Below are 288,358 nucleotides of genomic sequence, written 5' to 3'. Positions count from 1 at the left end.
ATGTTGATTTTCCATTTACATTCCATGCCTCCGGGTAATACACCAGTGCAATCTTAAAGGAGACACTTTTCCGTGTGATTAATGTTTTCCCCCCTCTGTGCAATATTATTTCTTTAAATCTAAATGATTTCAGAGTTTTGCTTGTAGCTGTACATCTCTTTGGGTATTTGCATATTACCATTTTTCTTCAATCAAGGGCGTTGATGGAATTACTGTACTGCTACCTGAATTGTATTAGTTCTGAAAAAACATCTCATCCGCCATTTGAATGTTATTAAGATAATGTGCATCTTGCGCACCTCTCCTTCCTTCCAAAACATGTCTGCACATGAATTACCATAGCAAAGAAGTGATGGAACGCTCAAAGTTTAAGGTTAGTTTATATTTGAAATAATCCAAAAAACCTGCGTCATTTCTTATTTAAAAAAAAGCAACTCCTTCTGGAGGTTTGTTTAAATATCAAAAGTGCTGCCATCACTGCCAGCGAGATGTGGATGCTGTCTCTGTTTCTGCCTGACACACATGTAGCAGCCTCTTATGCATCATTCTGCAGCTCAAACAGAGTACACTGATATCCTCTCGACACCTTTCAATGTGTTTGTTCTATTGTAGCGGGAGTGAGCCCCTCAGCTTTAATAAAGCAATAATTTCAGTTCAGAAAGTGGGGCTGGTGTGCCTCTCCTGTTTCTCTTTCTTCCCGCACCGAGCCTCATAAAAGACCCCCCTGATGTCCACAAACTGCTTGCTCTTTTCATTAGTCTTATAAATTACTCCTTTGTAGAGGCCTACATCTGCAGGAGCCCCGGACATGAAAAGAATTAGCACACAGATCTCTAATAGACACTGCAGAGGCAGAGTGCTGCTTTTAAATTAGGATACAGTTTTTATGATCTTATCTGATGCCTTCTGCTGATTCGCAGAGGAGTGAAGTGAGGCGTGAAGTGACTCGATGAGTCTACCATCGCTTAAGATGATACCGAGAGATAAATATCACAGTATCAAGGGGAGATTGTATGACTGGCGTTAAAAGCTCCTGCCAAGGCAATTGAGGACAGTGTGAAAGAAAGCGGGGAAATTCATTTCTATACACACACTCTGTACACATTCCATTACACAGCTGAATAAGAACTGTGTGTACAACTAAACGATTCTTCCTCTGTTGCCGGCAAATACAGCAGCACTATTGCACCATAGAAAATAGACCTACAGTGTAGCGTGATAATAAGGGTAAAGGGAGATTAAAGATAAACTTCATGGTCAATAAGACACAAAGATTAGGTAGATAAGATGAGATAGAATTGAGGTTTAATAGACTCAGAATAAGGGCATCTCACTTCCCCACTCTAACAGATAGTAACAAAATGGAGCTTTTTCAAACTGATAGAGATTCTTGAGGCCTTACTGAATATGGAAAAATGAAATACTCCACCCAGTCAGAGACATTAAAGGGGGTCTGATGGCTACTTCTTGGGCACTTGCGTAGATTACTAAAGTTTGTGCGCATTCTCACATGTTTAGTTTATTATACAGTATTCATTGCATGGAGAGACCTGAAATTATTTCAGAGACAGCAATGATAAGAATAATGACTTTCTAAACGACTAGCACCACACTCCTAACTCATTTTCTGATAGTGGCGTCCCTGCTATATTTAGTTGTGTACTGTTTAAAATCCTGTCACATTCACTGTGTGACCCGCGCTTGTTGGTGCATTTCTATAGGGTCTGCTGACGAATTGGGCCAGAGGAATGTCTGCTGCCTCACCCTCTTATCAAGCCTCCTCTGGAGTTCAGATGGCCAATGACACCGCGGAGAGCATTTCACGTCGCCACGGAAAACAACAAAGTCTGCTTTAAAATGGTGCGCTCATTAAAACAGACACAAGAATCTGTTTTGGAAACATCCTATGTGGTGTCTTTCTCTTATTGCATCTGTATTGTCCTTGTAATATAATCTTCAGACCTGCTTTGCTTCAGTGTCTTAAACTAGTATTCTGTTTACATGAGAACAATCAAGTCATTATTAAAAGGAAGCTCTTTTGAAGTTTTAAATCTAAGCTTTCAAAAACATCCATCAGTTACATTTATAAAAACCCTTTTCTGAACAAATCAGCGATTTTCAAAACTACACAAAAACCAAAAGCACAGTGGAATTCATTCGCCAATAAACAAAAAGTGAATCAACCACTATTTTGATTTTAAAAATGTGTCCTTTAAACAGCAGTTAACCTTTTCAGATTTTTTATTTGCCCAGCAGAACGGGCCCACGGGATCCTAAATAAATCTGAGGTCCCATGATGATAAGGGTATAATAATATTTAATTAATTATGAATAAATAAGAATGTTTCTGTTTCACAAAATTAAAAAGTATGACTTTTCTTTCATTTTTGCTTTTTGTTCTAATGAAATTCTGGATACCTGAACGTTTGCAAAAGGCCGTAATGTTTGGTGAGTCTGAGGAGAATTTGCTCGACTAAACCAAACATCCACTAATCATGGTAAATAATCATCAGATTAATAAAGGTCACAATTGATATTCTGTCTTATTATTAAGTCTGACAGCTGTCCAGGTGACACTTTCAAGTGATAATTCATGAGCTTTACTTTTTAGAAAAAGGCTTGGTTTGCTTAAATCATCGCTGCACAAAGATATCTGCTCAATTTTAAGAGGATGTTTTAGGAAACTGCTCCCTGTCTGAACTTCCTCTCAATCAGGGTCAGTGTCCAGGTATCCCTCCACCCCCACAGCCCCGTCATCCACACCCTCCGCCCTGAACTGTATCATCCGCATTCATCAGACTCTTCCTCTGCCGACCAGAGAAAGAAATCTCAGCCCTGTTCAAACAGTCATGCAGCAGGAGCAGCAGGCAGGAGCAGCCAATGCTAATAGAGACATTGGTAGCTGAATGCAGGCTTGATCACAGTGGCTCTTTTGTTCATGGCATGGCCTCTGTCTGATAGGGATCGGCCATGCGGAGTGGATCTCCGGAGAGGGATATGGTAATGCCCCCACTGAGTCTATAAAATGGGGTGATACTCTGAGACCATATGATGGACAGAGGATTAATGAGTCACAGAGGAAGGGGAGCAGGGAAGAGAGGAGTATGGACAGAGGTGGTGGAATGAGCATATCTTTCAGGAAAACACTCTGTACACGAGTCGGTGCCTCAGTGGACTAAAACAGAAAATGGAAAAAAAAACACAGCTATGCCTCCGAAACTCGCACTTAAAAATAAGGAGAGCTCTAAACAAATAAGTGTGTGTGTGCAAAAGTATACAAGCTAATTTCATGGCATGCTTTTTCAGACGTCCGCAATGTGGGGAGCTTGTGGCCGGGCTGTGATAGCGATACCGCACATTATCAGCAGCCTCCACAGTGTGATGTGTGGATCACAAACCTAGCCTCCTCTATAGCTCCCTAATTAGAGGTGAGGTAATTGAATCTGACAGAACAAAGCGGCAGATCTCTATAAGCATGGAAATCATTTTTTGCTCCCACCTATACAGTTTCTCATCCAAAAGGTCCATTGAAAATGTGTCCAAGCTGGCCTGGGGATAAAACGCAGCACCTGAGACTAAACATGAATGCATAATGCAGCCCTAAAATCCAACAGGGCCACACCGCTCAACCTCTGCCAAATGCGACTGCTCCTTTGTGCCAGCACTGATACTGGGCCTTCCTCACTTCCAGGTGAACACACACATACAACTTCTGCGGGGGGAGGAAGTGTGGACTTTGTCTCAAGTTACAAGTAATTGTACGCAGTGAGCCAGGTTGGCTTGGATACATATTCATATGTTTACCTCCAGAGCTGGAGAAAAACACTAGCTCTCTGACCGCAAAGTGTGGAAATAGAAAAAACTGTTATGTCTCCTCTTGTACGAGAAGCATAGACTGTGTATAAGAAGCGGACGTGGTCACCCCTACGTCACCCCTACGTCACCCATTTGTTTATGAACTACCGTTTTGAAGCCTTGAGTTTGGTGTTTTGGTCGTCGTCATCTTTTCTCATCTTTTTTTAACCAGAAGTTACACGAGAGGATGGAGCTCAGAACAACTGAAGACATTTTTAGGTGACCAAAACGTTACAATTAAACTAAGACAATATCGCAATCACAAGGTAGCCACAACCTAAAGCACACACTGCTTTATCGTCTGTTTTACTCTAAATGGAAACATCATTTACTAAATGAACGTCATGCTGTATTGAGGAAGGCTTGAAACTAGTGATTGAGAACATAAACTCGTTAGGAAAATGTTTACTGAGGTAATAAATCAAGCGAGACGTCGGGTAATTTTCAAATAGACTCCTATGCAGTCGGAGTTCTTTGCAACCAGTGGAGTCGCCCCCTGCTGGCTATTACAGATAATGTAAGTTTAAGGCACTTAATCAGAGGTTGCCTCCTGACGAACACTTGTGAAGGCTGAGAGAGAAGAGAAAGAGAAGGAGGAGAAAGTGGAGAGAGGCAAGGAGAGACTGGGGGCCATACTCTCTCCTCAGCTCTAATGACCTTTGGGAAGCAGAGGGCTCCCTCAGCCTTGGAGGAGACGTACTGTATATGTTACAGGGCTCAAGCCTCTAATTTAATCCTTGATCACTGTAATGAAATAGATACCATTTGTGCAACTCTTAATAGCTTAATATGCTACAGGAACCCTCAAAGGAATTTTTCATTTCTAACATCTTTTTTTCATACTGCGTAAATGGTACCAAGAAAAAGAACCCTTTTTCCAAGTTGTACACTGTGATCAAACTAAATGTGGAGCTAATGCCGTAACACAAGTCAAAAGTAAATTACCATTTGTATTTTGTCTGTGAATGGCTGCTTGTGTGCGAGTGTGTGTGTGTGTGTGTGTGTGTGTGTGTGTGTGTGTGTGTGTGTGTGTGTGTGTGTGCGTGTGCGCTGGGAGGAGCGCAGAACAGCTTCAGTGGAGACTGATGTGTTCTCAGAGCTGCAGTCTGTGACCAAGAATAAGCGATGGTATTGTTTAACTTGATTTTCCGGTTGCTAAGCAATGTAATTCTCGTGATTAGAAATGGCTGCCTTCCTAAATTCGGGTACTTACAATCAACAGTCAACAAACTGCTTGAAAACTCAGCACCAACGCTCGTCTGGAAATTGCGGTGAAAAGGAGGGAAGGGGGATGAATAAATGTATTCACATCCTTGTAAACCACACACACACACACACACACACACACACACACACACACACACACATACACACACACACACACACACACACACACACACACACACACACGTATGAGCGCACACTCTCTTCTGTGAGGCTGCACCGCTAGAGATGACAAGGCATCTAAATGCAATCTGATGACATCATGCATTTAGATGGCCCACTAAGTTTACATTACTGTACATTTATGCTTCATGCAGTAAGATTTAGACACACCCATCGGCTGGGAAAAAAAAGTATTGCAGTCAATATCACTGTCTCCGTGTTTCTCATGTGAAAGTGTTGCACAGATGCAGAATAAGAGATTATTTTTGTTCACATTTCTCAAATACTGCTAACATAATTGTAGTATCTTATTCCAATCAGACACAACGTTGGATCCCAGCATGTTTGCGGAGTTGCTAAGTTCTGTGTTGTTGCGCCCAGTGTTTCTGTCTGGACTGTTGAAGGGGAATAACACGCTCTTACTTCTTTATCCAATGAATTGGAATTGGAATGGCATGAAAACATGCTGGCATTTGACTATGCCATTAAAATGCTGGAGGCACCTCTGAGCGTGCCCGAGGGCTTCAGCAGATGCCAGCCAGTTTCTCTGTGGAGTTAGCTGGGTCCTGCTTCACTCTACTGCCTCGACTTGCCTCTCTAGAGTTTACAGAGACACACACACACGCACACACACGCACAAACGTGTGGACACTGGGACAACGTTTGGTCCATAAAAGTCACAAACCCTGTCCTATAAGTAGTATGGGCTTAGCTAATGCCTCTCTTGCAGTGTAACGTTTGCTTTGCAGGGGCATCGAACAGATTAAAATGCTGTTAAAATAGCCAGCCTGCTGTATTTAAGCATCCTGAGTCCTTCCTGTTACATTTACTTCTCCTCTGGCTGAGTGATTTATTAGTGTCATTCTGTTACTTATAAGGAAATAAAAGTTAACCATGTGCCTGTACAGCGGATGTGACAGCTGAAACAAAGCAGGTAAAATATGTGTGGTCTTAATTACTGGTTTATAAGCGAGCTTTTCACTCAAACGTTCACTTTTAATGAAGCCATTGAGTGAGGCTCCTCCAGGGAGCTATCATGGTTAAGTGGGGGCATCCATCTTCAGCCATTGGCTCGTCTGCAGACGAGTGGAGGCTCTGTCTACAGCACGCTCACCTCATATTGGCTCACTTTATCTCCACTAAGTAAAGTCTGTTGGAAGGTGCTAAAAGTGGTGAGAAAATACTTTTCTCCAGCAGCTCTGATGAGGAGGAGAGAGTTTTCATCCTGTAGCAGCAGCAGCAGGCTCTTCATTGTGTCTTAAGTGCTTCATAAGATGCTGCTGTTTAACCTGAAAAGCATCGTATTCATAACAATCAGTGGCCTGCGAGTCGGTGGAGGCTGGAATAGCAATATTGTGAACACTGCCTCTGCAACAATTAGCTTTTAGTCCAGCGCCATTTCAAATAATTTAATGGGGAGCATTCAGAAAAGGAAAAATGATTACTGTATCAAATAATGTAGATAAAACAATATTTCCCCATCAAGGAATTTCTATGAAATGGATATATCTAAGATGTCAATTTCATTCCAGTATTATGAAGGAAGGGGGGTTCCTTTTGCAATAAACTCTTCATTAATTCAATTCTAATTTTCCTCTGGTTCCTATTTCTACTATTGATAGTTCCCCTTCTTAATACCTCGGATAAGGGGGAGAAAATCATTGCAATAGCTCAGTGGAGACTGTGAGCAGCAGATAGGATCTAAATATTACCAATGCCAAAAGAAGTGTGAAGTCTGATGAACATTTCAAAAGAACAATTCTTTATGGATCAGCTAAATCTTTTCCACTTTTTAATTAAAAGTAAAGAAAATAGAAGTTAATTATCCTGTAAAGATTAGCTGGTGGGCATCTTTCTGTAAATTAGTTCTAATTAAAAGGAAATTGTCAAATGACATTCAAAGCACTGTCCTTTAAAACACAGACCGAGATGGGCTTTTTTCCCTCCGCCCCCCATCAGACTCCCTCCTAATTCTTGATCTGGCCATGTGAAGCTTCTTGCTGGAAGATTAGGATTCTGCCAGTGCTTCAGACAGCACACACACACACACACGCACAAACATGCACGCACGCACGCATGCACGCACACACACACACACATACACACACACACACACACGCGCACACACACACACACACACACACACACACACACACGCACACACACACACACGCACGCACGCACACACACACACACACACACACACACACACACGCACACACACACACACACACACACACACACACACACACACACACACACACACACACACACACTCCCTGCTCCCTGGATAGCAGGCCTCTAGCACACTGTGAAATACTGCTACATCAATGAGGAGCTAGTTGCTGCTGGAGATAAATAAATACTCCTCATTGATAAATGATTGCATTGATTATCTGCTGATGTATCTGGCTGATAGACGTTTTTTATGAAATATCTGATTTTGCTCATGTGCTCCAGCGCAGTGTAAAAATCTCTAGAAAACCTGCAAACCTTTTGTTTAGTAATTGAACGTTTCACATGGCTCATGACATAAAAAGCAGCTTACTCTAAAAAGCCTTCATAGACGGTAACTGCCATAGAATAAACATTGAGGGGAAATATTAAAAACTTTGACATATGATAGTTAATAAACATAAACACAATATTTTAGCTATGTTATCAGTTGTACATATTTAAATATATATTTCAGGGCAAGAAAATGTGATAAATCATTCAAATTTGAGCTGGAACCAACAATGTTTAATGCTTTTGCTTGAGAAATCACTTATTCCTAATTATCCAAATACTTGCAGTGATTTTCTGTCAATCGACTGATCAACAAATTCTTTATTTTCTAATATCAGTCTTCATTATGAGTTAAAGCCTGGCTTTCCTTCCACCAAAACAAAAAAACACAGCAGACGTACTGTATGAACACACACAGTACTTAAAGCAAACCTCCACTATCATCACTTCACAAATAAATGATGAATCAGACTGCCGTCTTCTGTGTGCACTGTAGCTTTCATCTGATTTCATGTGGATTTCATCATTCATTATCTGGCTCCGCTGTTGCTCCCATCCACTCGCGTTGTATCGTACCAGATTCCAGCAGTTACATTTCGACAGAAGAGAGAGGAAAACAGTGCTGAGGCCCCTCCATCTGCTCCGGCTAATGATGATGCTCTCCCTGGCCTGGAGCAGAACTGTGCGAGGGAGATTTACACCCATAATACCCCTGGGGGCTCTGGAGCTGCACAGTGCTCCAAAACACCGTCACTCCATCACTTTCTATATGATAGCTGGCAGAGCAGGTAACAATGGAGGAGCAACAATGTCTCTTTGTATTACTGACAAGTGCCTTATTTGGTTGACATAACCTGCCTCGGTGTGTGAGGAGTGGCACTAAGCACACAGGAAAATGCATGACAGCTACACCATTGAGACATTGTGCGGTCGTAACAATCATACCAGAGTATGTTTTTAAAAACACCCAGCAGTGTGCGTGATAGGAGGCGAGCGAGAAAAGCAGGGACTGAGGAAGAGGTGGCTGTCTTTGCGATACATTAATTGGAATGATGGCGGGGGGGGGGGGGGGGGGGGGGGGGGGGGGGAGGGGGGTGTCAGACATCACAAACTGAACAGAGCTACCTTTTTACATTTACACAATTATAAAGGTTTATAAGTTGTAATTGTCCTTCAACTTTAGACCCACTATACAGCTCTGCGTTGGACCAGCCTTGACATCTATCTGCTAAAACAAGTGAGTTAAATGGTGAGAGGCAGAAAGACATGCATGTGTGTATGTCAGAGAGAGATGTAGAGGGAGAGCTTCACTCCTCAGGGATTGAGTGTTCACACACAGTAAATGGAAGTGGCACAGCTCTGACCTTTGAGCCGCAGCATGCGAGTAAAGTGAAGGCGCTGTCAAAATATTGCTTCAGAAATGACAATCCACCTCGCCAGCCCCAAGTCTTGACATGGCAGGCAAGTGGAGAGGCATAACCTGCTGATCCTGACATTACAAATGAGGGGATTATCATGACAACAAACTGCAGCTCGACACGCTGCATACCCTAAAGATATTCTGGCGTTGCCCCTTATTATCAGCAATGTCCCACACAGATAGCCAGCGAGGACTCTCAGAGCAGGCACCAAAACATCGAAAGGAATAGTGTGTCAGAATCCCACATCAATTTTCAAATCAGGCTTTACAATATAACTTACGGTAAAACTGCATTAATAGCCCCGGCTTTTGTTTGCTTAAATCACTGAAACCAACGGGCATCTGGAGCTGTAGTATCTTAATACAATCTATTTGTTTTTCTAAACCAGTAAGAATATTACTACAAATCAATCACAAATCATTCATTTGATTTGAAAACGCAGGTTTTACAATGCCCGGCACACTGACATTACACCTCTCTGTCTCCTCTCTCAAACTACTTTTATTTTGTAGCCAGCAATGTAACGAAAACAAGCATACCCACCAACACGATCCAAGAAAAGAGAAAATATTGACAGTTAAATTGCTGTCTACATGAATTACTTTGCTACTCGTTGCTCCAGTGAAATGAACTGAAGGATTGAATAGTGGAGACTCTAAGCGATCCCACGATGTGCAGCGTGTCCATAGTGACGACAGTTACCCGGCCTCTAATTGAGACCTGCATTTATTTGTCAAAACGTGTAGCCACAGGGACTTAATTTAATTGGGGCTCGGCTTTTAAATTGAAGTTTCACAGTATGACTATCAGCATCCACGTTGCTGTTGGGATATTACACTTACAGTTTCTGAACTTTGGATTTGGCAGCAGAGCTTCTTCATCTTCATTTACGCCCATGTAATACTCAAGTCCACAGAGAATAACTCAATCGTTAAGAATAGCAAAAAAAATCACAAGCAAATTACTAGTACTCTGAGAGGAACAAAGACAGGCAGTCATAATTATATCTTGGCGTGTATAGCATGTCAATGGGCCACCTTCATTCTGGAGGGCATTCCCCTGGGCCCCTCAGGCATCAAAATGATGTCCAAATTATTTTGTGCTCTCTTGCAGCATGGCGTGATTATCATATTTACTGGTGGTGCATTATGACAACATTGATGTTTACACCTGTCTCTGTGAGGAGGCAAGGTTTACACTCTGTAATTTAGCAAATGTACAGTATGCATATGAGCTTGTTGGCAGGGATTTAAATTAGGTCAGAAATGGAATACATCAATAGCAACCCATATGTGCATCTTTCTTTTTCTCTTTCCTCCCTCCCCGCCCCTGCCTTCTTTGCTCAGAAGCTTGGCGATGAAGCAGCTTGACGACTGCAGAAGTGTGATATGTGCAAATCACATTTGCAGATGAGCTTGAAACTCCCTTTTAATATTCAGATATCAGACATCCTGCACTGAGAAGCCCGCTAAGACGCGATTCGGGGGGAAAAAAGCAAGATCCGCGTCATTAAGGGAATCGTTAGAGGCTCGGTTTACATTTTACATATTTCACAAAAATGTACAACCAAGTAAAAACATCACCAGTTATCTGTGATAACAATGCAAATTTTTGTCAGAGAGCGCATGAAGATTCTGTCAAAATCCAAAGTCGCTCAGGTCTTTCTTTTCTTTTTTTCTCTCTCTCTCTCTGGCTTAACACCCTCAGCTTATTGGCGCTTTGATTTCTTTCATATTTTTTCCCTGAGAAGTCACACAGGCTTGTGGAGTCAAAGACGGTGAAAGGTATGTTTGCCACGAGGCACGGGAACACGTGTCCCCATAGCCTGCCAATAGCTCATCAAACACACCGGCCTGTGGATGGATGCAAGCCCGGCTGGCATTTAGGACGTCTGAGCAGCATCCGCTCTGCCACACAAACCATTACTGACTCCTGTTTACTTGCTTCAGTCAGAGTCACAAAGAACAACCCCCGTTTCCTGACAATTTTCTTCACATAAATGCGACACAACCACAAGGTTGCATTTTTTTTCCTTCATATACCTGCTCCTCTGTGGTGTACAGTGGCGCTCTGACAACAATGTTGCTGCTTTTACAGCCTCAACTTTTTTATTGGATGACAGAATGTAGCCCCTGCAATTTCCCCCTACCTCCTTCATTTCCCCGTGTCTTAGCCCTGCGCCAAATTTGTCTCTGTGCCATTTTAATTACAGCCAAGGCAATCTTTATGGTGGTATTCTGCGAGAACACCAATCTGCAAAAAAGGTGATAAGTAGAGCCGCCACCCAGCTTTGGTATCAGTAATAAACAGACACTTAATTGAATAATTTGACCTAAGAGGCTGATCCTGGGAAGTAGCATGTTAGAGAAATTATTTTGAATATTGAAGACAGTGCAGTGTTTTGCATGACGCCTGCAGTCGGAGAACACACAGTGGATTTGGCTGGTTGCCCGCCAACTCGCCAATGTGGGCCATGGTGAGTCTTTATGGAACAGATAAGTGAGCCTTTGGTATCCTGGAAGCACTCAGATGTGTGTGTGTGTGTGTGTGTTTTCAGGGCGCGGGGGTGGTGGTGGGATGGGGGGAACAACACATGTATGCACGAGTCTGTGTGCAGGCGTGTGTGTGCATGTGTCCGATATGTATGAGAGGGGGAGGGCGAGGAGTGTGAAGTGTGCCCACTCGAGGTCCATCTCCAGCTAGCAGCCACATGGGCACATCCCCCTGCCCCAAACACACAGACACACGTGAAGTCACACACACATACACACACTGCAGCTTTCCTCAGAGCCTTAGAGACAATGACTCGCGGCCCCTTCCTGTTTAAGGATAGCTGTCAGAGGATGATGGCTCCGATTCAACACTGCAGCAGGTTTGCACAGAGCTCCCTGATAAAACGGAAAAAAGCAAAAGCCTCCACTCTCTCTCCTCTGCCTCCTCTCTTTCTCTCTGTCTTTCTCTCCCTCTCTCCATCACTCTCCCTCTCCCTCCACAGTTCAACACTGATTTGACTGCTAGCATAATTTTGCAGAGGAGACTATTTGCAGATGCAGCAGAGTTATCAATCCGAACAGACACACAATCCGGGTCCAATGTCACTTCTCCTCATTATGTTAATGGTTAATACATGCAAATGAAAACATTCCAGCAATTTGATTTCTTTGAAGATAGTTTGCATATTGTCTTAGCCATAATGATGGTACACTTTCTCCCCAGCTTGGATTTATGCAAGGCTAGTTAGTTCATTTTTATCAGCTCTGAGTTCATTTCTAGGGCTACTGGAATGTGTTTTCCCCTTCCCCTCACTATTTAACTAATTAGGATTCAGGTACCATAAGCAGATTTTTCACGCTATTGGTGTTTTTCTTAATTAAGAAACAAATGAATTCTCCCCAGCAAAATAGATGGAACAACGGGATAGGGTGCCAGGGGCCAGATGCGCCGCTTCTTAATTAGAAGTCACTCCATTGTCTGAGGTTTTTTAATGAAGCTCCAATCTAAATGGATATCAAAAAAGCTTCTAGTGAAGAAAAAAAAAACACACACCGGCCATTTAAAATAATAAGGAAATAAAGATAATGAAAGACAAAAGGTATGTACTGGCAGCCCCAGCTCACACCTCCAGTTCAGTGCATGCAGTGCTCTCGTCACCTCTGGATGAGCCCTATTAAAACAGCTCGATCCCTCGGCTGCCCCTGCCTGCCTGCAGCCATGTCTAATGTTCTGCCAAGTCAACAGTGAAACACTCTCTTTTCAACTTCTCATCAAAGGTGGAAGTTTCATTACCCCGTGGATGGTTATCAACTAACTATTACTGAAAACTGTTGCAGCTGTCAACTTCCTGTCTTGGTTTGAAAAAACAGTGGAGGCTAGTCATGCTTATCATATCAATGTCATTTGTGATAGGCTTATGTTGTGTGCAGGGAAGGCCAACGCAAAATTTCCAATTAGCTGGAACAAATTGTCACCTCAACACAATATGGAAGATAGAAATGGTGGTTTGCAATTAGATGTGAGCACCTGGGCTGTACATACGGTGTAAAACTAAAGAAACATTGCAGATGGGACAAAAGAAAAGTTTTTGTTTTGAAGTTCATTTTTTTTTTTTTTACGTGACGCCCAACCATCTCAATCAGCCTCGCTGATGCTGCTGTGCCGGTGGCTGAAGGAGATAACATCGGGACTGTTTTTGACTGAAATAAAACCGTAGCATGCCCATATGTGCTGCCAACCCCATCAGTTCTTCTTCAGACGGCATGGCTTAGGAGCTCCCAGAGGATGGGCCAGTGCCCACTGATACGGGCCCAGCAACCGTCTTGTCCAGGCCAAGTATCCCTGTGCCCAGGGGCTGTGCCATCAATGCCATGACTTGTGCCAGACTGGATCCCACCCAGCAATCCATTTCAAAGGCTTTTTTTTTATGGATCAGGTATGCAGTGTGATTTTCCTTTCCCTTTGTAATGTGCCGTGTCAAAGGCGAGCTAGGCTGACTTTAAAGTCATAAACTAGTTTTTCCCGCCTTTCATTTGGGAAGGAGACATAATTGATTTCTGTCTTTCCAAATGTCAAGTTGGAAGAGATGAGAAAAAATAAATAAAAATCAAGCAATATGGGCATGTTGATTCGGATGGTATTTAGTGTTTGGGGCTTTTATTTACAAGTTGTTAATCAATTGTGAGCAAACACTAAATCATCTCAATTATTCCCAGGGGAATTTTACTTTTATGGAACACACCTTATAAAACAATGTAATATTTGTATACAGTATTTGTTGTCTAAATCTGCCAAAAAACATTAAAAGATTATTTTTTATTCATGCGTAATATTGGAGTGAAATACAATTTACTGATTAATTTCTCTGGGTTCATGGAGTGAAAACAGATTTTTTTTTAAGAAGTAACTTTCTTAATAAAAAGTCACATTTTTTAAACACCTCTGTTTATCCACAAATTACCATAATCCTCTGGATGTTCACTCATGTGCTCTCTCTCGTTTAAAGCATTACTTGTTTATTTATATCTGTGAATGAGATTAGAGGGGAAGATTACTTAGCCCAGACACATGAATAGCGATCAAAGACTAGAGGATAATGTAAGTCTTTCAGTGATTGCTCAGCTCTTTTCAAATCTACCGGTGGAGTATTAGAACAATACAAGTGGCTGTGCTCCATATAGTGTGACAACAATAATACTAAATCCTCAGGGAGTGAACCGCATGTAAACACTCCAGATCAACACACAGCACACTAGCACAAAGTGTCCTCTAATGCAGCAAAAATTAGCTTTGATCCTGACGAGGGCACGGCAAAGTAGCAATCAGTTCAGTGAAATTACATCAATTGTCGGACATAAATGCGGTTTGAGGCACGTCTGGTTCTGTATCTGTGCAAAGCAATGTGTTTTACAGCCCGCGCTGTTTCTAGAAGCTCAACTGGGGAACATCAGCCACGAGTAAACAAGCAACATTATGTCCTTCTGATTATTCTAAACAAAAATATGGACACAAATATGACACTCTCATCCAGATGATTTATGAAGAATGCTATGACAGCTGAATTGTCTTTTATTCTGTCTGTCTGCGCTGCACACGTTTGGAGGAAGCACTGGTCCAGCCAATTATCGGCGGCAGGACAGAGAAACCTGTCACTCGGATATACATGACAAATGAAAGAGACAGCGCAGCAAAAACACCAACAAATGAATCTTAAAAATGCACACATGCATGCAGTCGCTACAAAAAAAGAGCCAACGGCACCAGGCTGCAGTTTTGACAAACAAACTTTGCAAGGAGCATTTATTTGTGGCTGCTAATGAAGGGACGGATCTTAGGACCAGTTGGCTAATTATTTATCCTGCTGGCTTTATGGCTCTCATTAATTTCCCCCCTCTCTCTCTTTACCTTCTATTGAAAGTCTGAAGTCAACCTGCATCTGGTGCTGATAACGCCGGGGTCTCAGCAGCCTCCCAGCCTCCCCTCTAACCCACCCACATGCAGCCTCACTAGAGAAAAGGAGCAGCTTTCATACACACCCACTGGATAATGCCATTAGAAAATGCACTCTGTGCCTCAAACCCACAAAGCTGTGCTCGCTGAACTAGGAGAACACACATTACAGTATATAAGAAATAGGTTATGCTGCATCTCTTAATTTGCTGGGCTCTTTGGCAAGACTGCTGTGTGCTACAGTAAAGAAGGTGCTGCAGATACGGAGAAGCATAAGAAGGAAACATTGAAATATGCATTGAATACCGATTGAAAGATTGAGTATTGAAAGTTGCATTTAAAAGCTTGTTCAGATTCTTAGTCTTGTGTACTTAATGGTTTTTGCCAACTTTAGACGGCATTTTATTCAAACACTGATGCTTTTTAGAGGTTTGACTTATTCTGGTAAAGAGTTTTAAAAAAACACATTTATATTTCTCAAAAAATGCATAAAGAAAGTCTACTGGCACTGGTATTGAACAATCGCCCAACCCTATGAAAAAAAACATGAAATGAAGGGAGGATCATTCTGTCTTATTGAATTGTGCCGCCTGTTTTTGTCTGGCACTGGTAGCACCTTTCCTCTTTCCTTTCTTCTCTTGTCTACCCTCTGTCACTGTTTTTGGTTTGGGGGGTTGTCTGAGATTGGCCCACACTGCTTTGGTGAGATCGCACCCCAGCAGGTCTGAGCTGAGGCTATTCCTGCACCCTCCACCCTTTCTGTGTCCAACTTCCCCATCACTGCCCACCTCCTCCTCCACCCGTAGCTGCCAATCACGTTCACCCAGCAACAACAATGGATACCAACCCCTCACTTGCAAGGACCTCGTCGTCAATCCACAGACGAACCAAACGCCCAATTTGAGCCATTTCTTCCAAGGAGCGACCTGATAGACTCCACACTGGTCACACTTTCAAACGCAACAGAGAGACACAGTAGGCAGGAATTGCTGAAAAGCAAATATTGTCGACTTTTGCTGACTTCAAACAGCAGTCAGATGGCAGAGACTACCTGGGCAGTAAAGAAGCTGCATTACACACAACACAAGAGAAAGAGCCTAAAGAACTCTCGGTGATTCCTTTCATGTGTGTCTTTACAGGGAACCCGAGCATTCATTTCTCTTCTTCTATGCAAAGGAAAATAAACATGACACTCTCTGCAGGCTCATGAAATTGAACGCTTCTGACCATAGCTGCCGGTCCTTTTTTTCTTGTGTTTTAGAATTAGATGTGTTAGCTGGGCTTTGGCATATTCTATATTTCTTAAAAATTGCTTCAAAGATGAATTTGCATTTTCTTGATGATACATATTTCATGCTACATCTATCACCATTCATGTGGTATTCCAGGAAACTCTGAAGTTTCCAAGCTGAACTTTTGCTCAACACACACATGTCCAGGTCAGTGAATCAGTACACACACATACACATGCAAACACTGAGACACAAAGTTACAGGTGAAAGGAAACTTAACCCGGTTAAGTTCTGTTTCAGTCTCTACAATGCCCCGGTGATGCTCTCTTGCAGTCTTATTGGACTATCAGTGCTCAGGGGTCAGGGGCCTGGCCAGTCAAGATAAAACAAACCCTGATGAAATGAACCATGCGGGAGCAGAGAGGGCTGCTCTCCACTGATGGAAGAAGCCCAGTCACTCCGAGAGGTGAGACTGTAACAGTGTCGTATTGACCTGAGTGACCCGGCTCACTGCTTGAACTCCACCACACTCTGTTTAGAGAGGAGAGAGGATTTACTCCAATACTATAGGTGTCCTTATCCTCTCTCCTCTGTCTGGGAGCCACAACAAATAATTCACAGTAATTAGGATTTTGTACAGTTCAACATGAATTTTAGAGATATGTATACATCTAATTGACATGCACATTTTAAATATTACATTTAAGCAATTAAATTAAATAATTACATTTAATTAAATTTCATTCCAGGTGAACACCAAACAAAAATCATTAGAAAGCAACTTAGATTATTTGACTTGAGTATTTCAGATGTACACTTCTCCTCCACTACATTACATTAATGTGACAGCTAGAGTTATTTTGAAAATAAAGATATTACACACAAAACACATGTTAATGTTATAAAATGTGATGCGCTGTTATAGAACACTGCATGTGCTACAGTATGCTAATGCATTTATCCACATGATTAAAGCTTACAATGGTCATATTGTCTTATTTGGGCAGATATAAGGGCACCGCTTTACTACTTAGTATACTTGACGATATATTTTTTATTATTAAATGCTTTATGAATATAGTACACATCAGCAGCAGACCACATGGCTGAGCACAACAATATATATCAGTGTGACAGCTGCTCAAAGGCTTTTATCACTGATGTGATTGGGTGATTGATGAACTAAGTGATTGGCGTTTTCATCTAGTTATTCATGTATTTCACATTCACTGGCTACTGTAGTCAGCACAAAAGGAAAACTACCTTCATCTTTCCTGTCTCTGCCAGTGACATTTTAAATATTCAGACAGAGTCTGACAAAGTTGGAGGCTGACAAAAATAAGGGCAATATTCAATATTCCACGTCATTTGATTGAGCGGATGACACAAATCGTTATTTACCACTTTCAGATCACAGACATGCACTGACTGTATCACTATCATTGAGCTGGTCAATATACATCACTTCCACCCAAAGGATTACACCTCTTATCTGAAATGATATTCAATAAAGTATGACCGCAGAAATACAGAGTGGAGTGTTCTTGCTTGGATCTGGCTTATGCTGTGAAAAAAGAAAAAAACACTTTATTGGAATTAAGATCCAAGTCAAGATTACCTGAGGAAACAGCGGTTAGATTTCTGTTCCAGTGCCACGTCCTACACTTTATTCTCCGCTGCTTGGGGACTACACAACAGTGTGCTGTTCCCCAAAAGCTATGGGGGTGTAATAGGATGCCTTTATGAAATATATAGACACTCCCCAGCACCTTCCACACATCATAGCATGGGCTAGGACGCTAGGTAAGCAGGGGGGTTTCTCTGAGTGTGTGAGGCGCAGGGAAACTAGGTGCTGTGTGCGTTTGACTAATACGACCTCGTTGAAATGCCCCGCAATCCAAAAAGTCAGTGAGGCAACAGCAAAACTTTCCCCAGGTCCCTCTCTGACGCTCCACGACCGTAATATCATCAAGGTGCATGGGACGATACCACTCACTCATTTGTGCTGCCTAATTAGCTGCTGCACCTTCCCTCCCCACTGCTGTGCCATCCATTCACAGCTTCTAGCTAAGCGACCGTCATTAGCTACAGCGGGATGAAGTTAACTCCACTGCTGCCGGTATGTCAGACTCTACTCTACAGAATGTGGTCTGGAACAGTAGCAAGGTGGTTTCTTCTTAAACACAGTCATCTCTTTATGGTTTAAACTGGACAGCTGTCATCACATTTTCCCTGTATGTGCTGTGTATATAGTGGGTTTGTGGAATTTTCACCCACTGCAATAACTCCGTCGTTATACATTCTCTTTTCATTTTCTGTGTTTTATTTTTCCCTGACATCAAATCCCACACACGCACAACCCCCCATCTAACAACCCGCCCCGGCGCCGCACTGTGTAGCTTTTCTTTTCTTGTCGAGAATTTGATAAAGCCTTTAGTGAGTGTGGTTAGAGCACTTGGGCTGAGGATCTGATGAGAAGTGTGGGGTCTGTCACACACAAACACACACACTTTAAGTACATTCTAATTAGCTGATGTATGCAGGACCTCATCCACGTTGGAGGGGTATCAAAAAGCAATCAACGCCCCATCCCTGATGAGCTCAGAGAGACACAGAGATCCACATTGTCTATGGAAAGATGATGCGTGGCTGGGCCTCCATTCGGCTTTCCAAACCACCATAATGCCATGCAATCACAAGACATTATGCACAGATCAGAACCCCAAAGCCACAGGATAGAGGGAAAAAAAGTAAAGGGAATATTGAGTTCATAATTCAAAAGCCTGATTATGATGGTCGCTCTTGTGAAAAGCTGCTGTGGAGAGCCAGAAGTGGGAGAATTGGCCTGCGAGGGCCGCAAAAATATGGTTATAAATGCAGAGGAGAAACGTGTTTAAAAAACTGTCATGATCAAGAGCAGCGCAGATAGCAGAGGAATCAGTTAAGATGACAACTCGTTGCCATAGGAAAACTGAAAAAATTAAGACAGCAGTGACTGTATGAGGAGAATTTATGAAAGTGATTCTTCTTGGCGGAGGGAAATCAAATAGAAATACAATATCAACCACAGCAGAAGTGTACGTTATCAGCATAAAATGGTGAAAAAAACATCCTAAACGTGCGATCTAGGATTTTGTCACCCATTCATAATCTAATTTGACCTGCGGCCATACAGGCGATTCGTTTCAGTAAAGACCATAGGTGTTTTAGCTGCAGGCTCCAAAGGAGAGAGGCATGTGTGTCACACAAAGACCATCGGTTAGCGACGTACCGAAAGGGACTCTGTATCACCATCTTATCTTCAAAGGACTGGGCAGGGGCTCAGGGGAGCTGTGCCACCGTCTCGCCTCCACACAGACACACACAGAGGGGGGATTTGGACCTGCAAGCAGGAACCAGAGATCTCTCGGCCGGCACCCAGGCCTGGACCCTCCTCCAACTCGCCCGCGGAGAACAGGCAGGGTTCCTGCACACGCGGCACGACATCAGTGAGCTGATCCCCCCACCACCACCGCCGCCACCCTCCTCCTCTCTTCCCTCCTCCCTTGCAAACCCTCTCCGCCGACTGCCTGCCCATTTGCTTCCTGGCCTCAGCTTGACGGAGAGGATGGGATCTGAACTCAACTTAGACACAGAGTTTTCACATTTCACAGATGGCTGGGAGAGGCTTTGCATGGAGGTGAGGAAACAGAGGGAGAGAAAAAGGGAGAGAAAGAGAGAGAGAGGGAGCCTCATCGTCGGCGCCGAAGCGGGGCCGATTTCACACCGCGGCAGTGTGTGCTAAAGCAGGCCGCCGTTAATCCACTCACTGAGGGGAAGGCCTGGAGCTATTCCGCCGCCCGACCGCCATCTCCCTCCACAAAGCCATAAATGGTGCATTATACAACTGGGCTTCAGAGACACTGCTGATATGCTGATAGGTGGCGGACAAAGACCAAAGCAACCACAGGAGCAGAGCCACATGCAGGACTGAGGGCCTTAGTGCGGGAGCAGAACAGCACACATGTATTCAGGCATGATCTCTCAGACGCTGTACTTGCTGAGGTGTGGACTGTTAGAGTGCTATATCTGCACTTTTGATCGGGGTTAGTTCAACCTCTGGATTCGGCCCCGAGACAGAGATGGACATGCACTAACACTCCCTCTTCTCCTGCTCTCCAACAAAATAGCTTTTTTTCTCCCTTTCTCCCCACTGTGAATTCATATCAGTAAAGTTACCAAAAGTCTTGAAGATGAGTCTTTGAACTTATGAAAGGCAATCATGTTGAATGAAAGGAGACAGGAAATATATAAACATGGGGGAATTTAAATAAATTGCCACAAAGAAAATCACGTCGAGGGCAGTGAATTATGTAACGATAAGACAGCCACCAGCCTAAGCCACAAAATGAGATGTTTTACATGAAACGAACAGCGGTCTAGATTAGAGTGCCATCCTGTTTAGACATGAAGCCAATTGGTTTGATATCACATGTAGAGAAAATGTGAAAGATAAGTGGGAACTATAAGAATTGTTATAATCCAACTGTAACAAAAAGCTGAAGTATATTGGCTTTTCCCCCCAGAAGCACTGCCCGATAAACATCTTCGATGAAAGAAGTTCATTACTTGTGCGCTGTGTAATGTAACATGCTGTATTATGAGTCTATGCCAACCTACAGCGAGGCAGTCTCTAAATGAAGCCTCAGGCATTTAATGGACATCATTAGGTGAAAACATATAAGAGATAATTATGGTAATTACAAATCCCTTTTATTCGCCCTGAGTCTTTGACAAGAAGGTTGTCATATCAGCCACTTCAAACAAACAAAGAGTTGTTGTCTCTTCCCCTAAATGATGTCCGGTTCCATTTGGATGGGGATTGTCTTCGGATTATCCTTTTTATTGTTTGGTTAGTGGCTCTGAATGGAGGCTACATTTCTTTCAGCAAAAACTTGATTAAAACAAGTGATTCACAATAGTAGAATTTGACTTGCATTTGCATAGGCACTTCATTACAAGTGAGACCTTGATCTTGAAAGCAGCCCCCACACAAAGCTAATGGACATGTCTATTAGAGATGGACCCTCAGAGGAACCGAGGCCTTCAATTTAATATCACAGACATCACTATGGGCACCCAATATCTTTTAAATATGACATTAAATCTGCATAACAATATCTAAAGGCAGTAGTGGGCAGTAACAATATGCATTTAATTGAGTACTGTACTATTTGTGCAAGTAACTGCACTTTATTTAGTTTTTACTAGACAGATATTATTCTTTTGACTACACTAAATGTATATGCAGGTTCCTGTTACTCGTTACAGTTAGGACTGTAGGTGCTTCACCCATTCCTAATCTAATTTGACCTGCGGCCATACAGGCCATTTGTTTCAGGACAGCCCATAGGTGTTTTAGCTGCAGGCATGTGTGTCACACAAAGACCATCGGTTAGCGACGTAGACGTCACAGGAGAAAAACAATGACACCAAACTACTCCTCCTACGCCTGTCAGTCAAGTTTAAAGTGCTTTTTTCAACAACTCTTTGAACTTGGCAGTGGTAATGATTACTACCGCAGATAAACATGACGATTTCTCACCACCGGGGCAAATCTGAAGTCAAATCATTTCATTTCTCCGAGGCTTTCTGTAAACCTTGTGGCATATTCTACATTACATTATAGTACAGGTTGTGTTAATGCATTGTGGCAGCAATAAAACAATGCGTCGACATTAAAAACAAAATGCACTTTTGAATACTTTTGTATTTTTGAAAGCAAGAACTCCAGTACTTTAGTGAACAACTTTCACCTGACCGGGAGTATCTATACTTTTACTCAAGTAATGGGTATAAGTTGTGTACTTTGCCTACCACTGGCTAAAGGAACACAATGACAAACACTGGCAATATTGTGGCTTGTTCTGACCAAAAAACAATCTTGCAAGAGTTTGTTTTGGTTAAGCCTAATCCACGTGTTACTGTTATTTTGCCACACGGGGTCAAACCCAGAGCAACCCTTGTCACTTCATCTTAGCGATACACGATCTGAGCAGCTAGAGCAGATGAAATGTTGTATGGAACTTCTTTACGGAGAGACTGAGACGCAGTCGTGAAAGACTTGGGTGTTTATTTACAATATGCATCCAATCATCCTTTGTCACAGTTCCATGTTCCTCTTTTTCCGAAACCACAGAGACACTCGCTGGAGATTCCATTTTTGGCCCCTTTGCTACAAAAACTTATAATCTTATCAGATCCTTCTTACAATAACAGATTCACTTCGAGTCAAAGCTGTTGTTTAACTTATTCAATCCCATGGGAAAATTCAGTTCAAACAAGTCAGGAGACATCTGCCAGTCCACAGCAGCTGATGATGTCAACGGGTCCCTGCTCGTACCAGATTCCTCCAGCACTTTCAATCATTCCCTGTGAGATTACTGCAATAGGATATTACTGTACAAACTATGACCATGTGTCCTGCTGCCACAAAGCTTAGCAACATATTACAGTTTGTCAAAGCAAGCTATTGCGAGGGAGAGATAGATACAGAGAGGAGGAAAGAAGCCATTGACCTTTGTGTCCTTCATATTTGCCTAGCTTCCCCTCAACCCCAATCTTAAGAGTGAAATCATCTGATCCCAAACTGACTGTCAACCGACTTGTGATGGTGGGAAAGCCAGCAGACATCAATCAATCAGATTTTCTCCTAGTCTATCAGAGGAGGCTTTTTTCCCCCTGTTTTGCCGGGCTTATCATCTGACCCAGTTGTTATCCTGTTTCTGAAGCTTAAAAAACTTGATTATGGTCAAATGTATGTCTCGGAGATTCACAGGCACATTCTAGACTGAAGCAGAAGAGAAGAAAATATTATCAGTATATTACCAACAGAAATGAATGCAGGATGTAATGATTGTAGTTTATTCAAAATGAGGCTCTTAATTCTACACTCATGGTGGAAATAAGGAGTTTGAGCCAGTTATCTTTGGTTTTCAGGAATGCGTGATTGCGTGAACCTCAGATAAAAATCCAATCTGATATCATAAGACAAAAAGGCATTTTAGTTGGCTACAGCACTTGCTCAATGTCAACAGTTTTTAGTAATTACTAGATAAGCATTCTCTGAAATACACAGAGAAAGAAAATTGGCTGATTCTGAAATAATAGCGGCTGCATTTCTCTCCGGATGTTTACTCTGTCACTTCACAAAGCTCGCTTTGAAATAATAAGAAGCAGGAGACGTGCACTTTGCACCACGTCACTCCTATCGCCACTGTCCAATATCGCACTGGCTCTGTCCTATCTGATTTGCATAATTTACAGTAAATATAATCGATCACCATCAGAGTGTTCCAATCGGAGAATGACTTCATTAAGGCTATTTCTGTAGCGGTGCTCCCCGCTAATCACATGCAGGCAGATACGGCCTCTGATCACATGACGTGTAAGCTGCGCTGTCAACAGCTTTACCAGCTTTGCAATGGTGCAAATCAAAACACAGCCTCTTTAAAGTATTAACATATTTTGAAGTTTGTTTTATATTTTCAGCATATTTGACATAAATTGTTTATCTGTTTACAAAGCTTTGTCATTAGTGATTTTCCACTGAGGCCTTAAGATGCTATGTGTTTCGTGGCGTCCGTCTGGCAGAAAATGCTGATGTACAAATTGAACTGAAAAGCTTGTTACTTAATCCACCTATCGCTTAACTATAGAGCCGGCTGCATTTCATCCCAATGCAAAGTTGTGCATCTCGCTGCCCCCCCCACAAATACATCCTCAGTAATTCCTGCCAAGCCAGTGATTTACACTGAATAGCTATTAGGGCGTCACTTTCTGGTGCGCCAGCTACTATCCGGCTCTGGAACTGGTGCTCACCAAATTAGCCCCTTTCATTATCATCTATTAAGAAAAAAATTGTGTCTTTTTGTAATTACTGAAAACAATTTATGTGGTTGAAGTCAAAATTCAAGGCCTTGCTAATAACTTTACTGTACCCTGCTGACAACATATTGTGACAATGCCTGCTGCAAACGTGACTCATATTTCCAAGAAGTCCCTTTTCTTTCTCTCGTCCAAGATTCAGTCAAATCCTTAATATCAATTTTGACATATGCCATGAAAATGTTTTGATTAACTGTAGCTAATTAAATCGAAATAAACAAAACAAATCTTAATACAGACATAAAAGTTGTTTACATCCCGCCACTGGGAGACTGACAGACTTTATTCCTTGATTATGGCAGCAGAAGCGAGTTCCAGTTGCAGACGCAGAGCTGTTTCTCTTCTGGGCTATGGAGATGTCAAAGTATCACACAAATGTGATGAACCCAATATCCATATCCATGATACATCAAAACCTCGGCATGGCACAAAAATAACTGCAATACCTCAGGAGCAACCTCAGAAATCCCCTTAATTGAGCAATATCTTCATTCCTGGCCCATGTGCATCACCAAGGTGAAAAGGGACTGTGCAAGTTAAATGAAAGAAGAATTCATGATGTGTGGTGGCCTCTCTTACTCACCCTGGCTATTTCCCCTCTTGGCAAGGGCCAAATAGAGAATGTTAAATGAGGCAATTGTGTCCCGGAGGCAAAAAGAGGAAGAAAAAAAGAAGAAGCAGGCAGTGCCCCTGCTCTCTGCTCCAACCCAGAGGAGCATTCTGCAGCATGATGAGGTGCATCCAAGCACCCGGCCAGGCCTGCCGCCACCCAAATACCTCAGACCAGAACTTCACTTTTATACACATACAACTACATTCACTACTCATTATTCAAAACCCTTAAAACAATGTACAACCCTTGCACAATGCTCGAAAAATGTGCAGGTTAAAAGGAATGTGCAGTGCCAAAATGAGAATTTACTGATGTTCAGCTTAATCTCATTAAGCTCAGACAAATGGCACGACTCTCACCATCTCTGGGCAGTCGTGGTAAATAAATAACTACATTTACTCAGGTATTGTACTTGCTTGCTCTAAAATTAATGCTCCTTTACGCTTTTAATTTATTAGATTTTACAAGGAAATGTCGTTTCAGAGCAACACCACTTTGCTTAATCACAACATCATGAGCCCCACAGATAGTGAGTGCCAGGATGTAGTGAAGGCTGAGGCCTGTAGAAAGGACCAGGATGTAGAGTGTGATCTGTTAACATTCTGTGGAGGTGGCTGCAGTCCCACACTGTCAGCCGTACAGACATACTCCACGGTGACACCTCTGATAATCAAAGCTTTGTCTGGGTCTTAAAAGGACGTACTTGAACAACAGCGAGACCAGAGGCCCTCTTTGCTGTAATGGCCTTTGGACATCAATATTTAAATCTTACATCTCTGTTGTGATTAGAATGCTGCCTTTCTCTGTTGTTTTTCACCTCTCTCTCTCCTGAAACAACGAGGTGGGGGTGAAAAAAGGCTGAAATCAATGATCTTTGAGTCTAAACTAGATTCCTAAGCAGTTTGCCACTCTCAGCAGCAAGATAAGATAAACTCTCTTTGACCTAAGAGATGAAGTTGCCATGACGATCAGGGAGTCCACTTTCTCTATTGATATTTTGCTGATGTAACAACAAATGGAACTAGATCCTGCTCTTGATAATGGTGATTAATTAATACCAATATTGATCCCTACAAGCAAGAGACAAGGCTATTAACTTAAAGCAGGCTGAAAGTCAATTGTTACCTGGGGGCTCAATGGGCATCATTGATATAAAATCTAAATAAACAGAGAGGAATACGGTCAGGGAGTAAACGTAAGATCAAAGAGAAAATACACAACAGTAAAAGCGTGAGCACATTTAGGTTTTTCTTTTGCACATATTTCTAAAATTAACATTTTGTTTCACATCGGTGACATTCACAGTGCCCGAATGAAAACACAATGGTGACAGCTTGGACCGGCGGTTATTGGAATAATAGCAGTGGAATTCAGGAAAGAGGAAGATAAAGAGGAAACGGCGTGAGGAAGTGACCTCCACCTTTGCAGCAACCCTGCCCACATTTCACACTGCTGTCCAGGCACTGCAGGCTCCAGCGACAGAGAGGGCAGGATTAGGCTCCGTCAGTCCATCGCCTGCCAACCCCAGCTCATCCAACACATCACACAGCACTGTTTTCAACAAAGGAAGCAGCAGCAGCTGCTATACATTCCTCTCCCTATAGCTGTAGAGCCAGTGACATAAGCAGTAATAGCAGTGTGGCAAATACTTTCTCGACAAGAAACATTGTACTTTAGACACAATAGAAAGAACATTACGAGACGATGACATTCATCTGCATTGTTGTTTTGTGTCAAAAGTGAGGAGGCAATTGGAGAACCTTCAGCTAAGACGAGGCAACAGCACAAGCTGTTATTGGCAGGGAACAGATGTTTGAGGGAAAGTTGGCATTCAACAACCATTCTTCTTCTGACAGAAATCAACAAGAGAAACACAAGAGACAAGCCGTGATTGTCACCCAATGAAAGAGAAACCCTTAGATATACAGGGAGGCTGGCATGCAAACATTTATTGATTTTACACCCCCAAAACATCTGATTGCCGGAGTTGCCAGTGTTTGTGGGCCAAGGGTGAAACGCAGCGTCTACGACTTCCACAGCATCAGCGCACATTTCCTTATATAAGAAAGCAAAACTACGCTGAGTTGTAGTAAAAAGAAAATAAATATGGACGAGGAGTCTGTTCCCTGAGAGAGAAAAAAATAAAAAATACATCAAGCTAACGGCTCCGATCCCCTCTGCTAAAACACATAGACACATGCTCGTCGCACATACTGTACATGCACCGATGTATACACAAGCAAACACACACACACACACATTCAGATACAGGATGTTGGCAGTCAATTCAGTAAACACTCCCCTTATCCCTTACTACTGTAATCTGCCTCTGATAAATGCCCCTCAAAGATAGAAATGCCACCTGATATGGTAAACAGTATGCTGACATTACATAAAGTGGCCTTATGCTAAGGAGTTGGAGAGATTAACTGTAGTGCGGAGATGGGAAGAAATGGTCTCTACGATAAAAAAATAGACTTTTAGCTCTCGCAGAGAACATTGTTTGTCTGTTCCAAACTGACTCGCTGAGAAAAGCAGGGACCTAATAATAATAGTTCAAGGGTTGTATATACATTTTAACGGATTTAAGGTAACTTGGTGTTCAGTATAAACAGCAGCAATAAATAATTACAAATAGCAGCCGCAATTAATGATTAATCTGCTGATTATTTTCTAGATTAATGGTTTGGTATAAAATGCCAGAAAATATTTTTAAATGTCCATCCCGGTTTCTCAAAATCCAAGCTGATGTCTTGTTTTGTTTGTCAAAAAAACCCAAATATATTAATTTTAATATGATATAAAACAGAGAAAAGCAGGAAATATCCAAATTTGAGAGCCTGAAAACAGCATTTTCTGCTATTTTTGCATGAAATTTTTTTTCTATATTTTCTATATTTTTTCTGTCGTTCGACTAATCGTTGCAGCTCTAATTACAAATAAACATATATATATATATATATATATATATATATATATATATATATATAAAAGGAAATATTTACCAAGGCATCCCTAGTCCCTGTTCCAACTTTAACCACAAGGCATTATGGGTAAAAATAAAACAAAAAAAGTGTACACTGCAGTGGAGCAGCTTTACAGATGTGAGATCTCTATCCCGTGAGTAGATTAGACATTTGGACAGTATGACATAGTGGTAAGCTCTGAGGACTTGTGCACTTGCTGCTCGGGTGCTGTACAAACTTACAGTAAAAGAGCAGCATAATCACTTTAGTGTGGAGCTGGATTCTGGTTGGACAATGTCGAGTAAAAAGGAAGCAACATGAATTCTCAGACGGTCCATATGGTGAAGACAACAGTAAAGGGGAGAACACTAAGTCAGTTTAATAAGCACATTTGACATTAGATGTCCGCCCATGGCCTCAGAGGGCCGCTTCAATATGTTCCCATAAACACTGGCGGAGGCACGCTCCCTACATCATCCAGATTCCTCTTTACGCCGTGAAACTTTGGGGGGCAATTTTACAGAAAAATTACTCTGAGGGGCCTGGTTTCAATTCAGCCATGTTCATATCTTTCCTTCCTATTAAGCATCAAAATGTTCTCCTCTCAGTGCGAACAGAGGTATGGACACCAAGAGCAGCCGGGGAGAGGCGATGGGGGAGGGAGGAGGGAGGAAAAGGAGGGAGGGAGAAGAGAGGATAGAGGGAGCTTGGTGGAATTCACACATCATATTACAGCAGCTAATCGCAATCCGCAGAGCATCAGCGATATTTTCATCATTCCTGTCAAATTCTACTGACCCGCCTTGGAACGGCTAACAATCTGGGCAATTTATTGGCATATTGGCACGGGGTGATAAGGCTAAAAACAACAGCAGCTAGCAGCTGGCCCTGGGAGATGAGCTGATAACATTGATATGTGCTCCCACACAAAACACCTCCAACCACTATCTCCTCTTTCTATCTAACTCTTATTACAATAAAAGTGTATGGGTTTTTTTCCTTTTCTTGGAAAAGCAACAAGGGGAGGGTGTTACAGAAAGGGGGCTAGAAATATATATTTATATATAAATATATAAAAACATCAGATGTAACGTTTCATGGAAAAAAACAAGAGGGGAAAATACATAATTTATCACTGTATTATCGGGATATCCAGGCAGCCTAATCAAGGAGCACTGAGTGACTATTTTTTGCCTTATCATCCAAAGTGGTGGAAACGGAGAAGGAATTATCAGCCAGCTGCAGATTGCTGGGCTGGAATTTTAATGGTAATAATCGGGTTTCTGATGGTATATCTTCTCTGCTTATCTTTCCCATTATCTGGCCTTATCTCCCCAGTCATCGGAGCAAATTAATGGTGCTCTTTCAGCATCGCCTTTTTATCACCGCTCAGAGAGCACCCAAGGGGAAAGAATAAGCAAAATATTAAAATACTGCATAAATCACAATTTTAGATAACGGTCCAATGTATGCAGGAGGAGGGGGGGGAGTGCGCCCAACAACCTTTTTGTCCTTTAGAATGACTGTCTGTGCTGACTTTCTGTGCAGTGCCTCTTCTGCCTTTTTTCCCAGAGTTCCCGGGGTAGGAGAGAGGATCTAGGCTCCTCGTGACCTTTCTGTTTCTAACTAGAGCTCGATTATACGACCGCACACGGCTCCATATTAACAAGATCTTACACATGACATACTAATTCACACAAGGCCAGGTCACAAAGCGCAACACAAACGTTGGACCTTCCTTTGCTCGACAACAAAATTTGGATGCTACGATGGGATTGGACAAAAGATGAGTGGGCCCATCACGTCATACGTCGTCGTGCTTTTTTGTTGTTTAGAAGCGGTTGCGGGTTTGTGGTGGATGCCAGCAAAAACACAAATACAAACTCAAAGATAGGAAACAAAAAAGATGTTTCTGCAAAATCATTATTTTCATTTAGAGTTGATGGCAACCAAACTGTTCTAAACTGTTTGAGAAATTAGTGCAAAAACTAAATGTATTCATAAAAACATTGTTAACAATTTTCCCCATAATCAAAAAAAATTAAATAGTAAACTGGTTGATCTTAAAATGTTGTTTTAAAAAATATATACTGTAATAAAATGCACTGTGAATTATTAAAGCCACTGATGAATCACAGTTTTCTTTACCTAAAGAAGCGAAAAATAAATCTAGATTCCAAAGCAGCCATAAAAACTTTTTTTTTAAATTTACGACCAATAAATATTTAAGAAGTGAAACAATAATAATTATGTGTTAAACAAAACATGACGAGACACAAATGTGTCACAGAATCGGTCTCACACAAATGTGATAAAAAAGCATTGTATACCAACATGCACATGCCCTTATGAATTCATGCATGTGACCCCACACACACATGAAAACACACACACCCACACATGGACACACACGTACAATTGTTGCCTTAGTTCTGAATTCTCCGTAATATCTCGAAGCACAGATAAACAGTATCATGGGTACGAGACAAATCAGTGGAAGTGGTTTGATATTTGATATTTTGATCCCAAAGTAACCACAGTCTGCCTTTTATCCTGTTACAGCAGCAGCCAGGAGTAACAGCATACAGTGGACACACACACTGTACACACACTCAGATGTCTGCTAGATTTCTGTCTATGTGATCCTGTATGTGTGGGTGTGTGTGTACAAATCTTTATGTATTTAAGGATGATCTACAGGCCCTTTAAAATCATTAAAATGATAAGAAGTTCTTTAAAACCTTTCATAAAAAAATATATTTATCATGAAAATTCAACAATGTGACTGTGACACACTTTTGAATTAATGTGGACCATGAGGTTATATGTTACTAATATTCCCGTGCATTCAAAACAAATAATATTCCTCTAAATTTCAGTTTCAATTTCTATCTAAATTTCAAAAATGTAATATGTGTAAAATATGCTGCTGAGAGACAAGATTACACTTTCCCCAGAGCAATTGTACAGTTCAGTTGAATTAAAATGAATAGATGCCATAACTTGCTACACTTTTACTGCCATACCACGAGCTACATCTATGAACACTGATCAATATTTATAGAGGCTTATACTGTGAAGTGTGTGTGCTCGTATATATGCATACACACCAGTGTGTAAGTGGAAAAACATGAAGAGTGTGTGAAGGAGTGTGTGTGAGACACGTGTGTGATACAAATAAAAACATTTCATAACAATACAATTTAAAAACACATCGGCCCTTTAAAGCAATCTCACGATGCACATTCACTATCTATTACGGGCCTAGAATGAAGATTTACTGGTGAATAATTGGCTATAAAAAGCTTTAGTCAAAGTGATGCACTGTCGGATATACCATTTTGGTTGAAAACTACAATAGTCCCATCAAACGGACAACAAAATAACTTCATTTTGCTACAACTTGGTAACAGCGGGGAAACTTTTCAGCCAGCAGCACCGTGGGATCTGGATTGTAAATCATTTCTTCAAAACACAGCATATCTGCGGAGGGAGACTGGAGCTGGACCGTGACAGGCAACACATGAGTGGCGACAGTTGAGCGCTGCTGAATCAGCTCCAGTGTGGTCACTATCATTACAATATTCTGCAAACTCTAATAAGCTCGGAGACGCGGTGTAGCGGCTAGACAACATAACAAAATACAAATAAAATAAAAGCCTAAAAACTTACGTTTGATCTGCCTGGGGTTGCTCTGCTTCCTTCGGGACATGCCTGCTGTGCGGCTGGTCAGTGAATCCAGGTGTAGTACTGACAGATCGATAGGTTCTGGTTCATCCAAGCAGCCGGTTTTGGGTTTGTGTCTGATGGAAATTGAGAAAGAAAAAGAAGAAGGGGGGCACCGGTACTTTTTTACGCACAAGTCTATCGTTCCGTCTGTCTTTCCTTTATCTTTCTCGTTTCTCTGGCTCTGGCTCTGGCTTTCTCTCCCTCTCACACACACACACACACACAAACACACACACGAATACACACCCTCTCTCTCTCTCTCTCTCTCTCTCTCTCTCTCTCTCTCTCTCTCTCTCTCTCTTTCTCGCGCGCGCGCTCTCTCTCTCTTTCTCAGCACCGTTCTCCGTGGTGAGGCTGCGCTTCGCTGCGATCCGCACGGACTGACTGGGGAGGTGAAAGCGTTTCGCGCTTTTGTTTGAAGATACGGTTTGTTCCTCCCCGGGTACCGTAGCCGCAGCTCGGTGAACTTCACTTGATCCACAATTACTTTAACTTCACAGTTATTAATTAGCGTCGCCTATAATTAGCGCCCGTGTTTTGGGGTAAATATAAACGGAGATGGAGACAAACTGAGCTCCAGTCGGGGATCATCATGAGGCATCGCAGTTACAAAAATCATTCGCGTCGCCTTTATCTCAGGTAAACATTTTCTCACATCTTTTTTCCTTAAAGCATATATTTGCCATTTAACAAGATCTGCAAGATTAATTTAACATTTGTATGTGATACATTTTAGGGGAGAGCCAGGGTAATATACATACAGCCACATACAGCATGTGGTCCTAGTCATATCAGCAACAAATCTGAACCTATATTGGTAAATACACCAGGATAAACTCAGTTGCAGGATGGCCCCTCATTCCCCCATAATGCACTCTGAGAGTTGATCTGGATTGAGATGCCATGACCTCAAGTGACTTGACCTCTTGGCCAAAAACTAAAATAAGTAACCTACAGTCTAGAATTGTTTTAAACACAGACACACACACACACACACACACACACACACACACACACACACACACACACACACACATACACACACACACACACATACACACACACACACACACACACACACACACACACACACAATTATTATACAGTATAAAAGAGCCTGATGCATTTTTTGTAGTTTTAATTTCTTTAACATACATTTTTATTTTTATAGAGGCAGGTATGTAGCATAAACAAACGCCTCACACCACAGCATTTAGAGCCTAAGCTAATTTACAATGAGCATCTCTAGATGGGCCTTTAAACTAGATAGAACAACAATAATAATATAACAATAAATACACAAGAGACAGTACAAAACACAATCTCAACAATATAAGAACGTACATTAAAATGCAAAACTCAGAATTCAACAAGAAGACCCAGACAAAACAACACAAACCAATAAAATAAAGCACCATAAGCAGCAGATCATTCATTACTACATGACAGTCCTCTTTAAAAACTGATCCAGTCTGAGTTGTGTATGTAGGGCTTTCCACATATTGATCCCCGAAAAGAAAAATCTGTTTGTCCAAATGAGGATTTACTGAAGGGCACCTTACCTTAAGCCTAACACTTAAAATTGTGTCCTTTTACTGTAAAATATATTCAAATGTCCGCAGTGAGAGACTCTGCTTTTTAATGCTTTGTTTATTTATCAATATTTTTCAGTCTATCAACATTTAATAAACTGTCAATCAGAGCATTTTTTCTTGCCTACAATTAGTCTGCCTATGGACAGGAACAATATTCAGAATATTTAAAGAGAGAGAGAGAGAGCGGAAACGAGAGCCTTCAAATCATTCAGATTTTGACTGCCATGTTCTGAATTGTTGCCCAAACTGGAAATCACTCTCTTCAATTAGCCAGTTGGACTGCCAAGGAAGACAAGCAAGTGGCCTGTGAAATTATCTTGTAACCCAATTCCACAACTTTGGAATGGAGTCTGAAACTACAGAATAATTTATGTGGCAGACGGGTCAGCGGCGGTTCACCTTGAGGAGAGCATCTGTCTTGCGAGCCTCCTTGGTTTGTCTCTTCCTGCACTCCCCCCCCACCCCTATCCTCTGGTGGCTGAAGTTTTTTTTCTTTCTTTCTTTTTTCCTTCTTCTTCAGATACAGCTTTTGGTCATGATCCAAACACAGTGATGTCATGGGACAGTCGTAAACAGTGAATCATTTCATATCTCAGCTTTGTCACACTGTAGCTACACACACACCGTTTCTACTCAAGACAAAGAAAACTGCTAAATAGATAAACAAATAGTGATAAACACGTGAGAATGAAATAAATACAATAAAATAAGAGCTTTTGCTGTGTTTTCCTGTCATACAAATTCAACACGTGCGATAAAAACTCCAAAAACCCACAAGTAAAATGACATTGCAACCTAATAGAAAGATTAAATAAAGCCACCTCACACACTCTCTGAATTGTCCATGCTAAACATCCATAAATAGTATTTACTGGCCATATTAGGAACCCAGCACCAAAATCAATAATGATTTGTGGTAAGAGCAACAACATAGTGAGAGAGGAGAGTCAAATTGCCAGCTGAAGATTAATTTAACGCCACTCCTAAATCCTCTGAGACTGGAGCGTGGTTCTTCTCTGCTGTTCCTCAGCCCCAGTGGCTTGTTTGAAGCTGTCTTTGATTGACAGGTACAAATCTACGAGAGGAAGAGAAAGCTTTTTTTCACTGCTCAGACCAGATGGTTGTGATAATTAACATGATACTGTTTCCATCGCGAGGGAAATCACTGACACAAGGTTGGTCATATTAATAGGTTAAGGTATACTGTATGCTGTGGAGATGCTGCGCAGTGCACTCACATAATCTGATTACAGGGGTAAAGGTTGATTTAATGCGCTAAATCATTTGATTAGAACTGCCAAGTCACATTTGGGGAATGCCATGCAGTGTTGGGGCAGTGGAGGTGGGCTGTCTGGTGGCTTCATCCTGTTCACTCTTAAAATAAATATGCTTCAGAACAAAAGGTGTTTGTACAGCTCATCCGTATGCCCAATAGTGTTCTGACAGAAGACACATCAGCATGTCTCATTCAGAGCCTGAACATAGAGTGACATGTTGATATTAAATAATAGATACAGTATTGTCAACTGATGTTTTTATTGACAGCTCTGTCACAAGCAATGGCTGAGTTTTTTCATGTTTAAGAAGTGTACAACAAGTTTTCTTCAGTTTTACTTACATTTTGCAGAATTTCCTAATTTGTGTAAATAAATATGTTGCTGTACCCCAAACTTGGTGGCATGGTGCTATCCTTGCATGAGCTCATATTGCAAACCCTTGGTAACATTATATAGTAGTACATTTGTTTAAATTAAATAAAATTCAAAGTAAAACATTTGTATTTGTCTCCTGGCGTAGAAAGAAATACAACACCCTCCCTGCAATATCTCAAAATATGACGCTATTGAACTGGTACAGCTCATTCTGCCTTTAATAAATATAAATGAACACAATATTTGAGATGTTGAAGTGGAACGAGTAGAATTATCAATTATCAAAATTAAGGCAAACGTAACAGAATGAGGTGTTTTGTTTATTGAATATTCCAGCCATTCTTTATTCTTTAATGAAGAGCTGTCACTATCATTAGGTATACACCTTTAACACATACCTTTACTGCACTTCTTCTTAATGTTCAGATGCACTCTTTGGAGATTTAATGTTACAAATAAATACAAAGCATATTCATCCTATATGATTTTGATGTGTAAATAACCCCCTAATACAGAGATATGATTGATTTTTATAGAAAAACACACTTTTTAATGATCTGTGGCCACACACAAAATATACCTTTTTGATATCAATATTGAATCTTTTTTTATGTTCTAAAGAGAAATAAAATAAAATTTCTGCGATGGGAAAAATTCAAAAGGCCCTCCGTTCAGTAAAAAGAAAAGGCTTTCTGACCCCCACTCCCCTTTGAATCATCACACTGTCCCTAAATGACATGTGATCACATCGTAACAAAGTAACAATACAACAATAATGCAACAGCTAAGTCCTAAATGATCGTCCTGTGCAGTAACTTCACCAGGTGTTACAAATCGTTAAATAAAAAACAGTGTCATCCCAGTATTGTGTTCATTTTTACAACAATCCTAAATTGAATTATTGCCATAATAACAGATGCAGTCTTACACTGTTTAAGTGAGCTGCTGTGCTGACCGAGTAATGTCAGAGGGAGTCTGGCATGACAAATTACTGGGTTGATTTTTATAAGGGATCACACATGTCCAGTGGCACTGCGAGTGACAGCCATCGGTTGGACGAGGACTCCATCCTTAAAGAGCAGCCTCAGCAGCTCAACTTGGACATCAGTGTTATGAGTTTGCCTGCTGTGGTGTCACCCTCTGGCTGTATGGGATTGGTTTGTCTCCAGAGGATGTAAGGTCTCTCTCTGTGTGTGTGTGTGTGCGTGTGTGTGTGTGTGTGTGTGTGTGTGTGTGTGTGTGTGTGTGTGTGTGTGTGTGTCTGTGTGTGTGTGTGTGTGTGTGTCTGTGTGTGTGTGTGTGTGTGTGTGTGTGTGTGCATGGAGTAGAGAGAGTGATGTGGGGTGCAGGGTGGCTGTGGAGATGTTGGTGTATAAGAGAGAGAGTGAAAAAGAGAAACACTTCTAGTAACTGACACAGAAAGTTGTTCAGTGCCAGAGCTAAACAGTTTTAAATAGTTCTCTCATAATATCATAATTCTTTGTGATCTTCTTTTCAATGTGTCCTTGAATGCCCTTTTTGTAGCCGTGCACACAGTCAGTGTTGGACGGTAACTCTGAGTACATTTATTTGAGTACTGTACTTCAGCACAATTTTACTTGAGTTTTTCCATTTCTTTCTGCTTTATAATTACACTCCACTACATTTATTTAATAACTTTATGTTCTTTGACAATTCAGTTTATGATTAATAATAGAAAATATAATCATGAATTGATAAAACTTTATTAATCCCTTTGGTGAAATTCACAAGCTACCTGGCAATATATATATTTACATATAAAAAGTAAAAAATATCAAATAAAAGCTCCTCCTTTACCTGCTGCAACAATTAAGTGATGAACAAATGCATCAATAAATATAATGCAATAATATAATACATATTATTCTTAAATGATCTGTTTTGCGGAATAGGTATATTTGCATTTGTACATTTACTTAAGTAACATGTTGAAAGTAAGACTTATATTTTTGCTTTTACTTAAGTAAAATGTTGGAGTTCTGTGTTCACCTCTGATCCCAATGCTGACATCCACATTTAAAAAATGCTGTACTCATAGAAAGGAAGTAGCACCTGTACAAATGACATAACACTACATTCATATGCTTTTAATAGCTCTAATGTTGAGTTGCTGTTGTCTGTCCTGGTAAGATGCTGGGGCTTTATGTTCCAGGTCCCCCCCCCCCCCATCCATCCAGCCAGCAGCTCCAGCAGCAGTGAGCAAACAGATGTCTGAGAGAGTGCCCACTCCGCTGACCGGGCTGCCAAAACCACCCGCGGCCCTGGAGGCCTCGGCGCCAGCTCTTTCCAGGGAGGCTTCACTCTCCGCACCACCATCCAGTACCCTTCCCTCCTCCACCTCCTTCCCATCCCTTCCGTTTACTAGGGAGAGATATAACACAGTGTGCTTTGAAACTAAGCAAAACAAGCAAAAAAATACAATGCTCAAAAATATGAAATGAAAATGCCGCACAAGCCCAAAGCATGTTAAGATTACAGCAAAACGTTAAAGTCTAGGCAAGTGATGGAAATACTTAAAGAGGGCGGGATGAACAAACTATGCTCCTCCCATTGGGAGTGTGTAAATCTGGTAAATAAAGGCTTTTTATAGAGGGGGGGCACAGGGCAGTATATTCTTACCTGCTAATCTCAGTGTCTTTTTATGTGGTCAAAAACTGAGATTGTGACACCTCCAGGGTATAACCAGAGAGCCTTTCATGGATTAAAATCCAAAATATCCGTATTCGTTTTAATAATAATGTTGCATTAATAAGTAAGTATAAGAATTGATCTGACGGTGGAAGGTGAGGGAATGCAGCCTGTAGAAGGAATTAATCAATCAGTGAGTTTCAGTGGGAACCTTTAACATTAAACCAAAATGAGCTTTTAATAGTCAATTCCTTAATTAAAGGAATAAGCTCCATTCCTTCTATACATTTGTCATTTTAATAATATCTTTATAAATATATAATTAACTGCTGAATTAAAAGTCAGAGAAAGAGAAGTGATGCCAGTCAGTAAACGTACACACATAAATATTAAACACATGTTCCATATGTTTGATCATCTTTACCTGATCATTTTAATGTTTGTCAAGGAATTTCTTGAAAAATGTACTTTCTTAAATCACAATAGTTCGTACAGTGAAAAGGAAATCACACAGCTCACACAATATGTTTTGCTCTTGAATATTTCTTATTAGCATGAAATAACACCAGCTCTCAACTAAAGATCTGTAGCTTCTGGATAAGCTTGCGTTTTGTTTGTGAATATTAATTTATTTATATCTATCAAATCTTTCTTTAATACCAGCAGACATCAAGGTAAAGCAGCTGTTATAATTTAATGCTGGCTGTAAATCCACTAACATCAGTTAAAATGTGCTTTACATCACAAGTGAAACTATATTCGCTGATCGTGTCCATGTTTCAATATATCACTGTTTGTATGTAAGTCAGAGGTTTGTATGCCAAGTGTCCAAATAACACATTTGCTGCTGTATACATGAGCACCTCGTGTGTTTTGACATCCTGTGATTTAATATTATTCATTTTTACGAGGTCAAGTAAATTATATTTGATATGTGCAGCTGATTTTTTCCCCCCTTTCCTATATGTGCATGAGTAACTGAGGACCCACATCTAAACGCAGTATTATAATACAGTCTGTTGATGTATTTTATAAGTGTGTCTGCTGGTTTATTACATATGCAGAGGCATCAGTGCACAGCAAAATGGAAAAATGCATCAATATATTCACAGAAAGGCAGGCCGCAGACAGCTCAGAAAATAAATCTACATCTGCCAGGCTCCATGCAAACAGCAGAGCCATCCTTAATGGTGAAACCATCGATGAAAACAGATAAAAATATTAAATATTCAGACATTCCTTTCACCCAGTATCAAAAGCGTCCAGATGTGAGGAGCTGAAGTTGTTATCATGAATCCAACGACAGGCATTGAAAGAAATTCCTCTGAATTTTCAACCATATAAAAGTATTTTATGGCATGCAAATAAATGGTAATTTTCGACTATGGAGAAAAAAACATGCCAATAAACCCTATCATTTGGGACTAAAACTCCACAAACAGGAGATACTTTCAATTTGCTCTGCCTGTCTCTCCACGTTAGATGCCTGCGATTGCCGCGAAATTAATCCATTTAACAATCTGTGGCTTAAATTTGAGGATTTCCAGTTTTTTTAGAATATCAATAAGTTCCAATTGAAGAGCGGATTCTTTTGCAATTCAGGCATGTGCAGGCGATAACGGCAGAGTTGGCATGAAGAGAGGCAAAGATGGATTAATTATGCAGAGAACATGGAAATTCTGCTTATCATCGCTTAGCAAAGGAGCCCAGCTCACATAATCAGAAAACGAGGATGAAAAAAAATAACAATGCAATGGCACCTTCCAGCCCATCATCTTACAAGTTAGATTTTTCCTGTAATTAAAAAGTAACATACAATTATATTCATATCTCATATGCAGACTATGAGTGGGTGTATATTAAATAATTGCATTGGGATATAAGGGTTGATGTAAAAAAAAAAGAGAGAGAAAAAGAAGTTTAAGGAAATCTTGTCTCACAGGGGGATAGCTCCCCTGGGTTGGATTGAACTACTTAGAAACTGAAAACTTAAATTATCTTTGGAAAGCAAACAAAGACAAAGGCTAGACAGAAGCTAATGTATATTTACTTACTGGTGTTTTTTTTTTTTAAACATGCACTTGGTGCATTTTGCAAACAAGAATAATAATGTCTAAAGGCAGTTCTGGCAAATCCCTTCTGAGGATGTATGATATGGAAAGATATATGCTGCATTTGTTTCTCATTTTATGTCGTCTTCAGATTCCCCATCACAGTCGTGCATTGCTGGATGTGGAGGAGCTGTGTTCAGCCTGCCAGTTCTGTGAGCTGCAGCTAATATGTGCTGGGCTCATGCCTGCCTTTCTCTCATTCCTTAAAGAGTAGCAGATTAAACTGTTAATGTTGTTCAGTAGTTACAAACAGGCGAGAGGTTTAAGACCTCTTTTTCTGAGACACCTCTGGTAAAAAACATTCTGCATTAAGGTCAAAGGTTAATGCTATAGTGCCCATAATACAAGTTTGATTTACAAGCTTACTACTGTAAAATGTAAAAAATGTTGCATGCAGGGTGAGTAGAATGACGGCTGCTTTTGTCCTCACATGCTTGTACAGGAATCTGTTTAAGATCTGGCTAATGAGGGTTACAAGCCCTTTGTGTTGCTGTATAACGTTGAATTTTGCATCTTCACAATGCTTAGTAAGAGCACCGAAAATCATACATCATATCCGACAGTGATGCTTACAATAAGGACTCCACAGGATGAAGACATATAAGAAGTGTTATGTTACAGACTGGCGTATGAATAACAATCCAAGTCGTTATTACTATTACTCGCGTGTTATTACTATTCATTTTTGTGCCATTTCATACTGCGGTAATATTAGTGAGTTAGTAATGCAACGAGAATTTCCAAGGACAGATGAGGACGGGACAGGAACCAGGGGGTATGCGTTGGTATGTGACGCTTTACTTTGACTACTTAACTTGTGTACGTAACTTAATTAATGTAACAAGCAGACTGAAAACTCACCTGATTCGACTGCACCTCGGCGAATGAAGAAAACTAAATAACTGTACTTTGTATGTTGCACTTATATTGCTTTGGCTTATTTATAGCTAATAGTTGAATTTGTATTCTATTGTTTCTGTATGTTGCACTTATGTTGCACTTCAAACTTGTTTATTTGAAGACATTGTTCACTTATACGATTGTACCTATTTGAAGCTATTGTACTTACAAGATTCTTGCTGTTCGGAGTTGTATCTCCATGATTGTTTGCACCTTTTGTACGTCGCTTTGGACAAAAGCGTCAGCTAAATGAACTGTAATGTAATGAAATGTAATTTATTGTAACCCAAAACTACGATCTTTTGTTTTGTTGCCTAAACATAACCAATTACATTTGTTTTCATTTACAACATTAACTACGAGTTTAAAACGTGCATCTGTATGTGACGAGTAGGGAATGAGAACGGCTCAATAAATGACGTGCGAAAAGCTTAAAATGTGTATTCATGATGCGCAAAATGTCCTTAACAGTGGCCTGTCCCCGTGACGTCATGCTGCGTGTTTTGTTCTACTCAAAAGTTGCATCTCAAAGGGCCGTAAGTATGTTCCAGTGTGTGATTCCGACTCCTTCCAGCTTCTGTTCTGTAATTGTCACATGCCTTTAGTAAATAATGAACCTACTCTAGCATCTCACACCATCCTGACTTTTTCAACCCCAACAAGCAAATCCCTTGGAACTTGTGAAATCGCTCTTTTTTTATTCGAGATAGCTTTCCAGTTCACTTGCAGATTGCGGCAGCCTTTCAGACGGCGCACCTGTTGCTGCTTGAGCCTTGATTTCGCTTTTTGATCAGAGCACCCTTTGACAAAAGAGGGAGAGAAGAGGCTGAAGAAAAGGGAGAGGCAAGAGAAAAGATCCTTATCGAATGCTCTCCACCGGACAATGAATTTTCTCCACCATTCAAATGTATCTGCAGAATGCTTGAGTGATTCATTACAGCAGATTCTGAAGTGTGACAATGGACCTCAGAAATGAGTGATGGTATCTTTTTGCTGATTTCATTTCCCTGATCCTTCTTATCCCCCTAGCCTGTGTACCTCTATTAATTAGAAAGTAGGGATTTCCACTCATCAACTGATGGGTTTCATGCTCTGCTCTGTCACAAATCTCCTGTCCACGCTATCTCTCCCCCCCCAACCCACGGCTGCTTTGGAATGTACATACTCCGCTCCGGCTTCAATCTCAGCTGCGAGTCAGGGTGGCTTTGGCGATTCATAAATATTTATAAACCGATTAAGAAAGAATAATAAAGTTATAAGACAGTGGTTGGTTACCCTTGAACAGTGCTGTGGATGACTTCCTAGGAGGGGAAATGTGATCATCCTTACGGCTTCTTCTTTGCTGCTCTTTTTTATTAGGAAATCCTTCTTCCTCACTGTTTTGAACATAGAAACTATTAGTTTATTATTTCATCACACACATGAGCAACCACATGAAACAATTATTAATATGAAATGTATTAGCTGCCATATGGTAAGAAAATATAAAAACATGCAGCTAAAGTGCAGCAGTATCGTACAGTAAGAGCAGGATGATGATGACAAATGACAAACTAATGACATGTTAACCCTTATATTGTGGACATTGACCCATCATTTAGAACTCAAATATGACAGCTGAATACAGATTATAATAAATATTATTATTATTATTGCAAAACCAAGAATTGTCTTCCCTTTTATTATAAAAAAAACATTTATATATTCGGAGGCTTTTGAAGTGGTGACATTATCATAAAGAATTGTAAGAACATATAATGTTCTACAGTATATGTTATATGAGCTATGTATGAACACATATGTTATTTTGTTTGTTTGCAATAAGTCCCTGACAGACAAAGACACACACACACACACAGTATTGAATCCTCCATACGGACGTTACATCCTGTATTTTCTCCAAACAGGTAAAACTCCTTGTTATGAACAAATCACTAATAACAGAAATCTAAATAGACTTATTTGTAATTTGGTGAGGAAATGTTCAGTTTAAAAAGTATCATCACTTACATTAATAGAGCGCATGGTAATTCACTGTATTTAGTTTACTCCAAACAGAAGTATTGTTTTATTTTCGGTAGCGGACATGTAAAACATGTCATCAATTTAAAATCATATTTATAAGAAATTCTCCCTTAGGCCTCTCGGATCCCAAACAAAACATCAGGCTGCATTTACAGTATCCTACATATCATTTTAGATTCCAATGCATTATTATATTTTTTCTGTTATTATATTGGTTATCAAACTGGAGGCTGGCCCCAGAACTGGGACAGAACTGGGAAGATGATCAGGCTTTTGTTTATTCCCATGGAGTTGGTAAACTTGCTATTTTTGTGCTGAAAGGCAATTTTGTGAAAATCTGTTGAAGGCAATGAATGATGATACACAGTAAAAATTGAGAAGATGCATGGTACAGTGCCACTTTCAATGCTTCCACTCTAAAAGTGACTTATCTTTGTTCAGTACGATGCCACACACTGAAGTAGCAGTTATGTATTAATTACAGACAATGTTTCAAATAAATGCCATAGATGTTTGCAAGCAAAGGACGTATCTGAGAGTGTGTTTATATGGGTGCATGCAGGTGTGTGTGGGGGTGGGGGGAGATTTTTTATCTACAAAAGGAGGGCCCTGCAGAAAATGTTTGGGAACCTATCATAAGCAGAGATGGTCATCGGTATTTGAATGTGTGTAATCTCTGCTGTAGCTGAAAGAGAATTAAAGTGAATGTTCTCTGGAGTATGATATGCATTTCATTTGTGCTTATTTTTTCAGTGAGTGTTGGATAGTTAATTAGAATTTTGAAAATGTGACAAATCTCAGAGCAGTACTTATCTACTGCTACAAAACATCTCATAAAATAATAAACAGCATTCACGAGAGAAGAAAAAATAAGTGAAAAGGCTATATTTGCTATCAGAGCAAATGACACATTGCATACTTCCCAGAGCACCTCTTGCTTAGGTTTTTAGAGACAGTCTGACTCTTGAAAGTACCATTAATTATTAATGATACCCAGCACAGCTGAAATGGCCAATTTCCCTGTTGTCTCTATGACTAGAAGGGTGCTTGAGGGCGAAGACCTGCAATTAGCTGCTATATGTGGGTGGCCATTCTAGACAGCATCAACTCTTGTTAGTAGCATGACTGCAGAGGAAAGGAGACTGAACCCCAAGACTAATTATCTTTTCCCTCTCCCTTAAATATGAAGACATTAAAGTTGATTAGTCTTTCTAATTAGGTTATGCTTTTTGATACCACTTGTGTTTTTTGCTTCTGGCTTTTATGTGTGATAATCTCTTTTTTGCATACTTGCCTACAAAGTTATTTCATTGTAGTCATACACACTGGCATCACAAAAGTAGAGACAGGAGCACATTTGGGTTAAGTCTGCATTTCCATGTCCTTGTGTGTAGTAAATGTCTTGGCTGTTTTTTCTTGCTACATACTGGGCATTTTTGGAATACTTCAGCATGTGAAGCCGTGTGATGTTTCTTTGGAACAAAAGGAGCAGTAAGTGGACTTGTAAATGTATTGAGTTGACAGAGAAATGAAACCACAAGAGCCACTTAACCCAAGATGCTGCTTTCAAATAACAGCTACATCTGATATGCCAACCCCTCTCCCCCTTTGCAACAGCACACAAGGACATGACTGGGCAGAAAAAGGAGAGTCCTCATCTATAAGATTAGGTTTGGCAACTCTACTCCTCTCCTCTGGATGTCAGATCAGCAGAGTAAATTATATTGAGATCCTCTCAGAGATGACAGATGAAATCTGTCTGTTTGGGCTTGACGTGGAGCTGCAGGTGATACATGATATGTGATAAGGCGGTGATGTCACGGCTGCAGGTGGCTCCCCCCCTCCCCGCGTCCCCTCTACTTGTGTGGAAAATGGCAGCACTGTGAGCAGCTCAGAGAGAACTTTTATCTCTCCCCATCTGTGTGGTCTCAGGCGCGATGATCTTGGACTCAAGCCATCTCAACCTTCATGCCATTTAAGAAGAAAAAAGAAGGGGGGGGGGGGGAGGGGCAGCAGGATGGAGAGAAAGGAGAGGGAGGAAAGGGAGGGGGTGAAGAAGGCTGTCTGATACTGCTTTTAAGTTTGAGGGCGAGCAAGCAGCTGTTTGGCAGGTTTGTGTTTGGCATTTAGCTTTATATCTCATTTAAAAACAGAATGGAGTTTCTCATTTTCTGTCACTTTGCTTCATACCTTGCATTTATATTTAATAATGGATGATATCTTGCATATTTTAAAGTTCTGAACTTCTGAATTGGCTACTTTTTGCATTTTATTTGCATTGCATGTTGTCCTGTCTGTGCTAACAATGTTTGTTGTAATTGCAAAACATTTTTACAAAAAAACATCCTATGTGATAATGGTATGAAAATCTATAACGACCGAACAAATAACTGAAAACACAAGTTAAGACGATAACACCCAAACCAGACCTGTCAAGATTGCCATGCCCTAAAACACCCGCTTTATCATCTAATCTGCTCTAAAGCGGACCCTAATTTACAAAATTAACATCATGCTGTATTGAAGAAGACTTTAACACCAAGAAAATGTTTACTGAGGTTATAAATCAAGAGGGAAGCAGGATAATTTTCTCATAGACTTCTATACAATCGGAATTATTTTGCAACCAGTGGTGTCGCCCCCTGCTGACCATTAGAAATAATTCCGGTTTAAGGCACTTCAGTTTTGGCTTAACTTTCAGACCCGGAGGTTGCTGCTTGGTTTATCCATTACGTTTAAATTTATTATTTCAACTCTTTACTCTTCACCTACATATTTCTATGTTAACTAGCTTTGTGCTTACTAAAGATACCAATTTGTAATCCTATTTGTGTTTCTATTTTCCTTCTTATAGGATACACAAATATGTGGATATATTTGGTGCCTATATTCTTAATCAAATATATATTTTTTTATGTTTTTAGTTGAGTAATTTGAAGCCCTTGGTAAGTGCAGCAGTATGCTACCCCTGCCTGGAAATCACTGCTTTTTATGGTTAAAAGCAAGAAACAAGGATATACATATCTACATGTAAAGTAAAATCCCACTTTTAGTGCAATGAAATGAGATATGAAGCACAAAAGAGGAATCAAAAATATGACAAGTCAAGTTAAACTGGTTAATGGCCTCACCCAGTGCTGGAACAGAAGGAGGCTTTTTCTTGCCCAGCCTTCCTGAACAAACAGGTACGCCTGTAGTTGTTGATAGGGACATCTTCACACTGCAGACACTGCAGAGTGGAGCTTGAAGGACTTATCATTTTGAAATGAGGAAAAGTAAATATATGTTGCTTGTCAATAATTAGGAATGCCTTGCCTTTTGTTTCTATGCAGCAACTATGTATGTTGTTGTCAATGTGCCATTTTGGACTCAGCTGCACTTCAGAGATATAGAGGCTGGGCATGTTGTCTTCCCTGTATTGTCATATTACAGCTTGGCACAGTTCTTTCATGTTAAAGGATAAACACTGGCTAACAGTATATCAACCCCTCAGGTTGTGTGTGTTTATACATAGAATGGCTTTTAATATTGGCTATAACATTGTTTTTAGGGTCTTCCATATACAGTAACGCTGGATTTAATTAATTTCTATGATTGTCTAAGCAAAATGAGACAGGGGAGCAGCGCTAAGGCACAACATTCTGCTAAATAGCTTTGAACTACAGATAGTTTCCATTAATTAAACTGGATTGCAAGTTGTTTAATCAATTTCAGAGCCCGAAACAGTCACAATCAACCGCCTGCAGTGGGTGTGTGTGTGCATGAACACGTGTGTATATGTATGTGCATGTGTGAGAGTGTGGTCAAAAAAAAGAGGAAAACGAAAGCATTTGTCTGTTTGCAATGCTACCAGTGGTGCTGGCGTATAGGGTCTCACTAATTAACCTCCACGTTGATAATGTGCTTAATTACTTTATATTGTGATTTAGTTTCTTCCTAGAGGTTATTCTCTCTTTCAGATTGCAGAAATAATCTTACATGCCTCAAAGGTGTTGAGCGGAGAATGCGATGCCCCAGTGAAACGCCGGTGCAAGCAAGCATCTGTGGATAGACTTTGTGATTACCACCGCATTGACATCAATGGAAACCGTTTGACACCTGGCCCAGAGAGAGGGCAGCATCAGGCTGCAAGAGCTTTGATTAAATGAAAAAAAAAAAAAGACAAGCATAGTCGAGGGGGAAAACTTGATGTAATTTTGTCTGATCACCACACTGGCCCTGTGTCCTATCAGGCAGAGGACCTCTCATCACCTTTAAATTTCTCTGGGCTCATGAAAAGACCAGACACAGGTTTGATAAAAAATGAAAGAAAAAAAGACTATGGCAACACAAAATGGGGTGGAATGAGACTCTGATCCTCTGCCTTTTGATATCTGGTGGAGTCACTAAGCAACAATTTACTTGTAGTACAATTTAAAGTCCTTTGAATTTGAATTCATGCAGGCTAGCAGCGGATGGATATAGAGAGGAGGAACATACTGAACTTTTTATTGAAATGTTGAAAATATATACATACATAGACATTGTAAATACATTTTTCCATATAAACTAGAAGTTCAACATGCAACAAAGAAAGCTATTGACAATAAGAAGGAATTCACGATGTACATTAGTTTGTATTATAATGACAGTTTCCAAGCACGGAATGTAAAGGACACATTAGTTCAGTGCAGCGTGGTTTATTTATGGAACAATACATTACAAATTACCACGCTACTGGAACTGGGGAAAATCAGCTAAATAAACCTTCACTTGGTAATGACATGGGATTGTTCATAGATAACAACACACACCTGCATCTCTTCCTCCCCCCACATACACACACGCACACGCACACGCACACGCACACGCACACGCACACACACTCACCTCCCGCTCTTTGTTTGTTTTGTTTTGGGCAGTGAGGATAACACCTGCCTCTTCCCAGTTAATGGTCTTTTTAATTCATGGCTCAAACCCATTACAAGGCGAACCCTTTCACAATTTGCTTAATTTCTGATGTCATTTCCACCCTATAATTACTGTTCTCTGCCTCATATTTATCAGTCAATGTACCTGCAATGAAAATATAAGACCTTGACACCACTTTTGCAGAATCAAAATAGTATTTAATTTGATGTCTTTGGCCGTCAAACAACATTGTTGGAGGGACGTAATTAGGACAAATGTATCTTTTTATTTTTTATTTTGGGGATATTGCCAAGACATGTGGGACCTTTATGATAAGAAGGGGGAAGCAAACGTTTGAACACCGCTGCCCAGTATCTCATGGTTATTGTGAATGGCTTTCAGTAAAATTAATGGTGTGGGGGAGATTGCAGTGTGGCCGTGGTATAAAACAGGATGCAGATGTGGTTACAGGGCATCCAGGTAAGGAAGCAGTCATTTCCTAAACACAGCGCGGTTACACAGACACACACACACACACACACAATTGTCATTGTGTGTTTCTATCCCTTGACCCCCCTCACTATTCCCTGAACATATAGATTTCTTTTTGGTTTTGAAGCTCATGAGCTCGGTTTGCTTGATACCTAATCTGACTCTTTTATTAGTAAATATAAGATGTCCTTAAAACGGTCAATGCAAAGTTTGTAATAAAACAAAGTCACACTGAAAAGGAAGTTAGAGCCTTTGAGCGTGTACACTTACAAAAGGGATTTAAATAAAAACCTTTACATTTGATTGGCAGCTAAAAAAGTGGGAGGGCTTAGAATATAGCACAGTGCACTGTTAGAGATGACTGTGGCTCCACACACACACCTTCCTTGTCGCTAAAAGTTGCAGATTGTTTGATGGATGGATGTCATGATATTATTGGTTGGTACTAAATTATTTGGCACATGTTGTTATTTTGTTTTGCAGCAAGAAAAGATGATTGATTGATGATAAAAAATACTCAGAATTTTGCTTTCAATTTATTTTGGCAGATATTGTTAAATAGGTGCTCTATGACTGGGGATGTGATCTAAAAGGGTTGAAAAGCCATTTCTCATTTCAGCTCGACTTTAGTCCAGAATATAGAGGATAACGATTATTTGAATATCCTGTAATACTTATATTATAAAGTATACATCATACATAATGATACTCACAGCATCATCCTGTGTATGTAAATTGGGTACACGTCTTTACTTCTACCACTTGATTGGACTACACTGATCTATATGCACATGGGGAGGAAAATGTGCGAGACAACTGCTCCCAGCAGAGTGAAAAATTACTCCTGCTCCTGTGTACAGCCAGATTTTCTGTACACAACCTGCTATATGTTATGTTGTCAAGACTGAATTTTTTTTCCCGCCGCAAAGGAAAATTAATTGCAAAGAGGGACAAGAATTTGTTTTCATATTGGCTTGGTGGAGCTGAGTGCCAGGATGGAGGAGGACAGCTGTGGGGGAAGGCTGGCCGACCCGCTGCCTTCTGCCTCTCCCATGCCTAGCTGCACAGAGTCTGTGACAAAACAAGCCTCCAGGAATACTGGGCAAGCACTGAGAGCCTCTCTCTGGGAGCCGCACTATTTCCTGAGAGCACCACAGCCAAAAAGCTTCACACTTCCAATACTGTCTCCACTTCTTTTTTCTAAATTGAATTGCTGCTTCCGTATCACATTTGCTATCAAAGATATGAAATAGTCATAATCAGAAAATGCCTGTTCAGTCAGTGGCTTGCAAATATGAGCATCACTTGGCGAGGTGCTGAATTTGCAAACAAACATGTTCCTTTCACACGCTTAAACAACTCGCAACAAGAAATAAGGTCAAGCACGCTGTAAGTGATTCCACCTCTTCTCAATCTGCGTGTGCTCTCACTGTACGAGGCTGTCGAGGCACAGCCAGGAGAGATGAGGGAGATAGTGGAGGCTGAGGTAAGAACCGTTTTCACACTGCCACAATTACAGGAACCGTCATTACATTGCTCACTCTTACTCAAATACAGATAGAAGCCCCCAAAAATTATGCGCAGGCTAGGAGGAGAAAGTGGCTCACTTCTGTTTGCTAAATTAATCGCTTCCTAAATGGCTCCAGGCCAGGCAAAGTTAACATTTGCAGTTTCAAAGGTTTTCAGCGCTTGCAATGAGCCATGAAATTACTGCATGCCGTCGAAAATGGCAGCTGATGAAAAGCCCAAGGAGCAGGTCCCACAGGCAGAGAGAGCTTGGAAGTGAAATCTTAAACACAAAGTCTCATTTCTGATTCGGATCATGGTGAAATTCAGAACCAAAACTCGAGAATGTGCGAGCCCATGTCCGAAAGCTGGACAGTTTTGTGTGACAAGACAGATGAGGAACAGCTGTTTGTGGCCTGGCAGGCTCGTCCAGCTCCAACGGAGGCGAGGTGAGCACAGAGGTTGGGTTGAAGAAGCGTAATGATGATGTTGAGGGGCTCAGCTGCAGCCAAAATGGACTGACCCAAATTAGGTTTGATTAAATCACAGGGGTGACGCTGCAGTTCTGCAGACATCATTAACATCAAAATGATTATGGCGGAGCAGTTTGGCTCAGCTGAACCCAACCAGTTCACACCAACAGTCTGATGCTGGAAAACTGACATTTGCATATTGACTGAATTAAGCTGTAAGCACATCCACATACATCAGAAACAAAGGAATTCATTTAGAATCCACTTCTGCTCTCCTTTAACTCTTAAACATTTAGTATCTGAACCTATACAGCAATGCAATACAAATAACCAACTGACCACGGTTAGGAATTTATTATTTCCCTCCAAAAATAGACACCAATATTATCCTTCATCATCAAAATGTTAAGATCACCTTCGCCAATTTCCCGACTTTTGATTCCCCATTCCTGTTGAGTTGGGTGAAATCATACCTCAGAGAGGAACATTTCCTCAAAACTCCTACTGTGCTTGGGATCTCTAGCTCCTGCCTTGCCAAGGAAAAAAAAAAAAAACACTCCCCCACATATCAATCTGCAATCATAGAGCCTAGCGGACACTTCGGATTGAAGAAACTTTGACCTATTTTTCAATGTTGGAGTGACCAACCAATTTAGGAGCCAATTTGATTTTTTTTATTGAGCATGTGTGACATGAAATTAGATCCTCAGTTAGTTTATATCTGGAAGAGTTGGATGATAATCATTTGATGTTGCATGTGTATCTCCTAAAAGAGTGATACCTCCTCTCAGTCAAAAAATACTCTGCTCTGAATATTTCTTATTTGAGTCAAATTGCAGCACTAGCATGTCAACTGTAAATTAATTTAGAATTATTTGGTTAAAAACAGGGGGACACTCTTTGCGGAGACTCTTCCTATAACTGCTAATAGAATTTTTTGAGTATGTTTATCTTGCTGTTCATGTATTAATGACATTTAAATATGTTATGTCTCCACCATAAAACATTAAGCACTCTATTGTTAGGTCAAATTCGGAGCGAGAGCGAAGTGGTGGATGTTTATAAATGAGGGCTTAATTAATTAAAGAATGCATTACATTTTAATGGTGAATTGTTAACTCTCGCTGTAGCCTCATTAATATGTGCCCCATGGGGATTCCAGTGCCATCATTTCACTAGCAACCTGGTAGCTGCAGGTCCTGTGGCTATTCTATGGTGCTGGAGATTGATAGTTGACATAGCAATTAATCACGTGGAGGAAAGACCATCTCCACAGTGTGTGTAGCAGGTGGAGGAATGATTGTTTAAATGTTCAACTGTGATGAGCTAATGCTACATTTCTACAATTTCAATGAACATTTATTATTAGCAAAAACAGGTCATTTCACCCACATTATTAAAAAATATTATCTATCTAGTACTGATGAGTCCTGCAGAGGCTTTTGGTTGTAATTGTCCAGGTTTTGAGATCTTTTGAATCATTGAAAAGTTCAAAAATAATTCATCTTTTTGCAGAAACAGTATCCAGGTTAGAACTACTTTCCGGCCAGATGTAGTCCACATTAAAGCTGCACACTGACAGGTCGTGCATTAGCCAGAGGAACAGAGACATTCTCTCTGAACAGAGATGTTGCTCGTCACTTTTGAAATGTGCTTTTTTTCAGGATGAAATTGCATTAATTTCCACTTATTGGGGATCGAGGCAGAAGACAAATAAACGCAAAAATATCAATCTCTGTACCACATTAAGGTAGAACATGTCTTCTTTTAATTTGCTTAAAATTATTCTTTAACATATTTTCTGACTTTTTATCATTTGTAGCTTGCTTCTTATATTGTATAATGTATACTGTTTGTATTATAACACTAATACTGCGTGTGAAAACATCCTAAAATTTAAATAAAAATGCCATGTTGACTGACCAAAGGGCATACAAATAACTGAGGGAAGTGTGGAAGTGATGTTGTTCAGCACAAAGTAGCAAAAAGCTGTTTTCATAATGGCTCCATTTACAAAATAATATATTTTCTCACTGGCATTGGGCCATTGTTTTTATAAATCTTATTTATTTAATTATGTATAGGTTTTGAGATTTGGCCTCAAACCCAACACTTTGAAAACATTTAGCAGCAACACGTCTCTGTAGAAATAATATAACTGCAGAAAGATGTTGCCGCTAGATTCTTATTATTTTTTTAAAATATAGTTTTTAAATTCTCTGAGCATCAAAATGAAAATTCCCTTTATCTTTTCTGTATTGGAGTAGAAGCAGGATCTCAAGCTTTTCATTTTGGAATTTCGTTGAACTGACACATTCATAAATTGAATTTATATTTGTACTTCAGAACTTCTGTGGAGAAAACCTCACATTCTGAAGACATGCAAATAACAATGTCATGTTGACTGGCCGAACGCCGCGCTGAGAAAAGTGTGGCATTGATGTTCTGATCCATAAAGTAGCAATAATAATGTTTTTTTTCAGGGTCAGTTCATCCAAATAAAATAAAAAATAGAGTCAAAAATGTTCTCTCACCTCTAATGGCCTTGAACCATTGATATCATGAGCCCACGTTGAGATATCCATGTCACTACTACAATAATCCACACATCTCACTGAACAGTTTGGTTTGTTTGGGTGAACTGACCCTTGCATGTATGTTAGAAAGCACATTTGGACTGTAAGCTCATGCAAAGGAAAATAATTTCTCTATACCATAAATAGTGTTGCATTACAATACTGATACTGCAGGGGGAACCTCACAGCATGGGAGAAACATGTTAACACGAACATAACAATGCCATGTTGACTGGCCAAAGGGCATACAAATCCCTGCACCCCTTGAATAGTGTTGTTTAAAGCTTCTCCCTGAACCCAGTTGCTCTGAAGCCGCCATCTTCTCTCCTTTCACTCCTAATTACCATAGCCTCTCCAGAAAGTCCTCTGTTGCTCCATCTGTCCCCTCAGCCACTGACAGAGATGCTCTAATCACCTCGCATAGCAGGGCTCACATGGGAAAAGACTACACAACCACCATACTGTCTCAGATATAGAGCCGCTACTGGATGCCAATACCTCACAGGGGGTAAGCTATAAACACTGGCCGCAGCCTTGTATGGGATATGTTCAGTGATGTGCGTTGAAATGGATCCATCTCATGTTACAGATCTCCCACACTTCCCGACAACACTAATGCCAAAAGAGGTTTTGTATGAAGTGTATGTGACATATGCCGGCAGTCCATCAGTAGCTCACATCAAAATGACACTCAAGGGACGCAGTTCTGTTTTTGGAAGGATACCGCATGTTTACATTAAGCTACACACTATATGTGGACATTAAATATCACAGCGGGACGGCTTGGAAGGAAAAGTTTAATTTAGTGTTCATTAATATCAGAAAAATGGATCTAATTGAGAGGGGACAGAGGAGAGCAGCTTGTAATTGAAACAAAACTTTACTTTTAAAACCCTGCATGTGTTGTAAAGCCATGCCTCCACAGATCCATGCATTATTGAATCGTATACTGTGTGCCCTGCAGCTCCATATCTCGCCCTCCTTGTATTTGATTCTGTCATTCTCACCCAGGTTGACACTTCCTGACTTCTCATTTTAGCTTAACCCCCTTCTCGACGACTTTGTTCCTTTGTGGGGCCGTGCAAGTTTCCTCCTCCAAAACTTTTTCCTGAAGCAAGAAAAGAGAAACTTTCCGGTTGTGCCAGAAAGCCTTCTCATCTTGGCGGAGGAGCAGCCGAGGGAACTCTCAAATGATGACAGCCATCGTGAAAGGGCAGATAAGCCCGTGTGGCTTTGCCTCTGATTGTATGTTCATCTCATTCTGATCCGGCCGCGATTCTAAGCCCCTGTCTCGCAGTCCTCACTCTCCCAACAGTTGATCTTCTGCATGTCATTGAAATCGTCTTATAGCTGATCCAGGAGACAGGGGGAAAGTGGCTGTTTGTCACCCAACTTCAGTCTTGGCAAGGAAGACAAGTTCTGCTGTGTTTTCTTTTTCTTTTACAATGTGACTGACCAGTTACTGTTTCTTCTACTGAACAGTAGAAGTTAAACATAATGATTCAAATTGCAAAGTCCATCCTAAATTATTTTTATTTTGTCATAATATGAGATATCTTTGTGACTGTTGTTATTTGGAGGTATTACTACATTGAGTCCCCCGAGGTAATTGGACAATTAGACAACAGTGTAGTGTAGTGTAAGACAGCAGCACCACCCACACTTAACTTATTTAACGTACCTAACAAATTTTTTAGGAGACTGGGTTATCATATATTTATGGTCATATCAGACATATTAAATTAAAAAGGGTGTGTTTTACTGCTTATGAATTTGTAAGAGGAAAATGGTGTTATTTTTTCTTTCAGAAGTTATTAAGCAGCCTCCCTTTAAGGCATGTTTACGAAGGCTTTCAAAGCATTCTGAGAAATGTAGGGAACTGCTCAGTCCTGAAGAAATAGATGAAGCTATTTGACAAAAAGGTTAAACAAAAAAAAAGAAATCAATTAACAATTACAGCTTATTCAGTTGTTCCCACTGACATGCAGTGAACAGCACGGCTTGATGAGATCTAACATTGCAAGAGTATCCAAGGGTTGACTTTATCTTGAAGGCAAGTGGAGCAAACAGGAGCCTTGAAGCAACTTGGAGCTCCTGAGTTGTTGCAAAGCGATACAGTATAAAGAAAGCTGAAAGGTTTTTTCCGCCTCAAAAGGCGCTGCTCCTTCACCATGGTTATCAAGCTTAATATTAGATTTTAGTTGACTATTTTCCATTAGAAACATGATAACCACAGTAAAAGTGACAGACCCAGGCGGTCGGAGCACATAGCACCACGCACCCACCCCACAGGGAGGTACATAGCCTGCTTACTAGAGTGTGCAGGCCGAACAGTTCCCTTCACTTAACTTGACATTTCCAGCTGCACTGTCTGCGGCGGGTCCTGTGTGGTGTCACATCTACAGCCCCTGCAGCATGCACTGCTGAACGCTGCAGGTCTTAAATGAGATCCCAAAGGGAAAGCAGAGCTGAGGGTGGGGGTGAGTGGGGGGGGCATTATCTTAGCTGCTAATGAACAATTGTATAATTTCTATCAAAAGCAGTCATAAGGCCTGCTCAGTCTTACGGTATCTCCTCTAAATACTGTCATGATAAAGGGACTGTTAAAAGAAGAGGGCTGGTGGAGGAGGCAGGGAGGAGGGGCTCGGAGCTGTCAAGAGGGGCCACTGTGGTCAGGAGCAGCGCAAGAAAGGAACGTCTCTCCGCCTTTATCTGCCATTTCCTGCTCTCTTCCTGGCTACATTAATAATCTGTAAGAGCAGACAATCACTCGCGGCCGTGAGAGATAAAACACGGATGACAAAATATCAACTTCCTGCTACAAAACTCAAAGCCGTTATTAGAATATCAGGCACAGACGGTAATTAATTTCAACTTTAATTACTTCCACTGTTCCTGTAGATTAGATCACAGGTTTGAGATGGGTTATTAAAACAACTAGGGAAATCTGTTATGTAAAAAAAAATGTTAATTTCTCCAACCCCGTCTCTTAACCTGCTTGTTGAGTGATGCAATTACATCTTTGTGGTGCAGACAAGGGTTGATATAATGTAGATGAAAAAGACACCCGATCACTTTGGGTGGAAGCTGGAAGCTTTTCACATCCAGCACTTATAGATATCTAAATGGTGATGTTATGATGACCTCATGTTTTCTATCTATATCAATGACTATATAAACTAGTTGAATCTTCAGAGGAGATAACAACAATATCTCAGTAATGTATGCATGTTACAATAGAAGGAACACATTGTGTGAACACAATTTGTGAAATTACTGAAATATTGTTGTTATCTTTACATTGTAAAGCATTCATGAAGTCTGCTTCATCCGTCATGGCAGCAACTTGAAAAAAGGCCAATTATCATTTAAAGTTTGTTTTGAAGTAGCAATCAAACTTTCTTTATGTACTGTGTAGTTATTTATATGTAGTTATTAGATTGGTTCTATATAAGCTTCGCTTTCACTATGCAATTCTGTCTGCCTCCGGGTCGCAAACTAACTTTCACAATAAAAGCCCTCGACATACTGCTACCCTGCATAACAGAGAGCACGGTTTGGAAAGCTGTCGGTTTGTATCTCAAGTTACTGCAGACTTTTTCTGTATGAATCTTTCCCCAACATTGACCGTGCTGTGAGTGCCTACACAAGTTAAATATCGCTGTTTCATCATATAGTCACCACATGTTGGCAGGAAACAAATGGAATATGTTGTCAGTGAACATTTTACTGATAGGTTCAGTATCAACATTTTTGCAGCTTGCCAGATACGTTAATTAACAGCATTTCCTCATTATGTTAACAAACAACCTAATCCAAGTGGCATTACAATTATATGTGCTGTTGCAAATTAGTTGTATATAAAGATGATTTCCAAGAGACAGAGCGCCAAGCGTGTGGAACAGTTCACTGTCAGGTCTTCAACCTTTTACATCCCATTTTAGACACATCTTTTAAAAATTGCATTTGAGTCCCTATAATTCTTTAATTGTTCTGTCATAGTTATTAACCTATTTATTTTGTTATAAATAACATTTATATGTATATAAAAAAAAATATATATATAAAACAAAAATAATAATAAAGTTTTGTTCACTTTTGCACAAAACCAGAGAGATGGAATAATGTATTCACACAGTTTACAGAGACATACGTATTTATTTGATCTCATAAATGTATACATTTAAATATATATCAATTTGTATTGTTTCACCGTTGTCATTAATTCATTTCATCACTTTAATGTTCTGTTAGGTGTAAGTTCTTCTGCCACTTTGTATCACACCTACAGTATGTTCTGTGCACACCAGTTGAAAGTGTAGTCGCACATTATATTCATGCAATAAAATACAACAATATTGTTTCTCTTGCCCTGAAAGAAGAGGGATTGAGGGAGCAAGCAGTGAACTTGCAGTTACATCACGTCAAAGTGAAAGTGGAATCTGAGGAACACATCCCACTTGTTTTGTTTCTTGCCTTGATACTTATGGATGCATTCAGTGATATGTTTAAATGTCCCTTTAATGGGAGCATTCATAATGTTATAAAGGGGCCATTCAGGAGCAATCCTCATTTATCAACACATCTGTATGACTTATATGTACAGCAGATATGATATGGTGTGGTGAGGCATTGATTTCTATGCAGCAAATCGTAGGCTGCATTCAGCCAGGCAGTCTTGTTCTAATAGGACGACTCCATATCAGTTGATTCAATGTCCACTTTTCTTCATCAATCAAAATAACATCAGACACCCTTTCATACTTTGCAACCTATATGCAAATAATCTGCTCAGAATGGTAGTATCATATGAACAGACAGCGTATTTACTGTGGGATTATAGAATGAAAAAATGCACTGTAGATATGCCATTTCAAATTAAACGCACAGCCTTTTTCTGCTATCTTGCTTTAGATAGTCTAATTAATTTACTTCCACTATAAATAAATATTTAGTTCCTTCCTAGTGCAGCACACAGGCCTATACTGATTCAGTGCATCAATTCTTCATTATACAGTAGTGCTAAAGGGGTATGTGGGAACGGCTAATCTTAAAATCCCTGCCACACAATAAACAGAGTGACAGATAGGAAGGATGTATGAGATAAGTCGCCAGTAATGAAACTGGATGCCAAAAGGAGAGGACAGTATGTAATGAAGAGAGAGCAGAGGGGAATGTTTAAAATAAGTTCAAGAACAAAGATAAAGCCCAAGGATGATGTTATCTGCAGGGCTGAAGAAAGCATTTCAGTAACAGAATGGTCACAATCACTTAATCAGCCCGACTCCACCCAGCACCGTCCCTGTCTTCCATCATATGCTATTTCCCCTGCTCCGAACAGTCAATTTTCACTGTGTGTGTGCGTGTGTGTGCGTGTGTGGGCAGCGTCTGAGTAAAAGGGTTACGGAAAGCGTTGATGGCTCTGTCATAGTGGAGGGTGGCCTTGCATTATCAAAGCGAAGCACTTCAGTTAGTAACGCTTGTGAGGCGTGCTGAAAAGATGACCAATCTGAAACAATGTAGGTTGAGAGAGAAGGATTTATGAATGTTTGTGTTCACGAATGGTTTAGTCCTGTTCAAACTAAAACTGAGCGAAATGTTGCGTAGGGAGGAGGACGCAGAGGATGGATGTGTCAAACACATGCACGACTTTCAAGCAGGAGGGTGTCCTGTGTGAAACCAAAAGCCAACATTGACTCATTCACGTTGACGAGTTCATTTACATGTTTTTGTTTACGTTAAATGTTTTCAGCTGCGACAGCATGTGCATGTTTACGTTGACTACTTAACTTATGTATGTCACTGAATTTACATATAAAGTACTTATTTTACTTAAACCAAGATCTCTTGCTAAACCTTACCAAGTAGTTTTGTTGCCTAAACATGTATTATGTGAGGAGTTGGGAATGTGAATGTGGCGTTAAATGACACAAGAAAAGCTTAAAATGTGTGAACACATGACATGTGAAGTGTCCTTAAAAGTGTCCTGCTATTTATACACCTTCCCATCAGATCACGCTGACCGAGTGAACACCAGACCCAGAGCAAGATGGGAAACCATCCGGTTAATCTGACAATACTAACATGTGGTCAAGTACTGTACTGTTTTAAAGTATGTGTACTTTGCTTAAGTATTTCCATTTAATGTTGCTTTTACTATAACTCTAGTAAATTTCAGAGGCCAATACAGTTCTTTTTACGATATACTTATGTGACAGCTACATTTCGAGTTACGTATGATTAAGAATAGAAAAAAACATAAGAGCAGCTTATAACAAATGATGCATTGTTTTAGATCAAACTAATAACCAGTCTATAAGATTTAAAAAATGTTAAAAAGCTCTGACCAAAAGAATTCAAAAACTAATTCTGCTCCTGATGGCTTCGTGTTATTGTAATTTCCTTCCAACTCACAGGTTTAACCTGAAATACAAGGCCATGTTTGGAGAAATGATGTTTCTTGCTTTAATTAAATGAGGGAAAGTGAAATAATTTACGATTAAAACCAAGATTTATTTTTGTTGCACTCATTGCCATCTCTTATAAGAATTTAGAAAGATATGTTCAGTTCAGTAGTTCATAAAGTAATTGGATACAGGCAGCAAACGAGAACCAGGCCCAGAATGAATATTCCTCAGTTGTTAAAGTTACTATATGATAACTATGACGAAGTGAAACATTAGTTACACTGACATAATGTCTTTTAACACTCACAAGGACCCTTTTTCTTCTACTTTTATGATCCCTAAAGTACATTTTCTGATGATACTTCTGTACTTGTACCTTAGAAAAACTGACTTTTACTTGTATCAGAGTTTCTTTAGTGATATTTCGAGTAAGTACGAGTTCAGTATGAAGTTTCCAACCCAACACAGATTTAAGTCTTCAAACATCAGGACAAACAATGAATGGTACAATATGTGTTGCTGATCTAATCAAGGTGTCGTACATGCAGTAACTAATGCTGATAAAACATGCTACATATATTTTCTATTTTGTGGCTGAGGCTCTCTAAACTTGCTCCCCATTCACTGTGATCCACCGCTGTACTATACAGCACCGTCTCCCCAACAAGCTTATTTCTAAAAGCTGCCGAAGCTCTACTCAAATCCTCTAGATCCCAGTCCCTGCTGGGGCCGGACTGCTGGCCAAACTGAGATCCTCAGACAAAGACTGGCCCGAAACTCCTCTTGATTTGGACGGGCACCCGGCTGCCGTGCTCTGCAAACACCATAACACCATCTCTGCGCTCATTTGCGAGGCCTTTAGCTGTTCATGAGTTTGCGATTAGCAGTGCTTTGGTTTGATGGCAGCTCACCAGTTGTAAAAGTCGGCGTGGACAGTGGCCCCCCTCTGAGAGCGGCTGGTAACTTGGCCTCTAATGCGCCGACCCCACATGTACCAGGCAAGGCCCAACCACGGCTGCAGCACCAGGCTCCAGTAATGCTGCTCAACAAGCATTCTGAAAGATAATGACACCACAGACTGCACAAATGTTGAAAACCCATGTAAATATAGTGCCAGAATGGAAGATAAGACTGCAGACATCCATCGCTGCTACCTGCATTGTTTTATGAAATCATGGCCTAAATCTTTTTCACATGTCAGTTCAAAACTGTTTTCAGAGCTGTTCTCAAGCTGTCCTTTTTACTATTTCAGGGTGTCATTGATCAATGTTTGTGCACTTGTTATAGCACAGAGAATCATGGAAGGCAGCGGTTACTTCCAAAGACACTTCTGCTAGGATTGTCTTTGTTTTGTTTTGTGCAAATAAATCCAACTTTCTTGTGAATTAAAGCAGTGATCTCACAAGTCCAGGCTCAGTCAGACGCTCCATTAACACTCTTTTCCTACCAACACGAGGCTACATGATACATGTCTATATGCTTGTTTCAATCCAAATGTGCAGACCTTTTTACACCAGATTACCTGTCACAAATAATACAAGTTCATAGCTGTATTCTGGCACACAGAGAAAGAATAATACCAAATGTATACATAAAATTAGCATAGTCCACTTATAACTTATTATTCATAATATTTAGAAAGGTGTTGTGTACCAAATACAAATATGTGCTAAACTGGCTGTCACAGAAGGTAATGCACACTGGGACTAAAAGGAAACTCACATCAAAAGGGGAAATGGTTCATTATGCTTGGACCAAAAACAACTTTATCAGGTGCTACATGTAATGGTTCATTATAATATAAGTATATTATATATATATATATATATATATATATATATATATATATGCAGAAATGATAATTCCCTCCATTGTCGTGAATCTTATCGCAATTTCAATATCAGTCATAAAAATTAGATATTTTTCCCTCACTCAGCCCTAACTCCAACAGGCGTTAGATAAACCAGTATGTATATATATATATATATATATATATATATATATATATATATATATATATATATATATATATATATATATATATGTGTATATCTACCTTTACATATATGCATACACATGTACTTACACAAAAATGTTCATACCTACATATTTGAAAAAACTATCCAAACACACACAAAACAAAAGAAAAAAATTAAAAAGTGTGGAAAGGTTAAATAGTCCTTTATTAGCCCATATGTGTCTATATTTGAATCATGCATGAGTCCATCTTATCTAAATACATTATAACATTTTGTGTGAAGCTCGGATACATTACCCATATTATGTTAAGCATCAACTCATCCAAAATGCTTCACAGATTAAAAAACAAAAACAAAAAAAAGACAACAATACATAGTATTTTGCAAGACTATAAATGACAGCATTAAACTTTAAAATGTTAAAATAAATAAAAGTCAATAAAATAACCAAGCACAAGAGATAGAAATAGTATGAAAACCAATGATTAAGAATGAAAAACTAATGCAATAAATGATGAATCTTTTAAGCATGATTGAGTTTATGAATTATTTAATCCACGCACAAAATGTAGGAAGGTTAACATATTTCCATGTAGAACAGTTCCAGCTGGGCGAAATGACCAAAATGTTCTATGATATATAAGTAATTTCATATCTCGATAAAGATATGTTCTGTACGAACTATTGTATTCTGGGTAATGGAGCTTAAAGGTTGAATGAAAGTTGGAGTGAAGTTTGTTAATGAACTGACTGCTAATGTAAAGTGTGATGTAAAAACAAAACCGTTCTTTTCTAATGATATTCCCTTAAAATATGTCACATCAGATTTTCTGAGAAATTTGAGTTAGTATGTGCTTGTTATTATCAATTTAGTCGCCTTGATTGTGTATGAAAATTTCTCGATATGTGATGTCATCACAATACTAGGCCATTAAAATACCATGAATGATTCATTTTGAATAATAAAAAGTCAATAAGGGTAGAAAAGACAATTAGAAACAAACAATTGCTGTAAATGCATAGAGTTCAATTTGTTCTTTGAAAACCTCCATTGAAAATTCAACATTAGTTGCCAGAAATGAGTGATATTAAAGCAGGACCAGAACAAGTGAGCAGTATTTTGCTTACGTCAGTCGATTGTAGAGTCAGGTGAAATCGCATATTGGTTTTTATTTTATTTTGAACATTGAATGCACTTGAGTCATCGCACATTTCTATAATGCCTTCCTTAAACTGACGAAATGGGCCCTGTAGTTCAGTGTAAGTAATAATGAAAGTGTTTGACAGAAAGAGTGCAGGGTAAACTTGCAGAAGGTTGATGGTTGCTGTAGCAGAGACAAAGACATTGTACAGTTCACTGGCTGGACAAACAGTTAATGTCTCTGTGCAGTGCAGGCCAGAGCAGAGCATGTGACACTAGATCATAGTGTTTACAGCTAGTTAACAGCCCTGGATTCAGTCTGTCAGGCTTTTGTGGAAGGATTGGAGGCCACCACCATCCACGCAGACTTCAGGCTGTGTGCCGGAGGCTGCTGGGCCCTCCAAAATATGAGCTCCAATAGAGACGCTGTCAGCAATAACGTTCACATACTTTGCACTGACAGCCATAAAGAGCGCTGCACACGTACGAGCTTTGTTCTTTAAAATCACATATTGTGTCATTTTTCATCAAATATGTTAATGACGTGTTAACAGCAACATGTGCTGCTGTTAACAGAGAAGTTACAAAGAAAAGTTACTTTCCACAAATGTGTTGGAAATAAAGCACTGGTGTACATTTCAGTACAGTGATATTCCATAGGAATACTGCACATAGCAAGCTGTGTCTGTTAGGGATCTAAATGTCTTCATTTTTCTGCAGCTTGGAAAACGAGGCTGCTGATTATATGAATGCTGCTTGATAGATCTTCAGAGCCGGCCCAGTGGAATGTCTCCCCTCCTCTGTTTAAACAAAGCCTCAGATAAGATTTAAGGAGAATCCTTAAGGTGATCCAGCTGCCCTCCTCCAAGCTGCAGCAGGCACAGAGCCATAATGAAGACAGAGGAAAAAGGCTCAGAGACCCACCTCTAGAAGGCAGGGCTGCAGATGAATACATTCCCTCTCGCATTTCCTTACAGCTTATCCACTCCAGGAAAAAAAGAGACAGTCAAAGAGAGATGAGAGGAAAAGGGATGACACTGTTTTAGTTTTGTCACACTCCTTACTATCGTTTCCCTGGTTTGTTTCAGAGTAGCCACTGCTGTTGTCCGCTGTTAATCATGAGTCCTTGTCATTTCACTGGCATTTTCTGTTTTGGATTTACATGTGAATTACTTGGAGAGCAAATCATTTATGTGTCACATCCAGTCCTTACAGCACATTTTACTGATTACTCTGTGTTTGAATTTTCTCAATTATTCCACGTTCCCCTTCTATTTCCCCTCACTGTGGGCAGGGAAATGCATTTTGCCTTTTAATTGCATATAAACTGAAAAAATAAATGTGTCAACTGCCCAATTGCATAAAAAAAGAAGAGCATGCATATAATGCATGTTGAGAGAGAGAGAGAGAGAGAGAGAGAGAGAGAGAGAGGAGAGAGAGAGAGAGCGAGAGAGAGAGGGGAGAGAGATGGAGAGAGAGAGAGAGAGAGAGAGAGAGAGGGGGAGAGAGAGAGACAGAGAGAGAGAGAGAGAATGAGAGAGAGAGAGAGAGGGAGAGAGGGAGAGAGGGGGGAGAGGGGTAGAGACAGTCAGAGAGAGAGCGAGAGAGAGCGAGAGAGAGCGAGAGAGAGAGAGGGGGAGAGAGAGAGTGGGGGGAGAGGGAGTAAATAATTAGCAGAGAGAAGCGATTGCACTAATGAGAGGAGAATTTGACTAGGATACTTTACTTGACCCCCAGTGTTCCTTGGCTGTCCAAGAAAAAAAGGCTGATTTATAATTATACTCTGCAATGCACCATGAAATTGTTATTGTGGAATACCTTTTTGAAAATGTTATCAAACAATTACTTTAATTTCCCCCCCCCTAGAAACTGTTGCACATGTCTACCAAAATGAGATGCTGGAGCAGAGACTCCTGCCTGTCATCCACTGCTGTTCATGCAGATGAGCTGCTTTTTTCCTTCTTCCCCAGAGTCTCTGTTCCGAGGGATGCTGTGGCAAATAAAATAATACTCTGATAAAACTGAAATATTTTATGACAGAATGATAATCATTGCAAGCATACGTGCCACTGATATGGGGCTGTTGCGGTTGGGGGAGGAGAGGAAATAATCCTTTTTGTGGGCTTTAAAAAATGAATCTCAGTTGAATCACATCAGAGAAAAAAAACTCAAAGACAGTTCCAAGATGAGCCAACTCCAGGAGAAAATGACCTCCTCGTTTTGGTGATAAAGTTCTAGCCAAAATGTGATATCAGCCTGCGACGTGACTCATTAGAAATGTGTGTATGGCGTGGAGGCAGCTCTCCCTATCTGCCAGTGCCTGGCTTGCCGACTGATAAGAAGCAAATGCAAATGTCCTGATAAGAACTGAATGCAAATATTTATGATATGATATTCCCTGGGAATTATGTGTGGATAAAACAAAGTGTTATTTCCCTGTAATTCTTTCAGGTTTGCCAAAATGTCCTTTTTTTTTTTTTGCTTTCGGAATTTGCATTTCTTCAAAATTGATTGGGCCTGCGTATTATGTTAAGCTATTTGTTTGCTGAGGATGGTAATTAGTTACTGTAATTACAGCGATGACAGTTGCTAAATTGTTTTTAAAGCATTACAGTGTGTCTGTGCCAGAAGATTGCAGTACTTATTTTAGGATTTAAGCATTTGCTGGAAACACTCCAACTCTAAGGCCAAAGTGGGAATTTTTTGAACTACAAAGAAACCATTTTCTAAGCAAAGACATTTTTGAAAATGTCTGTTAATTTGTACTAATTGCTGGTTTGACTGTGTTGTGCAGTTTCTTCTCCGATCAGGGACTTGTCACTGATAGGATGTCTTGGGGGATCAAAATGGGCTTGAAATAGTTTTAATACATGTGTTTGTTAGCTTTGTACGCTCATTTAAGTCAGACTTTTAATGTTCTCTGTCACCCAAGAAACAAATTGTTGTTGAAGGCACATTTGTAATTGTGGTTCCCAGTGTAGCCCATGCAAGCTTTCAAGTTTAGTAAACATTAATTAGCGTGGACACAGACAGTTGGGTGTTTTAGAGGGCGTTTCATGTACAGCATAAACAGCAAATGTCTGAATCACATGGATCAGGACAGCTAGAGCTGCGTGTGCATATTTCTAATGCAGAAAAACAAAAACAAAGCAGGACATACTCTAGACCGTAATGATAAATTATAACTCAAGATGGTTAAATCAGTCTAAAGAAATGCACACACAACCTGCTATAGTATTTGTAGTCCCACAAAAAAACTGTTGTCGGGCTGCAAATGAAATTAAACCAGAGAATATTTTCCATTTTTGTTTGAAAAATACAGATTTAAACAACTAATTAATGCGGATTAATTTTCCGTTGATTGTCTAATTGATTATTCAACTAATTGTTTCAGCTTTAAACTGCTCTCTATTATAGTGAAGCAGATTTAGCAAAAATAAATAAATGAGGATTCACAACCTCTCTGAACATTCCTAACATTTTAATTGACATTGATGCAACAAACACAGACATTGAGGTAATTACTGTGTGCACTCAACGTCTCCTGGGCATGAAAAACTATTGATTCCACGATTTTGCAAATGAAACATACACCGGTCCCACTTCTTGAGGACCCCATGGGCAACAAGCCTAGTTTCCTTCTCAAGCATTATGCCATAAGTGCATAATTGGATTTACTATTAACATAATCGGACAGCGTGCATGTTGACTTGGATATTCCCTCATGGGCTGCATTGCTATTCTAAACATTATAGAGGGAGATGGTGAACGTACATACATCCAGGTCCCATGAGCTGCTTTTTGTTTCTCTCACTTCAGCCACACTATTGGAGGAGATTGTATACTTAGGGGCTTAAAGTGAAAAAAGGAAGACATTTTCCAATCAGAGAGAATTTTACACAGCAGGGTCATAGACATGGATTTAGTAATGTTCACCTCTAGTAAAGAAAGCGTGAGACACAAACCTTTTGTATCTCAGTAACCGTTTTTAGATTGCATGGATAGTGAGCCAAAGTGAATTTTTTCAACAATGTACCCCCTTTGAAATATTCAACTAAGTAGCCTCTGACCGGCGCAAAACATTTCTGGTAGGAAAATAATAACATGCTGGCATACGCCTGACACTGTAGGTCATTACTCCTGTAGTCCTAACTCCAGCAGGGCAGATGTCTGCTCTCGTTAGCAACAATATTGCAGATGTGTCTTTTTGGCGAGTCTTTGGTTTTAAACCAAATAAAAAAAGGAGAGCCAGAGACTGTGCATGAAGTGGTTTGTAAGCGGCTCCCATCTTAAAACTCACCGTGCAAAAGAGCACACAAGTCCGCCACCGACTCCATCCGGACTAAAAACTCCTACCATGAGTAATCAACCTTCTGTCATCGGGGCTTTTGCAAAGGAAACTATATAGTATGATAAATATGTATATCTCTTCAGCTTTGTTTTTAATGATAATTATCTTGTGCCGTTGCTTTTCTTAGAGCCGTATCGTCAGTAACGGAATTTCAATATCGCTCAACCCTACTTGAAATTTCACTAAATTCATGGCAAACCAATTGTTTGTCATCAAGCAATAACAGGAAGACAGCATTGTAGTTGCAGTACACGGTGTCTTTTTAAAAGAAGTTTCACTTACAGTTTAGTGAGAAACTTCTCTGTCTGTGTGTTCAGCTGTATGGCTGATACATTTTAACCACAAATACATTTTTCAGATTTTTTTTGTCCGTCATTCAACATCGAAACTGGTTGCCCGGTCTCACTGACCAAACGTAATACTGTTTATACTGAATGCAAATGATTTGTAACCTTGACTATTTAAAAGAAAACTATCACTTCATTGCAAAGGTAAGAAACACACACAAAAAAAAACATTCAACCAAGAGGATTCAGTAACAGCATCAGGACTCTGTTCCTTATTGCCTGCAGCAAAATGGAAACTCTGCCTCAAAGAAACAGATTTAAGAGGAGCATACAGAATAAAGCAAGCGAGGGGCAGTGCAGATAGAAACATACAAGTCAAGTGTCACAAGTGAACACAGCTCGATCAGTGAAATGGCAAAGATGTAGCCAGCATTACCATGTCGTGCTGTTGCACAAACACCCAGCACCCCACAACCTTAATCCATGCCTGACACACACACACACACACACACACACACACACACACACACACACACACACACACACACACACACACACACACACACACACACACACACACAGCATCCATATTAGATGCACCCGCTAGTTACTTCTTAATTAACACCTACTGCAGCCATAATAATAGAATCACTTTCCCCCCTTTCTGAAATCCCTTTGAAATTACGCAGGATTAAGGAAAGTTGGTTGCTAAATTGGTGTGTGCATCTGTAATTTAATTGCATCTGAGGCTATTAATTAATAAGGTGCCTCCTTTAATAGTTAATGTATAATTGCTATTAATTAACAGCCAGTCTTGATAAAGTGTCACCAAAATCAAACAAAAACAATTAGCTTTCTGAGGTAAGTGTCTTTTAAAAGCCTCATTATTAGCACTAGAGGTAATATACAGTAGTTAGAATGATAAAGAAGACAGTGTAGATTTTAATTTGGATGGGGAGCGAGAGGGGGAAAAACACAGTTGACATCCATAAGGGAATTACCATGCAGTAATTATGGGATAAGCTCATTGTAACATGATAAATAATGCAGTGAATCTGTCCCCTCCAGTTAGGTTGTCTCCTCTTTTTATTAGGGTGGACTTTAATTCCACATCTTGTGTTGTACTAGAGCTAATTTAGTTGCATTTAGCTTCTCATCAGTGTGGTAAAGATTTAACACAAATACTAAGTAGGGCTACCAGCTTTTAAGGCAAATGTGTATTTTTGTGATTTGGGTTTGTGCATGTGAAGATCTTTGTCTCTTGTAAATCTTTGCTCTCACTTCTTGATAAAAGCCGTCGTATGAAGTCCTTGTATTTGAGCCTCCCTTGATCGCAGTCACATGGAGTAAATATAACAAGTAATAACTTAGACGACAGGTACAAGCGTGACCAATATTTTACATACTTGGTGTGCCTAGCAGGGTTTGTTTTTGAACCAACGTCGCCCGAAACATATTCAGGGAGAAATAGCACCAAAACCGTATGTTAGCTTTGTTCCTCTTATCTAGTATAAATCAATAGATTTTGGTTGTAGCCGAGATTTACAAGCAGAGTGGTCGTTGGTGCAAATGAATTGGGTGCCAGGTTGAGAAGCATATAAATATACATCTGGAGCATAGAACTTTAAACAAACCCGACTGTTATTTGCGGTGCCATATTACCATGAATACAAATGACAGCATGACCTCAATTTTCTGCACTGTGTGAGAGAGTGGAGGGAACCAATGGTTTAAGTGCTATTCCATCCCAAAGTGCTTGTTTGGTCTCAGTTTCACTCCTATCACAAAGTCAACAATCACGCTGTTTAGTATTGAATTGGTAGAAATAATATTCAGGGTCCCTGTCCACAGGCAACTATTATAACAACCTATTTTCCCCCTGTAATATGGTTTGTTGATATACATCCCCAACATACACACAGCAATTTTAGCCTTTATTTAATGAGGCATCAGCAGCAGAAAAGAACCTGCAGTGTAACAAACACTTAGCCTAAGAAGTCATTTTCACCTTGGTTCACTGTAGAGAGAGGCTCCAATCCACTCGCTAAACAATTACAGCATATTAGCTACTTGTCAGTCAGACCTTTTGGTGACGATACATCTCCATTTATTTCCTCTCTACATTTCCTCCCTGTGCTCGCTCGCCGCCTCTGCTCTCCTCTCCCCAGACAGGCGGGGATGTGCGGGGAGTCCGCAGGGAGCTGAGGAATATTTCACTCTGCCAGTGAGGCACCCGGTGGGAATAGGGGTTGAAACTGTGTGAGTATGTATCTCATTAGTTCAGTTATGTAATTTGGAGCACTGATAATCCTCCAGGACTGCCACGTTGCGCACCTCAGAAACAAGAGTCGGAGTCGTCAACATGCAGCCAAGTAAAGACTAAGCTGCTAATTGCTGGGTGTGCTAATGTGACTGGTAATGTAAGCTATAGTCCTCTATGGTATTAAGGGTAAACACGAGGTACAGTTGGTGAATGAAAAGTTCCAGGTAATCAATTCTGAAAGTGAAAGCAAGGAAATGCAAATGTGATTTAACATTTGTAATTAGAGGGTCAATCTTCAACCCTGTCTCCTACACAATTACGTTCCCATACAACTAAACTACATTTTTCTTTCAAGGGAATCGTATTTTTCCGCAGTAGCAGTTTTTACACGTGGTTAACGTTAAAGTTGAAATAAACCAAACAAAAATGCAACAAAACTACTTGGTTAGGTTTAGAACAAAAGATCATGTTTTGGCTTAACATAAGTATGTTTGTTATGGTATTTGAATTTTGGACATAAATTACTTCTGGTTTCACACGGACTCAGACAGGGATCTTCTGGGTGACTGTCCTGTGTGTGTTTCTAAACACAGGCAGACCAGAGCACCATTTGACATCATTGAACACCATTGTTTTGAGATGATGGCAGATATCTTCTAACACACGACAAAACCACCAAGATGGAGAGGTGAAATGTTGGTTAAGAAGAACAATAAAGCCACACTTCTTTAGCTGATGAGTCTTCCTCTCATACTTGTGTGGCTGTGCACACACTATGCTTGATTTACATCTCCCTGAGTCTCCTGTTAGTTCTGTTGCACCTTGGGGTGGGACAGGTTAAACCTTTATCATTCTTTTAAGTGTTTATATTTTTGGTGACCTCATCAAATACCCATTATAGCTCCATACAAGTTCACCATGAGCTGAGGTCCAAATTAAATGTGGATATGCGGGGCTTTTAAATAAATTGTTTAGTCAGTCAACTTCCACCCTGTGCTACTTGATCCTGGTCGGCTGCACTCAGAGCTGCTGGTTTTCATTCTGGCCAGCTAATCAGTGAGTGATGTACAGATGGAGCACCGGGTGAACGCAATTAGCTAGCTGGTGGGGTGGATGGGAGATCTGAGGAAACCTGCACAACACATAGTGGCAACATTTTAGCCAAATCTTAACCCTGGCTGTACAGCCACTGTGAGCAGAATCTTTATGATTGATATGAAATCTTTTATATCAATCAAAAGTATTTTTTTGTTTGTAGAAAAATGAGACAACCCCAGTTAAAATTGGTGCAGTCAGCCCATTCATTTCAAGGTGTACCACAGTGTCTGTTTTGATAACATCCGGAGGGGGGTGGCACATTTTTTTAAATCCTTCACACAATGGTTTTAACCAAAAATCTTTACAGTCCTAAATTAAATGTTAGCTGATGTTTCACATGTAGAACATAAGAAAACATGTTGTGTGTGTGTGTGTGTGTGTGTGTGTGTGTGTGTGTGTGTGTGTGTGTGTGTGTGTGTGTGTGTGTGTGTGTGTGTGTGTGTGTGTTTGTTTTGACACTGGAATCTCGAAAATTATATATGCAAACTGTTTTGATCTCATAATGATTTAAGATTGGGATACACTAACACATGTTAACACATGTACATAAGCGAGCCATTTAAAGCAAACAAGGGTATAGGTGGGAGAGCTGTTATTCTAAAAAATACGAAAATGTAATTATATTCATCAACAAGCCCAAAAGCCTTAAAATATATAATGGTCATTTTGATTGTGGGGCAGTTAAAAGTGGACCTTTAAGCTTCAAATATAATACATTGCTGTGGTGAGCTGTGAAGGCTTCAACACTTGACCCTTTTCTTGGGATCATTGCAGGGCCTCAACCTCAACCCAACCTGGAGCAGCGAAAGAGGAAGGGCAGAAAAAAAGGTGTCAGTATCATGTAGTGTGACATGCCATGTCCAATAACAACGAACAACATAACATCATTTAACCTTTACAACACATGTATTGATCCATCTGGTTGTTATCACACTGCGATCGCAGCTCAGGGCTCAGCTCAGCTCAGCTTCAGGGGCAGTTTGCAATATTACTGGGAGACAAAGAGATCCAGGCCTTCTGTTTTTTTGTGTATTTAACCCTGTCCTTGGATCATCCTTTTCCCCAGGCCACTTTGTCTGTGGAACAGTTGGAAGATGTGTCACTGGCTGCTTCCTTGCAATGACTAAATATACAATGGGTGGTATGAGATTTAATCTTGGCACAGTGGAGTAGGATGATTAAGAAAAAACGCCCACACAATCCCCTTGATGATTTTCCAATGATGCAATGAGAGTCTCCACACTCATTCTGAACATGTAAGATATGATTCACAATAACTTAATCAACTCTTTTTTCTTTCTTTATTAACATATTCCCATAATAGATTCAGCTTCAAAGTGCATATGAATCCACTCTCTTCACCTGTTAAAAAGAATCAAAGATGCATTGTGGATTTAAAGTGCAAGAAATGTTGATACTGTGAAGAAGTGTAGCATCATGATATAAGCTACAGTTGAGAGAAGTTGACTCCCTCCCTCAGGAGACATGCACCCAGATGGATTCATATACACCCAGATGGCCTGAGTTGACAGTCTGTTCTATCTAAAGCTGTTGCTCAACATTTCACCTTATTGGATATACAGTATCATTCACTTGTAGGCTAGGAAATGGTCTGCACAACATAAATGAATGCTTTCTTGATGCTCAAGTACAATATCGTATATTCACGACTGTAATCTTAAAAGAATAACACTTTGTAATAAACAACGGCGACTATAAGTGTACTGTTACTGACAGCAGCAACTAACACAAGAAAAATAATATTGTCTCATGAAAATTGACTGTTAGCTAACCCCCTCCCCCAACAGCGATTATCGCATCCGAGCTTAGCAACCACGACTAGGCACAAAAGGCCTGTCAAGCTTTGGGGTTCTCCACAAAGAGGAGGGCACGGGGCTGTAGGAAGAGAGATACCCAGCGTTTTAAAGAGTTTAGAGGTGGTGTCTTTTTTGGAATCACCTATTTAGAAACAAAAAGGCAAAAAACAAAGTGTGTTTGTCTGCTCTAATGTAAGCTGCAATTGTTAGCATGTCTGACTAACTAGCTTACCACCTAACCTAGCATTACTTATTGTAAATGGTAAAAGATTTGAAAGGGATCATATTATGCTAATTGTCAGGTTCATACTTGTATTTTCGGTTTCTATTCGAACATCTTTAATGTTCAAAAAACACATTATTATTATTTAAACTTTCTGTCTGATTATACATGTGTTCACCCTCTGTGTGAAACGCTTCGTTTTAGCGCCTATCTCTCTTTAAGCCCCCCTTCCGAAAGAGCCCATTGTACTGAAAAATATCATTCAACTTTGGAAAGGTAAATGCAAATGTATTTGCACACGCACTGAAAAAGTCATTTTTAAAACATGTCAGCTGGAAACATTAAAATGTTCGACCAACTCATGGAGCTAACGTTAGGGAGCTAGCTAGCTACAGCAACAGTTGTTAATTCAGCTGACAAAAGTGATGGTCGACAGCTAAACATAAAATCAAGGACCCATTGTTTTGGAAATTAATAGATATTTAGAATAGTAAATCTGCCACCAATATTGTAAACTGCATATTAGCCGTGCAAGAATAGAAAGCTCCACAGGCATAACTAAGGTGGGTATTAGAGAATTTACATTTACATTAGTCGTTAAAGTGATATAGGTTGCAGTTTGTATTTTAGGCTTTAGTGATGGCTTTATTAATGGATATAAATACTAAAGGCAAGTGTTCACAGTCAAGAAAAACATGTCCAAGCAGCCAAACCTCTTCCAATTAATAAGAGAAAGAGACCAATGAGCATAAAAAGAGCACAATGACAGAGCCAGAGTTATCAAATTTGCCGTGAACGCTGATAATAGATATGTATGCTAAGGAAAATGGTGCTTTAATAGAGTTTTTAACTGTAGATCTAGAATAGAAAATTGGACATACATTCTAATTGAATACCTGGTTGAAAATGCACCCAGCACACCGTTATAAATCATCTGGAATCAGTTTTCTCGAACTCCTCTCTCCCTCTCACCCACTTTACAAACACAGAGCAAGGCTTTTTCAGCCTCTGATAAGTGTTAATAAATTACCTGAATTTGAAAATTAATGGCTAGCCGCCTGCTTCAGGGAGATATCATTGTGTTTCATGAATATTTTGATTTTGTGATTAGATCAAAATGCTGTGAATTCCTAAACAGCCCCCATGCCCAAGCTCCACTGATCATAAACTCTTCCCTTCTTAAAAAATCCATTCCATGCAAATGTGCTGATATGGAATAATTAGAATGAGTTTTGCCAGTATTTTTCTGCAGTAACATTTGCATGACTTTAGATCTCACCCGACTGATCTGCTCCAAGCTGAGGGAAAATGTATGTTTTTGTGCAGCTCTCCCCAAAATTTACCTTGCCAGGCGAGATAATGGCTTATATTGTGATGTTAAAGAGGCTTGTATTTACAAAAAGAAACAAAGGCGAGGCGGTTGCCAGTCCTGGAGGACATTGATTAGGCTCTTCCCGTCATTTCCTATTCACACACTGTATCAGTGGCATTCCAGCTCATCGGCTTTTGTGCGTGATAGGGATCAAATAGATTTCCACGCATTGTCACAACATTTACAGGTACGAGAATGTGAGGAAGGGAACGTGTGAATAGCAGTGCAAACTTTGACTTAATAGCATATTCTCGCAATGTCTCCATTTCTACACATGAAGTCTGTTACCCTGGCTCTCTCTCACTTTCATACACACATCGTTATTGCTCAGAAACACATGGACACAATCATATACACAGACACACATAGACAGACGGTATAAAATGTAATAATTTATTTAACATTTCTGAAAAAGAAAAACTCAACAGTTGTATTACGCTCATGCCACAACCAAAGCATTATGTTCAGCAATCATATTTTTGTTTGGATACTTTTTTTCCCACTTCTCTTTTACTCTGGAGTTGGCACTTTTACACTCCCTAGTTGGCACAGAGGAATATGTGTGGTGCAAGAAAACATATACTCTATGTGAAGTTGTGCGACTTCAGATCTTAGTTAGCCAAAGTGTGCTTTCAAACATAGAGGGATTGCTGGTGGCTGTGTTTGTGTGTTTGTGCATTTGTGTGCGAGGGGGGGTGTGTACGTGCATGCACATGAGTGTGTGTGCCCGGCAGCTGCACAGGGCCCCAGGGACAGGCCTGTGTAGATTGGGTCTCCTCAACCCACAGCTCATTAGTGGAGAGAGTGAAAGGAATCCACACAGATGGCTGTCAACGTTCAAAAAAGTCGGCTGCGTGAGACATGTCAATTGAGGTTTAAGTTCCTTCTGCTCATTTCTGTGACATTGCAGTATTCAAGCAATATTTGTTTATTCTACCCAAAAAGTACAAAAACACAGAAGCCTGGTGACATCTGAAAATGTGTTTTCTAATGAGCGCTCAGACTACTGAACAGGAGCCTGCACTTGTCATTCATCACCACAAATTACTCGTTCTAACTTGACATGTTTTCGGTGCTACAGATGACGGGCTTGTCTGTTCTGCAAACACTGAGAATGGTGTGCGTTTAAACGGGAAATGTGGCATTGAACAGTCCGGCAAGACGCCATGGAAAATCAATTAGATTGTTTACCTGTCAAAGTTGGAATGGAGGCTGCACCACTGTAACGGTTGCTCATCATTTTCACTCCAGTACTGTCACCTACTCTCCTCCTGTTATTCAATTAATGCAATTGAATAACAGTTGTGATATAGCACTGTTATACAGCAGAGGTTTATTTGACCGTGTGCGCTCTCATAATAAAGTATACTGTAACTGTATGGAAACCTGTCCTTGAACTTACATAAAAAAGATAAGTAAAAAGATAAAAACATTTGAAAATGTGGGATGTTTTCTGCTATGAGCATGGAACAGCAGCAACACAAATTAAATACAACTTTAAAGGAAACCCTGCATAATTTAAATGAAATAAGCATTTATAAATCAAATGAACCCAGCACAATATCTAGTACTGAAAAACCAAAAGGTTGAACATACCTGTTTAGATGAATGGTGCTCTAATGCATGTTCTGCATTAGCACTAACAACACTGAGAAGATACTTGAGGCTATAGTGAGAGAAACATACAGTTACTGTAGGAAACTATTAGATCTGTTATATAAAATCTCCAGCCGGCATGAAAAGGCTGCAGCAACTAAAAATTTACAGGAGCTGTATTTTGACACACAACACTCAGTCAGGTACGCCGACAAAACAAACTTGTAGAACAAACTGTTTGCGGATTAGGAAAGATTTTTGAAAAAGTTGGTGAGGGAGAAGTTTACTTGCTCATGAGCGTGGATTAAAAGTTACTCTCGGCCGGAGATGCTACTTTTCAGTAATTGTACATAACAGCAATCTGAACACCACTTGAGCTGACCTACTTATGGGGCTCAGAAACTTTTTTATCCTGCAGCCAAGTCTATAAATAACCCTGTGGCCAGTTTTAGATTCATCTCAATGGTAACCCTGACAGTTTTACAGAGTGCCAGTGACAGAGTCCTGTTAAGCAGCAGCAGTCTGCAACAGCTTAGACGCTTGTTCGCCGCATCGCTGGACTCTCCTTTCACTCCTCATGAAATCTCTTTCCTCTGCTTGAAAATTAGCGTGCAATAAAATGCCACAAGTTGTACTGAACATGCATTTTCAGCGCTAAATATACTGAGTACCATTTTATGCAACTATAAGCTCAATAACTTGTAACACTTCTCGACAACAAAATCACAGCAGTGCAACTCAGCTGTGAATGCGGAATCTTAGCATTTCCTGGTTTAGCTACAGTTGCTTACTGAGCTTTGTGCGAGAGATCAATGTGAAGTAGCTCCCCTTTAATCATTTACTGTGAATGGCAGTAAAATGATTCTGTGAACACAAATTGGTTTCATGTCCAAGCGAAATCACATGGAGTTTTTGTGTTCTCTTTTCTTTCCCTCCTTTTTTTGTGTCATTGTGCAGACATTCTCTCTTGCTGTACGCATCGCTCCTTTAAGATGATTTGGAATTAGAGGCTTTTCATACAGCACATATTATGTAGCTTGGTGGGACTCCATTAGCCTGAATCAAAGAGGACACCAGCCTGCGTGGAGCCACACAATAATGTGGCAGCCTGTGTTTCAGCAAATAAATAACAAATCCTCCGCTTACTGTACCAGCCAATGCAAACTAACTAATTAAAAAGATGAAAGGGGGACGTCTTCCCAGCAGTTTGATGATGCTTTTTCCCGTAGAATGGTAACACTGGAGTCTTGAATAATTGGCCAAAATGAGTGTGACGCTAATAAGGATCTAGAGCAGCTAACAGGCTCGATTTGGACATATGAGGGGGTGCCCGACCATAATCTGCTGCTGCTGGAGAGAGCGCAATTAGGGCCAAAATGTTGTCCCTGAACTGACACTGGCCTGTGGGAAGACTAAACTGGCTGTTTTTTTTCGTTGAATCTACGGCCCCCTTCCCTCACCACCTCCTCTCCTCCAGTATTCCTTCTCTCCTCTCGGAGCATCTTGGGAGCGTTGAGCTCAGACAGCGGGATTAGTCAAGGATCCATCTTGAGACGCAGATAATGTTTTTTTGCACGCAGACTCCCCTGCTCTCCGCTGGCTTCTGCTTCACTGATTAGAACTCAAAACTCCACCAGAAATGGCTATTTGTTCTTAAGCTGTTTTTTCCCCCTCCCTTTGTTGAGCTGTTTTTGTCAGCCATCCCTCTAATTCAGCGCAATAACGAGTCACAAGTAGGTCAAGACAATGCTGCAGCCAGCAGTGTCTCGCTCTCAGAACGGACTGACAGCAACATGGAAGAGCCACAGGGCTGTTTAAATATGCCCTCTGGTCTTTCCCTCTCGCGCCATCGAAATGGCTGAAAGTGGGTGGTGCTGCTCCAAGTTTTCTCCCTCCACAATGCAAACCAATTCCAGGGTTTGTTTGAGTAGCAGCGTCTTTACCTAACACGAACAACTTTTTTTCCCTAACACTGCGAGTAGCATAAGTTCAGTGCACAGTTCCCTTACGGCGTCGGAGTAACACATACCTTAACAGTTGTGCACTTGTACTTGAGGGAGTGTGTGTGCGCTCGCCGCCTCACCTGCCTGTCATTGTGAGTGACAGGGGAAGTGGGGGGCGTTCAGGAGCCCAGCAGCTGGCTTCACACCTGCACAATCGCACACGCACTTCCACTGGGGACCATCGCGTTCCCTCCATATCTGTTAGCTTGCAGTGACACTTTACAAATAATTTATTTGTTCACTTGTTTTGCCATTTCCTTCTGGCGATTTGTTGTTGAAATAATTTATATCCAAAACAGCAAGGATAGAAATATAATTTGAAAAATAGCTAAGAGTCTCATATGACGAGTGACTTGTCTCTGGAACTCATTATGTAAAGTACTAAAGTAAAGCAGTAAAGATAATGTGCACTACATACATTTAAAGAGGCAGGTTTTTGGCCTCCACTGACATCCCTGTTTAGTTTCCACTTAAACTTTCACAATTATTTAAATCAAGCAAGTTGACATTTAAATATTAATAGTCTGCACTAGCGCACATGAAACAATTACATGTTTTGTGTGATTGTCAAGAGGGGTGAAAAAGAGCCTCAGTTTCCAATGTTACACGCACACAAATGCTCATTCACAGCGCTCTGGCAGGGCCCAAGAAAATTTAATTTAGAGACATTCTCTCCTTCCCTCCACATCCTGGGCTTTTAAGACACTGAAGTAACTGTTCTTCGCCCGTGTAAAAGAACCCCATTATCAAAGCATTAAGATATGATTAAACTGACATTTTCTTAAGAATACGAAAAGAGTTGGGAATAAAGGGAAGGAGAGAACTACATATTCCAGATCTTATCAGGAGGAGGGAGGTGGGGAGGGGTGTACATACTGATCTTTGAAGGAGCTTATTACAGAGCAAGCTAAGAAGACAAGCACAGTGGTGTACTGATCAGAGGTATGCAAGCCAAATGCACCTGCTAGATTTCACTATCATTCACAGAGTGTCAGTCAGTGCTGAGGCCCCTGACTGACGCTGCTGCAACCTGAACGCTTCTGAGGGCACGCTGCAAAAAGTATCCAGCTTAAGAAGCCATTACATCCAGCGCTGAGTCGAGGAAAAAAGCTGATAACAGTCTCCCATTAGGATAAAATCATTTTACTTGTTAACAATGTCATTTTGAATTATCGTCACTGACAAATGCCACTTGTGACTGTGGAATTATAAGCCATCTGAGTGCTTTTGATATATTAAGTTTTTAAATCCTAGGTATCAAAAGAGTTGTCTTGTATTTGGTCACTATAACATGCATCTGTAATTTACTCTAAATATATAATATCACTATTCTATCACATCTTTAATGGGGTTTCTGAACAAATTAGACAGTTTAGTGTGTCCTTGTTTTAATACACAGAATATATACATTAATTACTGAAGGGGGTTATATTATATTCAGCCACAGACAACATTTAACTACATGTTGGTAATTTACACAAACAAAGCATTTTGTCACATCAAAGATTTTCCCAAACAAACTTGAACTGACAACACAACTCAGTCAGTTCTACTAACAACACAACTCACTAAGTTCTACTGACAACACAACTCAGTCAGTTCTACTGACAACACAACTCACTAAGTTCTACTGACAACACAACTCAGTCAGTTCTACTGACAACACAACTCAGTAAGTTCTACTGACAACACAACTCAGTAAGTTCTACTGACAACACAACTCAGTCAGTTCTACTAACAACACAACTCACTAAGTTCTACTGACAACACAACTCAGTCAGTTCTACTGACAACACAACTCAGTCAGTTCTACTAACAACACAACTCAGTAAGTTCTACTGACAACACAACTCAGTCAGTTCTACTGACAACACAACTCAGTAAGTTCTACTGACAACACAACTCAGTAAGTTCTACTGACAACACAACTCAGTAAGTTCTACTGACAACACAACTCAGTCAGTTCTACTAACAACACAACTCACTAAGTTCTACTGACAACACAACTCAGTCAGTTCTACTGACAACACAACTCAGTCAGTTCTACTAACAACACAACTCACTAAGTTCTACTGACAACACAACTCAGTCAGTTCTACTGACAACACAACTCAGTAAGTTCTACTGACAACACAACTCAGTAAGTTCTACTGACAACACAACTCAGTAAGTTCTACTGACAACACAACTCAGTAAGTTCTACTGACAACACAACTCAGTAAGTTCTACTAACAACACAATTTCACTAAGCTCTACTGACAACACAACTCAGTAAGTTCTACTGACAACACAACTCACTAAGTTCTACTGACAACACAACTCAGTCAGTTCTACTGACAACACAACTCAGTAAGTTCTACTGACAACACAACTCAGTAAGTTCTACTGACAACACAACTCAGTAAGTTCTACTGACAACACAACTCAGTAAGTTCTACTGACAACACAACTCAGTAAGTTCTACTAACAACACAATTTCACTAAGCTCTACTGACAACACAACTCAGTAAGTTCTACTGACAACACAGCTCAGTAAGTTCTACTGACAACACAACTCAGTAAGTTCTACTGACAACACAACTCAGTAAGTTCTACTGACAACACAACTCAGTCAGTTCTACTGACAACACAACTCAGTCAGTTCTACTAACAACACAACTCACTAAGTTCTACTGACAACACAACTCAGTCAGTTCTACTGACAACACAACTCAGTAAGTTCTACTGACAACACAACTCAGTAAGTTCTACTGACAACACAACTCAGTAAGTTCTACTGACAACACAACTCAGTCAGTTCTACTGACAACACAACTCAGTAAGTTCTACTGACAACACAACTCAGTAAGTTCTACTGACAACACAACTCAGTAAGTTCTACTGACAACACAACTCACTAAGTTCTACTGACAACACAACTCAGTCAGTTCTACTGACAACACAACTCAGTAAGTTCTACTGACAACACAACTCAGTAAGTTCTACTGACAACACAACTCAGTAAGTTCTACTAACAACACAATTTCACTAAGCTCTACTGACAACACAACTCAGTAAGTTCTACTGACAACACAACTCAGTAAGTTCTACTGACAACACAACTCAGTAAGTTCTACTGACAACACAACTCAGTCAGTTCTACTGACAACACAACTCAGTCAGTTCTACTAACAACACAACTCACTAAGTTCTACTGACAACACAACTCAGTAAGTTCTACTAACAACACAACTCAGTAAGTCCTACTAACAACACAACTCACTAAGTTCTACTGACAACACAACTCACTAAGTTCTACTAACAACACAACTCAGTAAGTTCTACTGACAACACAACTCACTAAGTTCTACTAACAACACAACTCAGTCAGTTCTACTGACAACACAACTCAATAGGTTCTACTGACAACACAACTCAGTAAGTTCTACTGACAACACAACTCAGTCAGTTCTACTGACAACACAACTCAGTAAGTTCTACTGACAACACAACTCAGTAAGTTCTACTGACAACACAACTCAGTAAGTTCTACTGACAACACAACTCAGTAAGTTCTACTGACAACACAACTCAATAGGTTCTACTGACAACACAACTCAGTAAGTTCTACTGACAACACAACTCAGTAAGTTCTACTGACAACACAGCTCAGTAAGTTCTACTGACAACACAACTCAGTCAGTTCTACTAACAACACAACTCACTAAGTTCTACTGACAACACAACTCAGTCAGTTCTACTGACAACACAACTCAGTAAGTTCTCCTGACAACACAACTCAGTCAGTTCTACTGACAACACAACTCAGTAAGTTCTACTGACAACACAACTCAGTAAGTTCTACTGACAACACAACTCACTAAGTTCTACTGACAACACAACTCAGTAAGTTCTACTGACAACACAGCTCAGTAAGTTCTACTGACAACACAACTCAGTAAGTTCTACTGACAACGCAACTCAGTAAGTTCTACTGACAACACAACTCAGTCAGTTCTACTGACAACACAGCTCAGTAAGTTCTACTGACAACGCAACTCAGTAAGTTCTACTGACAACACAACTCAGTAAGTTCTACTGACAACGCAACTCAGTCAGTTCTACTGACAACGCAACTCAGTAAGTTCTACTGACAACGCAACTCAGTAAGTTCTACTGACAACTCAACTCAGTCAGTTCTACTGATAACACAACTCACTAAGTTCTACTGACAACACAACTCAGTAAGTTCTACTGACAACACAACTCACTAAGTTCTACTGACAACACAACTCAGTCAGTTCTACTGACAACACAGCTCAGTAAGTTCTACTGACAACGCAACTCAGTAAGTTCTACTGACAACACAACTCAGTCAGTTCTACTAACAACACAACTCACTAAGTTCTACTGACAACACAACTCAGTCAGTTCTACTGATAACACAACTCACTAAGTTCTACTGACAACACAACTCAGTAAGTTCTACTGACAACACAACTCACTAAGTTCTACTGACAACACAACTCAGTCAGTTCTACTGACAACACAGCTCAGTAAGTTCTACTGACAACGCAACTCAGTAAGTTCTACTGACAACACAACTCAGTCAGTTCTACTGACAACACAGCTCAGTAAGTTCTACTGACAACGCAACTCAGTAAGTTCTACTGACAACACAACTCAGTCAGTTCTACTGACAACACAGCTCAGTAAGTTCTACTGACAACACAACTCAGTCAGTTCTACTGACAACACAACTCAGTAAGTTCTACTGACAACACAGCTCAGTAAGTTCTACTGACAACACAACTCAGTCAGTTCTACTGACAACGCAACTCAGTCAGTTCTACTGACAACGCAACTCAATAAGTTCTACTGACAACGCAACTCAGTAAGTTCTACTGACAACGCAACTCAGTAAGTTCTACTGACAACACAACTCAATAAGTTCTACTGACAACGCAACTCAGTAAGTTCTACTGACAACGCAACTCAGTAAGTTCTACTGACAACACAACTCAGTAAGTTCTACTGACAACGCAACTCAGTCAGTTCTACTGACAACGCAACTCAGTAAGTTCTACTGACAACGCAACTCAGTAAGTTCTACTGACAACGCAACTCAGTAAGTTCTATTGACAACTCAACTCAGTAAGTTCTACTGACAACACAACTCAGTAAGTTCTACTGACAACACAACTCAGTAAGTTCTACTGACAACACAACTCAGTCAGTTCTACTGACAACACAACTCAGTAAGTTCTACTGACAACACAACTCAGTCAGTTCTACTGACAACACAACTCACTAAGTTCTACAGACAACACAGCTCAGTAAGTTCTACAGACAACGCAACTCAGTAAGTTCTACTGACAACACAACTCAGTCAGTTCTACTGACAACGCAACTCAATAAGTTCTACTGACAACTCAACTCAGTAAGTTCTACTGACAACGCAACTCAGTAAGTTCTACTGACAACGCAACTCAGTCAGTTCTACTGACAACGCAACTCAGTCAGTTCTACTGACAACGCAACTCAGTAAGTTCTACTGACAACTCAACTCAGTAAGTTCTACTGACAACGCAACTCAGTAAGTTCTACTGACAACACAACACAGTAAGTTCTACTGACAACACAACTCAGTAAGTTCTACTGACAACACAACTCAGTAAGTTCTACTGACAACACAACACAGTAAGTTCTACTGACAACACAACTCAGTAAGTTCTACTGACAACACAACACAGTAAGTTCTACTGACAACACAACTCAGTAACTACGTAAATACACAACACACAGTGTCTTCATCACTCTGAAAGTGTCAAGAAAAGATGATTTGTATTAGGAACCGGTGAGCTCACCATCTTTACTGCCAAAGCTGTCACTTTATATTATTGAGATTTGGATTTTAAAATCAAGACTACACTAAATGACTATTTCTTGCAGTGCTGACCAGGGGGTGGAAGCAGCACCCCTTCTATTTGTCTTTCATCGACCATACAGACAAAATAAAGCCTACAGTAGATACGGGGCTTGGGGGTGGTGTGCATGAATGTCAGGATTTTCTTCTGAGGCTCCCAACTGAAGCCGAGGTATGCACAGCATGTGATGCGAAATCTGTGTAATTTTTTGAAAGGCATCACATAATCAGGAGGAGTCAAAAGCTTTCTGGCAGTAATTGCCTTTTGGCCATAGACAGAATGTACAACACTTTGCAATCTTTTCCTGTAGAGATTTCTAACAAATAAAACCTGAGACTAAAATGTTCAGTTGTCGCTCTGCATTTACATATTAACTGAGTCACTGTGTTGTGAATTTCAAATCACAATTAACTAATAAATAATCTAACGTGCATTATTTTCTTAAGTTGGTTTTAAAGTCCAGAATGAGAAGAAGAAAGAGCTTTAAAAAAGTTGTTATGGGCAAAGTCTTGAATGGATTTGACTGGCTTGATAACGTTTGTGTTTTTAGATTCCACCATCTCAGAGGAGGTTGGAAATAGAATCTTTATGTACTGTACATCTATCCGCTTGATGTGGAGCCAGCTGCCATGTTCCACGAGGAAAACAAGCAATTTACTGTCAAAAGATCTGAACCGAGATATAACAGAGGCATTTTTGATTTATAGTCTGATCAGCTCTCTTCTGCGTGAGCTGCATGATACACTCTCACTCACTCGCCTTTAATTATCCCGTCTTTTTCTTCTCTCAGAGCCCACTTTCATTTTTTATTTTTTTCACACAACCTTTATTTCTCTCTTTTCTCATTGCTTCAACTTTTCTCCCTACCACGCCCCACCTCCTAAACCCAGTGGATGCTCTCATCAGGGGTCTGGTTTGAGCTGTATCATCATCCAACCATTGGGACTTGCAGGAGGGGGGGTTGAGGGCTAAGGGAAGCACAGTAACTAATCAAAAGGAATCAGTGAGCAACATAACATAAAGCAAACCCCCTCCCCCCCTCTCCTCTTCCCTTCCCCTCCCAATACTCTCTTTCCTCCCTTGTTTCACAGTTTGGTGAGAAAGGAGGGGGGAGATAAAATGTGCATTGGTGTGTTGAGTGGCACGATGTGTAGCGTTGTTGCTGATTTCCACAGCTTCACTCAACACACTCCTGCTGAGTTAATAATTATGACCTCTGCTTAATTAAAATAACAGACCATCCTCCACTGAGGAAAAAAAAAAAGAAGCAGTTTGAGAATTATTCTAACTAATCGCTAATTAAGATTTAGCAAAAACAACAAGAAACCTGTCAAGGAAGATGTATCTATTTTTAGAGTATATACTTAGGAAGGAGCAGCTGCGTGTGGACACTCAGTCTTTAACCAAAGAGAAATTACAGTTTCTCTTGAGGGAGCGGTGTTACTGCTGCTCCAGTAAACTAAGAGAAATAGAGTCAAACTATTGCACGTGATGTCAATTAACATAACTGTGGTGCAGAAACAAATCCCTTAAAACGACCAACCCAACAAGAAAATAATCACATTTACAAGTGCTTATTGAGGATCTGAGGGTAATACAGCCTTTTCTGAGGAAAGAGACATTGCTTCATTAATTGCTCATTTTGTAGAGTTGCTCTTTTGACCGGGTAAGGTGAACGAGGCCAGAAACACAGCCACAACAAAATGATTGTGCTGTAATAACTGCGTCTTCTCTCTAGTCTTCAATCTTGGCCCCTGCTGCCGTGAGGGCTGTAATTCTGCAGCAAGGAGTGTTAAGAGGATATCATTATCATGTGTTTTCCGAGTAAGCTGCAGTTTTGGTTAAATATAGTAGCGTTTTTTTGTTTCCTCTCCTTTTCAGTTTTGCATTAAAGCTGGGTCAAGCCGACCCCTCCCATGGCAATTCTTTTCAAACAGAGCTGCCAAAGCGCCTCCTCTGCCACGAATGTAGCCAATATCGATGCCATGCTCAAAAAACTGATTGAAAAGAGACTTACATGTTTCAAAGCATGCTGGGAGCTGGGGGCCAGGCGAAAGCCCAAAGTATTAAAGCTGAGATAGTCACCAGTATGCTATAAAAAGGCAACATATGCCCACAAGTCCGACAGTGCACCAATCAGTGCATGTTGTGATTCTGGAGATTTTTTTATTCATGTGAAAAGAAATGTATGCTTTGATTTGTAAAAACACTGTGTTATGTGTGTGGATTAAGAATAAACATACACATTCAACATTTACATTTTGGTTTTACATTTAAAAAAATGTCAGTTGTAATGAAATTTAAAAAAGAATTATTTTAACCCTGTTGAATAAAACCTTCACATTTCATTCATGATCTGATTTAATAGCCTGTGTCATTCCTTTTATTCTCCATAACCTCGCAGGTAATTAGGTCACAGCACTGAAAACATATTTATTTCAAATAAAACATATTTTTTAGGAGACAGCAGAGCTCGTAAGAGAGTAAAGGACATGACACTGCTGACTAAGTTAATTTATGAAAGTGTGATTTTATGAATCCCGTTTTATTCTCTGATATTCACATATATTTTCTGAAAGTGTCAACAGCAGATTTTTGAAAAGAGATTTTTAATTAGTCTAAGCGAATGAGTAAGAAGTGCCTTGATTTTTTGAAGCTGATCTCCGTACTTTATCAGAAGATGATAAAGAAGAAAAACCCCAATTCATCCAAATCCCCAAAGAGTCCCATTGTTATCTCGATATACTGTTCGTCTCTAAATCTGCGAGCATAATAGAAATTCTGTGGTGAAGTGTGGAGCTGCGCACTACGTTTGCATATTTATTCAGCTGTCATATCTATCTGAGCAGATCATCAGAGGAGATAAACTAAAGAGATGAGGGAATAATGACTCTTGCTGAGAGGCTGCCGAATGATACACGCATATATTCCTGAAAAACACCAGGAACGGGTAAACAAAAATGTACTCTACAAAGCCATGCAATTCAAAATGAGCTGCGGTTAATGATGGTGATGATGGTGATGATAATGATGAGGAAGATTCTGTGAATAAAATTTGAATGATGAAAAGTTTTAAGGAGTAACAATACAACCAAAGCAATGTTGCAAACTTTTTTACTCTGTTAATGAAATAAGAGAAAACGTGGGCATTGTTTTTTGTAAAATTCCTAAACATGACATTGAAAGTATGTATTATTTACTCTTACACTGACCTGCCCTGCCTGCATGTGCAGGTCAGCATTGTTATCATTTATTCTTAACAGATGCAGTGAGAATAGCTAAAATAAGCTTTAAACACTGGGCAGCCTTTGTGGAAAATGTTCCTGAAAAGAACACGGCTCCTGACATTTAGCGAAAGAAGGTCATGCTGTTGATACCTCTTGTGAAAAACCAAATTAAACATTATAACGGGGAACTAAAAGACACAGAATATTCTGCCTTTGATTTACAGGAGATACATGCACATATCACTTTTTAAACAGCATGTACTGTATGTTGCACTTGTTGGAAACAGTGACCTTTTATTTCGTCGCTGTAACACTTTATAGACATTCATCTACAAGTGTGGGTATCACAAGGACCCTCGTGTCATCTATCCCTCAATGCATATGTGCAATGAGGACAGTATAGGACAGTTAATTGAACAATATCCAGGAAGTGACAAGAGGACAGCGAGGAGAAACTCTGCTCAATGGTGCCATCTAGTGCTTGTTCAGGGCGCCCCGGGACGAGCTCCACAGTACAGTAAGAGCTCTCCCCTGCTGCTGAGGAAGTTTGGATAACAATTATCTGTTGTATTTGCATTAATGTGATTGCTTTGTCTGCAGACTCATCTGACTGCAATTATAAAGAGTAGCATTAAAACACTAATTAATTAACTCAATTGTGGTTAGATTGATTAATTCTAAACAAACATGAGATCGCAGCAAGCAAATGAGCTCTGGAGTGCCGATGCATCTGGGAGTGCTGCTGCAGAAGACATTTTGATTATCTGCAGACACATGTAGTTGCAAATCTTTTAATTAACACAAATAGATAGTGGGAGTGAGTGAGTCGGTCGTGCAACTATCCTGCTCGTTACTTGTAATCATAATTTGGTCAGTTTTTTAAAGAATGAGGGTGTGAATGTGGACTGTGGGTTTGAGGCAGTGATCGAGAGGCAGCTCAATTATTCCAAAGTTGTGTTGCGCATGTGTGTGGGAGGGGTGAGGGGTGTGTGTGTGTGTGTGTGTGTGTGTGTGTGTGTGTGTGTGTGTGTGTGTGTGTGTGTGTGTGTGTGTGTGTGTGTGTGTGTAACAAAATGGGTCTTGACATGGAGAGTCGTCACACAAAAAGAGATAATCAAATTATGATCAAAACAAAACAGATGGTCACATAAATCATCCATTCACATGTTGGACTGGCGCCCCTGTTGCAGAACAATGAATCACTGCCTATCAATGCTAGAATCAAAACATAAGGGCTATTATGAATACAAAAAGCTTGTTATAATTACAAGATGTATCACAATGTGGACACGTTCAGCATCGTCTCGGACATTTTGTTCAACTATTTTTTTTAAAGCTTCAACCAAAACTTGAAATTGAATTATAATAAAAACACAGTTTGAATGGTGTAAAATGTTGACTGTCCGACAGGATTCTTGGGACTTTTTTGTTCTAGTTCAAAATGATTTCGCTCCATCAGAGATTTCGGCCAGATTTCATCATTTGAAGAAAAAAAGAGTTCCTTTTTCAGCGTAAATACATGCATGCACCTTCTGTATCCACAAGAAACCTGAACTCCTGGACTAGATTTAAAAGGGAGCAGTCATTCAAAGCTCCCTTTCTCGGTGTGCTGTCAGCATCTGCACATGCAGAAAAGCCTAATCAGAGAGATACCAGTAAAGTGCATGTAATACTTTAGAGATTTAATGCAGTTTTTAATTGGATAGAGGCCCATTATTTTTCAATACAGAAGGGGCACTGAGGCACATAAAGCTCTTGAATATTTTTGCAAATCGTGTTCAACAGCATAATGATTAACCATGGCACTAAATTTGCCTCACAAAATGAAAAGCAAACTTCATGCAAGGCGTAATTTAATTGTTTCCCTTCACATTTTCTGCCTCCCATTGTTGGAAGCTTAACATTTTTAGAGTCTGCTTAACAGCTGCCTTGTGATGCTTGAGCTGCAACAATGTGACTGACAAATGTTTTGAAGTAGCTGCAGACTTCCTCGTGTCCTCGTATAGGCAAAGTGTCAGGAAATCTTACATCACTTTGTGTTGCATTTGAAGCTTCATAACATGGATATTTATTTTGCTGATTTAAGGCTGCAAATGACCACTAAACATGTCATTCAGTCAATGCCATACATGGCACTTAATGTATCTACTATATCATGTTTTATAAAAAATAATCTATTCACTCTCTCAAACCATTCACAATAATACATAAATACCTGAGATTAAAATAACACACTGCCCTAACCACATACTTTAATTTGCCTACATTTGTTTACAATTTATTACCATATTAGATAATACAAAAATCTTATTATGGGCTTTATTTTTCTATACCAATATATTAAATACCAGTAATTGTGTTGAGCAATAAAATATTTCAGCAATCAGAACTGCAGGTCACAATTCCATTTCAACCTGAGGAGAACACTGCCATCTGGGCTACAATTAGTGGTAATGCAATCCTGAACCGTTCGTTTGTGTGCATGAATATTCACAATCAGTCAGGACCCAAATCAGGTCATTGGCTTACACATAATGTACTTACATGCACTGCTAAAACAAAGATACAGAAGGATTTAAAAGAACGGTAAATGGGTATAAAGATATAAAATGAAATAAATTAAAATAGGAAATAAGAAGTACAGAAATAGAGATAGTAACAATAAAACAATAATGTAGTGGCAGGTTAAACAGGATGCGAGTCTGTTTGGTTATTGTATGCACAGTGACTGCAGGAGTAATGAAGAACACATGAAAATGACTGTATGAATTTAAGAAGGCTTTACGTACACTACTCCACACACAAACACAGTGTACAGCGCTGGGTCACATTACTTTGACATGTAGTCAGTATAACACGGTAATGTTTGTAATTAAAAACATAATCTACTGGATTCCAAAGAAAGTAATCTAATCTGAATACTTTTGTATTAAATCACACATTGAAAATATTGCACCTATATACAACAAATGGATGCAACCTCACAAATTTGAGTTCCACCAACATATATTTTAAACACCTCAAAACACTGTCAATGCAAATAAAATACATTTTGTATATTAAACATTTACAGTCAAATCAAGTGAGCATTACAAAAAAACCAGTACTGGCACAAATGACAGGTTTACTGTATTTATTCTACAACATGTTGGATTCTGTTTTATAATCAAAGGCCAAATGGAGGCGCTCCATTATCATATCTTAAAGACGAATCACAAAATCACAAATGTAATCAAGTAATCCTTGAAAAATGTAACTATAAACCAAATAAAAAATGTAAAACGTAATCTGGGATGATTATAGTTACTTTTTTTAATAATATGATTAAGTCATTCTGACGTCATGTAATCCTTTATAACTCAACCCTGTCTATGTAAATACGTAATGTCAATTGTGAATAAAGTGTCATAACATTTGTACAATTAGAGGACATTTTGTATGAGTGACTTGTGTACATTTGTGTGTATATATATGACTGGTTATTGTTCAGAAACTGCATTAACACATTTACACTGATGAGAGAATTACTCATCAGTGTGTTGTGCCCTGTGGATTAACTGTTCTTGTTTCTGTCTGTTTGTTAGTATAGTGCCTTGTAGTGCATGCCAGGAAAGATCAAATAGTGGCCTGGGTGGGAGGGGGTGTGTGCAGAGTTACCCTGACTGTTTCCTGACTCGACAAATGCACAAGTCCAGGTTGTTGTGTGGAACAGTATCAGCAGCTCCTGTGGCAGGTTGAACTTGCTGGCACAGGAAGTTCATCTTCTGCTGGGATTTTTTTTAGATCATCTCTTCAGGCTCTGATAGATTGTGGACTTCAGAAAGCTGCAACAATTGTGCCAGGTGGACCAGCAGGCCAGTTGTTGGACATCCATTTTCAATTAGCATGGCATCAGGAGTTTGACAGAGGGGTCCCCAGAGGCGTAGTCGATGGTGTAAAGGGGGAGGAGCACCAGTGCCGACTGCCAGCCTGCTTCCTGTCCGTCAGGAGGTTGGTGGTCGGTTGACAGGTGGAGGCTGGCAGGCTGAACTGAGCGAGCTCTGCGTGGATGTTGGGGAAGAAGTATTTAGGTCCTTTACTGTTAGAATACTCCACTAAAAATAAAAGGCCTGCATTCAAAGCCTCACTTCAGTTAAAGAATGAAGTATGAAGTATTGATTGTGCAATAAATTGTTTAATTGATTTCCTTTCCCAGTGTGTCCCTTGCTGCCGGCTTCACAGACATGCATTCTGTGCATGCAATTTTAAATCCGGTTTGATTAAAGAGAAAATGCAAGTGTGAAAATAAAATGCTTTTTTGTTTGACAAAAATTCAAGAGAAGCAAGCCGACAAGATTAGATTAAAGGAAATCTAATTAGATAAGAAATGAAAAAGGAGAAACAAGGCATTATTTAATTTCCTAGAAAGCCCTCCTCTTGTTTACCAAAAAAAAAACAATTAAAACAGTAATATAAAGGAGAAAAGACAGATTTGTAATCTGTCTTTTCTCCTTTTGAGATGTGTTGTATCTATAACACACATTTACTGTAGCTGCAGTGTGATGTGTCAAGTTTAGCACAAACGCAGTAAACAAGCCTCTTTCTGCCTGAGTAGAGAGTGCTGATAATCTGCCTGAGCATTATCTTATGTCACTTTTTGTGCATGCTTTGCCCTTCTGATGCCAGAGTTTTACCTTGTCAACACTCGGCGCTGCGCTCACTGAATTTGAATGCAGTCGGAGAGAAACTGACATCTGTGTTGGTTTGTAGTAACGGTAGAGGAAATAAAATGATAACAACAGCCTTCCTCTAAATCCAGCGGAATGGCAACTTTCCTCATTCAGCAGCAGAGACTTTTGAGGAGATGCCATTGCTGCCTCATTGGTTTTTCACTCCCTCTGATTACTCCTCTCATCTTATGTAAATCCTCTTAAGTCACATGTTATTGTTTATTGCAACTGTGAAGGTTAGGTGTTCCTAAGCCCTGTGCTTGTGCTTATCTCACCAGCGCACGCATCTTTGTCTCTCCAATGTGTCTTGTTTTCGTAATACACTAATGGATGAGAAAAGTTGTCTGGACTGATGCGCTGCCGACAACCAATCCACTGCAGTAAAATGCTAATCTCTCCCAGTGGCTAACAACTCTTCATGAAAGAGAGGCAGTTGCATGCTCCAGGGATATCACAGCATTATCAGAAGCCTGCTGAATTTGGGGATTTTTTTTTTCTAGTGAATATAAGCAATTCGAAAATATACAATCACTTTTTTGACCAGTCAGCCTCCCTGCCCCTGTAGAGTGCACTGAAGAAGTGATTGTGCTCACAGGTTTTCTGAATGATGATCAGTCTAAGGTTCTCCTCAAGCAGAAGACCGTAGAATATATAGCAGTTACTGGTCTTTTTAATGGAACAGAGCCCATATTAATGTTATAGGTGTTACTGTGTGTTCCTGTCATGAAGTCATGTTATGATGTCACAATGTCTGCTAAGTGGTGTTAAGCTTGGTGATAAATTCATGCTTCCACGAATAAGCAAGTAATACTAAGTTTGATGATAAATTCATGATTTCCACAAGACAAAAAAACAAAATATGCTAGCCATAAGAAAAGTAAGATTGCATAACTGAGACGACATCCCTGATTTCCATTCTGTCAACGTCCCCTGTGATGTGACTGTAGCTGCAGGAGAAACGGGCCAAACAGTCACAGGGGGTCTTTGAGGACTTTTAGGTTCAGGTTTCTCTAGTTAAAAGGAAATTATTCTCAATGGCTTAATATCAGGGTTACGTTCTACATCTTGGCTTCCACAATCATTAGTAAAACTTGTGTTGCTGCTCTTTTTATCTTCCTTCCAGTATCACACACATGTATTATCCAGTATACACTGATGAGGTGCAGTAACGTGACCTGAGCTCAGTTGCAATCTCTATGATTATGATACTGATACCAGTAGTGTTGCAGTGTTGCAACTGCCAACATATTATATCTTAAAAATGATCCATGTTCATTTACAGTCAGTTTATGATGTACCTGAAACTAATGCAGTCTAATACAACAGCCCTGCAGTAAATCATATCTTCACACCTTTTGTTTGATTGTGCTACTTGTTTTGGAGGCTGCCGTTTGTACTGCTGTTGAACTGTATTGCATTTTACTGAGCAGTGCATCTTTTATTCAGCCTACCTTTATTAACATCAATTAAATAAAGTAAAAAAACATTTAAAACACTAAACTGAACATTATAACCCATGGAGGTAGGATTTGTTGCAGGACAGCATTAGTTTTAGCTAACAGGGTAAACAAGCTTACTGTATAGGGGATGGGTGTCCTACTTCTGACAGAACCACAAAATTACACCCATTTTTAATTGTTCTAAACAAAATGCATTTTTGGAAAAAACGTTATGTCAATAAGTCTAAGTGTGTTTTGTATTTGTGTACGCTGTAACACCATTTGTATCATATTTGATACACAACTTTCCACCCTCTCTATATCATCCACATGATCTATACTTTCCTGAATCACCTGCAGGCAGAAGATTCTCTGCCCAATACCAATTGTGTTCCCCGCCTGTCATTTTTCAAAAGATTTGCTTTGCCGCACACAAAGCCGCACATACATATTGAAGCTTCATTCAAAAACCCCAATAGTAGATTTGAATGTAAAAAAAACTAAACATTTGGTACAGCCCTACTTTGTATGTATATATTTATTTTTTTACAGTGAAATTCATGTTTTTAGAACTGTTGCCGTGTCTTGGGCCAGAGTAAGGCATGGACAGACACTGTGCAGGTCAGGCCTGATCATAGCACTGCTTTTACAGGGTTTTTGCACCAATATGTTTACAGATTTTGAGAAAGTTACGGCAAGAATAAGTTTCATATTGCTACTAATATTGAAATATGAATATTTACTGGATTAAAGCAATTTATAATTACTTAATATTGTGTATCTTATTTCATAGTTCAATTGTGTTGTATGTATCAAAATGTGTAGTTTTAAGGGAATTTATCTGTTCATCAATCAATCATAATGTTTTTGCATTTTATGATGCAATATGCATTATGCCTACCACAATGCAAAACACACTTTTGTAAAGTATTTAATTAAACTGAGTAAAGGTTGAAATGTTCACTTAAAAAGATCATTTAGAGAAGAAATTGAAATATGCAACGTGTTATATGTTTTAGTTGGATGCTGCTTTTGCGTATTTTATCTGCATACAGACGGACAAGGAATCTTTGGGCAAAACATAAATCTTTTCTCATGAGGGCCAATCGGCTTCACTGTTCCACAGACCACCGAAGTCGTTTACTGTGTCGCAGGTTCACAAAATGGCCCTGAATCTGCTTTCACATACAGTATATACACACTAGCATAAGAGGAATGTTTCCAGAGGAATGTGTCGGTGTAGACCATTGTCCAATGACCTTTGTTGGTGTGGCAGGCGTGTCCACGACTCTTGGCACAGTTTCATCTTTGGAATCCGTCTTTGGTGTCTGTTTACATTTTTGTAACTTAGGCTGAACAGTCAAGGTTTTTATGCATACGAGCTAGACGGTACATTTCTGGTCAGTGTCTGGACCTGGCACAGGATGTTACAGTTTTACCACAACATCTTCTCACTTCGAGGAATTCTCAGGGTCTTCTCATGCCCTGGGTTACTACAGTTCAACACAATGCCTGCTATGATGCGATATGATATCTCACGCATACCTTATCTGGTCACATTTTAACAAAGCTAGCTCCCTTCACTTAGTGGGCTAGAGTTTGAAAGTCTCTGTGTGTGAGTACTCTTTTCAACATAGCAATACATGCAGTTCATTTAATAAAGGTATATAAGTAGAACAACATATATAGCATTGTGTACAGTACATTAATAAAGGTATATAAGTACAACAACATATATAGCATTGTGTACAGTACATTAATAAAGGTATATAAGTAGAACAACATATATAGCATTGTGTACAGTACAGTAATAAAGGTATATAAGTAGAACAACATATATAGCATTGTGTACAGTACATTAATAAAGGTATATAAGTACAACAACATACATAGCATTGTGTACAGTACATTAATAAAGGTATATAAGTAGAACAACATATATAGCATTGTGTACAGTACATTAATAAAGGTATATAAGTAGAACAACATATATAGCATTGTGTACAGTACATTAATAAAGGTATATAAGTACAACAACATATATAGCATTGTGTACAGTACATTAATAAAGGTATATAAGTAGAACAACATATATAGCATTGTGTACAGTACATTAATAAAGGTATATAAGTAGAACAACATATATAGCATTGTGTACAGTACATTAATAAAGGTATATAAGTACAACAACATATATAGCATTGTGTACAGTACATTAATAAAGGTATAGAAGTACAACAACATATATAGCATTGTGTACAGTACATTAATATAAGTACAACCACATATATAGCATTGTGTACAGTACATTAATAAAGGTAATTATAAGTCCAACAACATATATAGCATTGTGTACAGTACATTAATAAAGGTATATAAGTAGAACAACATATATAGCATTGTGTACAGTACATTAATAAAGGTATATAAGTACACAACATGTATAGCATTGTGCACAGTACATTAATAAAGGTATAGAAAGTACAACAACATTTATATAGCATTGTGTACAGTACATTATAAAGGTATATAAGTACACAACATATATAGCATTGTGTACAGTACATTAATACATGTATATAAGTACAACACACATATATAGCACTTGTGTACAGTACAATTAATAAAGGTATATAGTACACAACATATATAGCTATTGTGTACAGTACATTATAAAGGTATATAAGTACAACAACATATATAGCATTGTGTACAGTACATTAATAAAGGTATATCAGTAGCAACAACATATATAGCATTGTGTACAGTACATTATACATGTATATAAGTTACAACAACATATATAGCATTGTGTACAGTACATTAATAAAGGTATAAGGTGACAACAACATATATAGCATTGTGTACAGTACATTAATAAAGGTATATAAGTACAACAACATATATAGCATTGTGTACAGTACATTAATAAAGGTATATAAGTCGAACAACATATATAGCATTGTGTACAGTACATTAATAAAGGTATATAAGTACAACAACATATATAGCATTGTGCACAGTACATTAATAAAGGTATAGAAGTACAACAACATGTATAGCATTGTGTACAGTACATTAATAAAGGTATATAAGTACAACAACATATATAGCATTGTGTACAGTACATTAATAAAGGTATATAAGTACAACAACATATATAGCATTGTGTACAGTACATTAATAAAGGTATATAAGTACAACAACAGATATAGCATTGTGTACATTAATCAAGGTATAGAAGTGCAGTGTAAATCTAAGAGCAAGCAAGTAATACTGAGTTTGATGATAGATTCATGATTTCCACACTTTCTTTATGATTCTGATGTTTGTCAAGGTAAAGAAAACCCAAACAAAAAGAAATGTGATGTTTGTGTTATTGGAGACTTTGTCCTGAAAATGACTTCCACCCTTCCAGCAGGAAAATATCACAACGTTTTTCTCTACAGAAAAGACCAGAAGAAACTGGAAACCAGAAGTAACCCATGACGCGGTGAAGATCTCAGGCGTCTGTCGGCACTTTTTTCACCAGTAGAGGAAAGGGCAAAATCAAGTGTAGCAGACCACTGTCCTCTCCAGAACCAGAAGCAGCACATCCTGTAGCAGGCCAACCTCCAGAGTGCCTCCCGATGTAAAAAAAAGGACGGCACTGATCAATTACCAACATGGGAAACCCGACAGAGATGCAAGCACTGCACAGGAAATCACTTCTCACACGTTTACTGTAGGAAATGTGAAGTCCATATTTGCATGAACAAGAAAGAAAGTGTTTGTTGACTTCCACAAAGCGGAAAAAAAAAAAGATTCAAAACCAGTTGAAATGTTCTAAATGCAAAGAAAAATGTTTCTGCAAAAATAAATAAAAATGGTCCTGTACTGTAAAGAAACCTGTAAAACTTATGTCTATTATTTGATGGTTCACACTTTACAGGAAGTACTGCTTTGAGGCCATATACACACAATACAAAGCTTACTTTTTTATTTAGCACCAGCTTACTGATTTTCTTTAAATATGTGACTACTATTAGAGGGAGTTATTAAAACTTCATTCACTCTTCAAGTATGTTTCTAAATTCCTATGACATAATCAATGAGGGCCTAAATGGTCTTGCATGTTAAGACCGGTCCTGTGGAGGAGCTCAATAGAGTTTAAACCTTTACTCTTCCAGTTTATATTGTTATTGGTGCAGAGTTCTTAGTAAATATGTTTTGAATACATGAACCTTCTCACAGGCCAATACAATCGTGAAGGCTTCTGGTTCAGTCTGAGGGTAGCAACGCTCTCTGTCAACAGATTCTGCATTTGAAAGCAACGGGACATGATTTTGATATTGGATTCAATGCAGGTAAGCCCGAAGTTCCTTGTTTATGGACTTGGCACGGTGCCTTGTGCGAGTATAAACAATCCTTAAGTGCCTCAGGGTGCCCTATAATAGAGAAAACAAGATAAAGTGTTCTCTAGGGTGCCCTTCCAGTAGAGAAAACGCCATGTAATGCCATATAGGTTGCCCTAGATCTTAGAAAACGTTCTGTGTGATGTTGCCCACACTGCATGCAGTCATTTTCTTCGCCTCTGCCCCTCAGACAGCCTGCGACCCCCACTGCACAGAGTGCATGGAACACAGGTCAGCGGAGGACAATAGCTAATGATTGGCTCAATCTGGTCATAACTTCTATTATATTACGTGTGGATGGTAGACTACTTAACTTAAAAACAGGCTGGTGTTGGCCAATAATAATAACTGGGTAATGGGCTGGATGGTGGAAACACCAGAAAATGTTTATGGCATGCAGCTGCCAGGGTTCTGTGAATCATTATGAAGAGGGCGGATCTTTGAGGTAAAAATATTCCCATTGACATGGAACAGGGCGGTGTCTAACAGGGGAACCTGTTTACTTATTTACAAGAGTTGAGTAATCGCGATGCAGAACTGTGGACATCCCTGTCTCACATGAACTTTGGAGCTAAGTTTCTGAACACCACTTACTGCACACTCTGCAGAGCTGTCACTTCTGTTCAGTTTAACTCTTCTTTATATCGCTCTCTGTTGTGCACAGCAGCAGCGATGGCAGAGCCCAGCGGGATCTTGATAAAGGGAGGTAAAGTTGTGAATGAAGATTGTTCCGTGATCAGTGACGTCTACATTGAAAATGGGAAAATAGTAGAAGTTGGGCTGAATCTGCAGATCCCAGGGGGAGTGCGAGTCATCAATGCCACCGATAAGCTGGTGATCCCGGGTGGCATCGACACGCACACACACATGGAGCTGGAGTTCATGGGCACCAAGGCTGTGGACGACTTCTACATCGGAACCAAGGTGAAGAAGGGGGACGGGTTCCTCACACACTCAAGGCGTCAGGTTAGACGTAAGGAAACAGAACGATAACGGACGTTGAGTTTGCCTTCACGTTAAGACACCGGAGCCTAAAACCTTTTCGTTTTATTTAATTTATATAATTTGTATTGATCCATATTATGTATTCATTATAAAGCCTACACCGCTCACAATAAACTAGTTTTGATCACTCCAGAGTGCAAGCTGTCAGCAGTGGTGGACGAGTAAGTTATTCAGATGTAATAAAAGTAACGTTACTACTAGTGTAGAAACACTATTTTACAAGCAAGTAAAAGTACTGCTTTCAATATCTTGCATGACCATCAAAATATACAGTATTAAAAGTAAAAGTACTCACTGTGCAGAATGGCCCATCCATACCCTATTGTATTATAATTATTGATGTATTTGTGTGTACATCAGTGTAATGTCACAGCTGGTAAAGGAGGAGCTCATTTCGATTACTGTATATACTGCTGGGTAGTTCAATCTATAATGAAAGCTACATCATAATTGATTTATTGATTATATTTTGTATAATAATGTGTACCTGCGAAGCAATTAAGTTATCAATTGTAGTGAAGTAAAAAGTACAGAAGTATAAAGTACCATACATTCGAAATACTAATGTGATGTACTAGTACTCAAACGTACTGTACTTGAGTAAATATACTTAGTTACATTTTCCACCACTGGCTACCAATGGAAGAAGTACTTTATCAGAAGAGCTGAGTAAGCTACAAGTAATACCACCGTTTAAAATGCTCTGTTACAAGTAACATGCATTCAAGATTTTACTGCAGTAAAAGTACAAAGGTAATAGCGTCAAAATATATCAAAAGTGAAATACTCATTAGGTAGAATTTCAGAATAATTTAGCCTGAATTATAATATTGAGCTATAATTATTGATGCATAATCATAGACATCCCATTAATCATGCAGCTGGTAAAGGTGGGGCTCATTACTTTATAAGGCTGGGTGCTTGCCCAGTTCTCCCCAGAGATTAATAAAGTGGAGTGCAATATTTTCCTTTGAATTAAATTGTAGTAGAAGTATGAAGTTCAAAATTGGACTGAAGTACAGTACTTATGTAAATTAATTTTCACTGCTGCTTGCAGACTTTCCACACGTTCGAATAAATAAATGTACAATGAACTTTGCTATCTAAGAATCTCAGGATTTGTTTGTGGTATTGGTATTTTATTTACATCTTTTTTTAATTGTTAGTATTTTAAAAGAGTTTGTGTAAAAAGAGATTCCTTATTTAATATGTTGCATTTATTTTTCATTTGCATGTTGGTCTTTTATTTTGAAGGTTGCAACCAGAAGTGTATTTTGAATTTGTCTGATTTAACTCACATTTATGGCAAAGGAGGACAGGGTGCACAAACATACTCTGGAGGGTGTGGAATTATATGTTTTTGAACCAAGAACCTTACACAAACATATTTACTCCAGAGTTCATCATGTGTGTGTTATTTTGTCCACACCGTGTACATTACAGGCTGCCTTACACGTGAGTCATAATAAATCACATTAGCAGTTTGTGTTAGCTTTGTTAGTACGACAATAGTAAGTATTATAATTGAGGTGTCAAGGTGACATGAAGCAGTTTCAGAGGAATAAAGAGGCCCGAGAGTCTCTGTCTGAATGCATCAGTCACACTGCAAAATGTTGTGATGTGGCAAAGAGAGACATAACAAATCTGTAGCAGCATATTCTCAATAACAGGGAGCATTCTGAATCAACGTCCTGTCAAAACCTCAACATTTATAAGTGTGTGTGTTTCAGGGCTACTTGATGTTAATGTTTAATTTCCATGTGTGTGATAATGCATATGTCTCACCAGGCCGCTCTAGCAGGAGGGACCACAATGATCATGGACTTTGTCATTCCCCAAAGGGGAAAGTCTCTCCTGGATGCCTACGACTGCTGGAGAAAGAAAGCTGACCCCAAAGTTTGCTGCGACTTCTCGCTGCATGTCGCCGTCACATGGTGGAGTGATGAGGTGAATGAGCAGATCATTGTCGATAAATACAAAAAAGAAATGCAAAAAAAATTGTTTTGGCAAAGTGTAAGTTTATATATGGAAGCCTGTTTCCACCAAAGGTGATTGAAAAAAAAAAAGTTAAAAAGATACTGTCATTATTATGAGAAACTTTGTTAAAAAATACTGACTTCAAAATAATTTCAAAATAATATGAAACTTTCTATAAATAATGACTTATCTCAAAGTAATGAGTTTCAAAATAAGTGTCTTGTTATTTTGAGATACTATTTATTTATTTTTGAGATATTAAGTCATTAAGTATTTGAAGAAAGTTTCTCTTTATAATGAATTTATTTTATCACCTACTCGTATTTTTCCCAACTCCAAATATAATTGCATTTCAATGTCAAAAAGGAATTGCATTTGTTTTATATTGACGCTTCACTTTCTTATATGTGTATGCCTCTTTTTCAGAGGGGTACTGAATATAAGAATCAATGTTACAACAGGATCTTTTTATTTTTTTCAGGTCAAAAAAGAGATGCAGACTCTGACCAAAGAGAAGGGAATCAATTCCTTTAAGATGTTTATGGCCTATAAAGATGTGTTCATGTTGCAGGACTCTGAGCTATACGCTGCCTTCTCCCAGTGTAAGGAGATTGGAGCTATAGCTCAGGTACATGCTGAGAATGGAGACCTGATTGCAGAGGTCAGTATGTAATAATGTGATAACCTGTATATTATTTAGTGAATTAGTGGAAACTGATGGTAAGAAAGAGGTTGCTTGTTTTGAAGAGCTCTTATGATGTTTATTTTTGTCAGAATGTGTGTGATTTCCACTCTTGAGCTACTGACTTCTTGCTGAAGAATGTCAGGACAGATTTAAGTATTGGCTGGAGAAGCATACATGCTGTTCCTTGTATCAGGTTAGGGCCGGACAGATAACTAATGTCTATGTGTAGACAGTCCAGAAACAACGTTAGGTTAATGTTTAACACTGATGGTAGCTAAGCGTGTCCTCATGCAATATCCTGCTAAGTGTCATAGAAGAATAGACAGTGTGTTAGATATAGTAATATATAAAATATATATGGTGTCTACTGGTCTAGTGGTGCAACAGTACAACACCAGATGGTTGTGAGCTCAATACCAGGACTGCCACCCCTGAGCAAGGTGTTTAACCCTGAGTTGCTCCAGGGAGACTGTCGTTAGTTCTCTGGATAAGAGCGTCTGCTAAATTACCTGTAATGTAAAACAAAGAATTATCAGTAATATTCTTATATATAAATGGTGTGTTTTCCCTGCATGTTCCAAGGTCCATTGACACCGTCTGTATATGCAATGAGAGCAAACACACGTTTGGTTAAGAAAAGCAATGGGATGAAAGGTCCAAAGCAACTTTTGCTCTGTCCAATGTCCACTGCAGAAAACCTTTCACCTGAAGAATTCAGGATTGTCCCAAGAATTGGTCTTTTTCACCACAGATAGTTTGATACAGTATGTCATATACAGAGAAGCTGCAGTGTGGTTAGAACTGCTGCTCCATTTAGATGTGCTGGTTCCAGAGCCTCTTTTTCTGCTTTGACAAGTCAATATGGCCAATTGTTTCCCAGAAATGTGTTTGTATTTTCGAATTCATCTAATTCATGAAAAAATTGTTTTAAATGTCATGACAACAATACACCACTAGGAAGCAGCAAATGCCAAAAAAAAGTGAAACGTGTGTCTCTTGAGGTGGGGATAGAGTTTAACGTTACAGGGACAGTGCACATAGACATTTATTTTAATGTGTCAGTTTAGCCATCTTTTCAAATGCAGTCCCTGGCAGGTGTCATGACAGAAAAGACACATGACATACATTAAAACAGGAACATCAACACTGTACATATAGCACAGCACACTTCATAAGAACACATGAAATACTTTTAACAAAGGACGTCAATATATAGATCAATCACTGTCCCTCATAAATATAATAAAATGTTCCTTTTGCCAACTAATGCTGACACTGGGACATGTGCTAAAGGTATCGTAGGCATGAACTCGTGTTGTTAACCCAAACGTTCTGTTTGGGCTCCTCTTGGCCCTTATTGAGAAAAAAGCTTGAAACCCCATGAATCTTTGTAATTTCACAAGAATTTCTTCTGAGCATGATGAATATATAACATATACCATGTACAGTAAAATAGAGATAATCCCCATATTTGCTGCTTTATTGTCATTTCTGTATTTTGTCACTTTCACCAAGTTGTGAAGTTATAGTTATAGCTGCGTTAGTTATAGCTGTGTTAGTTATAGCTGCATTAGTTATAGCTGCGTTAGTTATAACTGCGTTAGTTATAGTAGTGTTAGTTATAGCTGTGTTAGTTATAGTTGCGTTAGTTATAGCTGCGTTAGTTATAGCTGCATTAGTTATAGCTGCGTTAGTTATAACTGCGTTAGTTATAGTAGCGTTAGTTATAGCTGTGTTAGTTATAGTTGCGTTAGTTATAGCTGCATTAGTTATAGCTGCGTTAGTTATAGCTGCGTTAGTTATAACTGCGTTAGTTATAGTAGCGTTAGTTATAGCTGCGTTAGTTATAGTAGCGTTAGTTATAGCTGTGTTAGTTATAGTTGCGTTAGTTATAGCTGCGTTAGTTATAGCTGCGTTAGTTATAGCTGCGTTAGTTATAACTGCGTTAGTTATAGTAGCGTTAGTTATAGCTGCGTTAGTTATAGCTGCGTTAGTTATAACTGTGTTAGTTATAACTGTGTTAGTTATAGCTGCGTTAGTTATAACTGTGTTAGTTATAGCTGCGTTAGTTATAGTTGCGTTAGTTATAGTTGCGTTAGTTATAGCTGTGTTAGTTATAACTGCGTTAGTTATAGTAGCGTTAGTTATAGCTGCGTTAGTTATAGCTGCGTTAGTTATAACTGCGTTAGTTATAACTGTGTTAGTTATAACTGTGTTAGTTATAACTGCGTTAGTTATAGCTGCGTTAGTTATAACTGTGTTAGTTATAACTGTGTTAGTTATAACTGTGTTAGTTATAACTGCGTTAGTTATAGTAGCGTTAGTTATAGCTGCGTTAGTTATAGCTGCGTTAGTTATAACTGCGTTAGTTATAACTGTGTTAGTTATAGCTGTGTTAGTTATAACTGCGTTAGTTATAGCTGCGTTAGTTATAACTGTGTTAGTTATAACTGTGTTAGTTATAACTGTGTTAGTTATAACTGCGTTAGTTATAGTAGCGTTAGTTATAGCTGCGTTAGTTATAGTAGCGTTAGTTATAGCTGTGTTAGTTATAGCTGTGTTAGTTATAACTGTGTTAGTTATAACTGTGTTAGTTATAGCTGCATTAGTTATAACTGCGTTAGTTATAGTAGCGTTAGTTATAGCTGTGTTAGTTATAGCTGTGTTAGTTATAACTGCGTTAGTTATAGTAGCGTTAGTTATAGCTGCGTTAGTTATAGCTGCGTTAGTTATAACTGTGTTAGTTATAGCTGCGTTAGTTATAACTGCGTTAGTTATAGTAGCGTTAGTTATAGCTGCGTTAGTTATAACTGTGTTAGTTATAACTGTGTTAGTTATAGCTGCGTTAGTTATAACTGTGTTAGTTATAGCTGCGTTAGTTATAGTTGCGTTAGTTATAGCTGCGTTAGTTATAACTGCGTTAGTTATAGTTGCATTAGTTATAGCTGCGTTAGTTATAGCTGTGTTAGTTATAGTAGCGTTAGTTATAGCTGCGTTAGTTATAACTGCGTTAGTTATAACTGTGTTAGTTATAACTGTGTTAGTTATAGCTGCGTTAGTTATAACTGTGTTAGTTATAGCTGTGTTAGTTATAGCTGTGTTAGTTATAGCTGCGTTAGTTATAGCTGTGTTAGTTATAGCTGTGTTAGTTATAGTTGCGATTAGTTATAGCTGTGTTAGTTATAACTGCGTTAGTTATAGTTGCATTAGTTATAGCTGCGTTAGTTATAGCTGTGTTAGTTATAGCTGTGTTAGTTATAGCTGTGTTAGTTATAGTTGCGTTAAATATAGCTGTGTTAGTTATAGCTGTGTTAGTTATAGCTGCGTTAGTTATAGCTGTGTTAGTTATAGCTGTGTTAGTTATAGTTGCGTTAGTTATAGCTGTGTTAGTTATAACTGCGTTAGTTATAGTTGCATTAGTTATAGCTGCGTTAGTTATAGCTGTGTTAGTTATAGCTGTGTTAGTTATAGCTGTGTTAGTTATAGTTGCGTTAGTTATAGCTGTGTTAGTTATAGCTGCATTAGTTATAGCTGCGTTAGTTATAACTGCGTTAGTTATAGCTGCGTTAGTTATAGTAGCGTTAGTTATAGCTGTGTTAGTTATAGCTGTGTTAGTTATAGCTGTGTTAGTTATAGTTGCGTTAGTTATAGCACGCTTCCTCTCTGCTTGAAAAGACACTGTGCTGTTATTCTCTTTCCATCTCCTTTAACCTTTATGCTCCGCTGGGACTCGGCAGGGTGCAAAGAAGATGCTGTCTCTGGGCATCACAGGGCCCGAGGGCCATGAGCTGTGTCGGCCAGAGGAGGTGGAGGCCGAGGCCACCCAGCGAGCGATCACCATCGCCCACGCTGTCAACTGCCCGCTGTATGTGGTCCATGTCATGAGCAAATCTGCTGCCAAGGTGGTGTCTAATGCACGCAGAGATGGTGAGTGTGGGCTTGCTGCCACCTGCTGTTGAAATAGGGCAAGGTTTAGAGATGATGGCCCTACATCCTTTTTAAGGAACAGTTCAGTGACAATCATACTTCAATCATAATTATAATGCGTAATAATCATACTACTGGCATTTTACTGAAAAAACCTGAGGTTCACTCACAAAGCTCCTAAAGTTTTCGGCCTTCTCCCTCAGTTTACTTCAGCAGGTGGAACTTGCTTCAGCTCTTTAAGAGTATACAGAGAAATATCTTGTTTCTCTCTCTGCAGGGCGCGTGGTGTTCGGGGAGCCCATTGCTGCTGGATTGGGCACCGATGGTACTCACTGCTGGCACAAAGACTGGGGCCATGCTGCTGGCTTTGTCATGGGTCCTCCCCTCAGACCTGACCCCAGCACCCCCGGGTACCTCATGGACCTACTGGCCAAGTAGGTGGAACTGAAAGTTTAGTCACCAATAATGTCATCACAGATTAGTGTGCTTTGAAGAATATAGAAGGGTGACAGAGCATAATATGCTGAAGCCGACAGCTGTGTGCTAGATTTCACCCATACATGTATTTATCCATCAATTGTGCTAGTGATGATCTCAGTCTGACGGGGACGGACAACTGCACCTTTTCTGTGTGCCAGAAGGCTCTGGGCAAAAACGACTTCACCAAGATCCCAAACGGAGTGAACGGAGTGGAGGACAGGATGTCAGTCATCTGGGAGAAAGGAGTGGTACAGCCTAATAATCTGACATTGTTCAACAACACTTAAGTTTGAAACTGCAGAAGTGTGAGCTGTATGATGTGCTATCAACAGCTACTATGCAGCTTCCTGTCATCACCCATGTAATTACACAGTTTGCAGTGATGTGGCAGTGGGCTGAATACACAAATGCATGAAATAGTTCAAATGTAAGGAAGCCCTGAGAGACAGAGAAAAATTATTTGCCAAAGAAGTCTGATCTAAATAGTTTTTTCTCCTGCGTTTATGACTGAAGAACAGGTGAAAAACAGTTTTGTCAGGTGAAATAACCTACCTTGTGTTTAGAGTGCATGGAGCATTTAAAGCTCACTTGAAAGAAAATGTGAATGATTTTAGTCATATTTAGAAGATGGGGTAGTGGTGCACTCCAGCCTCTTTTGGCCCAAATGAATATTACAACAACTTACACTTTAGATAAATGGTCCTGTCACCTTTTTTCACAGATGAGAGGAAAAAGTAACTTATAAAGATTATCCTGCAAAAACTCACCCGCAGGATAAAGTGGCAAAACGATTCCCGCCTGTTTAAAAGTAAAGAATAAGGAACTTACTTGCTAAACCTTTTGTTCACCCTCCGCAAATCATAAACATAGGAGAGAAAACAATTTAGATCAGATTTAGGGATTGGATAATCAGAATGATTTGTTTTCTCTTGCCTCTCTGGGCTTCCTTACAAATGACACCATAACTACAAATTGCATTCTGCTTTTTAAATTAAATGTCCCTATTTCTATGTGTCTTACGTCAGCTTGATACTGCCTACTGTGATGCATAGTCAAGACTGATTACTCATTGTGTATGAAGGCCACATTTTGGGGAATATGCATAATTCAGGCACAATATCACTTAAAATAATAAGGCCCACACATACACAATCAGCTGCTTAATGTTTTTGTTGTGTTGATGTGATGTTTCTTATTGGCCAAAGGTTATTTTTCTCTGAAGTAAATTTAAATAATAAGAAATGGTCTGGCCAATCCGGAGCCCTTGCACTCGTTAGGCCTCTAGGCTGCAGCCTGTGCATTAATCCATCCATGCCTACTGGGGCCCTGTACTGATATCAAGATCTGTCGTGGCTTGTATATGCTGACACAACAGTGATCAGGGGTGTATTGGACATCTTTGAATCCATAGTGGGCTATAAATATAAAGTTTAATGTTATGTTAAAATCTTTACTCTTTTAAACGTGTTAATACGTGTTAATTTTTCTACTCTTCTCATTTCATTTGAACTGAAATACAAGTATTAATATATAGTATAATAGTTTTCACAGTAAAGGCAATAAACTCTTGGAGCTGCAGATTGCTGCAGAAAGCAGGCGTTGCATTTTCTCAAATGAAGACGGTGTTTCAGCCCAGCTGCCCCAAGGCCACTGGGAAGATTAACCACATTCCACAGTGCTTACAAATCACAAATTATATTATATTTTGGCAGAAATGAGTTGCTTGCTGCTGCAGTTAAGCACTGACCTTTTGCCTGCTAATTCTCTATTTTGTTGTCATCCACTGTGGCCCCTTATAAACCGGCTTCTTTGTGCATTTCCTCCATCAGCACAGCGGCAAAATGGACGAGAATCGATTTGTAGCTGTCACCAGCAGCAACGCAGCAAAAATCTTCAACTTCTACCCGCAGAAAGGCCGTATCGCCAAGGGCTCGGATGCTGACGTGGTTATATGGGATCCTAAGATGAAAAGGTGAGGACTCCAGCCATCCAGCAGTATGAGAAAAGCTTTTGAAATGGAGCAGGAAAAGAAAGCTTTCAGACACCGTGTGTTTTTAAACGTGTGACACTCCAATGCACATTCTGAATGCTCTCTTATCTCTCAGTATTAAGTTAAACATTTCTACCAGTGCAATGAGCAGATGGTGCTGCTGAAACATTGGGCACACTTGAAAGCGTGTCTCCAGGGTTTCAAGTATTGGGTTGAATAAGATAAGGTTTATAAAGTTAAGCAGTATAGCATGCGGGCTATAGATACAGGCAACCAAAAAGGGAAGTGATCTTTCATCTTGTGCCACCTCAACACAGTAACCCACCACGTAAGCTGATTGTGCTCTATCCAGAAGGCAGGGTATGACACCACATGTCTACAGCTGCAAATTAAAACACAACACAATTTACATATGAATCACATTCATCAGTCAGTAGAAAAAACACTGTTGGAATGATTCATTCTTTTCCATGTTTGGTTATTTTTGAGGAAGGATTTTAACACAGCATCACATCAGTGGGATGATGCTGATGGGTAATAGTGAGGATCTTAAAGGTGACGAATATTTCACGTGGGAGTTAAACCAATTTTTATTGTAGCATTAAGGCTATTTCCAGTTACCGGCTCAGAATATCATAAGGCTTTATATGAAAACTGATAATGTGTTTCTTTACCTTTTTCTATTATTGTAACAAAGTCCCAGATATGGAGGGGAGGACAGTATGCACATGCACAGATGCAGCACAGAGGACAGTTTGCGTTCCTGTAGCTTGTGTTCTGTAGCACACTGAGTCTTATATAACCGAGAATGGCACTGCACTGCTCTGTTTGCTGCAGAATCTGGGCTGAGCCCCTCAGGGAAGTCACCAACCGCTGATGTGAATTGGAAAAGAACACTTCACCTCGGTGTAATTTGCTGTAAATTAATTCACTGGTAACGCTGGAGAATCTCGTGTGAGGCCTTCACAATCACTCCTGTGGAGCTTACCGTTTTTGAATCCTAGGACGTCCTCTTTTTGTCTCACTGTTTGTGTGTGTGTTCTGTCTTACCACGTGTGCATGTCTGCGGATGTTATACTGCCTTTCAAGCATGACAGCGCCTCATGTTTGATTGCTGCAGCCGTGAATTCATCTGTGAAACTTCGTAATTAATTGCCCCTCAGCGCAAGTGTCGCTTCATAACATCCGGGACCAGGGGCCACAAACAGTTGCATAACCAGAAAAGCCTAGGAAGTTCAGTCAATTGCCTCGTAATTGGGCTGCTTGAATAATGAGGACACATCTTGTTTTTGTCAGTGCACACTAGGCATGGTATCTGGCTTTACAAATCAACAGGAAATGTGAATGGGGGAATGAGGGCTCACTTAAACTGTCTGTGTCAGAGTTATTTCACTGTTCCCTGCTGATTTAGTCTTTTCACTCAGATATGATTTATTTGTTAGACATCATCAATCCGTACTGTGCAGAGCATTTGATTATTTTAATAAGAAGCATTGTAATTGGCTTCCCATCTCAGAGATTTTCTACATTTTAGAGAAAGCCCATCAACCACCCTAATGAGAAGGTGCATTAAGTTACTGCTACTACTATTACCAACTGCATGCAGTGATGGAGGTACACAGGTTCTACTTAACTCAGTATTTACCCTTGTGCCTCACTATGGACATATTTTGGCTTTTTGATTTGTAGATCATTTTGGCTGTTAATGCATATGGCATACATATTGGTATGGGTGTGAGGTTTTTTTTTGGAATTGTGGAAGTTCAATCTTCTATAATAAGACTATTATAAAGCTTTTCGATGCTGGGGGTTTTGTCCCCAGAGATCAGAGAAAAAACTTTTTTAAAGTGAGTTACAAGGGTAAACAATGAATCACATCACTACCTGTGTGTGAAAGAGGTCGCTTGTAGTGATAAACCCACAGATGAATATCAACCGACTCTGCAACTCTCACATCTTACAAGCTCATCATATGTCTTGTATTAATATGCAAGAACAACTTGTAAGATAAATGTAGTGGAGTAAAAAATAAAATGTTTCACTGTGAAATGTAGTGGAGTAGAAGTACATGTAGCATAATAAAACAATAAATAATGTACAATAAAAAAAATAAAATTGTAAATAAATACCACAAAACGCCTTTTAGTTAGATTCCCTCTGCTCACGTGACTACATGTGGTTGGAGAGAGATCATAGCAGTAGCATGGTGCAGTACAAGATTTTACATAAATCTTGAATCAAGCCATTCCTGCCATAGATGTAATAACCATGAGTGCTTTTAGATAAATAATTGAAATCGTTTAAACCATTTCTCCTATTAAATTCTATTGCCTTGCCAAATTTGTTTGGGTGCCAGTCTCTTCATTGAAACTCACTCCTTTACACCATCCCATTCAGCCTTTCTAGAGAAGAGAGCGTCACATGAGCCACAGTTGTAAATAATACAGCGTACTGCCTGTTGCTGCAAAGTAAGTGAGCTGCAGTAACTGGATGCTGTGTATGAGTTCATCCTGGCCTGATTCAATCACTTTCAGATTAGAACAGAATGCATTAAGATTTCACAAAAGGTTTCTGTTTCTCCTTTTTTCAGCTTGGTATTTAGTGGCATGCTAGTTCTAAGGTTATTTTCAATGCAATGTACTCGTATCTTTGTGTGTTGGTAGGAAAATATCAGCCAAAACCCACCACCAGGCTGTGGACTACAATATATTCGAGGGCATGGAGTGCCACTGGCGTCCCTGTCTTCACCATCTCCAGAGGCAAAGTGGTCTATGAGGATGGGCGGCTCAATGTGTCACCGGGGCATGGCAGATTCATCCACAGAAAACCCTTCTCTGAATTTGTTTACAAAAGAATCAGGCAAAGGGAGGAGGTCAGTCAAGTGTAACACAATTTTCATTAGTAGGAAATAATACCCCAGTTAGCTAAACGTAAATGTCTGTGCCTGTGCTACTTAGTGCACTGCATTAGCTTTCAGCCGGTTTATTTGAGTGCAATACCTATTTATATACTATTTATGAAAGCTCCTATAATCAATATTTTTGTATTAAAATTGGATCAGACGACCGTGTGTAATGTGAACTTAGTCGTTCATAGTGATGAACCTACAGAATTCTCACCGGACTGCATTTCCCCCTCAGCTCTACAGGGCATTTTAGCATCTTTCAGCTCATTGTTTTGCTTTTCCAGCGAACTCCACTGTTGTGTTACACTCTTTTCCCGCAATCTTAGGGTCATTTTCAGCCACAGCAGGCAGCTGTATTTAGGGAATAACTGTAATAACCCACTGTTCACTATCTGCCGCTGTTTGCTAACAAGTTCACCGTGTCAACGTATATATAATGTACGTCAGTGCTGCGTTTACAACCTGTTTCTGCTGCTCCCAAGTGGCCCAAAATAATTCCTTTACTGCAATAGTCAGGCACATAACAAATGTACAAATGGCAAAAACATGATAATGTTTTTAGAATTACAATGTTATGTGTTATGTGTGTGCTTTAAAGCAGTGATTCCCAAAAGAACAGGGGTTTTACACTCGGGTTACTTCTGCAGTTACCAGAAGGTGCATGGAAAGATTTTGGTTTAGTTCAACTCATTTGAAAAAAAATGTGACAACAATGATTAGAAAATAATATGTAAACTGTATTTCCATATATTAAGTCAGCTGTAACTTAAACACAGTGTGTTGCAATTGAGAGTTCATGCAAAGTAGTTGGCAAGCAAGCAGAGAAGTCTCAACAGCAAAAAATAATGAATATACATTTCAATAGTTAACTAAACAAAAGCAATAGATTCATTGTTAAAATAACTAAACTTCTACCTTCCGCCACCAGACCAAACCAACCTAAACATTGACGGTTGTAAAATTAGTTTTTTTGTGACAACAGTGTTTATTAAAAATCAGTAAATGATAAATTAAAATAAACACATTTGAAACCTGACTGGTGGAGTTGATGAAGGGGCACTTGAGTTCATCTGATAGGGCATCTGCTGTGGAGGAGCGTCTTCTTTCTTGTCTTGGGACAGATCCAGGCTAGCTGTGATCCAGTCTGTCGGCTAAGCTAAGCTAACCGCTTGCTAGCAGTATCCTCATATTTACTGGACAGAATACAGACATGAGCGTGATATTGACCTTTTCATCTAACTTTCTGTTCTCCAAAATGTTAAGAGAATAGAGAGATAGCTAGGTTTAAATGTGTTTACTGATCATTTCTTGTTCATAAAGTAAGCATCTTATATGAAACATAGAGGACACATGTGAAAAGCACCTTTCAGAGGACTGAAATTCAGATTGCATTTGCAGCAACCAAATCTTGATGAAGTTTTTAGACACAAAGGTCACTTAACCTTTCTCTCTGCCTGCAGGTGGGGAAACCTACAGCTGTGATCAGAAAGCCCTATGAAGGGAAAGTAATTTCTATATGAGCAACTGTCCGAAAACATGAACGGCACCGTGTCTCCAGAAGCTACCGAAGCCAAAACAACAGAATGCTGTCTCACTGATGATTAACCTGCTCTAAGCGCTTCTACAGTTTCATACATGCATTATTCAGCCATTCACCTCCCTGTGTGCTGCAACCAAGCTGCTGTTGTTTAGGTTAACTATGATCAACACGTGGGTCAAAGTTCTGTTGGTAGATAATTGTTCGGCTGTGTAAGGTTTCCAGGTCAGCTGTGCTCAGTTGCTATGCAGGTGCTGCTGAAAATGATATTAGCTATAACATACATTATGCAATTAAGTAATTCACTGTAAGGACTGAAAACAAGTATTATGCATGACTTCATGGTGTTGTGCTCTTTCATCACTTTCATATTTGTGCATAATAATAAAAACCTGGCTTTAGTTGTGATTGTGCCTGATTCTTCTTTTATTGTTTATTTCTATTTTCTCCCCGTTTTTCCTAAATGTTTGTTGCCATTGGTAACAGAACTGATGTTTCTCAACCAAAAGCATCCTTCTCTTTGATGAAATATTCATTAAAATGCACTGACATGCGTGAAAGTATTAAGATTTACTTTGTGGACCCAGATTGACTTTGTATTTGCATATTTAGCAGGATGGCACATTATCATTTGCGCTACATCTATGCCCTGTATGGACTGCATTCATTCCTTCACACGGTGAAAAAAAGGTCTGTGGCTGTCACCGAGCATCATGCGGCAGCTTCCTATTGGGCTGGCATGCTGGCGTGGTATTATGCCACAGGGCCCGTTGAGACATAATGTGAGCTTATCAGGTTGCCACACGGGTCAGTGGCAGCGTGTGAGTCACAGAAGGCTTACTCATCCTTGAGCTGTACCACTTCCTTCCTCTTGTCTCTGACAGTGGTGGTGTGGGATTGTGCAGTTGAGACTGAGTATCTCTGGAAATGTGCCCTTCTGAATTCTCTCTACAGGTTTCTACGGAATATAATTGGAGAGTAAATAATAAGGAAGAATGCACTGAATTGTTTTTTTTATGTTGATTATTAAACTTTTAAAAAATTGAGGTAATGAACCACAATGAATATTGAATCAACATAATTTCACTCATTAAATAGGAGCCGCTCCAACATTTAAAGGGTTCTTCTTTGGACCAGGCTGCACCTTTCCACTCAAGTTCATGACAATCAGGCCTGAAGCTTTTCTGCAATTCTGCTGACAAACAGACAAACAAACAACAAACTCAACCAAAAACATAACCTCTTTGGCCGAGGTAATGAAGGTAAATGTTTGAAGTCAAATCATTTTAGCGGATTTGATTAACCTATAAATTAAAACTGGAATAGGTACTGGAACCCTTGGCAACATGTATTAAATGACCTCATGATGTCCGGTCTGCTCATCAAGAGCTTAAGGTCGAGGACCTGACTGAGGACAAAACTGTAGATAATATAATAATAATAATAATAATAATAATAATAATAATAATAATAATAATATAATAATAATAATAATAATAATAATAATAATACTTGTATTTATCAAATGCAATACAGAAACATGTCACAAGGTTGACCAGGATGTGTAGATTTGGATATATAGTGTATAGTGTTTTTACAATATTTAAGTTAACACACATGCAGAATTAAACTATATTGGTGGGATGTGTAAGTTTGACTCTGATCCAAATCTTACCTTATCATTATCCTAGTGAATATGTTCAAATAAATAACTACCGATTTGATTTGATTTAAGACAACTCCAAAATTGAAAACTGATCATATTGGAATTATAGTGAGTGAACAAACTGTCCCACAAGATTAAAAAGAGTTGCACTTTCTAACACCTGCGACATGTTAATGAACAGCGACAGTGCGTAAGTGGAGAGAGGACAGTGTGTTCACTGCACATGTAGGAGACATCTGTCTTACATTATATAAGCAAATATCGCTGTCCTACCGTCTGCAGGGAGCTTCACACATGGAGGTAAAACATCCAACCCTGCGTCTGTATTTTAGGTCATTAGAAGCTGTTTGGTGCTCGATCTAATATGTAAGACAAATACTGCTGAGTGCTTATAAATAACACTGCTATCATCATGAATCCATAATTGTTAACTTAAATTAGAGGCACAAAGTCAAATGAAACATACGAGTTGTTTATTTCAGTGCCTCCAACAAGCCTAGAACTTTTATGGGATTTAATATGTAGTCTATATTGTTGGTCAGTTGTCACTACTGGATCCTGAATATAGAAAGTATATGATATCTTTGTATCTCCTGGATGATGCTCAGTTAGGAGCAGAGTCATCATAGAATACTGTCATCTGACTGGTTATATAATGAATATGATGTCAAATGTAATGTCTTTGACAAATAAAAGGATGTTTCTAGTTGCTCATTGAAGCTGAACTGAATTGAATTATAACCTCTTGATTTATGGTTCTGTAATTGGTTGTCGGTTCTTAATGTGAAAATGTTGTATCTGGAAACCATACTCCATGGTTACCATTATTGTCAATTGGCAGCCTGCCCGGTTGTGTAATATGATGTTAGTCAATTAATGACCTGCAGAATAATATTGATACAGTACAGATAGAGACAAGTAGTGGAGCACAGTGGAGCACATATTTATTATGTTTATATTCCATGGAATACAACAGTCTCTATATGTAGTTTAGTCAAATACATTTACACAACATCACAACTTCACACATTTCATTCACACAAATCAGTCTCACACACACACACACACACACACATACACATACACTAAAGTGGTCACAAATATGTTTTAATCATTCCAATATTTCAGTGATTGCATGATGAATGAGGTTCCAACTATGTTTAATATTGTATAAACTCTATTAAATGTAACCAATGCATTTACAACTAAAATGCAGTAAAATATCAGATGTATGTGTCATAGAGGCCTTGTGCCAAGTTAGACTATTTAATTAAGTGAATGTGTCAGTTCATTTGAATATAAAGAATTTCAAAGAAAATGTTTACTTATGGGCCATTTTATTTTTATATATTGTGTCTGATTGATTATTAATGTTTATTAATTGGCCTCCTGACATTTTGCAAAAGTGTGCCAGAGGCAAAGCAAGTCTCCCTGCTATAGTTCATTTCATAATTTACAAAAGCTCTGTAGAGGTCTGGAGGTCATCTATTAGAGTTCCATTATTAGTATATTCGCTATTCGGAGAGCTCAGTGCTCTTGGAAAATGCATAGATTTGATTATTTTGGAGTTTGGAACAAGCTTTAATAATAATAATAATAATAATAATAATAATAATAATAATAATAATAATAATAATAATAATAATACATTTTATTTACAAGCATAATTTTCAATTGAATAAACAAAGTGCTAATATGATGTTAATAAAAGAGGTCTGGAGGTCATCAGGTCAGACTGGGACCTGCAGAAGATCTGGTTGAGAGCCGATGGCAAATAAAGCAATATCTTCAGCATAAAAATGGATATTGCAATGATCCGTTGGAAGATAAATAATATTTATGTATAAATAGCAGAAGGCCCATTACTAATATTTGTGGGCGTTTTTTATTAGCCACCTGGGCACTTGATATGAAACCATCTACAACTAAAGTCTGTACCAGACTTTAACCAGAGAGTTCGGATTTGAATCAGCTGTAAACAGAATCATCAAATTAATGGAAAGCAGCTTATTTAACGGAATATTACAATCAACAGTATGAAAAAGCCTTGAACAACGACAGTGCAGACGTTATTGGAGCAGGTCTAAAAGCTGAAGGTCTGCTGCAGCTGAATGACAGAGAGGCACATTGAGAGCTGTGCTGTGAGGTTGAGGAAGTTTCTCCAGAGGTAGAAGTTGAATTAAAAATGATGCTGTAATACAACAGGATCTATGAGGCACAGAATCTGTTTTAAAGTTGTCATCACCAGGAGACTTCCTTATGTTTTTGTATGTTTTCTTATTCATGTAATAAAACATTCTTGCGGCAGAAAGAATAACTTCCTCACACGGTACTGTGTGGATCCTCTTTGGGCCTGAAGAGTAGTGGGCACCAGAAGTGTGGCTGAAAAGAGAAAATAAACGACTGTTTTCACAAATGGAAAAAAAGTTACTTCGGACAATGATTCAGCCAACTTTCTTTTCTCCACTCTTTTTGCCTCTCAGGGCTTCTGTAAACGTAAGTGATCAATAGTAATAGAGAATACCTTAAAGTAGAGGGATGTGAGGCTGCAGTTATTACTCTCCTTCCTCCTTTTTAATCTCTTCCTCAGGATTTTGGCGTGCAGGAACTCCGCTCTCATCTCTGCAGCGGTGGTGAAGAATCGCTCACAAACCATCAGCCTGAGCTGGGCCACTTTGGCAGCCATCAGAGCCATAAGGAGCAGGGTGAGCAGGATGGCAGCAAGAGGAACTATAGAGTCATAGAGCAGCAGCTTGGGTTTAGGGAGGCACTCCTTCTCAAACAGGGTCACAGAGTAGGAAAAGTCTTTCTGATGGTTTTCCTCACCAAGTGGAATGCCTATTAAAGTTGCAATCCCCTGAGAAGATACATGAATACACATTCAGTGGCTGGAACAAATACTGTAAATGCAAATGAGTTTCACAAACATACTTACTTTGATGCTCATTAACAATGGGACATGGAATGGCTCCAGCTCTGATAGTTTTGTTGTTACAATATCCACAAAGCAGTACAACAAGGCATCCACGGTTATAAATATGACCCAAGCAACAAGGTGGGAGGCAACTGGAACACCAAATTTCAGCATGGCTCTTCCCTCTCTGGGGGTGGGACGGGCCGAGGGGACGGCGGTGTACAGCTTCTCTTCCTCCGGTGTGAGGGGGAGGACGTGGGGCTTTCCTTCCGCCTTCTGCTTCTCGTCAAAATCAACAAACCTGCTGCTCACGAACCTGTTTTCATATTTCATGTCATTACAGTATTTTTTTATGTGCAGTGCAATAAACATCATAAGCACGAGGAAGCTGACGGCAGGAAACATCTTATCGCTCACTGAGGAGACTGTATTCATAAGGGACTGCACATACTTCACTGTGTTGTTCAGCTTCTGCTCGGCTTCACTGAGTCTCCCCTGGAGTCCTTCTGATTCCAGTCTGGGTGAAACCTTGAGTTGGGAGTCAAGGTTCACCACCCCTAAGTCTGTTACCCCCTTGAGCATGTTTCCTAGCCACTTCAACATCTCAACATAGTTCCTGAATGGAGCAATGATGGCTGCTTTCTTGGCCTTCAGGTTGCAGACCATACTCCTCACCAGGCCTGTGGTGTTCTCTAAAGTGTTGCGGATATTTCTAAGAAGCACTAAACTGCTCCCGGCGGTCAGGAGCAGGTTCCGGCTCTTCTTCATGAAAACAGAGATCACAAATAGAGTCCCTAAGCACCTTACTCTCTTTGATAGGAAGAGAGCGACTGTTAGTAGTGTCCCGAAGCAGCCAGCGATCCCTCCAGCCACGGCTAGTTCATAGTCCACGGTGAAGAGGAGGTAGAGGAGGAGAAGGGAGCTGAGCAGGAGGCTGGAGATGCTACAGGTGAGGAGGAGGAGGAGAGTTCTCCGCAAGCCATCCCTTTTACCAGTTGTAAAAATATCCACAGTCAGATAACTGATATCCTTCAGGCTCTGTTTTGTTGCAATCCATGAGAGTAGCATCCTGGACATTGAAGAGGATAGTGTGCAGAACAACAGCCATGTAAAGCAGACTTTTCATAAACAGATAATTGCAAGAGATATATAGCATTTAATGTTAGACCCTTTCTGTCAACGTTTTAAACTGATAAGACAACAATGCTGTATATATGAACATTATTGTAATGAAATCACAAAGTACAAACCTGCTGTGTAGAGCTTGACATTCTATTCTCATGTATGTGTTGTGCAGTCTCCTTAAATACAGATAAAACAGGAACTCTTCTGTCCCCTCAAACCTCAGTCATTCGTCATTTATCATCCCATTTGTCATCCCTATTTTTTAACCAAAAGCAGAAGCAAACTTTTTGAAAGAGTGTGAGAATTAAAATTTTGTATTTTATTGTGGATTGCAAACATCTGTTTGCCCCAATTGTATGAATACTTTCAGATTACTTCATGGACATTTCAACTACAGCAAATGTAATTAGAATTCATATTTGTGACAGTAGACTTCTCCTGACAGCAATAAGAATAATACGGATTTGTAGGGTTTTTCTAATATTGTATTGTATTTAAAGTTATTGAATTGTACTATAATAATCAAGATTTAAGTCATAGAAAGATGCTGCTTTCTAATAATCCAGAACTTTCAACATGGACTATATTAACTTGATGTTGCAGGGTCTTGAGTAGTACAGCCTCGAGTCACTAGCATGACTGTAGACTCTTAGTTTTGTTAAACTAACCATGTTTGTCATATAGAAGTGATCAAAAAGTTAATTTAACGTTGATAAAAACAATGTCCTTACTTAGGAGTAATCACAAAACTAGGGAATCCTTGATTTGATTAAGCCTACAGCCTTCCCTGGCTGGCAGAGCTCTTCTGACACAAACATGATCTTCAGTAACAGGTCAAACTCTAGTGAAGCCAAACAAACATACTTTTTTATAATGAAAGAAATACTCATTTGTCAAATTCATAAAGTAGATAAGCAAAAACAACAACCCACCAAAACACCTCTTTTTGTATCTATTCATGGGTTTGGCCTTAATGGTCACCTCAGATTACTGGCTAACTAGTTTAGCTTCAGCACAGGTTTGTGTTGTTTTAACCTGGAATGTAACATGAAGCTAAGCTAGTCTGTCAAACTCACTTTGTGTTAGAAACTAGAGAGCTATGCTTCATACCAGGATACTTCTTAACCTACCTTTAGCCTTTCACACGCGATGCAGAAATATGTTACAGAATAATGTGTCCTTCTCATTTAAATGGTGAAATAAAATGATTTCTATGTGATAAATGGGGCTATCAAACACTAAAGATTACTGTGTCATACTGATGGACCATACTGTCGGCTGTGTAATGTCTGACAATATGACCCTAATGATTCAACTATACAAATTATAATAACATAAACCCTGTGTGACATAGTAGACTATGGCTGTTGGGGAATATACTATAGGTTGCATTATGGGAATTGTAGGATCCAGGGTTTTTGGAGCTTGAACAATACCGGAGACTAATAGTAAAAAAAAAAAGAAAAAAGAGTGTGTGTGTGTGTGTGTGTGTGTGTGTGTGTGTGTGTGTGTGTGTGTGTGTGTGTGTTAATCGTATCATCACCCAACTCTTGGCATCAGTGTAATATCAATTTTTTTTATTTTTAATTTGAAAAATAACTTACATAAATCTCTGTACTCAACCATACTTAACCAAGACATAGCCTTGGCATTAACACATTGCACCAAAAAGAGAAAATGAAAAGGCATTCAAAAGGATAAATAACATATGTCTTTGTCATCATGTGAGGCATTTTTCCTGTTCCAAAAGAGTCTATCAATCTATTCATGGTAGCTTGTTTATTCAAATTCTGACATCTAAAGGTATGTACAATGAAAATGAAAATGAAAATATATACTGTAGCTTGTTACAGCGACAAGGTTTTCTTGGACAGTAAAACGCATATGGAAAAGGAATAATGCCTCAGTTCAATTTCATTCAGACATACTGCAACTATAAGATTCATATACTTCCCAGACATGAGAAGTATTTATAATTACTAAAAATAGAAAATAAAAAATAAACTGGTCTTGGCTTTTAAATAAAACTAACAAAAATATAGTAAATTAATTTCATTTTCAATAAAACAAGAAAGAAACATTTTCTGTGGCAATATCCCTTGTTATTTGAACTTGTGATTAGCTCATCTTCACAAACAGTGCCTGTAGAATTGAACCACAGCGACATACATCTCTCGCATGTTTGCTGCCTCTTGATTAGGTATAGACCTCTTGCTGTACCAATACAGATTATTTTTGCATGTTCGTCAACAATACTGAAATAAAATACACTTGCAATCACAACTGTTTCGTCAACCTCCATTAAATATAAAATATTTTCCTTGTCACTTATTTTTTCTCAAAAACCTGAAAGAAAATATGACCTTGGGGGTGGAATGTTTTTGTTAAAACTTCAATAATTGGCCGCAGAAGACCAAGAACTAATTTGCTGTAGAGTTCAATTTAAGGTGAGGGAGAAAAGTAATGAAGTTGACATGCACTGTACAAGAAACTGCAAAAAGTCCAAATATCATCTTTATCAAAACATGCTGAGTTACTGTAAGGTGTGCCCAAGCCATGTTGCAGAAAATCCTTTTCAACATGCTTGTTAAACAAATCAAATCCAAAATAAAATACATACTGAAACAATACAGAACTGTAAAATAACCAACAGTCCTAAAATCTGGACAATATCAGGGGACTGAACAATGGTAGCAATGAATAGTACAATGAGAAGTACCCTGGGACAAGGAAGAAAAAGAGAAACATGTACAATTTGCACATAATGTTTATCTTTATAAGGCATTAGCCTTTTACAATGAAATAAATAATTTACATTTATTTTCATTATCACTTTTGTCACATAAACATTTTCTGTTAAATAGCTCCAAAGGTTTCCTTTAAGTTTCCCTTATCTGCATGTCTGCGAAACACAGACTCATGAATGGTCTAAAGAATGATAAACAATGTCTTTTTTTTTATCACGATGTTGCATTCACTCCCCTTGAAAACCATGCACTAGTGAAATTTATCTTTAAAAATAATATAAATTGTTGAAAATGGCTGATCTGTTTTATTTTTCTTCATCTTTTTTGCAAGTTGCAGCCTCAAGAAAATAATTTTCTTTTCTTTTTTTTTTTTTTAATTCAGCTAAATTTGTGTCCATGCAAATGAACTAAAAAGGGAAAATAAATATTTTTTTCTCATTTAATTTTCATACAATATATCAACAGAGAAAGAATGATGGTAGATTGTACATCTTTTCATGGGGTTTGGATCGTTTCTGTATATTCTGGAGTGTGATGGTAGCCACTTCAAAATTGCCTCTGATTAACTTTGAAGTGTTTCTGGTGATTTACCAGTACGGTTTGATTCAGTACATAAACCTAGAGTAAGCGGGGAATTTCTTTTGGGTTTGGGGGAGTGTGGATAAAAGCTGGGACACACCTCACCCAAAGTGATGGTCTCCAAAACTCCATCTACACAGCTAGGTCAGTTGGCATGGCGTGACCCAGCATCTGGTTAGAAACACTGTCATCCCCTTCATATACAAGTACATTGACATAAAAAAAAAGAAAAAAAGAAAAAAAAAGAAAGCAAAACATTTATTTTCATTCGAAAAGGGCTTCTGTAGAACTCGTTTAGCGGTTCCCAGCGCTGACCCCCATGGCTTCGAATTGGATGAAAACCTGGAACTGACGGATTCCTCGTGCTAAGGAGTTCATTCCAGCTTCCTCCAAACAACAACAACAAAACCCGGCAATCCCGGCCACCAGGCGCTTGCGATGCGCTTCGCCACGTGCACAATGTGCGCAACGTTTTTGCTCAAAACACAGGATCACGTTTTGCACCCCTAGAAACAGGCTCAGAAGACACAACATCAAGCATGCAGTGTAACCAGGGGGCGTGACCTGTAATCGCAACACTGGCTGCTACAACAACGCTATCAGTCCGCACGCTGCTATGATCGAGAGAAACTGTCCAATGAGGATTGGGAAGCTCTTCTTGTCAGTGGGGCCAGAGTAGGGTCCACCAGTGAGGAAGGAGGAAAGAGCTTAAACCAGCCAATCACCATGTTGGACAGGTCCAGCTCGTCTAACAGTATCTGAACTGCTCCCATGAATGATTTATGGTCCATACGTCCATAGTCTCCCCAAACGATGACCTGCAGAGAAAGAATACAGACATTTCTTTATCAAAAGGACAAGAGAAGTTTAAACAGTGAGAAACTATATTGTTTTAGTTTCCGCTTTAGTTCCTTCCTTACCTGTAAAACCTTCCCTCCTGGACTCTCCTCAAACGGCAGTTGCTGCTGGTAAAGAGGATCCAAGGTTTTTCTTGCTACTTTTGTTTTCTTTTTGGCTATGCAGACTCCGTTTTCCAAAAGGTAGACCTTTACATATGGTGCTGAGAAGAGAGGAGGAAATCTGTTAAAATGTGTGCAAGGGCTTATTCATATCCCACAACCCTAAAGAACCCTACTTTTATATCATATCAACAGTTATATACGTACGGATTTATGAGACAAGTGTGTAAGTGTCTGTGATAATGACAGTGTGATAGCTCAAATTACCTGGCAGTGACTTGGAACCTGGTTTTCCCACAAGGCCACGGGCTCTGATGACCTCCACCTCCAGTGCTCCTTTCTTGTCCACCATACCGATCTGGATGTCACCTGAGAAACAACAGCAACAGTTAGCACACTACTGACTTGATACTTTACAGCATATAAGGTATACTGTGCATATTTCTAAGTTATATTTATTATATATATAACATTATATGCACACTGTTTGTGCCGTGTGTCCTGTAATGTGATTTTATGTTGTCATGATTTAACTGTTTGTGCTGATTCTATGCTTAACATTGTTTTGTTTTAATGGCCTGCCCATTAACTGTCCTACTTTGCATGATGCTATCTTCCTCTTCTAAGCTTGTATCTTGTTCAGCTGTTCATGCTTTGCTTTCTCCTGTTCTAATTTTCTATGTTGTGTGTTTTATTTGTTGTTTTAATGGCCAACTGTAACATCAGGCCGCTGGGCAACAGCTGAAAATGAGCCCTTTGGCTAACAATGGCACATTTACAGAAATGTTGATCAATTTGCATTTTCCCTAATAAAACAAATACATAGTACAATAACATATGACTTACGAGATTATTAATTCATTAACATTTTCACTTCTTACTGCAAAGAATTGTAAATGTACTGAATAGAAGGATTCTTGTTCTCACCCATGGGTGGAGTAGCCAACGTCTGTCGTCCAACCAGCTGGGCGGGACCGAGACCATCCAGGAAGTCACTGAACTGGGCTTCTGAGGAGAGCCTCACACCAGGGAAGATGAGACTGAAACAGAGAAAGACTTGCTGGTTACCACGGAGATCAAAGCTCCAGTTGAGCAGACGGCTGCGACCTACAACTTAAATGTCACAAGGGTTAGGAAGAGTTTTCAATTGTTTGCCATGTATGTACAAACTGCTCCCATTAAAATAAGAATGTAGGAGCGTTTTGACCGTCCTCAGAATATGAGTGTCCTTACTTTCCCTCGGAGCTGTAGCTGTTCATGCTGCCGTCTGTGGACTCCCGGCTGGCCTGCCGAGTCATCCTGCTCCTCATTTCCACCGCCAGGCCCGTCTCTGTACTCCTCTGGATCGTGCTGCGTAACTTCTTACCTCCCGCTTCTGCACAAAAAGGACACATGCAAAGAAAGGAGAGATGGAGGGAGGGAGGGAGGGAGAGAGAGAGCGATAGAGACTGTCAATCCATGACATTGCATCATTTTGTGACTCATACAGCGAGTTGCACTCACACGGATTATTACTGACATTCCTTTGCTTTCATCTGCTCATCGATTGTTCCAGAGGGAAAACAAAACACAAAGACTCCTCTGCGAATGAAAATCAATCACTTTACCATGAGGTGAGTATAGATTATTCTGGGAAGGATCAAGGAAATATCACTGTGACAACGAAACAAGGTCACTAATTCAACTAGCTCCACAGAGTTATGGCTCTTTGTGTACAACAACATGTGCAGCCCTCCTCTGGTCTATGCCACCGCCTGTCTACGGGGGTCTTGTGGGAGCCGTAGTGAGTCCATGCTACACCCATAAACATATAGCGTATGACCCACCCATCCTAACTGATCCAAGATGACAGCTGACTCCGAACATTAGCTGTGCTGCTGCTCCTCTCCAAACAGCCTCCCTATGCGCGGGGCCACATGGCTGCGCCTGTGGTAGACGTACACATACCTACACTAATGCTGCACCACTAGATACACGCCTGGCTACCAACACACACACACACACACACACACACACATACACACACACACACACACACACACACACACACACACACACACACACACACAGAATCGCTCATTAAGAAAGAGGCTAGCACATTCTCTTAACTGTGAGCATAGAGCAAGTCATCAAAACATACAGCGATGATGTTTAGGAGCTTAAAATGGAATCATACACGTGAGTCTACAAATCACATGTTTGTATTTTAGCTCTGTTAAACTGGTCTGCACCTGAATTATATCTATTATCTATAAGTTAGACATGAAATTGTGCATGGATATGATCAAAGAATAATCATCAAGTATTATGAAATATGATTATACTGCAATCAAATCAATGCAAAATGGGGGTGATTTTTAGAAGATAATCTCTGCCGAGTCACTTTCCTGTTAGCAACCTACAGGTACAAAGTCATAGCAAACAATGGTTTATCACCTTATGCCATTTTCACATAATAATTTCCCAGTGTGTATGATGGTTGAATCAAATCGAGACATTCATTCATACAAATGTGAACTGTCTTCACTCTTCCTCCTCTCTCCTTCCCTGTCATGTCAGAGCAGTAGTCCTGTCACACAGGTATAAACAGACAAGAAGCCTTGAAATCTCAGTTATTCAGCCGCCTCCTCCTCCTCTTCCTCCTCTTCACACATTATAATAGGAGACGAAGCCGCAGAGGTCGTCTCTGACGTCTGTAGTGAACCGCAGCTCATAGAGCGAGGCCGATCAGTGTCCAGCCGGATGTTATTAAAGACCACTAAAAACACAACTTTTCAAGCAAGGGAAATCTATTTTACTGCTTCGTTGCACACATTATGAAGTGTTATGGTACAGTTTTATGGTACAGATATTTAGTCACTACTATAATTACTGTAATATCAATAAATTGGTGATCTTATAAAATATTAACTAATACTTTTTTTCATTGCAAATTGTAATAGATCGATCCATGAACACACCATGGTGCAGACTTTAAAGAACATGACTCTGAAATCCTGTTCCTATACATACACACATATGTATCTGCATTAAAGACAAAACAATCACACACAACTGCATTTAACACAATGGCAGATGAGGCAAATGTGCCAAAGATGGGAGCATTATCAACACTGGTCGGTGAATGTAGCCAAGCAAAGTACCTGGCAACATGAAGGAGCAGTGGCCTAAAAGTCAGACACGCTGGCTCGTCACCAAAAGGTCACTGCCCTCAAATCTGGACCTTGCCAAGCCAGTAAAAGACAATGACTAGTGGAGCAGCTCCACAGGCGGAGTGGAGGTGTGAGTACAAGTGTGTGTAAAGCCATAGCAAAAAAAAAGCTGTTATCATCAGGCAAACATATGGAGATAAGTAAAGGTCTAAAAAGAGTATCTCTTCTGCATTGCAAATCTAATTATATTTCTAAATAAATCCCTTTGGATAGGAAATGAAAAGAGCATCTTGGGAGGCATAAATATAAACACATAGAGGCGTCATCATCTCTGTTGTGCAGCAACAGTCATAGAGCAATGTTGTATTGCTAAGCTAAATAAACACCACCACCCACAAGATACTAAACAATGATTCATTTCATTTTCATTCATAGAGCCAGATTTAAAATCATCAAGGGGAAATAAGATATTGACTAGCGTGAGTAGAATATGTCAGCAGACCCTCCATGTAACAGTAGCAACAGAAGCGGTATGAGTATTTCACCGTCAACTGATAGCCTGGATGATACATTGAATACTCTTAAAATGCAGGCATAGATATCAACTTTCAATTCATAATGTTGCACACAGCAAGCATCACATTATTATTCTAATCAAACTACACTGTCATCCCAATTACACTAATGCAATTCGGCCCAAATACTTCTGCATCTTTCCACTAATCCTAAAAGCATCTACTCCAGTTTAAACAGTACTGCTGCCCCCCGGCCAGATGTCGTCTTACCTCCATCCTCCTCATCGAAGGAGTTCATGCAGGGGAAATAGACAGCCAGCGCTTCAAATGATGCCGACAGGCTCATTTTGCTCTGGGAGCGCTGGATGCGCATCCCAGGCACCGCAGCAGTGGTATCGTGCCCCTGCCTGCCCATGGTGACCGGCGGCTGTCCTTCTCAATGCGGTGAATCGAATGCACAAGACGTCAGCTTTGATAAAGGTTTAAAAATCAACTCCAGTCTAATATGTTTGATAAAATCCTAAAATCCAGTAGTAGAAGACTCCTATGCTGCAGGAGAGCAGGTCTGAGCTATCATCTAGTCTGTTCCTAAATACTCTGTAGAACGCATTTTAGGGAGAGCTTCAGAAATATGTTGCTTCAGTAGCTGAGTCTTGCGCTGTCTGGGTCTGACGTTCTTACTGCACCTCTTTCTTCAGGGGGGGAGGGGAGAGAGCTGCATCGCACTCCACCAATCAGAGAGCCAGGCTGCTCAGGCGCACCTCGGCTGGCTCTGCGGGTGAACAAGCTCTACCAAGAGATACCAAGCCCCCCCTCCCCAGTTTCTTTCTCACACATTTTTTAACCTCTTCTTTTATCATTTGCTTTCTCTTTTTTATACCTCTGCTTGTCATTTTGTTTCGTTTGAGCTATTCATCACTGTTATTTTCCCTTTCTCTCATCCCCTGTCGTCCCATCCCTCCTTCTCCCCATCGTATCCACACAGGCCAGTGAAGAAAAGGTGTCATTAGGTCTGAAAACAGCCCTGCGCCTCTATGCGAGTGCTTTAGCCACATGGCGGCCACTCAAAGTTCACGTGCCAAACTCTGCTACTTTATTGTCCTGTCATGCAAAACTACCATAACACAGCTGTGCTGTGTGTTGGGAAGTATTTATTTAGCTTTTGCTGGCTGCTTTCAGAGTTGTTGCTGAGAGTGTGAAGTGGATGATTGTATTCACGTGTTAAATCTGAAAACTTCATCCATCTTCTTTCCACAGCCTCTGGGGCACAGCTATAATGTGTTGCAAGAAATTCCCAGTGACTTGATAAATCAAGAACCACACTTTCAAACAATCACACAAGCTCTGTGTTTGAATTAGAACATGAACCTTTTTTTCAGTCTATTTCTACCATTTGTGGACACCCGAGGTCAGACTATTTCAGAAAGTCCGGAGCAGAACGACACAACAGCGCTGAGAGAAAACATTTGAGCGATTGGCATGGTGTGAGGGGTAACACATAAAGCAAACCTAAGCTTTGAATGAACTTCAGCCCCTCTGCTTACTGTCTCTACTGCAGCTTAGTAAAACATGATGTGAACGTGTGCTGCTTTGACACATTAACAGAGAACCAACTGTGGGGCTTTTGTTCTGAATATGTGCCGGGCAGAATATGCACAAGACAATTATGGTGCTTCTCTGCACCATCATAAATATAGCAAGCTCCCTGTAGTGTTAAAGCTAATAAAGGCAAATGCAACCTACTTCCATAAAGAAGCCTCTTAATGCATGGTGTCCATTGCAGGTTTCATCTAGGTCAGCATACCAAAGAACAACTTTTGCAGCCAAGAAGAAATTGGACAAACACAGTTTCAACATAAACAAATGGTCCATTTCTAATGAGTCCTCTTTGAGTCTTTCTTTATCAAAGGATATCATTTAGGGCTCTAACTCAGACAGTGACTTTAACCTTCAGGTTGTGTATATTTTAGAGAATCAAAAACATAGCTCATTTAAAGGAGTTTGAGAGAATCGTGTATATTTTGCAGGTTTTCAGACATACTAGATATCCATGGCTCCCACAGAATGAATCCAAATGACTTGGCTAACCTCCTGGTTTGATTTCCATAACAATACACACATTCAGGATGACTTGTAATCATTTTGTTGATCCCATAACTTTTTTATCTAGAGCCCTCATCTGGTCAAAAAAATATTTTTTAAGTACACAGGTGTATGACCAAATGTATTGCCATCATCCTCAGCTGTTTAGTGCAAGCAGCAACCTCCGGGTCTAAACAGTGATGCCAACGCTCAAGTGCCTTAAAGCTGCACTATTTCTAATAGCCAGCAGGGGGCGATTCCACTGGTTGCAAAAAGAAGTCTGACTGTATAGAAGTCTATGAGAAGATGAACCCTCTTCTCACTTGATTTATTACCTTAGTAAACATTTTCCTATTGAGTTTATGGTCTCCAACTCTATCACAGTGACTATGTCTGCTTGTTATATACAGTAAATGGTTTGGTGCTAATCCGCAGCATAGATTCACTAGCCATTCACTCTGACAACACATTTGGCACGTGTTGTTTGTTTCAATCTTTGCGCCTTTGATGCCGTTTATTCATACCATCCATACACTGCATGACAGAGAGAGACAGAGAGGCACCACAACAATTTTCACTGTCATACACCAGATACAACTGACCCGCGAAGACAAAGGTTAATTACAGTCTTCACAAATCTGTTCTTATTATTTGTTATTTTAGTTCACCCCTCTCCTTTCCTCCGCTCTGTCTCTGACTGTAGGTGCGTGTCGGGAGCGAAGTACCGCCCTAAAAAATTGCTTTGTCTGCAAACAATTGTGCGACCCCCCGCAGTACCTCTGCGGACCCCTTGGGGATCATGAACCCCGTGTTGAAAACCTATGACCTAGTTAATAAAGATTAGAGCCTTTCAAACAAGTAAAAAAATGTGCCTGAAGTAAAGTAAGAATCTACATCTCCATTTTAGGGCATGAGGGTACTTATGATGATGATGATTTCCCAACAGCGTTGTACAGATTAACATCAAAGCATACTGTGGAACATATCTGGTCTCATTCCAAACTATGAAAAACCTACACGACAGTGAGCCCATGGCTGTAAATCACAAACACATCAGAAGGCAGGAATCTGAAGAACCCTGCCAATTCTACTACAACAATAAAAGAGCGTAATATCCCAGAAGTCGTATGTGAGGTCCGTCTGGCAGGCGGCAGGGATCACAGGCTGAAGCCTTTGGAAGTCTTTCTGATTGATGAGCCCAGGCCAGGCCTAGCGCCAGGCAGCGACTCTGGCCCTACATACTGTAAACACAGCCTAATGGAGGGCTCTAACCCTGGCTCTCACATGCACGGCTGTAGGCAAACACACATATTTGAGCACTTACACGTGCAAACACCAGGACACGCACCAGTACATATGCAAATGAAGGCAAAACACCCTCTCTTCTCTCAGTTTACATTCCCTGCTGCCTACCTTGATGCAGGCCAGTCCTGCTGTATGGAAGTGCAGTTTCCTCTCTTGGGTCTAGCTCAAATCTGATTAATTAAGATATCACATTTGAGCTACTTACTACAGTTTTAATGTCACTTTACAACACTCAGAGACTTAAAGATGTTTGTACACTAAATGTGAGGCGCACACTCCAAACATTGTATCCGCATTAAAAAGTTCTTATGGCTATATATGGCTTATGGCAAATAGTTATCTGCTTATTAATCACCCATCAGGAATGGAGCAGCATTAGAATTCAAGTCATGTTTGTGTCCACTTGACATAAGTCCAAGACTCACTTTTATTTTTAGCTCTGGTTTGGTCTCCACCAACTCCAAAGAATAATATAATACAAATACTGGGATCTTTAAATTGCTATATTAAATTCCATTGTTGTCACTAGCTAGTTGCTCATTTTGTCTGTATAAAGTTTGGTACAAACAAAGTATCGTAAAGTACTGGAAAATATTGCGTATGGAGGTTAATGGGAGCACTGAGACTTGCAGAACTGTAAGACAACAAAGAAAACAGCTTAAAGGGACAGCTCACCCCAAAATAAAACATATGTACTTTTGCTCTTACCTGTAGTGATATTTATTAATCTAGATTGTTTTGGTGTGAGTTGCTTCATTCTGTGTGGTGATACGGTTGGCAGGTGTAGTTTGGTAGAAAGAAAATAGTTCCTACATGAAACTGCTCAAAACAAGGTCTGTGGATTATCTTGATTAACTTGGAGGAGCTTTGAGCACCACAAGCCGTTGCAATCTAGTTCCATTATATTGGAGAGAAGGCAGACATCTCAACAGCGGATATCTCCAGCACTCAGCAACTCACACCAAAACAATCTAGATTGATAAATAGCACTACAGGTAAGATAAACATATATATTTATGATTTTGGGTTGAACTGTCCCTTTAAAGAGGCTGAAGAGCTCCATAAAGCTGCAGGATTGCGAGATCAAGCGACATCTTCTCCCAGAGACACCATTTGATTCAGTGTAAAGTAAAAATATTCATTAATGCAGATTTAAGTGTTGTATGTTATGTTAATGCAATTGGAAGTAGACACATTAGAATCATTCTTGGTGATACAGCTAATGTTTCATATACAATAACACGTTTCAACCCCAAACATGTACAAACACTATGTCCTGCCATTCACCTCACACCTTCACTGAAAGGTTTATGAGAGGCACATTTAAAAGGTGTAATGCAGGAGGTGTAGCAGTTGGCACAGTCTGTCCCCTGGCTGTCTCCCTCCTCTCAGTGGTGCAAACACTGTAAGTACAACAGATGGAGAGATAACAAGAAAGGGGATCTAAATACTGCCAAGCATTATATGAAACATCCTGATAGAAACTACTGTCATACCCCAGCTGACTTCTCTGTCTTAGAGTCACAACACACTCGTGTGATATGTACAGACTTCTCTTGCGTGTGAACAGTGCAACACACACATCAACTTCTTGATTAACCCTGGCAGAATTACTCCTCAAACTGAAAGAGGAAATAAGCGTGTTTTAACCATTTTTATGAAGAGCATAAACATCATGCTCATGCTGCATGACTACAATGACCACAGTATTCTTCTTAGTTCATGTCTCATCAGCTTCCTCTTTAACTGACAGCTACAGCTGAGTGTTGCAGGCAGCATTTAAAGACACAACATTCACAAGAGGAAGTTGTATTTTTAGCGGCAGTTAAAACATCTAATAATGCAGGGGGAAGTTCATTTTTAGTCCAGTTGAGATGGGAGGCAAGAATGTACTCTAGTGAAATGTGGGATGTGACTATACGAGTGTGTTTAAACTGTGTCCAAGCCTCAGACTCAGGCAAAGGAGACATATGGCTGTGGAGCATGAGCCACACTGCAGGCAAACAACCCACAAAGCAGCTGGTGGAGCATAGCAGGGTTTATGAATCAACAGATTTTAAGACGAGCTCATGGAGACAGATGCATAATATTCTTATTCCAAACACACATGGATATTTTAAGTAATAAACTTTAACTGTATGCTTGAAATGTGAGGGTGAAATGCTCTTCATGTAGTCTTCTAAAATGTATTGAATTGTGGGGTGTGTTAGATGGAATATCTGTAAGAAAACAAGAGAACGTGAACATGGATTTCACCACGGTGCTAAATTAATAAAGACGTGGATGTTGAGGAGGTTGTAGCTCTTCAAGAGATCAGTGCACTTCCCGTTCAATAGCAACTGGATATTGTTTTTGTCATGTGGCAATAAGTTTGGAGCAACATCAGCAAAGACCCGAAGATTTGTACCTCCACTCACGTGGGCTCACATGTCCACTTCATTTCCAAACTGGCTGGGTTACTGTACATGCATACCCAAGGTTAACATCAATACTGTAGCTCTTATGTTTCCCTTGAATCACAGCTCATTTATAATCCTGCATAATTACCACAACAGAAAAAATATCTTCAAAACGAGAACATTGGTTAATTTCTTGGATGATGCAAAGTACACTGTCTGCTGAGAGAGACACCATGTGCTGCTCTCAGTGTGAACACTATTTATTTAGTCCACCAGCTCTGATATTCACATCTCATCTTGTGAATAAACATTAAGTCCTCAGTGATTCAAACACAACACTTCCATCAACATGTAGACTGAATCTTAATGCTTTTTGTAAATACTTCATTTCTGTGCACAGTGAAGTACCTAAAGAGAAACATATCATGGACATGTTTACGGGGAAATAAATTGTCTTTGATTAAAAAACCTAGTATGCCTTCTCTTATCTTTAGTGCCTGCCAGCTCTGCCACTATGAACCTGGCAGTGAAATATTACAGACATATCAGGGGCAAAAGAAAAAGCTCATATTTTAACTTGATTTAACTGCAAGGCTTAAGATGATACTCCATCTACATGATAACAACATGCAGCACAAAACTGTCTTTGCTTTAATGCTGACCTCATGGGTTTAGGTTTTGCTACAGGTGCGCAGCGCGCACAGTGACCATAGAAACAGAAACTCTACCTTTCTTGCATTTACATGACATCGTGCAGAGAGTAAATGGGTACATCCAGTAGCATCCTACAGTGGGCTTTAAGTGTAATACATTAGACTAGAAAAGTTGTATAATGACCAGAACACACGGACACAACAGAGATGGCAGATGGCTCACACTATACCAACAAAAAGCCAAATGCCAGTCCTGACACTGATGATACAACAACCAACTTTGGGAAACTGCTGCCATTGAAAAACTTGTGGAGAAATAGGATTTTTCAATGGCAGCAGTTTCCCAAAGTTGGTTGTTTACCACAGAGTTGGAGGAGGGAAGGAAGGAGAGGAGGAAGTAAGGAACAACACTAACAGGGAGAAACAAATGTCCGTGAAGAGGGAATGAGAGAATAAGTGAGGAAGAAAGAAGGATGGGGAGAACGCGGTGGTGCCCTGGTGTCTCTCAGCCTCGGTTGTACCTGTGCTGCTGTGCTCCTTTCATGCATCATCCTGAGAGCAGCATGTCTGCTCTGGTCCCCGAGGAGATTAATTAGCAGCCTCAGCTAGCGGAGGAGCTGCTGATATAGGCACCCAGCTCAACTCAGAAGATAAATTACCTTGGCTGAAAGCTCAAAGATCAGCTATTTTACCACATACAAAACAGTCTGTCGGGGGACTTTGGAGGTCTAAAACTATGTCAGTATCTGGTGTAGGTGAGAGAGGAGTGAGAAAAGAGGGGGCAGCCGATGCATTGTTCTCTCTTCTGAATACATTGAACTATTCTGGGCATATAGTCCGCTAGGTGCAAAGGTCCAACTTTGTTTTTCTCGCATGCCTTCACGTGTATAAAGAATAAAAAGGGAGAAAAGTCTTGATGAGTTGAAGTAAATGGGGGCCGTGTTTAACAGCAAAACTCCATCGAAACATCCGTTTACAAACTCTCACACAACTCGTGCAGTACAATCCAAGTCTCAGTTATCCAGTCGTATGCTCACTACTTCCCAAACACATGCTTTATCCAAAATGCGAGAAAAACATTTTCAGGTAATATATATATATACACTATATATATATATATATATATATATATATATATATATATATATCACTTATATACAAATACAAACATTTTGTGGGTGAAGCATTTCTTTAAGGTATCAAATAGCCACACAACATACATGTATCCATCACCAACAGTTTCCTAGCGATGAGATTGAGTTGTCAGGTAGTGCATCAACGCTTTATCAAATCTTACCAAACCTCGTCTTTTTTTACAAGCAAAAGTAGGACAAAGATTTAACAGGTTGCTTACTTGTTACTTTTAAAGCAAATGCTATAGCATCATGCGACACCATTATTTTATAAAATGGAGTGAGTGAAATGCCCTATTTAAATCCTTCTCTCACAGATATATTTCCAGCTACTTTCAGTGTCAGGAAGAGAAAAGTAGGGCGTAAGAAGAATCACGTTAATTCTCAAGGCTGCACCCAGGGGAAGAGGAAACTAGATGGTACTGACAATGTATTCTACCGCATACTCAGAATCCTGCACACTGATTGCATCTTTTTCTTATTTCCATATCACAGCTGGCAGCTTGTTTTCGCCTATTAAGGTCCAATTTCTTGTTTTTCCTGCACTGTTAACCTCCTCATCCTGAATAGTCAGAGGCTGGTGCAGTAATGTAAAGCGTGCTGTTTCTAGGACACCATCAGGACTCTTAGACAGAAGCTATTTTGGAGTAAAACTACTGAAATGAATTATCAGGTTGCTTAATAATTCTGCAGTATGCATAAGAGAGATAACACTCCTGTTCCTTTTCCATCATGAAATGCAGAATGCAAAAAGAAAGGATCGCCCCATGCACGCCACAAGCATGGGGGATGTGATACGCAGTGCTAAAAACTATAGAGAGATGTAGTTCATAATACATGTTGTAACCAGTAACCAGTGTTACATCAATAAAGCCCTTAAACGAGCACATGCATAGGCATATCATGTGTTGCTCAACAACCGCAGTGTTGTGTGCTGACCCCCCCCTTGCACCCAGTCTCAGGTCCCGTTATGGAATTATGGACAAAAGCAATTCCAGTAAGCAAAATGAATCAGTTGTGACTGTTATATACTCCAAACATTGTTCTGACATAGTGATACATTTGTATTTCCAAGATCCAAAATCAAGAGCACTTTACCGAGGACTGAGAGGACAAAACCAGCCGTTCAAATCTAGAGCTGCAAACTGTGTACACACTACTCCATGTGTACACACTACTCCATGTGTACACACTACTCCATGTGTACACACTACTCCATGGAGCACATCCATTTCATCTGACTAACCTGTTTTTGTCAGAGCCAAAGTTGTGCTGCTTGGCTGATCTGTCCACCCCCCCACCAGCACTTGGCAGTGCACACAAACTGTCGAGTAGTCTCTTAAAATCGACCATCCTTTGAATGCACCCTTCAAGCGGGCGATGAGCCTCTCAGGATAACACACAGGAAAGTAGGGCAAAAGGCAGCTTGACAGTGTTTGTGCTGGTGCAGAACCAAATACAGATATAGAGGCAGATGTATGCATTGCACACTCTCAGCAAACTCCATCTGATGCACTTAGAAGCACAGAGTGAAATATTAATAGCTCTAGGACATTCAGGTTGCTCCGTTTGTGCTGTGTCTGCCTGCATGTGTGCATATGTGTGTAACTTTGTTCCTGTGAAACTGTTCAAATGGGTATCTTAACATGAAAATCTTAACAAATGTGAGCTGTTTTTTGTTCCCAGAAGTAGACTCCAGAAGAGTCATCTTATACAGGACCATCACCATCAGTAATAGTCAACAACACAAGACTGGGAGAACTGTTGATACTTAAATACCACAAAAAAAACTGCTGATTGCCATATTGATGTGACGAATAACTGTTAGAAATGATGAACCCAGCAGCCCATGTGCCAGTCACATCACGGGAGGGGGGGGGGGGGGGGTGCGAGGCAGCGCAGTGCCACGTGAGCACGCTTCACTCTCTTGCTCATCTCGTCTCCCCGCACCACACATCCATCTCCCCATACCTCTGCCACGCTATCTAGCCAGAAATGGGTAGAAATGATAAGTGACCACTTTAAGGTTGAATAGACTAAATGAAAAAGCCCTCAATGACTAACAGAGCTGTGGCTGCGGAGGTGAAGTTGACCAATCAACTGACCTCATGAACAGACCTCCATATGTAGGCCAGAGACATCACCGCACACATGTTTTTCACATTGTCTGGCACCAGCTAACGCAGCTCAACCCCACTACAATGGTTATTAAGCGTTTTTGAAAAGAAAGTACCATAGAAACAAATTCAACTGAAGAGTGAAGGACAGTAAAAGCCCCATGTTCAGCAGAATGTCATCTTCTTCACTGCAGGACAATACATATTGTTGCATTCAGCGAAAGGAAAATAGGTTTTAAAAAAACACCAACACAACACTCTTGTCTATATCACACATGTGCACACACTCTTTCATGCACTCAAAGAATGAAATAGAGAAAACTGCACATGGCCACAGTTTAAGGTAGTGTTTTACACTGGAAAGTCAAAGTCAAGAGAGCGTCACAACATGAGAAGGGTGACAAAACGGCACCCGCAACAAGCAGCTACTGTCATCATTGTGGTAGGAAGAACCTTTACAGCTATACCACATTAAAACAAATTAAATGACAGATTATTGTCAAAGCACAGTAAATAATCATCTTTATGCATGAAAACACAACTGCAGTGGTCTAATAAGAAAGAGAACAAAAGGGAGGTAGAAAGACAGAGAGAGAGAGGAATTTCCAGAACAGTTGTTACCTAGAAGAAAAAGAGAAAAGGGAATGAGAACAGTCATGCTGCTGTCTTCATCTCCAGAAAAGGAGTGTGCTGAGACCACAGCCCTTCAAGATAAAAAGTTGGGAAAAGGAAGAACTGGAAAAGAGAGAGCAGTGGTATTAGAACTCAATATTGAGCACAGAAAACAACAGAGAAGCCCACACAGACAGAACCAGATACACATATGAACATACATACAGCACCCTGGCTGTGCAGCTGGATGTCCTACCTGTTTGGCTGAGCTGAGAGGTGCTCCGGCTCTTGCGCGACATGCCGACCATGGCCTGCATTTTGGCACCAATGCTGGAGCGCCTCTTCTTGTCGTCGGTGCCTACCGTGCCAACCGCTGTGTCCGACTGGCTGCCGTCAGTCTTCTCCAGGTTACACATGTCACCGCTAAGGCTTGTGCTCTTGGTCATGTTCACCCCGCCCGACGAGCCCATCTGCCTGTTTTTCATTTTGGATGCAAAGTCACTGTCAGCCACCGCCATTGACAGGGGGGCAGGCGAGGACAGAAGAGAGGACAGGGCAGAGGAGAGGATGTGAAAGGAGAGATGATGGAAGAGGAAACAGGAGGAGAGGATAGAAGAGGGAAGAAGAGAGGACAGGAGAGGGACAGAAGATGAGTAGGCGTGGGGTGAAAAGGAGAGAAGGACAGAATTCAGGTACAGGAGTTCATGACTTACAGTATAGCTGAGTTTAGGGTTTGAAGTGCATGTTCTGTATAGTGTAAAATATGTTCATGCAGTTAAAGAGCAACCTTTACATACTCTGCTGTATTTAGCTCCCTAAATCTTTGTGCACTAACTGAACTGAAGTGTTTTGTCATTTTGACCTGTGGTAGTTGCCTTGTGTTGCATTCCATCAAACGTATCGACTGCCGAGCGAGTGAACACATGTGACCTCATTGACCATTCGAAACTTTCAAAGCCTTTTTGTGATATTTTCAAAGTTATTGACCACATTCAGTGCTCAGTGTGATCTTTACTCACAGCAGTGCTGCAGGATGCTGATCACGACTAGGACTTAGTGCTTACTGCTTAGTGTCTTTACGCATGTAATGTTTGCTTTGGTTTGTTTCTTATCTCTTTTTAAGCAGTATTATTCTCGTACAAGACTTTTACCTCCGTCAAAGATTATATTTCCGGTTCGGCAAGGAAGAACCCACTACGTTTTGGAGCGTATCTGAATCATGGGGCGAATACACTAATTCTTTTTCACTTACATTCACATTGCGAGTTAGGTCATTGCCCTTCTAGTTTTATTAGCAACACGTGTAGTCAGTCCAACTCTTTGGTGCAGCAGAGGCCTGTACTACGAAGCAGGATGTGGGGTTAGCGAGATAACTTCAGGGTAACTTATGCTGCAGACATAACCTGCTCCGTAGCAGGATATGTTCCAGATGAGAGATCAAGTCGTGTAAAAGCACCGCCTGCTAACCAATCACAGCTCGGTGTGCGAATCGTAAAATAGCTATACAGAGTCGTAATCCATTCTAAAAACAACATAGTTTAAACTGCCAAATGCAGCAAGAAGAGCTGGCAAAAACATGTCAGACTGTGCAATGCCTAAATTACCAGCCGTATAATATCACTGCTCCATATGGGCGTGTGTCTGACTATAAGTACATGTGTGTTCCGTTAAATTAATGTGTAACATAGATGTATTCTTATGACGTGCATGAAAATATTTAAGTCTTATGTTTCTGCTGCAACGCCTGTGGTGTGAAACGGACTTAAAAACAAATAAAGGATAAATATAAGAACATAATTCAAAGCGGTAAATAGGTTTACGTTCATATCTAATAAACACCCGCACCATACATACAAGTACACAGAGCAAAGTAACGCAAGGCAATGTGCACAGTCTGTGACTGTGAGCACACGACTCCGACGCGTCACACTTATCAATCATATCATATATATTGATTTTGTGTCAGCTTCCTGAGCCGTGTGTTGGGGCCTAACAGCTTGTTAGGGTTAGTTAAGCCAGATAACACAAAGATATCCTGGGTATGTTGCACTGGCTTCATAGTACAGGCCTCAGCAGTGAGATTTGAATTCAGAGAGTGAATGTTCTTTATAAGTGAGTGCACACAGAATTAAATCTAATTTTAAGTTTGAATTTCCAATTTCTGAGTATTTTAAGTTGTGCGTGATGGCTAAAAAGTTCAGACTGAAAGTAAATTCTTGACCTTTGGATACGATGGAAAGCTCAAGGATAACTACTGGTGGACCTGTACCGTGGGGAGTTTTCAAACAGCTGTTCTGTTTACATTAAGTGTTACGCAACACATTGTGTGTTGCTTTTAAAATATCTGACCAATTTACTTAGAAACTTAACCTTTTATTACAATTGAAATCATTTACATCAAATGTCCCAGTTTCATGAGCATAAAGGTGACTCAGCGTCTATGTTTTATGTTAGAGTATTATAATATATATAGAATTCATAGGACATGTAATGTAGCGCTCTCTTGCTCTCCTTCATGTACACCTGGAGATAGAAAGCAACTTCTTTGCACCAGTTGTGACGTACTTTAACTTTAACAAAAAAAGTGGTCTGTCATCAGCATTATTCTCCAGATGTCCCTGTTTGAAGGGAAATAGGACAGTGTCCAAATGAGGGTCTTATTTTAGCTCTGCTAGTACAATGATCTTCAAAAGACAAATTACATTCTGTATCATAGGCTCTGCATTGTTAATGGGATGAGTTACGTGCAGCACCCTCGGGCTACTATTCATTAATTAAAGTGTCTGACCTGCACCATGTAACTGTCGTATAAAGACAACTTATGGAGAGACACGCAGACTAAAATGGGAAAAGAATCAATGCGGTTCGACAATTGACTCCATCAATTACTGCAATTAGGCTCCTTCAAATTCTGCTGTTTCATGTATTAGACATTAGTGTTCGACTACATTGTATTAGAATTAAGAAAGTGATCAGTATATAATCAAGATTACGTCTGGCATTGTAATAGGATTTCAAGAGCAGGCAGCAGTATTGCATTACCTTGACATTGGAGGTAAGTAATTCTTTTAATTTAAATGTTAACCCTTGCTGGAGCTTCAGCACTCTGCACATCCAAACCTACCAGGCATTGGTAGCCTGGTCCCTGGGGAGAGACAGAGCAGCTCACGTTGTCAAGCAGTTAGATAATACAAATATTTGCCACCCAATATTTCATGAGTTTAAGAGAGGATGATTTCTCATATTGATGGTCTCACTGCTGTCAAGAACACTACGCACTGCCACTAAAACCTAAAGAACACTCTTGTCCTGAACACGACACTTTGGTTGCCAGCTGGTGGTGAAATAAGTCTGATGTGTGCCTCAGCCTGCAGAGCCCTTTGTTTATGCCAGTTCTAATGCCAGTGGGTTCTGTTATGGATCAGCCTGTACTTTAATACATAAATATTGAATGCTTATTGGGGGATTAGTGCCTTTGATCAGTTAATGCAGCCCAGAAGCTTTGAAGCTGACTTCAAGCGTCTCAACTCCCGACATTGCCATGGGCTGATGTGCTCCAGGTGACATTCTAAAATATGCTCTTTCACTATCATCACAGTGAGGTTGCATTTCGTCTGGTCGACAAAGACACTCTTCCATTCCATCAAATATAAGCAGAGTGGCGAGGGCAGGGCACAGGGCCATTGTTGTCTCGACAGATTGTTGCCCACTGAGGTTAAAATGGACGAGCACAGAGATTGTTCAGACCCTTTGCACATACACATTTATGTTTCAGGATAAAAACATTTCAAAATACTTTGTACAGTAGAAATCGCTTATATGCTGCTTGTATGGATCAACAAAGTTTGGGACAAATGCGTTTAAAAACGTTTCTTATAGTGATCAAGCAGTCTGCTAAGTGTTCATGTTGGTCTGTTCATACATTACAACATATAGGAAGAATAATATATTTTAGATGTATTTTTATATTATATATATATATATATATATATATATATATATATATATATATATTATATATATATATATATATATATATATATATTATATATATATATATATATATATATATTATATTTTCAGGCCTGTTAAAAATGTAGAAATGTACTGAAACCGCTGCCAAGCTGTGGTTTAGCAGCCTATTGGCACTGTATCTGTAAACAGCACAATACTGTGTTAGGCTATAGCCTACTTATAATTTGAACTACAGAGTAAGCCATCATTTATATACAGTAGGTACTGTACTGTATTATAGTGTGTTTGAATTATACACAGCACAGTCATGTCAGTTGTACAGTCATTTGAAAAGTGTTTGAAACAGTTGTACTGTATTTAGAAACAGGTAATACATGTCAATTAGATGGTAATCTAGATTATAATGGTTATAATAATTTATAAACACTTATAGTCATCAATTCGACAGACGGACGTGATCATGAAAGGAGGCTTCCACTTGTAATTGAAAATGAGATGCAATGTATTTATCTAATTGTTCTTCTCGTCTAACTGGACACACTGTATGTGTCAACATGTTTATATCTGTCAACGCATGTTTATGTGTTCTATTCATAGTACTCAGCATTCAGTATTTGATTTACTTTTGTAATCAAACTCTAACTCTGGTGCGGTTCATTTGAGCAGTTCTGAACGCAGTAATCGTACCAAAACAACCGGTTATTTTGGTATGATTACTGCGTTCAGAACTGCTCAAATGAACCGCACCAGAGTTTCCAAGCGAACCCTAGTGCGGTTCGATTGCAGTGGGAACATGATACAACCCAATTGCCATAAGTGAATTAAAACGCAGGATTGTGGGCTGTCTGCGAGGGCCTTTGTTGGGATGGACATAGGTAAAGGATATGTTAACATGTGTGGGAGAGAAGTCATCTGAGATGAACAGAACATACAGAATATGCTCAATAAAGTTAGTGACCTTTATAAAAGCATTTGATAAACCTTTATCATTTGTTCTTTAAGTTGTGCACTGAAAACAAACCAGACTAAATAGAAGACGAACCAAAAGTATTAATCTCACTCTTATTTGGAACAGACAAACGCTATGTGAATGCGCCCTCACTTGATTTACGATAAACACCCCCTCTAATTACTGTCTCTGCCCTCCGAACAGGTCTTGGCAGTCAGGCCGCTCTCCCTGTGTTACTGTGTCTGCTTTGAAAACTGGGACTCATTGGGGATTTCTGATTTTCAACCTCAGCCCAAAGAACATAGTGTCCTCAGCATGCAGATTGCTCGGGATGTATTTTCATCTAGGCCAAGATGTTCCCAAGGCAAAACAAAACCCGGAAATATCTTTGTCTGGCGAAAGTGTCTTTGAGTGTAAGACAACAGTGACATACAACTCTGATATAAAGGGTAAAGCATCTCTTTTACTTGGTGATCGTCACAAGGCAAACGATTAGCATTAGAAGTCATCGGTAGAGAACAGTACATAAGTATAACTTGCATTACTACAGAATAATGTAGTGTAGGTTAATACTGCCAACATCTTCTATCCATATATAGGTCTTTTCATATCTCGATATCGATGTCACAATATAGCATGTTTTCTTGTAATTCATAGTAATAGATAAATAAATAGTTTAAATGAAATACGCACATGGTAATGCCTATATGGCTGAATGCAAAGTCATGCGAGACGCATCCTATCCTCCCAGATGATCCCTCATCTTGTTTCACAGAGAAGATCACTGCTTGAATATCAGACGAGGCAGAAAAACGTGTTGCCATGGCAACTGTGCCCCCTGCCACAGAATTAGCTCTCAACACAACTCTGAAGTTTGTTGTCAGAGACTGAAGTCATTAATTCAAGTCTAAAGCTCATACTGAAAAGTTATCATCAGAAGTCAGGTACAGGCCTCTCCCTCGCAGGTGGGACCCCTCCCTAACCCGAACCCCTGTCCTTCAAACCCAGCGTCTGTTCTCTCCCTCGCATGAATGAGCCATTACCCAGGCAACAGTATTAGTGGAGGTGATGTGGGATTTAAAAGTGCTGATGGAAAGCTCCTTACATCCTGGAGACTGCTGGACACAACATCAGCTTAGAGGCGCGTGTGTGCGTTTGCATCTCTGCAGTGGAAGCGCTCATGTGGCCATCATTGTGTTCGTGCACCGAGCCCATGTGAACAGGCTTGTTTAATGTGTAGCAGATGTATATTTACACTGTGACCTCAATACATAGGAGATGAGTCATAAGAAAACATAGCTAGTAGCGTTGTGTCTGCCGAATCACATCGCTTGGTTGCTTTCATACAGAGATAAGCGGAACAGTGAATGAAGCTTTCATCACTGGAGGCAGGTGACGTCTTATCCATTACACAGCAACTTCCTGACTCCTACACAGTATTCATTATGTTCAGTATTTACAGGCTTCTATACTCAAGCTCAGTATACTGTTTAAGTTCTTTGTACAGGCTGATGTGAATGTTGTCACTGGCAGAGCTTACATAACAGTACATATAAAATACAAGTCCTTGTTTCATCCCAGTGCATACAGAACACATCACACGGATGAGCGTGTGACATTAGGGATCATATTCTGTTTAATGGAACTGAGATTTGTGGCTTTGTTACGCAGTGTCACACTCTTATTAGATGGCAGGCTTCAAGACTTTTATTTGTTTGTAATTACAGCTAATTCACATTCAGTTATTAGTAGTCTTTAGTTTAAAATGCCAACAGATTTCTGAAACTACTTTTAGAGTAAGAGGTGCAACTAACAATGTTTTTTATTGTTTTGTCGATGAAAATCACAATTCACCACGGCCTAAAGTAACGTCCAACAACAGTCTAAAACCTGAAGATGTTTTGTTTATTACATACAAAGAAAAAACTGAAAATACGAGCAAATGTTTGAAAATAACTAAAATGATTAATTGATCATTAAAATAGTTTAATTATTAATTAATTTTCTGTTGATTGAATAATGAATTTGTTGAATAGTTTCAGCTCCGAACTCCTTGATGTGTCACACAATGTTTCACTAAAGAGAATGACTGGATTGATTCATTCAACTGTTTCATATTTCCCTTTTAAGCAATGATTTGGGCAGAAAGGTTAGAAAACCACTGAGCTGATAATAATAATAATAATAATAATAATAATAATATAATAATAATAATAATAATAATAATAATAATAATAATAATAATAATAATAATAATAATAATAATAATAATAATAATAAATATTCTCTATTTTGTGCAGAAATCCTGCTCCTAAACAGTCAATGCTATAATTTCCTGACACCATGTGACTCATATCACAAACAAACAAATCATAAAGCAGGAGCACCCAGAAATAAGTGCTCATGCTTAATGGGATGGTGTAAACCTTTGCAATATCCAAACTTACTCATATCTACTGCTGTTTAGCAACCACCTGTTTCACTACTGTTCACAGACTTTATTATTTGGTTAAAGAATGGCACTCAGATAAAATGACCGTGCAAATACCTTTGGTTGTTGTTGATCATTTGATTTATTTGGAGCTATTTCATATACTCAAGCTCAACGCTTATTAAAGCTGAAAGTGCAACACTCACGTGAACATCTTCACTAAACCTAAATGAGTCATAAAGTAGAATGTTTTTGTTAATCTTGTATATCTCGTCTCATGTGTTGAAAAGGAGAATGTGCAATGTTAATAAAAAGTCAGTGCTGGATTTATACTGTAGCTGTCATGGAGGAATTGGGGTTGATCACACAGATAAGAGTTGTCAGTATGTTAACAGCCAACCAATGCAGCTCACTTTCAGTCAAGGAGGAAGATATTGTTGAATTTTGAATGTCGTAACTTAATTTAAAAGTTCCTTCAGAATGTATTTGATTTGGCCGTATTTGAATAGTTTCCAGTGACTTAACTGAAAGTGAATTGATTACTGGTGGGCAGTCTATGAATGAGGGTTGTAGTGTTACACAGAGAGAAAGAAATGTTCTTGGCACGTCGAGGAGGAATGTGGGAGGTTGCAGGTGCAGAATGTCACTGTAGGAGTCAGACAGCATGTGAAACACAGACACACAGACAGACAAAATACTGACGCAACATCCCAGCACTGAGCAGCACAAACAAACAGTAAAGCAACGCAGACTGCAGCCTCAATAGACAACACTGCACTGACTGTCTCAGGATGTTAACATCATCTCTTAGAATAATCTGTATCTAACAATGCTCTATATTGGTAGTGTGACCGTACTGTATCTCTGCTATGGGCAGATCTGGGATGCATTGTCTTAATCAGACTGCACACACTGGTGCAGTGTTAATCCCACATAAGAGGGTGGAGCTTTTATCTTAATGTGTTTTCTCTCAAGTCCAAACAGACACTGAGCAACACTAGTGTGGCTGAGAAGCACTAACTCAGATCCTGCTGTGAATGTGATTTGATTAGAGAGATGTAAGCTAAGCTTCTATCCTGCTGCGGGACTCCAAATCAATGTGTCTATAGTCTTATGTCAAAACCACAGTCTGCATGCATCCACTTAGGAAGGGAAGATTTCCACACATGCGTTCAGTCGTGATTGATTACAATATTTGTTCATGCCACATGTGAAGTATAAATGTTTAATTCAAATCTCTGAGCTAAAATATATTGGCTGGCAAACAAGGCAAAGGTAACCATGGTGATATTAGACAAACTCTTGGGAACAAGAGGATCATTGGAGAAACCAAAGCGTTGTTACTGTCGAGTACTCAACACGATCTGCTAGCAAAGTGCATTTATATATTTATATTTATGCATTTATAAGTATTCTTTGTGTGAGTGGAGTTTGTTAAAGGAATCTTTCTTTCCTCATAATTAATGGATTTTGATTCACCTCCATTGTACTGTGTCGTAGCAGCATATCTTTCAAGAGTCAATGTCCAGGCTACAATAACCCATATGTCAATAGTAACACTGTTTTTGACCAAAGTTGGAAAATAGTCTCTAAAGAAATGTGTTGACAATGAGGTGTGTGTCTTAGTCTGAGTAACCACAACATTGTTTGTATAAAGAGACGTTGTAGATGTGTTCATTTGGAAATGGGGTGAGGACAAATATCCTGTTGATGTGTAATCATTTGTATCAAATGTCATGTCTTCCATCATGGTATGAATAAAGGAAGCAATTCCATATTCCTTCCTATATTACATCGGTTGATCTCATGCTACTACTCTTACACATAATTAGACCTTCCTTCATCTTATCATCCCTCTTACTTTCCCTCCTAACCGCAACTCCAGTCTATACAAACATGCATACAATTGTGCACACTTAGTTCTCTGTACTGTTTTCCTGCAGAAGAAAACTCAGCAAATGAATGGGCACCTGTCTGCATGGCTACATAGATATATATATATATATACATATATTCTTTTTCTTGTGATTTGGGTAAACTGCTACTTAATCTAGAATGCCTGCTGTACTGTTTCCATGTCCATCTTATGGCTAGTTAAAGGAATACTTCACCCCATAAAATATCATCTGTATATAATTACTCACCCCCCTTTACCTTAAATTCTTGGAAGAAAACCTTTTTCTTGCAAGCCTCCACAGTAATATCTGTGTAAAACTCTGACACAACTCGTGCAGTATAACTCACTCTGTATTAAACACTTCGGCATAAACAGTCTCACGCTAGTCTGTGTAAAAACACTGTTTACGTGGAAGTGTATAGTAAGGGTTAAGGGAAAATGCATGTGTTTGGGAGGTAGTGAGCATACGACTTCTTGTACAGCAACTCTAAGTTGTGTGAGAGTTTGTAAACGGATGTTTTCATAAACTTTTGCTGTTGTTAAACGCGGCCCCCATTTACTTCAATTGATGGAGACCTTTCTCAGTTTTTGGATTCTTCTTCACCAGAGAGGAATGCAAGAAAAACAAAGTTTTCCTTGATATACAAATGGTAATTTTGTGAGCGATGTATTCTTTTAAGTGTGAACAGGCTGCGTGGGTTACCAAACTGTTGTCAACTCAGTACAATTATCAAGTAGGAATGCTACTCTACTTTAGTATTGGTAAGGGTAAATAGGGCCACAGTTATCAAGATTAAAGGGTGGAGGATAGTCACCACACGCTGCTTTGCACATCACGTCATATAAACGTGCAAAAGTCATTGGGAGCTACAGGTCTACATTATTGTTAGTAGGAGTCTACAGTTAGAGGCTGCCACACACGTGTTACCTGAGGTCAGTCTCTGAGATACTCCTCTGGTGCAAGTCCTCTTCTTTCTCCACCAAATCCTCCTGATGTTCCTTGTCTGTGTCTACCTTCCCCCCTGATCCCTTTCCCCCCCCCTGCGATCTCCCCTCTTTACTCGTCATTCTCCCTTCCACTCCTCCTCCTCCTCCCCCGCCCGCCTCCTCCTCTAGCACTTCTCCTAACTGCTCATCCCCCTCCCGAGACTGGCTCCTTGATTGCAACTGGCTGAAGACGGAGACAGAAGCAAGAGAGCAGCACATGCAAAGCAGAAAGAAAACCAAACAAAGCATGAATATTGTCAACAAATAGAGAAACAAAGACAAACACAGACACACAGTGGAGCCAAGATCAAAAGCAGACTGATTCAAAATAACAGAAAACAGAAATTACAGCAAAGCACCACGCAAATGAATTTGTTTTTTGCTTTGATACGAGACAACACTCGAAGAGATGCAATGTGTTTAATGTTTCCGTGTGTGTTGCCAGATATGGACAAACCTCCCCCACAGCCTGAATGAGCAGAGTTCAACCATTTGGTTCCAGATGTTTTCTAAAAGGGAGCCAAACCTGAACTCATCACAGTGAGAAAATGACACACAGTGCTAGGCGGTGCATTTTCCTCTTTCAGTTTAACCAGGTGCAAACGATTTCAAACTTAAAGCATCTGGACTTGGCAACATATATGGAAAGACAGGTTCACAGCCGAGGGGGATTTGTCCATTCCTGATAACAGCTTGATGAGTTTAAAAAGAGTTCATCAGCCTACCGGATTTTGCGGTTTCCTTGCGGCCTTTCTGATTGGACAGACATGTAGCTCGTGCTGCTGAACCGAGAGGCACTACTGGTTCTCGACACAGCGGACACGTCGCTTACATCACTGTCCGATGACTTGGCCGACAGGTTATCTGAGCCCCGTGGATCTCTGCCTGAACGCTGCAGAGAGGACGAAAACAATTATGAAACAACATTATGTCTTATACAACAAAAAACATTTCTGCTGCTTGACTAGTGCAGTGCTTTTGGCAAACACAAGTCCAATCATGTTAAGACCATTCTCTTTTCAAATGGGATTATTCACACTGTTCTTTACTTTCATTTAACGTCAAATGAGAGACTATTGTAAACTTTAAAAAGTGACGAAAGGGTATGAACGTTAAGCACAAACAATACACTGCTCGCATGCAGATTTATTAGTTTGACTGTAAGAGGAGTGCAATAAGAAAGAGCGGGGATGATGATGTTACATAAGTCGTATTAAGTGTGCTTTTTGAAAGACTAGAATGTACTTCATTCAAATACACCAAAGAGACATAAAGGTAGTAAAAACATACAAGGCCACGGGTTGAATCTTGTAGCTTTTCACAGTATGTTCACAGCATTTAGAAGAGGCAGTGCTGTCTAAAATATCAATCACCTTCTGATCACATCTATCAATTTGTGATGTGCGCTGTTGATCAGAAAGTTTTATTCTCTAGCTGACACTGATTACATCACCAGAAATCCAGATGAGAATGACAATGATTTAATGTATGGTCTAAGTATGATATTCTTTCAGTATTTCCAGTTGATGCTACTTTATACTTCAACTCCTCAACTTTATCAACTATTCTACATTCATCTGACAGCAATTTAAGTTACTTTTTAGATAAAGATTTTACATTGAAAACATACGATTATCTAAAACTAAAATTATATATATAGTATATTGTGAAAACCAGTGACAGGTTTTTACTGAACCAGCATGACACTGAGGCTTTCTTGGAAGCTCAACTGGGATGACAATCTTAGCATCACCTTGGTTTAAGAGAATTTGCAGAGCTAGGTTGTGTATATCATTTCCTGTGTGTATTTGTTGTGGAATGTTTCCTGCGAGAGAACCTGAGTGTCACAGTAAGTGTTACAGTATGTGTTGTGTATTTTAAGAGCAAGCACTCAGAAGTCTGGTTTAATAACAGTCCAAGCGTTGTTTTGTAACTGGCACTTCCAAGGAGGATAATGTTCAACAGACAAGGACACCTCATCATTTAATATGCTTTTATAGACTCCTAGCAAACACATTGGCTTCTCCGAATGCAATAGTTTTCATACCACAGACTTAAAAGGAAAGCTGGACAGAGAGCTTACTCTTGTACAGCTTGGCCCAGAATGCAGGCCGAGCTCTCTAAACATGTTCAGGAGCTCCTCAGGACAGAGTAGTAAACACTTGACTCTGCACACACTCACTGTCACATTCCTCCACTTTACAAGAAAAGGCTTAAAAGGCTCAGTTCACCCAAAAGAGAAAACACATTTCCTCAGCTTCTTCAAGTTGTATGGACATTATTATGTTGTCCTATCTTCAGTAAATAGATATATATTATAGGTTTTTGTGATGTGGGTGAAAAAAACAAGTGGAAATAACTGCAGCAACTCAGTTGAGTGTTCAGCTGTTTGGGTATGTTTGTGTGACTTTGTCTGTGGTACATGTACACTATGCAAACATCAATGCACGTGCGCAGAACGATGTTAATATGTGCACATGTACATGCTGGACTGCTTGCAAAGTGTGCCATATGGCCTTTACACAGTGCAGTCATGCAAGCAGCACACTGTAGGTACATGTTTCTGAAGCATGTTTTTACCTTGTGGTAATCCTGCTCCAATCTGGAGTCGGAGCCTGCTCCCTGCTTGTACTTGTTCATCTTTAGTTTCATCTGCCTGGTCCTCTCTTCCATGTCCATACCTAAGCACAGAGACAGGGGACTGTCAGTTGGGGGCTGATGCAGGGAAGTTGAGCCTGATGGAGGGACATACTGTAATGGTGAGACACAAGCTTCTGCTGAGCTATGAGCCATGAGCTATGACAAGAACATATCTAATGGAATAAAGCTGAATGGTCGGCTGAACAAACGAAGAAACAAACACAAAAGACTGACTGGTAAAGGTGAGCTGCACAACATATTAAACAGCTACATTTGGAACCAACTGTCACGATTGCAGGCTCATTCAACCGAATGCAACATTTTGTCCAAAATGTTCTTTTTAATTGACTGAATAATAATAAAATAGCTTGTACACTAATTATACAGGTAGACAAAATGTACGACTTCCAGCAATGTTTGGGACCCATGCTGGGACACATTTTACATGAGATTCTAGATAAATGGCAATCTTTTGACAGAAAAGGAAATTCTTAAATGATCTGACTAATTGCCCAACGCATCCCTCTCAGCTCAAACTGACAGGCTTGCAAAATCTTTACTTGTTTTTTTTCCTCATTTCAGTGCTTCGTAAAATAATCACATCATCCTGTTTGCCCATCTCATCTGCTCCTAAATTAAGTTTAAGCACCGTGCTTTGTTTTGTAATATTGCTGCAAGCGCAATTTGCACTGTACAAACATCACTCCATAATCAATACAGAAGCTTAACCTTGTTCTGCTGGAGGTAATAATGCCACTGCATAAGAAGAACTATGCACACTTTTTGTAACTAAAAACAAAATAAAACACCAAACTAAATACCTTATAACAAATACTTTGTACTGCTACATGTACCACCAGTTTATGCTTTTCCTGCTGAACCTGCATCTCCATTCTCTCCACTTACTCTCGGTCTCTACTTTTGTGTCATATATTGGCAATGACAAAGTGAAGATGAATGCACATATACAGTAGGCTGAACGCTTCACATACATACACACACTTGGACAAAGAAAAGTGATACAAGCTAAGAACAAATGAATGAGGCAAGATGAATTTTCTCATTAAAATAAAGTTTATTCTCTGTCTCTCTTGGTTAAGTGTTTACAGTTACTACCTGCTTCTGTAACATCTCAAAACCCACACACTTCCATGTCTTTAGTCTTCAATGAATGACAAAGAAAGAGTCATTTCATGTAAGAGGCTTTAGGAAAACTGCTTGTTAGTCAGTGATTAGCTGGAGTCAGCAGCCGCTTACTGTAGCTGAGCTTAGCACTGAACAACAGCTAGCATGGTTCTGTCAAAGCTACACAACTGACGACATGTCCTGAATGTGCTGAATTATAACCAGATCATCAAAAACATATTCATTTATATATTCCTTTGATTTTTTGTCAATTAAATTATACCTAAATAGGCTACAAAATCAATTTAATGAAATGTAGAAAAAATGTGTGTCCACAGAGAGAATAATCCACATAAGGAGAATTCTGCTGCCATGGACAGAAGGTTTTATCAAGGTAGAAAATCAAAGTGACTCATGTCTAGACCTGAAGCAGAGAAACCACAGAGGCATGACCATGAAAATGACCATGAAAATGATAGACAGTCTATCCAAAATAATAATAAATGACAAGAGAAGCAAGAAGCATCATCTACAGAACAATTAAGAGCGCAAATGAAGCAGGGAAAAGAGTTGAGGGGAGGTGGGTGGGGGAGGGCAAGCCAAGAAGAGGTACAGAGTGAATAAAAGTAGGGAAGAAGAAGAAGAAGAAGAAGAAGAAGAAGAAGAAGAAGAAGAAGAAAAAGAAGAAAAAGAAGAAGAAGAAGAAGAAAAAGAAGAAGAAGAAGAATGAAGAAAAAGAAGAAGAAGAAAAAGAAGAAAAAGAAGGAGAAGAAAAAAGAAAAAAAAAGAAGAAAAAGAGAAAAGAAAAAGAAAAGAAGAAGAAGAAAAAGAAGAAGAAGAAAGAAAGAAGAAAGAAGAAAAGAAGAAAAAGAAGAAGAAGAAGAAGAAGAAAAAGAAGAAGAAGAAGAAGAAGAAGAATCAAATACAAAGAATGCAAAAGAAGATAACCCTCCTCCTCACTCCTCCCCTATAGCCTACCCTCCGCACTCCTCCTCCCCCACTCTCCCCCCGCCCCTCCTCCTCCCCTAACCCCCTCCTCTCCCCCTGCCTCCTCCTCCACCTCCTCCTCCATCACTCCTCCTCCACGCCACCTCCCCCCCTCCTCACTCCTCCTCCCCCTCCCCCTCCTCCTCTCTCCACCCTCCTCCTCCTCCCCCTCCTCCTCCCCCCTCCTCCTCCCCCTCCCCCTCCTCCCTCCTCCTCCTCCTCCTCCTCCTCCTCCATCCTCCTCCTCCTCTCCTCCTAATCCTACTCTAATCTCTTCAAAGAAAGTTGGAGAAGAAGAAGGGACAGACCTGAGTTCGTCCAACCTGGTGAGTCCGTGTCTTCTGGGATCACATCACAGAATGGACAGACACAGACAGAGGAGAGGAAGATGGATGTGAGAGGATGCACGAAGGGTAAGGGGGGAAACGGAGGAGAAGAGGGAGGAAGGAGGGAGGCGACCTCATTATCGTGATCACAGTGTATGCCAGGTGTGGGAGGGTCAGAGTGAGGATGGAGGGACACAACACGACAACAATACGACACGACAATGACAAAACAACAAGAACAGAACACACAAACAAAATCATAGAGTACACCAAGAACACACAAACTCCACCATGGGCACAGTGAGAAGTCAACATAGAGCAAGAGGGTGCGAGGCCAGGAGAGGCTGAGGTAGAGGCTAAGAGTTTGGTTATTAGAGATTAGAAGGGGAAAGGTTGGGGAGGTGAGGTTCTGTGCTTTGAAGGAAAAAAGAGCTGAAACAGTAAAGAGATGTTAATGTACCCAACCAGATAGAAACTGGAGCCCTCGGAGGATATAGGCGAGGAGAGAGGGGAGAGGGAAGGAGGGTAAAAGTGGATGTCACTTGATTCTGCATGGGGCAACTGTGAGAAGACAGCCTGGAAGAATAACATAAAAGAAAGGAAAAAAAAGAAACAACACAAACTGAAAGCACAGAGCAGCGAGCGCACACAAGAGAGCCGACTGCCTCAGCAAAAAATGTCAACGTTAAAGTTCCGATGTATCCTGAGCGCACATTCAAAATATACACACACACAAACACACACACAGGCGTCAGCTACAGTATCTGTATATAAAAGGTTATGCAACAACAAGATCGACTGCTTGCGTTCAGGCATCTCTGCTGCTTCCGATTACATATTGTCCTTCCCATCGTATTATTCACGTCCTTCTTTCCTTCCGCTCAGCCTGCTGAGACCCTGGAATATTCTGAGGAGGATTTTGTTTCCCTTCTCTTTCTTTCCATGGAACAACTATGTGCATTTCTCTATCATGTTTGTTATGTGTGTTTTGCTCCTGCGTAAGCGACCCCTCGTGGACCCACATGACCTCAGATGGTGGGTTCAACATCGAGATCAGTTCGTAATCACTAGTGTCTGTAACTAAGGCTGAATGTGCAATAGTCAGTCAGTAGGGCATATTAACTCAAACATGCCATGCTACACATCTTTTGCTGCGTGATACAAAAGTAAAACTCTCAAGGTTTCAATTTCTGATGAATAACCTACAAAAGCAGTCTGTCTGATAGAACATCATTTACTTAAGGCTTCTTGGATACACAGTGTTTGTTGCTCGTGAGTGACATGTGGCTCCACTGCACAACGAACCCCCAATCATAATATTTCTTGGTCAATTTATCAAGCAACCAAAGCAGGCCGCGCTAGTCGTCGACCACAACCTGAAAATGAGCAGGAGAAAAAACACAGAAATTGCATATTTTGTTGCAAAAACAAATGAAACGACAGTTTTATGGAAATATTTAGACTATAGAAAGGATAATGTTGACCTGTATTATTTTTTATATCGCAATATATTTTGCCAAAGAATATCGCAATGTCAGTTTTTGCAATATCGTGCAGCCCTATATGTAGGGTATTTGTAAAATGGGAGTCAGATTGCCCACTTTGTCCACCATTCTAGTATTCCTGTTCTCCAACCTTCCTGTGTAATCCCCGTCCAGGAAAACCAACAGTGACAGCTGGGAGGGCAAAAGAAGTCCCACTCCGATCAGACTTCATTTTCATACCCCCTTACACATAATTTGCATTTAGCTCAATTAGTTCTCCATTAGGGTGAATAATGAAGTGTCACATGAATAAAAAGACAATGTGAGACATCTGCCTCACAAGCTTTCATCTCTTTGTGGCAGCTAATATCATCTCATTAGAGAGTCAAATGGTAATCAAGAGAGCACGTTTTTTTTTCTCTTTACTTCTGCATCATGTAGGTCATCAGGATAAGGGAGTGATATATTAAGAAAGAGATGTGAAAGAGCAGAACAAGTCAGCGTGGAAGAGTCTCCTGTGGTCTGTTGGTTAATACTGTATGGTATTAACATCTCATGTTTACCCAACGGCCTCTGAATAACAATTATTCCAAGACTGCGGACCCTAGCAGCAGACACCACAGCAAGTTGATCATTCTGTTGCAACCAATTACAACTGGTGATTAATAGAGGTACAATAAGAAGTAGATGTTCCCAAAATGTTGCATGAGTAAAGCCAATAAACACAAATGATCCTGTGGTCGAACGTGTGAATAACGCGAGGCGAACATTTGCTTTGCTTTTGGAGGGATGTACATTTCTACTATAGTAAATGCCAGCATGGGTCAGGATCAGTGTTATGAATGCTAAAAATGAGCTCCACTACCAGGATACTAAATCCTAATTCTTTCCAACAACAAGTAAAGGCACACTTGTTAAGATGGTGACACACGAACCTGTGAACAGTGATCAACAAGAACTTGAACCATGACCTCGACACATCTACAATCTGCTAAAAGGGCCTGCAGACTTTACTTTCTGCACAGACTGAATACCTTTAATGTGAACAAGACACTGAAGGATTTATTTTACAAATCCTTTACCTTGTCCATTTGAACCTTTTGTTAGATGTCATGCAATGGGAACCTTACAGTGCAAAACAAAAATAGTTTGTTCAACAAGTAGCAAGTGAAATAATTGACAAGCAGCAGCTTTCTTTAGCAGATAACTATGACAGACACGTTTTGTGGAAGGCGAGGTCGATCTTAGCCAGCTCTGACACACACACTGTTGGACAAATGTGTTGTTCTCCCTTCTGGGCGGACAGCGTAGAAAGCAATAGGTTAAAAATGTCCTTTATTCCAAGTGCAATAAATGCATTTGATTTGCACTGAACCTTGACTGCACTGCACTGCTACACAGGAAAATACAAAGAGAGTCTGAAAAACAGAGAGGACAAGCGAGGGACTGAGAAAATAAGAGACTGATGACCACGCTCGCTGAAAGTTCATTACAGTTTGAATCTTAGGCAGTGGGAGGCAGAGGCTTTACGGCCATGTCTGAATCTCTGCACATCAACTGGAGATCCACAACACCAGCATGCAATTCTTCAAAGATACATTTCTGTATGGTGAAGAGTCAAAGCTTTCAATATCACTGTGTCACACTGTAACTGAACGAACATAGAAAACAGTAAATATTTTGTTGCAGACACATTCTGGCTTCGTTTAACATTTAACTATGTCTCTGTTTAAAATAAGTATCAAAGATCCTGGGAGGCATAGCATATCAGCAAGTGACATAACAGGTAAACATGATGGAGGCTTAATTCAAAGCGAAGTGAAGATGTGTTTCCATGGAAGCACATTAAGCCAATACAGCAAACACAGCACCTCAAGACACCGGTGGTGTCATTACCTTAGCACATTTCATGTTTTCCTGCAATGCATCCGTGGATGACAGCATCTCATCAAACTTAACTTCATTAAATTAAGTATGACATTGTGCCAAGACACATTTTTTCTTTGTTTCGTGAAATGAAATGTGCTGTGCTTTACAAAAATCAGTTTTTAACTGCTTAGTGATGATGAAAGGATCAGTGTCTACAGAAACATCAGCTCCATGCTGCACTGCAAAACCACACCAAGACAGTAAAACAGAAGGACGCCATCCAGAGGCTGACCTGGGCAACCTCATGTCAATCATCATTTGAAGTCGTTCGGCTGGCTCATATTTTTTACATGTTCCCAACATCAAGCTTCTACTGTACATTGTCCAGGTCTGGCTTTGGTGAGGCTGTACTCCAGCTGACAAGAGTCACAGTGCAGAAAAACTCTTCCTGTCAGATCACTTTGGTAGAATATTGTTTGGATTTTTAAGTTGCATACCTTTATATGAGTCCATGAATGAACTACTAAATATATTTTCTTGCTCTGCAGTAAATACTGTTCACATGAAGAATCTCACTCTTAATGAATATTCAATTCAAGGCAGCTCTGAAGAACTTATCTCAGAGGACATTCAAGAAAATGTTTCTCCAATTCTATCATCACCACGATGCACTAACGGCACAGTCAGGTGGTAGCATACCCTTTTCTGTTTATTGCGAGGTAGTGGAGTGGTTACTGTTCATGGACTCATACGATTGATTGTGAATAAAGTCTAATACTCTATCAAAGTGAAATATGCTTTTTAAAGTGTCAGAAATCCACACCCAGACCAACCAACCAACCAACCAACCAACCTGTGTCAGTGAGGGAGGGGTGTGGCTGTGTCCCTCCATCAGACAGAGAGCCATTCAGCCCTCGCTGCTGGTCCTCCCATGTCACTTCTACAGCAAGACACGCACACACATTCAGATACATAAACACACCCTGGTTTGCATGCTACAGGAATGTTAGGAACCTTGGATTATCAAAGGTTTGTAGGATCATGCACAAAATGTACAAGTTATTTTAAAAATATTTTTTATCTATACACATATCAAAACCAAATACATAAACCTTTGCAGTGGTAACAGAGGCCAGTGTAAGAAAAAGACCTCTTTGCCACTTCAGCACTGAAGTCATAGACAGCTCCTTGTCAAAGCTAAAGAAGTTTGCTCCATCTGCTGGCCAACAGAGGTAACAGTCTATAAGGTTTTAAAAGCTAGATTGGACTTTGTAATACCTCAATGGCTTCTAAGGGAAATGCTCAGAATTCCTGAAATACTACACACAATTATTATGTGTGATAATGTATCATATTTGTTTAATATCCATGTCTAATCAAAATTATTGGCATTTCACAATGGATATAGAGAGCCCTTAATGTGTGAGGTGGAGCTGAGCAGAATTAATTTCTATCAAAGTAGAGGGCAGATGTGGGCCGTAGTGGAGCCAGAGAGGGACAGAGCAGCAGAGATCACAACGACAGCACTCACATACATACATATTAACATCAGATTCATACAACTCCCTTTTGATCACTCCAAATCATCTCAATAGGAGCTAATCACACTCAGTGTATCTAATAGATAAAATGTGGACAAATATGCGTTAGCAAATAAGAAGGAATAAGGAGAATCACAGATGCGAGTGAATGTCACACATGAAGAAGTTGTGTAGACCGAGAAAGCCGACACAGCAAAGTCACGTCATCACACTGTTCAGAGGACTTGCCTTTCCTCCCATTTACTGGCGGGCCTTGGGGTTTTTCCTCACAGTCTGCTGCTAGTAGAGAGACAGATGGAGGCTCATGAAATGGTGGAGCTCTGAAACCTTATACTGGTACTTTAAGTCACATTAATATAGCAACTCCTACTGTATGTACTCAAGCAAAGATGCACATACATCCACAGATCTACACACAAACACACCGCTATCCCGAGACGCTGAATACTAGACGCGATAATTACGTTCTAACTATCATCCACAGCTCCGGTGTGAGAACATTTTTGGTTTAAGCCATAAATGAGAAAAAAGTGTACAATTATAAATATAAAAATATATTCATTATTAATATTTTTTTCACACACCAAGCCCGATGTTTGGAAAATTATTAAGAATTAAAAGTGCATTGCTCTTTGAAGGGGTGCACATGCATTATTATACTATTATATTAACATTACATCAGTTACATAAAATGGACTTAAAATGACAATAATATCATTTATCGCAATTATTTATGGGACAATATATCCTCCAACAAAAGTAGTTATCGTGACAGGCTCACTACACAAACTTGCTATGAACGTTTTGTTAATAATACTGTACAATGTGTGGTTAATTGCACCATGCATTTGTTACTATACTCATAATGCAACATAAAAGTCTCTTTGCATTTGGCCTGCAGAATATCACTTAGAGCACAACAATTATAGACTGCTTAAAAAGATAATGTTGCTTTTTAGAAACCTTACACTGCATCCACTAAGTCAGTCAGCACTATGTTGAGTAATACAGTAGCACCACACAGTCAAAGGACAGAAGCACGCCACATAAACAGATGGGAAAGTAGGAAGTGGAAACTGCGGGGAACTCCAGTTTCTGCCAACAGTCTGGCCGTTCATTCAAGCTTGTGGATGAATGTACTGTACATCAACACATTCTGATTACGCTCATGCAGAAACCAAACAAGCTCCTAACCTTTGAAAGAGCTTGTACTTTGTATCCATTAAGAATAAACATTTAATTATTCTACATGATTTTTTTTTTTTTTTTTTAAAGGAAATTCAAAAAGCATCACATATTTCAAAGAGGAGAAAAACACATGGCTTCAGTATTGGTTAAAAGGCTGTTTAAACACACCTGGGCGACCATTTTGGGGTTCAGGTGCCCCAAACTCCTCCCCTGCTCCCTCTTAAGAGTTGCCAGACACAAACAGATAACAAACAAGACAGTTAGGTATGTGCAGGTATGAGGTACGGCTAGACTCTGAAGCACAGCAGTGAGACAAAACAATAACAGCTTTATCCTGCTCGTCTCTGTAATCAGCAAGGGGCAATGACACGGATCCAGTCTATAAATTGCTATGCACACGCACACGCACACACACACGCATTACATAAGCTGAGTGCTATACAGCTCTGTGGGAGCTACAGCACAAGGTCAGATCAATACCTCCCCCCACTGCCCACACACTGTCACTGTCCTGAAAGGTACGTCAGAGAGAGAGAAACAAACACAGACAGAGAGAAAAGTGAGAAAGGATAAATTGCCTGACAAAGAGAAAAAGTAGAAAGAGAGATTGGGGAAGGGATAAAGAGGAAAAGGCGACACAAAGAAGCAATGGAGAGGTCCAGACAGAGAGAGCTTCAGAGTGATAAAAAAAAAGATGGCACAGATACAGAAGAAAGGCGGGCCTGAGAGATTGAGCAAAAGAGAGAGTTTGGAGGAGAGAGAGAAAGAGACGGGCTTGTTGGCCGCTGTGCAGAAGAGACAGGGAAAGCCCTCATGGACTCTGACAATGATGAAAGAGTTCTGCGAGTGCTTTGACAAGTTCTCCACAACTGACTGAGCTTTTTCTCCTCTCTCTATCTTTGACCCGGTCATTCCCTCAAATCACTGCAAAGCTACAGAAATCTTTGTTTTTCACTGCTTCTGATTCAAAGACAAACGTGAAATAACCATTGCTTTCATCGCAGTTCTTCTTACAGTACACGTCACAAGTCGCTATGACACGTAACATTTGTTTAAGGAGTGCTGAGGAACAAATGAGACTTCAAATGTCACTTTGAAGATGACAGAAAGTTCAAACTATTGTGCCTTAACAGTTCAAAGCCGTAAGTTTACGCCGTTTAGTAGATACAGACAGTAAATCATTATAGTAGCTTTGGTGAAGTATCTCAGCAATCCAAATGATTAAAATAAATCAATAACTCCCAGACAAATACACAGAAACAGATAACTCAAAACATGGAAAAAGGGAGGCTACGTTTGAACACAACACTGGTAAAATCAATAGTAAAATCCAGACAGGCTTACAACAACAAGTACAACACAATGGCACAGGACATCTAAACTGTACGTTAAACACAGCTGCAACAGAGGGAGGGCTCAGCGAGTCTCCAGTAAACCCAGCCTCCCGCCATTGCAGACAGGGTTTTGGCCTTCAGAGTAAGGTGCGGCTCGACCAGTACGCCCATACTGAAAGACTAAACCCATACATTCAGGTACAGACCTTCACAAGTCCCTGTTCCTTCGTCTCCATCTTCTGAGAGAGAAATGGAAAAGGAACCGAGTAGACATGTTATGGATGGAAGGCAAAAGTAAACAGCGATAAAACATAAAACAAAGAAAAATCCTTGCATATAAGATGTGATCTATAGCTTATACTGAAAGATCAGCAAATAAAAATCCTTCATGTCTCAGCAACTGCAGTACAACCAAAGCTCTTCCTCAGCCCCAATCAGTTGGGCCACCAAATAAAAACGTATCAAACTATATCATAACCAGGTACTAACCAGAAACAAACTATCGCGTCTGTCTGTCTCTTCACAGACAGTAACCCTGTAATACAGAAAACAATAGATAAAACAGGCCACTTACTTCTGTCTTTCCCCGTGGGTGGAAGCTGTGGGAGTTGCCGTCCTCTTCTACTGGACATGGGGGTACTGTTGGGACTGGTCTGGACTGATCCACTACGAGGATGAGCCCTACATGACAAACAATAGTGGACAATGGGGTGAGACACACATTTGGACACATTTTGATGGTGGTTGCAGGGCCTAGCCGTGTCGCACCCACATCACATTGTGAATAAAGGACAAAAGCACTTGTCAAAAATGGAAGAGCTATACATTTGATTGCAGAAGATAAAGCTTAACATACAAAAGTAAAGCTATCTACTATAATTGGAGACTGATACCAGTTTAATAATTTAGAATATATGTTATAGTTACTATGTTAATATGTTTTGATGTGTGTCACTGTCAGGCTCAACTGAAATGACTTACTGACAGTGTACTGAGAGATCATCTTATGTGTTTTATGTCACAGAACTAATAGTGATTAAATAGCTCCATGAAAACAGTTTACAGCTTGGCATTGATTTACATTGTGCAAATATATTTGCATTTAGTAACTTTGTAAAGATTTCCTGATTATTCGAAATCTACCAAGAGTCTTGGATCTCTAAATATAAAACCGATGCACACAGCAATGATGTTTGGCACATGGCATGGGAGTGGAGGGATACATCAACTGTAGGGAACTGAGCTGCAATAAAAAAGATGCCAGGTTTGAATCGCATGTACAGTCGACTCATCAAGCTGCAAGGAGAGAAGAGTTCAATGCAGAAACAGCAGACCAGTGCGACCATGCGTTCAGACTGTCCCCAAAAGGCTTCAACTCAAAATAAAAGAAGAAAAGAACAGAATGCCATCACAGGATAAAACGGCATCAGTTGATGTTAGTAATGAAATCAAAGTCAAATGTTGGCCCATCACTGCTATACTCACGCAAACGTATGAGCAGTGTGTTCCAAATTAAAACATCAGCACGCCATCTACGGTGTCAGAATTGTCGTATTGAAAATACAGCACCGGTGCTTTTGGGGACAAAACAGAAAGTAGCAAGAAGGGTGGTGGGGTAGTATTGAGGGGGAGGTGGGTGGGGTGAGGTGAGGTGAGGTGAGGCGGGGAAGCAGGGTATTGGGAGGCTGGGAAGTAGGTGGTAGTAATGTGGCTTTTCTGGTTCATTGTGTGAGTTAGTCAGGCTCGGGGTGGGTGGGAGCTCATGGGACGGGCTCTGAACTAGTTGAGTTCTACAACGGTTCTAGTGATGCAAACATTTAGCAGAGGTAAAGCTGCTCTCGGGGCAGAAATAATCTTATTTCTTGATTTAAACCTCAGTGTTGGAGTAAACAAACCAGAGATTGTCAAATAAGTACTTATGTTCATGCTAGTAGCTAGACTTGTAGATTAGCAAGAAAAAACATTCATCAAAACATATGAATATATAAGAACAATGACTTCTTCTTTTGATTAATTTGTTACTATGACATGATTACATGATCATGCTTAACTAAATAGCCTAATATGAAGCTATCTGGATAAGCTAGATAGCTGGCGTGGTAGCTACGCTAACTAACTGGGAGTATATCAACAGTATGTCCCCAGGGGTCTATGTTCCCAACTCAATGTCCTCTTAACATTAAGGAGACCTTACACATAGCTTATGTTCTCAGCACTTCTTTATTCCCTTGGTCAAATGTTTAATGTATGTTTCTGTGGGTCAATATGTTGAAATTACCCACCTATAGTTTATACCATACTGATGTTATCCTCCTTGAAACCTACGCTCAGAAATTTGTGGTCAAAACTGTTTTGATTGACTTTAGAAATTGCTACCTTCGCAGTGGCTGAACGGATTTTTAAACTATATTTGAAAAGGCCATCTCCTTTTGTTTTTTTGCAATTGGAAATGCCAAAATACCCCTTACCAATCTCTTACACAATAAGGACCCTGGAAACATAAAGATGATCACAAATAACTAAAAGCTCTGTATGTCTGAGTTGCATATTCCCAGTTAGCAGCATTATATTGGCCTCAAGACATTCACTGGACTTAGTCTAATAATGTAACCGTGTTGTTTTTGTCTACTTATTGATGTTCTAAGCTAATGTTTATATTATCTCTCCCTCCAGAGTAGCTATGCCTCAGGGAAATGATTGTGCAACTAAAACTCCAGTCTGCTGCTGTGCTAAGATGGTTAGGATGGTTAGCGTCTCCGATCTGGGTCACACCTCGTCAAGGCAGGTGAGGGGGGGGCAGACCTCCCAGATGGCAGAGACGGCATGGACCTCATGAGCGAAGAGTCGTGGGGGCGTTCAGTGGAGCGCGAGCGGGATGTGGGCCGCTCTATAGTGGGCCGCTGGTCTGCAGAGCGGGACCTGCTGTGATACTCGTGTCTATCCATGGCTCCGTGGTTCCTACAGAGGTTATTGAGAGATAGGCAGGCACTCAGTGGGGCCCCAGCAGGGCAGGGACAGTATGCTGGCAGGGAAGGGAAGCAAATCATTTTTTTCTATCCTCAAAACACCTCCAAAGTGCATGTGTTAAAGTAACATACCTGTTCTTTTGCACATGTTAACCCATTTGCTACAAATCACATTATATACTTTACATTGTTGCTGACAATTTTCCATGTTATACAGTCAACATTTTGCAGCATGTTGTTGCACTGTAATGTGGGAACTGATGTGTGTCCTTAAGCTAATTCAAATGATTGTATATTAACATTGTAAGTAAAGTAGTAAAGCCTACTGGTCTGCCTTAATGTCAAGTATATAGGTTTTGCATTTTATTTGCAGTAAATTGATAAAAACAAGGAAAAATACAGGTATGGTGCTTTAAGTGAAAAACTAAATATATACAAAATATTCAGCAACTCTCGGTGAACAGCAGACACCACTGTAATGTTAACATGGCTAGGTGGATCATGTGTGGTTTATGATTCCTGTAGTGAATAAACAGTGTCCTCAGGTTGTGCAGAACTCACAGGGACCATGTGCTGTGTCTCTATACGAGGTGAGTGAGTGTTCATTTGCAGTTTCTTTAAGTGAAATGTGAGGAAAAAGTGAAGCGTATCTTGACATTGCATATGGCTTGTTATATCTGTTATTCCCTGTAAATTGTCCAGCAATCATAAGTGTTTTTGGCACAGTGAGGAGGAAGGAAAATCTTGTCAATCTGTAGAGTCGGAGGGAAAAAGCAGGTGAGATTTCTCAACAAAGAAAATCATTGATAGCGTACATGGATATTGTTCAACCTTCACACAGAAAAGAAGAAATCTTTTTTTCCATAAAACCACATCACACTGCACACATCAAAAACGTGAAGGAAATAGTCAACTTTGAACCTTTGGACATGAATTGTCACTAGTACAGAGGTTTAGTTCATGCATACTGTTTGTGAAACTGTAAAAGTTCTTTAAAGTTTAAATTCGTAAATCTTAAGCTTTTCAAAAGATACACAGTTTTTATGTTTAATAAAACAAACAGTTTTTAACTAAACCATTATACCATTTGTATTCTAAAGCGCAGGAGACATGTTGGTGTCCTCACAAAACAAATAGGTGGGAGCTGCTTTTAATAAGGCGTATAGACACCAAAAGATTCTTCTACATCATGACTTTGAAATCTGTCTGAGAATGTGGAAGAAAAAGGTTTACTTTAGAGTCATTTCAATCGTTTGAATTAAAATTAAGTCAATACAGTCTTGTAGTGTCTGTAGCCTTTAGCAGTATGAAAGATTGTCCAGTAGAGGAGATGTCCTTTTTGCCTCCAATAGCTAAACAAAGGCTCATCAGTCAGTGACCTTAAGAAGCCTTAACATTCATTATCTTCAGTCATCAACAGCGATGGTCAAAATAATCATTAGATGATTCTCATTGTTTGGTTATTGTATTGGTTACGTTGTGTAAATCAAACTTCTCATTAGGTGTAATTTGATGGATAAAGCCACGGCATACACCGACTGCACTTTGGAATAGCACTGCTCACTATATTCTCACTGGAGTCCAACTGAGTCCAAAATATTAGTTTTCTGTACTTGGAAAAGCTGCTGTTTGAAAGTGTATACACTGCAGGCTTCGTCCCACTCAAGGTACACTCCGGGGCGATGCACTTAAACTACAGAACCATGAAAAACATTTTCTCATGTTCTGGGGGGAAATCACCTAAACTAAGACACTTGCCAAAAGGCTCAAACTCCACTAATGCTCTCGGTTGCTCATCACTGTCTCTTTGCCTTTTGTTTCTTTATTCTGCCCTCATTTCTTTTCAGTTCTCAGTGTTGCTTTTACTCTGCCTGGGTGCAGACAGAAACAAACTGTATCTGTATGAAGAGAGGAGGGAAATCTATTCTATTCCTCTGTGGATAACGGAGATGCTAGCTACTTTCCTTTCTCTGTCGGTTCAGAAGAAAAGAGAGAGGGGGAGAGAAAAGAAGACGAAGGGCTCTCGTTAATGGCTATCTAGGCTATAGGCTGAGCCTGTAGTCGAGCCAAGCTGGGCCTCAGGGAAACTTTGTGACACTTTAATAAAGTCAGTCCGGCTCTCGGGCTGGATTCTGAGGACTCATCACTTTTTTCCTCCTAGAGAGGAGAGAGAGGAGAGAAATGGCACAAACGTCACGTTATTCCTGACTGAAAGCCAGATGGCAGCGGGCGAAGGATTGAAGACAGAGAAAAGTGGAGTCATTTACAGCGTTTCTCTGGAGGGGGGGTGATGTGAGTTCTTTCTCTTTATTGGTGTGGGTCCTGGGGATGGATGGGTGTCAGCAGGCCTTTCTATGGGTGCTTGAAATTGCCTGGCAGCCCTTTCTGGCCAGACAAAAGAAGCCAAAGGGCAAACACAGAATTTACAAAGCTACTGTGCAGCCCAGAGCAATGCATCATAGATGCCATTGTATAGGCGAGCAACAAGCAGCTACCAATAGCATGTTAAATAGGACAACACTAAAATTCACACACACCACTGAGCAACATTCTGCTGTTGGTATAATGTACATGATATCATACATAAACAAGGACATCAACGAAGAGACAGGTGCTGGCCAGCACTTTACTCAACAACCAGTATACAACACAAATAGCTCAGCCTCAACATACAGAGGCAGTTGTGTATATTATTTTACATCTACACAACTTCAGAGCTGTGATGACACTTTCAAAAAACGATATCAACCAGGATATCAGGATTTCTGTCATCACAAGTACGATCACGGATAAATTAAAGACGGACGAGGGACAACTTGAGGAGACCACAAGATGGCGGATGCACAGATGCAGCAACCGTGCATGTCAATACCTCTCGTAGTCATAGTCGGAGGAGTAGGTGCCCTCAGAATAGGCGCGGGCCATCCTTGTGGAACGCAGTAACCTGACTGCTTCCTCTCGGCAGATTGGGTACACGCGATGGTTGCGGCTGGCGAAGAAATATCACAACTGGTCAACATTAAATTTTGACACACATAACCTGCAAATGAAGAACGCTTGGAGTACAGCTTTTGTATTCTCATTACAGACTCTTCATCTGTTCTCTGTCTGACCGCACGCTGATCCCACAGATCCACAGTGATGATGAACTGAAGGCTAACATACACTCCTGTACTATGAAGGAATCAAGATGTTTGCAAGAGTAACCACCTCTGCTGGACAAAACTTCACAACCATACAACACTTATCCATTGTTAGTATTGCCATAGTCACTCTTTTTGCTCATCTAGGAATCACACTTCCTCACATGGCACATTTTTGGAGCAAAACGAGGGGAATGTTTATATGAGAATGACTGATATGATGAAAAGAGAGAATACGCAATGCTTATACTTGATGGATGAAGTGTATGGTCACTCATTTTCTCAATATACTGTTCTACTGAAAAGTAACAGTATGTATATATTTGATCTTTTGCAGAAAAAGGATATACTTAATAATACTTAACTCAACACTGAAGGCACTGACAATGGCCCGGTAATATGAAGCAGCCAAAAACATGTTGTGCAATGTTGACTTCCTCAAGTCAGTGTAGTTCAACACATTCTCGCTCCAAATTCGTCAAATGGTCATGGCCCTACTTTTTAAATGATGGCGCTTTACACTAGGTACCCCTTTAGCATGAGTTTTAAAAATAAACTTACGTTATTTCGTTTTTTTAGGTTTACCTGGTCAGGTTAAGGCAACAAAACTACGCGGTTTGCAGTAGTTTTCTTGGTAAAAAGATCATGGTTCAGGTTAAAATAAGTATATTTGTTACATAAAATAAGTAATGTATGAAAGTAACGTAACAAAAGTGAGTAAAGCAGTCTCATGGGTGAAAGTCAAGTGTTTGAACCATCCACCCTGACCTCCTGCTTAAGCACAATGTATTTCTCTTTATACTACGTCAGTTGCTCTGACCATCTAATAATGACGTGGTTTACCTTGGAATTTATTTAAAAGCCCGGTGTATCTCTTACAGACACTAAAAGGTGTGTCGGTATCAGACGCCGAGGGCCACTGAGCAAGCGTCAGTATTTGACAAGTTGGGAGGGGGAACAGGTTGTGTAGTTAGACTTAGTGTCAACTGACTGCTATAGTAAGAGGTTCTTACAGTGCATAGAAAACATGCCATTGTGTCAGTGCCATATATAAATAATATAATAATAATATAATAAAAGATTTCCTCCATGTTCCAAATGAAAGAGGTTGCATGTGGGAGTTGAGTGGGGAGTTGAGCTGGAAAGGTGCAGAGATAGGGCTTCATGCACGCTCTGGTAAAAGTCTACCTGGGGTCCTTTTGAGGATCATCAATAGGCTGAGTATGTCTGGTTCGAGGTAGGGTGAGAAAATGGCTGCAACCACATGGAGGGAGGAGAGAAGACAGAGATGGATCTGAGATGGCGCCGAAGAAGAAGCGGAGGAGGAGGAGGAGGAGGAGGAGGAAGGGAGAGAGAGAGAGAGAGAGAGAGAGAGAGAGAGAGAGAGAGAGAGAGAGAGAGAGAGGGATTATATATATATATATATCTATATATATATATATATAGAGAGAGAGAGAGAGAGAGAGAGAGAGAGAGGAGAGAGAGAGCGAGAGGGATATATATATATATATATATATATATATATAGAGAGAGAGAGAGAGAGAGAGAGAGAGAGAGAGAGAGAGAGAGAGAGAGCGAGAGAGAGAGAAAGAAGATTGGAGATAGATAGAATCATAGGCAGACAGATGGAGGGGTGAGGAGACCAAGGGAGAAAGAACCGGAGATGTCTCAAAGAAATAGGATGTAAAGAGACTGAGAAAGCTCGTAGGAAAGGTTGATGTAACAGTTTCAAAGAGGGAAAAAACAGGCAAGGAAGATTAGAGAGGCTGAGAAATCAGATGGTGAGGAGAAGTCTTCCTCTGCCACACAGACAGATGAAAGTGGTACACCTAACACACCAGCAGCATTCACGGAGGAGAACAGAACAGCAAAGTCCTGAGACACCTAAACCTGCTTGATGTCACTTCTACTGATTAAACAACTTAAGATCATGCACATTACACAAGATTTCTTCTTTCTACTGACGCAACATTTCAGAAAGTAGAAAAGTACATGGGAAAAAGAGACATTTTAAACTAAATAGGAGCCTCACAAAAAGCTATAAAAATTCCAGAGGAGATATTTTAGTTTTGTCAGAGTTCTGGTACAACTCCAAATTCTCCATGACTCATTTCCTGTGTCGTTTTCAACTGTTTTCAATAAATAACCGGACACTGTTAATTAAAGCAGCTGAAATACACTCAAATGAGCACTGTCCCAGACAATTTAGATAAGTGCATTTTCTGCGTCTGACACTGATTTAGGCCAAGCCTCAGAAATATCAAATAAAGTTAATTGGACGGGGGAAAGTAGCTGCAGCCTGGCAGTGCCAAGGCTATGATTGGACTCTTGGAGCAAAATTTTCCAACCCTAACAGAAAATAAGTGCTGATGGAGGATAACTGACCACTTCCCTTGACCACCTTTTCCATAAAGATAGTGAGATACATGCAAATAATGTGTACTGTTATGCAGCATTTGCAGCACTGGCTCTAAATGTTTCCTGCGTAATTTAAGCCCCCTAAAACTAAGATGGAAAAACCTAATTGTTAATTACTCCTCTTACGCAGTGCAGTCTTAACTAAGTCTCATGTTCATGTAATATTTTAACTGTGATACAACGTTTCTGATGAATTGGTGAAGTGACACATTTTTAAGGATCATAATGGTCGTTGGCTATTTGCTGTGTTGGTTTGTTTGCGATAACATTCCTCTTTGGGAGGTTTGGAGTAATACTGTTTGTAGACATGATAAAAAGAAGACAGAGGAATTCAGTTTTAAGGTATAAGGAATCCACACTACCGTATCAGATAAAATATCATGGCCAAATTTTTCCAAGTAATGAAAAAAGTTGCTCTTTAAAGGGACAGTTCACCCCAATAATCTAAATGACATATTTTTCCGCTTACCTGTAGCGCTTTTTATCAATCCAGATTATTTCGGTGTGAGTTGCCGAGTGTTGGAGATGTCTGTCTGCTCTCCAATGTAATGGAACACTCAGCTTGTGGTGCTCAAAGCGACAAAAAATACATTTGTCGAAACCCTGACCCGGTTACTCAAGATAATCCACAGACCTTGTTGTGAGCAGTTTCATGTAGGAACTATTTTCTTTCTACCGTATCACTGTGCAGAAGGAAGGTTGCATCTACTTACGGATGAAAGGCTCGTAAGATGTAAACATTCATGGCTTCCTCCTCGGCTGAACTGCAACGTTAGCTACTTTAGCTTAGGGGGCTCAGGAGAGCCTCTCGTCAATGAGTAGATGTAAACTTCCTTCTCCTCTGTGATACGGAAGCAAGAAAATAGTTCCTACATGAACCTGCTCACAACAAGGTCTGTGGATTATCTTGAGTAGCCGGGTCATGATTTCTGGGAAAATACTTTGCTGTTTGAGTATTTTCATCTCGCTTCATTACATTGGAGAGAAGGCAGACAAAACGATCTAGATTGATAAATAGCACTAAGAAGAAAAATATGTATTTTTGATTTTGGGGGGACTATCTCTTTAAAAGCAGGAATAAAGGAAAGATTGATAGTACCCTCACACAACATCACTTTAAGGCAAACCGCTTTGTGCATTATGCAGGCATAAACACCTTCCTGCATGTCTACTCATCAGCCCCCACTTGTGCTTGTCAGCATCTATTCCATGCCTGCCTGCATATGCACATGCATCTACTGCACACAAGTGTAAGCTGGAGTGTGTGTGTACCTGTCTGGTGAGTAGTTATCTTCGGACACACTGTGGTGGTCCACTTTAGTGGAGGAGTTGTACTGAGAGGGCCTAAGGTCAAAGGCAGGGTCCAGACTTCTGCTGTGTGACAGAAGTGGACTTGATCACCCCTTGTGTTGTTTACACTGCCCCCTATTGGCCAGGGTGCATATCTCCTAACGTTTACGTGAGGCATTTTAGAGTAAACACAAGAAATACTGCATCCTACATTGCGGGGTTATGTGGCATTTGGAAGGCAGTACAATCCCTACTCACTAAGGATCCATAAGAACGGAAACTAATGCATCCTCTTTCAACATATATATTCAAAATATATCAACACTATTCAAATATTTATATAAAATGGGAGAAGCACTAAAATCCAATATAAAGAGGTGTGTCCTGTGTGGTCATAATATTTATTATTGATTTTGAGTCACGCAATTGAAATTCATAATTTTAAATCGTGAATTTTCTATAAAAATGTTTATATAATGATAATAGAAGAAGCTCTAAAATGTCACATGAAGAGGTGTTTCCTTTGTGTCCTGTATAGTAATCATTGGTCATATTACATGGACACAAAATGAAAATAAATAACATCCAAAAATACATTCATATCGAAAGAAAGTATAATAATACAGTGTCCACCCAGAAATCAAGCTCAGTAGAGGACTGAGCGTTAGTTACCTGGAGGATGGAGGAACACTAGGAGAGCGCGACCGCGCCCGGTTAATATCAGCCGACCGAGAGCAGTGGTTAGACGACATGACTTGCTCAGGGACGGACAACGTGGAGCTCTGGAAGTCTCGGCCATTTGACCGGTAGTCTGTGAAGACAGGAATGGATAAAGGGAGGGAGGGATGGAGAGACAAGATTAAGAGGGAGTGGGTAGTTGGGTTTTTCAGATGGTTCTGTATTTGTTATTCTGATACCAACAATACTGCAGTGGTGGGCTGTAAATTACAAGACAAATACAATAGTCACACAAAAAAATGTTAATGTTAAAAATGTGTAAATTCTCTGCTTTTTTAGCGATTGATATATCTGCAGCATTCCATAATGAAACATGATGACAGCTAAGGATGCAGATCCAGTTCACCCTGCAAAAACGTGGAAGAAATAGACCAAACTTTACAAAACTTGTGCTAAATGCTAATCGGCACAGTTTTTTATCATTATGCTGAGTCTCTATATTCCAAAAATGAGGACTAAGTTTCAATAAAGGTGGAAAATTAAGCTGTGTTAACCTTGTGCATTAAACATGAAAATAGCCTTTATAAATCAGAAACATTATAATGAATTTTCTCTGTAAGACTGATTGGTCCATTGAACTTGAGTTCATTAACCGATAATCAGACATGGCTAGCAGCTATGATTAAGGTCAATGCTTAGAACTATTAAAGTGGATTGATATTCAATAGAGTGTATAGCACATTAAAATGAGTTAAAGAAAACTCTGAATCAAAAGTTAAAAAAGAAAGAAAGGTAGGAAAATGTGGAGGTAATGATAAGGAAATGTTGACCTTCACTTGAGGAAGTGTGACATATAAATTTGATAAGAGTTTTGCATAATAGTTCAAGCAGTCTATTAACACATTTCAAACTGAAAGGATCCATCCTGATTGCAAGTGGATGCAAGTTACATTTAGAAAATGTAAATAGTACATTGCCACACAACACAACTTCTACCATTTCTTACACATATAATACATATAATAAACAAAGAATATATATTTTCTTCACTATTATGCAGATTAGATTTAATAAAGAGCACAGCTGACATTTCTAAACAGCAGCTGCAACACAGAGCCTCCTGCAGGAGAGCAATCAACTTCCATGCACAGCCAAATTAAATCTATTCTTCCTCTTGACATGCTGCTGCATAAGTACAGGCTGCCTGTTGAGCACATGCAAAAAGAAGAACCTTTACTGCCAATTAATAGGATAAGAATGGGCTTCATCGGAGCACAAGTAGGGAACAGGACTGAGGGTCAACGCAATGGTTAAATGAACTGTACAAATATAAAAGAAATGGAGGTGTGGAGTTCACTTGCAGTTGTTATTATTATTGCTATTATTGTTAGCGACATCTGAAGGCTGCTTGACCTCCTCCTCTTTTCATATATGTTCACATCATCATTTGTGTCTCATGGATTGTCTATGTTGTAATTTTATTATGTTGTCTATTCTGTATACACGACATCTATTGCACGTCTGTCCGTCCTGGGAGAGGGATCCCTCCTCAGTCGCTATCCCTGAGGTTTATAAAACATTTTCAATGCTTAATAGTTTTTTTGGGGGGGCATGAATTTTCTTTGTTCCACTGCAAGGGTTTAAGAACACAGGGTGTTGTATGCGGAAACATTTGGGATATTGGGCTATGTAAATAAAAGTTGATTGATTGATTGGTTGAGACGTGGTGGTGCCTGTGTAAAGAGGAGGGTGCGACCAAAGCTGAGCAAAGGGGTATTCCCTTCACTGTGAATGAAGGTGCCTGCCATGGTGAGGCAGTGAGGGGCTGATGAGAATGGATTTCCCTCATCTACAGTATCAGCAAGCCAATGCTGATACTCCGTTTGTCTGTCTGACACTAGCTGAATCTATTCTCAACCCTTTCCAATGCATTTCTTCTCTATGTCTCAGTCTCCCACTCTCTTCTTCTCTGTGGCCTTTATCTGCTAATAGTGATGTGTAACATTACTGGACGCTAACTCAACAGTGCAGGCAGCTGTCTCCATCCTGCAATTTACCAACAGCTTCCCTGCAAACAAGGTCGGCACAATTCTGAGGTTTTCAAGTAAGAGAAAAAAGAGCGATGGGTTTAATTGAAAGAGAACATACTACTTGCCAACATCATAAAAGCAATCCTTTTGCTACCTATTTCAGAATCATTTCTTTCAAGGTCGATATCTTGTGGGAAATGTCAAGTTCTTTTCAGTCTTCTTTCTACCTTTCTGTCTGGCTGGTTACAGCAGAGCAGAGGTTCTCCTGTTCTGATGTATGGCGTGGGCGTGCTGCTGGAGCCTCAGTGAGTACAGCAGAACAGCAACTAGCAGAGGCAGACACAATCTCAGTGCTCCCTCACTGTGCTGCTGCTGCTGCTGCTGCTGCTGCTGCTGATGGGTTGCAGCATTTCACCCTGTTAATATGATATATTTCTAACAGTATTGTAAGCTGTTAAGACCTGGGAAGCATTTGACGGATGGTGGCATATAGGAGGTTAGGTTATAGTGTCAATAGACAACATTTGTGCTTCAACTTATCATTATGAAACATATGTTGTAGAATAATTACAGCATCAGCATTTAGATTGGCTCCCTATAAGACTCGCAGGATGCAACTCTGTCTGCCTTGGGGTCACAATAAAAGCCAAAGAAGGGGAAGAGGGAGAGGGATAAAGCTAGATCAGTAAGTAACACAACCTGCCTACTTATTAAAACTAGCAGATGTTATACTCTGCCTTTATCATAGCACTGAGAATGGGGTTTCTAGTTCTCTTGGATTCTTACTGTTGTTTCTCGCTTTGGAAAGTAATATTAGCCAGGCTGCTAGCGGTAGTCATGTTGTTCTAATCAAATCAAATCAAATGTATTTATATAGCCCAATATCACAAATGACACATTTGTCTCAGTGTGCTTTACAGACTGTACAGGTTACGACCTTAGACCCTCACATCGCACAAGGAAAAACTTCCTAAAAGAAACCCCATGATTAAAGGGGGAACAATGTTATAAACCTCAGAGAGAGCAACTGAGGAGGGATCCCTCTCCCAGGACGGACAGACGTGCAATAGATGTGTGTACAGGATAAACAACATAGTACAAATATAACATATACAATCCATATGACAAAAATTATGATGTGATCGTATAATAAAAAGATGGATCCAGGATGAGGTCAAAATAAGCTTTTATCTATACGATGTATGAACAAGTACGCCGATCTTGTTGTTAATATGAAAATCAACAGACAGAAAATATGTTAGTTTGTTTAGGAACAAATGCAGTGTGTCCTGTGTTGTTGGTAGCTTTAAGAGAAATGGAAAGAGACCTGGCTGGCACCAACAATAATAGCAGTTGGAAACGCTAGGGGGGAGAAAGTTATCTGTTTTTTCTTTTCAATTAAAAAAGAAAATGATAAGAAGGCCTGGTGAAACATCCCATTAAACATAGTAAACTATTTGTTCCTTAACCTCCAGACTGGCTCTTTGCCATTCTGTTAATATGACTTTAATACCTTACCTGTTATAACCCCAACGCCATCTTCACAATCGTAGTCTGAGATCTCACTGTCACTTATCCTCTGGGATCCTTTGAAATAAAGAGACAGAGAAACATGAGAAAACACAGGAGACAGGAGGGCGCACAATTGAATGAGGAGACAAAGAGAGAGATGGGAGGAAGAGGGAGAAGGGTCTTCCTGGTCTTACTGCTGTAATCTTTATTGGTTACACCCAATGTACTCATGTCAACGCACCCAAAAGAGAGCATTTTGGATCATATATGTGAAAATATGCGTCAGCTGTAACAAAATACTGCTGCGTTTTACTGCTTCACCTCAACAAAAACAGAAGATCTCTCTTCATCTGAACTGTGGCACTTTTAAATGACACATTCAATCATCCAATGTACATGGGAAGGTGGGGGTGGGAGAAGTGATGTGGCGTTACAGCTCTTTCTTCATCTTCCCTAGAAACCTTATCGTCCCTCCTTGTCCCCTCTCTTTAAAGTATGACCCCCTTCCTGAAGCCCCCCACCGCCTTCATCGTTCAGTCAACTTAAATCAACTGGACAAGTGTGCTTTATCAGAAATGACAAGTCCTGCACTCTGGCAGTGCGGCTCTCAACCTCTCATCTCAGTTGGCTGGAGACTTTTTACAGCTGTCAGCTCTTTCACCTCACACTTACACAACTGCCCAGAAAATCATCCTGGTGGGGGGAAGCGAGCGAGCCTTAAGTGTCTAGTAGAAGCAGTACAGTGAAGCAGTCCTGCGTAACACGGACTACAGTACGCTCGTCTGAAGCCTGTTAACTAGTATCTGGTCACAGAATGTAATAGTGGTGAGAGAAGGGTCATAAAAGAACTATTCTGGGGTTTGCTTTTAGGAAATACGACGCTAGAAAATAATGTGTTATGCATTAAGATAATCAAAGTGTTTCTCTAACTAAATATACCACCACTGTTTTGGAAGATTAAGAATAGTAAGCAACAATCATCTAATGTATCCCATGACAATTTCAAGAACATATTCACATCCAAGACACACAAACACAAGCACAGGAGAATGGGCTGCAAAGTTTGCCAACATTTTTTTGTCCTAAAAGTGGAAATGTTGGTGACGGGCAAAAGAATTCAAACAAAAAAATGCACCACACATGAAAAGCAATTATATTGTCACTGGCATATAGCCTGGGTTTTTAGAACATCAGGTTTAGCAGGATTGGGTTTTGGGTTGCAGGAATAATTCACAGGTGAATACACAGAGAGGCAGAGACCACTGTGTCCTGTCCTAAATCTCTGTTTCCCTGGAGCGTGCACATGTCAGATACCCTGAGTGGATTTCCAACAACAGGTGTAAAGACTACACCAGCTCCCCTCATTGAACTCCAAGTAAGGCAACAGAGACATGCACACTTTGTGGGAAAGAAAGGGTGGAGAATCAGGGCACAAGGACAGGAGAACACTCAGATGCTCCACAGAACAGCGCTGCCTGCAGGTGCAGGGGGCCTTTACCTGAGTTGTATGAATATGAGCCTTTGTCTGTAAAAGCAGAAGCAGTAAGGTTGATATGACATGCATGACAAAGAAAACATATGATAAACTACAACAGCTGTTAAAGCTTTAATAAACTAAAGCCAGAACAGTATGTTAACACTTATTATATATATATATATATATATATATATATATATATATATATATATATATATATATATACATATATACATATATACATATATATATATATTGCAAACTAACCCATACTTATTATTAGAAATTAAGCCTAGATCTACTATATTAAGAGACAGAGCTTAATCATTCACTTGACTGAACGAATTTGGAATAATTGATTTTATCCTGACTTTAGTTAAACTAGCATGCCGGTTGTGGCAACACAGCACATGTTGGCATAGTACAGTGACAACAATGTGTGCAGTATCAACAAAAAAAGTGAGTTGATTTTTTAATTAAAGAGACTGTTGAACTGCCACAGTAGTTTCACCTCAACTATAGAATGTATTTTCTATTTTACTTTACGTGACTAACTTTTCTTTATTTCCCAGGCCATCTTCACAAGGTGGCACAAACATACAGATACAAATTATACATACAAAAGTGCCACCCCCTTGTCCACTCCACGCCCACAGGAGGAAGAATTACTGTAACGAAGGATCCTCCCTATGTACATGGGCAGTGCTAACAAAATGAAAATTGACTTCAATAATTATTTAATTCATTTAATATGTATCCATATTTTCTTTACTGTTTACAATTGTAGAAAAGATTGTTAAGAATGTTTCCAAATGTAACCACACAATACAATGTTGTGTCTTAGATTATAGTAAAGGTATTTATTTAACTTGGTGATTAGTTTATATATGTTAAGTGGAACCAGTTTTGTGTCACACATTTCCTCATGCCTCATCAAATAATTCCCATCAATAAGAGGTGTGTGACATATTGTGTCAGAAGAGTTAACGTACTCTGAAGCCGCCGTGTCGGACTTTCTCCATGGAGCTGCCTGCGCTGTGAGTTCGGGGAGGCACGTGGAAGCGGCATGGAGGAAACGTCGTGGGTTTGTAGCTTGTACCAGTGTGGCTCGTCATCCAGAAGAGCTGTCTCCAGCTCAATAAGGATCTGCCAGAGGGAAAAGGCCACGTAAAATGTCTTCACTCCAAATGGTTGAAACTAACATAGTTTATCTCAATGATGGAATTACAGCAACACACAAAACACACTTGTGCCACAATAAGCATAGAGCTCTTAGAGTCAGCCATGGTGTGTTTATTTATCCTAGTTTTACACAGATATAAAAATATAAAAGCTCACTGTCCATGTTGGACAAGGACTGGACAACCAAAACCTTTTAAGGGACAAGACCTTTCTTAAGAGCATTAGCTGAGTTAGCGTCAGTGAGTGTCCCTAATGGGTGGGCTTTGGTTTTCTTACCTCTCCCAGGAATTCGCTCTCCTCCTCCCTCACCCTGGCTTGGTCCCACAATGTGATCTCCAGCATTCGTTCCCGAAACTCCCGCCGGTGCACCGGCGAATACATAAAGGTCTGGTTCCATTTGGGCTCTAAGGATTTCTTTACCGTTTTTGTTCTCCTCTTGCTTTTGTCGCTGGAGGAACAATAATTCAAACTGTTTTTATTTACAACCATGATAGGGAAGAGCCACGAATACAACAGATTAATAACACGACACAGCACAGAGCACATCACCGTGGCATGCTGATGATGAGAATGAGATGGCAAGAAGACTGTGCTATCCCCCAGAAAATGTCCACTTCCTGCATTCGTCATCAGTGCATAAGAAAGAGCTGCTTAACGAGGTGCAAAGCTCCACTAAACGACCAACAAAGTAATCTGACACATCCACATGTTTGGATAAGTCCCCCTACAGCCTTTCCTGATGCTGATGTAGGGCTGTACCGAATAGTTTGCAGCATACTGTTGGCATTCAAATTCTAAATCACATTCCAATGCTGCGCAGCTTTTTATTTTCACATGTCAATTACTTCTGTTTAAACCCATTTTTTCTGCACAGTTGCAGATAAAGATACTATTAGAGTCCAACTCCTGTGATCCAAACATTTGTAAATGTAATTTAAAAAAGACTTACTTATTTAATAGGATGAATCACTTTGTTAAATTGAAGATATTGTAATTTCTAGGGTGATGGTGTCATAAAATGTGACCAAAGACATTTAAAGCTTCATTCGAAAACCTCAATAGAAGCTTTGAATGTAAAAAAAAAAATGACATTCGGTACAGCCCTATGCTAATTGTTTAAAAAACAATGACACAAGACTTTGAGACATCACATCATTGCTTCAAAAAGATCCACACAGAATACATTTTCCAAAATATATAATAGCTTAGTTTGGCCCACTAATCTCTCATGTCTTCTTGAATAGAGTGAACTGATGTGACATTAAATGAGTGGGGTGAGTAAAATGGTAACTGTTTCTACTCTTACCTTCTATCAGGGAGGAAGTAGATTTTGACGTAAGGGTTCCTGGGGCGGCCATCTTCCCTGGGTGGCAGGTCTTTGGCGCCCAGGATGGTGACAATAAGCTGATGGCCCACTTTGTCATACCACAGTTTGACCTGCAGGGGCAAAGCACAAATAGCCTGCTGAGAGACCGGTCAGGGCCAACAGGAAGAAAAACACACAGAGGGGCTAACGCAGGAGAAGACAACTCCATTCAACTGGAAATAAAGTTATTGCATTTGTCTTCTTTTATTGAGACCTATCTCATTCCAACCATCAGTTTTTGAGCATAGAGTCTTCTCCTGTATTTACCCTTCAGGGAAAAGGAAGAAAAAACTAAAATGATGTCAGATTACATGCTTGGCGGCACAATTTCCAAAGCATAAAGGGAAAGTTCACACCAAAATCAGAAATACATATTTTTCCATTTACCTGTAGTGCTATTTATCAATCTAGATTATTTTGGTGTGAGTTGCAGTGTTGGAGATATCGGCCATAGAAATGTCTACAATGATGACATAATGGAACTAGATGGCATTCAACTTGTGGTGCTCAAAGCGCCATAAAATACACACAACAGCAATGTCTCTTTGCAGAACTCATGACCTGGTTAGTCAAGATAATCGAAAGACCTTGTAGTGAGAAGTTTCATGTAGGAACTATAACGACACCCGCCAACCGTATCACCACACACAATGAAGCGTGCATTAATCATGGACGAGAGGCAGGGTGTGGCTCAGTAGACAAACTGCTCACAACAAGGTCTGTGGATTATTTTGATTAACCAGGTCCTGATTTCTGTTGAGCCAAAAAAAAATGTTTTGCGCTTTGAGCACCACAAGCCGAGTGCCATTTAGTTCCATTATATTGGAGAGAAGGCAGACACCCCGAGGGCCGATATCTCCAACAGTCGGCAACAAAACCAAAACAATCTAGACTGATAAATAGCACTACAGGTAAGAGGGGAAACAAATATTTTGGATTTTGGGGTGAACTGTCCCCTTAAGTGCTCATTAAAACATGTGCTTACTGTATCATTGTTCATTTGGTATGATAATGCTAAAAATGTAAAAATCAGATATTAAAATCTGAGTCGCTATGGTTAAAGAGAGAATCATTCAATGATGTGTTTTTGTGCATGGCGCTATGCTTATTACATAGCTGGGTTTTTCTTCTTGTATGTGTAGTGTTGTAAAAAATTGTTTGTCAGTGAATAAAGGTTATTGAACGGCCTAAATGTCATTTCTACTGAACTGAATTGCTAAAGGCAACATGCTCTAAAATCAACAGTGTGCTCTGTTGAAATAGTACCGTCTACCAGTGATGATGCTGCCTCTAATAATGCTCTTTCAGATATTCAACGGGCATTGATATGTGGAAATCAATCATGCTGTTGCGAGAGGAAGACAGTTCACACTAAAAGGGAAGTATGGACTCCAAAAGAAGACACTTAGAAGAAGAAACATTTCCAACTGAGGCCTTACAAAAAGTAGATGAAATGAGAAATAAAACTTCTAAGCTTTTGTCCATACTTCTTTAAAAATGTGATTATGGAAAGGGTCTGCGCCATTTAAAAGTATCAGCTATACATGCAGCAACGCAAGAAAGAGCATTCAAGACAAGTCAATAGATTTCATGTAGGCAAAAACATACAGCAGAGGGCTTATGAGAAAACAAATTGTACCAATCATCTCTAAACATGTAGCCCACCAAAATGCCATCTACTGCAAAATATGAATATACTGTACTGCGATTGTGTTTGTAATATATGTGGTTCAATAGTAAACTACTCAAATATAAGTGGCTTTAAAATTTGTCCATTTTATTAATGAATTAACTGAAACATACAAGCTTTTCCAAAGGTACACACAAACACACACACACTTATTTACCTCCATATCATGTTTTAGACGCCTATCAAATTTGAAAACTCACATCTGCATGCTCAATGCATAATAACAATATTCTCGCATTAGATCCATATAAAGCTTGTTGAGGGTAATTTCAAGACACACTTTTAACACACTGTTCAACTGTCAGCCGGATAAATATCCAAAATGTCAAGCAGGAATGTTAATCTTTAAGCTAACTAAGTCAAGACTACAGATTCACACAAAGTGATTCTACTGCATATCATTAAACAAAACCCATAGAGAAGACAGACTGATATTAAAGATGACACATTAAAAGAGACCCTGGAAGCGAAGGAAAACCTTCAAAGCTTTGCTCCGTTTGGGGTTTGCTATTTGGGAGGTACAATTTGCTTAAACTCTTATCTTGAAGGGAAATGCCATTTGGTTTCCAACACAGGACGCTGAACTTGTTATTTTTTCACTGCAACATGAAACTGTAGACCCATCAACCATAAACTGCTAATTAACACAAGTTCAACTTGCACATGGAGGAGTTCTCCGGTAGATGTGTGTAGTGCAGCGTTAGAGGCCTGGGTTCATGTTCCACTGAGGCAGAAAAAAACTCAAGTCCTTTGTGCTGAGAAAGTTCAGGGAGACACCCTCCTGCATTGCCAAACATCCACAATGTATAACACAAGGTAGGGTCAATTACTGGTATCAAATCAGGCAATGGAAGAGTGTCTATTTAAATTTGTTTAGATTAGTTGAGCATGCATAACCCAGGATTAATGAGGTGAATGGTTTAAAATGAATAATAACTCTAATCATAACAGTGGTACCAAGAAATCAAATTGAAGAAAATGACACAATGCACTGCACTGAGGGAAACTTGAAGCTGCCATTTCCCCTAGAATGCATTTTCCAAGGTATGGAAACAGAAAAAAGGCCAGTCAACAGTCAATGAGCAAAGACCAAATAGAGATTGTGCCCTTCAGACAGAGCCCATTACCTGGACCCTAGGGGTAAAAGGCGTTGTTCTTCTACTAAGGCTTTGGCTCTGGATAAGCAAAATTAAACAGCAGAAAAAAAAGAAAAGAAAAGAAAATGCAATAAAACCAAAACCCCACAAAACAACAACAAAAACTCACAATACACTCTAAACAACAACAGAAGTTTGTCATTTAAGATGGTGGGTTCATCCTTATTTTACTATTTCATTTATATGTTGGCTTTTCTGATGACTTGTCCCTGAGCTTCTTTGCTCTGTTCTACGTAGGACCTTTGCCATTTTAAATGCCTCACTATCATATCTCTTTTTCTGCTCTGGACCTTTTCTCCTCTGGTTCAAAGCTTGCGTCACAGTTACATTAAACCCGATTACAAACATTAAACACAATTTAACGACGGTTCCAAAAAGCTCTTCACTATGTAGAATTACTCATCAGGCAGATCTCACAAGGTTTACACAATGAACTCAACAGTTTCACTAATCAGTTGTTTTTGAATTTCAAGGTCAGTCGCTTCATAGAAACATAAGAAGCATCTGGGTAATATTTGGGGTTTGCAGAATTCAGTGCTTATTTTGAATATGCTAAGGATAAGTACCTCACACAACCTCACTTCAAACAATACCTTTAAATGTATCGTTGTGAGTCAAACTACTGTACAGTCCACTACAGCAATTAGAATCAAAAATACTTGAAAATGGTAAAAACTTTGCGATTGTGAAGATTGGCAGTATTATCGGCCTTCAAACCAATGTCAGACAAACCCAACTGTTTCTCATAAATATTCATGTAAACATGTCCTGGAGGTCTTACCTAGACGCTAAAGCTGTACCCTAAATGTGAGAGTTGATGCATCTCTTGCTTTAATGCTATCCTTTACACATTTACCCCAGGAGGGTTTTTACACTAGATAATGGACAACACACACAGTAACCTGATCTACAAGCCTGTGCTGGGTTGGTAAAGGGCCAGCTGAACAGGCAGAGTGAGAGAAGCTGTGTCTGGTAATGATTTCAACCAGTATTTAAGTTATTAATTGAGTTGCAACTTTAAATATGAGTATAGTAGTATTATCCAAAATATAGTCATATTAACTTAATAACCCATCTTACTCATACATGTTCAAGAATTCAGTCCCTCCTGTGAATTTCACATGTAGTCTGTACGCCATGCTGAAGTCACTTACTGAGAGCTGTCCTGACAGGTACTGGGGGGCGTCCCTCAGCATGCTGGGACTCATGGGGGACGTGACGGAGATGGACGGGCGATCCACCTTTTGAGACTCAAAAGAACTCGAACCTGACAGGGCAGGGACAAAACAGTCAGATTATTTAGTAGTGACGTTGGTTTTAGTTTCTGGTTTTAGTACATCGAGAGATACAATGAGAGAGGGGGATGGTAGTGAGTGAGATAGAAAGATAAGAAGAGAGACAGAAAGAGGGCAAGAAAGCATGCCGTGAGAAAGACAGAAACACAGAGAGGCAGAGTGACAGGAGCAACTCTCATAGACGTTTCCTTCACTTGATGTTTCTAGGCTGATTAATAGGATAAAATGGGGTAATGAAATAGGATAAAGACTTTTGACAAGACTCACTTGATTCCAGTTGTGCATGTGTGCTGTCTGGTATCCTTGGAATATCTCTGGAAAAAAAAGAGAAAGAGTGTGAGTGTGTGAGACAGGAGAGAGGGAAGGGATGGAAAGGATCAATTTGAGCTAATGCTGACTGCACAGTGCTCTAATGACCGTAAGCACAGCATTAGTCTTCATTCATCCAGCGGATCCCTCAGCAGCATAAAGCAGGTCAGATATACGAATTGGCAAAGCAAAGGTGCCACTGTATTTCCCCAATTTCCTTTTTTTTCAAACAAATGGAGGAGAGAGTACAAGCGAGGTATCAGGCTCTCATTTTGCCGGATGGTGTTGTGCGGTCTCATACGAGGCCGAGTCGACAGAGCCGCCGGAGTAGAAGGGAAGAGGGGATTGAATGTTGAATAAAACAAGGACGCGCCACTCATTCACAAACATATTCTGTGAAAGAATATTCCCTCTGAGATTTCCTGATTCATGTCTCCATATTACAGAGAACTCACAATGACTCTGAGTAATGGCGGCAGTGACGTGGCCTGAATGAGCCTACAGACATAAGAACTGTAATTGCTGCAGTCGCAAACTGATGCATAGTTCCGGCTTTCTTTGATTTTAGTTTGCGACATGCATGTTGTTCATTCATGTCTATTGTAAGAAATGTCTTTTTTTTTTCAGTTGTTAAATTCATTTTTAAATACCATTCAAACTTGTATATGTTGCTGAAGCACTACCTACTTAGCTACTAGAATAACATTTCATTTGATTCATAAATTCATCCTCTCCAACTGATTCTTTCTTCATGCTCACAGGTGCGTGGAAGCTATCCCAGGATTCAATTGGTAAGAGGCAGGTTGACATTCTGGACAGGACCTAGTACTAACATTACATGTTACTAATTAAAAATAAAAGATTTTAAACATAATTTAATAAAAGCAATAAACTGCTCTCTGCCTGTTGTGGTGTTTGTGTGTGTGTGTGGTGTGGTGTGGTGTGGTGTGGTGTGTGTGTGTGTGTGTGTGTGTGTGTGTGTGTGTGTGTGTGTGTGTGTGTGTGTGTGAGCTCTCACCCTATAGGCCGTGAGACCACCAGCTCCACCTGCGGCTCAGGCTTGGATTCTAGAATGATATTGTAAACTTCTTTAAATGTGGCTCCTTGTAAAAGCTTCCCATTCCACTCCAGCACCTGGTCACCTGCAAAAACACAAAGACACATAAGATATTTTATGCTATGCTAGGGTAGAAAATACACACCATTATGCTCCTTTAGAGCCTATTGAATATTACCAAAACATAAAGTGTGTCAGCGTGTGTCTTTAATACCTGGTCTGAGGTGTCCAACAGTGTCTGCTAGACTTCCTTTCCTCACTTTAGTGATAAAAGCACAAAGTCTACCAGATTCTGTCATCTTGCCTCCCACCACCTGTAGAAGCAGAGAAGAGACACTGAAATACAACTTGAACTGTTAGTGTTTTTATAACTGAAGCCTTAATGTGCCATGCTAACTCTTAATGACACAACCTATGACGATGCATCACATCCATTGCAGCTTGCAGAAGAAGACAGATTGTTTTCCCTCAACGTGTCCTGTTGATGCCATGGCTATAGTGTTTGGCTGCAAGGTATGAATACTCAATAAAAATAAAATAAAAATGAATGTTCAGGGCTATGCTTTCTTCTCAGGGACACAATCTGTGGTTCTGTAACAGTGCAGGTCCGTGGGCTAGAGCTGTACTGTACAGTCCTGAGCTGCTGTACTCAGCTTACATGGGCATCATACAAATAAAAATCCCTCTTAATGGCAGCTGAATGCCAACATACAAAGGAGCTTAGGGAAGTCTGCTAAATGAAATGGCTTTATGTAACAGGCAGGAGCCAGAGAAGGAGGCTCGCAGAGGAAGAGAGAGAGAGATGGACAGTGAGGGCGAGGCTGGCAGCCTGACTGATGGACTGACTGGCTGCACTGCCGAGTTGGTTGGCTGCTGCTGAGCAGACACAAACATGCCATTTCAGGAGGCTCATTCAATCAGTAATGATTTTTCCCCATCTTGCTGCTCAGTTCTGTCTCTTCATGGCCCACTATGCTTCTCTGGACTTTGGTTGCTCAGCTTTCTTTTCTTTTTTTACCAGTGTCCACCACCTACATATTTATGCAACAGGGAGAAGGGAAGAGAAACCAAAGCATCTACCACAACAGAACATCTTTTATTTTCTGTGCCAATGTAGTGACTTCACTGCAATAACACAGTGACTGAAAGGTAGGGCTGCAACTAATGATTATTTTCATTATCAATTAATCTGACCATTATTTTCTAGATTAAATCGATTAATTGTCTGTTCTATAAAATGTCAGAAAATAGTGAACAATGTCCATCCCCGTTTATTAAATTCCAAGGTGATGTCTTTAAATGCTTTGCTTTGTCCAAAACCCAACAATATCCACTTAGTTTTATGTAGTTATTGATGCATTGCAGCTGGTAAAGGAGAACTGTTTACTGCATACTGTCGGGTAGCTTGTGAATTGCATCAAGGGATCAACAAAGTTTATCTTAACCTATAATAATACATGTTAAATTATTTGTTGATTATATTTGAAATCTTCAAAGTAACTATAGTTATAAATGTAGTGAAGTAAAACTCTGAATTGTAGTGGAGAAGTATATAGTAGCAGGACATGGAAAACAAGTAAAGTACAAGTACCTCAACAATGTAGTTAGGTACAGTACTTGAATTAATGTACCTACTGGTAATTACTGTCCACCACTGAATATCATAAATAGAGAAAAGCAGGACACTGCCCTTTTTTTAGAAACTGTAAACAACATTTTCTGCAATTTTTGCACAAAAAATTACTTTAATGATTGATTGATAATCAAAATAGTTGCCGATTAATAATTGATGAGTTGACTAAGCCTTGCAGCTCTACTAAAAGGTTCAAATTATGTGAAACAAAAATATGACCTATAGAAGTATTCTGTAGCCCTAAAAGCATCAGAAACATACACACAGCAAGCATATCATGTACATACCTAAGGGACAGTGATGCTACTATTCAAAACATAAACACAGAAATAACTGAGCAAAGCAAATTATATTTCAACTGTCAAATTTGGGCAGTGACGACACTGACAGGACGTGTTTCCTCTGAGCCGCTGAATGCAGTTCAGTAGTTCAATGTGAGTAAGTTCAGAGAATTGTGCAGCTCAATAATAAACAATGCTCATTAACATTCATCAGGAACATAATCAAGTCTTTAATGAATATCAATACTGAGAAGCACTATGATGTTATCAATAATTGAAAGCCAAGGTGAAAATCAGCGAGCCACACATGAAAACAAAGGACACAAAATAGTAGAATGATACTGTATGTTACATAAATGTACAACCAACACTGACAGTCACCCGTAACTGTCACATTTCCCCTGAATTCCTGCGTATGCTGGTGATATCATCTGAAGTCTATTACCAACATATTTTGTTGTCATATAATCTAAATGTGCACATTTACTGTTTATCATATGGAATTCCTGAAACTGTCAATATATGAAGGTAGTGCATGAGAAAAATGTTCCTCTCTCAACCTCCAGTGCTCCTTTGGCATTCGAAGGTTTCCACTCAAAACAACCAATCAGAGCCGAGGACTCTCTAATGAAGTATCACTGCTCGTGAACACCGATCAAAATGTCAAACTAGGCAGTGCTGATCAAATATAAATCAGTATTGTGTTTATGCATTTCCTATTTCTTGTCCCAAATGTTTTCAGAAACATATTTTAGTGTACTGTTTAGCGTTGCTTGGTTTTTGGCTCGACTGTTTTCAACATGGCGGCCGGGTCAAAAACTAAAAATCTAATTACACAGCAAAATAGTACACTGAAATATGTGATGCAGTAACAGAATCTTGATTCATATTTGATCAGCGCTGCCTGGTTTGACAGTTTGATCAGAGTTCACAAGCAGTGATTGGCACTGTGTCACAAAACTAAAATGATGACTTCGATACGATACCTGCCTAAAGTTTCTTGATACCGATACTGAAACCTAAAACATCAGGAAAAGTAATAGAATATATATCAGAACATGGAGCTTAAAGCTATTTTCGGGGTTTTTTTTCTCGTTAATAAAAAAAAAGAATATATTTTGACAATATCGATGAAAGGCAGTGGAGGATGTGAAAGAAGCCTTAAAGCAATAGAAGTAAATTAATGTACCATAGTGTGTTTATACATTTGAATCCAACTGGAACTGGAGAAACTCTATTAATGATCAGCCTGCTCACACTGCTGATAATAAAAAAAAAAAGAAGGTAAATCCTGGCAGAGAGAAATACTGTAAACTATTTTGTGGAGTGGCCTCTAAGCGAAATGCTCTGAGGGACATTAGGTTCCCACTGGTAAGCAGTGATGAGGGCTTTTATTGTGAAAGGTAAGAACGAACAGAGTGCGCCGCCCCTGCTGGTGACGATGCGGATGCAGAGTTAGCCGCCTTGGTTCCAACGACCGAGCGTCCGGGTTATTATCTTATTATCTTCATAAGTATAGGTGCGACTCATTACCCTTGCTTCAGTACTTGAGTGCCATATTTCACTCTGTGAGTTTGTTTTGTCGAAGAGTCGTGTAGGGTCGGCAAGAGCACTTGTATTTGTAGAGTGCATACAAGAGAAAAACACGCCCATGCCTGTAGGCAGTGGAGGCAGAGCGTTTACACGCACTGTCCCGCTGTCGCATATTGACGGATCTCATAAATACGGCTTTTAATAAAACCCTGGTGTAATGTACCGTTTTAACAACAGGGTATTGCAACACTATTAGAAACTCCTCGGCTCTGATTGGTTATTTTTCTTCAGGCGCGGTTAAATTTAGCAAATGCCATTAGAAGCACTGGAGGGAGAGAGAGGAACATGAATGTTTTCACAAATTATCAATCTGGGCGCACCACTGTCAGGATATAGTGACAGTTCCAGCAAATAAAGTTACCAACAGCAGCTTTAACACGTTATTTTGGAAGTGCAATGAAGATGCTACGACATAAAGCTTGATTGTTTTGAATGTGCAGTATTTCAATGTGGCTATGTTTGCATCATATCTTCAAACACACACAGACAGGTAGACAGAATCATTATAGGCTCACCTTTAGACCAAGCAGAGCTCCTGAGTCTCGAGGCACACTTCCATCTTTCATGCGCTTGTTGAGTAAAATACGCCCTATTAGGCGATCCCCATCTTTGGACGGCTGCCACGTCACCGGGTGCTACAAGGTCAGAGCAACACACGCCTATTGTTTAACAACTCATCCACTTGAATTTGATTACATTAGACCAAAGCAGACAACTGTCCATAGTGAAAAGGGAGCATAGGGAAAGTATTTATTCACTCAGGGAAGAGAGTTCACACAAACTCTGTTACCTCATCAATACTGTTGAATGTTTTCGATAGCAACATGCTCAATTATTTAAATTCTAAATGATGGGATAATGAATTCCTAAGCTAATCATGGTCAAAGCTACTGATGAAAAACAACATCCAGCATAGTAGTGTAAGGTGTTTTTTCCAGAGCTTGTGTGAACATGCCAGTGAGAAGGTGGAGTGAGCTTCATGCAGCGCCCCATGCAGAGTAAAGCAAGCAGCCCCAACACTCCTCCTCAAACCAGCTTTTCAAACTGAAGCAGGAAGACCGGAGTCTCACTACACACACATACAACCATCATCGGTGGAGTAGTGAGGGGAAAGCAGACAGCGAAAAGGGAGGGGGGAGGTCATCTATGATGCAAGAACAAATGAGGTAGACCATGAGGTACCAGTTTAAAGATCAAAAAGGATGAAAAATAGAGCGCACATATTAAATCCATGAGACACAGAGAGGGTGAAATCACAGACGCGCAGTGGAAGGGAAAAAAGAAAAACATTTTTGTGCAAAACAAATCCAGTCTTCCCTGTTTTGTGTGCTTACAATCATTTGGGTTTTGCTATAGAAGTGAGTGGAAAGTTGGGCAGGGGACGGGTTCTGTCTGGACTGGGTGCTGTGGGGTAGGGCAGCAGAGTGAGAGGGACGGGCCTGAGTAAAGGTGTTTCCTACGGCACTAAAAAAGGACCGCTGCAGAGCAAGAACACAACATACGGAGGAGAACGAGCATGCAACTAGGAGAGACCCACATTCCTGTGTGCCATGACAAACAGAGGGGTTGTGTGTCAATGCTCCTTTTTTTACAACTACTGTAAGAAGTGTAGTTTCTGTTTGGGGAGCAACACAGCAAGTACAAGTAGCAAGCAAAGAGGGTGCCCCCAAAATACTTTTTCGACAACACCGAGCAAGGTGGAGCCAAAAGTAACCGAAGAAACAAAAGGGAACGAAATCGCAAGAGAAATCAATTTATACAAACGTCAAATCAAATCCAAAAAACAAACATCTCACCTATTTACACTGAGTGACAGAGAGCAAACAAAGACTGGATGGGTAGGTCATAAATAATAATAATAATAATAATAATAATAATAATAATAATAATAATAACAAAATGCAGGCTAGATTGTCTTAGTACCTTCTCACTATGGCTATGCTCCTCGTTTAGGGTAGTGCTACTGCACGTATCAACTCCCGAGTCTTTAACCTGCGGTTCACACCATGCCAAGTCCTCTTCAAATGAGTGTCCCCCAAAGCGCACCATTTTCTTTTGCCTCTCAGATAAGGTGTGTGTCGGCTCGGACATAAATGTCTGCTCAATTGTTTTTCTTTTTCCCCTTTGACTGTCCCCTACAGGTGTGGGATAAAAACAGAAAGAAAAACAGAAAAACAACATGCAAAGGTGTAAATAAAACGAAGGAAACATGAAATGACAAAAGACTGGTAGAAGGGGGGATGGGGGGAGGAGAGAGACAGAGAGAGGGAGAGAGAGATGGGGATAAAGGGACGGGAGGGAGGGACGGTAGGGGGGGGTCAAGGCAGGGCTCCACATGTCTCACCAAAGACATTGGGGAGGCCTCGCTGCTATGCCAAGACGCATGGTCCCACCAATGGCCATCCAAATCACCTGTAAGGTGGGGGGAAAGGGCGCACATACACAAGAAAGGACAGCGAGAGGGACCAGTGAGGACACCACAAACAACAACAGACAGTAACAGACAGACACACACACACAATACACACATACAGACTAAACAAGGCATCCACAAATCCATCTATGCACACACACACACACACACACACACACACACACACACACACACACACACACACACACACATACTCTCAAACTCTAAAGTTGGTCATCATGTGCAATTCTAAGAAATCCCTGTGGAGAAAGAAAGACATGTATATATATATATATATATATATAAAATATAAAGGATCAATAATGATAAGACCACCTCCACTATTAACAGTAAGGGAAGGGCACAAGCGATAGAATTCTGCGTTCTCATTCCTGATCATAGTATATTGGTTCTTCTACTTTTCCCTGTCTTTCCTACAGGACGTAGAGTAAATCCCAGCAATCATGTTTACCTTTGTAAAGATTCTGACGATATGCAAACTCCACACAGACAGGACAGAGATTCTCTTAATAGTGTTCTCATTATAGGTGTGGAATTCAGAATTAATTTTGTGACATTGTTTAGAAGTCTAACAACTTCTACTGGCTTCAGCACTGCATTAAGATTCATTTAAGTGACACAGAGTTTGAATACCTCCGCCTAGGAGGTTATGTTTTAGGGTTGGTTTGTTTGTCAACAGGATTACAGGAAAACTACCGTCTTGATTTTCATTAAACTTGATGGATGGGTGTAGCATAGATCAAGGAAGAACCCTTTAATTATTGGAGCGAATTGCTGCATTCATGTGGTGTCTGTATAATCAAAAGAACAACTTCCCAACTCGGGAAACGGGACCATTCGAGGAGCATGTGAATTCACCATTGCCCTTGGCGGAGGTCTATAATGGAACTTTTGCTTTACAGTACCTAGGAATATTGCTTTGAAGACTGTTCTTCCAGGATCTGCATAATTGTAATCCATTAATTAATGATCTAATAAGTCTAGCTCGCCACAACAAATGCCAAGAAACAACAATATCAGCGACAGAAAGAAATTAGGTTTAAGGAAAATGTGGTCTTCATTTTGAAAAAACTCCACCACTAATGCCTCTTGCATGTGAAACTGGCTATCAATCAACTCAAACATCGTCATATTAGAGTACAGTATCTGAGTTTCTCTGGAGAATGCCATATGTTTGATCTGTGGGTGTTTACAACCTAAATGGATCACAAGACGAGATGCACCAAGATCAGGGTGGCTTACAACCAAAGCTAAACAATGTCCTGGGACCCTAATGGTCACTTGTAATGCAACTGTAATCAGGTGTGTATTTCCATACATTGGTTCGAAGGTGCAGTTTTTTGTTATACAAACACAATGAAAATGGAGTATTTGTTTGTTTGAGTACTATTATTCACGGTTATATCCACCGAAACATCTTTAACAACAATCTTTAAAAGTTTTTGATAGATCCCTAAGTTCAAATCAGACAAGTCACATGCTGTTCAAACAAAGTAAGCATGCTGATATCTTATCATACAGTAGCTGCATCTGTAGGAGGGAGCAGAGCACATCTCTAATGTGTTTAACTGGGGATTAAGATTGCAGTGCCACACAGCCTTAACTGACCTCAATCTAAAGTGCACCAGTGAGAGCTTTTAAAGATTAGGCTCTGATTACAACTTCTGCAGTAGCATCAGTGGACACACAGCCTTAAAATAAAGTAGAGCCTGAGCAAGTGGCTATAATGGTATCACAAGATGGAGGTTTCTGGGACATTTCTGGAAATAACTTTTTTATTTTCTCATCGATGCAGCTGAAGGCTTAGGAACTGATGGTGGTTGGACTCTTAACAGGGTAAATCAAGACCTATAATCCTATCTCTTGCTGAAGATGTGATACTTCGGTCAAACCAAACAGCCAACAACAAATGACACAGATGTCTTACGAGACAAATATGAAGTCACTGCATTTATTTGTTCTGGTGGAAAGCTAGGTATGCAAAACCAACCTGTTTTCCCAAGTGGAGCACAGAGCAGAGATATTGAGAGCACTTTCAATTTGATTAAGAGGCTTAAAAATCCAACCTAATTAGAAAGAGTGAAAAATATTGAATCTGAATGTGATGCTAAAATTCCCAATAGAGAGTAGTATGGAGGTAAAGAGGACTGTCCAAAGACAGAGGGAGATACTGCTGTCTGAAACTGCTTATTTCTTTGTCCTAACAATTTAGGCATATCTCTTTATTTAACATCCTGTTATGAAGAGGGAAATGGACATTTAAATGTTATTCGCTTCCACTGGCATGGTATTTTACAATTCAGTAATGAAATGACTGACGATGTTCTTATCAAAACATATAAAAGATGAGGTATGGTCATTTTAACAATACAGAAATCCTATTTGGTGTTGACAGGTTAGACAGACTTCTAAATGTGCTGTTGTTGATATACTTCTGTGCTTGTTTGCATAAATGTATGCATGCATGTAGCTGTAGTGAAAACACTGCACGAGTGCGACCCCTGGGCCGTACTTTTTCACTTTTCCCATACTTCACTTGCTCTGCAAAGAGCTGTTTAATTAACCTAATGGATCTATACAGGACAGGCCTCCTTTAACAATTATCTGGCTGAAGATTTAAATCTCAGGGAAATCAGTGAACTCTGATGACAAGGCATAAAAATAGCCTGCATATGCTTCTGGATGTAAAAGAGGAGGTGGTGGGGGGAATTACAAGCGTAAAAAGGAAGGGATTTTCAGTATAGCAATAGGAGAAGCACAGAAGAAAAACGCTGTGTAAAGATAGTGCCAGTGTGAATAAATATAGCCACATCTGCAAGTCTTTTTGGCTGATGCGGAAATGCAGTACCTAAACATACTGACAGTAAAGATCTTTTTTTATGGGATAATAAAACTTGAGTTTATGTTTCATAGCTTTGTCCATTTATTAGTCACTGTATAATGATAATATTTTACAGGTTCATGTTTACAATCTGACAACAGTTTAGCCGTGTTATCAAAGACAACTTAATTGGAGATACATTTAATTAAATAAATAATAAAGCAAGCACTACTGAAATGTTACAAATACTCCTTAATTGTTCTGGCCTGCCCATCTGGAGCAGTATTGGATCTGTATCTCAAGGACACTGATTAATGGAAGACCTGCTCTTTCTCCTGAGCCTCAACTTCCCAAGTGTGGCTAACATGGTCCTCTGAGCGCTCACATTTCTGGCCTTGGCTAATTTCTTTTTATTCCCATATCTCAAGTCATTTAGTAAGTGCAATGTGATTGGAATTATCCTTTAAAAATTATCAACTTTTGATTTGGCCTATGTTCTGCAGCATTATTCTATACAATTGATATTATATTTGCAATATATTTTCAGAAGTTGTGTATTTTCATTTTAACCATGAGCATTATTGTATTAGAAAATGTTGCACTTCTTTGCGGTGATGTGGAAACGATCCACCTACAGCATCATTGACCTCACAATTTTCATTGTGTTTCAACACAAAAAGAATATCCATACCAGCAACACTCTACAATGACATTTACACACTTACAATGTTTCTGTTTTCTGAGTTTCTGACTAAGTTGCAAGGTCAGTCTGAGCCAAACAAGCAAACTGTCCTTATTCCCACTCCATGCTATCACTATCTATCCATCAGTCCAGGGGAGTGCTAAAACTACTAACTGTACACAGTTATGCACTGTGATAAAACATTATGGATGTCCCCAGACAGGCTTTGCCCTCTGCGGCCCTCTAACCAACAGCTGACAACAGTGATTACCCTCTTTGCCTCCCAGCTGCTCTTCTGTTGGCAGCATAAACACCAGAGCCCAGTTCAGCATGGTAGACACTCTCCATTGAACAAGTCACTTGCCTAGTGTGGCCATGATAGTCCAAACAGCTTAAGGCCTGCATTTATGATCAAGGAGAGGAAGAAACACATCATGTAAATCACCTTTGGTTGAGACAGAGAGATAGTTGCATTTATTTGTGTACATTAAGAATTCTGAAAAGAGGGAAAATGTTAAGTCCTTTGCTCAGATTGCACAAAAAGTAGTGCTATGATGTCGTGTGCTACAGGGACTGTGACAAATGCAATTTGTTTTGCAATATACTGCTTACATTCTCGCAATGTATCGTAAGATATTGAATCGTAACTCCTGTATCATGATATGTATTGTATCGCCAGATTCTTGACAACACATAGGCCTAATGTAAATCACCTCTATGTTAAGACAGTGAGATGTTTGCATTTATTTGTCTATTTTAGAGCTGTGGATAGTTTTCCTTTAGATGCTAGACATCTTCTCTCAAGGTCATCCACAGTTTCACCTCCACCTGTGCCTGTTCTTTCTACCATCATACTGATCCACCTCCCCCAACCCCCTCAATGTCTGTCAAAAATAATTTGAGTGGGAGCCAACATGGAGGTACGTCCAGCCTTTCCCCATTCTTTCCCTGAAGCTTTATTAACAGTGGCACACCACAATTGGGCACTGATCCCCAGCCAGGCACAGTGGGGTTTTTCAGGAAGCAGGAAACTCATCATGGCCATAAATTGTGAGCATCAGCAGTCTGCGCCCAGCCCTGCCGTTTCGCCCCGACTCCTAGGCCCCACAAAGTGCTGATTCAGGGCGAAGGAAGAGTACAAGCAGTGGCAGAGTTCACCACCAGCAGGCTCTCCATCACTTTGACAGGTCAATAAAAACTAGTGTAAACTATTAATTGGATCATTAATTATTGATGCTGTTTTTACTACAATTCAAGAGGCGAGAGCAGAAAAGAGGCAGGGGTGAAACTGTGTGTATGTTTAAACATTGTCACCATACTAGGAATGTGATACATTGTGAGTCAAGGCCTACACCTCACATCAACTGTTAAGCACAAAACACAGTAATACTACCCATTAAGGTATGGTAGGTAAAGGTGAAATTTAGAAAATTATATAAAATAGCTTCAGAGCACAGACTACAAACTCAACAGAATTATTGAGGTGCAAAAACTGATCCTAAAAGCCAAATGAGGATGTAACTTAGGCTCTCACTACACAATGTCCACCTCTCTGCTGTAGTTAGCCAGTCAGACTCTCCTTTTCTGTATGTTAGGCACTATTATGAGACTGCATGATCAGGGGAGTCAATAAAGAGGAAAACACAGGGAGAGGACTATTGTGATAAATCAGTCTCCAGCGCTCGCAGGCACAAGCCAGGCTCATTACAGCTGGCACACCCTCTCTCCTCCAGTCTCCTCCTCCCCTTGGTCTCATCTCCTTCTCCCCCCCTCTCCCCCCCCCCCTCCCCCCCTCTCTCTGGGGTGTTGGAGATTTGAGGGCATGACATGCTCCCTGCTCAGCCTGCTGTTGCACACACATTTCGTGGCCTAGTCAAGCTGAGTGCACAAACCCCAAGATGCTGACGGGTCACATATGGCCAAAAGGTGCTTTCTGCCCTTTTTCTCATCTCTCTCCTCTTGTGGCCTAACATGCAATTACAATCGGTGTTTTTGCTTTGTCTCACTCCTGGTGAGGGTTAACGCTCTCTACGGTTGCTAATCAAAGAGTGCTTGGTTTGCATATTATAGTACATGCAGGGAGATTCGTTGATTGGGTCAGCGTTTTAGACTGAAAAGTGGGTGTCCATCACAATTGGTGTCTTTTTGGGATCCCCTCTCTGCTGTCTGTTATATAATTACGTCTGCTTGACAGAGTGCAAACAAGGACACTCTGGCGTAATATAAATGGTCCAGTAGAATTGTCTGAACCATTTGTCAGACTCGCTGCATGCACCATATCATTGCAGCCTTAATTATGTCATAAATTAATGAAACTGCCAATTATAACTAAATAAGGACCAAAGATAGCTCCACATAATCAGCTGTCTGTGGATGTTCTGTAGCTAGTATGGTTTGTGCTATACTTATTCAGGTCAATAGTTCAGCTCTCTCCTACACAGCCTGAGTTGAGGAGGAAGGCAGACAGAAGCAGACAGAAACAACAGAAACTCTGACCCTCCAAACAGCCTGCTTTCACCCTATTTTTGTTCCATGGCTACCTGGAAACCTGGAAACTCCCTCATCAATAATGTAGCGCTAGTGCTGGGCTGCTTCCTTAAGTGAGGAGAACAGTTACATAACAGAGCAGACCAACTGAATTCCTCCCCTCTCCTCTAGATTAAACATTTTGAGCATGTGGCAGGTGCTTTGGTCTGTTGCTACTGACAATAGCACACCGTGCTACTGTACTTTCCTCCTTTCTATTTGTTATTCCTCCATTTGTCAACTGTGCCTCATGCTTTTGTTGTGTTTAGTGCTTTTAACATTTTTAAAGTAAAGGCCTCCGTACCTTACCGGTCTGACAACAAAATCAATTTGCAATTACGACAACTGTCAACCAGGTGGAGCAGTCAAGAAGCTAAAATCCTAACAATTGCTTTGATGTTGATTCTATGCAAAGTGGCGTGCCAGTGCGTGTTTATACACATGGACAAGTGTGCTTGTTGCATCAAGCAGGTAGGACATTTGCCATGAGCCATCTGATGTCCATTTCTATTTTCTTGTTGTAGTTAGGCAGAAAGACAGGCCAGGCAGTGCCAATAATTAGCAAACCACTTCAATTAGGTACACTGAGGTAAACTGGACTCACTGCGTGGAGAAATAATTTATATTATTGTTTAAACAGTCTTTGGGTAATGGCAGTTATCAAACTGGTAGCTCTAGTTTGAAAAATTCAGTAGAACAGGCAGAGAAAAACCTTCAACCTGTTCTGAATATGGGTTAGTAAACCCTGGCAAACATGACATGTCTTTATTATCTTTTACCCCCAACCACAATCAGTTCAACAAGTTCACCCATACGATCACATGAGTCGTTTCGCTCTACCCTGCGACCCAGAGGAGTTGTGTTTCCTAAAGTAGCGCCCCTACCTGTGGCAGGAGATCAAGATGTCCTGATAGGTAAACGCAGTTTTAAACACGTGATTAATGTTGTGAAACGGTCACAGTTTAGTTAGGCTCAGTAAAGGTACTCGGCTAGGTTCAGGATAAAATCATGGTTTGGGTTCAAATAAGTATTTAGCCTACATAAAGTTACGTAACATACGTAAATTCCCATTGGACTGAACCAAAATCCTATTGCAATTTTTTAATGGACAACTGAACCAGGAATAACATCATCAGCGTGGTGTGGGTGGTAGCAAAACAGTATGGAAGTCAAGGTTAACAGAGGAAGTACAGTATACTGCAGGAAAACATAGAATCTCCCTATGCTCTTTTATTATTATTATATATTTTTTAATATAAAATGTATTTATTCATATGCAGCAGTTATGACATAAAACTACTCAATAAAATACACTGCAATTGTTATTAACTCAGCTCACCCTGTTTCACTTGACACCCACACCCCAGACATCTCCCTGCTTCCCTGTTGTTGTCAATTACAACACTGTCCATTAGAACCCTTGAGAGCTGTGGTTTTACATTCATTTCAACATACAGCCACACACACAAACACCCATCCACACTGAAACATATCTGGCTGGCTTGTGATTGCACAAGCATCCTGTTTGAAGGCACGGGAGCTGTGTGAGTAGATTTATATTTAACAAACATAAAACACAATAGTGCTTTGAACATATGTGAGGCTCATTGTCTTCAATTTATAATGAAATTGCCAGGATTGTATAAAAGAAACAAAAGCTGTTGTGCTTTCTGCCAAATAATTCACTGTTTACCACAGTGTTAAGCAAGTATTAAGCTCAAAAAATAGAAACTGAAGAAAAGAAATGTAGAGACGATACAAATGAGCGATTGTTAAAGCACTCCAGGAAGAAAAAAACATTTAAATGCAAATCTACAAAGTGCTTGAGCTAAAAAGTTGTGTTTTCATCAATCTTTTGCCAAGAATGTTCTGTCATTTACTTTTTTTAATTGAGTTTCAGTTTGTTTTATCTTAACAAACGCTGAGGAATTCAAAGAATTTATTTTTTTGAAGAAAATGAGCCGTACACATACAAATACACATATTGGACTTACACACAGAGAGCACACATAGAGACTGTAGACTGGGGAACCTGAAGGTTATATCTGAGTCAACAGCTGCAAGAATCAATATCAACATGAGACAGCAACAATAACTAAATTGGGAAATGAAATGTGTCATTCTTAACAACACTATGTCAGTATAATACTGGAAAAAGAATAGATTTATAATTGCATGAAAAAGCATCTGAGAAATGTGCATTTGTATGGTATTAAGTAAAAAGCTATCTATACAGAATAGCAGAGCGAGTGTAGACTCAGTGAGGCTGTTTTTGTGTGGCTCCTACCTTTCTCACTGACTGACTCACTCTCTATCTCAACGTCCTCACAGCTGGTGTACTCTGGTGTGGTGGCCAGCTCCTCCTCCGAGCTGCTCAGCGACACCTGCCGCATCTTTCCTCCCTTTTTGGTTTTGTGGGGCTTGGGGGGTGGCGGGCGCACCGACTCCGACTGATCCGAACTGAGAGAGTCATTCCTCAACATGCTCTCCATCTTCTCCCTCTTGGTCTTGCGGACAGCTGAACTGGGGTCCAAGTGGTGTTGCTGCCTCCTCATGGAATCCATGTCACCTCTTCGCAGGTCACCAGATCGGTCACCCAGCACAGGGCTACGTTGCGGCGTCGGGGGGCTGTGGTTTGAGGACCTGTGGCCTCCAAGGCTGGTACCCATGGGCCCAGGGGAGGAGCGGTCAACGGAGTAGGAGCGCTGTCCCACCATAGGCGGCCGGCGCTCGGTGAGATGCTGACGAGACAGCCGGATGGGTCCTGGGTCGTCCTGCTCCGTGTAGGCCAGGGAAACATCACTATGGCGGCGCTCGTGCCTCATGCGGCCCACCTCAGCATGCATCCTCATCTGCTCCTCATAGGGCTGCGGCTTAACAGGGTAGCGTGCCAGGTTGGGGTCGCTGCGATATCGTGCCTGGAACTCCTCCTGGCGCTGCCGCTGGACGTCATACTCGCTGGGGGGTCCATCTAGCTCCTGGTCCAGCGGGTATTCCTGGGAGTGCCAGCGTCCGGGGCCCCGCCGGTCCCGGTAGCCCATCCGTGCCGCATCTACGTCTGGGTACATGTGTGGGCCCCGCGGAGCCCGCCGAGGGTCCCCATCCCCATAGTCAGACGGTGATCTGGGCATGCCGCCGTCCGTCGGGGCATACTGTGAGTGGTCGCCCCCCTCCCTTTGGTCGTATTTTTGGTTTGGATCCCTGGATGCAGATGGGCTTCGTTTCCTGTAGATCAAACACAGGGGAACAAAAACGGGGAATTTAGAAGTTGTTCCACTTTGAATAAAAACCATGTGTTTAAAAGAACTGAGGTTTGTGTGTGTTGGTGGAAGAGTGAGGTCAGACATTTGTCTCAGAGCTGCATCACACATCAGTCTGTAGTCTATAGCTTCACTTTACTTTGCCCTGCACAGTGTAGGCCCTGTCAAAACTTGATGAAAGCCTGCTCCACACACACACACACACACACACACACACACACACACACACACACACACACACACACACACACACACACACACACACACACACACACACTCCTTTTTTAGAAGGTTGCATAGTCTTCACACAGACAATGTTGTATCCAATATTTGACTATTTTAGTGCAATAGGCAATCTTTCATTTTCATTTTGATAGCATCTGATTACTTTGTTGATATAGGTACTTAAATCATCATCTTTTGCTATGCATTATAAACAACAGGATGACACAAGATTAACAGCACAGCCTGCCTGGATATGACCTGTTTGTATTTCCAAATTAATAGTGGGTATATGTGTGTGTGCAAAGGCAGAGAGATGAGGAAGTAGACAGTGTACTGAAAGTAATGCATTGATAAATGATTCAGTTTCACAGATTGTATCTGTGTACACAGTACAACGGACATGAAGGGACGTAGAGAGACAATAACAATGTGTCTGAGTTCTGGTTGAATTTATGGACCTCAGAGGAAGATGCCCATTTATTTATCACTTAAAAACAGAAAAAACTAAAATCATTACATTATTAAACTCAAACTAGTTTCCAACGTTGTCTGTCATGTGTCCTGGTCTTGATAAGATAGAACAGTCCTTTTTGTTACAAGACTGAAGAGAAGTACAAACTTGAAACAAGCACAGTTATATTGGACACTACGTGAAAATAACTTGCTAAGATGGATATCTTCAAGCATGGTTACAGTCAGGAGCCCCATATTTCTTAAAATTAGCTATCAATCATGTTGTCATTGTCCAACAGTCGGAAAGGAAACCAGCCAGGAAGTGAGTGAAAAGCCTGTGCATTAATGCATTTATTCTTTTGTTGAGAATCAATTATTCATAAGCCACTTTTCTCCTACATTTCTCCCATTTTTCCCCAAAAATAATAATGACATTTTGGTGAGGAAAAAAGCTCTGTGAAGCATACCTTTAATTTTGAACGTGACAACTTTCCATAAATTGCAAAGAGCTTCATAAATCACTGCTGCCAGCCTTGCTCAGTGGCCAAGGTAAGGGCTCCTCACTTGTGATTGGCTGATTCACTGAACCACAGAGGAAGGTTGGTCCCTGCCTACTGTATCACAGACCATTGGGGTTAGTCTAAGTATAATGAAAGTACATCAGCGCTGTGGTGAGGCACATATGCAAAAGATGTGTTTTCTGTTTTCTGTGTTGAACAATGAATAATCTCACTAAAGGGAAGTGCCAGCTTTAAATAGAGACAGAATGATGAGTGTAGTGTATAGTTAATTAACTACGGTAAAGTTAAAATATGGGCTGTTAGAGAGAGGTGGAAGTTGCGCAATAGTGTGCTTCAAAATGTGCTCTCCAGCATCACTAGTACATAAAATCAAGATTGAATTAATTACAGAAAGGACATAATAATACAATAGTTTGATTCAGTTACAGGAAAATTCCCAAATAGCAGACAGCAAAAATCAGTGATCGACTAATTCAACTAACAATTGATCAAATGACACCAAACAACAGACAGACAAAGTCTGCGACTAGCTCAGTGACATAATGTAACATTTAGCTGCTAAAGGGTCAGATATTTCCCTCAGGAGTTGGTGAGGAGCAAACCTGAGCAAAAAGCAGAGTGAATATTGGACTTACTTTGCCAAGTGGCTGAAAACATGACTCCAACTGAATGCTAATGTTGCTCCATGTCTGATGGGTGACCACATGGGTAACTGCTTGCTAACCGGTTTGCCATAACAACTTTATAAGATGATATATATATATATATATAGATATAGATACATATATATATATATATATATATATATATATATATATATATCTCCCTGCCCACAGCTGTCTGCTGAGCAGAGACTCGCTCGCTCTTCAGAGGCATACCATTAAAAACCAACCGGCTATGGACTCAGCCAATTCCGATAGCCGATATATTGTCAATCGCCCAAACCTAAACTCTATTACTAATCTATATGAGGATGTTTCTGCTGGATATGTAGGTAAGAACTGGTGACTGCTGCTGGGACTTTGCTTTGGATTCTACTTCCTCCCCATCAGCGGACAAAAGCTTTTAATGCAACTTTGAAAACTGCCTGCATTTAAAAAAAAAACTGATTCCCATAATAGACTGTTGATAAAAGTATTTAGACATACTATTGTAAATTCCTGGTATACGTAAATGTTTTTGAAAATAAAAAATATCTCTGTTTGCAGAACAATGTGGAAATGCCACCACCTACTAAATGACTTGATCAACATCAAATCCAAGATAAAAGATGGACAGTATTAGCCACTAACTGGTTGCATGATGAGGGATTTCTTGCAAATGGAGTACAAAAAAAAACATCTCAGCACCAAAGATGCAGCGGAAATGCGCACACAACAAAAACAAGACTAATGGCTAATGTGCACTTTAATGAACACATCCTTATTTACAACAAAGACAGAGAAAGACAAATTGCCATTGAAAGTCTGTGTGATGCAGCTAGCTCACACAAGTGACCTCTCCTTTCTGCTTCACATCAAAACAAATGCGTCCTATCACCTTAGTGCACAAACGCAGCCTCGCTAGTGATTCAGACGCAGCTGGGGAAACACGAGGTTGCTGCATTATTCATGACCTGCTCCTGGACACTAACTGAGCAGCGCTTCATTCACAAATTCAAAGTGAAGCAGCAGCAGAAATTATACGCTGGAGTAGGGGACAGGCACCGTGACTTGGATGGGAGAATGTGGAGTAGTGTGGGGTGGGGAGGTGGCAGGCAAAACATATTTTTATAGTGACTTAATGATGATCGAGGAGTGCTTCATATGTGTGCATGTGTTCACTTGTTCATGCCTCTGCGTTTGTAGCTGTGTGTGTGTGTGTTTTGTGTGTGTTGCAACGGCTGCCTAAGAAATGCTTCACTTTGGCTCTCAGCGTGTCCTCAGGGCTTCACACTAATGTCTCCTCTGGGATGTTGTCTTGAAATCCTACACCCTCAACACACACATGCATCTTTGAGTTTTTAGAAAAGCGCTATACAAATCTAATGTATTATTATTATTTATTATTATTATCCACATAGAACATGCACATAGCAACTACAACAAACATTAACAAACTGCCCTTTGACGAGCTCTAACTCATCTTGACACAAGTATCACATTTCCCTGCTCTCGTTTAGCCTTGTTTGTCCTTCCTGTCCAAACAGAGGAATGTCTATGGCAGCTAGCAAGTAAGCTAGAAACTTCATCAGCATCTTCATCATGATGCTAACGCTAAACCAGCCTTCAGTAAGTACAACAGAGCGGTGGCGCAGCACTAAATTTGGTACTGTGCATTATTCCCCCATTGCTCCAGCTGCCACTGCTACTGTAATAGCCTCTCTGCAGATACCTCAGAGCTCTCCACAGCTCTGCCGTAACACACTCTGCTGATCTTAGATTTGCATTCCATCCTCAGTGACACAGACGTAGACAGATAGGGGAGAGACGAAATGTAAAAGCGAAAGGGGGGAGATCATCGCCGATGTATGTGAATTAGAAATAGCGTGAAAAAACAAAGAGAGGATGATGCCAGTTAACTGTGACCTACAGCTAAACATGCAGCTGGTGTGCATGGTGCATTCAGCCAAGCTTGTCATGCTCAAGCGTGAAGAAGCAGAATGGGGCAGCATGGGATTGTGATGCCTGAGATGCTGCACAGAAGCCTGGCTGCTGCAACGATTGAGTCACGAAGCACAAAGTGACGTGCTCCCTCCATCAGAGTCCCTTATATAGCAAGATGTGTGCGTGATGTCAGCACAGACACGGCACTGAGCCGTGGCACTGAGCCGCAGCACAGGCAGTGTGGTGTGCAGAAAGTCGACCAGCAGTGAATCATTCCAACAGGCCGGCAACAGTATGGGAATACAACAAATGCTGCCTGCTGTACCGTTCTGTACATTCCCGCTGTGGGAATTATCAGCAGCCCTCATTACTGCTGTTGTCCTCTTATGCGCTAACTATAGAAATCCGCTGTGACAGTGTATGAAGCACAAGGCCTCATTCAGTTGGCGACAAGGACGGTGATGACAATAAGATTCAACTCAGGGAGGGTGACACTGGGCTCACTGTATTACTGGCAGAAGGACTCCTCTATCTAACACTGAGAAAAAAAGATTCATGCACCTATGACATTCTCGTTTACATGCAGCTATACATACTCGTACGTACGACATAGAGCAGCGTCCTTAATTAATTTAGTTTCCCTCCTTTTACAACTGCAGTTATGTTGCTCCTGTGGTGCACCCTCTTTGTCACATAATGTTTAAAAGTATGTGTGTATCTCCTTCCAACAAAAATGTGGGCTTTTCTTTTGGACATGCATCTTTAGCCCAGTCTTGCAAACTGTTGGCTAGCTGGTTTGTGTACAACGCACAGAGCTGACTGTTAACAGTCAAAGGGGCGTGTGTCGCAAGCTGCGCATATTCCGAATGTGCAGTATACATGTCCAAAGAATCTTCCGAAAACCTAAATAATATCGGATTATCGCACACCTTAGTCACTGATAGAATGGACATTATTTTGGGTCTACTGGCTGTAATTTCTGATATCTGAGTAAGTAAGAGTATCGTGGGTTGAAATCCAAAGCAAAGGAGTGTACAAAGCATCTCTGTGGTTCAGAGTGTTAAACATTCATACTACCATGTCTTAAATGCTGTGTACACATAGTTTCTGTTTGTGCTTTCAGCACAGCCTCATACACCTCCGGTTCTTCTAAATTCCAATATTATAATCATTTTTTTTAAAAGTACACTCTCTTTATCAAAAGCAGCATAATGCATCAAATCCATGGCTCACAAAAATCATGGGATTACACTATGGCCCAGAAAGATTAAAAAGTGTGACCCTAAAAGATTAGAAGTGACCCGACATGCTTGCCATGATAAAACCTTTATATGCTGTTATTCTTCGCAGCACGACACAAAAACAAATTGGTGAAATTCCCCAATACCCTGCAGTCCCGCTCTGCCTCATCAGATGTGTTCCTGCTCTGACCTACTGATGGTATGTGATCAGAAACATCTACAGCCAGAGCCCAGTTCCCAGGCTGCAAATGGACTAGATTGTATAACTGTGTCTTCTCACTCTATATGTGATTATGTGTGTGGAGCACTGCCTCAGCTATGATGAAAGGCGGGATCAAGCAGGAAGCCCTTGTGGGTTTACAATTTTTAAAAAAGGGAGCTTATCACACACACATTTAAATAGAGCATCTGCAACACACGGGATAGTGATCAATTTACTGTATAATGTGAACACTTCAGCCTTTAAAAAAGGAAGGATATATTACAGTTGCAGGCTGCTTGTGTGGCAGAAATGGTCTTATTGCTCTGTATTTGGGGAGTTTGAAGCAGTATGTTGAAAACAAATGCCTGTGATTGGCAGTGATTGTGATTATATGATTAATTGTGCCTCCCTATCTCATTCTGTCTGCCCATCCTCTCACAGCTTCTGTATTTTATTATTTGAAGATGTTTTATGAGCCCAAAAACAGAGATAGAGAGTGAGAGAGAAAATGTGGCATTTTCTTAAAGAACTCCAAAGCTAGTGAATTAGACAATGCAAACGTTCATCCCCACACCCATTTGCCTCGAAGATATGTTGATATTCCATTAAAAACCAAAAGAATAACAAGCAGAAAGATCAATAATTGAATGACAACGAGGAGTAATGAACCATTCATGCTTACAGCTGCATATGGAGGCACCTTGACACATGTACACTGACAAAATAAATAAATATATTTATATATATATAAATAAGATGCAATGATAAAGCTGCTGCTTTCTACTGCTGCTGCAATTATCCCTGAGGCAAAACAAGCTACTGTTGTTTATAATTAACTGTAAATGTTATAGCGAACTGCACAGCCTGCTGCACATGCAAGCTGCCTTGCATTCTGTTTTGTAATACTTTATTGACAGGGGATACCCTGTCAATAAATTGGCAATTACAAATATTTAAAGGAAACATGACATACATGACACACTAGTTATACAATATGAATGTTCATATGTTCATATTACCTATAATTGTAAGACCATTAAATAAACAATTTAACCACACTGCATTATCATACGTTCTACACCCAAACTGCAGCCTACATTTTGAGATACAATCAGCCTTACTGAAAGTAAACGTCGGTTCCTGGGCTGTAGCTCAGTTCAAATCTCTGCCTTGCTGCTCCACGCAAACACATGGCCTTCTGTGCAAAAAGCAGTCCAGTCCAATCCAAACTACCTAGTACCAGTGCTGGCTCACAGCCTTGGACCAGGCCCTTGTTGTTTAGTCCAATCCTCTCTCCTCCAGCACTAAAAAATGTCCTTGTTCTATTTCTAGAAGGCTATGGATGAGCTGCAGACAGAAGCAGTAAATGTAGTCTTGCAGCAGCGCTCTTCGGAGTGTGTGACACCAGCTCTGTCCGCTCTGCCTCTGCTGCTGCCGAAGGAACATGTTAAATAAGAAAGCCAAAAGCAATCAAGGTGAAAATGCAACGCTGCCCCCGTGGGGATTGTGCCACCTCTACTTTGCGGATAATGGAGAGAAGTCAAATGAGAACAAATGAGTGGCGCCGTGTTGCAGAGCTCTCCTCTTAGAGGAAAGCTGGCCCACTAATGACAACAATACACCCTAGAATGGTCTCTATTGAAATGAGATAACCAGAAAGAAAGCAAGTGCACAAGAAAAACAAGCTGAATGTGCGTGTCTCAACCCAAGAGCAATCAGAGAAGAAGAGACGAGAGGAGGAAAAAATGCCTCTAACGGTCCATTTACAGATGCAGCGTCATACTCCCTTCCAATACTGACTCAGCCGGCCTCTGTGTATGTGGGACGCCCCTGGAGTAAAAGAAACACATCCAATTCCCCTGTTACCTAGTACAATCAAACCGGGATAAAATCCTGCAGCATTCCGACAGTTTAGCTCCAATTCCTAATATCCAAATGATACTGTGGTATCAGCATGACCTGCTTTGTGAGGCTCTGCTGCGCCTACAGTGCCCGCCACTCTGCTGGATGTGTATGGATGGCACAGTTTATGACCCTGCTGCAAAGGCTTCTGGGGGCCTGAAAGCATGCCAACTTTTGGGTTTAACACCATCATCATGTGATCGCTAACATTGGCCGGAGGTCGAGCAGCGACTCCGTCAACTCGGTCCAGAATTACATTCCTTGGTTGATTACTAGCTGACATCTATCACCAATCGCAAGCAGAGCAGTAGGTCTAACCTAATCTCATTCAGATCCTTAAACTGAACAAATTACATGGTTTATGTATTTTTTTCAGACAGAGGAGGGGGAGAGAGCAATAGAGAAATAGAGGTAGGAATAGAGAGATGTTTCTACCCCATAATTTCTGTGCATTACAAAACGGATCAAATACGTTTTTTCCTGGTTCTGCACCATGATGACGTAGCTGTTTTTCAGTGACCTGGTTTGATAAGTCTACTCGTGTATGTGTCTATGTGGGTGTATTATGACTGTATCTGGGTGTTGTTAAAGTCTTTCTTCTTGCCTCTATCTCTTCACTCTTCTGCTTCAGCACATTTCACATATGTCACCATGTTTCTCTATTCGTTTCCCTCCTTCGTCTCAGCCCTCCCATGAGACGGCTCTGAGTTGGACTGATGATACGCTGCTAGTGTAAGTTCTGTTTGTGATGGCAGTGGCGACAGCTGACTGACAGAAGCATGGATTCAGGGAGGGTAGGTGGGTGATGGGTTGTTGACTCAGTGTTTTCCAGGACGGTTTGGGGGTGTTTTATCACCACAGAGGGGCTTCAGGGCTCTGGGTAGCTTTGAGCAGGGACGTGCGGTCAGGATCATGAAAAGTAAAAAAACTAATAACAATAAAATAAATATTCATATTCATATTCATATTTGTCCACTGTTCTGTGCTATAAATGTATTTTCTGTATGATTCCAATTTTTTGATCATTTTTATAGTAAAAATCGCTGAATATGCATATTCTCTGTTCAGACACAGGAGCGATGCGAGCTGAGGCAGCGACGAGCTGAGCCTCACCTCGGATTGCGCAATCCCTCGCAAACTAGGTTGAGCGCATGCATTTGGCGCGTGCCTGTTGCTGTCTCTCTGTATGTCGCCAATATAATGTTTACAGACACTTTTATTATGCGTCCTGACTTTCCATAGTCCAGTTAATGTATGTAATGTATGTGTGTAACATATTTAGTCTTGCTGATGTGACATAAAACCACAGTGAGAAGACACCAGGTGAGGCAGACAGTACTCTGCTGCACTGAAGAGGGTGCACGTGAGCCCACAGGTTCGTGTAGCTGTTCTTCTAGCAGAGACGGTAACAACAAGCTACTGCTAGCTAACATCAGAGAGTCAAGTGCACTGTAGCACCGTTTAGTTTAGTTTGTTTCTCAGACCGAAAATGGAAGATTATATATATAAGCTTAAACAATCATCAGAACTGGACTTTCAATCAAATCGGGAAGATAAGGAGGACTTTTACGAAAAAGTAATGGAGATTTTTGTCCAGAAGGATAGGTGCATGTACTTCATTTACAACTAAAGGTAAGACCACAATATTATTCAAAATGGGACCTGACTAAGAGAAAACAATCCAATATTTAAATTAAAAACTAGATTTTGACCTTAATTAAACTAAATATTATTTTGTTTTTATGGTTATCCTTTTGTTGAACAGTCTGTATTAAAATGAATCAAAGCATCAAACTAAAAAATGCTTTTAAAAATAACAGAATATTTTGACCAACCTTTTTTGGCCAAATATGTACCTTACCTGTGTGTGTGTGTGTGTGTGTGTGTGTGTGTGTGTGTGTGTGTGTGTGTGTGTGTGTGTGTGTGTGTGTGTGTGTGTGTATGTTAATGGTGAATAAGCTACTCAGTTGGGTTCATATATTTGTAAATCTGACTCAGTCAGTGCCTCCCCAGCTGTGAACCTCACCGCACGTCTCTGGCTTTGAGTGGTGTGAGCATATACTGCAAAAGTACAATTGGGCTTCAACCTCCCTGGCATCAGTCTGTTTTGAAAAGAAGAAGTCAACATGCATTCTGTCCAGTCACGCTAAAATCTGCTTCAATATCTGCATTTCAAAAAATGTAAAAAGTCGCACAGTTCTTGTTCTGTAAAATCTCGTATGGTGCTGTTAAGTGGTGTTCCCACTTCCCTCCTCAAGTACTCCCTGTTCTGCGAAGATTTTGTTCTGTACTTTCACTCCTGCACATCAGATCTACTTGAGAGCTCCCACTTGATGCAAGATGGACCAGTAACTTACAGGAGAACAGGTACTCGAGGACACGATCAGGAAATTAATAATCAACAGCAGGTTTTTTCTCTTTTTTGCAAGTCTATTCATTGTCTTTAAACCCAGTTGTTGTGCTCAGTTGCAGATCTTAGATTATATTCCAGACGCTTGATAAAACAAGTGTGAATGGGGCACAGTTTCATTAACAGTAAGAGATGACAGCCACTCCCTAACTTTTAGTCTCCCTGCTCTGTGGAAAGTTTGAAGTGGACACAAAGTTGTGCAGCCCCACATCTATCAGGTCAGCTGACAGTGTGTGCTGATCTGTGTATTGACTAATTGGCTCCAAAAGCACAGACTCTATCCTCCTGTCTGAGAGTAGAGCAACTGCTGCCTTCTGTGTTCATGTTAATACTATGTGTGGTTATTATGTCTTCCGCACTGCACCGCCTGGTAGGTCTCCTTTTTAAGAAGAGGCATCGCTAGCACTCTATGTAGGCCAAGCCCCAACAGAATATGCCATTAAGATTAGCTACAACTCAGGACTGTTACACCACTGCTTGCTCCTCCGCTCTCTACAGAGAAAGGTTAAAGGAGCAGAGCATGTCTACATTTTCTTTATCATATTGCCAAGAGCACCAATGCATAAAAAGAATGCACATCACAGCTGGAATTTAATAAAGCAAACACCTCTGTTGAGCAGACACACAACCATACAGTTCACTGGGGCAAAATGTGCAGCAGCCGTGAGTTCTGTCTGTAATTATGCGTATTGACTTCAGCTTTGAGTTGAACAGAGCTGCACTATAATACAGACAGAGAACTGTTGCAGTGTGGGGTATGGGGTGTCCTCTGGAGAGCCGGTAAGTAATCAACACCACAACACTGGTGGGTAATTAACATTCTTTACCAAGTATTTAAACCTATGAGAAGATACACGTGATTGCCACTCATCTTTAACCAGACCTTAATGCTTCATCACCACATGAAAGACATCGGCATCCCTTGTAAATAAACCACATAACACCCTGTGTGATGGCATGTGGGAAACAGGAACTGCATTTTGACTTGCTCTGAATAAAACATAGATTCACTTATATTGGGTCTATAAGCCTTTTCTTGCAGACAACATTTTGACATTACACATCAATAAATGATCAATTTAATGATGACTGAAATCCATTTTGCTGCTGCAGTTTCAGGGTCCTGGTATTGTGCATGCTGGCTCACTGTCACACGAGCCGTGCTTCCATATTCGTAATTGTATTCTAAAAGCACAGTATGGTAAATGGCAAAAATCTATTTAAACTTTTTCAATTGCGCAAAATAGTTTTTACACTCGCTTCAGGTGATTTTTGCTTTTGTCGAAAAAGAGTTCATGCACTAAATGGCATATGGAAACGCCTTTGTGGAACACTTTCTGATGTAGTGAACAATTCATTCACATGACTGATTAGCTGTTTCTACTGCCGACGTCTTTCTGGATATTCCCTTGCATTAGAATCATTGCATATTGTTTTGTGCTTGTGCTTTTCCTACTATGACACAACGTCTGCTGTTAAAAAGGCATATCAGGAAGTAACTCTAGTAGATGTTTAGAAAAGGCATGGTAGAGCAGAAAATTAAATGTATTCTAAAAAGACAGGGAGAAGAGACATTTGTAGTTTATACAGTTTTACAGTATACATAGAATATCCACTAAAACTCTGCTTATCCTATGCAGGGCGGCAGAGGTTGGAACTCATCGCAGCTCACAAATTAATTGGTTTCTACTGGATACACATGGAAAGTTACTGCTTCACATACTCTATAAATGCCGCAGCATGCTATTATTATTCAATTATGACTTATACTATTGCTGTCAATGGTATTTAAAGAGTAACCTGATGGGTGTGGCCCACAGTGATGTCACATGACATGGTGATGTCACGATGCAGATAAACCCTGGAGTACACTGGTACATGACTGCAGTTAGTTAAAAGTCAACTAAATCAAGGGGTTTCATGATATAATAATAATGATAATACATTTTATTTGGAGGCGCCTTTCAAGACACCCAAGGATACAAGAGATAAAAACAGCAGAATATTGGAAGAATTAGTTGTCTTAAGTGCTTATTATTTATGCTAGACTCTAAAGTAGCGCTCATGCATCATCCTGCTGTACAATCACACACACACACACACACACACACACACACACACAGGTGAAATTAAAGCATCATTAACTGAGTCAACAATAGTGTGCAACTAGTTTCACACTAACACCCCCTACGCACAAACACATTACGAAGACTTTCAGCTTAACGTGAGAGCCTCCCTTCCTGTCTGCTGCTGTGCTGTAGCATGTGGACTGCTCAGTGCTCAGCAGTCATTGTTCATTTTCACAAAGCACTCTGTGTAGAGAACATATTGAGATTTTTCGAGCTATTCATAACCCAGCAAATTCTATTGTAACCAAATACTGGGCTGTATTTCCGCACTGGAAAAAACGTCTTATGAACTACGGCCTCCCCATCTCTTTTTCTCTCTGACGTGCAAGTAATTGAAAGCACACGTACACGCACACACACACACACACACACACACACACACACACACACACACACTCTCTCTCTCTCTCTCTCTCTCTCTCTCTCTCTCTCTCTCTTTCTCTCTCTGTCTTTCTCCACACATGAATTTCTTCTTGGTTCTGCTAAGTATGCATTTTCCATTCCAGTGAGCAAGCTGCATTTGAAATCAAAGGCAGTGACGCTGCGCGGCTGTCTGGCTACACAGAAAGTGAGGAGGTTATGAAAAAAGCTGAGGGGTGAGTCAGAGGATGCTTTAATAATCCTTGCTTCCCAAAATAACATCTCTGGGGCTGGACAGACTGACAACCCTCCTGGCAAACCAGCAGCAGTCCAGGCTGGTCATCACGTCAGTTGCTCCATTTGCCCCCACAAACACTTTTCCCCTCTCTCCTTTTCTCCCATCTCGTTGGAGTCTATTATTGTCAACAGATAAGACTGCAGCAGCACGGCACGACGTGCCAGACAGTCAAGCCCTCCCTCTACCAAATATATGACAAGACTAAGCAGGGCAAAGGCGTGTGCAGTGGACAGACTCCTCCGCAGGATCCATGGGAAGAACTACAATGACGTCCCTTTACAGGTGAGCAATGTTTCTTTGGTTAGTGTCCAATTATTGCTGACAAATGGTGATGGGGTCCAGGCTAAATAGCTATTCATGTTGGATTCAAGGTTGGGCCTCCATTGTCCCATACAACACTTTTCCGTGCCTGTCCACAGTTTTCTGCCCTTTGTGAAGTAGGAGAAAATGAACCAGGCATCTAGTGTTACCAATGCATATCTTATATTTCTGCACAACACCTCTGGACTGACTTCACTCACATTCTTAAATTGCAGCTAATCCTGACCACAGCCCTAATCTTTTTACACAAGGAGGCTACGCTCCTACCAAATTTGAAATACAGTTAGGCTTCAAATAAACACACAGTAAAAGTTAGCAGCCCTTTGATAAAGCTGTGACATCAAAAGAGTCATCCTCTCACACTCAGACAGCTCTACATTGTCACACTTAGTTAGCATGCTCACACTAGCGCTATTCTCATGTTAGCATGCTAATATTAAAATGACTCAATTAGAGATGTACCGATCGGTCAGCCACGGTCCAAACTGCTGATATTGAAATACCTAGAGCCAAAAAAAATAAAAGGAAGTTACTTTACCTAATTCTGTATTGAATACATGTAGAGCTGACATCCCTCGTACACACCAGATTATAACATTCAATATCACCACTTATGCTGTGGCTGGAGTCAAAATGAAGTTCATCTAGTTACTAAGGAAAGCAGCCCTGGTACTGAGGCTACATGAGAATGAGCCTAATTACCGTAGTATTGTTGAGTCAAACAAAAAGTCACATTAAAAGTTCTATAGACAAACGTCCCACACAGAGCTTTGCCACTTGGTTTCAAAATATATTGTGTAAAATTGTTAATTTTGAAATAACGACGTTTCAAACAAGAAAGGTGACAGGTAGTCTGAAGGGATTGGAGTAAATACTGCTCAAATCTTTTCTGGGCACATTAAACCCAAAGTTTGTTGTAGAGTTAAACGCTGGACAATATTAACATTCTGAATCGGGTTATACTAAATACCCGAATGTACAAATCCGATATAACTGGGTACGACGTTGTAGTACTAATGCTACATGATGAACAGTGGAAAAAAGGCTGATAAAACTTTAACTGTGACAAGCTTATGTCTTTTATGAGTGTTCATACATACAAGACACAACATTTTAAATACTGAAATTACACAATGAAGAGGAAACAAGGACAAACATGAGGGTATCTACTTGACTGCAGCATTTCTATTTAAATGTGCTTTTGTTCTCCAGCAGTACACACTGCCTGTTCAGCACAGTTCACGGTTATCACCACAATAGCTATATTTATCATATATAAATTAACAATAATAATACAACCGGTTATTGTAGTAAAAGTTTTGTGTATGTCGTTTGGGGCACGTCACACATTTTCAAACCGTTTCAAAGACCAAGAAGTCAGCCTTCTGCAAAAATGAGATGATTCAATGTAGAAATGTCAGTATTTGTATTATATATATATATATATATATATATATATATATATGACCTTTCTTTGCTACAAACTGGTCATCTGCTTGGATGTTGCTTGTCACAAACAGGGGCCTAAATTGGAAGCACAGAGATTGCGAGCGAAAGGACGTAAAGGCACTCTGCAATTACAGCCATAGGGAAGGGAAGCCACTGCAGCCATGTTACCCCAATGCATCGCTGTGGCTGGGCATAATAAAATCAAGATGTATGCTATTTACAGTATCGCTCACTGATTGCCCCGCTTAACAAACTCTGTTATGCACTGACTGCAAGGTAACTGACAGCAACACACAAATCATAGTATAAAGCCAACATTGACAATTTTTATCAGGCTTTATCTTAATCAGGCATGCACATTTAACCACTTTATGCAAAGTGAATTGCTGAACAATCACTCCTCAATGTCCTCATTTGGAAAGAATCAAACTTGCTTTTTCTTTAGTTGAGCAAAAGACATAATTCAAGACATCCGCAGCAAACAATTACAAAAAGTTTGTTTTAGACAGTTACTGAGAAACAGAGCCACACAGGTTTTGTCCCACACTGTGCTAAATAAAGTACAGAACAGCAGAATGATTGGAGAAGGGTGCAATGGGTTCCACTGGAGCAACCACATTAGATGATCTCATGTTCTTGATCCTGTTCTATGAGTAGAAAACAAAGCGTGTTGAAATATTTCCACCGTCAAAAATGTCAAATTAATAAAAGTTGCTGTTGCTTCATCCGCCAAAAATGCTAATGCTGGTTTGGAAAACCCAGTCATACTAATGATACAGGATAAATGCAGATAGTGACAACCGCCAGGTAGAGAAAAATGCATTAAAGCAATGATACGGCACTTTAAAAAAAAAAAATTGAAAATTGAATTTACAACGTTCACTCATATTAAAAGATATTGCGCACTTTTTACATTTGTTTCTAATCACACCCAACTGCACAACTACCTATTAGGATTTTTACCATGTTTTTAAAAAATGCAAGCTTTGTGACAAAGTTTCGCCTTTCCTCTTTGTCTGATGAAAAGGCCACTCGCTGTGTCCCAGTGTGCTACTGCACTCAATGGCATTGACAGGCCAACGTCTCAATCGATGGACCCACGGTCAGACCTTTGCAGAGCAAGCCCCAGACCAAAGGGCTGTGTGGGTTAATTGTAATTGCATAGGACAGCGTCTGTAACACATGCCCTGAGCAGGAAGCTGAACTGGCCAGAGGGGCACTGGTCTGAGAAAACATTCAATCTACGACAGCGGTTAACTTCAACTAGGGACGTGTGGAGATGGTGAACCTACTTTTTATCTGAATTACATTTACCCACCTTTCTGCACTTGTATTCCTAGATCTACATACATCAAAGGAAGGAGCACTCTAGTCGTCTGTATTATGTACAGATAGGGTTTTCATACAGATGGTGACAGTAACTGGGTCCTTGGTTTACATTTTGATCTGCCACTACGCCAGAATCCAAAATTAGCCTTCCAACTTTAGTTATAGTACAAATGAGAGCAGAAGTGTGGGGAAGCAGACGAGAGAAGAGGAATGCTATACAATTCCGTAAGCAGAAAGACTGTGAATGGTCTTCTGACAGGATCAAGAGAGACATATGAATAAATGGAAGGAAGCCCGGCAAGTGAAAAAAGGAAAATCTTCAAAGTCAGCTTCTTTCCTCTTCCTAGCCACCCCTGGAGATCAGATCAACTACTATCCTAAAACCTAATGAACTAGTAAACACTGGGAATTAAATGAATATTACATGAGGTTTTATTAACGGCAGCCAGCAGACTCTAAAAATAATGAAGGCGAGAAGCGGAAGCGGGAGGAGACAGTTACTGGAGCTTCTTCTTTTCTGTGTTTACTCAGCATCTGCCTGCCAGAGAAGGAGGCTTTTGATCACTCCTCGGCTGGGTTCTCCTCTCCGCTGTGTGGCAGGAGAAGCACAGGGAGGCCACCGAGCACCGCTAGGGCAGGCTCATTTGCAACACAAATGAACTGAGCTAATTGTACACGTGCAAAGAGACGGGGGAGCCGCGCACACGGTGCAATGTTTGCAAAATATTGAAATAATTAATCTCATTGAGTTTGTGAAATACCATCAGTGTTGCAAAAGAGGATTTGAGCACGGGCTGGGGATGAGACGAATGATGATAGCAATGGGCTGGATAGACGCAGATGTTTAGATTAAGCTTTTTCATTATTCCTCTATCACACAGCTTCTTCAAGTGTATTTTTGGTAATTGAATAAATTGGAGCATGAAATAGATTTGGATTTGGGGCACAGCAACAGGATTACGTGTAAAGCAGTTTCTTTCCCATTCATGAAACAATGCATGCTGATATGATGCTATCAGGTCAATTTTGCAATGGGTATGTGGTGTGAAAACAGTAATAGGAGAATCACTAAATTATAAAATGTAATTCCTAGAACATAATACCTGTACATAAAGACCCTAAAATAGTCTTGAACTAATAGTGGATTTAACATGGATTCCAGATACACAGAAATGACTTAATGTAAACTGACTGAATTACAGTAGGCCTATAGATTGAAACGTTTTTCAGTTTTAAAGCCGTGTATACTCCACTGCACTGAATAACAGGGATTTAGCTAATAAAGTCCACCTCTTGACCTTCCAAAGGTCTGACCTTTTAAGCCTCTTTAATCAATAAATCAACTGTAAAACAAGAATGATGATGCTGTGAAGTACCTTTAGGAGGAGAGAGCCTTAGCTTTCAATTAGCAACTCCACTGAGCATCAAGGCCAGAGGAGGATTTGTGGAATAACACACGTATATACACCACCATTAAGATCATACACTGACGGTAAGATACTACAGCAAAGGCAAGCAAATTTAACTCCTCAACATACTGTTTAATGGTTACTGACATTGACAAATAGCATCACACATCAAGGCATATGGTTAAAAGCAAAGCACTATCCACGCGGCATATGCAGTTTCTCTTCCCTCTCTTGGCTATTTAAAAGCAAGATGACATCAGACATCTGTTTGGGTGCAGAAAAAAAAGAGTCTTTTTAAGAAGAAAAAAAGACCTCCGAGGGTATGGGCTTCAAACGCATGAACAAGTGCCGTCACATGCACTCTCACAAAGAAACACAATGACACACGCACACGCACACACACACACACACACACACACACACACACACACACACACACACACACACACACACACACACACACCTTTATGCCACTCAGCAGTCTTCCCCTTAGTCCATCAGTGAGTGGAGAGAGTTAAGGACCTGGGGCAGAGTTGGAAGTGGCTCCTAATGTTGAACTGAAATGTAGTTTTACTGGGAGGACCCTATGCCTACTGTAACTCAACCATTAAAAGGTTGAGGGTCATACACACCCACACCACACACACACAAATAAATGTGCTTCTTCAGCCTTTGAGGGAATCAGTCTTGCTCAATAAGCATGAGAAGAGCCCAGATGTCAGCGCTCTGCACAGGCTGGTGTTTCTGTTGAAAAGTACAGAATCTTTCCTATATTACTCCATGACCCTTTCTGTATACCTTCCTCGTCCTGTTTCATGACATAAACATACATCTTACTGGGTGACATCACACGTGTTCCGTGCTGTAGCAACCTGTAACCAAACCTCTACAAAGACTGTTTTACCTCCCTCTCTGGGCAGCAGCATTAGCAGCAGTGGCAGCAAGCCTGAGGCTGGGGACATTAGCCTGATGCTTATCTGGCTACAGAGCCCACCGCTACCAGTTTTCTCTCTCTCTCTCTCTACTTCTCTCTGTTTCATTCTTCCTCTCTCTCTCTCTCTCTCTGATGCTGAGATATGATTTGGTGAGAGCAGAGAGGAGTCGAGCATATCGATTCAGCATCCACCGTTGTCTCTCTCGCACTATTCATCCCCTTTTCCTCTGCGCTGCTATCATTCCAACTCTCTCCACTTTATCTCTCTCTCTCCCTCGCTCTCTCTCTCTCTCTCCACTTATTTTCTTTCTCTCTCTGGCGTGCAATCATAATAACCGCTCTCTTAGACGCTCAGGCAATAAACCAGGGCCTCCCTTCTTCCTGCGCACATCTCCCTTGGCGAGGACAAAAACCAATAAAGGGCCGGCTTAATTACAGCTGCTGAGTGCCGCCAACACCCGGGTACAACACCATGGGGCTGAGGGTGGGCTGAGCGTGGGCGAGGTGAGACGGGATGTCGGGGGGAGGCGGAAGTTGCATAAGAACTACTGAGGATACAGTTTGAGTCTCAGTCTGACGCTCACACCTAAACCCTCAAGATGCTACTTTATAGTATTCACAGAGATGAAAAAAAGAGGTGATGGTAGCCTAGAGGCTGGCTGGGAAAATGTGGGTAGAACTTGCATTCAGCAAGGCATTTAACTCCCAGTAGTGCCAGTGAAGGAGCTAACTCAGCTTGATTTTGCATCTGTTAATGTGTAACAGTGGGGATGTAAAGCAGGGCGTTGCTGGAAAACAAAATGTACACCCTGGATTAAGAAGGTTAAAAACAGGGGATAGGTACATGTTATATATATATATATATATACCACATATACACTACAATGGGGCCAATGATATATCAAGGTGGATACACCTGTAAATCAACGCAACTGTCCATGACTGTGAAGAGCCAAAGTAGGGACTGCTGTTGATCCACGGCCTTGTCTCTCGTTGTTTCTACGTCTCCTCCCTTCTTTCTCCTACTCCTTTCCTCTTTTTTTCCTTTCCCCCAGTTCTGTCACATCAACATGAATCTGGGGCTCCAGGGGTTCAGAGTCCCACAAGCTGCAGCCTGCTACGTCTGCCTCGTCTACTGCTCTATCACCATGGTGACTGATGACTGGGTGTTCCCGTCTCCCCCTGGTCCTCTTGCCATTTTATTTCGTTACTTTGTCTCTCCGCTGAGCTCCTCTCACCTTACATTCCACAATGCTTGCCATCAATAGAATACATGTTGACAAAAGGTTACAAGAGTAGCAATCAGAGTGGAAAGTAGTGATGCACGATATGGATGTTTTTCGGCCGATAATTGCAATGGTGTTTTCTTCGTCTATCGGAGTGTGTACATGGTGCGCTTGTTAAGTCAATGAAAGCAATTTGGCTTGATATTAATGGCCGATATTTCCGGCTATAATTTAATTATCAGAATAATACACAATACTATAAATGTCCCGTGATCGGCCTCGATATATATTGTGCATCTCTTATGAAAGTGTGTAAACTGTATGCTGTATGGAAGACTGGATGTGAATGTTTATGATGTCGATATGGAAGTGAAAACTATGAATGTATTTAGTGATGTCTATGACAGTCACTGATGCGGTTTGTGCTTTTTTATTACGTCTCGCTATGTTCTGTGTGTGTTGTGCACTTTTGTTTTTCTGGTTATGTAGAGGATTTGGTGCAAAACGTGCAAGACTGATACTGATTGATGACACAACTTAGAGACCTGAATCAAAACAGAAGGATATGCAAACAAATGCCCGGACATGTCGAGACGCTGTCCAGACCTGAGGTGTCTAGTAATGAGTGCAGCATCAGCTGAAGCTGTTGGTGGAGTTAGTACAGCCATTTAATATTCCTGATAGCCACTTCAATCAACGATGTGTTGCCAAGGAGATTGATTGAAATTCAAAACATTGCTATTCCAGTAGGTTAGCTGTCTTTCAACATCACAGGAACTTGATAAAAAAAAACAGGTTTGTTTGATTGCCAGGATTTAAAACGTCTGTTATGTAACACTGCTCAGCAAGCAAATAGGGATGCCCACTGAACTTATAGACTCACATTGCTCAACTAGCTCCAGGGCTGGTCAAATTAGATGCTACAAGGTCAATGATCAGAAGAAACTCAAATGTGGCTTTTGGTCTCCAACCTCCTTAAAGAAGTTGATTCAGGTCCCATTAAATTAGCTTTATTGCACTTTCGTGTAACCTTTTCTGTAAAGTATATGTATTCATGTTCTCTACGAACTCTGTAACTCACTACATTCAAGTTTCAAATTCAGTTTAAATTTAGATTGAATAGTGCAGATAGTGCCATGATGAAAACTGCCAGAAAACATAAGTAGGCCTAAAGATGTGTTAACATGACAAGGCAGACACAAATTCCATAGAGCAACACAATTCTGTCTCCAGACAGATAATAAGTCTGTTAGAAATAACATCCCTAGTTCCATGCTTTACCTCGTCATTTTAATCAGGCCCTGCTAACATCAGGATTAACAGACAGGGACGACATGTCATCATTTCTGTGGATCAAACATTGCACTTTATCACCATGGCAACCCCATTTGTGGAAGGGACGAGTGAAGAGATGGGTGTGGAAGGGGGTAGAAAGCCGGGGGGTTCCACTTCAGGGGAACTTTCAGTGTAGAACTGACAGATGTGGAAACTGTGACTGTACACACTGTAGTGCACATATGCTATTAAATGCAGAAGTGCACAGCTGCAAATAAGCTGTCACTGCAGGAGAACAATGCATGAGACTGTGGAATGAAGTAAACAGCTGTGAGGATGACTCACTAAAATCACACCCAAGATCGTGCGGCCTTTTTGGAATCATTAAACAGCAGTAATATGGGTTTTTATTAATATGCCGGATTTGGAACACCATGCTGCTCTCAATACATTGCATCTATGCAGAAAATGCAATGCAGCTATTCATATCCCACTCACACGCTTTGCAAAAGGTATATCTGGGAAAAGGCTATATGACGTGTACCACAAACTCGATAACGTCCCTGCTATCGCTTCATACACCAGTCCAACAACAAAAACACTTTGGTCTCAGGCATTTCAGGGAAGCAAGCAGAAAGAGCTGCTATAGGGTTGGGTGAGGGGTGGGGGTTTGTGTGTATGTGTGTGTATTAGAAGGGGGGGGGAGTATGGTTGCAGTTTAAATGTAGTGACCACTCAATTCAAAACCATTCAGGCCTTCTAAGAACAGATCCCCACACCCCATTAGGACCTCTCCTGACGCACACATGCATAATACATGGCAGCTAGATCTAAAAGCATGCAGCCCATTAGCAGGCTTGGCCTGGGCAAGAAAAAGAGAGAGAGTGACAGACTTACACACAAACAGCCCTGAACGAATGGATGGCCAAGCTGGCTAGCAAACACTGCTGGTTTGCAGTGAGTTGTGTTGTTGTGGTTTCTTTGTACCAGTGAGTTACAGACCCAGAAATTAGTCTATATAAAGTCCTAAAGGTCCTGGAACAGTATTGAAAATTAAGACAAACCTTCTGCCAGTTCCTTGTACCAATTAGTCAACTATATATAACAATATAATCATTTAGAAGTCCTGTCGTCAACTAACATTCAGAGACTGTTTCTACCAGAGGAATTTGCTGAGAAGAAAAAAAATGGGGAGTGATGGAAAATAAGTTCAATTTAATCAGTCAGATGTGATGATTGCTGGATCACAGTTTCCAGGCACAGAGCCTCCTGTTCAGCCCTTCCAGTGGCTGAGTGTTCTGGCCATGTAATGTGAGGTGGCAGAGAGCCCAGCAATGCTGTAAATTATTTCTGACTATAGGGTGGGGGACAAGAGAGAAAGACTTGCCGTCCCCGGAGACAGACAGTGCATGGTGTGGAGATATGGGGCCTGCGCCTATATCGAGAAATTAAAAAGAGGTCTGCGTGGTCTCTCGGCCCTGCAGGAACGTGAGTCTGTTTTGCAAGTTTGAAGCCCTTCAGCAGTCGGCAAAATGTGTCTAACAGCCATGCCTGGCCAGATGACCAGGGGCCTCTCCGTGGGGGAACGGAGCATTTAGCAGACTAATCATAATATGCTCCAATGCATCTAAGTGAGATCCAACTTATCTCTCTCTCCCCCCCCCCCCCCCCCCCTCTCTCTGTCTCTCCCTTTTCCAGTAAATTAAAAAATAAGGTAAGCCTGTATGTTGAAGTAACACTGTAACTAAAAGGGTAGGAAAAATTATACATTCTGCAAATAATAAAAAAGATTATAAGTCTAAGTATGAGATGTCTTAATTCCGTGGTAATGTGTATATAATTGTATATGATTGTGAATGTTTTTCTGCAGTTTAGTCACTATTTATCAAATACTTCATAGCTGTTAAGTTAGGAATAATTGCTCCAAAAATGTAATGGCCTGTGTAGGTGTGTGACTGTGTGCGGGTGTGTTGGAGGGGAGTTGGTGTTTCCACTCATTTCCAGCTCTGTACTTTTTTTTTATTTTATATACATATAAACCTCATCTTCTTCTCTTGGGCACATCACAGCAGAGGCAGAGGCAGAGGCAGTATAGCACACATGCTGCAGCAGCGGTGCACTGGGGCATACGCGCACGCGCAAACTTACATACAGCGCACAGCACAGTCACACCTCGACAGTATCACTGATCGGCCCCATCATACATCCTGGAAATATCTGCAGCAGGCAGCAACAGTACTATACTGTAGGTTGTTACGCAGGCTGGCTGCCGATCGATAAACGCAACAACCCCCACCCCCCAATACTCGTTTGACATACCAACGGGGAAGCCCTTCCTCATAAATCAGGGCATTTCTTTACAAAGGAATCACTCACCCGATGTTGCTCAACGCCTGCTCGAACAGCTCCGTCTGCAAGATGTTTTGAGGCGCCGAGAAAGCCCCGTTGAAATGTGATAAAACCGAGCTACAGAACTGACGCAATGTCTCAAACTGCATTTTCCCCCTCCGTTTTCTTTTATCCTCAATAAATGATCACTCTTTTTCCTTTCACCAACAATACATCCCAAAGCTTGCGCTCTCTCCGGACGCCCCCCTCCACACATATACCTCCTCAGTATTTTGTTATTATTATCTCCCGGGGGCGCATTAAACGCAGAAAAGACGCCGATCAAGTTCCATATTTCTCCGGCCGCTCCTGGTAAAAAGTGTCCTTAAATGATCCGCATTCCAGACGGGATCCTTCGGTCATAATGCTTCGGACTTGAAGCGATACAAATAAGGTAGTGCCGGTGCCGGTAACGAGCCTTTTCTTCTTCTCGCTGTGGCAAAAATCTCTTCTCGGTGTGCAGGAAGAGGCAAAGGAGCGCCCGAAGGAGAAAAGAAGCGGAGAAGCATCCTACACGGTAGCCAGCAGCAGCAGCATCCCTTACCGGCGCATCAGCTGCTGCCTCACATTCAACTCATATTTCCCGTCGCCTATAAAGAGCACACGATCGCGCTAACAGACGCACACGCACGCACGCACGCACACACACACACACACACACACACACACACACACACACACACACACACACACACACACACGGGGCTGATATGCAAGTGTGTTCACTCTTTGCCATATCTCTCCATCCTCGCTCTTGAACTGTTAAGGACACGCACAGCAGCAGATATAGCACAGTAATACAGGTAAGAGAGGCTATGCTGTTGTCGTCGTGTCCCCCCCCCCCCCCCCCATTATATTCCATATCTGGCTTCAGAGCATCAGCTCCTCATCAGTAATAGCAGATGACAGTCCTAATACCTCTGAAAGGTTGAGTGTCTGCCTGTGAGGAAAGGGCACACACAAAAGGGGTGGGGTGGGGTGGGGGTTCTCGAAGGGTTATTTATTTTCATTTTACTCAGTCAGTTGTTCTGCATGTAACTTTAAAGTGTCAAAATTAGTTGAAAAAATGCAGCAAGTTTGGAGAGGTTCCTTAAAGCTGCTGATGCAAAGCATTTGATTGAATATAACATTCAGATACTGTTTTTACCAGGGGAATTTGCTAAGAACTACTTGAACATGAAGCTATTATGAACCTTTCAGAAGGGTTAGTTAGTACAATAATGCAGACCTGAATTTAAAGGACGTAAGACAACTGCCTTGTATTGTATTGAACAATGACAGGATTGGGATAGTGTTATCATTGTGATGATAATGGCTCAGATCTCTCTGCATAACTCCATGAAACTCCTCTGTTAAAACATCATCAGTTACTATCCAGCCTCTTATGTTAGACATTATTATAATCAAGTCTCCCTTCCCAGGTTAATTACTTCCCTACAAAAATACTAAATAAGCCCCTGAAAGAGCAAATGTTTAAGCATGATAAAAAAATAACTTTACATGACACATTGCATCAATTTGAACAGATTGTTTACAGTTAAAGGGAAGATATTCACAACACAAGAGACGGCTATGAAAATATAAAAAAAGACCCATTATGGTAGGTTTGACCAACTTATCAGTTACAATAGCAAATTACTCCCCATTAGATATGGGCCTTTTTTCAAAGCAAACTTACATTAAAATGGCTCTGTTGTACTGAAGCGTCCCAGTAAACCAGGGGTGGGGAACCTGTTTCCTATCAAGGGCCACAATCCTTTATTAGTCCCACAAAGGGGAAATGTATCTCGTAAAAGAACGTAAAAAGTAGTAAAAGTAAAAAGGCAGTAAACAATAATTAAATAGAATTTAAAAAATAGTATAAGTACCAAGTGGTTGATAGAAAATAAAGTGAGTATTGTAAATGGCAGTGATAATTGCACAGCAGTGGTGGAATAGTCTGTTCTTGGTGTGGTGGTCTACCTCTCTATCTTTCCATGTTTTTATGTTACGCTCTGCAGAGAGCTGCTTGTTGGGCCAAACTCCGCCGAAGAGCGTTAACTTTATCCAAACGCACTCGTCCTTTCAGCTCGTGCAGTTCGGCATTTTTCGCGCTGTAAATGACGCTCGAGACTATTTCTCCAGCTTTCGCACGCTGCGTTCACTGATGTTAATGACAGTCTCGTTTAAAATTGAAGTTTTTTGACATGACATGACCACGTGATGACACGTTCCGCTCGTGTTGTGTTCAAGGACCCCGACCTTGGCCAGGAAAAACAGTCAGTCCCCCATTTAAAATATTGCCATCTAGTATTTTTTTGCTAGTGGATTTTATTTGCGTGCGTTTTACAAATTACCTCGAGGGCCGGATCAAATGGTCTCGCGGGCCGTATACGGCCCGGAGGCCGGATGTTCCCCACTCCTGCAATAAACCATGACAGAGTGAGAAAGGACCCTAAAAACCGAGGCAGCTAAATGGGATTCAGCTATCATTCATTTTATTATTTGCACCTGTACTTTTCCTACTGTGACATGTCAAAATGTCTTGTGTGAAAAACGCCTATTGCTGAGATCTGGAGATGCGACAAGCTGCTGAAACCAGCTTTGGGACTATGTGCACAGAGGGTCACTATGAAGGCAATACGTTTCAAATAAGTTCACAGATTAATCATATTATCAAAGAAACCACTTACTTAAACGTAAAAAATAAGTTAACCAATAATGTTATTAGCCCAACTGTCTGCTGTAAGCATCCATTAGCCTAGATTTAATTCCTAGTTTAACTATGACCTACTTCACTTACTGAGGTTGTACACGTGCAGTTTTACAATGCAAAGGACCATTATGAAGGATATTTTGGGTATGTTCATTTGTGATTTACATGGTTTTGAGTTCAACTGAGGATGTGTTTTAAATCTTTCTCAGTGTCTGAGCGCTCACGTTGCTTGCACACTGGACTCCATAGAGCGCTGCAGGGATGATGCATCGTTGTCGGCCAACCCAGAAGTTAGTTAAAAGCCAATGGGATATTTCAATTGAATTTTGGATTATCGCAGAAAATAAAGTGTGGCAAACAAAAGTTTATGATACTTACACGTTTTGTTCAGCGAGATATTATTTGCAAATGATTTTTGAAAAGTAAATAGCTCTCCTTTAAAAAGCTTCCTACTTGTAATTTGATTTTGCGACAATCAAACAAAGCTATAATTGGAAAATACTATACATTGATAAATCTACAAATTGTAAGTTTGAGTTAAATAGTTTGCAAAAGCATGAGTATAATAAACACAACGAGGCTGTGAAGCCAGACTCGTGATGATGTTTGATGTCGTCGACCTCCTCTGTAGTCTCATTTAGTTACTTGTTAGCAACCGCCTTTTTAAAACACGTAAAGCTTCAAAATTCTTGAGTGGGATATTTACTGACGTATTTTATGTTGTAGAACAAAAAGTATACATCCCCTTAAGCTTGTGTTAACCACAGACCTTATTTCAGGCATCTAAACAAAACGCATTAACTTCGAGACGAGCAAAAATGCTAACTACATTTCAGGACTCATTCCTGCAGCACTCTATTGAAAAAGTTGTAGATTTCGCAGCATCATCAGATCATATTTATCAGTAAACATTATACTAAATGATAGGAATTGTGACCAAAACTATGAACACTATCAAAAAACTGAACTCCATGTCAATGTGAATTATTTATTGGAACTACTATTTTAAGGCTCGTAAGGCATCGTTGTCTTCATGGTTGATGAAATATGTGCGTAAGATGGGGCCTGTTTGAGTACAGGCTAGGTTAGACTAAACAATGATACACTGAACTGTGAAAAGCTGGACTGGGTTGGTCTTGATGTTAAAGGGCCAGTCCAGACTAAGTGTGTTTCTCTTCCTCTTCTAACCTTCCTGTCAGGCTGAGCGGCTCTGCTGCCCGTCTGAATAAGTTTTAAAAATGCAGAATCTGAAGAAATTCCACCAATGAGTATGTTCCAATACCAGTGTAATCATTGTTGTTTCTTCAACCTCACCCAACACTGCAGCTGTCCCAGCGTATCTGTGTGTTCATTCAAATGACACCTCAGAGGCCAAGATAAATTAGAAGCCTTCCCCAAGTTATTTCTCCTTATAAATAGACTGTCAACTTTTCCTCCTCCTTTCTTTAGCAGAACAGATCCAGGAGTTAATTTAAACATTCTTTAAGATTAATGAAAGTGGGTTTTGGTGCTTATGCAGTGGGAGTTCTATTTATGGACTCTCTGCTATCCATCATCAGCATTATCCCGTGAATTTCCGACAGCCAGTTTCCTGTTACTGCGTATGTAGGCAATGCCAAAGCAAGAATCACTTTTCGGTACCATCTCCACCTCTCCGGCCATGCAATCAATTAATATACAGTGGCAAGGGCCCGGACTGGAACAGAAAGTGACTGGATGACTGAACGTTTGGAGCAGTCTGATCTATAGTCTGATCTATAGCCAGTCTGATCATCCATTAAATCCACCTTAAAGCAGCCAGGCAATTGCAGGGAAGATGGATAATGTACTCCAGTTGTACTGAGACACAAAATACTGTTTTCCTGCATCACTCTTAAATGTTATTAGAAGTGTAGCTTTGATTACAATTTGCAGTTACAGATGATGCTCTGCTTTTTATTATGCTACTGTGCAGTGTGTATGCCGAGTACACAACGGATATAGGATAGCACATTAACACATTTTTACAGATACAGGAGGAAAATATGTCTATTTTGGAGTTATAACAATGCTTCTGAGTATGTTTCATAGTTGCAAGACAGCCTCATCCCACTGTGAAAGCACTGAAAGTATGTACACTTATCTCCGACATTCACTGCTGGTTAATGGGAAGGTATGTGAGATACATCCATCAAAACATCCATTTGGAGCAAAATATCAGGCAATTAAATCAAGCATAGTTTTTCCCCAGGAGCTCTCCCATGTTTGCAGGTTCTGAGTGTATTAAGAAGTAAATACAAGGTTGCAATGGCAGAGAGAGGACACGGAGCAAACAAGAACATGAGAGAGTTGTGTCTCCAAACATACTTTGGGCACAGGCGTTTGCATGCTGGTTTGTCCCTGAGCTGGACAAGTGGGGGATATGGCCCACCAGGTGTGCATTTACAAGGTCAACAGTCAATACGAACAGGGACATGGGCTGGATTGGTATAAAGTCAAGAGAAATAGGGTGCATGTTCCCTTCAAGAGCTTTGCCGCTGCTTATATGACCTTACTTTACTGATCACATGTTTGTTGTCCCAAACTGACAACAAAATTAGACATTCTGGGGGGGGGTCTTAATTAGCCCTAATAAGCTTGTATATATCAACATACGAGTCTTGTCTAGTTTAAGCATAGTCTACGGTTGCACCTTACATCTGCGCAAACAAGAACATGTGATAAGTTTTCTGAAATGGCTCTATGCCTCTCTTCTCCCTACATTTCCAGAGAGTTTGTAGATACTGACTATAAGACTAAAATATGTTCCTTCCTTTGGAAGAAGAAAGAGAAAGGAGCCCCCATGTGGTCATCAAAGTAACTACCTTATTTGACAGAAATAGGCAACCGGAGCTAAGATTCACAAACACAGCATGTCTGTGTTGTCAGTGTCAGTATGCTACTCAGAGGGGGCATTTAGTGCACATGACAAATGTTCTCCATTTAAATTCTGCATGCTCTTGCTTTTCTATTCCAAAATCATCCTAATAATGGTCCATTTCCAAGTATTGCAGTGCCTGAACTGGCCTACAAACATCCCTGATGACAAAACATCGGTTTAAGTTTTTAAAAATACAGTTTTTGTCAAAACTAAAGACATTCTTGCAAGCACCCTTCACCGTCCAGCAACCCATCCTAGCTGTACCATCTGTGTTGATATACTCTGTGTGCTGTATGTGTGTGTGTAAAGCAGAGAGAACGTGAGGGGGTGGATGACTGTTGTAGAATTGCTGAGTTAGTGCCAGATACAGTATCTGTGTCTCCTTTATAGGCCTCATGGGCTCCATGTACAAGCTGTTTTATATGGGGCCTTGACTGGCGTGCTAGGAGACATCGCTCTTATGCTAGGCTTGAATCACTGCTCTGCACTACCTATACAATGGCCACATATCTCAGTGTTAATGCTAAAAGGCTCTTATGCTCTTAAGTGGCATCATATAATCATTAGGTCTTTACATATGTCATGTATTATTCCCTAATCAAAAAATATACTTGGCTGTACTCAAAAATAAAAACTACTCTGTGTGACTCATATGAAGGATGTAGCAGGTGTATGCTTTTTTTCCACATATAGAACTGACCTGTCTATAGGTGCGTACCTTAGCCCCGATCCGTTATCAAGGGACGCCTGTCTTGGCAGGAGCCCGCCGTGAGGTCTGCTTCTGTCTGACGCTGGAGTCAAGTCCCCTGATGCTCCCTGGTAGGGGTAAAGAGATGGGTCCTGCAGTTTGGCCTTCTTCCCCTGCGGCCCTCCCTCAAACACACCCCGTACCTGACCAGACTCCGAGCTGTAGAACCACGCCCCCGATTTGGTGAGGATTTCTTGTTGTTTTCGGCACAAGTTGCATACCCACATAACCTGCAGGGAAGAAAAGGCGGGTGTTAATATTTTTGGAATGGAGATTGACAGGCACAGGTTGTCTTATATAACATATGATGAGCTGTAATGGAGTGATTTGGGTATTTATTTTATGTAAAGATGTAACAAATGAGGTATATCGCTGCCGCTGGGTGAAAGTTTTTTCACATTCAAAATGTCAATGTTTCAGAAATTAGGAATAACTAAAAAATTAAAATAAAAGAAAAAGAAATCAACATACCTGGAGTTTTGAATTTTTACTCCACATCAACAATATTGATAATCAGTACAGACAAGTCATGTAGGTGAGGTGAATGATGAAATATTTTACACATGCAGCAGCCTTTTGATATCGTTGAAAGGTAAATGGGTTAAGTTTATTATTATTATTATTATTATTATTATTATTATTATACATTTTGAGTCTGTGAGTCCAAATAATACCCTAAATATCTCTTATTACAGATTAGGGCTGCCCCCTCTTAGTCAATTAGTTGACTGTTTGTTTTAGTCTTTATGGACAAAGAATTCTTTAGTTGATTAGTTATTTTGTATGTTTCTTCCTGCTGAAAGAGTTATTTACAAGAAACTTATGAGCACCTTTCTGGTAAACACAAGTGGTGCTTTTGTATGATTCTTTGTGGAGAAACTCAGTGTTATAGATCTAAGGATTAAATACACTAATCGATTACTGGACAAAATCATGACTCTTGGTCGACAAAAACCTTCCGTTGTCGAGGATAGCCTTAGTACAGATCAAATGTGCTTTCCATGTTGAACATAAGCACATTACTTATTCCTTATGACGCAGTACATTAGTAATACATTTGTGTTTCTGGTTAGCAAAGAATAGCAACATGTTCCTTCTGTTATAAGGACTGGAGTGATGAAGGTTTTTACTGCTCTGTAATGCCGTGCCTTTATCTGCTCTATACTGCAGTCCCAGCATCCAGCTCACCACACTAGCCTCGTAAATCCAGGAGCAGACAGGAGCCCTGATCACTACACACACACACACACACACACACACACACACACACACACACACACACACACACACACACACACACACACACACACACACACACAGACAAGAAAACACACACACTGCATGGTAAAGCTCAGCATTTCGTCTCGACTTTGGTTTATTTGTATCAAATGTTCTCTGGTACAAAGAAAGCTGAATTTCACTCAGGTCTATTCCAGGTGACCACACCTATCTTCTTAACACTGAGCAACTTAAAGTGAAATCTAAGTGTGTCAGAGAAGACTAGGAGCTAGCCAAATGATTGACAGGCCAGACGGCCAGCAGGGCGGCCAAGAGCTACTGCAGCCCCCCACCATCACCCCCACCACACTCCCTGCCTTTACAGTCCCAGTGCTGAGTCAGTGCATTACTGTTATTAGTGTGAGCGAGCACTGAATGCTGCCTCACCCACTATCAGTTGGTCTGTAGCTCGCCTTTTTTTTCAGTAAGCCTTGAATCAAATATGAATTGACTGATATTGTATTTCTAGATTAACAGAACTCACTTAAACTGTGCTGGTACCGTACAGTTACTGGCTGCAGTTGTTCAAAGGTTGGATCTGTAGCCAAAGCCTAAACCACAACTGCTCATCTCAGTGACTGGATGGACCTGATGCACTGGGTGGTACAGAGTAGTAACTGCTGTGGAAGTAACCCAACAAATGATCACAAGGCTTGGCAACCTGTAGTACGCTATGTTAAGACTTTGCACTAGCACACAGATTAAAAAATATATTTTTTATGGGATGCCTGAGTGGAGTAGAAGAAAAAGCAGTCATCAAATTACCCAACTCAGTCCCCAGCCTCTAGTGTGACTGGCTGAGTCATCAAACATGTCAGTGTTCATGGGTGGGAACTCAGCGGGAGATCATGTCCTTGTCACTGAACTAGTGACTTGCTGATTGGTCAGGGCAGGGCGCTTGTACAAAATTTGGGAGGGATTTCATAAAACGTCCACAACATTACAGCCTCCTCGTGAAGCTCTCAGCTGGCATCTGTTTCTGTCCTCCTCAGACTAACAGTGTGAGATAGCAGCAACAAGTACAGTGTGTTTGGTAGTCAGTTTCTGTGTGTGTGTGAGTGCGTGTGTGAGTGAGTTAATAGGAAGATAAAATTGGCTTTGGGAATCAGTGTTTCATATGTGCAGATTTACAGGTACGCACACAGCAAACTATGATTCACAGCTTTCAACCATCATATATATTATAGTAGGGATGGGATGATACAGGATTTTATCATTGATGGGGATTAAAAAACAATAAGTTGATTGTGGTGATTTCAATTACCATGATAATCGTGCAAATTAGTTTCTTTTATGTATCCTTTATTTATGCAGGGGGGCATTATTATTTATGATTACCTCATTTAATATGGTTTGTTTTTCACAAAAAAACTGCAATGTAAAGCATAGAGCATTCCGTCTCGACTTGGTATGGTTTATTTATTAATATTGTTTGTTTTTCACAAAAAAAAATGATGTTCACTAAAAAAGATGAGTGTCGTATGATGCAATAAAAATATTTGTTTCTCAATAAAAATGCAAGGTAAAGTGATTCCAGTATGCTTTAGTGCAATTGTACGAGTTTTCAGCATATTTTGATGATTATCAGGATAATATCATGAATTGCAATTATTTTTGCCAGGATAATCGTTACATAGAATTTTCACATTGTCCCATGCCGATCATATAGTCACACTGCAATAAAAGGCAGTAGCAATGCAACAAAAAAGAAACAGAGTTTTGAGAGGCAATGAAGGTCACTGACACTGACTTAGCAGCTATAGGTTGATATTGTATTGTTTGGAAAGATATATTACAGGCAACGAAACACTGCAAAGGTTGCCATAACCAGTCATGGACTAAGCACTGAAGGAATGTCCTTTCTAAAACAAGCAGGACACTGAGTTCTGCACTTTCTTCATCTGCATTAGCATGGAAACACAGGAAAAATCACAGACACATGAACAGTAGCCTGTACTTCGTACTGCCACATGTGGATGTAGCAACCATCTTTAAGCTAACTGGCCATGCTTCACAGTCACACCGCAGACAGCATGTACTGGCCTATGTGATATTGACACATGAGGCATTTATGAACAGCTATCAATGTTACAGATGGGCTATAACTGTGCTGACACACAATGGAATCAGGGAGGCTACAAATGATGCTTTATGTGTCCCAGAGGAGTAGCCAGTGAGGCCATGACTGCCTCTTTAACTGGGGTCATGTTGAGAGCTCTGCAGTGAACCATGAGTCATCAGCTAAGACCCGGGAGCCACCGAGGCCAGTACCTGAAAGTTACACAAATGTACATACTTAAAGTACACAGGTATGAGTGTGCACACAAGCTGTATTTTGCTTGACATTATCTTAAATTGAAAGTAAATCTGAGGAATATATCTCAAAATGGAATTATCACATGGAGAGGGCAATCAAAAACAGACCTACTTTCGTTCTGTAGGCTCTGCGCTTCACAAAGAGCAGGTTCTGGTTTGCTAGGGTGCATCTGCACCTACAGTAGTTTACACAGGAGGTTTCCCAACACATGTTGCTAGATACCACAGGCACAAGGGGTGTCAGGTACCACACCTCAGACAGGGAAAGTCGTAGCTAACATCCTATCAGATCAGACGGGTTATCAATACATAAAAATCATCCAAGATGGACCGATTCAAAAGGTAGTTTAGTTTTCCATATCTACCATCCAAGTCGTAGCAATTACAACTACAGCTGTACCGAATACTTTTCTTTAACCCGGTATTTCTGCACGGTGGCAAATAAAAATGAGACAACATTAATATTACTAGTCTTATATTATTTGTAGAATTACATTTCAGAGATGTCTGCGTAGGATTGTTTACGACTTGTGTGATCCAAACATTTCCAGTAACTCTGGAGCGTTTTAAAGATTTTTATTTACATGTTTTTATCTAAATAAATATAAAAGAATTCTGATACAATACATATTTGTTGGCATTTTGCCTTTAAAAAACAACATTTTCACTGAGGTCAAAAAACAGTTCGCTCTCCTGCATGCTGCACACAAAGGGAGGCACGCACCTGTATTAATGGGGCGGTCTAGTAGCAATCTAACAGCACCATAAATTACATTTATATAACCACAATAACAAAAACAAAATATGCTTTAACACTATCATAGCAGCTAATACAAATAAAAAGATAAAATGATGTATCAGAATTTGGATGGGGCCCTTTTTTTCTTTTTAGGGTGAGAATGCTATAAAATATGACAACATTTGAAGCTTCTTTCAAAAATCTCAATAGAAGCTTTGACTGTGAAAAGTACATTCGGTACAATTACAACAAATGTAGACATACATTTCTGGCAACAAAGTCCTCAAATTAAAAGTTAATTAATCAATGCAACAAAGAGAAGAAACCAAGGTGTAATATACAGAAAGGGGCACAGTGTGGAAGTGGTGGATGAGAACATTTGCCTATAAAGCAAGGACTAAAGGAAAATCTTTACCTTATCCAATCTGTTTTAGCTCCCACAATCTAATAAATAATAGTATTATTAGCTGAAAATAGAATACCTATTTTATTTTTCATGAACCCTTTCAGTTGGAGGAAAGCTATCTTTATCCTAAAAATAGTAATCATTATTAATAATGAAATGTAACACAGAGTTTGAGCTCTATTCATAAAACAGATTATGTATCATCGGTGGTTAATTACTAAAATCGGCCCTTGTCTCTCAAGCGGCCCAGTTCTTTCACAGAAAACGGCAGCCTATGACCTACATATTTACCCTCCAAACTGCAATTACAATTGAGTCGGTTGCTGTGAGCCTCTCTGGTCTGCCAATAATCATTAACCACATTCTCAGCCCTCGGACTGCACATGTCAACCTATTTTATCTCATAAGTGAACTCTTAAATAGGATATTGCCTTGTTTTGAGTTTGGTAAGAGGGCATTTTGAGATTATCGAAAGGGATTTAAAAGAGCTACGTGGGCCAAAGAGGTAAAGAGTTTTATCAACTGATAGAGAAGCATGTGGAACACGAGCTATAAGGCTTTGCCTGGTAGGAAAAAGCAGCCTACATTTAAACAACGTCTAGGTTGATATGGCTTTTAGCATTATAAAAATGGCATTCAAATTGACAAATTCTCCAATCTCTCAGATTTGATAAATTACCACTATTAAAGGGAAAATCAAATCTTTTATTTTTTTTTATCATTATTTCTGCGTCTTTAGTCACAGTGGCAGAGCCATCACACAGCATCAGGCTGCTAACAGGGAAGCAGGCCAAAGACAGTGTGAGCTCAATCCACACTGACAGGAAACTGTAGTAGCCCTCATTCCCTAATAGACCACATAGACTCCACAACAGATGCATGTATGCACAATGGCTGGCGCACACACACACACACACACACACACACACACACACACACACACACACACACACGCACACACACACCAAGCAGCTATAACAGCCAGAGGTATGTTCACTTTCACTGCAGCCATTCTGCCCAAGACTCTCCAGACACACACATACACACACACACGCACACACACTTGCCTTCGGCTTAACTCTTCACGGCTGAGCGCAGGCGGGGGTTGTGGGCTGCGGCCTCGGGCAGGGCCATTTCTCCCTGTGTTTGCACATTTCATAGTCATTGAACCTGCAGCTAAAAATAGAAAGCTAAAAACCTAGCACAACCACACGTTGCAAACACCAGCAGAGAGATAAACACGCCTTTAAATGCGCTATAGGCTGTTTACTGATGCATTGAATTAAGGGAAACAAACACTCAGTGCCATGAGATCAATATATAATTTCCTTTATAATACTTTCTCTTCTGACAGAGGGTGTTTTCAGAGATACAAGAAAATATAACCTTCCATAATATGTGGGTCTGCTAAGAAGACCGAGAATAGCAAAAATACAGCACCCAATGATGCCACTGAAGGATAGAGCATCTTTGATAGTGAGCATTTATATATTCCAAAATCATGTGTGCCATGAAGCCTATCTCATAGAGACATTGTGGTTTAGATTTTGACAAACAGCTTCTTTTTTTGTGACTAGCCCTACCCTATACAGTATATATGTTACACATAACTATAGAGAAAATAATATGTACCCTTTAGCAATGTACTTTACATGTTCCCTTTTTGCCTGCTCCATTCAAAAATGTTCCCGGGGGAGTAATACACACACATACAATCCAGATAGAGCACTGAGCTCTCTCTTGTGGCCATTAAACTGCACTACAACATTACTTAACAGAGGCTTGAGAGTGAATCAGCAGTATCCTTGCAGGCATATCACAGAGTGCGCAAATGGAAAGCCGGTTCAAAAGTTAAAATAAATCAATGGCATTTTATGCATTCGTTCATTTTAGATGCATTAATTCATAACAGTATATTTAATATAATTTCACAGGAGCCTGTTTAAAATTAAGAGAAGGCCTGTTTGATTGCCATTGCTCCCTTATTTATTTGATTTGAGAGTTGACTTGGGAATCCTGTGTGGCCAATGGTCTAAGAAGTATACAATGTAACCATGACCTCCTGTTTTGATTGCGTCGAGAAACCAGATTTCATTGAATTGTCTTTCTCACAGCTTCCTGTCAGCTAACTAATGAAGGCAGAAATACAAGAAAACTGACCTTCAAAACGAACTAAAGTAAGGACTGGAGATGGCACATGCTGCAATATTGATGTGGCAGTAAATGACCTGTCATAGGTATCATATTGCTTTAGTGTTTCTCCCGTTCACCTGAACTGAGGTGAACTGAAGCACTCATTAAAGACTCATTGTTCAGGGAGTGGAGTGTTCCTCAGTACATCCCGGTCTGGACTTAGTCCAGTTCAAGAACACAGGCAAGGACACTATCCAATACACTCCTGAGAAAATTATTGATATAGCTGAGGGTTACACAAGTTTGGTGGGCTGCAATGACAGATATCACAATGCATATGTAGGCCAATGGCTATGATATATGAATATTCAGCTATATATATCATTATTTTATATAAAGTGCATGGTGCTGCATTGGTTTCCCCTCTAGAGTCCTGTTTTCTACATCACAGATGCATGTTGTAATATCGGCTAAATCGAGTAAATAAATGGATATGTTTTGTTTTATGAGCATTCTTTTTGTCCCATGGACTGTTGGGGCAGTTCTCCAGAATAAAAAGTTTACACCATTTTGGTGTGATTCATTTGGCAGCAAATGAGAATGAAATGGGAGCACCTACATTCACATGCTCCAACGCTGACTGCACGTGGTGAATTACATTTTAATGAGCTTCTAATTTTAGTGTGCGCGCCAGTAATAATAATAGACTTGATGAATATTTATGTTCCTTGTTTGAAGTTCAGAGACATGAGGAAGAGGAGGGAATAGTGTATAAATCCAATGGTGTTACACAGAAATGGCTCATGTCTGTCAGTCACACATCCCCGCAAACAACGTGTTAAAAACATTTGAACAGACATGAATGCTCTCACTGAAACTGTAATGTAATTTTCGGAAGCAAAATTATACATATTGACAGATATGCTCTTCAAAAGGGCGCATGTGACCTCGTTCGTGGCCGGGTTTTCTGAGCGGGATTACAGCAGCAAATATTCCCCCATAGTGCTGAAATGGTCACATTTCTGACAAACAAAATGACCGGTGAAAAAAGCGATGCAGTCGCAGCTTCATGCTCACTTGGCTTACCCATGGTGCCGTTGAGGGAAAACACCGTGCTAAAAAATCGCCGTTTTTAAGTCCTTATAATGTAGCGACGACTGTCCGCAGCTCCTGGAAATGAGAAAACAGCCGACCTTCAGCACCACGGACAGCTCCGAGTCCACACAACAGGCTGCCTGCCTGCCGGACAGCGGCTGCTGGAAACACCGTGAAGGTTACACCAGGGACTCAACGGACAATATCCGATCCAACAAAACCAACGCAGTCTCCTTCTCTGATTCTATCAACGAAGCAATTTCAGTATCCAAAGACGTTAATTCATGTAAAGGAATAACCGATTCCAATCTCTAATCGTTGCACTGGATCCATCTAACCGTGTTAACAATCCCAGAATCAATGTCAGTAGGGTGGAAAACATATGAGCCGAGAAAAAACGCGTCAAATCACGTTATGTTTCCCACCGCCGCTGTATTAGTTCATCTGTGCTCTGGCGGAGTTGATGAGAGCTCATTACATATGCGGCGCGTCCCAGCTCTGCTCCCACAGTCCAATACACAGACAGAGCAACGCGGTTACGCAGACAACTGGCTGGCACTGCTTTTCCTGTGTTAGCGTTAACAAGCACACTTTGTCATTTCCGACTCAGTCTGTGCTGTGAGTGACCACATCTCGAGCTTCATTAAGAACAGAACGCAGCTACTGTCGTCGCCATCGTTATGTAGCGTATTTCTCTTCATGCTGTCAGACAACTGCAGAACCATGAAGTCATGGGCTCACAAAATGTGTACGTGAACATGTCAGGGGCTATGCTGCGTTCACGTGCTTTGGGAATAACTGTCTCCTATATGCGGGTTAAAAAATACTTGAAGATGTTTTTATATTTTAAATTCCTTACGAATGGGGACTTATTGAGTCAAACAATGAATATATCAATAAAGAAATGTATTAGAATTTGGGGTGGGGGGTAAACCAAACCAAATCAAGCTCCCAAATTAGCTATCTAAAATGTGGAAAGCATTTTCAAGTAAGCTTATGCCCACCATCTTTCCCATATGCAGCATTTTGTTTAGAGTCAGGGGAAATAAAGCTAACAACGTTAGCACCCTTTAAAAGTCATTGTACAGCTAATTTGGAAAATGCAGAGTTGTGCATCTTTCTGAAAACATAACAATCTTAAACACAACTGAGGAAAATGCACACTTATCCATTTGTTTTCAAGTTCCGCATGATAGATGCAAATGATGTGCACCACAACAAATGAATTTCTTCTGTGATTTCCCATTACTACAATTATTATTTATTATTACAATATAACACATTTAATAATATTAAATAACACTTATTGATACAAAGTCTCTGTTGTGAGTTACAGATCGATTTAATTTACTACAACATGGTGTTTGCTAAAATGCTGTTTAACATTGAAAGAGGACCCTACAAAGTGCTGTAGTACTTCCCCTTCTATTTTATAGCAGAAATGCTGAGGGGCCAAGAAGCACATGTAACATCTTCAAGAGTTGCTTTAATCACAAATTACTTCCTCCCCGGAGACTGTTGATTCCTCAGCCCCTTTTGAAGCCACATCAGAGGAAATGGTGGGGAGCTCCATTGCTACAAGCAGAGACTCTGAAGACTTCATAACAATGACACACAGTTTATCTATATCAAAGAGATTTTATATTTGTACCTTCAAAACGTCACTCTGTACTTTGTTCTTCGAGTATCTACTATAGAGGCTAGTAAGCTAACTGGTACAATGAATGAGCAGTGACTGTTATCAACACAGATATTATATCAGCATTTGTGTATCTATTATTCAGCTTTTTGTGATAAGGCATAGTTATAATCAAATGCGTTGGAGATTTATTGAGCAGAGCTGTAAGTCAGTTGGATCAAAGCTTACATTCCTTTACCAGCTGTTTAACTCTCAGTCCCTCTGTATCATATTCCAGAGTGACATAGCCCTGCTACCGGTCCCAGACATAGAGACTTGTAAATATTCAATGGTGTTTCGCAGAACAAGATCTCTCTCGCCACTGCTGTCACCATCTGTGAGAGAGGGAAAGAGTAGACGGATGGAAAAAGGGCAGATTTCACCACTGCCACCTCTTTCACTGACACACAAGATTTCAGAAAGCTGGTTTGGGATACCAAAACGTGACCCGTTGTTCGTGGCAGAGTAATCAAACCTTCTGACCGGCTGTGACTACAAGTATGAACACACAAAACAAAACAGCAATCAATATTACAATAGTCCTGGTGGACTACTGTGTATATGCTATCACAAACTCACAATTAATGCCCTGTGCCGTCTTCTGTTTTGGGTTGTAATGTTCAGCTAGCATAAAATAATTTTAAGACCATTTTATGCCGATGGTATAATGATAATATGATATAATAACAACCAAAAAGGAATTAAATTGACTTCTGGGCTCTGTTAATAAAATGCAAAATTTCTACACAATGCCCAAGTCTTGTACTGGTAGGGAAAACCCAGATGTTTATTCTGGCATCATGTTGGTGACATTCTTATGCAAACAAACACGCAGTCTCAAGGTCAATATTAAGGACAACAAAAATGATCAAGGTCATATCCTTTATTGTACGATGAGTCGATAACATGAAGATGATTGCGGCCGTGTATCGTACAATATGTGTGCTCTCTCTCTCTCTCTCTCTCTCTCTCTCTCTCTCTCTCTCTCTCTCTCTCTCTCTCTCTCTCTCTCTCTCTCTGAACTGAACTGAAAGAGAAAATTAAAGGACAACCGCTGCCTTCACTGGCCCCAGCTGACCTTGTCGGCTCCTAATATCCCCCGTCAGCCAGGAGACACCGGACTCTATTCGAAGATAAACAGAGAACAGAGAACAGACTGTGCATATGACGAGATGACTAGCTGAACCTCATTTTACACTCTCTCCACCTCTTCTGCTCATTTACATGGTGGCTCTCCGTTTCTCTGACTTGTCATCTGAACTTTTGTATCCTGCCATAAACACTTACTCTGCTCCCCTGCTGATGACCAGTCTATGTATAAGTCTCATTCTGAAGTCATATCTGCAAAACTATTTAAAATATGGCAGTATTGTCAAGTACTGAGATAGTGCAGTGACTCCTCTTGACTAGGATCAGATGTTTACTCCTGCATCTTCCTCTGAGATTTGCAGTTACATTATGAAGTATTAGTTGAGCAACAACATATTAACATCAGCATCCACGGTCTATAGGGAGAATTGACCTCCAGTGCCAGGAGGTTCGGGCACCACCAGGTAAATAGCTGGCATTGCCTCAGTGGCACATTCCAGGACTTCTCTGCCAATGCCCTGACGATCCATCGCCAGCCTGCTGCCACTGTTATTACTCAACACCATCTGTACAACAAGGTAACCGATCCCCCAGCTATTATCTACCAGTGAACAATGGCAGCCTGTACAACTGGGGTCTTGGCAATGGAGGGAGCAGCAGGGCAGAGGTGCCTCCCAGTATTCCTGCTGCTCCGCTGTTTGGATCAAACCTGCTGCTTTGTACTTCCCTCCAGTGGAAGTTACTGTTTGGCAGTCAACACCTAGACATAAGCAGGTTGGAGATGAGACAGCCAAGGCTAATCTATGTAAAGTGTTCATCTGGCGGGCTTTTTGCAACTAGTGTTCTGTTGTGGGATTTCATATTGATCAAAACCCTAGCTACCAATAGTGTAATAATCCACATAATTAAAACAATTTTGGCTTCCTACAATTAAATATACATGATCGACTGCAATAATGACATTTTAAATGTGTTCTCCGCCCATAGAAAACTTTCCTGAATGTTGCAGCTGCAGTGAGTGTAGAACAGTAATAGAGGAATATAGTACAATGTGAAAGTGAAAGCAACAGTTCTCAAAAAAACAACGAATAATGGTGATCTCAATATTCATCCATCCATCCATCCATCCATCGTCTACCGCTTACCCGGGATCGGGTCGCGGGGGCAGCAGCTCCAGTAAGGAACCCCAATCTTCCCTTCTTCGGGCCACATCCTCCAGCTCCGACTGGGGGATCCTGAGGCGTTCCCAGGCCAGAGAGGAGATATAATCTCTCCACCGAGTCCTGGGTCTTCCCCGGGGTCTCCTCCCAGCTGGACGTGCCTGGAACACCTCCCTAGGGAGGCGCCCAGGTGGCATCCTTACTAGATGCCCGAACCACCTCAACTGGCTCCTTTCAACGTAAAGGAGCAGCGGCTCTACTCCGAGTCTCTCACGGATGGCTGAGCTTCTCACCCTATCTCTAAGGGAGACGCCAGTCCACCCGTCTGAGAAAACCCATTTCGGCCGCTTGTACCCGTGATCTCGTTCTTTCGGTCATGACCCAGCCTTCATGACCATAGGTGAGGGTAGGAACGAAGATCGACCGGTAGATTGAGAGCTTTGCCTTCTGGCTCAGCTCTCTTTTCGTCACAACAGTGCGGTAAAGTGACTGTAATACCGCCCCCTGCTGCTCCGATTCTCCGGCCAATCTCTCGCTCCATTGTCCCCTCACTCGCAAACAAGACCCCGAGGTACTTGAACTCCTTCACTTGGGGTAATGGCTCATTCCCTACCCGGAGTAGGCAATCCACCGGTTTCCTGCTGAGAGCCATGGCCTCAGATTTGGAGGTGCTGATCCTCATCCCAACCGCTTCACACTCGGCTGCGAACCGATCCAGTGACTGTTGAAGGTCACAGACCGATGATGCCATAAGGACCACATCATCTGCAAAGAGCAGCGATGAGATCCTCAGGTCACCGAACTGCAACCCCTCTCCTCCACGACTACGCCTCGATATCCTATCCATGAAAATCACGAACAGGATTGGTGATAAAGCGCAGCCCTGGCGGAGGCCAACATTCACTGGAAACGAGTCCGACTTACTGCCGAGTATCCGGACACAACTCTCGCTTTGGGCGTACAGGGATCGGATGGCCCTCAAAATTGACCCCCTCACCCCATACTCCCGCAGCACCTCCCACAGTATCACCCGGGGGACCCGGTCATACGCCTTCTCCAGATCCACAAAACACATGTAGACCGGATGGGCGTACTCCCATGCCCCCTCCAGGATCCTTGCGAGAGTAAAGAGTTGGTCCGTTGTTCCACGACCAGAACGGAATCCGCATTGTTCCTCTTCAATCAGAGGTTCGACTACCGGCCGAACCCTCCTTTCCAGTACCTTGGAGTAGACTTTACCAGGGAGGCTGAGAAGTGTGATACCCCTGTAGTTGGCACACACTCTCTGGTCCCCCTTTTTAAATAGGGGAACCACCACCCCGGTCTGCCAACCCCTAGGCACTGTCCCAGACTTCCACGCAATGTTGACGAGGCGTGTCAACCAAGACAGCCCCTCAACACCCAAAGCCTTCAGCATTTCTGGACGGATCTCATCAACCCCTGCGGCTTTGCCACTGTGGAGTTGTTTGACTACCTCAGTGACTTCCATCAGGGAAATTGACGATGATCCCCCATCAGCTTCCAGCTCTGCCTCAACCATAGAGGGCATGTTAGTCGGATTCAGGAGTTCCTCAAAGTGCTCCTTCCACCGGCCGATAACCTTCTCAGTTGAAGTCAGCAGGGTCCCACCCTTGCTGTACACAGCTTGGATGGTTCCTCGCTTCCCCCTCCTGAGGTGCCGGATGGTTTTCCAGAAGCACCTTGGTGCCGACCGAAAGTCCTTCTCCATAGCTTCTCCGAACTTCTCCCACACCTGCTGCTTTGCCTCTGACACGGCAGAAGCTGCCGCCCTTCTAGTCCTTCGATACCCTGCAACTGTTTCCGGAGTCCTCCCGGATAACATAACCCGGAAGGACTCCTTCTTCAGTCGGACGGCTTCCCTGACCACCGGGGTCCACCACGGTGTTCGAGGGTTACCGCCCCTTGAGGCACCTAAGACCTTGAGACCACAGCTCATCACCGCAGCTTCAGCAATAGAGGTTTTGAACATCGCCCACTCAGGTTCAATGCTCCCAACCTCCACAGGGATGGCTGAAAAGTTCCGCCGGAGGTGTGAGTTAAAGATCCCCAGGACAGGGGCTTCCTCCAGACGTTCCCAGTTCACCCGCACTACCCGTTTGGGTTTACCAGGTCTGTCCAGAGTCTTCCCCCACCCCTTGATCCAACTCACCACCAGATGGTGATCAGTCGACAGCTCCGCCCCTCTCTTCACCCGAGTGTCCAAAACATGCGGCCTCAGGTCAGATGATACGATTACGAAATCGATCATTGACCTTTGGCCTAGGGTGCTCTGGTACCACGTGCACTTATGAGCATCCTTATGTTCGAACATGGTGTTTGTTATGGCCATTCCATGGCTAGCACAGAAGTCCAATAACAAACGACCGTTCGGGTTTAGATCAGGGAGGCCCTTCCTCCCAATCACGCCTCTCCAGGTGTCTCCATCGTTTCCCACGTGTGCGTTGAAGTCTCCCAGCAAGACTACGGAGTCCCCTACTGGAGCCCCCTGCAGGGCTCCATTCAGGGTCTCCAAGAAGGCCGAATACTCAGAACTGCGGTTTGGGGCATAGGCACAAACAACAGTCAGAGTTTTCCCCCCCATAACCCGAAGGCGTAGGGAGGCGACCCTCTCGTCCACCGGGATAAACTCCAACATAGCGGTGCTCAGCCGGGGGCTAGTGAGTATCCCCACCCCGGCCCGACGCCTCACACCTTGGGCAACTCCGGAGAAGAATAGAGTCCAACCCCTATCCAGGAGTACGGTTCCAGAGCCAAGACTGTGCGTGGAGGTAAGCCCCACCAGATCCAACTGGTAGCGCTCCACCTCCCGCACTAGTTCCGGCTCCTTCCCCCACAGAGAGGTGACGTTCCACGTCCCCAGAGCCAGCCTCTGCTGCCCGGGTCTGGTCCGTCGAGGTCCCTGACCATCACTGCCACCCATGTGACAGCGCACCCGACCCCAGCGGTTTTTCCCATGAGTGGTGGGCCCACAGGATGGATGGATCCAACATAATGTCCAACAGCGATGTGATCTCAATATTGATCCAAATAATCATGATTATCATTTTGGCCATAATTGTACATGTTTAAGGAAAGGTCCAAGTTGAATTCCAATAGTATGCTTAAACTGTATTATATTAACTGTATTATTGCACCTACATACAGTTCTAAGACTTCTGTGCAGCAGAGGGCTACCTCCAAAATTGCTGGATGCCACAATTTCCAATAATGCAACACAATGATGTCTTTCATGGTACCGTCCCTGCCTGATAAACAACTATGTCCCTCAAACCAGTAATACAGGCTTTCTGTTAAACGTCTCAAGCCCAAACCTATATAACCCAGATGACATCATCGAGGTTATTTTGTTCACACTTTCACACTTTTCACACAGTAGTACTCCATGTAAATTGTACTTCATGTTTAAAATTGGTGGGGCCTTTTATTCCTCGAGTCTTGTTAAAGCTTTATCTCTTTAATTCCAATCCTAGCGGTCTTTTGTCAGTTTACACTCTTTGTATCTCTGTTTGAAAAGCACAATGTCAAAAAGTAATTTTTACCCTCCTGACAACAGTATTTTATTTTTAGCTAATGTTTATTCAGTGTTTATTTCAGCAAAACATGGTTGACTCACAGACAAAGATTAATCAGGACTTTCCTCGTTTGTTTCATGTCATTCGTGGCTGCTGTATGTGTATATATACATATCACAGCATTTAATGAACAATGTTTGTGTTCAGGCACAGTCCAAAGAAACACAGAAAAGGATTTGCTAACCACTTTGTCCTCCTGTTGCAATTCCATGAGAGCAGGAATGCAGCAGAAATAAAGAAAGAGGGAGACAGAGGGGGAGGGGGCAGGAAAGATAAGGAGAGAGAGATTGTGACTGGCATTAGTAGGTCCTGGTAGTGCTGTCACATACTCCAACAGCAAAGGATTGGATGGCATCGCATAAAACACTCAAGCTCATGATTCAAATTTAAGCAGTCTAATACTAAAAGCTTTGGCTTAGTCTGTGGGGAGGATTTTACAGAGGTTAGTTAGTCACTGGAGTGCCACATTATACAAAAGCAACCATGAGGTTTCTTTATGGGAAAAGAAAAGGAGGAACAGTTCCCTCCAGTGGTGAAATAGAACAACTCTAATTCACAGCATGATTAAGAAATCTACAGCTGTGAATCAACACATAAGAGTGAACAGAACTAGAATCAAGCATGCCATGCAGATAGTCACTGTATGGAGTAGATGTTGATAATCTGGAAAACATTAGTTGCCATTAGAGACACTGTTGGCTCAATTCCCAGATTATGATACCGCTGCTATGTTTCATAACCTTGGATTTTAAATAGTATCGTAGGGAGAATTTTGCCTGATGGTGGGACATCTGCATGTGTGTGTGTATATGTATATGTATGTCCTTATAAATGGAGAATACCGAGCATGTAAGCCAGTGTTACCTTATTTGACCGCAGAGACACTCGTCCTCCGCACCGAGCACAGAATTTCGTTTGGCAATATGAACAGAGGTGGCCACAGCCATCGGCAAACTTGGTTTTGTGGCATATCCCGCAGGTTGGGGCTTCGCTCTTCAGCTCCTGAGTCGGCTTAGACTCCTCCCCCATCTTCTTAACCTGGTCCTTATACGATTCAAACTGCTGGTGCAACTTCCTGTAAGCAAATGGGAAGGACAGAGGTTAGGAAGAATGCATTAAGGTTTGGTGACCTATTAAAAAGAAAGGTTTGTGTATGATTTATTTATTTATTGAATGCCAATGCTACATACCCGGGCTGTGTATTAGCAAGAATCTGACGATACGATACGTATTATGATACGGGGATTACAATTCAATATTGTAAGCAAGGCAAAATATAGCAAAAGTTTCATATTATAAAGAACACACCACCATAAAATCTGTATCTGTAAAACCAACCAAATAATGCTAAAACAGATATTTTCTTACACTCCTACTACATAACACAGCATTTAAAACCTAATTTCCAATACCCATCCCTAGATGAGCCTTTGACGGAAGAACACAGCATATAATCATATTTTATCCAAAACTGCTGTGTTTTACTTTAAATGTTTTAGTGAAACAACTAAATTAAACTCTTACAATGAGCACATTTTGTGTAATCAGTATTTATTTCTCTGTTATAGTGTGACTGGCAGACACATGCATAGGTTTATGGCCGAGTTGGATAACAATCGTTGTGCACCAGAATAATCTTGAGAACAAGACTGAACACATGAATCAGTCTGATTCATGTGTTCAGTCTTGTTCTCAAAATCACACTTACTTGCACAATAAGCTTCTTCTATCGACTAACTAACTGATAAAACCTCAGACTTGTGAAGTGTGTGAGATTTTAAAGGAAAATCAGACACCATGACCTCAGAAGCTTCAAAGCTGAGCTGCTGCTTTGATACTGCACCTCTCCCACAACGGGGTGGGGGGGATCAAATTTACCTTGCAAGTTTAAGAACATCACTTAATTCCACTTTCTCAGGTTCCCCAGCGTTTAATGAATCATTTGCACCTGTGTTTCTATATCAGGACTGTCGTAAGGGAGGACAGAGAGCACCCTGGAGCCATACTGTTAGATAATGATACTGCATATACTCACAAATATTATTTCTCCATAGGAAATATTTGGTGTCACACACAGTAGAGTCCACCATCCATTAAGCATTTGTCGATGCAATGTTTTACTGCTTGTGTCCTATAGATGGCCTCCTACTGATACATTACACCTGACCTTATACAGTAGATATTTAACTCCTAACAAGTCCTGAGAGGCTACTAAAAAAACCTGCATGGACTCTTCACATGCATTTTGTATGACACATGTCAACTGAGCGTCTCCTTGGAAACTAAACACTGGGCTGACTTCATAATATGGCGATTAGAATTGGTTTCGCCCCACATATCCCCTGCAACATTCATTAGCACTTGTGAATTATTGAGCAACGCTATCCTTTTACCACATACAGCTCTGGGTTTGAGATAAACGTGCTTCCTTTACCCACAACCAGACCTTTCAAGCCCAAATGTAACAGCCACACACCACCTGAAGACCATCTGCGTGTGTGGTTGTGTCAGCGAGTCTCTGTGCCATCTAAACATTAGATAGAGTGCCATTGGCATGCCCCCCGTTGTACCCACTGAGGGATTAAAGGGCTAATTGTGTCACAGCCTTTGTGTGTTTACCAAGCAGAGATTAGTATGTAGCCTTGTTTAACAGATCCCACCAAATCTCATTTACGGACAGAGGGCCTGATAACAGAGTGATGAAGACTGTGATACAAGACGCAAAGCCACTGTCTCCGAGGATCACAGAAATAAGACTACAAACAATCCTGTTTTATTCTCACTTAATCTCCCCTTACACTGAAACGTGTACAGAGACATGAGCTCGATCCCGGGCCACTACATGGACTGACGGGCCACACTGCTCTATTGACAGACAAGGTCACTGAGAAGAGTTGTTAAAGATAACCAAAGAATTACCTCTCAATTTATCCGTATCACGTCACTTATTTTAACACTCACTCACCTCTTGGGGGGGGGGGGGCTAAATAGAGGTTATAACAAGCTATTTATATAAGACATTTTTCCCAGGAGAGAGTTTTACAGGTTTGACTCTAGTCAGTGTTAAATATGATGATTCTAAGATGCAGGCATGACGAAGAAAACAAAGACTAAACGTGGAGTAAGAGTAGATTTAAGTGGCAGCAGGCAGCTGGTACACAGTGCCCATTCCAGAGAGGGTTGGCTTCTTCGGTCAAACACGGTCAAATGTAGGTGACACTGCTGACGAGTAATCATACGCTGCTCATTGTCCCATTCCATGCTTGCGTATCGGAGCTCTCTTACCTCTGGGCTGCACCAGAGCAGCTACACACAGCCGGTAACCTGAGTCTCTCTCTTGGACATATGACAGACCCAACAGCAGCAAGGGTGAACTACCAGCTCTCTGCAAGCCCCTGGATTCTGCCATGCACTGTCTGAGCTCAATTTTAACTCCTATCATCCTTAATACATCATATTGGCACTGAGAGCATAGTCATGGCAGTGTATTAACCGGCTTATATGTGTGTGTGTGTGTGTGTGTGTGTGTGTGTGTGTGTGTGTGTGTGTGTGTGTGTGTGTGTGTGTGTGTGTGTGTTTAATAGCAGCCTATTCAAAAGGAAATTAGCACCTTCCTCTAATCTAAAACAATTTAAACTGATAACATTCAGGTTGTGTTTACGTTTTAAGCACTTCACACCCTGTATTGTCAGTGGTGGAAGAAGTATTCAAATCCTTTGATTTTAGTAAAAGTAGAAATACCATCTACTACTAAAAATACTCTATTATGAGTAAAAGTACAAAAGTATAGGCCCTTTTCACAGCAGCCATTTTGACATGTCATTGCAGGGTAACACATGTGTCATGATAAATGTGTCACAGACATTCCAGTGAGCCAACATGCACAATACCAGGGCCACCTAAATGGATCAGGGCCATAATTAATGTTATTAATTACACCTGTGTTTACCCTATGTTGAGCATAAAATACTTTAAGTATCCAAAGTAAAAGTGCTCATAAGCAGAGTGGCTCCTTTCACAGTGTTATACTATTATAGAATATTATATTATTCAGTTTGTATCACTCATAAATAAAAAAGAGCATTTTAATGTTAGAGATTGTCGATGTGGAGCCAATTTTATATTACTACCTACTTATACACTACGAGGTACAACCATATCCTATGTTTTTTAATGTAAAAGGTAACTAGTAACGTTACCTGTAAGTAGCCTATGAAATAAATGTAGTGGGGTAAAAACTACAGTATCTCCCTCTGAAATGTAGTGGAGTCATGGAATTAGTACGCCTTGTTTTGTAAATGTACTTCCACCACTGTAACGTTATATAACAACGTTTTCTAGCTCTTGACTTAAAGCCAACATAACCTAATTGCAGCCACTTGACAGAAACGAACAAATAAAAAAATAACCCAAATCCCTGACAAATTGTTATGGGTAACAAGCTAACCAACAGTTAGCAGACAACACGAGTCCAATTTCCATTCTTCTTTCTGCTCGTGCTATGTGTCTTTAGCTCGCTAGCTGCTCTCCTGCCCAAACTAGTGGCTCGCTTTGTGTGGCTGTCTTTAGATGCTGAGTACGTAGCGTGAAGATTCTTTTAGCTAAAAACTACTTTGTGCTGCTGCTGGAAATGAGGTAGAACACTGAACCATGTAAAGTGGCCACCTTTGCTGTAAAAACAACCAAATAACGCTAAAAAAGGCTGACGTTAAATGCTCCACAGAGCTGCAGAGTTGAATAATAATTGTCTGTGGGCTTGTAACGTTATATGGCAGCAAACCTTTTTACATCACACATAGCCATGTACTAAATATAAGTTTAGGGCTACTTTGCTATTGTAAAAAAAACATTAGTTTAGGACAGATTTGCGATGTATTTTGGGTAAATTAAACTTACTTGTTGTTAAATTCCATTCACTCCAGCATGCGTCCAATAAAGGGTACTCTGACTTGTTAACGCAGGAAAAGCACAGGTGTAATTAATAATGATTCAATTCTACTTAGATGTGCATGTTCCAAAGCCCTGGTATATAAAGCTAATTAGTATATCATTAGTTACAGCTGCATTATTACTACTATGACAAGTCAAAATGGCTGTGTCCAAAACCACTCCCCTGTTTACTCATCCACTATTCCCTCCAGTTGATAAACAATAGTTTCCTACAGTGACAAAGTATGACTAGGCTGACTTAGGTACAGCTTATTCACCATTCACTCCAGCTGGATACAACTAATAACTGAATTCTAGCATGTTAAGGGATTACATGGAGTTTCTCCTGTACTGTACACTACATTGTTAGTAATCTACAAATTACAAGACAGAATTGTATTATGTTTTTATCAATTGTCAGCAAGTGAAATTGACTGCTGCAGTTGGAAGACCGGTCATACTTCTGAGATGGCCTGGGCTACGGCTGTTAACTATTTAGGCTTAAAATTCATCATCATCAATTCAACATTTATCTTTTTCTCTAATACGCACTAGACACACAGGTTTAACCCTACAGATCTATTATGCAGCAACTTTGTGCAACCAGCCCAAGGTAACTGAGGTCCACAGTGCAATTTGTTCAGTGTTCTGGCTGGAAGTTGACTAACATTCCCCTGGTGTCCCAGTGGTGAATAACTCCTTTATTAGATTGGATGACAACAAATAAATATGTATAACTAAATATGTAGATACATCTTGTGGAACAACCTCAACAAAACTGTTCTTAACTTTCCAACCATATTGTATTAGTTAAGTCTGGCTCATATGGTTAGTTTGTAAGACTGGTGGAGACCGGTTGATTATCTTAATCTTCCCTTTTACAAAAACGAAACATTACTCTTATCAAGACCTTGTTATCCTTTGAAATTCGTTAAAACAAAATTGTTTCAACATTTAATTCATGATGAAATAATTTCTTGATGTGAATATATGTTTTCTCTTCTTTGTTTTCCTCTGTATTGTTTCTCATGTACTTCTTTGTTGTTATTGGATTGTTATCTAGATAGTTAGTTAGTTTTTCTGCTCATTGTTTGTGCTTCTTGTTGTAATTTCATTGTTGTATTTTTCTAAATTATGTTAGCTTAGTTTTATTCTTCTTTTCGCCCCCTTTTTGTTGTAGTTTGTTTACTCCTTAAGTTGAGGGCAGATCTTATGCAGTCTTATGTGTGTACAACATATATATATATATATATATATTTATATAGACAATACATTTAGTTTTTCTTCTTGACTCGTATATTAGTACTGGTACCACCCCACAAAGCATAACCATTATTTAATTTATAAAATCCATCATGGCACGCCACTCCCTCACTGCCACTCTCTCCTCGTATGCTTCAACAAACACAGAGAAATTGTGTAATATAGTTCAATATCCACTCGGGTCAAACATACTGTGCGTCCAGCTGCTGGGATCACCACTGCATGTGTGTGCCTGCTGGGAGGAGATCAAAAGGGGTCTGCACTATTACTTACGCGTCTGGCTCTGGCTCCTTGTCATTTTGGGACTTTTGCTGGGGCTGAAGGACGTTATTTACCAGCTCAGTGATCCCACTAAAGGGAAACCACCTGTTCAAATAAGCAAAGTGTGACTGGAACATTGCAATGAGTTATCATGGGAGAAAACAATCTATCCTGAAAAGGGTTTTTTAGGAAGCAGGTCAGATTCTGAGAAGTGAACAATAGCAGGGACATTCACTACAACCAGCGCAGAGAGAGGAGAAGGCCGGGACACGGGCAGAGTGGCGATTAGTGGAACATTGACAACCAGACACAGTGTCAGAAATACAGAGAGAAAGATAGAAGAAGAAAGAAAGATGATACAGACAGACTTACAGTCGAGGGAAGGAGAGAAGAAGCAGGAAAGCTCTACAGCCAATGGAAATGAGAGCTGCATCAAACGCTCAGCTGAGGGTAACAGGAGGAATTTTTTCCAGCCTGGTGGTGCAGTAAGGGTCAGGTTATCAGACTGGTTAGGCCTACAGGTGGATTTAGTCAAAATGCAGCTACAGGTGGTGCATCTAGTTCACATTTGTGATTGAATTACGAGGCTGCACAAGCCAATCAGAGTGCAGATGACACGCTGGATGAGAATGGGCAGCCATTTAGAGACCAGGGACAAGAGGGAAGGGTTTGGGGGCCTGGCTATAATAAAGCTGGTAGAAAGGAAAAGCCGTCGTCATTGATGTCATGGAAGTCGGCTGCTTAGTGTCCAGCACAGAATTCAACAATATGGTCAATACTACTCATCCAAAGCTTATAAAATATATAAAATGCCACCGTGCAATCATTGTGCTACCACAGCTGCTTTCCATGACATTAGTGACATTTATTTCATTTTCCTCCCGGACAAAGAGGAGAAAGCCACATGAAGCACACAGCACCAACTGACAGGAAGAAGTGTCAAAGCCTAGAGCACTCTGGGTAATGCAGTTCACTTACTGTGCCGGCTGAGGCTTTGGTTCTTCTTTGATCCTAAAACATAAAAAAAATAAAAAGATGTGCACAGCTCAGTGCATACAGAACACAAAGAGATGAGGAAAACAATCTAAAAAGGACACGAAACACTGACTCAACTGATAGCACTAAAGATGTGTATGACACAAATAATACTTCAACTATAATATAAATTATATTCAGGAAATTATAGCTGATGCTTTGATGAAAATGACAATGCAATGATGACAGTGGTAAAAAAAGAAACATGACAAAAATTAACATACAGAATGACTTTGAAGATGACGTAAAGCAAGTAAGGGATTTGGACCAACTAAAACTTGAAAATGATTGCTTCATGTGAGTAACACCCTCTCTCACACTGTACTTTTATAGCACTTTGGCTTTCTACATCAAGAGAGTGGATCCAAAGTGCCAGTTCACCACGCTACTGCAAGTTTGTATTCTGCATGAGGAATTGTTTTGAAGAGAAATGTATAATTAATAATGGCCTCCATCACCATGAGTCCACCAGTACAGCAGAAATAAAGCCACGCATCTGCAAAATTCACAGTAACCAGCAAGCACAGCAGTCCAGCTGAGTGACGTTTGAGCGCTGCCTTGAATTGCACACTGAGCTGCATCAGAAAGTAGAGCAACACATGCTTGAATAGAGTCCAGTCAATCAAGTCCCTTAACGCTCGTGAAAGTTTTTGTTTTAAACTAGAGTTAAAGGATTTGCTCACTTGAATAACAAAAAGACATATTTTCTCCTCCATTGTACAGCCATCACAGCAGAGGTATATCGTTTAGTAAACTAAACCAGAAAAGGTCACTCAGTAGAGTGCAGATATCTGCCAAGTGTGTGTGTGTGTGTGTGTGTGTGTGTGTGTGTGTGTGTGTGTGTGTGTGTGTGTGTGTGTGTGTGTGTGTGTGTTGAAATTGCACCTTTTTTTCTTAAGAAATTTCAGGTCGTTCAAAATGTTTTATAAAAAGATAGTTCATTAAATGTGTACATTTTTCTGAATGTACTTTTGAAGTTGTCGTTATTTATAGGTTATTATGCTGTGATTTTACTGGTCCGGCCCACTTGAGATCAAATTGTGCTGCCTATGGCCCCTGAATTCAAATGAGTTTGACACCCCTGCTTTAGTGGATCATAACAGGTAGTAGTCAGTCAGGTATGTCAGGTATGGAATTAATCTGCAGATGCCCCGATTCAAAATGAGAACAAACTTTTTTACCTGAAATGCCTTTTTTGCTACTGAGGCAGTTGTTGCCTCTCTGGTTAAGGGGAGAGAGGATTCAGCCGTCAATGAAGGTATAAAACAGTCAATAAAATAGATTTTCAAAAACCACTTGAGGCCTTTGAGTATACAGTCAAGAATGTGCACCAAAAAATATAAGGTTGATCGGCCCAGTAGTATGGGAGATTAGCTGCGGAAAGATGGACAGATACACACAGACACACAAACACACACACACACACACACACACACACACACACACACACACAACCGAACGCATGATCCCCTCCAGTGTTACGCCTGGCTGAGATAACAGACTGAATCAGAACCAAAAAGCCAGAAAATGGCAAATCTTTTAAGTAGATATAACAAAAAAAAAAAACAGCTCAGAAACAAAACAAAGTAAGAGTTACCAAAGTTGTTGCTATAGACAGGGTCACTAAACATTAAGCATTCCTCTAATTATCTTTAAGAAGCTGAAATAGATGTAGCAAGAATAACCAAGACACACTCATACACACACTCACATACTTACTCACTCACACACTTACTCACTCTCACACACACACACACACACACACACACACACACACACACACACACATTCACTCACTCTCACACACACACACACACACACACACACACACACACACACACACACACAGACACACACCACATGACTGATGACTGTCTAGCATCTGTATAGGATCTAAGTGAAGCTGCTAGTTCAGCAGCTCTCTCCCGGATGAAGAGCAGATGCCACTATGAGCAGAACAGAGAGAAGTTGCAGCTGAGAATCCCATGTCAGAACTTCACACACCTCATCGCTTATGTTAAGTACATCGTCAGCTGTATACAGCTGTGTGAAATGGAATGTGTTAATTGGATTTTGTCTGTTTCTGACCGAGGCGCAGCAACATTTACTACTCTCATTCTAGATGAGTGACCTGATACTTAAGATGTTATATTCATCAACTCATACCAACACCAGTACTCATTGTTAAGAAAATATCACAATTTCCCAGGGCCCAAGGTAAGTCCCGCATATTGTCTTGTTACAGTCCAAAACCCAAAGATAGAAGAGCACTCAGTGGGCGTCCCGGTAGCTCAACCGGTAGCACAGGCATCCCATATACAAAGGCTTAGTCCTTTCCCACAGCGGCCACTGGTTCAAGTCTGACCTGTGGCGTTTGCTGTATGTCGCTCCCTCTTTCACAATCTGCACCTCTCTATCATAAAGGCATGAAAAGCCCAAAAATATAACTTCAAATCTCAGTGATATAAAACACTCAGAAGCAGCTAATTAAACTTATTTACATTCTTCCTCCAGAACTTTATTGTTACTGGAATTGTAAAACCTCTGAAATATCTTTGAGACCATGTGAGACTAACACTCTCCACTGAAGATCCTCCACATAGAGTTACTACATACTACATATAGGTGCCTGATAAAGAATGCATTTACAGAATCTGAATAAACACAATGAATAAAATGTCTAAAATGTCTAAAATACTTCATCCCAATGATTACACTACATTAAACTCCTCAAATCTGAAACAATTGTGATGCAATACATCAGGTTGCAGCCTCCCAACAGTCTACTTTAGCTAGAGGTGAACACACCAGAGTGAGAAATCTGTCTGATCTGTGTCAGATGGGTGAGAGAACACACGAGAGAAGATATAGTCCTGTGTACCCATCAGTCTCGCTGCTCTGTTTTCCGATGAGCCAGTCCATATTTATCCTCTCGCTGTGTTCTCCTGATGACCTGCAGCGCCGTTCTGTATTGATCCCATCAGCCCCGTCTCTGTGGTCGCATTACAAGCCTCATATTTATCTGATCGAGCCTGCTGCCTGCCTGGACGGCTGCCGGACAAAGTGTGTGTGTGAGTATCCACCCGTGTGTGTGCCCAAATCCATGTGTGTACTGTACTCATACGTGTGCATATGTGAGTGTGAGTGCACGGTGTATTATTGACATGGGGCGGTAAAATGAGTGAGTGTAAAATGTCACAAGTGACGTATTCAGTAACCTGGCTGCTGATGAGGCCTGCGGGGCAGATACAGTCTCTGCTTTCCATCTCTTTAACCTGCACTCTGCTTCACATGAACCCCCCCTCATCACACACAAAATAAGAAACACACAGTGGTACAGATTAAGGAAAAGGTTTGTGTAGAGCACCTCCACATCTTAGCATATGATTCTCTCTTTTTTCAGTTTCAGAGTGGCATCTTTAAGTCTTAGTAAGCCACACGTTGCTGTTATTTTTGATCTTTGTTGTTATTTTGTTCCGTATTTTGGTTTTTCACCTAATCTGCTTCACAAGCTTTGCATAGAGAAGCATCCAGGTCTGAGAACGAGTGATACTACACTGCTCTCTAGTGGACACATTTGCTGTATAAACTTCTAAGAACTAGATTCCTGGAGCTCTGTGAGGGAATGTGTAAGTACTTTTAATGCCATTTTGATTCAATTTCTGTGTCTTTTGAAAATGAGAGAGATTTAGGAAGAGAGATAAGGGAACTGAGCTCTTCTAAAAGGTAGTGCTTTGGTTATGTTAGTCAACATTATATTCATCAACAAATGCAATTAACCAGCCGGCAGGATGCTCGGCATTACTGTGGGTCCTAAAGACAAAAAGTAAATGAATCGATTAGTTCATTGACAGAGAATTTAAGCAGCAACTATTTAGATAATTGATGAGTTGTTTAAGTCACTTTTCAAGGAAAAATTGCCATTTGTGAATGAATATTATTTGGATTTTGGATAATCTGTCACCGCGTGCTCTGTGTATTGTCTTTGTATTGTCAATTTATGATTATAAATATTAAAACACAACAGAAGCTGAAACCATATGCATTTCATGAAAGCTTTTCATAGCTGTCTGTCACTGCATGAAGCAGTAACACCAGTAACGCCACAATAATTAGGTCATTAGCGTGAGCAGGTGAAGGAAACGAAGAAAGCACACTATCGACAAACACAAACATCAACAACAGGAAATGAGAGGAGAAAGACATCATTACTGTCCGTCCTGGACTGTACACTTAAAACACCACATATGCGCTGCTTAGCACCAAAGATGTTGACAAAAGCAAGAATCAACTTGAAGCTTGTGTATTGCCCCTTTAAGAGTTGACTTGGGAGATAACTGCAAACACAAACCCCCCTTTCGTGGATTTCATTGAACTCAGATGGGAGTGAGACCCTTAGGAGAGCCGGATTGATGCAGCTCCTTCTGTACAGACAGCAGGACAATTACACAGCGGACTGTCACCAGGACCTGAACGTTTTAGTAAAATCCCAGAGATTTCATTAATCTGAGCCTCTGAAGATGTTCTGCTAATAGGCAGGGGGAGAGGGGGAGAGGAGAGGAAGATGCTTAACACATCTCTCTGTCTCTCTTTCCCTCATAAAACACTACACCTTTGCCACAGCTGTTTTAAGACAAATACATTGATGTGACAGCTGTACAACCAGCCCGGAATCATTACATTCCCACACACCCAGAACAAGGTTGGCAACATGTCACTTGCACCACAGCAGGTCCGGCAACAGCTAATGTGCATCTAATAGCTTCTGATAGGCAGCAGAAACAGAAGCTTCTTCTTAGAGCTCAGATGCCAAGCAAAGGCCTGGCACAGACAACACATTCACTCACACCGCAGTCTAAACAAAACTGACAAATCACGGAAGGTGAAAATGAATGTCATGAAACGGAAACACATCTGTACTGGTTTGGTTTAGTCTCACCGCTCTCATCAATGCCTTTCCAGCAGCAGGCAGCTGTTTAGCAAAGAAGCTGTGTTAAACCCATTGTACGCTACCTGCCCAGCACCAGACAGACACGGTTAGCCACCGGCTGGTGAACACAGTGGAGCATTTAGCAGCTGAAGGCTAAAGAAACTGATATTTCCCTCAGGAGTTGGTGGAGACCAAAACAGAGCTTAAAGGAGAGTGAATATTGGAATTATTTTGTGTCCAGAAATATGACTGCAAATAAATGATCTGTTTGTTTGATGTGTAAATAAGCAACCTTTAGTTAACACGTTTGCCATAACAACTTTATAATAATATGTGAATGTTGTGTTTACAGCATGTGCGCTGCCCCCAGGGACCAATGAAATCGGTGTATGCAGGTTCAACTATGTGTTATTATAAGACCATTTGTTCCCAAATGTACTCACGATTAAGCGTGGTTAAGTGGTAGCTTTTGTCGCACTTGATGAGACAAGAACACACAGTGTCACACAGGCACAGCAGCTTTAACAGTTCAGCAGTATTAGCAGAGAGGAGACGAGAAAGCGTTTCAACATCTCCAGACAGACACTGAACAAGATATTTTACTCAAGAGTCATTACAGCTGTACGAGGAAACTTTAACATATGGAATATTAAGAAGTACTTAAAACCTTTGGGAGTTTTATCAGATGGCCATCTCACTTGTTCATTTCTTGCAGCTAATTATGGGCTGCATATATGATTTTTATTCAAGTCCGAGTCACAATGTAGAAATGTTAATATCACTCAGTGTTGGATTTCCGTTAAAGTCTTTGGTATTGGCCTTGATATTTTAGAGGCACTGCATTTTTCAAAACAGAGCTAAAATGAGCTGGATGTGTAAACATCTTAGCCATGTCCACTTCATAAGGTGATATGATGTAAATGATGTGTTAACAGTTTGTTGAGCTGCCTCCAAGTGCTCAGAAATTCACTCTGTACAGGTTTATCATGAGATATGGCTTGAGCCATCGTTTAGCTGACAATGATAATGTGGCTTACATTAGCTGCCACACATCTCTGCTAGTTAGTGAGTTTTTTCTTAGCTAATAAAAAAAAAGTGCTTATACTTTATCCACTTTATCTTTATTGTTATCAAATGTAATTTATATACACATTTGTGTGAAATGATGTGTCCTACATTCATAGATTATGTTCTTATCTGAAATATGTTTAATACATGTCTCATATATAATAATATATTTCTCTTGTGTTCTTTCTCATAGTAACTAAGACTAATAATTCCAGGGGACATTATACAGGGTCATATAGGAGACATACTATATATATTATATCTTGTGAGGGGCCCTTGGCTGAAAATAATTAAGAACTTCTGCATTCAATTATTAAATTATATTTATCTGTCAGCACCAGAACATGATGCAGGTAGCAGCTATGGGATGCAAAATGAACCCTGCCAACTTGCTGTAATAGCATTTCCATTAGTTTGCTGGCTGTACATCAACAATAACAATCTCCTTCTGTTCATTGTAGGCACTAACAGCAGACCCACACACAGTATTCTCTACACTGTACTGAGCTTCCACACATGCCACCAAAGGCGTAATTACTTTCCAATTACACCCCCCCACCCCCTTCCCAAAGTGTGCCGGGCATGCCCAGCCATTCACTCCAAGGTCTCTCTCTCTCTCTCTCTCTCTCTCTCTCTCTCTCTCTCTCTCTCTCTCTCTCTCTCTCTCTCTCTCTCTCTCTCTCTCTCTTCCTCTAATCCTGTCTTTGAGCTAACTGCTGCGAGTCAGGACCTTTCTCGTTCCCTCTCAAACGTCAGCCAGATGTTGGTGGAAGAGCTAAGAACAGTGGGGATGTGGTTAGATGTACAGCAGCGGTGCTCTCCTCAGGGAAAGTGTGACTTTTCGCTGATGACGTGACTACCATGAACAGAAGAAAAGACTCAACTTCCAACTCAACAGCTTAATATCCCTTGTTTGTGATGAAAGTATATCTGTGTATTTGCTCGATCTGGATTCTTTGCACTCACAACTGAAATGTTACAAATGTTCCCTGAAATTAACATTTGTAACATCCCACAATGCTCCGTTTATAAGTTTAAACAGATATTGAGACGCTGCCTTGTCTTGGCATCAACGCTGGAGTAGAACATCTGTGATAGGGGATCTCATGGCTAAGCAGTGACCCTGCAGGCCCTCTGAGTCCACTACAGACTGAGTGATAATTAGATCATAAGGGAGTAATCTGGCTCAGTGGGTAAATACCAACTACATACATCATTAACACCATCGCAGCCATTCAGTACTGCCAGGAGATGAGGATAATGTCTGTCTGAAATCACTCAGAGGCAAGTGACCTATAGGGAAATCTCTCACTGAGAATTCTCTTCTTGTCTTGGTTGTAGCAGTATGATGGTAGGTTGGTGCAGTATAGCATGGTGTTAGTGTATACACTGGGCTATTATACACAACATTTATTTTCACAATTTACACCTGAAATGACAAGGTAGTACAACATGGAAACCATAATGTGGTATTTAAGTTTTACCTCTTTACTGAAGATTTCATTAAACTTATGTTTTAACCAAAACACTTACAACGAGGGAGCTTTTGTGGTAGATGATAATGAGAATAAATATGAAAGAACATTTAAATCATACCAGCTAAACTCAAAAGAAGTCAGATTTAAATTTGAAATCCAAACACTATTACTAAATTACTATTACTTTGTTTACCTGATATTTAGTCAAAGCTACATAGGGAATCATTTTTAATCACTTCTGCAATGGTGTCGTGATAAAAGGCCAACTTTATCTGGTAACTCTGTGGTACAAAACATGTCTAATGCCGATCTAAAATTTGAATAGAAAAAAGTATGGCAATGCATGCATATGCATGTATAGGTATTTTAAAGCAACACGGTACGCTTAAAAGTGCCGCCTCAACACATTGTTTCTGTTGCATGCTATTTATAGTGTGTTTTATGTTTTGGTCTCTACATGTCCAAGTCCATTCTGGGATTGAATTGGTGTCTTTTGTTTTTGTTTTCTTCTTTTTGTGATCTTTGGACAAGTGTGTTATGCGCAGGGTGTTTATGGCAGAACAACACCAAAGCACAGAATTAGTGTATTCGATGTGTTACATTTGATGTGCCCATGTTGTGCATATTTTTAAGGGACTCTCCAAAATGTGAAAAACAATACTGAATAAATACGAAAAATATAATCATTGTAAAATCTAGCAGAAGCTCCACCACATTATATTCCCCCAAAGCCCCTTAAGAATGTGTTACTGTACTCCACCCAGACACATAAGGGAAAATCACCATGCACAGACCGTGTCAGCATTATCCCTGCAGGATATATAAAACAGAAATTCCCAATTGTACCACTTCTACTGTACATTGCCCCAAAAATCTCCAAGAAAAGGAGCAAGCGCTAAAAATAGCATCTCATTTAAAGACAGACGATTGAGACACCTGTTCATTCTACCTCTCTAATAAATGCCAGAAGACGTGCTATTTAACACTTTCTCTCCACCTCAGAGAGGATTAGGGGCAGGGGATAGAGTGCTGATAACTTCCTCTGGCACGGGGCGCTGGCACAGTGCGATAGGCAGGGCAAGAGGGACGGCGAGAGGGCAAGCGCCTCGGTGTGGAGGGGTTGGCCAGCTACCACAGCTGGGCCCTTAGAAAGCACAGATAGGATTGAATCCGCGGGGCACACTCATCAGAATAGGCAATCTAACAGCATGCAACCCAGACCTCCTGACCAAGGACTAATATTCAGATTGTCAAACAAGAGTTGGCAATAGTAGATTTTCTGAGCAACGGGGAAGTGGCTAATCTGCTGCCAAATATAACTAAAATCCATCTGTTTCCTTAGATTACCTGCCAGGATTCAATTGAGCTGCTCCATATCTCCCCTCCTGAGAGATTTCCAAGTGGCAAAGAGTCAGCTAATCACCCAGCAGCCCACACATTCACAAGTGTATTTCCATGCACGGCTTACAGGAAACATATGTACAATGTTCATTTTAATAGTTTAGTGTACAGTGTATCAACTATATGAGCAACATTTAGTCAGAGGTAGTGACACACCATGTTTGTGTTCTCGCACATATGTGCTTGTTTGCTTTGGTAATGGTGTGTGTCTGTCTTTGTATACGAATGCTTGGTTGCTTCTCCTGTCAGCCGACTTTATTCATCCTGACACAGATACATTTTATTTCGGCCGTGATCAGCACTTTCTTGGCAGCTGACATTGTCCCCTGCTAACGTCACAACTCCTCCCATACACTGCTCAACAGCTCTACTGGGAATACTGTAGAAACTCCAGCCCCAACCCCACCACGGCTGGGTCACCACCCTCTGCGTTAGCCCAATCTCTAGCTCCAGTAGCCAGTCAGAGACGGCTGATTGCAGCTCCATGTCCTCCTAAGCCTACACTGCACACAGTGAAGCATCAAAAAGCTCCTCGAGCACCAATTGTGTCATGTCTCGCTAGTTGTATATTATTTCCAGTCTCATAGTCAGCAAAAGGCCAGTTTCAGCCACTGTAATATTGAATATTGAATATAGATTTTATAACTTAAGGTTCCCTAAAGCAGACAAAATGTACTTGTAATTCTCTGCATTGCAGCATTTAACATAATGACCACTTAAAACATTTTTTAAATGCATCAAAATGCATTACACTTTACTTTCCACCACCATGAAATGTTATGATAAAGAATGCATTGTTATAGATGCATCAGTCTGTGCTGTACTTAACACATACAATGATAACTTATGATTGCACTGACTATGATAAGATGCTATGAGTCCTTACTACAGTTGACTGTTGGGGTGTGTATAGGTGAGTATAGGTAGTCATATTGTATTATAAGCCAACCTGTAGTTTATAACTAGTCAAGAGCATTCATAATCACATCTATAATGTGTTATGACTGTTGATATAAGGCATCAGAGAGCACTGTGTGTTTATGAGTGTAAATGAATCATTGTGATTTTCTAGGAATGCCCTTATAATGCACTATGGATGTGGTTTTCATAGAAAGGGTTACCAAAAAGATTAAACCGTAGTAGAATTAGTGATGATCCTACTCCAATTCTCTGCCGCGCTCTAAGCCTCACCCTCAACTCCTATCAGTGCCATCCTCAAACACACTACAAAAAGCTCTCCATGATGTTGTTGTTCCTGGCTGGGAGCAGTAGGTGGGCTGTGCTGAAACTGCAGTCAGCTGTCTGTGTCTCACTCTAGGCTATAATAATAGCCCGGCCATGGCTAACAATAGAGAGGTAATAGATACCTTTCCTATTGTTGGCTCAGCCTACTCTACTCCTTCCTGTCCCAATTCATCGCTACAGCACGTCACTATTAGCTTGCTTAACTAAACTGCATACAGTGTACACAGGCAGACAAGCACAGGGGCAATCTGATATCACCTCACTGCAAACAGGTTACACCTACCACTTTGATGAAATATTTCTGTAGATGCCATATGAGGTTACACACTCAGAGTTTAGGTATCCAGAACCCCATGAAGTTATCACATACTGCCAGTGATGGGAGTAACATTTACATTCTACATGTTACGGTTGCAGTAAACCTAAAACAAATATGTAATTAAAATATAGTTACTAATCCAAATGTTGGTAATTACAAAGGGATGACATCTGAATATATTATTGTCATTACTAAGTTACAAGGAGCTGTCTACATCCAGACAGGCTCTATTCATTTCACAGTTTAAGTTTAAGCTCAAGTTTTGAGCGTTTTTGATTGGTTCTCTTGTTTATATTTGCACCACCCGTTGCTCTAAGCAACCTGAGTCTACCATGCCTGCCACCAGTCGACCACACCAAGGCAGGTGGTCATGTCGCCTTTCAGTGCTGGAAATTCAACAATATTTTCTTTCTAAAATCAGAAAAGGGCTCTAACATTACTTCACAGTGTCAAGCTTGTTTAACAAAGGTAAACATGCTGTCAATATTACAATGCTCAAGGTCGGGGCACCCGAGTAGCTGACCTAGGAGAGTGGGCAGCCCATGTGCTAAGGCTGAGTCCTAACCGCAGCAGCCTTGGTTCAAATCCGACCCACAGCCCTTTGCTTCAAGTCACCCCCTCTCTCTCCCCCTCTCTCTCTCTCTCTCTCTCTCCCCCTCTCTCTCTCTCTCTCCCTCTCCTCTCTCTCTCCCTCTCTCTCCCTCTCTCTCTCTCTCTCCCCCTCTCTCCTGTCTCTCTTCAACTGTTTTATCTCATGCAAAGGCAAAAAAGCCAAAAAATAATCTTTAAAAAGAAAATGTTTCAATGCCTGATGTCAACGTGAGGAAGCATCTAGTTGTATTGCTCAGTTTAAAACATTTGTTAAAAAAGTAATCAAATGTAATAAGTTACATTACTTTTATGAAGTAATTAAAAGAGTAACTTGTAATCTGTAATTTATTACATGCCAAATGTAACCTTCCCAGCACTGTGTACTGCATAGATTACATAGGACGTCTCATCGGGACTTAAAAGATTGGCACGTTCAGCCAAATAAACAGATGTGACCACAATACTGTACGTGTGAAATGAACTTGAACTTGTCTCTGAACATCTGTCGATGGCAGAAAGATCTGCATGACTTTGACTGCTGTAAAATCCTAAATCAAAGGATTCCCTTGCTTTAGCCGCCTCTCTGCACAGATTTAAAGCCAACCAGCCAACCAACCTTCCAAGCAGCCGCCCACTTGAGGATAAGGCGACCAGCTTCTACTTGCCCCCCCCCCGTGAGGATTGTGATGCCTGGTGACTTTAAATGCCTGCATTTCCTGCCTTGAGATACTACTTCAAATGATTGTATTTATGTTTCACAAAGGAGGATTTCTATGCTTCTGTGGAGCAACACCCCCTCCCCCCCTCCTCGTTCCACTACTACACATCCAGGCCATCTCATCATCACCATGGCGATGACAGCAGTATCTCAGTGGGACGAGTGATATTAAGGGATTAGTGAGAGATCCTCCATCAGACTTCGGTCGAGGAGCACGATCCCGGGATCACAACATCGCCCCTCTCTGTGTCTCTCTCCTGATCAGCGTCAGATGATGGCGATGAAAAAACAGGCCTCTTCACTGTTATGTTCATGGTAGATACAGTAGTACACGCAAGACTACACAAACCGAGCAACCGTGAACACACTAACACGTGCACACATACAGATACTGAAAGTGTGGAATAATGCATTTAAAGCTCCCACAAAGACACCTTCAGCCCGAGGCAGCGTGAGCAGTGGTCTATATGCTGTACAGTGTGTCCTAGTGTAGGTTACATGCTAGTGCCTGTGTGTAGTGTTCAAACAGTAGGCTTATATAAGGGCCACGGCTGCATTAGTGACGTTATGATAATGGCTGCTCTTTATCCTCCCTTATTTATGTCAGTCGGCTGCTTTTATAATCTACTGTACATGCAAAGCACTGTAATGCTACTAAACTTATAACCCCTGAACCCTGTCGGACCTCTAAGATCAGTTCAAAGCGATAGCAGGAGAATTATGATTTCATAAGGGAGCAATAAGAGTTGAACTATTACAGAAGAGTATTAGGGCCCTGCACAAGGGGAAAAACTGAGAGGAGGAAGATTGATTTGTTCTCAAAAGTTAAACTTTGTTCTCAACATTTTGATTGTATTCTCGAAATGCAAAATCGAAAGAAATGTCCGCCTCTCATTCTTTCTCTTATATCATATATTATATATTATACATCTCTATAATAATATAAATAATGTGCATGGCAAATAAAAAAAAAAAAAAAAATTCTGAATAAAAAAAAATCTGTTTTACAGCATATCAAAAATATATCATATGATTAAAGTATGTATTTTCCAAATGATAACAAAAAGAAAAAAGAAATCCCTGCACCAATCATTACATCATAAATTCTACTGTCTGGTTGCCTCTCTACAGAGCTAATGTGTGCAAGTGTGTGGGTGTTTCATTTAGAGTGTAGTATGTTTGTGTGCGTGTGTCAGGCGAATACAGGGAGGCTGCATTTGTTTATAGAAAGCACTGGATGGTTTGAGTTTTTTTGGCCACACAAAGGCGCATAAGAAGGACCGGCTAGGCAACATGTGTTTGAGTCATCATGCAGCTTGCACCTGCTCCAACCAGCTGAGTCTTGAATTAGCAGAACATGGACAGACACACAAACACACAGAGGGAAGGAAAGACTAGAACGCCCTGTGTAAACTACCGCTAGTAAATATACCAGCTCACACTCAGAGCAGGGCATCTGGGGGGGGGGACTATTAACAACTCCTTTTACTATAAAATGTAGGGTTCTAACACCTCTCTACACTATGATAAAGTAGTTACCAAACTTAACATTTGTATATCTTATCTTTTGTGTTACACTCTGACTACAGGGTTTGAGTTAAGGACAAACATCTTCACAGGGGTCTGTGTTGTTAAAGATCTGCTTGCTTATTTTGAGTCTTAGTTTACCAGAGATAGGACTGAATGTATGTGCTTGCATTCTGATCTAAGGATGTTAGTTTAGCTGTTGCCGCAGTGTTAGCTGTTAGCTTGTGCTCCTGCTAGGTGTGGACCTTACTTAAAGCGATGGTTCAGATTGTTTGAAGTGGGATTGTATGAGCGACTGATCCATAGTCGGTCCATTACAGACAGTAGATGGCGGTTGGCAGGTCCTCAGTTTGGAGAAGCAGACAGGAGTATCAGCACGGAAGCTAAGCAATGTACTGCTGTGGACGGGGGCAACGACAAAACATATTTTAGCCACCATAAAAAAATCAATATCAGTTTTACATTGCAGTCAGACAGCCCTTTGTTGGTGTTATTGTGTGACGTTGGTGTTTTAAAGGGTTAGTTCTGATTCATCGTCTGTCTGACGGCAAGGTAAAGTGCTGAAAATATCCTAAATGTATTTGTTGATATTGATTGTTTTAGGTGGACTTTCTTTGGTGTTTAAAAAACATTTTACTGCTGCCCCTGTTTATTACAACCCTATAAGCAATTGTTCATTTAATACTCAACAACAAGCTTGTTAATTCTGAATTGTGCAGCGAGTCTTGAAGCCTGACTCTCTTTGTTGCCTCTACCACGCCACATAAGTGAGCATGCAACACTTAACCGCTTCACGTGTTAGGTGATATCAGGATGAGATATGTAACGATAAATGGCAAACTATGCTGCTATGATGAATGCTAGTCATGTTATCAAATCAAGTCTGGCCATATTACATGGTTATGTCTTCATTAAGTTAATGATTAAGATTAAATCATTTCTTTACCAGAGCAATAGAAATAATTTAATAATGAATTTCTCAATGTCATTGTTCTTTCATTAGCTCTGTTGATAACTAAATGAACTCTTATTGGTGGCTGGAGTTTGTCCTGTAAGCTTCTTTGCCTTGCTGCCCATCTTTCCTGGACACCCAAATGACCACAGGCCTTGCTGTCTGTTTAGATGGCTGGCTGCTTGCCGGCCACTGCAGAAAGCTGAATGTCTCCACTATTAATAGTCCAACTAACAGCATGAGGGTTCTCATTCTTTGAGTGCAGTCAGCTTGAGATGACCTGGTGCCACATTACACCTTTAATAACTGGTCCTTCAGCCACCTTGTAACTGTCTCTCTATCCAGGTATCTCTGTTTCTCTGTCCTGCTTTCATTCTTGGATGCATGCAAAACTGCCAGAACGGATTCACAGCCACAGACAACAAACACAAAATTAGACTTCACTGTTGTACAGCGGAGTTGACAAACCCTGGTCACATGTAGGTTTGTGACTGATTTAGCTGATTCACACATCATCCGCAGAAAATAATTTGGGCCCTCCGGGCCACGTGTAGGAACCTCTGCTGTACAGAGTGGAGGGATGTCTTTCTCTCTGACCTTTCAGGGTCCAACAATTATAAAACATATCCTCAGGGAATGTCAGAGGGGAGGGTAAAGGAACCACCTCACTAGCTTTATGATGTACACTGACACAGCACCTGTCCAACAGCTCTCCTTTTGCTGCTATAACAAAGAAATCCTGTTTCTCTTCCTCAATTAGTGTGCGTAGTGTAAAGCCCATTAGTGTGTCGTGGTGAATTTGTCTCAAGGATTTTGAAAGATACATTTAGCATTAAGGCTGCCAGCTACTCTATCGTAGACCCATATGTTCCTCAGAAGCACCGGGCCTCCCTCAGAGGGTCAGATGCTGTATATCTTCCTCTCCATTGACTCTACTCAGGGTGGACAGGGGCAGGGGATGGGCAATTAAAGTGATAAAGTGGCCCCTTTTGCCTTCACGTTTCTACTCTCCTTGCTCTTGTTGGCTGAGGCTACCTTTTGCATTTTCTATTCATTTCCTTTTTTTCCCTACTATTCAGCTTTATCTGCATTTCTATCACATTGTGTTTTCTCTCATTCAGGCTACTCTTGCACAGCATGCTGAGAGGCTTATGTAACAACAACAGGCCAGATGTTGTAGTACTGGAGCCCTGGTTGGTTGAGGTTCTGTTCTGACTCAGTCCAGGATCACTACTGGCTAATGCTGCAATCATATACTTTTTAAACGTTTATTCATCTGGGGAAATTAATACATTGCATCACATTTTTCACATGCAAGCTGAAGCACAAACAATGCTCTCTCTCTCTCTAGCTGGGGGCTTGAACTGGCGATCTTAACATACAACGTATCTGCTTATGATTTTACCAATCCAACATTAGCTGCTTAAATACAGTTAATTATCAAAACATCCCAGCCGCTTGAGGAACTGTTGCCTAATTATTTAACACATACAGTGAAACAGTACAGTGTACACTTCATTATACATTATACATCCCTTGTACTAGTTAACACAACCTACTATTCATTCTAAAATATTTTCCCACTGTCATGTTTGCCAAGGGCATTTCAAATTGCGCAGCCAGGGGCAGGAAAATCCCTTCAAACTTTGCTTGAGGGATAAGAGCCCAGAAGAGAATAAAACCTATGCTGACGAATGCAGATGTTATTTAGAACAAAGCCCTGAGAGACAATAGAGCTTGATGCTGTGCCACGCGGGAGAATGGCAGGCTATGGGAGATTGCAGGCTGATTGTGCTGTCAATGGGGACTGAGGCTGTCATATCAGCACCGAGACCTGATAGCATCTCAGACGTCAATGTCTCTCCTCTCATTTTCTCTCTGATGTCCTCTTCTCCTTTCCTGTCCTCTCTTCTCCCCTTGTCCCTTCTCATTTCCTCTCCTCTCCCATATGCTAACCCGTCCTCAACTCTCCTCTCGGCCTGCCCTCTTGTCTCCTTTTCTGAGCTTATCCTCATGTGTCCACTTTTTCACCCAGCCTAAAATGCATAAGGGACTCATCTGAACGTAGAACATAATCAGAACAAGTTCTTATTATTATCAACTAATCCCACGAAACAACCAAAACCAACAATAGATTGATCCGACTAACAAGTTCGGCCTGTGTAGCCAAAGCCTGATCAAACCTCTTCTGTGCTGGAGAGCTCTATCATTGCCCAACAACTATTAAAAACACATCCATGAACCATGCTATTGCACTTGGTAACATGTTCCTTTGTCATCCTGAACATAAGCAGTGACCCTCTGATAAAAACAAGTCCCCAACAAATCCTCCTATTTGAGTGAAATCTGCATAAATCTGTATTTTTATATGAATATTGCAAGCTCATTGTTTTGGTTTTATGGCCCGCAAATATACTGTTTTGTTTCAGTCTCGTGCTCTCATCCACCTTGTGTCTGACAGCTACAAGCAGCTGTTTTACACAAAACATCTGTGATAAACCAACTGTACACTACCTGCCTATAATCAAATGGCACACTGACAGCTAGTGAACACGGTAGAGCTTTTAGGAAGCGAAGGAAGATAATACATTCCTCAGTAGTTGGTGAGCAGAGCTAGATGGAGAGAGGATATTAGAATTGCATTCGTCAGTTGGCCAAAAACACAACTGTAAATGAATGCTATTGTGTATAATAAATACATATATTGTGTAAATACTCCTTGTCAGCTAGATGTCAAAGTAGTTAACTATATGCTAATACATTAGCTGTATAAACAGCATGTGCTGTTGTGGTGAGCTGGGCCTAAAATAACTGATTAATGCTGCTCTAAAAATTAAACCATATATTTCTGACCCGTTTTTACAAATGCTGAGTGCCACAGACAGGGCAGGGAAGCACTGAGTCACCGACTAACATAGTGTTGGTTTTGGTCTTTTCATGGAATTTGATGGGAACAAGAAAAATATACAAGAATTATAACATCAGCCTTATTCTTTAAAGAATATAGCAGCCCTGTGATTCAGCCAAGGTAAATGTGTAGTACAGTTAGCCTACATTCCCACACATTTTCAGCCAACTGTGGAGGTAGACATGCCAAATAACGAGAGAGAAATGTCAGACGCAAGTACAGGACGAGGATACAATAAGTTAATGACTGAAGTGTAAAAAATGTAGATGGATAGGAGAACACCAAAGGACCTTGACACGAGAGTGATTCAACTCCACTCCCGTAATAGCACAGCTTATGAGCAAGTTGTAAATATATAATTTTATGTATTATATATAATTTTCATGATGGCAATTGTGTTCTAACCAGATTTCCTATGCAGCTGAGCCAAACTGCTTGACAACATGCAACCTCCATAACCAAAACACATTGTTACTTTAATTAGCATGATGATGTATTCATTTGGCGTGCGTTCTGCTTTATGGAGTCAACACAGCATCTACTCTTACACTTTCTCTCCCTCTCTCCCTTGGGGAAAGTGATGGGGGATGGGAGTCTCTGGAAGGCTCATGACAGAATCTGCTCTTTGCATGGGAAGGCGAGTAGAGCATGGGTGAGTGAGCTAAGGGAACAAGAGGAAGGCAGCAAGAGAGAGAGTGTGTGTGTGTTTGTATACTGTATACTGTCCAGTGGGAAGCTTCTGAGCATTGCCTCGCCTCATTTCATAACCATAGGTCTCTCTCTCTCTCTGCCTGTCTGTCTGTCTGTCTGTCTGTCTGTCTGTCTGTCTGTCTGTCTGTCTGTCTCTCTCTCTCTTCTCTCTCTCCTCTCTCTCTTCTCGTCTCGTCTCTCTCATTTCGGTCTTCTTCTCGCTCTCTCTCATCTCTCTCTCTCCTCGCGCGCTCTCGCGCTGCTATATCTCTCTCTCTCTACGCTTGTCTATCTGTGTGTCTGTCTGTATGTCTGTCTCTCTTCTCTCTCTTCTCTGTCTCTCTTTGTGTACTTTGTGTGTGTGTCTGTTCTGTGTCTGTCTGCTCCATCGTCTTCTCTCCTCTCTCTCTCTCTCTCTGTCTCTGCCTCTGCCCTCTCTCTCTCTCTCTGCTACTCTCTCTCTCTCGTCCCTCTCTCTCTTCTTCTCTCGCTCTCTCTTTCTCTCTCTCTCTCTCTCTCTCTCTCTCTCTCTCTCTCTCTCTCTCTCTCTCTCTCTCTCTCTCTGTCTATCTGTGTGTCTGTCTGTATGTCTGTCATCTCTCTCTCTCTCTCTCTCTCTCTCTCTCTCTCTGTGTCTTTGTGTGTGTCTGTCTGTCTGTCTGTCTCTCTCTCTATCTCTCTCTGTCTCTGCCTCTGCCTCTCTCTCTCTCTCTCTCTCTGTCTCTCTGTCTCTCTGTGTGTCTTTGTGTGTGTGTGTGTGTCTGTCTGTCTGTCTCTCTCTATCTCTCTCTGTCTCTGCCTATGTCTCTCTCTCTCTGTCTCTCTGTGTGTCTTTGTGTGTGTGTGTCTGTCTGTCTGTCTGTCTCTCTCTCTCTCGCTCTCTCTCTCTCTCTCTGTCTATCTGTCTGTCTCTCTCTCTGTGTGTCTGTCTGTCTGTCTGTCTGTCTGTCTGTCTGTCTGTCTGTCTGTCTGTCTGTCTCTCTCTCTGTGTGTCTGTCTGTGTGTCTGTGTGTCTGTGTGTCTGTCTGTCTGTCTCTCTCTCTGTGTGTCTGTCTGTGTGTCTGTGTGTCTGTGTGTCTGTCTGTCTGTCTGCCTCTCTGTGTGTCTGTCTGTCTGTCTGTCTGTCTGTCTGTCTGTCTGTCTGTCTGTCTCTCTTTCTCTCTCTCTCTCTCTCTCTCTCTCTGCCTCTCTCTCTCTCTCTTTTTGAAATGTGCTTTGTTGTCATGAACATAACTACATGAACATATACATAAGTATAGTATTGCTACAGTAGGTTGTAGAAGGTGTACAATGGAAGTAAATTTAGAAAACTACAACCCTATATACCACGGTTGCAACTAATGATTACTTTCATAACCGATTAATCTGCCGATTATTTTCTCGATTAATCGTCGAAAAATGTCATAAAATTGTGAAAAATGTCGATCCCAGTTTTTCAAAGTGGAAGGTGATGTCTTTAAATGTCCTGTTTTGTCAGTGTAAAACCCAAAGATATTCACTTTAACATGATATAAAACAGAGAAAAGCAGGACATATCTATATTTGAGAGACTGAAAACAGCATTAAAAAAACAGCAATATATGGATTATCAAAATATTTTCAGAATACTTTTCAGTTGAGTCGACTAATCTTTGAAGCTCAACTATACACTGCATACTGTACACTATACTGCATCAGTCAGATGCAATTCTTGTTATTTGACTTTTATTTTGGCAAATGACACAGGCTACGGTGTACCCGGAAGTTTTGCTCTGCCTTTTGTTTGCAGAACTGACAGGCAAGTGTGTTTTCTTTGGGTTGCCAGGTTTGTCTCGGTCCCCCCTTATTTATGGTTTTTCTCAGCTTTTGATCACACTCAGTGCCCAGAAAATCTTCCACTTGGTAATATCTGGCGGGAAAAACAATGAAGTTTGGATGCCTCGGCCTCTATAACATGTGTGTGCACTCTACCACTGCTTCTCTCTCAAAGGGGCTGAGATCCTATAGACTCCAGGGACACAGGGACTCTACTCTGACCCCAGCTGGTACACTGAGCTCTCTAGCACTATCATATAAATGACCGGGACCGGGGGCCGAATTCAGCATGTGTGGAGGAGGGTTGAGGGGGGCTAACAGAAAAGGAAATGGGATGTGATCAATCAAAGCTAATTCTAGGTCAACACTCTAAATGTTAAATACACACACCAACTTCTCACCATAGCTTACGAATCAGATACATGATTGTTTTGTATCATACCAGAGACATTCAATGAAGTTGCATTATGGGAATTGTAGGATACAGTGTTTTTGGAGTTTGATATTACAGAAATAAAGTGAGGATATCTCCATCTCTGCTGCTTTAATTTGGACTGTTCTTTTTTTAACCTGTCTCTCGTAAGTCCCCCAATTCAACATAAATGTAAGACACAACAGTAGTTTCACAGTACAACTAAGAAGAATACTTTTGAATATTATTATATGTCACTGCTTCTAGCCAACTCATTTTGTTTTTGTATAACATCATCATCATATTGCCATAATACAGTTATACTGGATATTGATAGGTAGTAATTCTGAGCATTCATTGAAAATAGTGTGAAAGTCTCCTGATACACTTTATGTTCCCAGTTACAGGAAAAGAACATAAACTCGGGACATCCTTCATCTTGTGCAATAAAAATGGGGGTGCCCAAATAGATGGCAGAGCAGCAGACACCTCAGAGCCCTGGAATAGCTGCCTCTCAGTGGGAGTCTCTCCTAAAGGGCAGCCAGTATAATTAGCACTGTCAAACGAGGTCCCTGAGCGAATGACACAGTCCCCCAAATTCATGAAGTTGAACGATGTCATATTTACTGGCAGGCTAGTTTTGGTGGTCTTCAAAGTTTAAAGACAGCTCAATGAGTAATATATAACCGCTAAAGGTATAATACGTAATATTTCCACATAAAATTGTCTAGACCTATGTTATATATATTCTTGAGTGTTTCCAACAAATGTTTCCAACAATTTTCAAACCCAGAGAAATCTGTGATTTTAATCAGAGTAGCGGTCCCGTTCATTTGGTCGCCTGAGATGCCGTCGTATCCCCTTTGCTCATGCGTCAGCGTTGTAGTTGTCTGCCATAAACTGAATGAAGAATTTTAGTCATCGGATGTCTGGATTTTAGAGGTTCAGTGTGTAATCCGGAGTCACCTAAACCAAGGAAATATGGGGCAGTATTTCACCTCTAAACTGGGTCCATACAATCTCTAATGTTCATATTTTAGTATTAGTAGTTTGGCATATTTATTGTATTCTTATCCGTTCTTTATATTGTGTGTTGCGTTTACTCCTGTGTAATGCCTGTCAGTCAATCAGTGGGCATGAATACCAACCTGCTGAAACTGTGAGAGCCGGTCAGAAAACTCTGCTGGTTTCTAATCTTCACGTGCAGCTGATCATCTGTGTTTACTGCACTGATGTTAACCGGGGCTGTAGTCCGTGTAACGTTACGTTAGTTTGTTTATTGGACTAAATCCAAGGTGGCAGATACTAAAAAAACGACTCTCATATTAGTCTCGTCCTTCCAGTGGCGGCGCAGCCAAGAGAGCAGCCCGCTGGAGGAGGAGAGAGGTCGGCAGAGCCGGCACTCGGCCTCCTTCAGACGGAGCCTCCGTCAGACGGAGCCCCAGCCCTGCAGTCAGGATGCTGGACCTGTTTAACGGCAGCAACAGGGGGTCTGCAGTTCCCCGGTGCTGTGACTGAACTCCAGCTAACTGCTAACTGAAGCTACGCTGTTTCCCAGGTCTGCAGACAGATATACACTCAGAGAAACAGCCTCCTGGTGGCTGTGAGGACGAAGTGAGGTGGTGTGGGGGGGTTTCTCGTTTCTGCCACTTGTAATCCAATAAACAAACACACAGACACAGAACATGGCTGTAATATTTACAGGCAGCTGTACTTCTTCTCCCTCTGTACTGAGGCAGACTGCAGCTACAGTGACTCACTATCACCTCTAGAGGAACAAGTGGTATTACAGACTGGACGGAGCGGGGCTAGTCATGAGCATCTCTACAACACAATACACTGTTACCTCGTCACACTTTGTTGATGTTAGATCATTGTTTTAATGTTTTAAGTTTAAAGTATGGCATATCTTACACATTGAACCTTTAAGTTATCAGAGAAACAAGCTGAGCAAATGTTAGCGGTTAGCTCGCAGCGGCTAGCCCCTCCATCCTATGTCCGCCAAACAGTGTCGGATTGTACCCAATTGTTTTGAAGAGGATGAGACCTTAGTCTGTGGATAATTCAGCTCCTGGTAAAAACCTTCCTGAACAATGAACACTGAAAGAATCCAAACCACGAGAAGCTGATTGCAATGACAGCAATGGTGGCAAAGACAACAACTCCCATGATCCCTAGCTACTTCACAGCATCACCAAACTCTGTCTTATTATATTATTATTTTTTATTGAGAGACCCCTAATCGCAGGAAATGACATATTGTGCATTTAAGTCAGTCATATATACATTTTATGATACTTGTCACCTAAAAGTCAAAGTTTTAGCATCCTTCTGTGGCGAGAGAGTATGTGTGTGTGCGCTCGAATACCAGCTCATGCCTTAATTATACAGGTAGCACTATATGCAGCAAGAGAAACAGAAACAATGACAAAGTGTTAGAGGGTAGAGAAAGTCAGAGCTGGGATGGAGAACAATTACTACTCCGTCCCCCCCTAGCCACCAGGCAGAACCAGGAAGCAGCCCAAGAGGACTGGAGGAGCAGGAGAGAAAGGAGAAGTGGAGCCCCGGGTGTTCTGTGGGTCACCCCATCATCACAGGCAGCTGATGCCTGCCTGTAGGATAGAAAGTGTCTGGGTGGGTGGGGGTCCCATAACCATCATTGCTGTACTGCTCAGAGACTCACTGAGAGAGCTGATAGCGCCAGCATCTTCAGTTTAATGTAACAAATGCACCTGCCTAATTGTCGTGACTCTGTACACTTTGTATGTAGAATATTCTAAATATACTTCTATGACTGCAGCCTTCTAGGACAGAATTTTAAGAATGTCCTATATATATGTAGAGCGCCACCTTATGGACTTTAGGGAAATCGATTCTCATTGGTGCAGCAAATGTTTTACATGCAGACATACACAGGCCTGCTAAGAAAGAGCAGGCTAACAGAGAGTAGCTAATTACATGCAAGTCAGCAGCAATGGATTTCCATCCACACTCTCTGTAGCACCTCTAGTGAGATGACAGCAAGTTGGCAAGCTCTGCAGCTGGAGGCTTCTCTCTCTCTTCTCCATCCCTTCATCCTCCCAGGATTCCCTCTGTTAGATTACACACTTCGATGTTCAAACTGCCACTTTCCCCCGAAAAGCCATCCAAGCCACTGTGGGTTTGGACCGTGACTGCGACAGCAGCGCAAATGCACACGGGCTATAGGGTTGGATGATGCAGTGTGGGTGTTTCCGACACTGCTGTAAAATGCTACGAACCAATCCAATGACAAGTTAATCCACTGCAGTCGCACCTATGCCAGGACTGAGCATATTAAAGCTGTTTTAGGCTACGTTATGCTTGTGTGAATCATACGTAAAGAAAGTGGGGATTTACTGTTATAATGACTTATGATGAGTCACCTTGTACATATAGACAGAAAACAACAAACACTGTATGAAAAGGTGAAAGAAAACTTCCCTATAAGGCGGTCAAGGGGTCCTTAACACTATTTTGACCAATCAGAATGTCGAAAACACAACAAAATGGTAGCAGCCAGCCCTTAATATTAACTCCATGTCTTTTGTCAGCTGTTAAGCTTCTGCAGTATAGCCCAGCTGGCAAGATAAAACCCCAGGTAACCAAAGCATGAAGGAGAGAAGAAGCCCTACTGGAAACATAATTCTTATGTAAATTAGCACGTAAACAATTGACGCTGATGCCTCTGTGACCTCCCAACGTCTTGTATGCATTCAGTTTGTGTGGCCTGCAATCAGAGTTACCTAACATTATGGTGAGACAGTCAGTCAGTCAGTCAGTCATGTCCCTTGCAAAAAAAAAACCTATTCTGCACATGCTCAGTGATGACCATGCTTAGCCATCACTGTCAGACTAAGAGTGACTAAAACTGACAATCCCCTTTACCTCAGAGAAAGAGAAATAGGAAAAACATTCAGTTATTGGGGAGAATGAGAGGGGGGAGAATAGTGAAAGAGGAGGGAAGGCGGAAAAGGCCTGCATGATTCACACAGCACGCACCGCAGCGGCTGAGGTAGCCGTGTCTTGGAGTACATGAGTCATGTTTATCATGCAGCAGCACTAGGTAGGGATTGCACAATTTTCACTCCATTAGGAATGCTGCTGCCTTAGTGCAAATGTTTACCTGATGATGGAAAACAACAGCTCTAATGCCTATAAAAGGCTCCCAGTGATAGTGGCACACATCTTTCACACTGTTGTCACTAGCCATGCTGGTGGAGGCTGCAGCAACAGCAAACCTGCCAGAGATCTCTAGCAGGAATTTGGATAGATTTACTCAGATGTAGTAAACATAAAACGCATCTATGATGCATTCAAATGCACTAGTCAACATACAATATCCCCATGTGAATCCTTTTCATTGAAGGAAAACTACAAGAAAATCAACAGGATGGGAACATTTAAGGCAACCACCACGAAATCCCTCTCTCTTCATTAGCCTGACTTTCCTAAGAAGCCAAACTAAAATTTAAATTATAAACGAATTGTGTTTTTATGGCCAGGGCAAGACGACATAGTGTAATACTCCACCATAAAGCAGAGTTATGGCTCACACAGTAAAGGTTAAAGCGATGATGGCGGAAACAGTCCGGTCCACCTTAAAAAGTAAAACCCTACAGTGGACAGCGCCGTGGTGCTGAAACAGCTCCGAGCGACATCTGTACACAAGAGGAGGGGGGAGGGTGGGGGGTTGAGGGGGGACGACAGGATCTACCGAGACTTTAACGTTGAAATCACACACACCCCGCGTTCGCCATTGCCACAAAGGACACCTTAAATGATCTTTCCAGTGTCATATTGTGTAATCTCGGTGACGTTTGTGAGGAAAGGTTAAGCAAGTTGGCGTGCTTTTTACGTGAAAATGGCGCCCGTTGCTGCTAACCCAGCCCATTATAGTACAGCTATAGCTACAACAAAGTGGGGGGAAAGCGGTTGGAGTGTATGCCGCATTATAAAATGATACTCAGCCATTCAAATAAAGTATTTTCTAACGAGGGAGTGGAGAGATGCTAACCAGGCGAGGGAAAGATTGATCTCACCTTGGTCCTACCGGCTAGTAAACGACTATTTAAGCTCTAGCTTGGATGTCAAGAGGCAACATGAGCCACCAGTATCTCACAGAGAAACACTTTCACACTGTATGACTGTAATAACAACCCACAAACAGCCGGGGTTATTAGCAGCACCAACAACTCCCACTTTCTCCGCTTTTTTCTTACTTTAACATCGACTGTTCCTTCGCATCCTCCTTCTTCTGTCGGTCCATGACACCGAGGATGATCTTCCTCTCATCCTCAGTGAGGTGGCTGAGGTCCGGCATCTCCGGCATGGCGCCGGCCGCTGAGGAAGCAGCAGCAGCAGGGCCAGGGCCGCCCCGGGGCCCGTGTGGAGCAGACATCTTTTACACACAGCTGGCTAAAAAAACGAGAAAAGAAGCGTCAACCAGCAGCATTCTGGGCCATATTTGTGTTACATTTCATGGGGTCAAATATCAAATTGGCGGTGGGATTTGCTGGAGGCACCGTGGCTTACAGGCGGCATGACATCTTGGTTAGGAGTAGCCTATCATGCACAAATTACACTGCAGAAATAAGCTTCAAAATATTAACAGTCTTCATCCTCATCTCTTAAATGTTCATAATGGTGTTATCAAATACCCTGTAGCTGAATGAAAGCTGCAAACAGGGATTCGCAATATTCAAGCTGTTGCAGGAAACGCCGAATTTACACATGGAAATGTCTGAAATAGAAAACGCTCAGGGTTAGTAATAGATGCCCTTAAAAGAAGCCATAGTGCACATACTGTAAGCTACAACCTGTAGGTATTCCAAACACAAGTCTCCATCCATCCAGGGACAAAAACAAAAAGTAGAAAAATACAGGGAATAAAAAAGCCAACTCTTGCCTTTTATTTTGCAGTCATGTTAAATCCTGTCTAACCCATCGCTGCCATCCTTTAGAAAGGTTTCACCGGCATGGTGGAATAAAAGATGCCCGGTCCCGTCCTTGTTTGTTTTCGTATGGAGTCCTTAACCCTCCTCTGTCACTCTGGTTAGCTCGCTTTCCTCCAGGTTGGTAATTCTTGGAGATTTCTTAAATGCACAAAAATGGATGCAATGAGAGAGAGGGCGAGAGAGAGAGAGAGAGAGAGAGAGAGAGAGAGAGAGAGAGAGAGAGAGAGAGAGAGAGAGAGAGAGGAGAAAAAATCCAGATAGGAAGAGGAGGCGGAGCGATGGAAACACGTAGAAGAATAAAGCCGAGAGGACGCGCTGGATGTTCATTGACAGCAGGCAGATAGCAGCAGCAAAAACACGGACTGGAGGAGCACTGTACCAGGAAGATCGTGATGAATATTTCATAACCAGATCATGAGCACTGTAAGAGGGGGAGATAAATACAGAACATGACTAGTGACAATGACTGTTACTGCAGGTGTGGCAGAGTTTCCCAACAGGCCAGTTTGTATGCTTTGATGCCAGCTGATGTGAGAAATGTTGTGATGGAAATGGAATAAAATAAAGCTCCAACAGTTACACAAGGCCTGTCAGCTGTGTTGATGCACTTCAATGAGAGAACAAAATCATTTTATATTAAATTGTAACAAAAATTATATATTGTTTTTAGCATAGGCTAAATGGCAAACAGTCAGCCTCTTAGTTGTACCCTAAGACTATATTTAGTATGAGGAAACATAAAATACATTTGTTCTGAATGGTCTTGAAATCTAGTACAGACATTCTTTGCACAGTATAACTTTGACATGGTTAGATCACTTGAAAAATCCATAATCAAATCAGGATTTCATATTAATTTCTTTCATATGCATTTTTTACACTGCATATATGTGCATATCTTTGATATTCAACTTGTTATGAGGTCATATATACCAGATACTGGTCTTTGTTTCCTAAAATATAATGAAATATATATTTTAAAAACAGTAGTCCCAAGTGCCCAAAGATTTAATATAGTATGAAAAACTCACTATTTAGCCAAAAGGTTTGACCAGTTTTGAAAATGTCTTCAGGTTTGTGCTGAGGCAAGCCCAGAGAACACTTCTACAAAGAAGATACACATTTTCCGTTGCGGGCACACTAGTTAATGTGAATATTGTCAGATTCCAAAGGATTATCTTAGAGTCAAACACAGTCATTCTAAGACATCCCCATGGGCTCTGGAAACTCTCTTTTTCGATTTCATGACATGTTATAGATCAAATGATTGATCAACAAATCAGGAAAATAACAGGCAGATTATTCAAACTTTAAAATAACTGAACTCAACAGGTTTCACATTTCACTACTTCAGAAGTCTTTGATTTAATTATGTTTGTGTTAACTTCCTTGCAAACCCGTTCCACCGGCACACACAGGTGACTTTAACCCTATATTGCATTTCTCAGCTCTGATCCCCGAACTACACTGTTCCCAAACACAGCCCCGTCTCAGGCTGCAGTGTTAATAGGATTTGAAGGACAACATTAATAGGATAGTCTCTGCCTCATTCGGGCTTTAAGTAAATTAGCACCATTGCCGGGATCTGCAGCAACAAGTCACACAAGAGGGAAATAAATGGTGTTGAGTTTGAACTAGGAATCATTCTGATCACCATTTCTTGCTAAAGCAAAAACTTAGTGTAGAAGTTTATTATAAATACACATCAAATACAAATGCAGTGTCAATGGCATATATATATTTTGAGAGTACTAATCTCTTAGAATGTTCAAGCAAATGAAATATTCCAAAACTGAGGGGAAACATCTGCCCTCGCTCTCCTTCAGCCTGGTTATTTTTACAAACCTCAGGATTAAAAGGCTAAAAGTCAACTTTAAATCATCCCATTAGGAAAAAAGGCATCAGCATGCTTTAAGAGAAAGGTTTGTTGGATCGTCTAACATTGATAAGTTTTGAAATTAACTGAACCATGGGGAAATTAGTTAAAGCTAGGGTTGGTTGTTTTCCAAAACTAGAAAGAGAATGGTAGATTTAGAAATGATCCAACAGAGAAAAAAACAAAAACCAATGAAAGTAGCCAACAGCACAAGCTCCAAAAGATCTAACAAAAAAAGTTGCAACCCTGACAGCCCGTCTCTTCAGGCCTCCCTTCACCCAGCATGTTCAATATGAATGTAAACATATAATTACATAACCAACCAACATGGCTATTGTTAGTACTCACAGCTGTCAAACTTGCATCTTGTGAAAGACTAGTGACGTGCAATGAGTGACAGAGTACAGGCAGGTCGGACTTAGTCAGATTCACCAGGTGTGTTGTAAACAGTAAGGGAGGGTTTGAACTTCACTCTGATAGAGCCTGGATCATGGAGAGACTGTCCCAATGTTTAAAACATCAGCCCCAGTTGTACAATTTATCACATTGAAACTACAAAAGACAGACTTCTTAGGGAACGATCACGGATACAGCCGGGTTGAGGTCCTTCGAGTGTGCCCATTCGTACCAACACTTGCCTGTAGAAGTTGTCATACGGCACGTCTCATGAAGTATACCAAAACCTTTACGCTATCTCAGATAGTTTTAATAAACTCAACTGAAGCACATCTCTTGAACTTCATTCATGGAAAAAATAACGATCTAATGAAACCACAAGGAACACATTTCTTTGCAAGTAAGTCACATGACATTCTTTAAACATTGGATCAATTTAATTTGTTCTTAATTGTATTTAAAAAGTCATGGATCCTGTGATGAAAAATGCAGATTTGCTCAAAGCAAAATGTGAGACTACAGTTCAACTACACGATCAAAATCCTTCAACAACTTTACAAGATTAAATGTTTGTATGCATTTGCAGATGCAGAACTGGTCACATGTCCTTCCCACAAGTGACAAATGTAAAGATTCGTGAAGAGAAAGCAGTCTGAACATGTCCCATGTGGGTGTGATCTTGGGCTCCACCTCGTCTCTTGATGGTGCCGTCGACCTTCTGCTCTCTTCTCCAGCTCTGCTTACTTGACCACAGTCACAACATGCTTCTCCTTCTCAGACACCACAGGAACACTTCCGGGCTTGCTGTGCTTGCGGACATTCCTCTCCCTGGAAAACAAAAGAGGAAAAGGTGAGAACATTCAGGAAGGGCATGGAGAGAGAGATGAGCAAACAGAAAGGAGACTGAATGTGAGACTGTTGACCTAACACCTACGTCACCGGCTACACTAATGTACCCTGAAAATAATGCATAAAGCATGGGTAGTAAATCATTCACAGTCACAACACAAGTGTGACGTGTCCCAATAAGAAGTAATTAGTAAAAAAAAAAAGCTGCAGAATGAGTGACGAGTCACTGGATGGCAGGGCAAACTGGGACAATCAATCCACCATACAAGCTGTAAATGAGTATGTAAGGACTATTGAGACCATGTCATGGGACGGTCCCATCAGGGAGATTTTCCATTAGGCTTGTGTGACTGCATAGGTCAGACCTACCCTGGCAGCAGCCCAAATCACATCACCTCTAAATGGACAGAGGGTGCGTCATGCCTGTGGATAAATTAGCATTAGAAAAATAATGAACACATACTTCTTACGGCGAGCCTCTTTCATAACCCTCAGCTCCTTGGTCTGGTGGTAGATGTTCCTGGGTAGATGTCTGTGATGAGCGATGCGTCTGATCTGCGGGTGGTGCTGGAACTTCTCCTTCAGCTTCTGGCTGTAGTTGGTGGCCTCCCTCTCTCTGGGGGCGAGCTGCATGTCACAGGTAAAATTGAATAAAAAGAGAAAATGAAGAGGACGAGAGAGGATTGAGAGACAGAACAAGACAGTCAGGTGCAGAGGAGAAATTAAAGAGGATTTCTATGCTGTCTTGGAGCTGAGAAAAAGCTTTGATCACCCATCTGCTGAGGATCACGTGACGTGTGTGAAAGCTCCACAACAGCCAGCAAATAGACCTTGTTGTGTCATTATTCAGTCAACTACTTGGTTAAGTTTAGGGAACGGTCAAGGTTATCACTAAATGAAAACATGACTGCTGTTGGGAAACAGGATGCTAATGGGTATTCCGCCAAATCAAAGTGACATGCTTTTTGGGACCCCAATGTGAAATTACATTTCTGAGGAGGTGCACGTCACTGCGGCATAGTAACGATGCCAGGCCAAAAATAAGTTACACTTCAGCTTTTGTAGAGATTAAAACAGATTGGCAGACACTGAATTTGTATAGATTTTGTTCGTTCAGGTAACTCGTACTGTAGATCAGTCGAGTGTTTCTCACAATGACTCGCACAAACCTTTAGAGCACAGCAGTCTCAGTCCGACTGTGGTTTTAGCCACAACATGTAAAAGTACTTCCCCAATGATATTAAAAACTAGAATTACGGCCTGTATGCCTCCACCAACCAGTCATGTTGCAGTTTACATCCATGTCTGTTCATAATGTCATCATTTCAGACATGTGTGTGAAATTAATTCTTGCGTTATACCCAAGAACGTGTTTTGTGAGGTCACAGTGACCTTGAACCACCAAATACCCGGCTTAAGAAGTACTGGCAGGCAGACCTCTGTTTCCACTCATTGTGCTAAGCTAACTGCTAGCAAGAGCTTCAAAATTCATACAAGACGTCCTTTTCAAGTAAAGTAGTAGCAGTGGGTCTTGTTTTTGGGCATCTGAACGCATGCTGAACAAATGCTGTCGTTGTTCTTTTGAGAACCGTCTCTTTCTAAAGCTTCTGCTGGAGATCAGAACCAGCAACAGACGACCCCAGCCAACTCTGAATTTGATAAAACTCTCCCTTGAGATGATGCAGTGGCCTTGTTACAGGCATTTTACTTGCAAAGCTGTATTTATACCTATAGAGTGAACATGAATTATGTCATTTGTATAGCACCTTGGGTTCCCATGGGGAGAGAAGCGTTATCTGAGGGGTTTTGCTTGATTGCAGATTGAGTATTTCCAGTAGACAATGTGTGGAGTTTGCAATAAGTTTAGTTAGTTACTGACAGTTACCGTAAGCCGTCTTACATCATAAAATGTGGGCCAGTACAGTAAGCAGTAACTTTAGCTCGACATTGTGCTCATTCAAAACGGAATCAATGTCTGTTAAAAAGTGAAGACACCAGCTCAACAACGTCCCTCCCGCTCAGTATCTCTCATAAAAACCACCATCTACTCGGACTGGTCTTGGCTCAGGCTGCCCTCCTCGAAGGCTTTTATTCTAATTAAAAGCAATGATTTGTCTCAGATTCAATTTGTTGGAAAAGAGCTGCGAGATGCTGAGCCTGTTGTACTAAAGCGATTCCCCTGGATACACACATGGTTAGCTTGCTGAACATGGTTTGTATGAATGATCTCATATGATCTATAATTACTCATCAAAGAGTCACAGAAACATGGGACTCAATGGGTTTGTAAATACAACAGAGGCATTACTTCTAAGCGGGTACTCTTGTAACGAGCAGATTGAACATGGTGACAAAAAGCTGCTGAAGAAGAATGAGTGCAACGTAGAGACAGCTATTAGAAAGCAGCTGCGTGGACAGACTGAGAAAACTGTTGACCAGGCTACGGCAAGGTGCAAGTAGAACTGTAATCTAACTGATGCTCTGGATAAGAAAACCTAAGATGTACAAAGTCCCCTCAGAGATGCGTAAAAAACTCCTACCCCTGTTAGAAAATACCAAAAACTATAACAAACGCGTCACATTTTGGCCATGGCAGAGATATTAGAGTCTTTCAGCTTTGATAACACTGAAATAACCAAAGTGACTGCTGAGATCTCTGCAGTCCCGGTTAAACAAGTTACAAAGAATCCTTTGTAACTAAAAGGAAACTTTGCCATATTATCTTAACCACACTAACACCAGACAAATGTTTAAAATGGAACATTTTTAGTTAGAATTTGGCAGTTTGTTTCCTCTTTCAGATGGTTTGCTTAAAAAACCTTCAAATAAAGTGACACGCCACTGACTTTTCCAATCAGTGAGGCAACGTTGTTTGAGTCTGAAGACCACAAGTTAGAACTCTGACCAAACCGGTGGTAAAGGTGCATTGTGGGTAATGTAGGCACCACTTTTTACAAGGAAAAAGAATGTCTGGATTTAAAAAAAGAAAAAGGTTGCGTTCCAAATCGAATACTTTTCAGTTTTACTTTTAGTACGTGCTGCGTGCTGCGTGCTGCGTGCTGCGTGCTGCGTGCTGCGTGCTGCGTGCTGCGTGCTGCGTATCGTGGGTCAGAATAGGCAGAAAAGAATGTTGGCTTGCTGAAAGAATGCAACCTGATGCAGCAGGACATCCTGGTATTTTTGGCTTGCTCTATTTGACATGCTATGTATTGGGACATAATAAATATTTTTCTTGCATACTAAAAGAGTTTGGTAGGATGGTATTGGAACGCACCCCTTATCTCTAGTTCTACTGCATCGATTTTGACCATTTTCTTCAACGGTCTAGCATGTGCGTGCCTGACGATGTCACAGGAGTAATGGTAAACTTGTGTTTCTTGCACCCCATGTACACCGGAGACATTTCAGTCGCATTCCACTTGCCTGGCTCACACGTGTCTGAGGAACTGATACTTCTATTTTAAAATCAATGCAGCCTAACGGCGCGAGTTTCACTCGCACGCAAGTTTCTTTTTAGGCTTCAAGTCTATTTTCTTCTGTTTTACGTGTGTACCTACATTGATGTTGGGTTCCGACACAGGTGAAGGCCCAGCAGTACTGTGGCTGAACACTAAGCGGAGGATTGAAGCAGTTGTTGCTGCGCTGCTTTAACTGCGTGGCTTGTGTGTAGACGGGTTGTTACCCTCGTTGAACTTTTCTATTAACAATGTCACCATGTTCCATGAAGACTTTGTATGTCCAATGACAAACCTAAAAATAAGACCACATTTATAATAATCCACAATTCTACTTTAATTATGCTACACGAGCTCCTTCATCAGACTGTAAATACCTTAATATAGATCGAGAGTGGCACATCTTCATTTGATCAATGCAGCAGACAAGTCAAACTGCACACCTCACTCACTCAACTTAACAAAAACCATTCAGTTTGCTTTCCAAACTTAAATCAATGGGTAGTGATGAGTTAAGGTTTCTAGAACAGAAGAAAAACATTTTACCGGAGTGAAAACAAATTGATTCAACATGTTTCAGGTCTTGGCCTAAAATAAAAGGGTCTAATTTACGAGTGCAAAGTTATGAAGGGAAGAAATAGTGATACGCAGCAGCTGATAGAGAAGTCCTGATCCCGACACAGACAAATCCTCCATTCAGCATTTCTTGATAATTAAAGACCCCTTCAGTACAACTTGATTGTTAATGCTTCATTATGTTCAGAGTGGCCCGCTTTAAGTGATTGGGCCGATTTTAAACTGCTGATAGGAGCAGCCCTTGTCTGATCTCTTTAAGTGCAAAGCTTGCAGATAAATCTCCTCTTACACAGTGACAGTAAAACAAGTGCCAAAAGCGGGCCAATTTTCCACTCTGAAGCTGCATTAAGAGAATAAGCAAGAGTGAATCCGATTAGGAATGAAAGATGGCTGTTGGAGATGGCACATGAGATGGCATTGATCTTTATTATTCAGCTATAACTGGGATTTGGGGCATTGGAACACTTCCCAGCATCTTACAGGAGCTTTATTTGACAGTTGAGCACAACATAACATTAAGGCCATCATTTCTGCTAACACGGCCTTTATTATGTAAATACTACGTGTGCTACTCACTAAACAAGATGGTAAAAGTCAGTCAAGATTTGTCTAGTTTTTTAGCTGAATCTTTTCTTGTTGATTTGTCAAACAACCACACAAGCTTTTGGACTTCCACTTGCCACAAGAGCTGCTGAGAAAATATACATTGTACTTATTGAGAGTGATTCTACCCTAAGTCAGCATCCATCAGGGCATTTGGCAACAGCAGTGCCGTTGCTCCTGGCATAGTCATCCCCTCCTACCCTGCTGAGGTGGCCCGGGGCCATGGCTGTGTCCAAGAATGCAGCTCAATCATAAAACAAGATCAGGTAATACACTGGAGGGAGGAACAGTATGCAGTGCTTCAGACAGCTGAGGAAAATACAGCTGCTGATTGGTTCACAGACCACCACTTATTGCACCCCGTGAAGCAACGGATAAGCAGCAAGTGGCCTTAAAAAGTTACTAGTTCAAAGCTGAAAATATATAATAAAAGTGAAAGCAGGACGGATATAGAGAAGACAAGGCAGGACTCACCACTCCTAGTTTCTCAGCTGCGTTGGCTTTCCACAGTCGGATGTTCATTTCATCAGAACCGCTCAGGATGTACTTGTTGTCTGCAGACCACTTTACGCAGATGACATGCTGCATGCGCTTGGTGTGGTAGACCTCCCTACAAGAAGAAGAAAAAAGGAGAAAATCAATAAAAGGTAATAGAATTTCCAAAACCAAAACCAGTACTTATAAGTGTTCCATTACACAGGATTCCACACTGATCAGGAATTGATCGTGTGCATGTGACGTCACGCTTATTTCACAACCCGGAAGTCAACCATTTTGGATGATATACACAACCAAGATGGCGCCCGTTCACGTGGGAGTTGCTGCAACGCTTCGTAATTTTCTTTGTATTTAAACGTCTAAGATTGAAAGAAAATGCCAATCGTGTGCGCAGTGTATAATTGTGGTCATAACGCTACTCGTGACCCAGAGAATCGGTTCTTTAGATTTCCTACAATCAAAAACAACGATCCACAAAAGAGGGATGAATTGCCGTCTACTGAACACCGTAAGCTGGTTTAGCAACATAACTCGTGAGGATTTAACAGAAGAAAAAGCACAATTCACCCGTGTGTGTGGCGACCACTTTATATCTGGTAAGAGCTCATGCTTAAGCTATGTTTTCAATGTTTACGTTAGCAAGGATAACATCGCCGCTCTTCTCACTCACAAACCACGGCTTGAGCGGTGTATCTCGAGCTCTTTGAGAGTGATTCACACGGGCATGGACGAGCACCCTGTCATCTTTCAGTGGTTTGGTAAGAAGACTACCAACCCATCCAGAAACAAAGACATTATAAGCATCTAAGCTCTTGTATGCCTTCATTTGTGCGTTGGTTGCCCACGACGTTTGCAGCACAAGGTACTTCACAATATCCGGATATTCAATCGGCGGTAATGAATCTAAATCCTCAATATAATCCGACGGCTTTAGCGTGTACGGGTCACGGCCGCTAATTTGGACTTTTTCCTCTGAATCTTGCCTTTGCAGAGGACTCCAGAGAGTCAGAATACTTTGAAGAAGTCAGAGTTGTATTGCTGTTGTTGTTCGCTTTAGACGCCATTTTTGATTTGTATATCATCCAACATGGCATCGCACGCATACGTCACACAGTTTTGTCACGTGATTGCACACTAAGAATACTGTGCTGCTATAACACTTATCAATTTAAGACAAATGTTTTAGATTGTGGCTCTTTAAGCACTGGCTTACAAAAAAATTAACTCCTCAAAATTAAATGACATAATGTTATTTGTCCATGCCATCTACAACGACACGTATACGCCGTTTCTGATCCGAAACACCGATTGACTACATCGATGTTCAGTGAGGAATTTTTCTTCTTTTTTTTTTTTCTTTTTTTAAGTAAACCAAATCCTAAAAGTATATTAAAAATGAACAGTTTAATGATGTGACAATGCTATGGTTAGGTTTATGCACAAAAACTACCGTTTGATTGATCCATCCACGGCAGACATTTTGAAGTGGACCTAACAACATAAACGATGGCTCAGTTCCTGCAAGTGTCCTCGTAAGTTATTTCAGTGAGCCAGCTATGTGTAAAATAGCAGTTTGTTAAGGTAACCTGTGCTTCACCAATTATAACAAGTCAAATGTCTGCTGTAAAAAAGATCTATACTGGCTGAAATAGCCCTCCCCCCTCAGACTGCACATCACACAGGAACAGATCTATTTATGTAGCACTCCCACCTGCCCATGCTGTGAGGCTGTCCGGCACACTTGCTGAAACACAACTGTGGCTATTTGTTTAGGAGCTTGACAATTGTACAAACAATACTGCATGTACCATGACGTCACATAGCAACAAAACAATGGCTTTGATTTTTGTTGGGTTAGAAGGTAAGTCAAAAATAATTATGATCCCGCACTAGCAACTATTACCAGCCAACAGGCCTTTTTCACAGGAGACATGTTGACTTGCCATAGTAGAAAGAAACCAGTGTCTCTAAATATTAATTTAACTTAAATATCATTAAATGACCGAAAAGGGTTAGATACCAACTATTAACAAAACAACCGATACCATCAGCTGTACTGCAACAAAATACTTCCACATCTGAAAAACAAATGGTATCCGATTATGGACCAGTAATACCATCACAGTAAACATTTAACACAATGACAACGTTCATTTCTTAAACTGGTGTTTAAGGTTAACTAACCTGCTGTGGCCACCGTCCTTGGGGAAGATGCGGATGGTTTTGTCAAAACTGGCAGATACAAAGTCCTTCCCAGTGGGAGAATAGTCAACATCCAGCACTGCAGAGACATGATCCATGTGCACTGTGATTGGCCGGTCCAGGTACCTCATGTCATATGTGTAGAGGCTGATGAGACGAAGAAACTAAAATTAGCCACTTACTCAAATTGCGTTTCAGTGGAAAACATATCAGTAAAACAATGACGGACCGTGCATTAATAACCCAGCTCAGCTTTTTTGAAAGTCTATCAATGGTGCAGAGCTGGAGTCTACAATCGTACATGTAAGATTCTGAACGTGTAATTTAGTGAATGCTAATAGTGATGTGAATCCCTCTCATTGTCACAATCTTCAACACCCTCAACTCACTTGTAGTCCTCATTTGAACATGTGAAGTAATAGGCTTCCATAGGGTTCCAGCATACAGTGTTGCTCCTCATTGTCATAATTACCTATAGAAGAAAATGAAAACACACAGAATTGATATCATGTGAAGAAATGGGGAAAGAGAAAGGTTAATCCTGCAGCTGCTGAGTGGTAGACCCTACCTTTTTAAGTGGTGCTGGTTCTCTCATGTCGTACAGTACTATACTTCTGTCAGAGGCACAGCTTGCAAGAAGTTCAGTCTGTGGAAAGACACAAACTGTTAACTTTAAAGACATCAGCAGGCTGTGATGCGAGTTTGGACATGTGACACGTGTTCTTCACTTCGAGTGAGGTGGATACATGCCGTCTCACCTCCACAGGGTTGAAGCGGACAGCGCTGAAGCTGTCTACGCCCCAGGTGAAAGAGCGGATTGGGCTGCTCCTCTGCTCGTCCCAGACGTCCACCTGCTGGCCACATGTTGCGAACACAGCCTGCTGCCTGTGATGGTCCAGTCCTGTGAAGACTGTCTGCAAGGGACAAGAATATCTGTATTACTTTGATATTTCACAAACTTTCCCTACAGCATTTAGCTGGAAGGATGTGACTTGATTATTTTGTACTCTAGCGTAAAAGAATAACTACCCTAATCAGAATGAAAGGTCCTGTGAAACCACAGTGGCAAACCACTTTCATATCATCTGGAATTGTGTACCTTGTTAATCTACAAGAGCTGCACTGTGCAACACAAAATAAATACTTGTTAAGGGTGCTAGTGGCATTCAAAAAGGCTTTGACCAGAAAAAGACACACACACACACACACACTAATAATTCAAGTTGATATCTTTGATTAAAATTGGACAAATTACTCACCCATGTGTCAACTATAGGGACTGATTTTATACAGCAGTAATATACTTACAGTCTTCAATTTAAAAATAAAAACAATTCCCTCCAAGTGAAGAATCATTTTGGATCGATATGAATGTGTAAGTATATAGATATGCATGTGTGTGTGTAGATTTATTTAAGAGATGGTTGAAGCTTGTTTTTTTATTATCCTAACCCTCTCTTTGATAATACCACTACAGCAAATGCCCACTGATCTCACCTTGCCCAGAATAGTGTTGAGCGGCTCCTCTTCCTCTCCGTAACCTGGCGCCTCCATCTTCCATTGCTTGATTGTTTTGTCGTCACCAACCTGTTACAGTCAGCATGCCCAGATATAGAAACAGAAGCTGTATGAGAGGGCAGCTAATCAAAAACACTTATAACTCTAAAAACTCTTCTCAGACGTTGAAGGTCGGTAGTCACCGTAAAGAAGGATGTTCCACAATGGCGGACGACCATTCCACGGACAAAACCTTCATGTGCTTGGAGTGTGCGGACACATTCATGTTTGGTCAGATTCCACACTTTCACCTATGAGTCAAATAAAACAATGTCAAGAATAAGTGGATAACACTTTTAGTATTATGCGTACATAATTACAGTTCAAAAAGCTGAACAAATGTGGTTACTAGCTGAGCCAAGTTAGACTTCTGCAGATAGTTACCTCCCCGTCACAGGAGCCAGAGAGCAAGGTGGAGAGGTTCGTGGTGTGCTTGGCCAAGCAGTTCACCCCATCTCTGTGCCCATCCAGAGAGGCCAGGAAAGGCTTGGCAAACACCCTCTCAAGCTTGGTGGCATTCAGAGCCCGTGTGTACTCTCTCGTCACCTCAAACGGATGGAGTGTTGGGTCATAGTTTCTAGGGACTAACAACAGAGGAGTCAGACATTTCATTTGCATATATATTGCATGATATTAACTTTTTTTAAATGGAAGAAAGTCACAGCAGTGGCAGCATTAAAGGACAATAAGGCTACCTGGAGTAAAATAAATACAGTGCATTGATTCCACACAGCAATTCATGTGGTTTATGAATATACAGACGATGCTGTGTTTGGCATAGTTTCAGGGCTAACTTCAATTAAAATAAATACAGAGAGAAAGACATTGATTGGAATCAACTTCATAAACATATTTATTTGTAGCAATTCATACACATACTTCATTTACTTTTCAATCGTTTTGTATGTCTAATATGACCTAACGTTACTGTACCTTCACACATGATGCAGACTTATTCACAATTGAATTCAGTGATTTTAAATAGGTGCTAATGTAGTAGCTGTTAGTTACATGCACATATCTGAAATGCATCCTATTTGCTATGTCTTATTAATATCAAAGCTTACAGACAACGACAGAGTTTTTCCTCCCAGAGATAAGTGCTTGAATTTTTCGTCACAATGTCCTAACTTGTCAAATTCAGTAGCTGTGGCAGATGTTTGCTGAGAAAAACTGGCAAGCATTACCACTAGCAAACCGTGTTTAGCCTATCCGAGTTTAAAGTATCTCACTTACCACGCTGAATATCTAGTTTGGTCTCCCGGACATAATCATCCGGGTTCCTCGAGAGGACTTTAACTTTCATTTGGTAGATGAATGAAAATGCACACACACTTAAAAAATGCAGTTAGGTTTAAGTTAAACAAGAAAAATATTAGCAGCCACTGCCATGTGTTGATGAGGAAGAGATTCAATTGATCGCGTTGCATTGTGGGATGTCCACTCCTCCTGGATGCGTCACTAACCAGTTTAAAGAAACAGCTGTCAAGTGACAGCATTTAGCAGAGAAAGACCGGATATACAACGTTTTTGGTCTTCAAACTACTACTTACATTAATTTTTTTGTGAAAAGTTCACTGTTAGGAGCGTTAATTCATAGACTTTACTACAGGCCTTTAAAGCACCTTTCCTCCAGAGGTTTTTTACCAATTACTTTAGTAAGGCAGAAATAATGTTTAGGTTAGATTAGGATTTGATAAAATGAAT

At 40.6% G+C, this 288,358-nt stretch overlaps 5 protein-coding genes across 34 annotated transcripts in view; 1 reads left to right on the top strand and 4 right to left on the bottom strand.

The window, feature by feature from the left end:
* zfpm2a (zinc finger protein, FOG family member 2a) overlaps window positions 1-31,866 on the bottom strand; it is a 118,491-nt gene extending 86,625 nt beyond the window's left edge. For both annotated transcript variants that reach the window (XM_029451507.1, XM_029451508.1), the window contains exon 1: window positions 31,523-31,866. In XM_029451507.1, the coding sequence (XP_029307367.1) occupies window positions 31,523-31,562 (40 nt within the window). In that variant the 5' untranslated portion in view covers window positions 31,563-31,866. The remainder of the gene's footprint in view (window positions 1-31,522) is intronic.
* A 65,346-nt stretch (window positions 31,867-97,212) lies between these two features.
* Window positions 97,213-111,542, top strand: dpys (dihydropyrimidinase). Its single transcript, XM_029451658.1, is given in 10 exon segments — window positions 97,213-97,584; window positions 99,454-99,612; window positions 100,124-100,303; window positions 104,065-104,254; window positions 104,532-104,688; window positions 104,841-104,982; window positions 106,564-106,706; window positions 109,388-109,454; window positions 109,456-109,596; window positions 111,090-111,542. Coding segments are annotated over 10 exon segments (1,605 nt in total). The 5' UTR covers window positions 97,213-97,218; the 3' UTR covers window positions 111,150-111,542.
* A 3,612-nt stretch (window positions 111,543-115,154) lies between these two features.
* Window positions 115,155-116,514, bottom strand: dcstamp (dendrocyte expressed seven transmembrane protein). The gene is made up of 3 exons (XM_029451219.1): window positions 115,828-116,514; window positions 115,357-115,689; window positions 115,155-115,214 (listed from the first exon to the last, which is right to left on the bottom strand). The coding sequence occupies exons 1-3, from the start codon at window positions 116,512-116,514 to the stop codon at window positions 115,155-115,157; spliced, it is 1,080 nt and encodes a 359-aa protein (XP_029307079.1).
* A 1,912-nt stretch (window positions 116,515-118,426) lies between these two features.
* rims2a (regulating synaptic membrane exocytosis 2a) lies at window positions 118,427-274,757 on the bottom strand. Of its 29 annotated transcripts, none has more exons than XM_029452519.1 (33): window positions 274,591-274,757; window positions 273,905-274,100; window positions 248,575-248,607; window positions 247,609-247,701; window positions 242,008-242,218; window positions 241,328-241,339; window positions 225,609-225,886; window positions 195,685-196,622; window positions 187,279-187,346; window positions 185,450-185,569; window positions 181,642-181,741; window positions 181,389-181,512; window positions 180,329-180,375; window positions 179,921-180,033; window positions 178,737-178,784; window positions 175,860-175,990; window positions 174,830-175,001; window positions 174,364-174,517; window positions 173,393-173,419; window positions 171,901-171,969; window positions 168,347-168,485; window positions 167,657-167,758; window positions 163,696-163,812; window positions 160,630-160,815; window positions 158,432-158,538; window positions 147,944-148,044; window positions 146,089-146,255; window positions 135,381-135,625; window positions 122,390-122,531; window positions 122,084-122,196; window positions 121,424-121,525; window positions 121,118-121,257; window positions 118,427-121,015 (listed from the first exon to the last, which is right to left on the bottom strand). In XM_029452519.1, exons 2-33 carry the CDS (start codon window positions 274,081-274,083, stop codon window positions 120,812-120,814), a joined length of 4,782 nt encoding a protein of 1,593 aa, XP_029308379.1. In that variant the 5' UTR covers window positions 274,084-274,100; window positions 274,591-274,757; the 3' UTR covers window positions 118,427-120,811. The 29 variants fall into 29 exon arrangements, with proteins under 29 accessions (XP_029308379.1, XP_029308369.1, XP_029308373.1 ...); XM_029452509.1 differs by lacking the exon at window positions 187,279-187,346 and adding an exon at window positions 186,858-187,069; XM_029452513.1 differs by lacking the exon at window positions 187,279-187,346 and adding an exon at window positions 186,858-187,069 and having other exon boundaries at window positions 135,381-135,598.
* A 1,517-nt stretch (window positions 274,758-276,274) lies between these two features.
* On the bottom strand, window positions 276,275-288,107 carry dcaf13 (ddb1 and cul4 associated factor 13). Its single transcript, XM_029452451.1, has 11 exons — window positions 287,888-288,107; window positions 287,036-287,235; window positions 286,795-286,902; window positions 286,592-286,681; window positions 285,853-286,008; window positions 285,663-285,740; window positions 285,484-285,566; window positions 285,077-285,241; window positions 282,869-283,004; window positions 278,224-278,387; window positions 276,275-277,739 (listed from the first exon to the last, which is right to left on the bottom strand). The coding sequence occupies exons 1-11, from the start codon at window positions 287,955-287,957 to the stop codon at window positions 277,652-277,654; spliced, it is 1,338 nt and encodes a 445-aa protein (XP_029308311.1). The 5' UTR covers window positions 287,958-288,107; the 3' UTR covers window positions 276,275-277,651.
* Window positions 288,108-288,358: the final 251 nt, after the last annotated feature.

The sequence above is a fragment of the Cottoperca gobio genome, chromosome 16 (genome assembly GCF_900634415.1).
Source record: "Cottoperca gobio chromosome 16, fCotGob3.1, whole genome shotgun sequence".
Taxonomy (NCBI): domain Eukaryota; kingdom Metazoa; phylum Chordata; class Actinopteri; order Perciformes; family Bovichtidae; genus Cottoperca; species Cottoperca gobio.
Note: the sequence above shows the minus strand (reverse complement) of the source record. Positions and strands in the feature narration are given on the sequence as shown.

Bases quoted from the DNA above. Each gene is read 5' to 3' on its own strand.
- dcstamp (XM_029451219.1), bottom strand. From the start codon at position 116,514: ATGAAGAAGAGCCGGAACCTGCTCCTGACCGCCGGGAGCAGTTTAGTG. The intron at 115,690-115,827 runs GTAACAACAAAA...GTATCTTCTCAG, and splicing joins TGTACTGCTTTGTGGATATT to GGGATTGCAACTTTAATAGG. The intron at 115,215-115,356 runs GTATTCTCTATT...TTCTCTTTTCAG, and splicing joins TCACATCCCTCTACTTTAAG to CCACACTTCTGGTGCCCACT.
- rims2a (XM_029452509.1), bottom strand. From the start codon at position 274,083: ATGTCTGCTCCACACGGGCCCCGGGGCGGCCCTGGCCCTGCTGCTGCT. The intron at 178,785-179,920 runs GTAAGTGACTTC...TTGCTTATCCAG, and splicing joins ACCTGTCAGGACAGCTCTCA to AGCCAAAGCCTTAGTAGAAG. The intron at 175,002-175,859 runs GTAAGAGTAGAA...TTGTTCCTCCAG, and splicing joins TACTTCCTCCCTGATAGAAG to CGACAAAAGCAAGAGGAGAA.
- dcaf13 (XM_029452451.1), bottom strand. From the start codon at position 287,957: ATGAAAGTTAAAGTCCTCTCGAGGAACCCGGATGATTATGTCCGGGAG. The intron at 283,005-285,076 runs GTTAGTTAACCT...TTCTTCTTGTAG, and splicing joins AAGGACGGTGGCCACAGCAG to GGAGGTCTACCACACCAAGC. The intron at 277,740-278,223 runs GTATGTGTTCAT...TTTGTTTTCCAG, and splicing joins AAAGAGGCTCGCCGTAAGAA to GGAGAGGAATGTCCGCAAGC.